Below are 288358 nucleotides of genomic sequence, written 5' to 3'. Positions count from 1 at the left end.
TCATTTTGTCACCCTCTACTGTGGAGTTCCCATTACTGGTCAGACTCTGTGATCTTGGTCTCTATTATGTCTGACTATACCTCTTCCTTTTGACTCAAGGAGAAATCCCTTATTCCATTATTTATGGTCACAATAGTAGGATAAACACATGGCACATAAGTACCATTTGAAAGAAAGCTGGGGGCATCAAAGACATTTGAGTCTGCATGGTATATCTCCTAATTTTTATTAATACATTCTGTTTTATAATGTCATGTTTTCCGTAATGCAGAAAATGCTATGGCCACTGGTAAATTGTGGAGATTAAAGAGTTACCATAGCAAGTCTGAGACATCAATCCTCAGAAATCCTTGACCACAAGGTTGGTCCATGGCTGGCTTCAGAACACTTGGATTTCAGGAGGAACCTCATCATCCCCAGAAATAACGAGAGTGGTTCAAAGAGTTGGGCTATCCTGAACACTTGCTTTCCTTCTAAGAGTCTGGACTTCTAGTATGTACTAAGCAGAGAGTGCCTCCATGACTGCCCCAATAAAAACAGTAGGCACTGAGTCTCTAATGAGCTTTCCTGGTAGAAAACATGCCATACATATTGTCCTAAGGACCAACTGGAGGAATTAAGTGCATTCTGTGTGACTCCACTGGATGACTAGAGTGGACTCTTGGAAACTTGTACCTGGTTTCCTCTGGTCTCTTCCCCACATGTTCTTTACTTTTTACTGCTGTTGCTTTGTATTCTTTCCCTGTAACAAATCATAGCCATGAACACACGTGTATGTTCAGTCCTATGAGTTCTTCTAGTGAATCATGAAATCTGAGAGTGGTCTAGGGGATCCCCAACACACAGTCAATCAGGTCCAGAGATTGTCATTCATTTTGGAGTAGACCCATTTCCTCACATAAAAAAGCCCATGGCTGGTGCATAAAAAACATAGTCTCTTCTTTGCAGAGATATTGCATCCTTTTTCCCATACATCCATTACAGCTATTTAAGTCAGTAAGTTGAAAGAGTCAGCTTTCTTTGGACATAGCCATAAGTGACTAAAAATTTAATGAAGGCAGAGAGGAGGCATTGAGGGGGCAGACCCAGCTGGAGGGGGTGTCCAAGTAACATCTCTGGTAGGCTCAATCTGAGTGATATTCAGCAGGTTAATGGCAGCATTTCTATTTACTATGAAAAACCAGTAAAAGTAAGCATTTTCTGCCATGTTCACACATTCTTAATGAGCCAAATTATTCTACTGAATGACCTTCAGGTGCAGATCACTTCTTTTAAACAGCTGCATTTATTCACTTCCATTTTTAGCTTTTGCTGGTACATTAAAAATAATACCTAAGGGTCTGAAAGAAGCTCAGCCATTGCTTAAAAGTGCTCAATTTACTCCTAGGGAGTAGCCCAGGCGCCCTGGGAGAATCTCAGTAGTGAGGTTTTATGATAAATGTCAGTGATTATGCTGATAATAGAGTGTTCCACCAAAACTAGGCAGGGGAAGGCAGTTTCTTTTCCAAAGCATTAAAAAAAAATTAAAAAGCATAAACCGCTTTCTACAAAGCCCATGGCTAGTGCATAAGCATCCTGTTCTTTCTCTCAAGAGTGGGAGATGAAGTAGAAGAAGAGAGAAAGAAGAGAGAGGGAGGGAGTTGGAGGAGGAGGAGACTAACATGGAGAAAGAGAGGGACATGAAATGGCCGGAGAATGAGGAATGACTCTCTTCAGCCTTGGGCTCTGGCCATGAAAAACCCTATCCCCAGGGATCTTCTCCAGAGAGCCCCAACCATTCCATAACCTGATGCTGCCAATTAACTTCACGGTGCTTCATAGTGCCAGTGAGACCACCCTCTTGTCCAGCCTAGACTGGTTGCACTCTGACTGGAACCTATGGGAGAGGGCCCAACATTCTGATCAAACACGCTGCTTTTCCATTCTCCACATAAATTCCAAAGGCAGTTGTTTACTTCTATATCTGGATTAGTGGAGGGAATATCCAATGCCCCACATCTCAGGGACAAGTCTGTTTTTCTGCCCACAGCCCTACATGTCCTCATAGTGTCCCAGGCTGGGAAAGACCCCAGGAATCTGGCCTTGCAGTAGGTATTTGTTTTAGTCTTCCTGGTTCCCCTTCTTTGAAAAACCTCCCCCATACTATGTGGTTTGTGAAGTTACCAATCGGAGTGTGCTGCCTGCTATAGGGATGGTATCATGACTCAAATACAGCCAACCCCAGGGCCTCCACCTTGTCAATGTCCTTTGTCCCAGAGGGAGAGGGCACATGACACAAACAGGAACGATCAGAATCCTTCTCTGGGTTGGGTGTATGGACCTTGGGAAAATAAATGCTCTCTTCTTGCCAAGGTTCCCAAGCTGAGAGGATGCAATTTTGGGACTTGCACTAGCCATCTCCTCAGCCATATGGAGAGACTAAAACTGCAGAATAAGCTGAGAGTCTAATGAGACAGAGAGAGAGAACTTACAGTATTGAGTCCTGTATTCATTTCCTGGGGCTGCTGTAAAATATTACCACAACCTCAGTGGCTTACAACAACAGAAATGTATTCTCTCCCAGTTCTGGAGTCCAGAAAACTCAAATTCAGGTGTCAGCAGAGCAGCGCTCCCTCTGCAGACTCAGGGAGAATCTGTTCCTTGCCTCTTCCTGCTTCTGGTGGCTGCCAGCATTCTCTGGTGTTCCTTGGCTTGTAGCTGCACCATTGCAATCTCTGCCTCAGTCTTCATGCTGCCTTCTGAATGTGTGTCTCCTAATCTCCTATAAGGATGCATGGAATTGCATTTAGGGCCCACCTGGACAATCTAGGATAAGCTCCTCCTTTCAAGATCCTTATAAGGTGTGCCATGTAAAACTCTCTCTCTCTCTCTCTCTTTTTTTTTTTTTCCATGTAAGGTAACATTTGCAGGTTCCAGAGATTAGGAAGTGAATATCTTGTTGAGGATGGAGGAGCATTTTTTTTTCCTACCATAAATCCCATCCAAGTCCCTGAGACCTTAGTGTCAACACCACTTCCTGTAACCCCATGTATCCTCACCAGCCAATAAGTTTCCTCTTGGCTTAGGCTCGTATGAATTAGTTTAGTAATTGCATTAAAGATGTCTTAAATAACCTACACGCCCATGTCTGCAGCAGGCTGGGAATGGAGGAGACAGCCCATTGCTGCCAGGGATTGTTTTCAACTGTGATGAAAAGCAAACAAACAAACAACAAAAACACACAAAAACCCAGCTCAAGAGGCTTGAGCCAAAGCAAGCAGACAATAAAGCCAAAAGTTTGGGATTAAGGGTGCCTGGGTAGTTCAGTCAGTTAGTTAAGTGTCCAACTGTTGATTTCAGCTCAGGTTGTGATCTCATAGTTCATGGGATGGAGCCCATGTCGGGCTCTGCACTGAGAATGCAGAGCCTGCTTGGGATTCTCTCTCTCCCTCTCTCTCTGCCCCTCCCCTACTCTTCTCTCTCATTCACTCTCCTCTCAAAAAAAAAAACCATTAAAAAAAAAAGTCTGGGACTAATCAGGTTTGGCTCAATTTGAGGCCCCGATGATATTATTGGGCCCCATCTCTAGGTTCTGCCACTTTCGGGTTGGCAGTATCTCAGGCTCCAGGAGGTGGCCTCCTGCAGCTTCAGACTCACATTGCCTTATGCTTGGGCCAGTGGAAGAGAGGGTTAGTAGAACAAAAATCTTGGAATTGGATCTCATTGGCCCATATGTCAATAAACACATAAATACTTAATAAACACTTTATTTCCCCAAGTTGCTAATGAAAACATCTTGTCACAGGTGTTCTCAATGATTAAACAAAACGTCGCATGAATTTGATTAATGTCACAATAAATCTGAATTCTGATAATAACTACTGTACTCAATTCTAGAAGTTTCTTTTGGGACTAAGTATGAGATTTGGTGTAATTTCTGTCAGATACCTACTCCTAAACTGTGATCAAGGGAATGAAATGCACTGACTGGTTTATTCTCCATCACTGCTTTACCTCTCAGGTGGAAGATAAGTGGGAAGGTAAGAGGGGAAAAGTAGTGGTACTCTACAGAGACACTGTATGGGTACCTGACGTGGAGTGAAAACGTGCTGGCTGCAAAAGGAATAGATGTGTGCTGAGTATCATGACGATTTCATTATATAAAATTTTTGTGTTTAGCCAAATTAATAGGCCTGCCAAGATCATGACAAGTAGACTGATTATCATACATCATGGTTTTGTGAATAAAATATGAAATTTTATAGCATCAATTATGGAGTTTTCAGAAATTAACTTGAAGGAGATTGTGCAGATCTAGCACCTGTAGACAGGGTGGAATAGACACACATTTAAATTACTCGTTGCTCTGTGTATGTCAATAAACACATAAATATTTAATGAATACTTTATTTCCCTAAGTTGCCAATAAAAGCATCTTGTCACAGTTGTTCTCAATAAGTAAACAAAATGTCACAGTGAATTTGATTAGTGTCACAATGAATGTGACTAAAAATAATAAATATTGGACTCAATTCTAGAATTGTTCTTTTGGCCTAAGTGTGAGATTTGGTTTTCTGTAGCAATGGTATGCACATTTATGGTCATATAACTCCACAATAACAAAAAACATACACAAAATATAAAATAACAAAATGAGTTAAAGATAAAATAATAAACATTGAAAGAACACTTCATTTTGCTTATTAATGTTCAAAAACCCTTTTGCTCTCACTGGAAAAAATATTTAGTGAGACTGATGTTTTCATTTCATTTAGAAATATTTGCTTAACATTAAGCAAATTAGAGACAGATCTAACTGAAGGTCTAAGTCAAGTTTATTTTGATATTTGATTTTATGTCTGTCAGAGGCGGGACACCTGTGTGGCTCAGTTGGTTGAGCATCTGACTCTTGATTTCAGCTCAGGTCATGATTTCAGGGTCGTGAGATCAAGCCCCACATTGGGCTCTGCTTGGAGCCTGCTTAAGATTCTCTCCACTTCTCTCTGCCCCTCCTCCATGAAATAAATAAATAAATACATACATACATAAATAAACAAATAACTGTCAGAGGTGACAAAGTTAACACTCTCTAATAGATTGAATTGTGTTTCCTCAAAAGTTGTATGTTGAAGCCCTAACCCCCAATATGGCTGTATTTGGAAATAGGGCCTTTAGGGAAGTAATTAAGGTTAAATGAGGTGAGACGTTAGTCCTAATCCCATAGGACTGGTGTCCCTATGAGAAGAGGAAGAGGTACCAGAGATGGATGCACACAGAGAAAAGGCCATGTGAGGACACCGTGAGGAGGTAGTCATCTGCAAGCCAAGGAGAGGGATTTCTCTAGAAGCCAACCTTGCCAGCACCTTGATCTTGGACTTCCAGCCTCCAGAACTGCCTGAAAATAAATTGCTGTTGGTAGCCAAGCAGTCTGTGGTATTTGGTTGTAGCAGTCCTAGCACACCAATACACTCCAAATATACATAGAAATGTTGTCAAAATTTAATATTAAATGTGTAAGACTTTCTTGTAAGTTTCTGACTTAATGGCAAAAGACATGCCTTTAGGGGAAACAATTATCTTCTCGTTCTAATCAGGAATAGTAGAAATAGTACATGGCGGGGCACTTGGGTGGCTCCGTCCATTGAGCATCTGACTATTGATTTCGGCTCAGGTCATGATCCCAAGGTTGTGGGATCAAGCCCCATTTCAGGCTCCATGATCAGTATGTGGAGTCTGCTTAGGATTCTCTCTCCTTCTCTGCCCCTCTCCCCCACTCATGATCTCTCTCTCTCAAGTTAAAAAAAAATAGTCCGTAGAAAACAGTATGAGACAAATGCACTCTTTGGTCAGTGTACACCATTGGAATTAGCAAAAAATCCAATAAATAAATCCATATATATGTACAGATCAACAGGAAAAACAAGTATTCCAGCAAATTACTTCATGCAGATTTGCCAAAGAGAGAATGAAAATATAGATGTTTCAGATGTTTCTCATCGTCTCATATTGGCTACATTCTGCTTCAATAATGAAAGAAACCAAGACCTGATTTGTTGTGAGCTACTAAAGAAAGTGCTACTAGAAAAGATACATTCTAAATAATAAATGTCTTCTTGAGTGAAAGTATTTTTTGCAAGAACTGCGTGAATGAAGGTGCAGAGGAATGGCTTCTTTGAATGCACAGAAGCATTCAGGTAAAGTTTCACTGCTATGCTCACACATGAAATCCTTCGCTGCACCATTCACAACTGAGCTACTGCAACACAGCCCTGGACCAGAGCTGTAAAGCATGCTACAGGAAGATCCTGATGTGGTTAATTTTATAAATTATATTTATATGTTATATGTTTATAACATATAGCAGATTATATGTAATACCTAGAAATGATATGGGAAGTGAAATGATATGGGATATGAAAAAAATATTTTAGACCACACTGAGGCTCACAGACTATCCTGGAACAGACACGGTAAATGCTGAACTTGAAAACAAATCTTTGACATAAAACAGCACTTCCAAATTTGTTGTCTTTTTGTGTGATAAGCAGAATGCTAGCTATTCGATTTTTTTTAATCCATATGCAATCTACCACTTCAAGGAAAATTTGTGATGCTAATAATGAGTGAGAATGTAATTGCTTTTGTTTTAAGTGTCTATTTATTTTGAGAGAAAGAGAGAGACAGAGAGAGAGAGAGAGAGAGAGAGAGAGAGAGAGAACAAGCAGGGAAGGGACAGAGAGAAGGAGAAAGAGAATCCCAAGCAGGCTCTGCACTGTCAGCACAGAGCCCCACATGGGTCTCAATCTCATGAACCGTGAGATCATGACCTGAGCTGAAATCAAGAGTCTGATGCTGAACTGACTGAGCCACCCAGGACCCCAGTAATTGTTTTTTAAAAATAAACTTGTGCTATGGAGAAAATATTCTGAAATTGGATATTCAGAAATGTTTTATCATTAGGTGAATTTGTTGTCTAAAACAGTAAAGATGCGCATCCATAAAAACTCTCATATATGCACAGTTTAACAACTTCAACAGGGGTGCCTGGGTAGCTCAGTCTGTGAAGTGTCCAACTCAGTTTTCGTTCAGGTCGTGATCTCATGGTTAGTGGGATGAAGATCCGCATCTGGCTCCACCTCTCTCAGGAGCCTCCTTGGAATCCTTTCTCTCCCTCTCTCTGCCCTCCCACCACGCTCATGAGTGCCCACGTTCTCTCTCCCTCAAAATAAATAAATATACATTAAAAAAAGAAATACATAAATAAATTAAAAATTTCAACCAAGATTTCCAGTCTGTTCAAAAATCTTCCCACAAAGAGTTCCAGTGGTTTATTTACTTATTTGTGAAAAATAGAGGGAAATTTTCTAAAGGACTGAATTGAGTATTGCATATCTTCAGATATCACCAGAAACAAAAAGGTACATATTTGTCTTTATATTCTGGATAGTTTCTGAAGTTCTTGTCAATCTTAAGTTTTTAAAAAAATTTTTTTCAATATTTATTTATTTTTGAGAGAAAGAGAGAGACAGAGTGTGAACGGGGGAGGGGCAGAGAGAGAGGGAGACACAGAATCCAAAGCAGGCTCCAGGCTGTCAGCACAGAGCCTGACATGGGGCTCGAACTCATGAACCATGAGACCATGATCTGAGCTGAAGTCAGATGCTTAACTGACTGAGCCACCAGGCATCTCCTAAGTATTTTTAACAGATATCTGAAAGCATACTTAGTATGAAGTTATTACCAGTAATAATGAATGTGAATCCAGATTTCAAATAGCCTTATTTTTACTTCTGAGTTTGTTGACTGACTGATTGTCAGATTTGATCAGGTTATTGTTTTTACCTTGTTTATGTGGAAGACAGCTCTTCTCATATGTAGCAAACATGTCAGCTCTGCCCTTTTCTTATTAATAGGAAAAAGCTTTATCCTCAATTTATGGTTGCAAAGCCAAAATGTTTTTAATCTAGTTTAATTAAAACTGAATAGTATAATATGTAAATCCATTTAAGTGGGCACACTGCAGTGTATTACAATATGTTAAAAGGAACTAGCTGCTGTCAGTCCCTTTGTGTAGGAGAACGCCCACTCTCCTCATGGCACTTGGCAATGGAGTATAACTCATGACTGTCTGACATATGGATTAAATATGGGTGCCAGAGTCTATCTATTTGTTTGCAAAGTCAATTTCTATTTTTGGATTAGAAATAAGTAAAAATAGAAGTTCTAGTATTCTTTTCTCATGCCCTCTGGGGACCCTACACCCCACTTAGGAGAGTACTGGTTTCATAATGTGGGTTGGTGATTTGTTGCTGCGGTGGACATTATTTGGCTAGTTCCAGCATTCAATTCCTTCTTTTCCTGACATTAGCCTGATTTTCTTTTGGGTCAGTCCTCGTTGGTTTAAGCCTACCAGCCCAGCCCAGCCTCCCAGTCATAGTGATCAGCATGAGGATATCAAGAAACTGAACTACACTTTAAAAAGCATGGATTCTAGGACTTTTGTAGCAGCTCCCAAAAGAGGCTTTCTCCTTCATCCAGATGGTGAGATCCAAGGGTATGACGAGGCCAGCTCTATAGCCAGTTTACCACCCTCAGAGCATAGACAGGAACTCCAAGGAGCCACTCTGTGAAACCCGGGGATGGAATAAGATTGTTTTAAGGTAAAAGAGAGAAATGGCAAGATATTGGATCCTTGATGACCTTATTTGAGCTCCTGAATGAAATCCTTCCTGAAGCTTAACTTACCCCCTGGATCTCTCAGCTATATGGCCAATAAATTCCATGTAGTTGCATAAGTCTTTTATTTAAGTTAGCTTCTCTATTACCGGCAACCAAAAAAATTCCTCATTGATATAATTGTCAACTTCTTCATACAGTTTGTTTTGTTGTTACTATTTTGGTTTTTGTTTGTTTGTTTGTTTATTGTAGAGAGTTACATTAACCATGTATTGTAGCACAGAATTATCATCAGTACCTGCAAGGACCTTCTATTGAATTACTCCCTTAGTAGCACACAATACTTATACGCTTAGGTATGAGGCACAATTATAAGTAATTTACACATATTAACACATTTAATCTGTACAATCACCCTATGGAATCAGTACCATTATTATCCCCATTTTACAAATGGAGAAACTGAGATGCAGACAGAGTGCATAACTTGCCCGGGGTTACACAGTAAGTAGTAAAGCCAAGACTTACTACCAATGTACATTTGAACCAAGACAATGTGGCTTCGAAACCCATGCTCTTAATCACAACAATATACCAGAAAGACTGCACTACCCACATGCTAACATTTAGCATTGTTCAACTTTCTAATTTTTGCCTCTGTGATGATTGTAAAGTAACATCTATCACTTAATGTATAACTTAGATGAATTACTTAAACCGTCTTTGTCTCAATTTCCTTACCTGTGAAATGAGGTAATAAAATAATATTGATTTCATAGGATTGTTGTGCAGTTTAAATAATACCAGTGATTTTGAGCATCTTTTTTCTACTTGTTGGCTATTTGAGATTCCTGGTTTGGGAACTGCCTGTTCATAACCTCTGCCCATTTCAAACTGAGTTTCCAATCTTTTCTTTACTGATTTGCACGAGTGTGTATGTATGTGAATGTATATGTATATGTATATGTATATGTATATGTATATGTATATGTATATGTATATGTATATGAATATGTAATGTATATGTACATTTCAGTTATGAGTTCCATGTCAGTTTTAGATATTGAATATCTCTAATCTTTCATTTTTTCTATAGTGCTGTTGATTGAACAGGAATTTGTAATTTTGATACAATCAAATCCATCGATTGTGCCCAAAACGTGGAGAGAATAAAGATATGAAAAAAAAAAAAAACTGTTTATGCCCTAAGCATCTTAAAATCTAGCTGGAGAATCAAGAACAATAACCACATGAACAAGTGTTAAACATCGTATAACAGTATGCAATAAAATGCCAAGTTGTAAGGCTATATAACCAACTTTTAACCTTGGAAAAATAAACAAATGTTCCTGTGCTTCAGTTTCCTTATTTGGAAAATGGAAGCAATAAAAAATACCTTTCAGTTTGTTGTGATAATTAAATGAGACATGTTGAATGGCTCAGTAGTACCTAGTATACAGTACCAACCGCAGCTCAGATACAAAGCAGATCAAAAAAATAATAATGGCTACCATCTGTAGAGGTCTACTACCTGCCAGGCACTTTCTATAACTTTCTATAACACACCGCTATCTGTCAGAGAAGGAAACCTCGATTCCCAGATTCCGAGAGCTTAAGTAATTTGAGGTCACACAGCTAGTAAGTGGTAGTCACCGCATAGAAAGCCAGGTTTGTTAGACCTCAAACCTCATATGCTCTCCCCTATGCCAAATTATTGTACGAAATGGTGCTAAAGAAACAAAGAAACTTCACTTGGGTCCTGGGGAGAGAGAGACAGACTTTGACTTTGAAGAGACACAAGGAGAAGGAGAGGAAAGGAGATCACGCCAGATTCTGAGGGGATGCAGTGCCTGTGCAAGGATAAAAAGTATTGTGAGTTATTAGAGGGCCAAAACCTTTTACGCTGCAGTTCCCTTCAATCCTAGCACAGAGACCAGGACAGAGGGTGGGGAGACATCTATTCCCTACATCTCCTATTTCCATACCAAGGAAGCAGGAATGATTTATCTGACTGGTGAGCTTCAAAGAGGAATGATATATGTGTCGCCGTGACCCCTCAAGTTGGGGGAGCTGGCCTGTCCTAGAAATCATGTGTTTTCTGCTTTTCCAGAAACTATAAAACTGCAGTCAATTTTACAAAAGCAGTTTTTCACAAGAGGGGCTCTCTGCATGTCTGGCCCTCTATCAGTCATTAAGGGGGTGTGGGGGACAGGTCTGGCTTCCCAAGGTTACACAAGCAAATTATCCAATTCTGCTTATGACTGCCAGGTACTAAGAGAGCCATTTAACATATTTTATTTAATTCTGGGGTGAAGTACATGCAGGTCCATTGTCCTGGCAGATCTAAAGGCATGGCCACCATTCTAGTGCCTGCCCGGGACAAAGTTGATATTTTCCTCCCTTCAGTCTGACTCCAGTGGCTACCTCAATGGATTGTGAACCTGTATGGGGAATATGGGTGTTATCTGAAACCCCCTAAAACCACAACAGTAGGCTCTCAACAAGCCATGGTAGAAGAAAGAATATGAAAAGTTCAGAGGACAATGAGAATACTGGCCTGATTCCAGCAAAGGGAGTATAAGAAGTAGTTGAAGTAAGGTTACATAAATAGGTTGGCCCCACTAATGGAAGACCTACATGGAAGGGAGAGAGCTTGGATGCGATGTGGGTGAAGAGCGCTGAGAGTTTCTGAGGAGGGGAAGAGCCTAAGGAGGACAGAGTTTAAATCAGGTAGTGAAAATATGGCAATGCATTGCAGTGGAGACTAGGGGAGGAGAGCCTGGAGCTGGAAAGCAACCAGAGGTGGTTTCCAGATTTCCCCAGAGAGGGAAGAGGAGGTCTGGCCTAGGGAAGTGGCAATGTGAGTGGCAGTAAAGAGATGCACGTGAGATCTCAAAGGGAAAACTGCCAGATCTCGGGGAAACCGGGGTCTGGGAAGAGGGGAAACGTTTGGATCGCGCTGCTCTGAAACAGATAGATGAGCAGGCCTGGGAGCTGATAGGAAGTGGGGCTCAGCCTTGGGCACGTTAAAGCTGAGGCGTCGAGTGGATTTGCTTCTCAGCACCAGGGACATCAGACACAAGGTAGGAAAGGGGCCGCAGCTAGAAGTTTGGGGAGTCAACACCTTCAAGGAGGCAGTGTACATTTGAAGGCCCTTCGGAAGAAGTTGGTGGAGATGGGAAGTATGAACAGGGAGGGGACTTGGGATGACAGGGCTGGGAACAAGGGCACAGGTGTGGGAGCAAGGGGAGGGGGGCGGAAAAGAGGAGGGGGACACCACTCCTGGACCAGAGGGGAGGACGTGATGAGGCTGCTGGCAAACGCTGGATTAATAATCTTTTTAGCAGAGCAGGGCGGCTGCCACCTCTCCCCCAGGAAATCCACAGTTGAACCCAAAGCAGCCTTCCCCAGGCTGACCGTGTTCTGGGCCCTGCGCCCACTTCCTCGCACTCTCTCTGCCTGCCGCGAGTCCCTGGTCCCCGGGCCCGTAAGGGTCCCTCCGCACCTCTGGCTCTCTCTCCATCAGTCGTGGGGCGGGGGGAGGGGGGAGGCTCTGGCTCCCCAGGCCGCAGGGCGCCTTTTCCTCCAGGTTCCCGCCCTGGAACCGGCCGTGAGCCTTCCGCAGCACCGCCCACCTGGCCACCGCCGCAGCCCGCGCCCACGGCCCGCCAGAGCTGCCGCAAGCCTACAGCCCCTCCCGTGGGTGGGGTTTCGGCCCCCCACCCCTCTCCGCCTTTGTTACAGCTTCCCCCCGGACGCCCCCTCTCTGCCTCTGCCCCTACGTCCTGGGGGCCAGAGGGAGAGGGGTTCGGGTGGCGCCGGGACGCACGCGGGCTCCCCAGAGCGAGGGGCGGGGAGGACGGAGCGGAGCCGGGAGCCGCGAGCCGCGGGGGCAGCTGCTGCAGAAGGGGAGGAGAATGGGGAGGAGCTGGGGGGCAGGCAGTCGGGGAAGGAGGGGTCTTAAGGGGCGGCGAGCGCAGGTCGGATTTCCTCCGAGGCTGCCGATCAGCGGAGCTCCCACCTTCCCTTAGAGCTCGCTGCAGCCGCCCTGCCCCGCGCCCTCCGGAGACCGGGACCAGACCATGGTGAGAGCTGGGCGCGCGGCGCGGCGCGGGGCGCGGTGGCCCGACCCCTCCGGGCGCCCGAGGGTGGACGGGCGGAGGGGGCGAGTCTGCGGGACCCGGAGAAGTTTCCGGGGTGGGCGCGGGGCCCGGCGCCTTCAGCCTCGCTCTTCTCTCTTCCGCAGATGTGGACACGCTGGCTCGCGCTCGCGCTGGTGGCGGTCGCCTGGGTCCACGCCGAGGTAGGTGAGCGGCCGAGGAGGTCCGAACTCGGGATCCGGGGCCACTTGGGTGTGCGCGCCTGGCGGGCGGGGAGTGCGTCCTGGGGATGTTCTCCCGGGGTGGGACTGGGAGTTTCCATGCGTGGGGTGAGGGGGGCGCTCCGAGCAGAAATGCTACTTAACGAAACTTAAACCTCCAAATCAGGAAAAGTAGTTTGGGCCGTAAGCGGGAGCCCCACCGCGGCTAATATGGAGGGAGAGTGGGGAGGGGGGAGAGAACGAGCTGGGTGGATTGGGACGGAGGCGGCGACAAGAGCAGCAGCCGAGTTCAAAAAGGCGCCTTTGAGTTCTTTCCTTCACTTAAAAGGAAATTGAGAATAGTTGGGGGCTTTTTGCTTCCAAGGCTGACTCCTTGGGGAAAGGGGCGGGGGGGAATCTCCAGAGATTTTTCTTTTAGGGCGGAGAGCCCTTTTTTTTTTTTTTTTTTTAAATCTTTTTTATAAAGTAAGTTCATGATTACCAGCATTTTTTTTTTCTTTCTTTGTAAAGTCCTCTCGGATTTTGTGTTCATATCAGGGCTATATAACGGCCTTTAAAAGTCTCAATTTTCCCTTAATCCAGCGTTGCGCAAGTGTAAGAGATCCATTGCTCTGCTCTTTGGGGGCTCCGCGTTTCCAGTCAAAGTATTTCAGCACTTTTTTGGTAATGTTTTCCTTTCAACTCCAATGACCTTCCTGAGACACTACAAACAAACCAACAAACCCTTCACTCACAAGCCCTTCCATTAACTCAAAGGTTTATGGACAGAAAATAAACAATTCCAAATTCCCTGGGCTCTAGTCTCTCAAACAGTGAGGTCAGAAACCAAACATTTGATAATTATGGCAGGAAATGTGGAAGGAATTAAAAAGCATGAGGGAGAAGAAATGGAATGTACATTACAAAAGAAATAGTTCCCTGGTGGGTGGTTATTCTCCCTCTTTGAATTTTTTTCTTCATATTACAGTTTAGCCCCACCCTTAGCATCATAACTTGAGTCTGCCCAGAAAAAAATCATAAAAGTATGCAAGGTCTTCATGATTAAAAAAAAAAAAATACACATACATTAAACTCTCACTTAATTCACTATAGGTTGCACTGGAAACCCAAGCTGTTTTTACTCACAATGAAATAACAAAAAAAAAAAAAATAATAATAACTCCTGTTTACTGGGTATCTACTTTGTGTTATAATAAAACCCCATTTTAATGATGGGAAAACTGAGTCAGAGGTTACATAATTTATCCAGTGCCCTAAGTTGTTAGATGGTAGGGATAGGGATTTGAACCCAGATAGTCTGGCATCATACCCCAGGTTCTTAACCTGTATCCCACAAAAGGAGTTCACGTTTGGTGTGCCTCTTTACACAGCACACGTTGGGCTACATGCATCATTTCTTTTAAATCTTCCCCAACCTTGATAAGGTCAGCATTGTTAACCCTATTTTATAGAGGAGGAAGCAGGTTTAGGAGATTAGGTAACCTACTCAAGGTCACATGACTTTGAGTAGTTATTTCTGAAGAAGGATCTAAATCCAGTTCCCTCAATGTTTGGGGGCCCATCTTGAACACCAGATCTGCTTCTCCTGCATTTTGTCTTCCAGGGTTTGAATTTGAGGAAGGATCTGTCTTCACTGGCTGATTTAACCCTAGTTAAGGAACACCCTTCCATCCCTGCTGTGGCCCTCAAAAGGCAGCTGCAGCCCAATGATGGATGAAGTGAATCCCTGGTTGGTTTTATGGCCAGGCTTAGAATTGCCAGTTAGTGTGTGAAATCATTCAGTGAACTGGAATGCAGATGTGAGGTATGATGAGGCTGTTGGTTCCCAGACCACAAGACTGAAGGCTGAAGGCTGTGTGGCCCAAGGTCCAGGATCTATTCTAGGCAGCCTGTGCTACACCCCTCCCCCTCAGGAGCATTGCAAGGCAAAGCTTTGCTCTCATAGGAAGCTCCCCCAGCAGCAATTTCCTGCTTGAGGTGGAAGAGCAAAGAGTACTCCCACCAAATTCCCAGCTAAAATCAAGAAGTGCTGAGGCATGAAAACTGAGAGTTGGTGCAGAAAGCAGGCTGTGAACTCAGGGTACCTGAGCAGTGAGGAGTAAGTATGATCCAGTTTGCATTTCTTGGCTCCAGACTCTTAAGGATTATTTTTTAATCAATCCAATCTCTTGATGTCTGGCCTGAGTAACACATGGCAAGTTTTTAACCTGTGTTTAATAATAATATACCTTTAATTATTAATAAAAAGGTAAAATAACCCTAGCAATTTATTTGTTATTTTAAGCATTTTACTGTGTAATTCTGCTTGCAATAGAATTTTTTTCCTTGCTAGCTATAACAACATATAGCAAACATATAGCAAATTAATGATATTTACAGCCTTTGTTGACATGAATCCACTTTAGTAGACTTTAGGGCTAACATTGTACAAATATTGTTGAATTTTTAAAAAATGACATTTAGAAAATAAACTTAGTTTCTTGGTGCTTTTTGGTTTAATACAAGTATAATTATTCAACTCAACATATATTTTTTTTTAATGTGATTACCTGACAAATCATGTTGATATTACAAAAAGCCAAGCCTTTGCAGTAGTAGACCTCCAGAACTAGAGGTGTCCCAGATTTGGGAAAAGGTGGTTGTCATCATTATTAATGCCAGTCTATAAATCCTGTTTGGCTAGATTCAAGAAACTATTAACAAATCTCATTAAGGAAAGTGTTATATTTTGAATGTCTTCCATGGTCTCTTACTTGACACCACTTTTTTTTTTTTTTATTGCTTCCTCTCATCCTTACTTTCTTCTTGTCTTAATACGCTTATTCCTTTTAGCAGCCTCCCACAAAATTCTGCCCCATCTACATGAGCTCACTTCTGTGCTCCTTTATATTTCTGTTTGAGGGGATGGTGGGGAGTGTGGCACAAGTCTGTTGAAGGCTATACATTAACATCTGTATGGATGAGGAATGGGGGGGATGGGTCGAAGCAGCTTGAGGGAGTGCTTCAACTGACAATTACACAGCTACCCCTTTTTTAGATTCTGTTGAGAGGGGGCTGTGTGGGCTCATTCATTCTTCCTCACCCATCCCCCTCCCACTGAGAATTCTAGCAGTTCAGAGAGGTGTTGATGGAGACTGGGAAAGTTTGACAATCCAGGCATTAGGGCATGTGCCCTTGACTCTCAATAGGTGGATCTGAGTCTAACATGGCAGGCTGGAGGGAGTCCTGTGGCCCAACTGCCTGCTCCTGAAAGACAGCCTTGGTGAGCACCTAAGCACACTTCCACTCTCCCTTGGTGGTTGTCTCTGCTTGCACTCTGATTGCCAGCATTCCAGGTCTATAAATTCATCATGATAAGTCACATGTACGGGGGACTGATTCACAGATCAGAATGCTCATTTCAGTAAGGAAAAACTTGACCCATGAACTGCGAGTATATCACTTAAGATAATAGTAAAAATAATAACAATTACACAGATGAGTGAGAAGATTATTAGGTCATTGTCCCTCTGATGCCAGATTTCTCATTTACACCCTATTATCAAAATGCAAGTTAATCAACCACCAGGGGTTTTATTGGCTGATGTGGGATCTCCTCTGTATCCTTCAGAATTATCCTAATGGTGGATTTAGGGAGGCCTACAGTCTGGCCCACATCCTCTGACTGCTTCTTGGAGCTGCAGCAGAACTATGATTTTAATATCCATCTTGCACATTAAGCAGTAAAATAATATCTTGTTTCCTTATTCATTGGCAAATAAACTACTTGTTGTGATTCTAAAGACCACTATTGGAAATTAGACTGTTAACATAGCAGGGACTCTGCTTGAATAGTCAAAACAGATGGGCAAGCACCCTGCAAACTGAGGCCCTGGCCACCGAAAATGTCTTTAGAAGGAGGACATATTCATTTCCCATAGAGGTCCCTGGATTGGGTGATGGAAAGCGTGAGTCCCTTCCCAGTCTCAGAGGAGCTAACTGGGGAGGAACTGTGAGGTAGAGATCAGGGGGCATGGGCTGCAGTGGATGTAATGTCCCAGAGAAGAAAATAAAGTCTTTAAAGTCAGTGAGTTAGAATGATGTGTTTCTAGGAGAATAGAGAAAGTAAAGGATGAACTGTAAATACCAGTGGTCGCATATCATGAATTGAAAATGTCAGTGTTCGTTTTCCTACTCTTCAAATAACCGGACATGGAGACAGCATTTCTAGCAGCCACAAATAGAATTAACATAATGACACCAGATATTGTAGGGTTGAAAAATACCTTACACTTAGATGGATTCATTTTGTAAAGCCAGGTTTTTAATGCATAGGTCAAATGCATAATTTTCTGTAAGGTGCCATCTTCTGGTGCCTGTAACTTTGGCGTGGGGGTGGGGGGGTGGTTCTCTAGGGTTGAGTCATCGACAGCATGGGTCTTCTCTTCACAGGGCCCATCAGGCAGTATCCCCACAGGCCGAGCATGCCCTACACACAGGGCCGAGTCATGCATAAAGTGCAAGACATGGTCTCTGCCCTCATTACAGTCTAATGATGGGCCAGATGCCTTAAACTGTGGCAGTTGTAATATTATTATAACTACATGATGAACTAGTATCTGTACAATTATAATTATTGCTTTTTTATATTAACATAGGCTTCCCTTGATTTTTAAAGTATTTTTACATTAGCACAATGCACAAATCTTTAACATAGAGTTTGATGAACTCTTACATCTGGATATACCCATATAGCCAGGACCCAATCAAGGCTGAGGAAGTTGGTGCGGAGAGGAGGCTGTGAACTCCTGGTGTGTGGAATAGGTTACAATGAAAAAAGTGAGGAGTAGATACCATCAGAGTTACATTTTATCACTCAGGGATCATCATTTAATTAGTGCATTTTCTTCATGTCTGGCCCAGTAACATTTGGCAAGCTTTTAATTTATGTTTCAACAATAAACCTTTAATAAGTAATGAAAGAGTAAATTAACCGTCTTCATATGATGATTACAATTTGGATATTATTTTAAGCATTTTAGCTTATAGTTAGCAGTGTTTATAGCAGAAAATTGATTTTCTTGTTAACTATAAGGACGTATAGCAAACACAGTTAAATACAATCTTTTTTGACATTAATCCATTTTAGCAGACTTTGGATCAGCTTTAGGGGAGCTGACTTGACTATTTTGCAGATGGATATTCCAGGGCTCAATATAATATACACTGAGAAACTAAATCAAGGAAAGAAACTCAAATAGTTCTTTTTGATCACTTTGCCCTGGCCATTATTACTTTCAAAGGGACTACATAAGATGTCTATTACATTATTTATGATGGCTAATACTTAAAATTTACTACATATCCAACAGTAGGGGAAGAGTTAAGAGTTAACAACAATATGTGCCACTAAAAGTTATGTTTACAAAAATTTTTAAAGCTCTGGCAAATGATTGTGATTTAATTTAAAAAGCAGAACACCCTCCACTCTGTGCCTTATTCTCACAACTGTGTACAGATTTGTAGAGAAGTGTAACAAAATCTTAAAATCCATCTTGAGGATTCTTGTGATCCCTTTCCTTTTTTCAGGAGGAATTTACCATCCTAGTATATGCTCTTTTATTTAAATAAAAATGTTGAGCTATTTTCTGATAAAATATGAAAAGATAATATGCTCATAAAAAGCTTAGAGGATATGGAAAAGATGAGAGCAAACAATAAAATCAACCATAATTCCACCACCTAAAGATAAATCAGCCCTGCATCCCTTCTTTCAGAGAAACTATCAAAATCAATCAACAATGTATGTGGTGAGGCTACTAAACATTGTAGGCAATAAAAATAAGTATGAGGTAACACTACGAGATAAACGGCATGCAGTAATGGGATAAGCATGGTAAACACATCACCACTACCCCCTCCTTTCCCCATGACAGACATTGCTAATCAATCCTAGGATTCTGTCCTTCTGAGTCTGGAGGAGGTTTGAAAATCCTCAGCAATGTTCTGGGTAGCCACTAGCAATTAGTCTGCATGTGAGATAAAAGATATTTGCCACTACTTCTGGAAAAGTCTATCCAATTTGACAAACACTGGTATATCTTTAAACAAAATTAAGGTGATTAAAAGGCAGAGTTCAGGACTATGTGAAACAAAGACAACATGGGGTAATAGGTGGTATGACTAGGGTAGCGAATAGATGAAATCACACACACACACACACACACACACACACACAGAGCACTTTATTCCTGGCCCAAGCTTTTAACTTCTTTAGACAAATTCCAACACCTTAAAGTGAGCCAAACCCTCTAATGTTGGCCATCAACAAGAATATGATAATGAGAATTTTCTTGGCTGTTCTGATGGAGTAAACAGTTGTTCTTGCTAAGGCTCTCTAAGAGCTGCTGCTGTCATAGATAACAGTTCCTGCATTAGCAGCCATCTGGCAGTAACTTGCTAATAGAAAGCTCTTTGGGTAGTTGGAGTACAAAATATATCCTATAAATCTGCATTTTCTGCTGTGGTTGGAGGATTTCAATGAAATCTTTCACAGACTTTTTATGTGCTCATTTGGAAGCCATCACCAATAAGCTATTCCCAGGATTAAGTCTGAAATTTATGACCCTTCAAATGTTCCCTGAATAATCCTGGACACTATTTTTGACCAGCTAAACTGTTGCCAAAACAAGTCGTGTGACACATGGCAAAAACCATGACATGTTGCAGGCTCAGATTTATACATATGTGTGTCATGGGATATTGGCTTGAATTGATAGAAGGAAAGTGGCTCTTTGTCTTTACTTTTTATGTCATTCAAGACTTAAAATTTTTGTGTCTGAGGCAAAATTTGTCTTTTCCGCACAGTCTTTCATTCTGCCCTTCGGTGATAGTCAATGAGTATAAATTATTGATCTACTGAAGTTCCAGACATTATCCCAATCCCTTTGCACATATGCTGCTATTGAGAATAGTGTGGAACTAAAAGGCAATACCATGGAGGTCCCTGTTCTTAAGGAGTCACTACCACCCTAGCTCCTTTGCAGCTCAAAAGGACCTGGCCAAATTTAGGGCCCAGATTTATGGCTTTCACAGAAATTTTCACTCCCTTCCTCACCTCTTGCTGCTGGTTCAGAAAACCCTGAAACGCAGCATAGGGATGGATGCCTTCTCAGAACTTGAGAGGCTCCACTTGAGTTGCTGGTGCCATTTTCAGCCTGTCTACCTTGACCACTCAACCAACCTATCCAGAAAGTGGCAGCTTTTTGTGTGGAAATTGTGTCTGTTCACAGAGTGCCGATGCTTTTCTCTTGTTTCCCATATTCAGGTCACTCAAGCCTTCCACTGAGTTCCTTCATTCTCTTCTCTTGTTTGCCATATCTGGGTGTTTCCAAGTTTTATCTTTTACACAGACCCTGTTATAAGCACCTTCTCATTATTAAGAAAGATGTTATAAAATAATGAGAGTCCTTGACTTCAAAGTCTTGCTCCACCCCTTTCTTGATGATGTTACCTTTTTTAAGCCACCTACTGTCTCTGACTTGCAGCTTCAGTTAAGAGCAAGGGCTTTGGGTAATGGGCTGGGTTTGAATTCTGCCCTTGTCTAGCTTTGAGGCTTTGTGCAAGTAACTTAACCTCCCTGAGCTTATTTTCCTCATCTGTAAAATGGGAATAATGGCCGTCTCTCTGTCTATCTAACCAATGGAAACTGGAAAAGGTTTCCTCTACTCATGAAACATAGTCAACATGAAACACAATAAAGTGCCTCTTAGCAGCCCTTAGTAGGCACTGAGAAAGAATGTTTTTGACTCTGTAATGACTTCAACAAGAGAATTCTCAACTTACATACTAACATCTAGTAGGCATTGTGTATATTTGTACAACCTGTGTGCTGGCTCAGGCTGTTACTGTGTTTATCTTTGAGAGGAGGTGTAGCATAATGGTTAAGTGCTAAGACCTTGGAGCTAGATTACCCAAATTTAAATCCTAGCACTACCATTACTAGCCCTGTGATCTTGAGAAACTTACTTAACCTCTCTGGGCCTGTATCCTTATCTATAAAATGGGCATACTACAGGGTATTTACTCCATAGGTTACTTGTGAGAATTGAATGACTTATTACATGTAAAGCAGTTAGAAGAGTGGCTCAGCACATAAGAGTACAGTGTTAGCTATTATTATCATCCTAGTGGCATCTATTTATTGGAAGAGCTCCAAAACCCATGGGGTGTGGGTGTAGGTGTGCACATGCACGTCCGTGGCTTACAGAACTCTCCTTGCCTCTTTTACTCTCCAGAGATTAAGGATCACCTTTTTATTTTTTATTTTTTATTTTTTTATTTTTTTTTTAACGTTTTTATTTATTTTTGAGACAGAGAGAGACAGAGCATGAACGGGGGAGGGTCAGAGAGAGAGGGAGACACAGAATCAGAAGGAGGCTCCAGGCTCTGAGCCATCAGCCCAGAGCCTGACGCGGGGCTCGAACTCACGGACCGCGAGATCGTGACCTGGCTGAAGTCGGACGCCCAACTGACCGCGCCACCCAGGCGCCCCAAGGATCACCTTTTTAAATGACACCTGGATGGCTCAGTCAGTTGAGTGTCTGACTCTTGACTTCAGCTCAGGTCATGATCTCATTTTCTTGAGATCAAGCCTCATGTAGGATTCCACGCTAAATGTCCAGACTGCTCGGGATTCTTTTTCTCTCTTCCTCTCTGCTCTCTCTCTTTCTCAAAAAAAAAAAAAAAAAAAAAAAAAAAAAAGACAACTAGGCTATGGATATTTATTTCAGTGGAGGCTTTGACACCGAGAATTCATATCAGAACTCTTGCTTCTACTGAGCCAATCTTGCTTTCAAACTTCTAGATACTGTCAGTTCTGTGAAGTCAGAACCCTATCATTCTGCAGAAAGAGAATTAGGTCCTCGTTGAGCCCCTCCCGTTGCACAGGCAGTGGGCTGTGCAAACTAGCATAAGTTCTCCCTAAAGACAGTAAATGAGGGAGAGAACCAAAAAGGGGAAAAGAGGGAGAAAAAGCAAAGAAAAGAGGGTATAAAGTTCTTGGAGGAGCGCCTGAGTGGTTCAGTTGGTTAAGCCTCTGACCAGCTCAGGTCATGATCTCACAGTTCATGGGGTTGAGGCCTGCATTGGGCTCTGTGCTGACAGCTCAGAGCCTGGAGCCTGCTTCAGATTCTGTGTCTTCCTCTCTCTCTGCCCCTCCTCTGCTCTCTCTCTCTCAAAAATAAATAAACATTTAAATAAATAGCTAGCTAGCTAGCTCTTGGAATGTTTCCACATTCAGTTTTTCTCTCCCCTCTGTCTCTCCTTCTTAGATACGGAGGTGGCCACCGGATATCTTGGGTTTTTTGGGGGGATGGTCATTTTTGTCTATTCTTGCTGTCGTCCCCATAGCATGCCTGTTACTGGGCCATAAATTCTAAATTTGGGGTTTGGAACATATGATCACGCAAAGGAATAGAACCCTTTGCTTTCACTGTTTGAAAAATAAATACTCTCAAAGACAGGGTAGGGAAGTATTCCTGGAGCAGGCTGGGATTTGTCCCTCTGGGAACCAAGGCAACGCTCTGGGTGTTTGGCACACAAACCTTGAGTCCTCCGCTGGGCACTACTGTGTCTGGTGGCCAGCCCTGACTGCACCCTCACATGGCCACTGATCCCAGGCCCCAGAGCCAGGTCTTTGTTGCTCGCCGTGCTGCTCCTTGCTCTCCTCTGTGTCTTTCCCTTCTCCCTTGTCTCTCTCAGCTTCCTCCTCCACCATTGAAGCGAGGTCATCCTGGAGTGTTGGCGCCACATTAGGAGCTGCCAACCCCCCCCCCCCACACACACACACACAACACACACACACAGACCACCAGGTTCACATCTATGCGGAGAAAAAGCTCCCCAAAGTTTTCACACAGTATTTTGCTTCACCCATCTAGGATCAAGTAAAATTTCACAAAGCTAACTCAAGGAATGAAAGAACTATCACAAACCTGTCCTCTGTCAGGCACTAAGTTAGTGCTGGTGACTAAGACATAGACCCTGTTCCTAAGGGGCCTGCAGTCCAGTGAGGGAGGGAGACAGGAGCAGAGGCTCAGAGTGATCCAGTGTGGTAAGTGCCAGGACGAGCCTGAGAACCCACGCCAGCCCTGGGGGGTCTGGGAAGGCCTCCAAGAGGCCTCCACAATCTGCGCCCTGAAAAATGAGTAGTAGCCAGACAACAGCAGGAGGAGAAGACAAGAGCCTTCTCGTATTTAATTCTCACAACCCGAGAATTTATTACAATCTTCATTTTAGCAATGAAGAAACTAAAGCTGAGAGGATACAGTTAGTTACTCAAAATCAGCCACCTAGTAAAGAGTAAAGCCAGGATACAAACCCAGACTTCAGCTCTTAAAGCAAAGGCTGTGTGTTCCAGGCCCATTGTGTCTTATTTCTGAAAGTGACTTTGAAAACAACCCCCCCAAAAAATGACCGGGCCTTGTCATTTTGGCCACATAGATAGGCATCTGATCTCAACCTGGTTCAGGTTCAGCTGCTTCTCTGACATTACAGCACTTGCAGCTTTGTGTTCAGTGACTCGGGGGATGTTTTAAGGCAGTTTTTTTGTCCTTCGGATGCATTCAGATGTTCCACATTGAGTAAGACCAGATTGAAAGGCAGCTCTAAAAAAACTCCAGCTGAGTTGCTGTGTATGGTTGTTCAGATTGTCTACTGTACCAGTGCAGCTGGCCAAGGGGACCACTGGGGCTGACTGCATCCTGCACTCAATGAGCTCCTGGCATGGAGCTTGTCTGTCCACCCAGACGACGGGCGCCTTCTTTCCAACTGAGACACAGAGTTCCCCAAACCCAACAGTTTCTCTCAGATATGTGATGCTTATTGGACCACGGTGGCCATTTCTCCGTCTGTACTTTTATACATTGATATCATTCAGAGTCTTCTAAAATTTTCATAACAGGCCTCCATCAAAAGCCAGTTCTGTATTTTTGTGGGTTTTCCTCATGGATTTAGCTAATACAAATAGAAATGTAAAAAACCTGTTCTTTTGCACCCACAAATGTGCTACGTTGGGCTGTTGCCCAACTCCATCTAGTTTGGGAACTGTGATTCCCCAGGAATTAGGAAAAGCATTCCTAGCTTCTCCCTGATTGCTGGATTAGCACAGCCTCCCTCAGCCCACAGCTGAATTCCAGCCCTGAGGAAGAAATGTCTTATTAGACTGAGTGAACTCCCAGCCTGGAGCCTGTCAGAGGCGGTGTCATGTGTTTGCATTAGCTGAACAAAAAGCAAGCAGGCTTTCTGGCCTCACTCCCCCTCCTCCCGCACCCCCCTCTGGAGGGGCCGGTTAAAGTCTAGACAGTGTCTGCTTGGCACTATGCCTTTTTAGCACAATCTGCACGGTTCTGCAGCTCTCGCTTGTGTTGCCTTTCCTCACTCACTTCCCCAGTTTTCTTGGTCGGCCTCAAACTGTCTCGGGGAGACTGGCATGAGCCGCACACATAAGAAGCAAGTGAGTGAATTTATGAGACCATCAGGTTTCAGCTGTCTGGAGAGGTTCGCAGTTGAGGAAATACCACCAGTGCTGGCTGAAGCTGTGTCTGAGCTTACAGAGATCCCTGATGTGAGCTGGCTTCAAACAAGCCTCCGCTTCTTGGCCAGACATGGGCTGGAGTGAACAACCCACGACAGACAGTGGCAGCCAGGTCTTGAGCCTCTTGCCTTCCGTTGGTAGTATGAACTTGGGCAAGTCACCGGCTGCCTCATCTTGAAAATATGGGGGTTAGAGCAGGTGAGCTCTGGAACCCAGCCCAGAAATCCTATCCATAGGAAAGGAGGCAGACATGTTAGGTTCGATTGTCAAAATACTCTTAATGGAGTTAGGATATTTGATTAGCTCTTGTCTTAATTGATGGTCCCGAGGAGGAGCAGTTTGAAAAGAGAAGCTGGCCCAGGAGTGGGAAAAGAGTGACTAAAAGCAGTTGGCATTTTGTGTGTCTTACTGTCTCCTTCGTATATGGAGTGCAATATAAATAGTACAGCATGTGGCACCCAAGCAGTCTGCATGCCCAGGAATCCCAAATGCTGTTTACTCTATAGAAAGGAACCACTTGATTTTCCACTTCAGAAACCAGCTGCTCAACAACACTGGGCAAGAAATGAAGGATGCTGGGTCTCTTTGGGGTTGAGCGAAGAATTTTTTAAAAAAGGAAGACAACCCAGAATTCTAAAGTGTGCAACTTGAGCTTTTATTGAACTGATTAAAAAAACAAAGACAAAACTTTCTTCTGACCTTTGTAAATATAAGTTAAAATAGAAATTAAATATAAATTAAAAAAACGATGCAGGGGTGCTTGGGTGGCCCAGTTGGTTTAGGCATCTGACTCTTGATTTCTGCTCAGGTCAGGATCTCAAAACCATGGGATCGAGCTCCATATCAGGCTCTGCCACAGTGAGTGTGGAGCCTGCTTAAGATTCTCTCTCTCTCCCTCTGCCCCTCTCCCACTTGTGTGTATTCTCTGCCTCTAAAATTAAAATAATGATGATGTTGATGATGTTGATGATGATGATGATGTAGTATTGAAATGGCTTATAAAAATAACTGTCCGAAAATGCTGTGTGGACCCTAATATTGCTTTCTGGGTTACCAGTGCTACCTGGCCCATGACCAGGATCCTGGGTTTCCGGAACAGGTATTGATGAAGTTGCTGCCCTGGCCCCCATGCCTTTCTCCAAATCAGTTCAGGGCTGTTATAGCTGAGGGCACTGCTCTTTGTCCTTGACCTCAGCAGTTAAATCAAGTGACTTGCAAGGGTGAACTCAACAGAGGCCAACACTGATGTTTTAGTTCCACTTAAATGCTTAGTATCTTAACTGCACTCCAATTCCTAAATACCAGTAGTGAAGCCCAGTATGCTACATTGTACCCACTGTCAGTCCTGCATGGGGCCGCCCAATGTTGTCTGTGGTTTTCCGCATAAATCTACTTGTACACAAGTGTCAGAATTGAATTAAAATTGTCTGTGCCCCAGAATAGCCTGTATACACAGACACACACATAAATTTTGCTACTTAATTGACATTACTTGAGTTAGATTTCACTACTTGGAGAGTATGACTGTCTACCTTTAGCTCAAATACACTTCCCTCACAAAAAACCCCAAATTTCTATTGGAACTAATGAAGAGAAGCATGTATGTTATTAAATTTCCCCTAATGTGACTGTTTCGTTTAATTTAGTTCAGTATTTGATCTGTGTTATACTGTCTTGATTCCCTTCTGAGCCAAGGCATATAGAAAATAGTGATAAGGAGGGCTTATTTTTGTGGTTGTGAAGCTTCTTAATGAGCATTAACTTTATCAGTGCATGTTATTCATTTATTCATTTGTTCATTCATTCATTTCCTACCTTATTCCAAAACTAAGAGGTATGTTTTTCCTTTCAAATCCCATAGCTAGCATGTCCTGCTGTCTTCTGTTAGTGCTAGGCTAACTATTTTCAGTGCTGGGGAAGGACCCAAGTTTGTGGCATATTTGCAACAGAGAAAAATAAAATAGATAAAGACCGCAAAGACAGAAAAATTTCTGGTGACTCTCACTAGGATACTTGGCTCATCTAAACTTCAGTAAGAAATTGATGATGTGTAGAGCTTCTGTTAGAGCAGCTAAAAGCTATTAAACTGGGCACAGACTCAGACATACTTGAGTTCCCTTTATGGACAAGGTCCCTATAAGGAGGACCCAGGTGGGGTTTCTGGGGTAGCCCGCCTCAGCTCACAAAAACCTGCTTTGGGGTGCAGGCAGGTGTCACAAATGCTTGATTTTCTTAGTTTCACTCCTCCAGGGACATCCTTATCCTTGGTTCTTCTCTGTATGCCAAAATTATGATGCTACAATTAATTGGGGTCAGGCTGAGGTCTATGTCAGAAGCAGGAGAATTCAGCTGACTTCTTTTCCTTAGACTCTTCAGAATCTTTCAGGAGTGAGTCCATTTGTGCTTTGTCCCCCACCCCTCCTCTAGTCTTCTATCCTTGGCATTTTCTATTTTCTTTCCTTTCTTATCCTGTGTGGCCTTGGCCTTGCCAACAGCCACATGCAGAGAAGCAGACTTCCTGGTTTAGCTATTTATTTTTAGGGTAAAGCTTTCCACTCCATGCATTAATTGGTGTCTGCATCATGTTCAACAGAAGAGTAATTTTCTGCATGGCACTAAGGGCTGGCTAATGATCGAAGAAAACTCCAGGACAAGGACATCTACTTCAGGTGTGAGTTCATTAGAGGTTTCTCAATTTCCTTTCTTGGGGGGATGGGACTAGAAGGGAGAATGGGGTTGGGAAGTATTTTGAGTAAAGAGGCCAGACATTGAAGTCTTCTTTGGTGAACATTGGGTATATTCAGTATTCAGTATTCAGTATTCACTGCAGTATTTTTCTTTCTTTCTTTCTTTCTTTCTTTCTTTCTTTCTTTCTTTCAAGAATGAACAGCAATCCTTCTTTTTTTTTTAAATGTTTATATCTTTTGAGAGAGAAAGAGAGAGCATGAGCAGGGGTGGGGGGCAGAGAGGAGAGAGAACCTAAGCAGGTTCCACCCCGTCAGCACAGAGCCCCATGTGCGGGACTGCATTTCACAAACCATGAGATCATGACCTGAGCTGAAATCAAGAGTCATATGCTTAACTGAGCCACCCAGGCGCCCCTAGATTTATTTCTTAATAAATTTCCTAAACGACTTGGGGGCCATATTGTTTAAAGGACAATTACTAAGTTAATAGCTTTATCTCTGAGAGATACAACTGGACAACAGTCTGTGTTTTTCTTTGTTTTCTGCAAAAAAACGTGTATAGGTAACTAGACTTATTATGGGGATTATTTTGTAATATATAAAAAATATCAAATCAAATCACTATGATGTACACCTAAAACTACTAGTATGTGAATTATACTTCAGTAAAAAAAATCAAAGAAAAAAAAACCATGTGCAGTACAACCTGGAGGGTAATAAGAAACTATAAAAGTTGTTTTTTTTGTGTTTGTCACTTGCCCTATTTAGGCTCTCTGTTTGCTTAGACAAAACTAAGAAAACTATGAAGATAATAAATCCTCTAAGAACAACCAATGCTTGAAGATTGTTAAGCCCACTGTGTTGGCCATTTTACAGCTTAGGTCATTTCTCTCTAATTTTCTTTACATATTTGATCAAATAGAAGGCTCTTCATTTCTTGCTTAAGTTGCAACATTGAATTGCTGGTGGGTTAGAGAGCAAGCTGCGATCCTCCACAGTGGCTGTATTTCATTTGGTGATTGGGTTATTTTTCTACGTAATGCTACGATTATTTTGCCCAGTGTAAAATAAATCACATTGTCATTTAAGAGCCGTAATGACTCATGTTCCAGTAGCCTGGAATGTAAAGACCTCCTCATTCCCAGTGATCTATTGTTTCTCCAGGAGAAAATCTTCTCTCTGTTGAGGTTGGTGAAATGAGCCTGTGTGTGTGTGTGTGTGTGTGTGTGTGTGTGTGTGTGTGTCTCCAGACAGCTGAGAATAACGAGCTCTAGATTACCAATCCCTAGGTTTAGATGTGACAATAGCCATATTCTGAATATCAAGATATTTTCTTTGAAAGGGAGACAGAAAGTAGGGAATTCTAAGCCCAAGAGTGTTCAAAGCATGTGAACTGCCCCCAAATAATTCTTGTTTTAGAAATAAGTGGAATAAATAGGAAGAAGGAAACTAGTAATGAGGAAGCCTGAAGGAAGAGGAGAGAGGCAGTGATGAGGGTAAGAAATTCTCACTGTTACTTGTAGTGGGGTAAGTAAATGAATATGAGGCGATAAAGTGGAGAATTTCTGGTCTTTATCTTATGTGCTGCATGAGGAAATACTATGAATGAACACTGCTGATCTATACAATCAGAGAAGATATGTCTGCTTTTGTGAAGTGAACATATGGTCTGTAGGCAAAACTCATAAGAACAAATGATAATGTAAAAGCTATAAATTAAAACGGCACCTGTATATAGAGTATATAGCAAGAGTGATAATGATATAAAGTAGCTTACACAAGGTAAGTGCTCAGTAAATAGTAGCTGTTATTCTTGATGTTTTTGCTTGAATTCTAAGGCACAGGAAAACTGCAGGGAGAGACATACAGATTCTAGACCCATGTTTCTCAAACTGTATTGAGTGATGCTAATATATGTGCTAGGTTAAGTGGTTCTTTAGTTGCAGGGTTTTTTAGAACCTTACAATGTTCATGTGCATTATTTATTTTCTTTTCTAGGAGGAAAGTATCATAAGCAGTGTTTCCCAGGCATTTTGCCATTGAACACCATTTCCAATATTCCGTTAGTATTTCAGTGCTGTGTTCCATGGAACAGTTTGGAAACAGGGGTCAATTCTGAACAGATTTCCATAAGCAGAGTCCATTTACACCTGACTCCAGGTCTTAGTGGGTTGTTGAACCCACTTCCTAAACTAATGCAATTTCACTGAGAAGGCATGGGGAAGGCATGGGACCTATCTGGACCCCAGGGCCAGTCCAAGGGAAGATCCTTCTGGGAGTGACTCCATACTGGACGCTGGTATGGCCATGTCCATATCTATCTAAATCTGGCTGGGGTATTTTTTGATTATCAACTCAAAGTACCCAGGAGTCTTCTTCTGGAGTTTTCACTTTTCCTATCCATTCTCAGTCCATCAGCAAGTCCTGCTGGCTCTACTGTCAGAATATATTACCTCTTCTTTGACTGTTACCAGTCTCCATTGCCACCATCCTACTCCAGGCCACCATCATTTTGTGCCCGGACTATTGCAGTAGCCTCTTAGCTGCTCACCCCTTTTTCCTTCACGCCTCTCTCCATCTACTTCTTTATATAGCAATCTTTGTGAAACACGTATCTGATCATTGTGTAAAAACCCTCCAGTGTTCCCCGTTTCATTAAGAATAAAATACAAAGTTGTTATCAGTGCGTACAAGGTCATACATGCACCATGCTTTGCCTGCTTTTCCCAGCTAATCTCTCACTGCTTTCCCTGCTAGACCCTATGTTGCAGCTACACTGGGCTTTTTCTGTTCCAGGAACATAACAAATTTTGCCCTGCTTCACAACCTTTGCACTTTTTTTCCTGCTATCTGAACTGCTCCTTTCATTCTTAGGTCTCAGCTCAAGAGAGCGTTCCCTCACTCAGTCTAAGGGGTGCCCCCTCTCCTAGATGTCTGTCAAACATATCCTATGTTCTAAATAATCATCACAATCTGAAACGACCTTGTTCATTGTGTTTCTTTTCACTCTCCTCTCTCTAGAATATGTACTTCTTCAAGATACAGTCCTTCTCCATCTCATTTACCAATGAATCCCAAGCACCTAGAACTGAACTTAGCAGATACCAGGTGCTCAGTAAATATTTGTTGAATTGATCCACTGGTCAAATGGGTTCATTAACGAATCCAAATATCTCCTACGTAATATGAGGAGATGCATGATGTCCTGCCTGTAATTTTTGATCTCCATGTCAGATTCTGTAAGTATTTGTGCAGCTGGGAAGATGGTTGATAGCATCTGCCCATCAACACTTTGCTTAACATTGGACATGGTAGTAATGCTGGGCTTGCTTAGTCTGACACCTGGATTCTGATTCTCTCAGCTCCAGGTGAAGTTGGAATATAAGCAGAGGCTTACTGAATAGTAAGTATTTTTATTCTTTCCCTCCATGATCAGCAATTCTGATTTAACTGGGCATCGTTCCCAGAGTAAACTAATATCCCAAGGAATATAAAGTAAAGCATTAAATTAAATTCTGTTGTCGGTGGTTCTTTGCCCCAAAGCCTCTGGTCACTTTGTTTTCTGACCTCAACATTTGCTGAGACATTTGTTGAGACCTTTATTTTTGGGGATCCTTTCTGCTCTTGCTCTGTCTCCTGTTCATTTGAATGGCAACTGTGCCCTGTTCATTTGAATGGGCAAAACAGTGTCATTGGATTTGCACATTAGATCTCAGAGGATCTTTTATCCTGGGGAAGGCTCCACCAAGGTCACAGTGATCAGCAATAGGTCGGGTCTTAGGGAGTAGACACTCCTACTTACCTGCACCTTATCCTCTAATCCCTTGCTCTTGACCGTAGACCAGTTTCTTGACTTCCAGAGTATGTTGGCTACTTTTCAGTGCAGTCAGGGTAACCAAAAGCAGTTAAATATGTGGCATTTCTCTCGTGTTTAATCAGTTAAAAATGAACAGAGCTTTGAGAACTAAACTGCTACATAATACTTAGTGTTTTTATTGCAAATGATAATCTGTAGCAACTAAGCTACTAGGTTTTTGTGTAGAGTTTCTAATGTAGTCCTTGGGGGAACACAAATTGAACAGAAAAGGAGGTCTTTGTACATTGTGGGTACAGTTTGAAAGTCTAGCAGGATTTTAATCTTTGCAAAAATAGGGAGCTTTGCTACAGTGGAGTTGAATACCTGGCAGTCTGTCATTGGTGGGCCCCCTGCTTCAGATACAGCCTGATTGGCCAGCACAAGTAGGTTTTACAGCTCCTTCCCCCAAGCTGTGACTTCCCTGCTCCAGGGAAAGAATGCAAGGCAGGAATGTCTCAAGAATAGAATGTGCATATTTTCGTTGACTTTAATCTCAAAGCACTAAAATTGTGTGTGTGTGTGTGTGTGTGTGTGTGTGTGTGTGTAAGTGTAATATTATTGAAAATTGACAGCAAGAACATGTAGCAGTTGAGCCAAAAAACTAAAAAAAAAAAAGAAGAAAAAGAAGTAAGTATTAAGAGAAGTTTCAAAATACAAAGCCATACAAAGTACAAAAGGAGGTGGCACATACTTTATTTTATAAAAGAGGCTAGAAGGGTCGAGTGACTCATCCATAGGCATTAAAAGCAGAGTCAGTTAAGCTTAAGTAGCCACGATGCCTGCCCGTTTTCAAAGGACTGGCTATTCACTACCTTACTGTCCTGGTCCCAGATGTAGCCCAGCATGCTATCCTACCCAGGTGTGCAGATATCCATTGACTTCAACTATATACACCACTTACAAGACATTCCTCGTTAAAGAGAGTCTTACTCTTTCTACCTAAACTCTCCTCAATTCAGCCCTCAGTAATATGTCAGCACTCGGAACTTATTAGAGCTGGGTTGTTCAGTAGGAAAAGCCACCAGCCACAAGTGGATGTTGAGCTCTTGCAGTGTGGCTAGTCCCATTAAGATGTGCTATAAGTATAAAATGCATGCCAGGTATCGAACTGCATATGAAATAAAGCATGTAAAACGTCTCCCTAATTGGTTACATGCTGAAATGGTAATATTTTGGCTATATTGGCTTAAGTAAAACAAATTATTAAAATAATTATTTCTTCTGAGTTTCTAAAATTTTGCTCGAAATTTGCAAATCTTCTGTGAGACTGGTATTACATTTCTGTTGGACACTGCTGCTTTAGAGACTTGTCACTTAACTGTATATCACATGTAGTTCCACCAATGCCTGGAGTTGTTACTTATTAGATTGTGTTGTTATTAAAATCCCGTGTATTTGCGCCCCATCTCCTCGTCTAAACTGTCAGCAGCTTAGGGACATGGGCTGTGCTACCATGTGACTTTCTTAAGGACATGTGGCTTTCTTCCTTGAGACCCCAGCATCCAACCTGATGTTTGGTATTTTGTCGTTCAGTTACTTGCTTGGAAATAGGTTTTGTCCAATTCTACTTTGGACAATGCTAAGGAAGTGCAGATTAACTTGTGTTTGCAGTGTTGCTTTTTTCAAAGGCACTGATTTTATGTAGTTCTTAATTTGTTCCAGAAAGGTAAATATTCCTCTAAACTGGACTCTTAAAATCCAGGGGACCTGCAGTGGATGTCAAAACTTCCCGGCACACGTACCCAGCAGAGAGCAGTGCTGTTCATTGATGATTACAGGTAGTAAGGAGCCCCTTATTGCCTCCCAGAAATCTTGGGGAAGCTCCACATTAAGCTCAGAGATTTGCACCCTACTGTCTAGGACCTGTCTGCATTTAGGTCAGGCAGGTAAGACAAGATAGCCCCAGTGGCTCCCAGCCTTGAGCCAAGGTTGAGAGAAGAGGACCATTACTAGTCACGGTTGTCCTGTAACTGCCAGGAACTTTTATAAAATAGCTGTGATTCCCAAAGTCCCTGAGAAACTACTAGGGGATGCACCCTGGGTGGGCCTTACCCTCTAAACATTCCACAGTTTTGTAACTGAGCTGTCGCTGAACCACATTCTCATAATTTCTGGGCTGGTTATATTCTGCCTAAAATACAGTCATTTCTGCTGGTTCCCTGGGAGAGTTTAAACCTTCTCTGGGTTTTGTGACCACAGAATGAGCCACTGTTTTTGATTCAGTTGTTAAGGAATGTGTAAGAATGCACACCTGGAAACCTCCCCTCTTCAGGCAGAGATTTATGAGGTCTCTCTGCTGTGGAATGATCCCAGTCTATTGACTACACTATTGCCATAAATCCATAGAGAATCATCTCTCTTTGGCAATAATGCATGAAATGAATGTTTTTCTCTTTAGAGAAGCAGTTGGAAGGATTTGTAATGACCAAGATTTTGAAGGAAAGTGGTCCTGTTTGCCCAGGTTCCCCAGCTTTGCAGAGCAGAACCCCACGAACATCCTCATATGGCAGTTGAATCAAGGGAGATTAAGGTTGCAAGGGGGAAGCACATGCCCAAAGTAGTACTATCTTTGAGTTTCTCATCTTTCCTAGGTTATGTCCTAGGAAAATCAAGTCCCCAAATCTGTAGCTGGGCTTCTGGAGGCTCATAGACACCAGGTTAGAATTTTCACTCTGTAAATAAAACTAGTAATTTTTCCCCTTAGGTAGCCTGTTAATTAAGGTGGCCAGATGTCATAGTTTATGCCTATTGTCCAAGTATGTCTGTTTTAAAGATCCCATTTTGATTTCAAAAATATTCCAATCTGGCTGATAAAATGTTTGGTTGCCCTACTAAGAGCAGACATTCTTCTGCTCAAGCTCACATACCCCTACTTGTCCTGTGGTACCCACTCAGCACCCGCCTCATGCAGGAACTAGACTCTTTAGTGATATGTAAAGTAAGCTTGCAGCTTCCCCTGCTGATCCCCACACTAAGATCTAGAAAGCTCCTGGGACCAGAGACTGCCCAGAGAACAATATCACCTGCACACATCCTCCTAAGAATTGACTTCTCCTTAATTCCTTCCTTCAGATGCCATCTGAAGGGAGCGCTTCATCTGCATTTGGAATGGCTCTGGGTGTGTATCTGGGGTGTAGGAAGTGGGGGTGAGGAGGAATTGGATGGGGAGGGTCCTCAAGAGTGTAGGATTGGGCAAGGGGGAGAAACAGACCCTGCCCGTGGATCCTGAGGATGATGAACACCACCTGCCTCTGGCATTTCCTTGGAAGACTGTATTCCTCGGACCCCAGGTTCTCCTGGCCGACAGTTGCCATGGCAACAGTGTCTTAAGAACTTCTAATTACATCTGTCTGCTTCTCCTAGAACCATACCAAGCCACACATATGGTGACTTCATTTAGCATGGAGTTTCTTGCTGGGTTTTAACCCCTTATGCATTCCACAGGCTGGAGAATAATTGCTGGGATGCTGGAAACTTGACAGCTGCTTTGCAGCCACACTGCCCCCAGAGTCCCAGGACTTTGTGTTTTTATTTATTTATTTTTTGTTTGTTTTTAAAAAAAATTTTTTTTAACGTTTATTTATTTTTGAGACAGAGAGAGACAGAGCATGAACAGGGGAGGGGCAGAGAGAGAGGGAGACACAGAATCAGAAGCAGGCTCCGGGCTCTGAGCCATCAGCCCAGAGCCCGACGCAGGGCTCGAACTCACCGACCGCGAGATCGTGACCTGAGCTGAAGTCGGACGCTTAACCGACTGAGCCACCCAGGCGCCCCTGTCTGTGTTTTTAAAGTAGACTCCCACTGTTATGCTCTGCTGGGTCTCTGGGTCTCTCTGCTCCATTTTGTTCCCGTCAACCCTAACCTCCCTGCTATCTTCCCTCTTGCCCCCTCCATCTGTCAAATGGTCTCAGCTCTTGGTTGGACATCACAGTTCCTTTTAAGATGCCCAGCACCCTGGGAACTAAAACAGTTGGGCACAGCAATAGCCTAGCCCTTCCAACTCACATTTCAGTGTATTCCAGCCTGCTGTAAGGTCAGCCTCATAGATGAGCCAGAAGGGAGTGGTTGGAAACCTCCAGAACATGCTGGCACACGGGGGAGGGGTAGAATAAGGCAATTTATTCTTTCTCATGTTTAGGGAGACTGACCACGTACCTTCTACCTCCCTTCTACTTCATACGACAATGTAGGAATAGGGTTCCTGAGGAGAGTGAGCATAAAACAGCTGCCTTGCCTCATTTCACAATTAGGCCTATTTTCACAATTTCTCTTGGCCTGTCATCTTTGCTTATTTTTGTCTCTACTTCTCCTTTGTGTAGGTCATCAAGGTGTGAGGCTGCTCTGTGATGACCCCCACCCTACACTCTGAAGTCCCACACAATTTTGCCTTCCCACGAGGTACCCTGCATTGCCACATTGCCTCCTCTTCCATTATTCTCCCCCAAGCACGTTGTCATTCCTTCAGCATATCTGCTGGATTATACATTAATTGTGAACAAAGGAAATGACTGAAAGCCATTTCAGTCCCCCATTGCTCTCCTGTCCACCTCACCATCACGCGCGCATGCGCGCACACACACACACACACACACACACACACACACACCCCAGTGTCTTTCTGTGGGTCTAAGATAATCTCTCATTAGGGAATTCCAGGCTGAATATTTATTGCCAGGTGAAGAAGGGTGGTGTCTTTAGGCTATTTCCCCAAAAAACCTGATCCTAAAAGGGGGCAGCCCCAGGAGAGGAATTGGCCCAGGGGGGTTTTGTGACCCTGCCGTAGGGCCTTAGGGTTGTGTGTCTCAGTCACCCTTTGATACTTTCAACAAAGGTCGCTTGAGTGGCACAGGGCACTATGCCAGGACCAAGCCTTGTCCTCTAAGGGTTTAGCTGGGAAGCCAAACTCTGCATAATCAATTAAATTTTCTAAAAAGTGATCAAAATGAGTTCAGAGATGGATGGAGCAATTCGTACCAGTCAAGAGGGAAAGGTCACCGAGGATGGAGTTGTGGAACTTGAGCTGAGCTTTGAAGGACAGGAAGAATTTGTGTAATTCAGACAATCAGTCAGCCTTCCCAGATGGTGACATTATTTTTTTAGCTGGTCTTGTGGGACATTCTCTGCCCATTTGAAGGTTAAAGAAGCATCTGATAATCCCTCATGGTGCTGACATTTTCAAAGGGTAATGAGTTTTCATTTCAAAATGTAGGACCTCAGGTGCCCTGTACCCTTCAGTTTGGCCTGCCGCTGCTACCTGCTGTACTCACAGATAACCTCCTAAAGCTTCCTGTAGCCAGAGGACTTTAGAAGTGAGGGTTACTGGAGGTGAGGAGGTCAAGGATCTTGAGCCCACATAAACAATGAAATCACCCAGGAGACAGGAAGAAGACTGAGTCACTGCCAAAGTTAATGTGGCAGTGTTAAATGCGGCCAAGTAGATTTCAGTAGCCATCTGAATCAATGCCAGGTCATGCGGACCACCTTGGGGAATAGTGGGTTAACTGTCAGTTTTAGGGGGAGCCACATGCAGATTGGGATAATGGAAAGGAGCTGCAGATGTGGGGACTGTTCTCCGGCTTGGGGAAGGAACCCACATTCTCTGCACACTGGATTCCTTCTCTAGTATGTAGTATCGGGAACTACCCAGAGTCTACCTAAATTCAGTAGAGCCCAGGGAAAAAGGAATGGAGAGGAGAACTTGTAGCTCTTAGCCTATATCCATACCTCTTTTGCTTTCTACCAAAGCAGGAATAAATCCTACATTCCACTCAGAAGTTCAAAGAATGTGAATCCTGTTTGGTTCAGTGCTTGGGGAACCTTGGGGAGGTGGAGAGTTGGCTTGGGATGGAGCGTCGGGAATGCTTGGGGATGTGCAGGGATGTTGATCCAGATGTGGTTAGCACTGCAGGGGACACTTCCAAAACTAGTTCTCTCGGAGCTCTCCCATAGCTGCCCTGGAGCTGTCTCCCCTCTTAGTGGAGGGTATTGGGATTTAGGTGTGGGGGTGTTTTTTTAACTTTTAATCAACCATTTGCCTTGAACTACATGTGGAAATAATTAGAGCATGGATGCTGAGTAAATGTGAGCCCTGGCAGTCCCAGACATACTTCAGTGACAGGTTCTTGGCAGGAATGAAGAATTGTGAATCTCATGTGAATTTCCTTTAGCCATTCTCTCCCTTTTCTTCTTGCAAGGCAAACACAGATAGAATAAAAATGTCATTTAATGGCATTCAAAGGGAGAAGAGGGTTCCAAGCAGTTAACCAAGAGTGAAATCAGGCCACTCAGTTGGTGTCCCATTACTACTCCTCTGATTTCCTCTGTCATGACCCAGGAGAGAATGAAAAGACATTGCTTACAAAAATTCTTTAATTCCTCCACTCAGACCAACTTTAATTGGTCAACTTTAATTCCTCCACTCAGACCAAACAAAGACCTTGAAACACTCTCAGGAGACTATCCATAACCAGTCTCTAGTTTGGGTGTCTAGGTTAACTTCCTTGAGAGATTAAAGTTTGATACTCTCTCCAGGTTCCTGTATCAGTTCTCGTTACATAGGACCTCACTGCCTCTGTCTGGTCTGGTCTGGTTCAGGTTTCCACAGAGGTTTAAAGGTTGTGTTGTGTTGTGTTTTTTGCTGTCTCATTCCAACATTTGCCAAATCATTTCTCATACAATGGCATTCATCACCTGTTTCATCACCATCCGGCTCTCTAGACGTCCTGATTTTGCTTCCAGTTTTCTGAATGTGCTTGCTTTGCTTTCTTGGCTGCTTTGCCCTCAGAGCCCTCGTAACAGTTGTGCAGGCTGCTCACTGCATGGGGAGGTGAAGGGGGCTGAAGTCCAACCTGCGCTGATTACTGAGCCCTGTAGCCTGGTCTGGGGTCGCATCTGCCCAGAGGGGAAGGCAGCTTCTCTGGCTTGCAGAGAGCCCCCATGTGGGCTGCTAGCAACCTGTTCTTCCTGCTTCTTGGCCACCCTTAGCCCTCCATTTCCACCCTTTCTTCCTGAGCTCATGTGTTCTCTTGGCCCTGTTTCTTACTCCTACATGGATCATGACCAGATGTGCTTCTCTAATCCTTTATTTTCAACCGTCAGTGGGATGTTTTACTGTTGCCTTAGACTTAAAGTCCATAACTGACTCATCATCACTGACCCCTTCCCCGCTCAGCCCCTGCCTGGTCTCCATCTCTGGCAGACACACTAGCAAACTTCCAGACCCTCAAAGCCAATGATCTTGGTTCCCTGGTTTCTCACCTTCCTCTCTCCTATCTGGTCTGTGGCCAGACCTCAGTGTTCTTTAGGACATTCTCCTGAATTCCCTCCTTTCTCTGTATCTATGCCACCACCATACACGAGATTTTCATCATCCCCAGCACTTGCTACCTTGTTTCCTTGTGCCCCCAAATTCTTCCTCACCTACTTCTCCCCATGTACCGCTGCTGAACTGGTCCTAAGACCCTCCTGCTCAAAAACCTACAGTTTTCCTATCCAGATCCTACCACTTTTTAGGGCTCACTTGAGTCCCCCTCTCATCCATGAAGCTCCATCTCCTAGATCCAAACTCCTTTACTCAGGGCTGTGCTGATCTGCATTTCTGAGTTTCATCGCCCTGATGAGGTTAGAAACTCCTGTGAAGGTAGAGGCCATGTCCTGTCCTCCTTCAGGGTTTATTGCATGGAGCTTGCATCACCCTGGTCACAGGCTGTTATCCTTCTTGTGTTTTCACAGGCATTTATCAAATAGGCTTTCTAATAGATTTTAGTTACTTGCCCTGGCCTTTACTGAAGAAGACTGAAGGACTATCCATACCACCTACATTATCCTTTAAAGTGGTCAAGTCTTGGGGCGCCTGGGTGGCTCAGTTGGTTAAGTGTCCAACTGTGATTTCGGCTCAGGTCATGATCTCACAGTTTGTGAATTGGAGCCCCACATCGGCCTCTGTGCTGACAGTGCAGAGTCTGCTTCAGATTCTCTGTCCCCCCCCCAGTCTCTGCCCCTCCCCCGTGCATGTGCACACATGCACACGTGCTCTCTCCGTCTCTCTCCCTCTCAAAAATAACATTAAAAAAACTTTTTTTAAATAAATAAATAAATAGGGGAACCTGGGTGGCTCAGTTGGCTAAGCATCCAACTTTGGCTCAAGTTGTGATCTCACCATTCATGGGTTGGAGCCCCATGTTGTGCTCCGTGCTGACAGCTCAGAGCCTGGAGCCTGCTTCGGATTCTGTGTCTCCCTCTCTCTCTCCCTGCCCCTGCTCATACTTCCATCTCTCAAAAATAAACAAACGTTAAAACTAAAAAAAAATAAAGTGGACAAATCTTAAAGGCAGATGGTTGGAGGATGGAAAATGAATACCATGATCAAACCTATCAGACTAATTCAGGGCAAAAAGTGGTTTGGCTTGAAAGGTCTCACCAAGGAATTCTAAAGACACTGAAGTGTTCGATTGTAGAACTAGGGGCCTTACAAAAAGACAGGATATCTCGGGAGCTCCCAGGGATCACTCAGAACTGTAGACAGATGCTGGGGAGCCTGGTATACCCTGTCCGTCAGAGTGGAGTCCCTGGGTGTGCCTAAGTTGGAGAGACAGCATGGCGCTCCCCTGGGACACTCCAGCGCATCACTGTGGCCCATGCTCTGAATGCATGAGGCCAGAAGTGCCTTCCTGGGGTGCTGGAGGCAGAGGCTCCTCACTGCCATCGGGGATGAATCCTCAGATCTGGTAGACAGACCCATGTGAGATTTTTCTCAGTCCTGTGTGAACGGGCTTAACATATTTCTAACTCATGTTTATTAAATGCTGCTATTCTTCTACTATGACTAGACAAGGCCATTACAGCAGACTTAACTCACCCTTATGTAGAAACCATCACCTTGTTTGCCATGCTGGGGCTGGGCTGCCTCAAGAAAGGTCTATGTATAGGAGTGGGTGGCATTCCAGAGATAGTGAATATGCAGCTGGGAAAGTGACAGGGCTCCCCTAGGAAGATGGCAGTCTAGATCCTTCCCTTTGACAAGACAAACACGTAGAGAGTGTGACAGCATCTGTAAGATAATAAAGACAGTGGTTAAGGTAAACAGCCTTGTCCCATTTGAAATTTGAAAGTAGTAATTTCCAGACACAAAATACATTATCACGTAATGAGAAGAAAATGTCAAGAACATGTTATCCCATAAGCTGTGATAGAAGCTAACCATAGGAATTAATACAAGGGAGAATTAGGTAATTTTTTTTTTAATGTTTATTTTTGAGAGACAGAGAGAGAATGGGGGAGGTTCAGAGAGAGGGGGAGACAGAGGATCTGAAGCAGGCTCTGTGTTGACACCAGTGAGCCCCATGTGGGGCTCAAACTCACCAACTGTGAGACCATGACCTGAGCCGAAATCAGACAACTGACTGAGCCACCCAAGTGCCCCAGAATTAGGTAATTCTTAAATGACAGGTCCATAATAGTTTTTTTTTTTTTTTTTTATCTTAAAGCTAATACTCTTGGGGAGATGCATCCCTTATTTTGATGTCATAAAGACCAGCCACTCCTTCCCCCAGACATCCTGACATCCTGGCCACCGACATTGACACTAACTTGAGCAAATCGCCAGTAAAATTTAATGTAAAAAACATTTACTGTGGATTTTCTCAGGCAGGGCACCGTGGTGAGTGTGTCAGAAGCCAAAATGTGCAGACACTTGGAGTTCAATTGAGATAAGTTATACGTGTATAAAATATTAAAGAGGGCTCCAGTAGACTAAAAGCCCCAAAGCCTTCTTGTTTATGAAGAACATAATAGGGTTGATGGAGAGTCAGATTTACCGTGAGCTAATCAAGCTTTAGTTTCAGACATTACACACAAGGCCCCTTCCCAAGGCCCTGTGCCCAATTTTACAGTCATAATCATGTGTTCTTTTACTCCTGGGGGCTGTCTCAAATTGTTTGAGCTTACCAGGCTCCTCAGAACCTGGATCTGGCCGTGTTGCATTAACCTTGAGTTGAGGGCCTGGTTGTGAGCACAAATACACGAGGCACACCGTTCCTGCAGATGCAGAGGCCTCTGCCATGTGCATCAGAACAGCTGCTAGAAATTGCTACTCCTTTCAGCTCTTTCCTTAGAATATGTGGGATGCAGCAACATGTTCCTTTTCAGAGAAAAAGAATTGGAGAGACTTGAACAGGGTCACGTGGTGCTCCAGCTAGATTTCAAGGTCCTGAAGAGGTTTGGCTTTCTCAAGCTCTCCAGCCTGTACTACTGGGTTCCATTCCAGAACACCGGCTAGGAGCAGCCAACGTCCCACCCTGTGCCCCACCCAGGCCTCCTCCTGCTCTCCCCAGTTCTGTGAATTCCTTTGTCCCAAGCTCCATGGTGCTCAGCGTATCTGAGGGGCCCTGGTGTTCCTGTGAAGTTTCCATGACTAATTCTGGCAAAGCAAGGAGAGCCTTTCTCACGTCAACAAAGCCGCTCTGTCACAAAATAGTGGCAAGTGGAGCCAAAATTCCACCTTGGCATAAGTAGGACTGTTTTTTGTTTTTGTTTTTGTTTTTTTTAAAGAAAGTTGGGAAGGAAGAAAAGGATTGGGGGTACACAGCTGACCCAGTTCACTTTAGTGAAATAATGATGTATTAAGCTGACAGTTTTATGGTTTTGCTTACAAGCTTCCTCCCTTGCCAAAGCACAGTGTTCTTCCAGAAAATGATTTTTACTTTAGAAGACTTTTTTTCTTTAAACATTCAAAGTGTAGTTTATGTTCAGCCTTAATGCTAGTCGGCCCGGAGTCTCAGGCACACCATCACCTCTACTGGTGGTTTTGCAAATAACTTTGCTCTTTGTTTGCAAAGGATCTTTTTAAATTGCAAAACTAATTGATTTTTTTAGACCTTGGATCCATGACAATATCTTTTCTAGCTTTGATTTGTAATGAGGCAAAGTGGTTTGTGGAAAGAGGGCTGGAATTAGGGCCTGGACACCTAGGCCAGGACCCAGCTCTGCAACTGTGAGGTCTTGGACCAGTCACATGTAGCCCTGAGCCTCAGTTTCTTCTTCATCGTTGGATGTTAAGTCTGGCAGTGTCTTAAGAGCTAACCCTTGCCTGCCTATCCTAAAGAGTTTTGAGAATCAAAAATGATAGTAAAAATTACAGATGAATCAAACTTGCTGTGCAAGTATCAAGTATCATTATTACCATGCAATGACTGACAGTTGCTCAGGGAGGAAATTTTTCCCCAGTAAAAGTTAGCAATGTTCCCAAGCCGTCTTTTACCAAGGGGAGTTTGCATTATGAACAAAGTGTGACTGGCGACGCATAATGAAAATAGCACAGCAGCAGGTCAGGAAGATGATGCAGAAAGTCAAAGCTAGAAACCCAATGCTTCTCCATTGGAAGCAAGTATACAGTTGACTTTTATCAACATGTCAGTGTTCACACCCTCAGAACATGTCCCCTGACCCCATTCAGTCAATCACGTTTTCATAAGTACACTCAGACTTAGAGATTCATACACTGTGACCTCACACTCCTAGAGCATATCCATATGACAGTGTGGTTGTCTATACATAGATGAAATTCTAATACAGGCTTGGGACCTCATTCTTAAAAGAACTGCATTGTGCTGTGCAGCCTCTACCTATGCTAGCCCTTGTAGCTGTCCCCTCTGCCCATACCTTATTCCCTTGACTGTTCCCTCCCTGCGAGGGAATATCGAGGCTTCTGATTCAGGCTTCCAGTCCTGTCTGGCTGACAGGCTTCTGTCAGGCTTCCAGTCTGTCTGACAGGCTTCCAGTCTGTCTTCCAGTCCTGACTCAGTCTCTCCCTCATCATGTGGCCTCTGTATGTCACTGAGCTTTTCTGAATCTGTTAGATAGGAGTAAAACTATGGAAACTTGTACTGATGTTGTGAGGACAGAGATATCTGTGAAGAGCCTCACTCAGTTGTAGGTGCTCTAATTAATATTAGCATTGGACCCTAGGTCCTTGTCACCCCCACTGGTTCACTGTCTTTCACTGGCGGGTTCCCTTGCCTCCAGCCTCCATCCAGGCTGCCCTGCACTTTAGTTAAAATTTCTGAGTTGGAAGGGACCAGACACAAATTAATATTCCAAAGCACCACCTTCACCATGTCACCTGCTGCCCTGCCTCTTTTCTGCCTTACTCACCACACCCCTGCCCACCAGACAGCCATTGCTTGCCCTGTTCCATGAGCGTGTTTATGCCATGTGCGTGTTCTCGCAAGATGTTCTCCACTCAGCAGAGGGGTAAGACCATCTACCATGCTCAGGAACTTTCTGGGAGCCCCAGGGTTGCTCCTGACCTCCCATTCCCCGAGAAAGGGCTTGGATAAGGGCTTTCAATGCCACACAGAGGCCACCTCTAGGTAGAAATTTTTCATTGTTTTTTTCTGCATTATAGCACACCTGTGAATGGTAAGAACTGGGGAGGATTGGGAGCTTTGGGTAGGACACTCTTTCCCAAGTCGGCAAAAATTTGGTTTTCTGTACCGCTGCCTGTGCCTGTGGGGTGCTTGCCCCACCCCACTGTCCCACCTCCTGCTCCACATCTCCTGGGCTGGGAGGGTAGAACTGCAGGAGCCAAGGCTGCATCTCTGCATTGCGGCTTTGAGTTCTCCAAGACAAAGAGAGAGATTGCCACCTATTGACAGATGTGCCACCTGCAAAGAGGAATGCTTGTGTGACTGGCGCTGCCCCCTTTCTCTTTGGTCTCAAACGGGAAGGAATCTGGGTTTTTTTCCATTCACTCAGTCCTTGTGCTCTCAGTAGTATCATTTCTGGGTAACAGAGGCTGGGTGGGGACCTGACCACCAAGGTGGTATCGGGCGCTCCATGAGGAAATTGAGAATCAGTGACAATGGCAGCTTTCAGTGTACAGCAGGCAGTTCATCTCCTTTCATGCTCACACACCCCTCGCAGAGATTAGTGTTCCCATTTCACACATGAGGAAACTGAGGTTTAAAGAAAGTACGTTGCCCACGGCCATGGCAAATAAGGAGCAGAGGCGGGATGTGGGAGCTCAAATCCAGCTCTCTAGCTACTCTTAAGCACTTTCTCATATTTGCTAATTATGTAAATCACCTTCCTGTCCTAATCTCTTTAAACCTTTAATTTTCTGGATATGAAAGTAAATCAAATATAAAGGAGCTGCTCTCCCTTTGGTTGGGTAGAATCCTAGCACTATCATTTTCTAGTTATTTAACCTCAAAGGCTTAAGTTCCATCATTGGTAAAATGGGGAGAGTTATGATGTCTGACTTGTGGTATTATCATAGGGCTTACATAAGATAACATAGAATCAAAATCACTTAGAATGCCAGGTATTTATAAATGGGAACTTAATCACCCATTGTCTAGATCCAGGTTGGAATCCTGGCTCCTCTCATTTTTAGCATTAGGACCTTTGGGCAAGTTACTTGACCTTCCTGATCTTCAGTTTCCTCATCTATAAAATGAGGTTAATAATATACATTTCCTTGCAATGTTGTTCGTACAGTAAGATGAAATTAAGTGTGAAACATTTTGCAAATTTTAATTGTACTATTCAAATATTAGATTTTATGTTTTGAATAAGAGTGTTTCTTCAAATGATTTTTGAGAACTATTGACTTGGTTTGAATTCAACCTGGAAGTCAAAGCTCTACTCTTTAATACTCACTAAAAACAACAACATAAGATAAAAGGAACTCTCTACATGCCACGGGCTACTGTGCAGGAAGCTCTCTGCTTGCTTTTCAGTTTATGATGCCCTTCCAAATATACTATTTCATCTTCACGAGGCAGGGCTGGTATTTACCCCTATTTTACAGATGAGGAAACTGAGGTTCAAAGAATTAAAGTGGCTATGGACAGACATATAGCTATGTGGTAAAGGTCTGCTGGTGGAGCTGTATACTGGTGTGTTGTTTGAGTGTAGATGTATGTCTAAGCATGCCTTTTTAGGAATGTATTTGTTGTATCTCTTGGTTCGAGTGTTGTTTCATGAGGGGGAGAGGACAAGGTAGTCTTATCTGAGATTTTGTTACACTGGTCAGCAGCAGCCTTTTCCTCTTCCTTTTTAGAGCTGCTTTCCCTTCCCAGGCACAGTTACGAGGGCCCTGATCAGAGAATATATGCTTGATTTTATCAACATGCCCAGTTTAGGAAACAACAGCTATCCAGTCATCCCAGCCTTTGGGGGATTACTTCCTTTTTTTTTTTTTTTTCCCCTGCCTGCCAGCTTTATTGAATTTTCCTTAGCAACACCCCCAAAAAAGAATGGGTTTAGCAACAGCATATGAACCAATGAAATGTGAGCATGGCAAGAGTTTCTCGACCAATGGGATCCCTGCATGACAGGCAAGATGGCTCAGGAGAGAAAATAATACCCTGGAGTTTGCAAAGCAGCCTCCAGGTGGCAGCAGACTAGCTGTATTGGGTGCAGTCCTCAGCTTTCAGCATCTACTTTGTTTTTTGTTTTCTTTGACCTATTCTTAGATATGAAACATTTACTGACTACAAGAATTTTAGTATTACAAGCTTTGTGTGTGTGAGTTCTCTGCATGACATGGTAGACATGGTCTGAGGGGTGGGATCTGAGGTTCCATCTCTGCCTTTACTGACCCCGCCACAGCTCTTGTCATTTTTGTTGGTTTTGTCACAGCTAGTGCTACCCCAGTGGGTGGGAGCCCGGAGGCCTTTCGTGACTGCCTGCTCAGCAGTCAGATAGAGGCTGGAAGAATCACATTCTCCTTTGTTCAACCACCACTGCTGCTGGCCTGTGTGACAAATGAGGTGGGGCTGCCTTTTAGCCACTAATTAACTTGAGGGAAGGAATGTGTCACTGACAGATTAGTGTCTACATACGCTCTCCTTTTCAGTGGCATAGACTGGGACTGTTCCCTGCCTGTAGGTTCTGCTGAGCAGGAATGACTGACCTTAAGTGGTTTGAGGATAATTCTACTGGCTCTCCAATGGTTTGGCCCTCTTGGTCTTGAAGCCAGAGGCAGACGTGGACAGGGTCTGAACAAGTCCATACTGAATAATAGCAAAGGCATGTTTCTGATGGTTTAGTTATCCTTTTGCCTTTTGAAATGATATTACCTTTAATATCACTCACTACTCAGTGAGATTTTGGTCTTTCAGATATCCATATTTCTCTCCATGTTTCTATTTCTCCCTGGCTTACTCTTCTCATTCTTTAGGAATTAGTCAAGGCAGCCTATCTTCAGAAAGTCTCATTTGGGTCTTGCCCTCCTTTGCTTCTCTGGCTGCTGGTGTTCCTGTTGCTGCACTTCTCTGTTGCTTGCTAAATGTCTCTTGATTTGTGAGTTTCCTCAGAGAGTCATGGAGCTTCTTGAGGACAGAGTCTGTGCCTGTATAGCTATATACTGTAGTGTTGACGTTTAAGGACTGTTCGATGACCATTTTTAAAAGAAAGGAAACACATAAGAAAGAGTCTGTTGCTCTTTAAGAAACAATCTGAGGGACTCAGAGGTAGCTGGGCCTGAGCTGGAGCAGTGCCAGCAAGTCTGGTGCTGGCTGTTGGGGACAGTTTCTAGCAATTTCAGAACTCTTCAGTAACCATGAGCTGCAACTCCAGACCAAGACCTGAGACTGAAAGATAATCGCCACCAGTGGCTTATGCCATGAAGCCCTCATCTCAGTGACCTGGTTTCTGTTATGATTTTGTGTTTTAGGAAGAACTAAGAAGCAAATCCAAGATCTGTGCCAATGTGTTTTGTGGAGCTGGCCGGGAATGTGCAGTCACAGAGAAGGGAGAGCCCACCTGCCTCTGCATTGAGGTAAGTTCTGAGGCCAGGAGCCAGAGGACAATAGCCAAGGCCAATATAGCTACCTTGCTGGAGCTGCTAGTCAGCAGAGCAGTGCCAACCATGTCATCATCTTTATAAAAGCCTACCTTGGGGCGCCTGGGTGGCTCAGTCGGTTGAGCGTCCGACTTTGGCTCAGGTCACGATCTCGCGGTCCATGGGTTCGAGCCCTGCGTCGGGCTCTGGGCTGACAGCTCAGAGCCTAGAGCCTGCTTCGGATTCTGTGTCTCCCTCTCTCTCTGCCCCTCCCCCGTTCATGCTCTGTCTCTCTCTGTCTCAAAAATAAATAAAACGTTAAAAAAAAAAATTGAAAAAAAAAAAAAAAGCCTACCTTGTCTATATGAAAGACAAGGGATTTTCATCCCAGACATTAAAAACAATCTGTAAATGCAGGGATATTTTTTCTTTTTTAAAAAAATGTTTAGTTTTATAAGATTTTTAAGTTACAAATTTAACAATTGCTTTATAGATGTCAAATAATACAGGTATTTGTATAAACATAAAATTAATAATCTTCCCCATAACCTTCAAATCCAATTAGTCTGAGATGACCAGTGTTAGTGGTTTGGTATAAGTTTCTCCACTTTTTTTTTCTGTGCTACTATACACATACAGGGTTGCCCCCTATTTTATACAAAAATGGAGTCATAATAAATATTTTGTAATAGAATCATATTCATGTAATAATTTTCCCATAGATGGACATTTAGGTTGTTTCATGGATCATTTACCACTGCAAAAAATAACATCCTTGTGAAAATATCCTTATGTACTGCTGCCTTTATTTCTAGAAGATTGATTCCCACTAGGGCTTGCCAAGTCAAAGGATATGCAAGTTTTTAGAAAAATACTAGATGAAATGAAGACTTCACAAGGTTGTGGGTTTTTTTTTTTTTTTTTAATGAAGTTTAAAAAGCAGTGTGAGGGGCGCCTGGGTGGCGCAGTCGGTTAAGCGTCCGACTTCAGCCAGGTCACGATCTCGCGGTCCGTGAGTTCGAGCCCCGCGTCAGGCTCTGGGCTGATGGCTCGGAGCCTGGAGCCTGTTTCCGATTCTGTGTCTCCCTCTCTCTCTGCCCTTCCCCCGTTCATGCTCTGTCTCTCTCTGTCCCAAAAATAAATAAATGTTGAAAAAAAAAAAAAAAAAAAAAAAAAAAAAGCAGTGTGAGCTTTCGAGAAATACTTCTTTTGTAACCAGGATTCTGACAAGTTCTCCCTCTTCAGGCAAACATAAATACCCTGGATATGTGTCCTTCCTTCTCCTTTCTACCATGCCAACACAAGCCTAGGAATATATCTGTCTTTCTGCAAATAAATACACCCGCTTTAGTCCCCAGGTGAAGAATCCTGATTCATTGTCCCGGAAAGGAAGTCTCCCCAGCTCAGACACCTGAAAAACAGATCCATTGGGAACCCTCGGTGGACCTCACTAGAGGAGTGCCTGGCCACTGTGTGGTAGCACGAGCCTGTACTTAGAGTTAGGAGACCTAGTATCTAGTCTTGCTTTGACCACATGTATTTCTGTGATTTTGAGCAAATTAGTTGCCACTGGATGCTGTGAAGGCAAGGGACCATGTTTGTCCAGCATGTAGGATACTTAGTAAGAACTCAGTAATAAATACTAGTTAAATGATGTTTGTCTTCCCGGACTTTGGTATTCTCCTCTAAAGTTGGAGAGGTGGGGCTACCTTCCAGCTCCAGTGTTCTGTGTTTCTTCTCACTACATCTACTCTTTCTTGCTTTTGTGCCTTTATTAGGGCTGAGCTGAACTGGCTTCCTCCTTCCCCCCTTTCAAAAACCACACAAAAAAACTAAAGACACTGAACTTGCCTGTGAACATGGCCCTTTAAATAGCCAAAGTAAAACTAGGTTGCCAGGTGAACTTTACTCCATTTCCTTGTCCATAATGATTCTCTGTGGTACTTCACAAAGACCCAGGCATCCCCACCCCAGCCTCATAAGAAGCATTGTGAGATCGGGAGAAAAACAAAATGGCTCTGAAATACTATACAAAGCAAGAAAGCAAAGATCTTTCTAGTTAAACCCCAGAAGAACTGAAGAATTCGTGTGTGTGTGTGTGTGTGTGTGTGTGTGTGTGTGTGTGTGTTTGCCTGCCTTTCGATTTGCACATTCCCCACTCTCAGCTCTGGCTCTTTTGTGTCATAGAATGTTGGCATTTTAAGGGATCTTAGAGCGTCCAGAGACATTGAGTGACTTTCTCCAAAGTGACAGAGAATCCAAATTTCTGACTTCCAATAAAATGCCCTCCGTGCTAACTTGATAGGGTCAGGACGGTCTATTTCTTCACTGAATAGAAGAGATGACCCGACGCCAGGATCAACACGGGGCCATGCAGGGCTACAAAGACCCTAGACCCTAGTAGGGAGGCTCCCCACAGGATGCACGTGTGGATGCATGTGTGTGCTGGTGCCCCGACTGCACAGACCTCCTCCTCGGGTCTGTTTCAGCAATGCAAACCTCACAAGAGGCCTGTGTGCGGCAGCAATGGCAAGACCTACCTCAACCACTGTGAGTTACATCGAGACGCCTGCCTCACTGGATCCAAAATCCAGGTTGATTATGATGGACACTGCAAAGGTAAGAAGTGCCTCCCAACTCCAGCCAGAGGAGCCAGAGGACAGAGCAGTGTGGCCTGGTTGCCCAGAGTCCTCTCCACTTGACCACAGCACCCGATGCCAGCCACCCAGCTACTTGGAGAGGCAGCCTCTTGGCGCTCATGAGCCTACTGGGTTTGCACTGGATAGCCCAGTCCTCTGCCCAGGGTTTCCTGCGTCAGCCTCCTAAGGGGGGTTCTAGTACTTTCTGCAGTAGATAGGGACCATGTCAATAGTCAATAATAATAAGGAAGTGTTTACATGAATTCTATACCTTTTTAAAAAGTAGGTGAATTTCACTTTTTAAATTTGGGCACCTCTCAGCCCTGCTATATATATTTCCTCTATTTTGCACTCAAACCACTGCCATTCAGATAAGATTGGAGGGGGTCTCAACCTCCTTGCTAATTAGATACCAGTTCCTTACCAAACAGCAGCCCTACTCAGCCCCTCTCAGCCTTGAACTGCCCTGGAGAAACAAGCTGTTTCCTATGTGTGGGTCTCCACTCCATTTCCCTCTCTATAATAATTCCATATGAATTCTCAAAGTCCCAGCAACGCAACCCTACCCCGCAAACCTAATAGGAGGAGGTATGAGACTACAGGGCAACTCAGTGGCCTAAAAATGTGAAACAAAGCAGGGAAGAAAAGATCCCCATTCATAGGCCCTGGAAGAAGGAAAGGAGACAGGAACCCAGGACCAAATGATGAAAATGTTGCAAGTGGCCCCTGTAGTGTGGGATGATTTTAAACCTAGCAAAACACAGACATGTTCTTTTGTCTTCATTCTGCATTATGCATTTTCTCCTTTTGTCTTGCAGAGAAGAAATCTGTAAGTCCATCTGCCAGCCCAGGTGAGTGTCTATTTTTCCTACAGTGTGCATTTTAGGGAGGAAATTCTTTTCATGAAGGAATTTTGTGTTTCACATTCCCTGCTGAAGCCCATAAGATCTGTGTGTTAGAACTTGTGAGCCAGAACTGGTCATTCCTCAACACAGCTCAGAAAAGCTGCAAAACTGCATTTTTTTGTGCTTGACATTTGAAGCAGCTGGTTAGGTTGGAATGTTGGCTGTGTTGTCCATTTTTGCTAAGTAGTGATTGCATTAAAAGGACAGGAAAGCCACTGAGTCTTTCAATGATCTGTAAGACATGCTGCTGTCATAGGACTAACAGAATCAGAAGGCACAACTTGTTTGAAAGGGGATCATTGGAAATGCAAGTAGGACTTTTTCTATGATTTTCTATGAATAAAAGTTAAAATTTCATTGTTACAGTTACAGAAGATTTAGCATATACTTTTCTTCAGATCTTTGCAATAATCTTGTGAGGTAGACCTTATTGTGATGACCTCATAGGTGAGGAAATTGATGCTCAGAGAGGTTAAGTGAATTTCCTGAATTACACAGCTTAGAAGTGGCAGAGTGGGGAAAATTGCCCAGATTTACATTCCTCTGGCTCAGGGCCCTTTTCACATCCCAACATGTGTTGTCTTCCAGAAATTTCCTTTTGTCAAGGCTTTCCTTTCTCTTTTACCTCATCTACCCAACTCTCAGTCCCACCTGTTATTGCCATGTGTCTTAGAACAGCTGTCCAGAGCAGGGTTTCAGCATGGCCCTTTCTTGACCTTGTGTTCTGTAGTTTAGAACAAAGGATAATGCAGACAGTGTAAAATTTTAAGTGGGAGAAAGATTTGATAGACCCAGTTGGTAAAAGGAAAAAGCTATAGAGAGAGAATTTAAAATCTTGTGGCATAAAAAATTGCCGTGTGCTCCTTCGTTCACTTGTTATTTCAGCTCATCTTTGAGCCAAGAGAGCTATTTATTGATTGATCGATTTTTTTCCCCCTCAGCTTCCTTAGTTAATGAAAATAGTCCTTTATTTTTCCACTCTGCGTTTTTCTCACCTAAGCAACATAGTTTCTCTGTTTCAATATTCTCAATTCTTATAAATTTTTTAGAAACATAAGCTTGGATCCTTGCTTAGATACTTTCTAATTGTGTACCCTGGGTTGACTCCTGTAAAATGTGTGTGATAATCTCGTGTCCCTGGAGTACTGTAAAAATTCAATGAGATGCCACATGCAGAGCCCCAGGCACTGAACCTCCCTTGCAGTGGATGCTGGGTGACATTGGGGTCTCACTGCTCAGCTGACCTCACTCCCTTTTCCTGCAGTCGTTTGCTATCAGTCCAACCGGGATGAGCTCCGGCGTCGCATCATCCAGTGGCTGGAAGCAGAGATCATTCCAGATGGCTGGTTCTCTAAAGGCAGCAACTACAGTGAAATCCTAGACAAGTACTTTAAGGTAATCCAGAATTGGGGTCAAAGACTCTTCAGCTCCAGGGGCACCTGGGTGGCTCAGTCGGTTAAGCATCTGACTCTTGATTTCAGCTCAGGTCATGACCTTGTGGTTTTATGAGTTTGAGCCTCATATTGGCTCTGCGCTGACAGAGTAGAGCCTGCTTGAGATTCTCCCTCTCTCTCTGCCCCTCCCCTGCTCGCACTCTCTCTGCCTCAAAAATAAATAATAAAATAAATAAAATTAAAATTAAATAAAATTAAATAAAATAAAAAGACTCTTCAGCCCCAAAGAGATACTTCCTCTCCCATCACCAGATCACATCTCCCCATTGTTCCATGAAGCTGTGACAGTTGCTTTCTGGCCTGCTTGATCAGTGGGATTCCAGCAGTAGAGCCCTTGGGATCTAATGTACGTGTATGTGGCCAGGTTCTATCCCCCTACCCTGTATGTATCCCCCTACCCTTTACCTTATAGAGCTGGCTGTTGATACAGTATACCTTTTGATCTCACCTATACCTAAGCTACTTCAGCCTCTTTCCCACCTGGTCTGACATTTCTCTAAATCATTAACTTGACTGTCCCTGGCCTGTAGAGTGCTTCATCATCTAGGAAGAGTCAATGGACTGGCATTTCATGGTTCCAGGATTCTTCATTAACCTAGATATTGCTTGTCCCATTATTTAGTTTAAGAGATAGGTTGTTCCAATTGGAGATAGGAGAGATTCTGCTTTGAAAAAGATTGGAAATAGTATTTAGCAATGAGTGGAGTTCCCATGGCATGGATATTTCTCAGAGAGCTTGAGATAGCTGTTGGAAGAAGCAGTGAAGGGTGCTCTTCCAGCTGATTGACAAGAACACAGATACACACATACATACATCACACCCAGAGATAAAAATACCACAAGCAGAAGCATGCGCGCGCGCGCACACACACACACACACATCCCACATACAGAGATGCACACCCCAGACAGAGACACAGCTACTCACAGACACACATTCAGATACCCACATTCCCACATAAGCAAAAAGCTCCCTTTACTTACAGACACACATCTCTGGGTGGATGCCCTCAGATGCTCATCTGCAGATGTACCTGTTCCCAGGTGCCTCCAGGGCCTGCCATCTCAAGCCCTGACCTGCCTGCATTCAGGGGCAACCCCAGGCACATGAAGGATTTCTTGGAAGCTCTGTGTCAACACCAGCCTAGTCTGTGGATTCCTCTTTCTCACTAACATTAATGGACCCTACAGATAGAGAAATACTGAATGTTTGGTCATTTCAGACTTTGCTTGTGCTCCTGTCTTTAGAGAGCTCTCTCTCCTGTGGCAGAAGGTATGTCTCTCTGGGTTCCAAGTGTTTGAAGAAACAAGCTCCCTTGGCTCTTGTTCATGTGGACAAGAAAGCACAGCCCTTCTCAGTCTGTCCTCTATGTCAACCCCCAACATTACAGGGCCCTTGGGGCAAGGGTGGTTCCTCATCTACACAGAAAAGCGTTATAGTACAGAGCCAGGAATGTCACACAGGAGCAGAAAGAAACTTGAAGAAATTGATTTTTCAGAAGCTGAGTGAGCAGCACCTGCCAGCTCATTGTATACAGTGACTTTGCCATGGCCATGAAGGCCCAGGAGGCCACTGGTTCCAAGGGGCCCCTTGGGACCTTGTAATCATTCTTAGTGGCCTCTTGGTGGCACCCTGCCTCAGGCATCAGTGACACCTGCTGTTAATTTGATTCTCAAGTTCTTGGGCCCCACACCCACCTTGACACCTGTCCACCTGTCCTGGCAGTAACTTCTCTAACAGGCCCCTATGTGAGACCCCTTGAGAAAGTGGCTTTCCTCTAGGGCATTCTCACTCCCGACCAGTAAAGCTTCATCATGACTGACACAACGCTCGCTTCTCCCAGACACTCTGGGAGTGTCTTCTAAGAAAACAGGGATTTTACTATCTATTTTTTGATGATTATCGGAGTCCTCTGTGGTGCAGTCTTCAAAGAGAGATTCCTTCCCTCTAGGCAAACAGCTGTCTCTTGGTGAGAGATCTGATATTTCACAGAAACGGTTTCTGAACCAGTGAACTGCCCTCTAACCCAGCTGGCATTCCTTACGTCAAAATTAGTTGAAAAGAAATCTAATCAGAATTTGGATAAGATGAAAACCAGACTTCACTTCACCTAGTAATTCATTAATGATTTCTTAAGTGAAAGTGTAGCAGAATGAAGAGGGCAGGCAGGTGGAGAGAGCCTTTCATGGCCATGTCATACACACACCCCCTCTCGGTGGTGGACTCCTGGTGGCCAGAGTCAGAATTGGAGCCAGACTTCTTATCTCCTTGACTCTGGTATCATGTTCCCCATGTCACCACAGATGCTGTGTGTGAGTGAGTGTCTGGCCTAGCTCATCCTCTGAACAGTCTCCAAACTTGTAGTAAGCCCCAAGCATGGGTTTCGTATCACACATCTTCCCGCCTTTCTACAACCCTACAGTTACATAGAAGAAAAGGGTGCTACACCACATACAGAGCTGGGAATTGCAGGCATACAGAGGTACTATGCCTTTTGTAAGTGGTTAGCTGAATAGAGGCTGAGTGAATTAGGTTGGTTCATGGTCCAAGATCAAAACCCCCTAAGTATGCCCCCCCCCTCCCCAGGCAGTCCAGGCTGTTTCTGGGGTGGGTACCAGACCTCTTTTCCTATGGATTCCACATACAGGGCTGGCCTGGGGAGGCCTGGCTGGGCCCTTGTGAGATGAGCGTGCACACAGGCTGGCCCTCCCCTTGGCTTCAGGCCTGGATCGTGGCCTGAGTGAACTGTGTGCACTCAGCACTGCCTTTTGGGAGCTGGCTGGGCTGTACCCACCACATTCCTGGTGCCCCCAGGCACTGCCTGGCACTGGGTCTGCAGCCATGGCTGCATGGCTCCTCTTCAGACTCTCACTCTCAACAAGCTGTGATGGTGTTGGGGTGTGTGAGGGCTGCTCCTGTCTGTCCAGCACTTGCAACGTTTGTATTCAATTAAGTCCTGTACTGCTAAGAATGACTCCTGCCCAACCTTATTTCATTTCTCTCTATTAATTAATCAAGACTTCACAAGGTGAAGGGCAGTTTCCTCAGGGGGAACATCTGAGACCTGTTCCTAGAAAATTTGTCAAGAATGATAAAAAGGTACTAAGCAAGTGCTGACATAGTTGTTTTGTACATGCCTGTCATTATGTATATCATGGAAAGATTTACAACCTTATAGCAGAGTACATGTGACACATGACAGGCATGGAAGGAGAGTCCCTTCTACCGGGAAGCCTGGACAGACTTTTCTTCAGAATCCGTTATATCATCTGGTGAGCCACCTTCAACGTAACATGGGAATGCTGATAATTTCCCAGGGCAGCAGTCTGAGGCAGCCTATGGAAAGAATTTTTTCTAAAAACATTTTTCCTCCATTGGAACTATCTAGGAGGGCAGCAACATCCAACTTAGAATTTGATGGAAACTTGAAATCGACACCTTCTTCCAGCAGCTAGGGCCTGGGCATTTTGAATGGTCCCAAATGGCTATGATCTAGGTTTAGCACCTTGCCAAGAGGGGATAATGCCTGAGCTCAGTATACCCTCACCTTGTGCTCGTGGGATGTCAGGTAGGTCATGAGGACAGCCTGTGCTCGGTAAGCAGAGGACCCCTACACATGTCTGCGGTGGGGCCCAGAGCAGAGGAGTGGAGGGCTTTGTACCACCTCTGCCTGCAGGTTATCAATTCGGGGCCTTTGCTTGCGACTTCTCACTGCTGTGCTTGGTTAGGGGCACCAGTGTGAATGTGAAGCATGACAGCAAGCCAGGGAAATAAGCAGCAAGAAGTGGTCATGTGACTCCCAGAGTGAGCTCTGAGGGTTGCCTGCATTGTTGTTCCCAAGTAGCTTGTTAGAAATATATATCCAGGGGCACCTGGGTGGCTCAGTCAGTTAAGCATCCGATTCTTTTTTTTTTTTTTTTTTTTTTAATTTTTTTTTTTTCAACGTTTATTTATTTTTGGGACAGAGAGAGACAGAGCATGAACGGGGGAGGGGCAGAGAGAGAGGGGGAGACACAGAATCGGAAACAGGCTCCAGGCTCTGAGCCATCAGCCCAGAGCCTGACGCGGGGCTCGAACTCACGGACCGCGAGATCGTGACCTGGCTGAAGTCGGACGCTTAACCGACTGCGCCACCCAGGCGCCCCAAGCATCCGATTCTTGATTTCGTCTCAGGTCATGATCTCATGGTTCATGAGATCAAGCCCCAAGTTGGGCTCTGTGTTGACAGCATAGAGCCTGCTTGGGATTCTCTCCCTGCCTCTCTGCCCCTTCCCCGCTCATGTGTACATGTGCGCACATTCTATCCCTGTCTCTCAAAATAAATAAATAAGCTTAAAAAAAAGAAAAAAGAAATAGACATCCTGGGCTCTGCCACAGAATCTGATTCATAATGTTCATCAAGGTTTGAGAACAGGGTATGGTGGCTGGCTTGAACCCAGATGTTAAAGAGGAGAATGTCTGCAGGACGGTGTCAGGGATGAGGCTGCAGGGGGCTCTCCAGCACCCCAGGTGCGTGGGTAACACAGGTCTGTGTTCCCACTGCCCTTCTGAGCAGGGTGTGGGTTTGAAAGGCCCCCAGTGGCCTCTGCCCACACACTTTCAGTCTCTCATCTTGGGGTGCTGGTACCTTCTCTGGGGGCCCCAAGTCTTCAAGCCTTTGTTGCAGTAGGTGTGAGGCCAAGGCAGGGTTGGAATGGGTCAAGAGCCAAAGATGGGTCAAGCTGAGAGGGAGACAGATCTACAAAGTGTTCCTGAAAGTGCTCTTTATCTCTTTTCCAGAACGTTGATAATGGTGACTCTCGCTTGGACTCCAGTGAGTTACTGAAATTTGTGGAGCAGAATGAAACTGCCATCAACATCACTACCTATGCCGACCAAGAGAACAACAAGCTGCTTAGGTGAGTGCAGTTGAGGGGTCAGGGAGGGGCCCATGAGGGGAAGGCTGTATAGGATAGGGGATTTGAACCCCTTCCTACCTGCAGAGGGGCCACCAGTGCCAGTGAGAAGTAAAAAGCAAAACAGGAATTCTGTCCTGGTCTATTTTGTGAACGTTATGAACTAATATATTGAGCACCACTGGTATCTGATCAAATAGTTGTTGTTTTGCCAGAACTTACAAGGAATAGAAGAATGTAATTTTAAAGTAAATTATCAAGGTCACATCAGAGCAAATGTGTTTCTGAGTGTCATGATAATGTTTTAATGGTTAATTTTTGGAAGGAATTATATCACTGTATTATTCAACTATAAGTCTAAAATAGCTTTAGTTCTGACTTTTAAGATAATTGGTGCTATTTCATATAGAGAACCCTAACTGTCACAAATGTAAGCATGTCCCTGTCCTTTTCTGATATTATTCCAGAGCAAATATTAATAAAAATTAACCCCTAAGAAACTTCTGCTGTGGCTCCAGTACATCAGCAAGAATTAAAAATAGGAATAGCACCTCTTTTGTTCAGAAGAAATATAAAGCATGAAGCCCAGATTCTAGAATGATTCTCCCTTAGTAATATGCCATGGCCTTAGAATATAGTCTCTGAAAATCCTTCATATTTTGATAACTTGAAATTAGATAATATTTTATTTTAAAGATCAATGTTTGATCTTCATAACATTCCAGTTAAGGAGGGCTCCCTGTCCTCATTTCACAGGTGAGAAAACAGGCTCAGAAAAGTTGAAGAACTAGCTCAAGGCCATTTGGGTAATAAGTGATTGAACCAAGGCTCACATCCAAGCCAAGGGGAGAGTGAGGGAACTAGGATTCCATAAAACTTTTCTAAACATTTCTCTTTCTAGATAGTGATAGTGATAATGCCTGCTTGAACTCCATAGTCTTTCAGATCCCATATTCCATTCCTATCATCTGTTTGTCTCCCTTCTCTTTTGATTTTCCTAGTTTGGTTGACTCGACCAGTACCATGGGGAAAGGGAATTGCTCACAGAAGGTGCACAGGTAGTGAAAACATATGCCAATCAAAGTGAGCACAACCATTCAGGAAACTTTAGTCTTCTTGGAAGAACATTTGAACAATGTAAATGATCTGACATCAAGTATAACCAAGTAAAGTCTGGATGCTCACAGGAGTCAGGTTGGATGATAGTTGTGGGAAGGCGTATAGAAAGTTCCTCAGTTAGCAGTTGTCTCCTTGGCCTCCTCTGGAGGCCCCACATGTATGTGATCCCAATGCTTAGGTCCTTTCTGCGGGAGTGAAATCAGGGTCTTACTGACACATTTCTCCTGTGTTTTGTTTCAGAGGACTCTGTGTTGATGCTCTCATTGAACTGTCTGACGAAAATGCTGACTGGAAACTCAGCTTCCAAGAGTTCCTCAAGTGCCTCAACCCGACCTTCAATCCTCCAGAGAGGAGTATGCTTAACCTAAGAAATATGTGGAGTTGAAGGGAATGAGGGCATTTGGCAGGGGACTGGGGGAGGGGCAAGGGAACTTTCCAGAGCTTGCTAAGAAAATTCCCTTTCACAATTCCAGACTGGGCCCCGGCCCATCAACTCTGTGCTGAGGTTAGGATCCAACAGTCTTTGGATCAGTGGCATCATTTACTCAGATATGGTGCCTCTGAAGGTTAAGCAGAAGCAGGTCTTGTCTGGGAAAAGGGTAAGGTGCACAGACGATGGCCAAGATGTCCTGTTCCACTCTCACCCTAAACTATTGCCCCTTATTTCTGGTCCCAACAGAGTGTGCCCTGGAGGATGAGACATATGCAGATGGAGCAGAGACCGAGGTGGACTGTAACCGTTGTGTCTGTGCCTGTGGAAACTGGGTCTGCACAGCCATGACCTGTGATGGTGAGCTGTGCCCCAGGCAGAAAGAAGGGATGGCAGGGAGAGGGCTTCCTTTGTGAACTCACCATGAGAGAAGTCAGGGTGGGGATGATGGAGAAGAGGGCAGTGGCCAGGAGCAAGGAAACTGGGGAGCAAGTGACAGACTCCAACCTGTAACGTTGGAGCACCCAGTCGGCAGCACTGGGCAAAGCACTTAGGCCAGACGCATTACATTTGCAAATCACTCCAGAGGCTTGGCATAAGAGAGGTTTAAGATGCAGGGCAAGATCAAATGTTGATGTGAGATTGGAATCATCATAATAATAATGAAAGCAAATACTTAGTGAGAACTATGTGCCAGGCACTCCACTAAGCACTCTACATATTAACCCACTTGATCCTTATGACAGCTTGGGAAATCTTATATGTAAAAGACTTAGGTGGTTTGAAAACAAAATGACTCCTGCTTGCCACCTATATCCAGCAGAGAAAGGAAAAATGTTCATAGACCCTCTTTGAATTAACAGAATTGGATAACACCTAAAAAAAGAAAGTTGAGACATGGTTAGGGTGGATTAGAGAGATAGAGGTGTCAGAGAGTTTGGGGGACCAGTGCAGAAACCAAATGGCCCCAAGTCTGGGGGCCATCTGAGCCAAAGATCAAAAGAAACTCTTGAATCAAAGCCAGGTTATAGGGAAAAAACAGGTGTAATTCGGAGTAGAGGAAAGACAGAAAAGGGTGAGATCAGGTCTAGAATAGAGAGTCACATTGGGTTTGAGAAGAAAAGTCAGTAGGAACCAAGCCCCAATCTGGAACCACCAGATGGGGTGAACTTAAAATTATACCTTAAAGAAACTGAGACAAGAAAGAACGGGATGGTCTTAGGATCATGTTCAGGAAGGTCGGGTAAGATGGAAACTGGGAGACAGAGGTCAAGGACCCAGAAGATGTTTTTCTTTTAAATTTTTTTTTTTTTCAACGTTTATTTATTTTTGGGACAGAGAGAGACAGAGCATGAACGGGGGAGGGGCAGAGAGAGAGGGAGACACAGAATCGGAAGCAGGCTCCAGGCTCTGAGCCATCAGCCCAGAGCCTGACACGGGGCTTGAACTCACGGACCGAGAGATCGTGACCTGGCTGAAGTCGGACGCTTAACCGACTGCGCCACCCAGGCGCCCCCAGAAGATGTTTTTCTAGATAAGAAGCTTAGGCAGCAGCAACAGTACAAATGGAACTCAATTGTACCAGGGGATCCCTAGTCTTTTACTGCCCAGGACCAAGTCTCTTCTCAAAGTGGGAAGGCAGGAAGCCAACACAATTCCAGAGACAAATGGAAGAGTAGGAAGAGGCTGTTTAGAGACAGAAATCCTAGAAATTTCTGGAAGTCAAAACTAAGGGTATCCAGACCAAGCACACAGCAGCTACTGAAGCCAAGAGAGAACATTTCAAAATACTACCCCAGCCTGCCTCCATCAGGAAGCATCTTACATTCATCTTCCCCAAACCCCCTGCAGTAGCTCCCCACATCTAACTGCTCCTGGCCTGGCTTTGTAAAGGTAGCCATCCATTTCTAAGACAGGCAATTGTTAAACATCTGCCTTATGGAATAAGCCTGATCACCTGGATAATAAGCCCCATCATATGCATCAGACAAAACCCAAATGATCACCTCCATGGGACAATGCCCACTTCCACAGCCACACTGGACAGCTCGTCCTCCCTCTCTGGATGGCCAGGTTTAGAGCCCTGTGGGTATAAAGAGCACCACAGATGGTGGTGCCCCAAGGTGAGCATGTCTTGCTGTGTGGGCCACAGAGCTGAGAGGACATTGTAGAGGCAGCACTCCAGAGTCAGTACCTGAACGTTAGTCTGGTCTTAGATCAGAAATCTCAATGGGGCAAAGAAAAAGTGACATCAAGATATAAATCCAGGTAGAGCCACAGCTGAGGGAAACTGCTGTGATTAATGCCAAACTCAAGAAGGCATGGCGGAGCAGTGTTTCCTGACAGCTATACTTGGTAAATGTACAGAGTCTATCCCAAACCTACTGAATCAAACCCACAAAAGAGCAGCTTGGGAACCTCCACTTTTAAGATATATTCTATGGTTTTTTTTTAATCAAGTTTGGGAAACACTGCTAGATATAGTGGCTATCAACCCTGCCTGCACATTGCAGTCACCTAGAAACTTTACAAAATCCTGGTGCCCAACAACAATTAAATCAAAGTCTAAAAGTGGAATTTAAACACATGTATTTTGAAAAGTTCTCCATGTGAATGGTTGAGAATCCCTAGCCCAGAGGAACGTCCTGAGTCAAGACCCAGATATTCCCCATAGATTTTATGGCAGGGCCAGTGCCTGGCATGGATATACGTGCTGGAGCAGTCGGAGACTAGGAACAGAGGCCGGGGTGGGGGGGTGGAAGAGATTGCTTGGTTCACAGTGTGTTACTTTGGAGGTGTCAGTTGAACTGGGACACTTGATATTCAGAGATATGCAGGCGGTTCCCCTCTCCTTCCATAGATTAAATGGGAGATGAAATTGAGAGCCTAAAAGGGAGATATTGGTAGGATCCCTAACTGGCTTCTATCAGTGAGCACTGCCCTGAGCTTTGGTTCTTCTTCCAGGAAAGAATCAGAAGGGGGCCCAGGCCCAGACAGAGGAGGAGATGACCAGATATGTCCAGGAGCTCCAGAAGCACCAGGTGAGTTGCAGACTCCATGCTGGCTCAGGTATTGCTGCTGCCACTAAGCCCTTCTGCCATTCAGATATCGCCTAATGCTCCAGATGTCCAAGGAGCCACTCTGTTCCATACAATAGGTCCTGAATGATAAACCTATGCTATCAAACCATGATACAGACAGTTCCCTAATGGAGTCCTGTGTGGTCCAGCAGGTCCCTACAGATGTAGGTTACAACTTGGTAAATTGCTTTATAAGCAAGAATTAGCCAGGTGGTGATTTGCAAATATGTTGGAAGTGGTTTGCAAATGAGCCTGGTCTATGGAAGTGTTACTGCTTCCTGTCACGACCAGTGCCCGGACCTGAAGACTGTGAGCTCCTTGAGGGCAACAAGCAGGAAATAAGTGAACGTGGGCCACGATAAAAGATATTTCAGTTAAATGCCAAGCTGGTTAGAAAACAGCCTGGGATTTTCAAAACCGAGAGAACTTAGAGTTTCCTGGAGACTTGAGAAGATAATAAGAATTCTATTCAGGTTCTGTGTCATCAAATTGAAGATCTTCTTGGGGAAAAGGCTCTTGGCAGAATAGCGATTCACTGACATAGATGGTAAAGGCCTGGAGAGAAAACATGGATGTGCTCGACTCTTGGGCCTGTCTTGCCCCTGATTTACCATGTAGTTAACAAAGGACATTGTGCCTCAGATCACCTGTCTGTACACTGGGTCTGTTATACAAGCCTTCTCTCTGACTTAAGTTTTGAGAGAATCTAACAGTCACAAGAGCTGCTAAACTATTGAGATGAAATATTTGATTTCAAAATAATTATTAATATTAATAATGCTCAAAAATAAAATTGCTCATATTTATTGATGGTTTTTATATGCATTTTGTCATTATTGTCACTCATAATATAGAAACCTCATGTCAGTTTTGTTTTGTTTTTTAATTTATTTATTTTGAGAGAGAGACAGAGAGCGTGAGTAGAGGAGGGGCAGAGACACAGAATCCAGAGCAGGCTCCAGGCTCTGAGCTGTCAGCACAGAGCCCAATGTGGGGCTCGAACCCACAAGCCACGAGATCATGACCTGAGTCGAAGTCGGATGCTTAACTGACTGAGCCACCCAGGCACCCCCCTCATGTCAGTTTTTTAAGCAGAAGCTCCCAGCCTTTTGTTTTTCCATATTTCATCAGTCTTGAGTCTCCAGATGAGTGCAACCACATAAAAGAAGAAAAAAAAAATTTAATAGGAATTCCTTTCCTCTGGGGTGGGGAAATGATCAGAGTAGACAGTGAGGAGTGCATTATAATAGCTAACGTTTTTACATGTCTGTTTTATGTGAGTTCCCTCAGAAAGAAGACGCTAAGGCAAGGACTTGAGTACAAATAGTTTATTTGGGAAGCAATCCTAGGAGACACTAGACAGGGAGCTGGGAAGCCAGCCCAGGAAGGGAAGGAAGCAATAAAGAGCGTCTACCAAGGCATGTTACCACTGTGGGCGTGTGGAGCTTAGTCCTATTGTGGATCTCTGGGAACAGAGTTCCCATTCCTGAGGGGGAAGGGAGAAGGCACGTTCCTACACAAACTCTCATCAGCCATTGGCAAGGGCTGCCACCAGCGACATGAATTCCCTGGCATTTCTGGCCTGCCAACATGTGTGGGCAAAGCAGGCTCCAGCAGCCAGAGAAAGCCTCAGGCAGAGAGGTGCAGGTGCTGGCAGTAAGAAGCTGTACCCGTGTACTGAACTGCTAAAGGCAAGGGGCTATGGATGGAGAACCAACCGTGTCTGCTAGATGCCAGGCACTGTTGTTTTTTATTTCCTAATTAGTTTTTTTATTGAGATCTAATTTATATACCATAAAATTCACCCTTTTAAATATACAATCCAGTGGTTTTTATATATTCACAAGATCATCAACCATCACTACTACCTAATTCCAGAACATTTTCATTATCCCACAAAGACACCCTAGGCCCATTAGAAGTCATTCCCCATTCTGTCTTCTTCCAGCCCCTGGCGGCCACTCATCTACTTTCTAACTCTATTTCGATTTGCCTATTCTGGACATACACAAATGGAATCATACAGTATTTGGCATTTTCTGTTTGACTGCTTTCATCTAGCATTATGTTTTCAAGGTCTATCCTTGTTATAGCATAGGTTGGCACTTCATTCCTTTTTATGGCTACATAACATTCCATTGTATGGATATACCATGTTTTGTGTATCCAGTCGTCAGCTGATATTTAGGTTGTTTCCCCTGTTTTGCTATGATGAATGATGCTGCTAGGAACATTCTTGTTCCAGTTTTTGTGTGGACTTATGTTTTCATGTCTCTTGGGTATATACCTAAGAGTGCACTTGCTGCATGCTATGGTAACTCTGTGATTAATCTTTTGAGGGCTGCCAGACTGTTTTGCAAAGTGGCTGTACCATTTCACATCCTTGCCAGCAGTGTTGCTCTTTTTTCACAAACTCACCACATTTGTCATTGTCCATTATGTTTTATTTTAGCCATTGTACTGGGTGTGAAGTGGCATCTCATTGTAGTTTTGACTTGTATTTCCCTAATGACTAATGACATTGAACATTTTCTCATGTGCCTACTGGCCGTAAGTAAGAAAGGCTTCTTTGGAGAAATGTGACACTGTTGTAAGAGGTGGCACTTTATTACCCTCATTTTGTAGTTGAGGACATTGAGGCACAGAAGTTTTTATAACATGGCCAAAGTCCCCCAGAAAATAGCACGTCCGCGATTCAAGTTCAGACAGTCTGCCTCCAGAACCTTTGTTCTTAACACCTCTCTGGACTGGGATCCAGAATATCTTGTAGCACTTGCGTCTAGTATCCTTTTCTTCATTTTTAAAATGAGGATAATCATGTTTGACCTGTTGTGTCACAGGCGTTCAAGTGGGGTCAGCTACTAATTCAGTGACAGCCCCTATGTGACCATGTCAAAAATAAGACCTGATCTTTGCCCTCAGATTCTTCTCATCCACAGAGGAGACAGACAAGTAAACAGAATGAAAATTTAGCACAAGCATGTATCTGTCAATGCTATATAAAGTCTTGAGGACTAGATAGATACCAATGATTCTTTTTTTTTTTTTAATTCACAATGCTTATTTTCTCCTGCATCTCAAAGGAAACAGCTGAAAAGACCAAAAAAGTGAGCACCAAAGAGATCTAAAGAGGAGGCATCTGGGAAGGGCGTCCAGAGCCTGGCACCTTCTTTCACTTCAGCGCTGAGTTCAGTATATCCAAGTGTCTGCTACAATTGCCGAATCACCAGTATTTGCTTGTATAGCAATGAGTTTTATTTTGTCTATTTGTTTTGCAGTAAAGGAAATGGGGGTGGCTGGCGAGGAGGGGAAAGGCCATAGCCTTCATTTCTAGGAGTGCTTTGAGAGAAACTATAAATGGTGCTCAGGGGCTGGAGACAAGTAAGGAAACTGCATCAGGGTTGGGAGAGGAGCAGATCTGAACCACGGTCGGCCACGGCTATAAACGTCCTGCAGGGAGTGTGAATGATGCCAGAGAGAACTTTGCAGGCTGCCCCAGAGGAGGGGTCTGGCAGAAGCCCAGTGGAGAGGAACACATTCTGCGTCCAGCCCTTCCTGTCGCCATCAGCATAATAGACGTCCAGCATCTGTGCTTCTCATGGTCCCAACCACTGCCTCTAGATACACAGCCACCCTTCTCGTTACCCAGTTGTCCCTTAGGCTTGGAGTTTCTGGGAGGGTGCACACAAATGATGCAGATACTTGTATAACTTTGAGCCCCTTGGAGACCTAACCAAATTTTTAAGATACTTTTTACCAAAGGTGCTATTTTTCTGTAAAACTTTTTTTGGCAAGTTGACTTCATTCTTCAATTATTATCATTATATTATTGTTGTGTTTTAATATTTTATTTTCTTGACTAGAAACTGAGCTTTTGTAATTATTTTTCAGTAGTCCTGCCATTTCAAAGGAGGGAGAGTTTGGGGTTCTTTTCTGGTGCAGGGACCACTATAACCAAGACTCCTCCCGCCCTGCCACATACTAGATGCAGCCCAGAGTTGTGTCCCCCTGGCTTCCAGTAGATCAGCAGTCTGCCAGCAGGTGCCTCAAACAGAAGCCAGGGAATACAAAGCATCTCCATACAAAGCTTTTAAGATCTAAAAAGCTAATTTGTTTCCATTTATTATGATAGGTTCATGCAAATCAGTATTCCAAAGAATGGAGACAAGTGCAGCCAAGCAAGGCTTAGATATCTGTGCTTAGATGTCAATATGTTTGTTGGTTCACCACTAGGAGAGTGATTTGGCCCTATCTCTTCCTATTTCTGGGCCTCAGTCTCCTCAGTGAGCAAGTAGGAATGCATTAATCTCAATTTGATAAATTACAAATTCTCTGGTTCTGATCATTGGTCCAGAAGGATACAGGTTCCTATGGCTTTCCTTCTCCTTAGGATAAATGAAAACTTACTGTTGCAACAAAAGAGTCAGGTGGCCAAAATCCAGATGACCAAATCTGACCTCAGTCTGCATGGCTGCACTGGTTGTGTGGTGATGTAGTACCCTCTCGGGTAATGTCTGCCCAGGAAGAGAATGGGAAGGAGAACTACTCCACTTTGTTGAAACTTTTGCATTCCATCTTTAACCTTCTTGGAAACAGAAATAGCTTTCCCTTTCAAGATGAGGACAAAAGGTGGTTTCACCTTTTAAGAGGGGGGAGGGAATGGAAATTGAGTCTTAAAACTGTGATTGGGGAGAAGACCATTGTTCCTGTGTTTTGGACTCTGTGATGATTAACCCCACTATTTACCATGTTTAAGATGCATTTGGAATAACGAAGATTAAAAACTTGACAAAAGCGCTCATCTTCAGAAAGCAGATGGGAAATTATATAGATTGCACTGCATGGGCAATACTGAGAACGTTGTGCTGAATGTGGAATTGCCTCTAAACAAGTTTCCTTGTTCTCCTTTGAAAGGAGAGCATTCTGTTTTGTTTAGAATTCTGACCTTTTAGATACATCCCATTTGAAAGCTCTCTTCGAGCCCTACTTGTGCACTCTGAAATGCACCTCCCTGTCCAGTTGTCTTGGAGAGCTCCCACAGCACACCTTGATCAAGTTTTGCCAGCTCTTGGACACAGACAGAGGGCAGGCGTGCCAGTTTGTTTAAAGCTAGAATCCAGAGTGTCTCCTCACCAGTTACATTTAGGACAGCGGCTGCCATTTAAGATTACCCTACCCTGCACCACGGAATTCCCAAGAGCAAATCTGCATTCCTCCTGTAAATACGGACGCTATTGTCTGCACCACAGAATCACACGATCTGATGACCATTCATGGAAAGCTGCTAAATAGCCTAGTTTGGGGAGTCTTGCATGGAGCTTTGTATGGAGCAAATAGGATTCAATCGGGTTCAGTTCCTCCAGCTCTCTACAAGCACAGGGCTTAGACTGCAAGCTTCCTTGGGCTTTCTCAATGTGTATATGATTTTATTAATATATTACAGTGTCTGTTAAGATTCAGTGTTCATGGAAACCTTCTCACATGCCATGACTCTGGACTCCATCACTGTTTTGGGAAAGCAGGGCTTCTCCACCTGCTAATAAGCCCATGTGAACAAGTCTGAATGTCTTTCCTTTACACTTAAGTTTTTAATCAAATGTCAAGCAGCAATTTGAACAGGTTTCTGTTGCCTATGTGTTTGTGAAATGTATTTGTATTTAGTAGGCTTCCATATTGCATTTAACTTGTTTTTGTAACTCCTGATTCTTTTTTTCTTCCCTTTTTTTTTTTGGATACTATTGATAAATAAAGAAATTAAAATAGTAATTGTGTTGTTTTCCTTCCCCTGAATTAAGACTAAATAAAGTTGTGAGAACATTAACCGTTTACCTCATAAAAGTCGATTTGGCTTTCAGGAGCCTTAAAAGAGGTCTGAAGAGTGTCTCCTAATAAAATCTTGGGACTGCAGCTGGGAGGGCAAATTTACTCAGGGACTGATAGAACAAGTTTATTTAAAAGGATCCTGGGGGCGCCTGGGTGGCTCAGTCAGTTGAGCATCCAACTTTGGATTCAGGTCATGAATCCAGGTTCATGGATTCAAGCCCCACATTGGAGCTCGCATTCTGTCTCTCAAAAATAAACATTAAAAATTTTATATTAAAAAATAAAATAAAAGGATCCTGGACGGTGGGTCTGGAATAGGAAATGATGAGAAGTCAGAGAGCATTCCTTTTTTTTTTTTTTTTTTTAATTTTTTTACTGTTTATTTTTGAGAGAGAGACGGCATGAATGGGGAAGGGGAGAGAGAGAGGGAGATACAGAATCCAAAGCAGGCTCCAGTCTCTGAGCTGTCAGCATAGAGCCCAACGTGGGGCTTGAAGTCACGAACCCCAAGATCATGACCTGAGCCAAAGTCAGACGCTCAACCAACTGAGCCACCCAGATGCTCCCAGATAACATTCTTATATTGGGCAGAGGTTAAACTAAAGGCTCCTAAAGCCCCTGAAGGTCCTATGAGACTGGAATGAAACCAGGTAAGGCTGGCTGCAGGTGAACCTGCATGAGAAGCCAAGTCAACCTGGAGATGCGGCACAGGGTGCCAAGGTCTAACTGGACAGCCTTAATGGCTTTCACCTGATACATACCCCATAAGGACAAACATTTCCAAGTGAAGTGAATGTTGGCTGGTTAAAACTTATTCTGCTCCACCTTGGAGACACATGACCATTACTTGCTTTCTGCCTCCCTACCCGAGTCTTACAGATACCATGCACTCCACACCCCCAATAATTATGTCTTCCAAAAGTGCTCATTCCAGTTGATTGAGGTTTACGCTTTCTTAATTTTAATCTTCTGTGGAGAAGTCTTGCTTCTCTAAAATTATAGCCAAATCCCTTGATTGGATTTGGGGTATTACTCAAATGTTAATCAAATATTAAAAGGCAAACTCTGGTTATGTTATTGCAATAGACTACTGGTCTCATTAATCAGTTTGATTCTTCAAATCTTTATTCTCAGAAGGAATTTTAAACCAAATTTGAAGAGTACCTTGTCCACAGTCACTTTTAAATTCTGGCTAGCCTCCCCCAATCTTCCGTGCTCTGGGAACACTGCTATTACAACATTTATGTGTTAAGTGAAAATGAATTAAAAATAGCCTGAAAGAAGCTTAATTCAGATGGTATGTTTCCTATAATCAAATGTGTTATGAATTGTGCAAACTAATACAAATTACTTTGATTAGCTTTAGTTTTAGAGTCCCTGTGGGGAGGAGGGAGGAAGAAAAAAGAATGAATGGGTGGATAGCTCCAAGCAGATGCCATCAGAACCCTGGAGTAAATGTAGCATGGATGTGTGATGTGAAGAGGAAATCAGGACCACTGCTGGAGAAGGCTATTCCATGCTGGACCACAGGAGGCATCATGTTGCTGCCCTAATGAGACGGTCTTGCTGTCAACAGGAGGTAACTGAGTTCATTTTTAAAAATTTAACACATTTCTTATTGAAAAGTAATATATGCACATGGTAAAAAAAAAAATGTCAAAATACAACTAAAAAATCCATCCTTTTGGGGCACCTGGGTGGCTTGGTTAGTGAAGTGTCCAACTTTGGCTCAGGTCGTGATCTCAAGGTTCAGTTTGTGGGTTTGAGCCCCGCATTGGGTTCTGTGCTGACCGCTCAGAGCCTAGAAACTGCTTTGAATTCTGTGTCTCCCTCTCTCTCCCCATCCCTCTGCTGGCACGTGCTCTCTCTTGCTCAAAAATAAATAAACACTAAAAAAATGTTTTTTAAATCCATTCTCTTAGAGGGTCTGTATATTGATAAAGTTGCTTATAATTACTGATTGTCCTTCAAAGAAATTATACCTATTTACATTCACACCAAAAATATACAACTTAGCATCTATTTCCTACATTTTTGCAGGCACTGTGTCCTTAAACTTTTGGGCCTCTGATAGAGAAAAAATGGTAATTCATTTTGCTTTATTTCAAATTTATTTTATTACTCCCTTTGTGAGATTGAGCATCTTTCTATAAATTATTGGTTCTTGCCCTTTTTTTTCTTTCTTTATTTCTTTTTCTATTGGTTCTTAGTCTTTTTCTAATTGGTTTGTAATGGTTCTTCATATATTGTCATTAGCCGTTTGTCTGTCATGACGGTGGCTAGACCTAGCAGTAGAAGCTTGGTTAGGAGGTGATTTCAGGAATGAGGTGAGAAATATGGTGATCTGAATTAAGATAATGGCAGTGAGGATTCACGGAAGGTTTAGGAGGTAGCAGGGACAGGAGTTGGCTATTGACTGTCTATGGGAGTTAAGGAGGAGGTAACAGTCCAGAATGACTCCAAGCTTCCAGCTTGGATAACTTGGTAGATAGTCATGCCATTTCCTGTGATTGGTAAGAGAACAGAAGATACTGCTTGGCTGGGGAAGGAAGGAAGGGAGGGATGGCGGGAGGGAGTAATGAAGGAAGGAAGGAAGGAAGGAAGGAAGGAAGGAAGGAAGGAAGGAAAGAAGGAAGGAAGGAAGGGAAAGAAGGAAGGAAGGGAAAGAAGGAAGGAAGGGAGGAAAAAATGAATTACATTTTCCACAAATTGAATATGAGTTACTTTAAGACATCCAAATGGAGATACCTTGTGGGCAGTTGGATAGAGTTCTGGAAGAGTTTCTGGAAGAGCTCTCAGCTCTGGAGGTACAGATCTGGGAATACACGGTGTAGAGATAGTATTCCTTTGTGTAGACAAGATGGCTATGGAAAATGTATCAAGTGAGGAAAAAAAGAAAAAAATGTTGAGTTGAGAAGGTCCATCATAAAGAAAGAAAACTCTTTGGAAAAACTCTGGGCTTGTATATTTCTCCTGCTTCCTCATGGCATCATTAACAAAATGTGCACACAGAAAAAAGGTATAATGGGTTGAGTTCATATATGAGATTCATATACACAGCACGTAGAGAATTCACATGGGAAATGATACTGTGGATTCTATAGAGAGGTCAAAACTTAGAGCACGTATGGAATGGAATAATACAACTTGCTGGAAAACAGGCTAAATGAACGTGGGAGAAAACAGGAAATGCACCCTGATGGTTATCACTGGAATACAGAGGTCTTATCTGACCTACTGTGGTCAGATATGAAACACCCAGAAACTGGATAAAATGAGGGCCTATAAAAAGAATGTATTGCCAGGAAAATAAGAGACAAGATTGTTAATGGATAAGAATGCAATATTTAACTGGGAAACTTGTATAAAATTGTCAAAAGGATGAAACATGTTTGAAAGGAAATTTTTGCCTTTAAAAGAAAAGGGACTTTATCCTTCTAATTCCTAGCCTAGTTTTAAATTATACAAAGTTAGCAGAATTTGTCATTTTCCAAGGAGCAGGGACAACTCAAAACAAAATGATCCCAAATTCTTCCACCAGACTCCGCAGTAAAGCTGGTAGCCAGTCATATTTATATTCTCACATATTCTTTGTGTTTTGTAAATGCCAGTCATCCCTAGTCTCATATTTCAACTTCTTTCTAATTGACCTGTATTGTAACAACATTCTTGTGATTGATACCTTATGGAGAGACAACATTATGTTTAACAACCAGGCTTCCTAGGTTTAAATCCTGGCTCTGCCTGACCCTGCCCTTTAAACTTCTGGAAGTTATTTAACCTTTCTGTGTCTGGTTCCTCTTTAAAGAGGCATAATAACAGTACTTAACTCATCCTTTTTCTTTTCTTTTTTTGAGGATTCAGTGAGCTAATGTATACAAATTTTCTTGAATAGTCTGTGGCACAAAAAGAGTCCTATGTGTCAAGTATCATTTATTATTATCAATTATTTTAACCTATTATATTTTCTTATAAGTCTCACAATGAGCCTATGAAAAAGATATTTTACAGATAAGGAACATACAGTTCATAAAATTTCGGGAACTTGTCTAAGACCATACAACTAGTGAGGAATAGAGTCAGGATTCACTGGGTGGGTCCCTCTCATACTCATTCTATCTTGCTGCAATGTTTCCCTTTATTTTATTTTATTTTTTTTAACTTTCAAGATTTTAATTTATAATTTAAATTGTATCACAGAAATCATACATAATGTGTTTCCCTTTATTTTAAAAATCATCACATCAATGTGAATCACTAATTCCTAATTAATGTTCTCTATTATGTAGTTGCTGAGCACATATAAGTAATTCATAAGTTCCTTCATTTAGTTCTAATAACTATGTAAATCCTTTCACTTTTTCATTTTAAGTAGATATGTGAGTACAGTTCAGGCCAGGCCTCTGAAGTTCCCTGAAATGTGATCCCTGGTCCAACTTGGTCTCCCCATAGAGGATACATCCAAGAATCATGCCAGCCATTGTGGGTCCCCCACAACTTCTAGCACACATCTCAAAGTTCTGTCCTGGTGAAAACTTACCTTCAGAATGCAGCTATCAATCTCCCCGGTGTGCCTTCTTCCTTTGACATTCTACATGGAGGTTTCAGAAGCAGATATACATCTTATCTCCACTGAAATTATTTCATCACCTGAATCCACTGATTCAAAAAATTCAGGTTGTCAACCAATTAACATCTCTGGTTCTTAGACAATTTTCTGTGTTGGCTTTTGTCTGACATGACTTTTCCTTGTCTCTCCCATAACCTAATCTTGATTCCTACAGGGCCCAGGACAGATGTCATCCTCCAACCCCCACCATTTCCAAAGGGAACAAAGGAGGAGAATCTGCGCAAAGAGCATTGAAAGGAGAGATTTGGAAGGTGACGTTTAGGAATAATAAAGACTGAAATCAACTGGACAAATCAGAAGAATTTAAGAGTTAGTCTCACTTTCTTTGACTTTCCAAGATTTCTGTAGCCTTTGTCCAATAATGCCCAGAGAAGGCTTTTACAAATATAATGATCCCATCCATAGTCAGTTTTAGGAAGATGTCCCTTAGGTCTCCTTTTGTGTTGGCAAAGTGCCCATGTAATCTCAATACCAAAAGCAAAAAAGTGGCTTAGAGGAAACCTGATCTGCCCTGACTCTCCAACAAATCATCACTGAAGCACCACATCAATGAAACATACACAATGTAGATAGTACATCAGGCTTTCAATCGTCTTTCATTTTGCAGTTAAGGTTGTTAAATTCTACTCAGAGCATTTAACATGAGAGGCATAAGGTCAAATGAAAGGAAATCTTATAAATGAAACAGAATTAAAGATGAATAAATAAGACTTAAACATGCAGGCCTGAGAGAGACAAGATAGGGGAGCTCTATTGTTTCAGACAGCATCCAACACACTGGACTTATTACCTCATTACTTTTTCTTTGTTTATGACAGATAAGTGCTGAGAACAAAAACGAATATCATCCACAGGAGAAAAACAGGAGCTCCACTGGCTAAAGGCAAGACAGTTTGCTCTTTGGGTAGATGTTATTCAAGTCTCTTAATAGTAGACATACATGTGGGGATACTTTATCCCTGTAAAAAAAGAAAACATGGTAGGCTAGGGTTCTGTACCAGAGGCAAACCCTACAATCAGCTACAATGCATCTCTGAAAGTCCCACAGGAAAGAACAGTTGAGAAAAATGAATTGTCTCTGTTCTCTGTTCCCTAAGAGCAGTAACACTCAAATAACCCTCACTCAGCACTAGCAGTTCTCCATCTGTGAGGCAAAATTCTGATTTACTCACTCATCTATTCAACAATATTGTTGAGGGAACAATTAGAGAAGCAAAAAGAGAAAAAGGAAGTGAATGGATATTTCCTACCAACTTTCAGAGACAGAAGGGAAACAGAAGCCAAACAGGTCCATGGCCTTGAAATAGCACTACTGCGTCTATGAGGTTTGTAGGGCTGAGACACATGCAAGAGGAATTGATGTCACCAGTCAGCAAGTCCCACCACATTTCAGTATTCTCTGAAAGGAAGTAATCCCAGGCCAAGGAACAACTGCAGACTCTGTTTATTAGCTTGTGAGTCCACAGAGGGAGAAAGGAGGAGGGTGCTCCTGGTGTGACCTGAGAAAAGGAATAGAGAGGTCATGCATTTCCATATCAAGGTTCCAAGTTATTTTGCACCTCTGGAGCCATGATGATAAGACTCAGGAATTAAGAGCTAACGACGCCTATTCCAAAAGTCTACTATGTTTCAGAGGCCAGAAAAGAGAAATAGGGCAACGTGGTTTCTCTTTGTAAGGGATTCACACAGCTTGTGACACAATGAATAATAATGAATCTCAGCAATGTTAAAAGTTTACGAATATAATATATTTCAGGTGTTGTGGAGAGTGTGTTTTTCCAGGGTGGTTACATTAGAGTGTATGTAAATGAAACACCCTTGACTTGTAATATGCACAACCTGAGCTACTGTATGTGGCTGTCTTGCTTTTCTTTCTCCAGCTTCCATGCTGTCACCCACAAGAATCAAAAGGGAGTCCCAGAGTTCCACATGATCCAGATAAGTCTGCTCCATCCTGGCTTCCACTCCTTCATCAGAGAGTAAAGAGAGGACCTGAAAATTCTGTGTGCTCCTGACAAAACCCTCACCCTCTTTCCCCTCAACAACATTCACAGCTTTGCCATTATGGTCCGTCTTGAGATAACCGTATCTAATCTCACCATGTCTTTTTCCCTTTTCAAGCTTAACATGACAAGAAGCACAAGACCCCCAGTATATCCTTAATCCCGTGGACTCTGATCTCCCTATGGCTCTTACCCTTCCTTTTCGGACCCTATTTACAACCCATTCCCAAATTCTGAACCCCTTCTGTGCCCTCTGGAACCTGCTATCAATCATCAGCAAACCCTTTCTATTCTCAACTTCTGTTAACATTTCCCTTACCTTCTTGCTCTAACTGAAATTTGACTTTCCTCTGAGGACACTTCTTCCCCTATAGCTCTTTCAAGTTTTCTTTCTAACATCCTCCATACATTTGACGTAAGTGAATTCCTTACTTCTCATTATGGCTTCCAGATCATTCTCTCTCCCTCCTCTCTGCACACTTCGAGCTTAAAATCTCATCCCATTAGACTTTTCCATTCACTACCTTCCATGTTACATTCTTCTATTGCTCCCCACCACCATTCCTTGATTTTAGGTGCTGGTCCTGCCAAGCCATTCAACATTACTTCTGTCATAATTCTTGGTGTCACTATCTCATGTATGATCCACCCATTGACCTTCTTTGGACCTGGACCTTCTTTCCTTTAAGGATCTTGTTTCCCATTTTACCTTAGTCACCCGCTCCATGGTTGGAACTTAGATTTTGTCATTAGCATTAACCACAACCACTCCATTATCTCAATTCCAAGCATTGAAACTCTCCAACCACTACCTTCTACCCCTCCAGCTCACTGTCTCTAGTACCTGACTCTAAGAACTCTTTGGCTGCCATTAGGACCTGGACACCAATGATCCTACTGCTTCCTCACTGTCCTTTCCCCTGCTTTACATCCCTTACCCTTTCTAACACAGCTTAGATCCCATGGGTGGTTACATCATCACTTTCTAGCACATATCTGTCTTCCTTTGTCACACCTATATGGCCAAACCCCAACATCTGGCTAACCCTACTCTCCTCCCATTCTGTGCCTATACACAAGCAATTGAATGTGGCTGGAGAAAAACACACAACCATACTAAATATTCTCACTTTAGATTTACAACCATAAACCTCAAATATGCCTTCTGTGCTACCCAGGAAGACTGTCATGTTTATTTAGTTATTCTCCTCTCCTCTCCTAGATGACCGTTTCATCCTTTCTCCTCAAACCTCCAATACCATCATACCCAGCCTCACATTCAGCTGATAAACCTCCTATTTCACTAAGAAAATTAGAAGCAAGCAGAAGAGAATTTCTACAAGCTCCCCAAACCACACTATTCACTTTTGTCATCAGTGCCTACATACTCTGACTTACCTCTTTTGCATAATCTTACCTAGGCAAATACTTCTACCTGTGCATTAGACCCCATCCTTTTGCCTACCAAGAGACATTACTCAGCAATTCTTCCCCCATTCTATTTCAACTTTACCCTCTCCATTTGTTCATTATCAACATACAAACAAGCTGTTATTCCTCTCATCTAAACAAAGAAAAAGAAAAGTGAAACCCTAACTTTCTCAGCTAACACATTTCTCTGCTGCTCCCCTTTGAAGCAAACTGTCCTCCGTGTTACCTCTCCAGTGATCTATTCTTAGTCCCCCAAAACTGCCTGTGTTCTTTCTCTCAAATGATCTCATCTCAGTCCTCCTCTTATTGACTTGTGTGCAGCTTTTGGCACAAGTAATCACTCCTTCCTCCCTGAAACATTTCCTTCGTTTGGCTTCCAGGTCACAACACATTCCTCTTTTCCACTCTACTTTACTGTCCTTTTTTTCTCATTTCCCTTTACTGGTTTCTCTTAATCTCTCTGACCTATAAATGTTGGAGGGCCCCAGGGTTCAGTTCCTGGACCTCTAATCTTTTCCATCTATGACTGCTCCCTTGTAAGCACATTTAGTCTTACAATTTGAAATACTATCTATAGATTGACAACTCTCAGTTGCATGTTTCAAGCCTGGACTTCTCTCCTCAACTCCAATTTCATATCCAACCATCAATTCAACATGGCCCCTCAAATGTCTGAAATGGGCCTCTCTAACTTAACACATCCAAATTTCAGACTTTTGGATCAGAATAAATGGTGACTCCACTCTCTCAGGTGACTCCACTCTCTTTTCTGCACACCCGTCATCTAATCTGTCAGTAAATCCTATCTGCTCTGCCTCCATAACCGACTCTCCTCTCACCATTTCCACTACTACCATCTTAGACAAGTCATCATCTTTTCTTACCTGGTTTGTTATAACAATCTCCCAACTGGCCACCCTACTCTCATCCTCATCTCTCTTGGCTCTTTTCTCAAAAGTCACCAGAAAGATACTTTTAAAATATAAGTGAGGTAATTTTACTCCTCTGTTGAAAACCTTCTAATAGTTTTCCATCTTTTTTCAGAGTATGAGCAAAAGCCAAAACCCTTACAATGGCCTATAAAGCACAATGCATTCCAGTCTCTTGTTATCTTTCTGATACCATCTCTTACACTCTCCTCATATTCTCTTCATTCCAACCAGTGGTCTCCTTGCTGTTACTCAAATCCACCAGCCCTTGTCCATCCCAGCGCCTGGCATCCTCACCTCCTACAAATTCTTCTTAAAATTTAGCTTCTCAGTAAGGTTTTTCTCTGGACAGCCTATTTAAAATCACAACCTTCCTTCCCTTCCCCTCCACTCTTTTTCCAATCTGCCTTCCCTGCTTTTTCTCTATACAACTCTTGACCATTTGATACACTACCTATAAACTAAATATTTAGTTTATATTGAAATATAATATACACACAGAAAAGTACATGTAAGTGTTCAGCTCAATTAATTTTCACAAACTGAATGCAATCATGTAACTAGCACCCAGACCAAGAAACAGAATATTACCAACACCTGCAGATTTTCCTCATGCTCCCTCCTAGCCACTGTGCCCTCTTCACACTCTAAGGGTAAGCATGACTCTAACTTCTGACAGCATAGATTAATTTTGCTTGTTTTTGTATTTCATATAAATGGACCCATACAGTGACATACTACACATTTTAATGATCTGTTTATTTACTGCCTATTTTACCCAACTACTAGCATGTAAGTTCCAAGACAGAAGGAATTCGTTTTGTTTATTTCTGTATACCCAATGCCTAAAAGAGTATCTGGCACAGAGTTGTAGCCCAACAAATATTTGATGAATGAATGAAATATTGAACAAATAGAAATGAGAGTAGGAGATTTAGGAAAGGCTTAACGTCTGAGCCAAATCCTTCAGGATGATTAGGAGTCCATGAAGCAGTCCCAAAAAAGAAAGGCAACCTAAGCATAGGCAGGGCCTCTGTGGTGGCTTGGCAGAATGAAAAAATAAGCACAGTCTAGAACCATGAGAAGTCAGCTGAAAGTAACGGCAATAGCCATGTGTTGAAAAACAGTGAGTTATGAGAGTGGAAAAATAGGCAGATGCCCGATCTCAAAGGGCTTTATATAAATAAGTCCATGCACAGAGTTAGAAAGGGAGAAAAGTAAAATATAGGGGACTCTAGGCACTTCCAGGACACCAGGCATTTTTAGGTGTTGACATTTTGGAGCATTTCAGAGGACATGAAACAGGAATTTCCTTGAAGTCAACTTATTAATAACTTTTTGTAGTGTCTCAGAAAAGAGTCTGTGGCCCCCATGGTAATGGTCAGAGACCTCTAACTACTTCTGAATATGTGAGAAAGGCTTCTGAATATGCGAGAATAATCTGAGGAATAAGTAACCTCCATTTTTTTTTTCCTTTAAAGGAATGCACAACGCAAAATAAATCTCTGAGTCTGTCTAATTATCCTTGTTTTACCAGAATGGGGCAAGGAGCCAGGAGCTCTGCTTTCCTCACCTGCTGCCCATGACTTTGAGGAGATGGCACCCCATCTCATGGGGAGGGATAGGCCAGAGATGCTGTGAGTGTCTTCATTACCCCTGAGGGCTGATGCCCTACATCAGTGGTTCTTGAACTTGACAGTGGGTCCGAATCACCTGAAGGCCTTGTTAAAACACAAATTGTTAGGCCTACCCCCAGAGTTCTTGATTTAGTAGGTCTTGGGTGGGGCCTGAAAATCTTCATTTCCAACAAGCTCCCAGGTGGTGCCAATGTTGCTCATCTGAGAGTGCTGCTTGAGAACCACCACCCTACCCAATGCTATCCTCCTAAAGTGAGCAATGCTATCCTCCTAAAGTGAGGAGGCCTTCTGCATGCTCCTGCTGGACCCGATTTCTCTCCATCATAACTCCCCTCACCCTGCAGAGTTCCCTCATTTAATCAGTGTCTTCCCCACTAACCTGTCCACTGCATGAGGACAGGAACTACTTCAATCTTGGTTATCTTTCATGGTGCAGTGCCAACGTCTGGCACCAACTAAACATTCTTCCAATGTTTGTTGAATTAATAGATGAATGACCCTAACTGGCTTACCAAAAACACAGAAAAATAGAAGAAAAAGAGGCCTCCAGAGAACATGGTTCCAGCCCCCTCTCCTCTACAGATAAGCATAGAAAGCATGAAAGAGTAATTGTTCTTTAGTTTCTTCTTTCTGTTCTTCCAGTGAAGTTTGAATGCTCCCTCCCAATTGTCTCTGAGCTTCAGTTTCCCCATCTATTAGATAGAGGTTTTCCAAATAAAATATAGGACACTCCGTTAAATTAGAATTTTACATAAATAACAAATAATTTTTTGGCATACATATGTGGTAATGTTTGTTGTTTATCTGAAATTCAAATTTAACTGAGCACCCTCTATTTTTATTTACTAAATCTGATAAACATACTTATATGTGGATATTATTTTTCTCATCTGATTCCCACAATGATTAAATAAGTACCTATATATAAAGGCCTAGAACAGCAACAGAAGCCAAGTAAGAGTTCTGTTTAAGTATTTACTATTATTTTTATTGTACCCATAGAACACACACACACACACACACACACACACACACACACACACACACACACCTGGCTAGAGATTCAACACCTTTTTTCCATTAACCTACTCCAGTTTTTTTTTTTGTTTTTTTTTTTTTTTAGTTTAAATTCAAGTTAGCTAGCATATAGTGTAGTACCGGTTTTAGGAGTAGAATTTAGTGACTCATCACTTAACATAAAACACCCAGTGCTTATCCCAACAAGTGCCCTCTTCAATGCCCATCACCCATTTAGCCCATCCCCCCAACCACCTCCCCTCCAGCAATCCTCAGTTCATTCTCTATATTTAAGAGTTTCTAAAGATTTGCCTCCCTCTCTGTTTTTATCTTATTTCATTTTTTCCTTCTCTTCTCTTATGTTCATCTGTATTATTTCTTAAATTCCACATATGAGTGAAATCATGTATTTGTCTTCGGTGAACTGACTTATTTCACTTAGCATAATATACTCTAGTTCCATCTATGTGTGTGTATATATATATATATATATATATATATATATGTATGTATATATGCATGCCACATCTTCTTTATCCATTCATCAGTTGATGGACATTTAGGCTCTTTCCATAATTTGGCTATTGTTGATAATGCTGGTAAACATTGGGGTGCATGTGTCCCTTCAAATCAGCATTTTTGTATCCTTTCGGTAAATACCTACTAGTGTAATTGCTAAGTCATAACCTACTCCAGTTTTGAAAAAATTTTAAGGGATATTTTAAAATCTTGAGGTTTTAATTTATGACTATCCTATTTTATTATCTTCTTCACAAATCTCATGAACAACAAATCAGTATCTATTTTTATAAAGGTGCTTTAAATAGTTAAGGCCAAAATAAAGTAATCTCCTAATCTTTTCTTCTTAGGATAAGGTTCTAGTTATTGGATCTTTTACTATAAGAATCTGTTCTTCTTCTCTGAAGTCTGTCCAGTTCCTCCACATTATATTTTTTCTTTGGTTAGGAAAATATACATTTATTATTATAAACTCACAGGAAGGAAAAAAATTATTCTTTCTTCTTGCATTATTGTCTGAATTTTCCATAATCAGTACATATGTAAAATAAAATAAGCATATGCTTTTTGGCGGGAGTTTTATTTTCTTGTTTTTGTCTTTTTATGCTCAGACAATTATGCCTTTCAGCTTATTTAAGCAGATTTTTATGATTTTTATTTTAAATTTCGCCCATTATTAGTCAGTGATTTTATGACTCTAGAGCCTACCCTCTTAAAAACAAACATTCTTAAGACGTTGAAGTAATAAAAATAAAAACAAGAACATATTTAATGACAATACCACCTAACATTTATTGTTAGTGTACTATGTCCAGGAACTATACTAGGAAATTTTAACTTTATTAAATCTTTTAATTCTCATAAGTAGTGTCACGAAAAAGATACAATTATTATCAATTCTCAGTCTTTTCTGCTCTGGTTGCTGGACAATTGCTCCACTGAACATTTCTTGGTAAGGTCATGAAAAGATGATCTGCAAGACACTAAATGGGATAAACATTTTCTGTCTTTATGTAACCTGCCAATACATATTGCACGCTCTACCTCCATGCCTCTGTCCCTCTCTCTTGTCTTCCCCTTCTTTCCTCTCTTTCTCATCCTCATTTTCCCCCTTCTCTTTCTTCCTTGCAGTAGGGTTTGAGCCATTACACCCTTCAACAAGAAAACAGCAGCAAAATTATTCTAAAGTGGGCTTCATTTCTCTAGTGTGTCATGTACTGGTCTTTTTTCCCTCCAAATTCATTTAACCTCAGGGCCTCTACAATTTATTTTACATTTTTTGTTTTTTTAATTTTTGTTTATGTTTTGAGAAAGAGAGTGAGCGGGCAGGGAAGGGACAGAGAGAGAAGGAAAGAGAAAGAATCCCAAGCAGGCTCCATGCTGTCAGCACAGAGCCTGATGCAGGGCTCGAACCCACAAATGATGGGATCATGACCTATGCCAAAACCAAAAGTTGGGTACTTAACTGACTGAGCCACTCAGGTGCCCCTTTTACATTAAAAAAAAAAATCATATCTTTAAACAAATGGAAAGGTATCAATGCTCATGGGTCAAAATCTTAATATGGCAATGCTATCCAAATTGACCTACAGATTCATAGCTATCCCTATCAAAATCCCACCTTGCTTTTGATCAGAAGTTGACAAGCTGATCATAATATTCATATGGAAATGCAAGGGGTACAGAATAGCCAAAACAATTTTGAAAACAAAGAACAAAGTTACAAACAAACAAAGGAAAAAAAGAGACAAAAATATGGAGAACAAACTGGTGATTTCCAGAGGAGAGGTAAGTCAGAAAATGGGTAAAACAAAACAAAAAAAAAAAAAAAAAAAAAAAAGAAAGAAAAAAGAAAGAACAAAGTTGGAGAACTCACACTTCACATTTCAAAGCTTATTAAAATATGATGAAATTAGAACTCAACAACAATGCAATTTAGGAAATAAAAAGAATGTGGAAATTAAACAACACAATCCTAAATAACCAAGGTCAAAGAAGACATCTCAAGGGAAATTAGAAAATACTGTAAGATGAATGAAAATGAAAGCATAACATACCAAAATATCTGAGATGCAGCTAAATCAGTGCATTTACTACTCTAAATGCCCATATTAAAAAAAGAAGAAAGATCTTTCTCAATTCTAAATATTTTCTGGCACAAAAACACACACTCAGATCAATGGAACAGAATAGAGAACCCAGAAATGGACCCACAAATCCACTAATCTTTGACAAAGCAGGAAAAACTATCCAATGGAAAAAGACAGTGCTGGGAAAACTGTACAGCACCATGCAGAAAAATGAACCTGGGCCACTTTCTTATGCCAGACACAAAAATAAACTCAAGAGGGATGAAAGACCTAAACATAAGACAGGAAGCCATCAAAATCCTAGAGGAAAAAGCAGGCAAAAACCTCTTTGACCTCAGCCGCAGCAACTTCTTACTCAACACATCTCTGGAGGCAAGGGAAACAAAAGCAAAAATGAACTATTGGGGTCTCATCAAAATAAAAAGTTTCTGCATAGTGAAAGAAACAATCAACAAAACTAAAAACCAACAAACAGAATGGGAGAAGATATTTGCACATGACATATCAGATAAAGGGGTAGTATCCAAAATCTATAAAGAACTTATCAAACTCAACACCCAAAAAAACAAATAATCCACTGAAGAAATGGGCAAAAGACATGAATAAGTGGGCAAAAGACATGAATAGAACTTCTCCAAAGAAGACATCCAGATGGCCAATAAGCACATGAAAAAATTCTCAACATCACTTATCATCAGGGAAATACAAATCAAAACCACAATGAGATACCACCTCACACCTCTCAGAATGGCTAACATTAACAACACAGGCAACAACAGATGTTGGCGAGGATGCGGAGAAAGAGGATCTCTTTTGCACTGTTGTTGGGAATGCAAACTGGTGCAGCCCCTCTGGAAAACAGTATGGAGGTTCCTCAAAAAATTAAAAATAGAACTACCCTACAGTTCTATTTTTTCAGTTCTATTTATGTACCCTACAACTACCCTACACAGCAGTTGCACTACTAGGTATTTACCAAGGGATAGAGGTGTGCTGTTCCAAAGGGGCACATGCACCCCAATGTTTTTAGTAGCGCCATCAACAATAGCCAAAGTATGGAAAGAGCCCAAATGTCCATCAACAGATGAATGGATAAAGAAGACGTGGTATCTATATACAATAGAGTATTACTCAGCAATCAAAAAGAATGAAAGCTTGCTATTTGCAGCTACATGGATGGAATTAGGGTATTATGCTAAGCGAAATTAGTCAGAGAAAGACAAATATTGTAAGACTTCACTCATATGAGGAATTTAAGATACAAAACAGATGAACATAAGGAAAGGGAAGCAAAAATAATATAAAAACAAAGAGGGGGACAAAACATAAGAGATTCTTACTACAGAGAACAAACTGAGGGTTGCTGGAGGGGTTGTGGGTGGGGGGATGGGTTAAATGGGTATGGGGCATTAGGGAGGAAACTTGTTGGGATGGGCACTAGGTGTTATACATAAGGGATGAATCACTGGAATCTACTCCTGAAATCCTTATAGAACTATATGCTAACAAATTTGGATACAAATTAAAAAATTGTAAATAAATAAATATTTTCTAATTTTGTATTATATGTTTTACTCATTAATTTTGAATCTTTTTTCTACTATAAGTATTTAAACCTATGTTTCCTTCTAAAAATGCTTTAGCTGTATCCCTCAAGTTTTGATATGTAGTTTTTCTGAAATATTATATAATAATCTGATTTCCATTATGATTTCCTTCTGGTTATGAACTTTTTAAAATGTATTTTTAAATTTATAATGGATAGATTTTTATTTTGTTATTTTTGAAAAAGTTGTATTTATTACTTGTTACTTGCTGAGGTGGTCTATAGAGAGTCTTTGAAATTTATTAGATTTGTTCTATAGCTTAATCCATGGTTAATTTTTGTAAATAGCCCTGTGTATTCAGCAAGTAGTTGGATGCAGTGTTCTATAATATGTCCTTTAGATTAGGCTTGTTATTTGTGTTCAAATCTATATCCTTGTTGTTCTTAGTTTGCCTGATCTATCAATTACAGAAAAAAGTATGTTAAAGTTTTTGAACATACACATTTTTCTTAAAGATATCTCAATTTTGTATTCATATATTTTGAAGCTATAACATATACCTAAGAGTTTAACATTGTTATATGTTCCTGCTGGATTGAAGTTTTATTATTATGTAGTGACCATTCTGATTTCTAAAATGCTTTTTACCTTAAAGTCAATTTTGTTTTGTCCCCCTCCCTGTTTTTATATTGATTAAAAAAAAAAAAGATGAAAGATCCTAGATCAACCTTAAGTTACTAGGAAAAGAAAACCAAATTAACCCAAAGCCAACAGAAGGAAGGAAATAATAAAGACCAGAGCGAAATAAATGAACAGAGAACAGGAAAGCAATAGAGAAAATAAAGAAACCTAAAAGCTGAAGAATTAAAGAATTAACACCAATCTTTCACCAACTCTCCACAGAGAGAAAAGTTCCCTTTCCTTCTCAACACAGAAGAAAAGGGAATACATTTCAACTTATTCCCTGTGGCCAGTATTATCCTGATAACCAAAACGAGACAAAGACATCACAAGAAAACTATAGATCAATATCTCTTATAAATATGGATGCAAAATTTTTCAGCAAAATACCTACAAACACAACCTGATAACACATTAAAAGGATTATGTACTATGGTCAAATGTGATATATTCCAGGAATACAAGGTTAGTTCAATATACAAAAATCAGTGTAATATACTGTATCAACAGAATAAAGGACAAAGATAACATGATCATCTGAATACATACAAGAAAAGCATTTGGCAAAATCATAAAATCATTCATGATAAAAACACTTAGTAAACTGGTAATAGAAGACAAGATTCTCAATCTGATAAATTCCATCTACAATAAGTCCACATCTACCGCCATACTTAATAATTAAAGAATGAATGTTTTGTCATTGAGATCAGGAACAAAATAAGAATGTTTACTCTCTCTTCTGTTTAGCATTGTACTGGAGGTTCTAGTCAGGCCACTTAAATAAGAAAATGAAATATAAGTAATCAAGATTGGAAAGGAAAAAATAAAAATTATATTCACAGATAACATTATTTGTACACAGAAAATACTAAGGAATCCACAGAAAATACTATTACAATTAGTAAATGAATTTAACAAGGTTGCAAGAATCAAAATCAATATGCAAAAATCAACTGTATTTTTTTAATGTTTTTATTTATTTTTGAGAGAGAGAGAGAGAGAGAGAGCACAAGTGGGGAAGGGGCAGAGAGCGAGAAGGAGATGCAGAATCTGAAACAGGCTCCAGGCTCTGAGCTGTCAGCACAGAGCCCAACACGGGGCTTGAACTTGTGAACCGTGAGATCATGGCCTGAGCTGAAGTCAGACGCTAACTGACTGAGCCACCCACGTGCCCCCAACTGTATTTTTTTATTAGTAAAGAACATTCCAAAAAAAAATTAGGAAAACAACTGCATTTGCAAAGCATCAATAAGAATAAAATACTTATGACTAAATTTAACAAAATAAGTATGGAATTTATAAATTGAAAACTATAAAACATCATTGAAAGAAATTAACATTCATGTTCATAGATTAGACATTCATGTTCATAGATTAGAAGACAATATTGTTAGATGGCAGTACTCCAAAAACTGATATATAGATTCAACACATTCCCTGTCAAAATCCCAGATGCCTTTTTTTTTTTTTTTTTTTTTGCAGAAATTAAGAAATAGTCCTAAAGTTCATATGGAAATGTCAAAACAAGGATAGCCAAAACAATCTTGAAAAAGAAGTTGGAGGACTGACACTTTCCTGTGTTAAAACTAAAAAGCTATACCAAGCTTTTCATCCTATGTGGCTCTAGGATATGGACAGATACATAGTTCACTGGAATAGAACTGAGAGACCAGAAATACACCCTATATTTATGGACATGTGATTTTTGACAAGGAAGTCAAGACAATTCAATGGAGAAAGAATAGCCTTTTCAAGAAGTGGTCCTGGGAAGACTGATTATCTCTACATAAAAAATGATGTTGGACCCCTATCTCATATCATACACAAAAATTAACTTAGAATAGATCATATACCTGAATGTAAGAGCTAAAAAATCATAAGACCTTTAGGGTGCCTGGGTGGCTTATCAGTTGAGCATCAGACCCCTGATTTCAGCTCAAGTCATGATCTTGCAACTCATGGGATTGAGCCCCACGCTGGGCTCTGCGGTGGCAACACCAAGCCTGCTTGGGATCTCTCTCTCCTCTCTCTCTCTGCCCCTCCACTGTTCGCACACGCATGCTTGCTGTCTCTCTCTCAAAATAAATAAACTTAAAAAAAAATCATAAGATCCTTAGAGGAAAACATAGGAGTAAATTTTTGTGATCTTGGAATAGGCAATTACTTCTTAAATATGACACCAAAAGCACAAGTGACAATAAAAATAGATAGATGGGGGTGCCTGGGGGGCTCAGTCAGTTGAGCATCTGACTCCTGATTTAAGCTCAGGTCATGATCTCAGAGTTGTGAGATAAAGCCCCGCACTGGGCTGTGTGCTGAGCATGGAACCTGCTTAGAGTCCTCTCTCTCTCTCTCTCTCTCTCTCTCTCTCTCTCTCTCATATTCTACCCTTCTCCTCTGCTTGCTCTCTCTAAAAAAAAAAAAAAAAAGATAAATTGTACTTCATAAAAATTAGAAACCTTACTGCTACAAAAGACATCATCAAGAAGTAAAAAGAGAACCACAGAAGGAGAGGAAGTATTTGCAAATATACATTGGATAAGGGACTGGTATCCAAAATATATAGTTTTACAACTTAATAATTAAAAAATAATTCACTTTTGAGTTATTGAAATAACTCATAATAATGGAAAATAACTCATTTTTTAATGGGCAAAGGATTTGAATGGATATTTCTTCAAAGAAGATATACAAGGGGCGCCTGGGTGGTTCAGTTGGTTGAGCTCCCGACTTCGGCTCAGGTCATAATCTCATGGTCTGTGGGTTCAAGCCCCATGTTGGGCTCTGTGCTGACAGCTCAGAGCCTGGATCCTGCTTTGGATTCTGTGTCTCCCTCTTTCTCTATTCTTCCCCTGCTCACACTGTCTCTCTCTGTTTCTCAAAAAAAAAATGAATAAATGTTAAAAAATTTTTTTTAAATTAAAAATTAAAAAAAATAAGATATACAAATCACCAATAAGCACATGGAAAGATCCTCAACATCATTAGCCATCAGGGAAATGCAAATCAAAATGACAATGAGATACTATCATATTCACTAGAATGACTAAAATTTTAAAAACAGATAATAACAAGTGCTGACAAGGATATTGAGAAATCGGAACCTTCATAGCCTGCTGGTGGGAGTGTAATATGGTGCACCCACTTTGGAAAGCAGCCTGGAAATTCCTCAAAAGGTTAAAAATAGCTACCAAGTGATCCAGCAATTCCACTCCTAGGTATATACCAAGATAAATTAAAACATATATTAGCACAAAAATTTGCACACCAATGTTCATAGCAGCATCATTCATTGTAGCCAATAGATGGAAACAACACAAATTTCCATTAACTGATTAATGGATAAATAAAATATGGTATATCCATACAATGGAATACTATTCAGCAATAAAAATAAATGAAGTGCCAGTACATGCTACAAAATGATGAACCCTGAAAACCTTATGCTAAGTGAAAGATACCAGTTACCACATATCGTATGATTCCATTTATATGAAAGGTCCAAATAGGCAAACCCGCACAATCAGAAAGTAGAGGGGGCGCAGTCGGTTAAGCGTCCGACTTCAGCCAGGTCACGATCTCGCGGTCCGTGAGTTCGAGCCCCACGTCGGGCTCTGGGCTGATGGCTCAGAGCCTGGAGCCTGTTTCCGATTCTGTGTCTCCCTCTCTCTCTGCCCCTCCCCCGTTCATGCTCTGTCTCTCTCTGTCCCAAAAATAAATAAACGTTGAAAAAAAAAAAATTTAAAGAAAGTAGATTAGTGTTTGCCTAGGACTAAGGGACATGATGGTAGGAATGGAGAGTGGCTGGTAATGGATATGGGGTTTCTTTTTAGGGTATGAAAATGTTCTAAAATTAGATAGTGGTGATGGATGAACATTTCTCTGAATATACTAAAACAATGAATTGTGCATTTCAAATGGGTAAATTTTATGGCATGTAAATTATATTTCATAAAGATGCTTAAAAATATTTTTTAAAGTATAGTTTTTTTGGAGTAAAAACATGTTCATTATAGAATGTTGCATAAGACAGACAGGTACAAAAAAGAAAATAATATGTATTTTTATATGTCTATAATCCCATCATCCAGAAATAATTGTTAATAATAATCATAATCATAATCATACTTCCTTTTTTTGTGATGAAATACACCCTGCTTTCACTCACTCACTTGGGTACTTGTGGATGATTCTGAAGGGCTGGTTGTTCACATCTGTCTCTGTTACGCAGCAGACATATTTCTCATTTAACTTGACAGGGTATTTCAGGACAGGGAACACCCTGTAGAAGCCATTCATCTGCTCCTCTGGGACCTATGGTACTGTGATTGCTCAGGTCCCTCTCTGCTGGGTCAAGCCAGGTCACATTGGGCATGAGGTACCAGCCCTTAGAGATGCACATTGTCACGTCCTCATCATCAATCCTATCAAACTGCACCTGGGGCATTTCAAAGTCTGGCTGGAAAAAATAACAAAACAATTAGTTTCTTTTTTATTTTGGCCTCAGGAAGCTCAAGCTAGCAGAAATCTTGCCCTTAGTGTTTACATTAAGCCTTATGGAGGTAACATATCTTAAGATTCACTGTGGTTAAACTTTTGATGTAGGCACTGAGAGAAAATCACGCTATACATATGCTCCTACCCTGCAGGTCTCACCTACCACTGCTGTATTTACTTTTGGAATCTTCCCCTCTCCAGGGGTTCATTGCAGACCCTCTGCTGACCTCAGACACCCTGCTGGAGTCACAGAAGATAACAAATGATTTTCACCACCACCTTCTTATCTCTACCAGCACTTGCCCTGGAGGGATTCTACTATGCCTCCCTCCACCCACAGGAGATCTCTGGTGAGAAGAAGACCACTCTCCTATAATCCTGAGAAGGGTGAGCATCCCTGGGGGATTACAAAGATCAACTGGTCCAATCCCATATTTTAACAGTGAGAAAATGAAGCCTAGAAAAGCTAAACAAGTTATCCAGAGTCATCCAGAATTAGAACTTAGGCCTCCTAATACCCAGTGCAGGACTGGTCTCACTAAACCACAGGACATAGGTCAGGGTTTTCATGTAGGAGAATTATATTATATAACATTTTGGGCTTTCAGTGTTACAATTTGTTTGGTGAGTCTGGGATAATGTCTGTGGTTTTTGGTTTTGTATATATATTTTGTTTGCTTGTTTGAAAAGAATGGGTAATATAGACAGGTGCAGATACAGCAATTTTGGTTCAGAGCAGTATTTTCAGCTAAGATGAATTACATGATGGGTATGAAGGGGGCCTATAAAAATTTGAGTAGAAGAGGAAAACTGACAACACCAGAAGAGGAAGCTTACAATTTATCCCTATAAACAGAGATAGAACTTAAAACCAAGTTCATTCAATAAATGCCCTTACCTTCTACTATTAGCTTAATTGTACTTTCACCTCTTCCATTTGGTGTGATGGCTGAGCACTTGTAGCTTATCCATGAAATACACATATCTTAGTAAAAGTGATAGAGTCCCCTCAGAAATTTCAGCCCAATCCACAGAGACTCTTCCCTCATACAAGAAGTTTTGATCCTCTAGTTGCTCTGTGTTATTGTGAAACTTATAGACCAACTTTGAGAAAACTTCAAAAAAAATCATAATACCTGAGAAAGTGGTAATATTCTTTATCATCCTCTACTTCATATTCCCCCTTTGATGTCTTCTCTTTCCCAAGAAAACTCAATATTTTCTGTGCCCTCCACAAAGGAGAAGTGGCAGGAGAGGGGAAAGTCAGTGAACGGGTGGACCCGTAACTCTTCTATAGACACTGAGAATGTCAAAGAAGAAATGAAGTTAGTAAAGTATTTATAAAGGCTAGTGAATGCTGCATCAGGTCGGGTTTAATAACAGATAAAATGAATAATTCTAGCTTTTTCAAGCAGAAAGGAATTTAGTATAGACAATTAGATGTTTACAGAATTACTGGAAGGTTGGAGGAATAAGCCCAAAGTAGGGCATAGAAGGTAAGACCTGCAGTGTGTGTGTTCTGTCCTTCCTCACATTATGCTAGGCTCAGAACAACACTTCAGAGCTGGTCTGCCAGTGGAACTGCTGCCTCTGCTATATCAGGAAGCTGGTAAATCAGGAAGTCATCACTGCAAGAACTGACTCCAGAGCCAAACCGCACCTTCTAGATTCACAGAGGCAAAAGAAAGGATGCCTCGTGCAATATCACCTCTCTCCCCATTCAAATCAATTGGTGATTCAATCTGTGAGCAAATGTATCTGATTAGCAGAGTTTATGTCATTCCCAGAACCCAAACTGTAAAGCAATCTTAGAAATGTAGTTTTTTGTTTGTTTGTTTGTTTGTTTTACTCTCTAGTCTCAGCAAGGTAGGAAGGCAAATTAGAAAGGCAGAAACAGATTTTTAGTAAGTCAGTCTATTCTACTTGTCACAAATACCTACTGGTCTGGGCAGAATTAACAACAGGAGGAGCTGAGGGCTGGGAAGAATACAGCCATGCACTCTGTACTATTCATTGAATCATGACATGGAAATGATTCCTGATCTGCTAGAGCTGGAAGAAGGCTTAGAGATCATCTGATTCAATCTTTGAAACCATTTTTTCCAGAGCCCATCCCAGAAGTTGTCACTGACAGCCAAGAGAAGATCAAATCAGTGAGACCTCCTTTCTTTTACCAACTCAATCAAAACAATCCCTCTCTAATTTACTTTATAAATTGGGCTTCCAAGTCAGAATTCTTCTGTCAATTATTTTGGCTACTGAAAGACAAAATTGAAACTCAGGAAGCAGAGTTGCTCGGGGTCACAAAGTAAGATACTGGTAGCAATGCAGAAAGAAACAAGACATTTCAGAGTTTAAAAAGAAAGTTTCAGGTCACAGTTACCACACTTTTGAGCCTATAAAACTAAGCTCCCAATTTGAGTAAGACAGAATAATGAAACTTAAGCATTATGAAAGTAGGGACTCTGCTAAGAAGGCAATCTTTTTTTCTCCTAGGGACACTGTGAAGGTAACAGGCATCACAAAGGAGGAAGAACCAGTCAGTGTGATATAATAAAGTGAGACTAAATAGAAGGGAAACATAGGGTCACCTGGGTGACTTAGTCAGTTGAGTTGACTCAGTTTTGGCTCAGGTCATGATCTCACCGCTCATGAGATCGAGCCCCACGTTGGGCTCTGTGCTGACAGTGTGAAGCCTGCTTGGAATTCTCTCTCTCCCTCTCTCTCTGCCCCTCCTCCACTCACTCTATCAAAATGAAGAAATAAACTTAAAAAAAGAAAGAAGAAAAACATAGGTGAAACACCAAGGGGAAATCCAAATTTTAAATGTTCATAGGCAAGGAAGCTTCTAAGCCATCAGCCCAGCAAAGAGCAGCCAGAGAGATATCCAGTAGGGTACATTCCAGCTAAACAATAGTTGCAATCTGCTCATTCATCAGTGGCAATCATGTGGCTATTGGTGGGGTTGGGCATAAACTGTCCACAGAGTACAGAGACCATATCTTAACCATCCTGTTTCACCAGTGCCTAGCACAGGACTTGATGCAGTTAAAAACTATCCAGTGTGATTTTATGTGTCAACTTGACTGGGTCACAGGGTGCCTAGGTATTTGGTCAAACATTATTTTTGGCACGTCTTGGAAGGTGTTTTGGATGATATCAACATTTGAGTTGGTAAACTAAGCTGACTGCCCTCTATAATGTGGGTGGCCCTCCTCCAATCAGTTGAAGGCCTGAATAGAACAAAAAGGCTGACCCTGTCTTGAGTAACAGGGAACTTCTGTTTGTTTGAGCTGAGACTTCAAACCGAAAAAAAAGGCTCTTTTTGGGTCTTAAGCCTTCAGACTTGGCAATCACTTTGCTGGGTTTCCAGCTTGCCCACTGCAGTTCTTGGGACTTCTTACCTCCATAATCACATGATCTCTTTATATAGATTTTGTTTGTTCTGTTTCTCTGGAGAATTCTGATTAATACATCTGGTGACATGTATCAAGTGTTTATATTGTGTTAGAGATATTCTAATAGATTTTCATAAATTTAATTCATTTAATCTGTACACTAACATGGAGGTAGTTACTGTTATTATCCCCAATTTACTACTGAGAAAACCAAGGCACAAGTGAGGTGAAGTTGCTCAGGGACACATAGCTAGTAAGTAGTAGAACTATGACTCAAACCCAGGTAGTCTGGCTCCACAGACCTCCATCTGAACTGTGTTCTTCCATCTACCAGTAAACACTCATCTTAAAACTGATGAATGAATCAACAACTAATTAAATAAATGAATGAATATAAAGGAAGACAGATGAGGATGGAAAGAAGGAGGCAAGGAGAACTAATCTGTATAACCTTTAGAAGGATAGATACACATATAAAAACTGAAATGTTTTCTTTTTCAAATTGTTATTTGTCTAATGTGGTCACAATCAAGAAGCAGTGGATTGTGGTTATAAGAAAAATCCTAATCTGAAGAGGTGTAAATCTAAGTTCTAGTTCTAAGCCCCCCTTACTAGTCATTTGGCAATGGGCAAGTCACTTATTCTCTCTGGGTTATAGTTTTCTAATGTATAATTATGATAAAAATACCTGCCCTGGGCTTGTTACAAAATACCTTGGGATCTTAGGGCTGTTTTTATATGACATGGCTCAGTCATTTTTCAGAGAGACAGAAAGAGTGGACCAGATGGGTGGATGCCTTAGTAAGCTGCCCTTCTTGCTAATTTCTTATAAAAATATATAGCTTACTCATGAGAGGGCCTTAATTCTAGCTTCTCAGGTTACACCCAGGAAGTCTTGCTACCACTGTACCCCTTCTGGTCCTGAGGGAAAAGGTCTCAGACTCAGGAATCCAAAGTCTTTAGCCAAAGAATGACGAAAACACAATCTACTGATGAGGTAATTGGTGATGTGTCTGATGTGTCTACAGATGATCCTACTTGAATCTGAATAACTCTTTTGTTTATTTCAACCTGTGCTATATTTCTAGCCCATTGTGTCTTTAGCTTCCCCACGCTTAAGAAACTGAGCAAAAGCTCAGCAAACAGCTAATGTGAGAAAACACTTTGAAAGCTGTAGAAAGATACTATGTCTGAAGCACTTACTATATACCTAGCACACAGTATGAGGCTATCAATATTGCTATATTATTAGAACTAATGCACCTTTCTCTTTCTCACCTGTATACATATTCTTTCCTTTATCTGGTTGGGTTATTCTTGACTGTGAGTGGACTGCCTCCCTACACACACACACACACACACACACACACACAGTAACCAAGCATCAAAAGAAAAGAGGTAGTAAATGCAATCTGGATGAACCAGGCCTTACACTAACTCCTGAGTGGATCTCTGGAACCTAAGGATGCCTTCAAGCTGCTGCCATCTTTGAGACTGGCAGAACGGCTGCAGGTCCCTGAGAGATGGCCTGTGTCTGACAACTATAAAAATGTCTGATCATTTTGTGCAGTAATGATATTGGAGGTTTTGGACACGTGTGTTTCTATAAAGTCTTTTTGCATATATACTTTTGGTTAGTTGAGTTACATTAACATTTTCAACATATGTATACTGTTCATCCCAACATTTTTGAAGAATTGAGAAAAAAGAATTATAAAAACCCTGCATTGACTACCTATCCAGATTTTTCAGGACAGGTCTGGTTTCAAATATTCTGTGATACCATACCCGAAATCAACACTTGTCAGAGTTATTTGAAGTGGGGAAGAATGTCTAGATATTTTTGTTTCCGTTAGAGAAGTTCAAAGCATAGGTGTGAATAAGTGTAATTATCTAATATAGACTCGAATGGACAAGCCAAATTGGGGGTGGGTGTAGGGGTTCTCATTTAAAAAGTAAACAATTCTCTACAATTTGTGTCTGTTAGATTTTCCCATCTGTTCTTCAACATTACCTGTGAAACAAATACAACATTGTTATTCCCATCCAACAAATGAAAAGACTGAGGTTCAGGGAGATTAAATCATTTGCTTGTTTTTCCTCAAATCGCCAAATCACTATTTTCCTCACTGTTCCCAACGCTGTTTCAGAAATACCCACAAAGGTTTTTTGAAAAGTGACTCACCTGCATCATGAACGAGCAGCAATATGTTCGCAATCACCAAAAAGCAAGATATTCTGTAAGGAACAAAAAGAAAGGCAGAAAATTTGTCTCAGCCAAGAAAGAGTGTGGGCCAGCATAGCCTAGCCACACCCTCCTGGGTCTGAAGAAGGCCTCATAAATACCCGCTCCAGGCTGCACCCCCACTACATGTACTTTGAGCAAACAGGTTTCCAACACCTCAGCATTCTGTGTGGGATGCCCATTGAATTAAGTTCACTCAGGCTGACCCTGTACCTATTTGTTGGATTTGCTATATGAACCTGGAACTCTATTTCTATAATGTGCAAATCTGTCTCTCTAGATGAGTCACATTTGAATACATTTGGATCAAAGTCAGTCCTGGATGATATTTGAGGGTCAGTGACAGCTTCCAAAACAACTGCTGCTGAGCTTCTGGATGTGGCTGGGAGAGAGTTAGCAGTAGAGGAGGTATTAACAGTAGATATGCAGGCATGTCTGGGAAGTTATGAAGCAATGCTTCCCAAACAGAGAAAAATAACCAAGAGATAGTACTGTGTAGCCAGGGCTGCACTTTATGGAATTAACAAGCCTGGGACACCTCTGAAACAGGTAGGAGAAAGGGGGGCTCAGGGCATGCTCAGTCCCTTTGAGAAGCACTTACACATACAGGTGAAGTCAATCTTATTGTCTGGATCCACTCTCTCTCTCTGGTCTCATCTCTCAAGACTCCCCCACACTCCAAGGTCTACCAGGAGTATCATGCCTAAGTTATGGTGCTGTCCAGACTCTCCTCACCTGGCATGTCCCCCCTCACCACCACCCTCACCTGCCCCCCTCTACTCACTTATCATTCAAAACTCTGCCCTAGAAGCACTTCTTCTCAAAGCCCTCCCAGATCCCAGTCCAGTTCAACATTTCCCCTTTTGTATTTTGAATATACTTTTGTCATTGCATTAGATCACATTGTATAACAATTATTTCTTTATATGTTCTTTTGTTCCTTACTATTTCAGAGAAGGAAAGAAAGGTAAGGTTATGATATCCTCTCAGCATATTTTCCTGCTTCCTCTTCTTCCTGTAATCTATTCGAGAGAAAAAAAATCTGCCACAATCCTCCAGGCTATGATACACCATACGAATAGCAACTATATATCAAATGCCTACGAATGACAATCTTAATCTTAAAAATAAGCCTAAGAAGTAAATATTGTTTCCATTAAAAAATTCTTTTTAGGGGCGCCTGGGTGGCTCAGTCGGTTAAGCCTCCGACTTTGGCTCAGGTCATGATCTCGCGGTCCGTGGGTTCAAGCCCCGCGTCGGACTCTGTGCTGACAGCTCAGAGCCTGGAGCCTGTTTCAGATTCTGTGTCTCCCTCTTTCTCTGACCCTCCCCTGGTCATGCTCTCTCTCTCTCTCTCTCTCTGTCTCAAAAATAAATAAACGTTAAAAAAATTCTTTTTAATGTTTATTTATTTTTGAGAGAGAGAAAGACAGGGTGTGTGTGGTGGAAGGGCAGAGAGAGAAGGAGACACAGAATCCGAAGCAGGCTCCAGGCTCTGAGCCGTCAGCACAGAGCCCGATGTGGGGCTTGAACTCACGGACCGCGAGACCATGACCTGAGCCTAAGTCAGAAGCTTAACCGACTGAGCCACCCAAGTACCCTGATATTGTGTCCATTTTACAAGTGAGGAAACTAAAGCATACAGAGGGTAAATAATTCACCCAAGGCCATCCAGAATCAAGACTCACCTTTCAAGTTAGCTTGTCACCTAAATTCTGTCCTGACAAACCTCTACAACTTCACCACACGCTGTGGGAAGTCCCATCACCCAGGGCATCCAGCAACAGAACAGGAAGCTCATCAGCTGATGAAGCAGCACAGGTGACTTGTGGAATATTACAAGAAGTCTCTTTCCTAGAGATCTGTTAGACCCTGAAGAGTATGCACTCTATGGGTTGACTATTTACAGATACAGAGGTCTACAGAAGAACAGGAGCATAAAAGAGCAGACTCTGCCAGCCAATAACCAAATAAAACATTTCTGTGGTCAGTGGGACAAGTGGAAAGACTCTTTGCCAAGCTTGTATATTCTAACTAGGAATATGACTAGTGAATGACAATAACCATTGACTCAGAAAATATCTCCCTGTGGTAAATGTAGTAAAGAATTTGAAAGATATATCTCAAATAATATAAAATTTAAAAGGCAATATGCCAGCTAGCAGCTACTAGAGCTATAGGCAAAAGAGAGGTGTGTGGGGGGTGTGTAGAAATGAAAGAGAGACTGAAGTCAAATGTCATAGAGAAAAAAAAGTTGTAGGAATGCAATATGCCTTTTCAACTGGATAAAATTTCATTATCTATTTCTAAGATATTTATTTCCAAGGAAAGTTTTTCATCATTAGGAAAGATATACATCTTAAAATTTTTCTTTTCAACGTTTATTTATTTTTGGGACAGAGAGAGACAGAGCATGAACGGGGAAGGGGCAGAGAGAGAGGGAGACACAGAATCAGAAACAGGCTCCAGGCTCTGAGCCAACAGCCCAGAGCCTGATGCGGGGCTCGAACTCACAGACCACAAGATCGTGACCTGGCTGAAGTCAGACGCTTAACCCACTGCGCCACCCAGGCGCCCCTGGAAAGATATACATCTTAAAGCCTTCCCAATTCCCCAACCCTAGGAGATACAATCTTTGCTCCTCCCTACTTCTACCATACTTTGTACTTTTATATAGTACTCACTCAATTAACAAAGCATATTTTTAGTGCTTCTAATAGTAATACAGATTCATTGTAAAAACAAGTTTGAAAAAATAGAAAAGAATAAAGAAGAACATTACAATCTCTTTTAAGTCCATCACCCAGACAACCACCATTAACATTTTGGAATTTTCTCCTTCAGCCTTTTATATGTGTACTTTTTAAGGAGAACTCAGTTTGCATATACAGTTTAGTGCCCAGTTTAATTTTCTCATGGCATTGTTTTGTGAGCATTTCTACATCACTAAAAATATTCTTACAACCTGGTCTACTTTGTTTTATAGTTATTTGTATGTATATCTTATCACCCCCACTGGACTATAAGCTCCCTAGGGGCAAGCCTAAGTCCTCTTTGTCTTCCATATGTCCATCATGGTGTTCCATATGTTGTAGGCATCCATAAGTCTTTTTAACAAATTAACAAAATTAAATCGGATGCAGTGTTACAAAGTTTTACTATATAACAGGAAAGAGAAAAAAAGGAAAAAAGAAATTTATACACTACTAAAGATGAGTATTAACTAAATCAAAACAGACAACTCCAGCAGTGTACCCAGGTATTGCCTCTAGGGCTTGTACCATTTTCACCTCACATTTATAGAAAAACTATGAGAAGTCTATGAGCAAGCTCTATGCAGACACTAAGTGTAAGGGGACCAGATACAGTTGAGGTGGATACCTAAATGTTTCAGTCACATTACCTTTCATTTGGCTCTCCAGTTCACCATCACAGCCAACAATTTCTCTAAACAGTCTCTTTTTTTTTTTAATTTTTTTTAATGTTTATTTATTTCTGATACAGAGAGAGACAGAGCATGAACAGGAGAGGGTCAGAGAGGGAGACACAGAATCTGAAGCAGGCTCCAGGCTCTGAGCTGTCAGCACAGAGCCCAACGCGGGGTGTGAACCCACAGACCGTGAGATCATGACCTGAGCCGGAGTCGGAAGCTCAACCAACTGAGCCACCCAGGCACCCCTCTAAACAGTCTCTTTATTGAAAGAGCTTACCTGTGTGGCAGCTGGTGCCTCTTATCAACCAGGTAAGAAGAAAAGTGAGGAGGTAGCATGTCTTTGAAGGGACAGTTGTGTGGCAGTCCCCAGCGAGAAGGCTCAGTGATACTGTTATTACCAAGCTGTTGCAGCAAAAGCTCAGTAAAGAACTCCATGAGACTTAATATTTCTAATAGCTGTATTTGTTGGCTAAAAAAGGAAGTGTTTGCAAGGCATTATGGTTGAAGAGCAAAACTAAAAGAATACCATAATGTCCAATATCGGGGAATCATACTGTGCTATTTTTTAATCATATTTTTGAAAAATAATTAAATGGTTATACTAAAATGGGGCGCCTGGGTGGCGCAGTCGGTTAAGCGTCCGACTTCCGCCAGGTCACGATCTCGCGGTCCGTGAGTTCGAGCCCCGCGTCGGGCTCTGGGCTGATGGCTCAGAGCCTGGAGCCTGTTTCCGATTCTGTGTCTCCCTCTCTCTCTGACCCTCCCCCGTTCATGCTCTGTCTCTCTCTGTCCCCAAAAATAAATAAACGTTGAAAAAAAAATTAAAAAAAAAAATAATTAAATGGCACAGAAAGTACTCATTGTACAATTTTTAATGAAAAATAAAAATACAAATCAATGTTTACATATATGCATGATTTCAACCTTGTGGGAAAAAAATATGTGCATATAGAAAAGGAAGGAAATATGCCAGAATGTTAGCAGTGGTTACTTCTGGATGGTGAGACTATGTGTGACTTTAGTTGTTTACATTATATATTTCTGAGTTGTCTATAGTGATATTTTATATTTACATTATGATAAATACATTATAACTCAAAAAATAAGGAAATGGACAGACAGAACTTAAACACATAATGTGGTACAGAGACAGCAGGTTCAGGAGGTATCCCTTTTCTCTTAGGGGTAAGTATGATTTGGGTCCCCCGTTCAAAGCCTTTCCCATTAACCCCAAGTTCTATAGGGTCAGCTCTTTATTAGGGTGCCTTTCTCCCATAGCACATGAATTACTGGGTCTGGGTCTGAACCGGGTTGCCCTAGTCCTTACACTCATTACACAGCCCAGATAGACTATAATCCAGAGTTTGAAGGAACACTTCATTGTAAGCAGACTTGTTAGAACAAGGCCAAGAAGGTGAAGACAGGAGCAGGAGGCCGCCTGCTGGGGATTGGTGCCGGAAGCAGCTTCGCCCTAGATCTATCACCCCACCTGACTATGAATGAAGCACTTAGTTTCTTGCTTTGAATCTCCAGTACCTCTCAGTTCTTCCACTTTTAGTGGCCGAGTGAAGGAAACACCTATGAAGTTTCAAAATAAACTTACAACTACATCCATTAACATGAACTGTTGAGTGATGTCTTTTTTTGTTTGTTTAAGCTCTTATAACACCTAGCATAGACTTTTATTTACATAATATGCTCAATAAAATAACTGTGAAATGGAACATAATGGAGTGAAATAATTGTGATCAGTTCATATCCCTTCTCTAACTCATGCTACAGGGATTGAAGCTTGACATACACTTGACTTCCACTCTGATGCAGCGGAAGAACACCCTGATGTGACCACAGTACTGAGAAACCATGAAGAATACTTTGTACTCAGATATAAGCTTCTTTCTGCAGGTGCTACTTCCCACAGACTGCCCCAAGACTGGAAGTCTTTCCATGAGCCAGTAAGGAAATGGGATATAGAGCTTCCAGAAAGAAAAGAATCAGAGATGGTCTCCTCACCTGGTATTCATAGCTCTCCCACCATGATCTAGACCAATTAATCATTTCAAGTTTTATTCTTCCTTTATACTGTATCATAACAGCACACCTTAGATTTGGGGGGCAAAGTCACAATTTTAAATATCTTCTCCCATTATTCTCCAAAGTGTGGCAATACTTGGCTATTGTAACCATCAGCACAAAGCACATCAGCCAAACCAGACTCTCCACCATTTCCCAGACATAGGCTGTAATTCGCTTCTTGTTTTCATCATTCTTTCTCAAGAAATACCTTCTTCTTTCCCTTTCATCCAATTCCATATGCCTCATCCCATCTCTACCAAAATGCCATCATCCAATGAAAGCTTTCTTAATTACAGCAGCCTGGAAAGGTGTCTTTACTCTGAATTTTCACAGTATTTGGTTATGCTTCTGTATGTCAGCTACCAACTGATCCTTCCTATTTTAGTAACTTTAGGTTTATAATAGTTTTATTGAGATAAAGTCCATTCACCATACAATTCATTTACTTAAAGTATATATAATTCAATGGTTTTTAGTACATTCACAAGTTGTGCAACCATCGTCTTACTCAATTTTAGAACATTTTCATTACCCCAAAAAGAAACTCTGTGCCAAGCAGTCACTCCTCATTCCTTCCATCCTCAGTCCCTGACAACCACTAATCTATTTTCTGTTTCTATAGATTTGCCTATTTTGGACATTTCATGTAAATGGGATGACATGTTATAAGGTCTTTTGTGACTGGTTTCTTTCACTTATGTGTTCTCATGTTTTCAAAATTTATCCGTGTTGTAACATGTATCAGTACTTCATTTATTTGTATTGCCAAATAAAATTCCATTGTATGAATAACCACATTTTATTTGTCAATTTATCAGTTGATAGAACTTTGAGTTGTTTCCACTTTTTAGCTCTGATGAAGAATTCTGCTATGACCATTTGTGTACAAATTTTTGTGTGAACATGTTTTTAGTTCTCTTGGATCTATACCTAAGAGTGGAATTGCTGGGTTGTATATGGTAATTCTTTTTTTTTTTTTTTTTTTTTTTTTAACTTTTGAGGAACTAACTACCAGACTGGTTTCCAAAGTAACTGTACCATATTAGATCTCCACCAGCAGGGTAGGAGGGTTCCAATTTCTCTACATCCTCACCAACACTCATTATTTTTTGGTTTTAGCCATCCTCGTGGGTATGAATAGTATCTCTTTGTAGTTTTGATTTGCTTTTGTTAATGATATTGAGCATCTTTTCACATATTTATTAGTTATTTGTATATCTTCTTTGAAGAAATGTCTATCGGATCCTTTGCCCATTTTTAAACTGAATTATTTGTTTTATTATAGGTTCATGTTTAATCTCTGTTACTATAAGTATCTTGAAGGCAGTGATTGTATTTGGATAAAATCATAAACTTTGGCGTCATATTCCACTATTTGTTTATCCAGCCCCATCATAGCTGTGTGAGTTGGCAAGTTACTTAATTTTACCACATCTCAGTTTTCTTGTTTGTAAATAGGGATAATAATATCTACCTTATAGAATGAGTATGGGGATTAAATAAAATAGTGACTACAAAGCCCCTAGGACAGTGCCTGGCACTTGAAAACAACCAATAAATGTTAGCCATTATTTTTAGTTATCTCTATACATTTCCAATGTATCGTTCACTTTTTTACACAAAAAAGGTGCTCCATGAGTATTTGAGAATGAATAAATTGGGGACTAGAAGTATTTTAACTTGTTTATAGTTGTTGCTATGGCTAGCTATCCATAAATAGGTAAAACAACCCAATTATGAAACATAGGCTAAGCAAGTGCATAAAATTAAAAAGGTATATAGCCACCCAGATTCCCAAAACAGTTGCCAAGGTAAATATCTCACTAAGTAAGAGAAAACCCCCTAAATGGAGTGATTTCAATGGGAATAGTCATCAGGATGCTTTTATAGCTCTAATAAATGCTTAGCCAAAGACTTCCAGATCCAAAAAAATGTCACGTCGTTATTTGATCTTCAAAAAATTTCAATAAAGAAGACTGGTTTGGGGAAAGATATTCAGGAAAACCTCTTAATCTATCAATTCTACAGTGAGAATATACTAAGGAAAAGAAATAAACTGCTAATAATAACTGAACTGTAGACCCTAAATGACCAAACTGGCTGCAGACTCACTCTGGGCCCCTGTAAATATAGAGGCCATTGTCTCTTCACGATGGATCTCCCTCTGCCTTCAATGCTGCCTTAAACTGGCTTTTTGAGATTTGGACTACAGTTGGTAGGAATTTGGCAGAACTTTAAACCATCCCAGGCCAAAGTAGATAAGCCAAACTGAGAGGGATTTAGCAATGGAGATAATTCGAAACCTTGCATGCAGGCTAAGCAACTGACCTTCATCTGGTAACTAAAGAGGAGACATGGGGTCAGAGGAGGAGGGAGAGGGATGGATTGAAATAACGAAAGCAGTGCTTCAGAACGCCTATCTGAATCCAGAGGTAGCTGCAATGAAGGTAGAAATCCAGTTTACAAGGCATGATGTCTTGATATAACTAGGGGACAGGACAATAAGCATAAATTTTGGGAGTTAAGACTCAGGGACGAGGAGAGTTTAGACCAACCTCTCAATTTTAATCCCTGAAACATGGCATGGTCCTGGCAGAAAACCACAGTTTATGCAGTAAATTATGCCATCACGAGTAAAGATTGTTCTCAACTTTCTCTTTACCTCGATCATGATAAAATAAGTGTGAGAAAGTAATGATTGTAACAATAAATACTATTACTATTAATGCTAATAATATTAATAATTGCCACTACTCATGGAATATTTACCTTGAACTAGTTACTATGGTAAGCACTTTAGATTTAGCCTTATAATGACCCTATGAAACAATGTTCTTCATAATTAGATGAAATTAAAGCTTAAAGGTATTAAGTAACAAAATCAGGATTAAATGAAAGAAATCTGATTTCCAGAGGGGGGAGATCTGAAACCTATATCTCATGATAGCCAAAGCCCATGCTTTAACTGCATCAGTATGTTGCCTCCCAGCTAGTATGGTTTACGGAGGGATCCTCCATTCAGCTTATTTCCTGGCTTTTCTGCAGTTATTTGGGCAATAGGGCCATCTTAATCAGGTATGCCAAAACCTATTCATGCTTTATTTCCTTTACTATTTTTTTTAATGTTTTAATTTATTTTTGAGACACAGAGAGACAGAGCATGAGCAGGGGAGGGGCAGAGAGAGAGAGAGAGAGAGAGACAGAATCCAAAGCAGGATCCAGGCTGTCAGCACAGAGCCCAACACGGGGCTCGAACTCTGGACTGTGAGATTTTGACCTGAGCCGAAGTTGGACGCTCAACCGACTGAGCCACCCAATTTTATTCACTGTTTATTAGGCACATACTATGTCTCAGTGTGGGGTAGACAGAGTTCCTGCCCTCAGGAAACCTAGAAAGAGTGGCCAACGGAGGAAATGCCCTTCATTTGGTCTCCCTTCTTTTTTTCAATAAAAATCCTAATCAGGAGACCTATCCTGAAATATACTCAATTTTACCCAAGAGTAGCCTGATGGTTAAGTTTTAATAAGTGGACAAATATGCCATGTACTCTCGCGATTCCTTGAAATCCATATCCCTTTCCCTAGATAATGCATTGTGCTGTGCTGTCTCCTTTTCCCTTCACACTCTCCAGTGCCCCCCACTGCGTCTCTGGCATCTCCTTCAGCTAGCCACAAGACACAGCCCATCACTGTGAATGACAACAAGCCACCAATGCTCCTTTACCTTCCACGGGGTTTTTAGAACTCTCCAGGCTGCCTGGATAGTTTTAAGGCCCACCATAGTGTTGGGGGATGCTGCTTAGACTTATCTGGCCTCAAGGAAAAGAGATGCAACCATGGTTGTTGAGATAGGGCTCATTATGAGCAAGAAGGGGATTCTCACATGAAACATTTCTTCAAAACTTTCTGTCAGGCAGCTTCGTTCTCTATTATTGAGGTTGTCTCCATCTTTCCCCCTTCATTTTACTGATTTGTAATCTTAACTATTTCTGAATCACGTTCAAATAGTTTTTTTCTCATTTTATATGACATTCCTGTCACTTAATTTTTATCACAGACATATAAACATTTTTAGAAGCATAAAACTGTATTAAGTAATTGCAATTTCCACATATAAGGGCCCTGCCAGTATGTGATCTTGATCCAAAGCAAGGTCTAATTTTTTAAGAGGACCTTTTAGAAACAGGTTTCAAAAGCAGGGACACTATAGGTTTTAAAAACATTCGATCTCTGGTTTAAACTGTCCAAGTATATCCTCCCACTATAACTCAACCAGGGTTACTATAACTCAACCAGAAATTAAAATTTGGCAGCCAGTAAGAGGCATAAAGTTTCTCACACAAATAAGTGTCAAGAAAAAAGTTACTTTATTCCTTTAGGAGGAAAGCAAATTAATGTCATTGATTATATACTAATTTTATACAATTAGTAAAAAAAACTGCTTGATATTTTTCTCATTTCTACTCACGACTTTTCAAAATCATAAAAATTAATTTCAGAGGAGACTGAGTTTAGGGCAAATATGTTAATTATAAGTACTAAGTCAGGATTTTGCCAGTTAATTGCAGTTTTAAACAGCAGTAAAGTCTCAATGCTTGGTTCTTAAACTAATCAGTTAATTTTAGCTATCTGAAATTAACAAACCCCCTTGGCTCCCAGATTCATTTCTAGCCACTACAACTTAAAAACCACGGAAAAGCTTCTGTAGCTAAAAAATAGAAACACCATTACTTGATAAACCTTATTTTTATCATGCTTAAAAAAGAAATGAATCCTGTGGGGTAAACAGAGCAAGTATTATCAATACTTTATGGATGGAGAAACGGAAATGAAATCCCTTGTCCAAGGACACACAGCTTATTTAATAAGAGAACCGGAGGAAGGATCCAGGGGTTCTGATTTTCTAGTCCAGCTGTCTTTGCATTTTGAAGTCAGCTTGGTTAATCCCCAGCCTCTAAATTCCTGGGATTGCTGTACTGAAGATGACTCATCACTAAATTCCTGTGTTCTCACTGAATCCTGCAGCGTAGAGGGCCCACTCCTAACCTGGGAACCAAGGGGGCGGTGCACCATGACGCGCGAACTCTCGAGGCCAGATAAGCAAACAGTCCTAGGGCTGTTTACCGAGGCAGTCCCTCACTCTGGGGACAGGTCATTGGGACCTCAGGGACTATAAACCCTCCGAGGTTCAAGGCTCTACCTGGCAGCCACCCGGCCCCTGCCCCCACGCCCGCGCTCTATCTCCGCGCTGCGCGCCGCGTGAAAAGCAGCCCAGCCCCCGAACGGCGCGCGCACCCCGCCGCCTAGCGTCGCGTGACCCGGCGGGGGCGCGCGGGGTTAGCGCCAGCTCGCGCCACTTCCGACGCAGCCCTCGGTTCAGGTTCCGGGGCGCGGCGGAGCTCCGGCCTGTGGGTCGCGCGCGGCGCCCTTCGGTTCCGGGGCCACGCGCCCCGCGGCGGCCGCGATGGAGGAGGCCGGAGCGGCGGTGGTCGCTGCGGGGGAGGCTGAACTGAACATGTCCCGCCTCAACGTGTCCCCCGAGACGCTGGAGTTGGAGCTGGAGGCGCGGGGCGAGGAGCGGCGCGGCGCCAGGGAGGCGCTGCTCCGGCTGCTGCTGCCTCATAACCGTCTGGTGTCGCTGCCGCGGGCGCTGGGCAGCGGCTTTCCACACCTCCAGCTGTTGGACGTGAGCGGCAACGCGTTGACCGCGCTCGGGCCTGAGCTGCTGGCGCTGAGCAGCCTGCGCACGCTGCTGGCCAAAAACAACCGGCTCGGAGGGCCCGGCGCGCTGCCCAAGGGCCTGGCCCAGTCGCCGCTCTGCCGCAGCCTCCAGATGCTCAACCTCAGCGGGAACTGCTTCCAGGAGGTGCCCGCCTCGTTGCTGGAGCTGCGCGCGCTGCAGACCCTCAGCCTGGGCGGCAACCAGCTGCAGAGCATCCCGGTCGAGATCGAGAACTTGCAGAGGTGAGCTGGGCCGTGCCCCCAAGAGTCGGGGAGCCTGGGGCGGTGTCCGGGAGCCCCGGAGCGCTAGGCCTGGTCTTGGCGTCGTACAGTTGTCACGTAACCGTCTTCTTCCAGGCCCGCTCCTTAATTCTTTGGCAGTGAGCACTGCCCGGCCATCTCAGCGAGTTTGTACGTGAATAAATAAGATCGTTGTGTGTGACAGCGTTTGGAATTGTGTTTGCCCCAAGCTGATTTTGGAAGCAGTTTTTCTTTTTTCTTGGTTCCGGGGGAGTGATCCGAACTGAGTAGGTACTCACAAATGTAAATCTGAGGTTGTCATTTCCTTGCTCTGTCTGGTGGTTTTCCATACCTACAGATCAAAGTTTATGCCGTTTAGCATGACAAACAAGACACTCTGACCAAACTCTTGCTTTCCACTGCTCTGTATCGTTTCTCTGTAGCAACACTAGCACTCCTATCCTTTCTCTACTTTCCTTTCTCTGTCGCAATACTAGCACTACTACTTGTGAAAATAAGTGAGCCGTGCAGTTTACCAGCACCTTATGGACACTTACTAAATATGTGTTGAATGGATGCAGTGCCTCTGTACATGTGCAGTTCCCTTTGCCTGGAATGTTGCCTGCACCTGCCAAGCTCTTATTCATCCTTCAGAACCTATCTCCAGGGTTATCTATTTTCTTCCTCTACTGCTTCCTGAACAACAATTAGTTATTGACTAAACTGTCCTTTTGTACCTCATTCATCCTGCCATTGCATTTACCTTGATTGTAATTCTTTGTTCACAGGTCCGCCTCATGCACTACATTATTCAGTAAATAAATGTTGAATTAAATGGAAGGAGGAAGCAGAGGAAATAGGATAGCAAAAGTCTCCTAAAAGTGCTCTGCAAGGGTGTGAGAAAAAGAGCAAAAGGAAGTGTATTGTCCAAAGTGGAAAAAAAGTATCCGTCATCTGTAGAATATTTTCACATCTTGTTTTGAGTTTTCTAAGATAACAGAATATTAGAGCTAGAAAGAGTTAAATAGTGAAAAGAACATTAGCCTGAGAATAAGAACTCTTGGTGTCCCAGCCTTAGGCAGGTCACTTAACATATCCTGACCACAGCTTCCAAATCTGCAAAATAAGGCATTTGGACAAGATGTCCCTTCTTGACTCATCAACAGATACTTATGAAGTACTTGCCATGTATTAGGCACTGTCCCAGGTACTGGGGATACAAAGGTGAACATGATCCTATTCTCATGGAGCTAACACACTAACAGGAGACATTAAACAACTAACTTGTAAACCTCATTATTTAATTATAGTTGTTATAAGTTCTATGAAGACAGATGGAGTGTGTTGAAATAACAGAGGGACATGACTTAGTTTGGTTCTTGAGGAAGTAATCTGAATTGAGCTTTTGAAGGAAGAATAAGAATTAACTAGGAGAGGGTGGGGTGGGATCAGTCCAGGTAAAAGGAACAGTGCATGTAAAAGCCTGAAGGCAAGAGGGACTGAAGGCCAACATTTTGAAAGTAGGACATTGTACTAGAGCATAGTGAGAAAGTGGCCAAAAGGGAAAGTGGCAAATGTGAACTTGGACCATTCCCAGGCCATGTTGGATCTTCAGGCCATGGTAAAGTTTGGATTTTATTCTAAGTACACAGGAGAGAGGTTTTTTGCTTTTGGTTTTTTGGTTTTGGTTTGTTTGTTTTTTAGTTTATTTATTTATTTTGAGAGACAGCAAATGCAAGCAGGGGAGGAGCAGAGAGAGGGAGAGACAGAATAGAGAATCCCAAGCAGGCTCTATGCTGTCAGTGCAGAGCCCAATATAGGGCTGATTCCCACATCCCTGAGATCATGACCTGAGCCGAAATCAAGAGTCGGATGCCCAACTGACTGAGCCACCCAGGTGCCCCCACATGAGAGAGTTTTAAGCACATCTGTCTTGATGCTGCACAGCAATGGAGTGGGGAGAGGGTGGATAAGATAAGAGACTTTGAGGGCTGGTTAGAAGGAGGTCATTCTAGGAGAATGAGAGATGATGATAGCTTACATGTAGATGATGCTAGGAGAGCTAGTAAGAAGTAGAAGTGTTGGAAAGAGATTTATACATAAAATTGACAGTTCTTGGTTTCCTCATAATTTTGAAGTTCCATAATTCCAACCATCTCACTTAAGTCTTCTTGATATACTAAAAAAACAATTATTACTTCTATCACATTGGGGGAAAGGTAGGCAAAAATCATATTTATTGAGTACTTATAATGCTGTAGGCTCTGGAGTAGGGGCTCTAAATATGCTTTTTAATTCTCACAATACCTCTATGAGATGAGAGGAAGAAACTGAGGCTCTGAGAGGTTAAGTTATAAGAACCCAAAGCTAATGAGTGGTGGAATTGGATTTGATCTGAGGGATCTCTGACTCCAACCCCAAGAATTTTCCACAGTGACAGAGTAGGGCCAACACCTAATCCTTCTGACTTCTATTGCATATGTAATCAGGAGGATTGGTCAAAACTGTTTGCCTGGTTGACCTGGTTTTCTAAGCTAATAAACTGTGCTTTATGGTCATTGTACCTTTGGCTCAGTTGTGTGTAGGATCTTTTTTGTCTGTGTTACCATTTTTCAGTTGTATGCTCTATTTCTCTTTACTAATCAGAATCAGTAAAGGTTTAGGCCATGCTCCAAATTTAAATTCTAGTTGAGTGTAGGCTAAAAGGGTCATGTAGAAATACAGTCTTAGAAGTAGAAACAACCTGGGCAATGTCCTGATTCACCCCTTTTTATTATTATTATTTTTTAATTTTTTAATTTTTTTAAATGTTTTTATTTATTTTTGAGAGAGATCAATCAGGGTAGGGGCAGAGAGAGAGGGGGGGACACAGAATCTGAAGCAGGATCCAGGCTTCGAGCTGTCAGCACAGAGTCTGACACTGGGCTCAAACCCACAAACCATGGGATCATGACCTGACCCGAAGTCGGATGCCCAACTGCCTGAGCCACTCAAGCACCTGTTTATTTTTATTTTTTAAAGTTTATTTATTTATTTTGAGAGAGAGAGAGAGAGAGAGAGCACAAGTAGGGGAGGGGCAGAGAGAGAGAAAGAGATCACAAGCAGGCTCCATGCTGCCAGTGTAGAGCCCCTTCCAGGGCTTGAACCCATGAAACCACAATATCATGACGTGAGCCGAAAGCAAGAGTCAGATGCTCAACCAACTGAGCCACCCAGGCACCCTACCCCTTTTTATTTGATCAGATGAGGACAATGAGATTTAGTATCAGTCACTTAGTTGAAACCAGCTAGTGACGATGAGATTTATGTGGTTCATGTACTTTAAAATAAAGCCTGTCGTGAGTGATAGTATTTGAAAATGATTCAGTATGAGGATGCCACCTCAAGAAAACTACTTTCTTTATCCACAAGTGTATGGTTCTTATCTTTCTTTTTTTTTAATTTTTTTTTTAATTTTTTTTTAACGTTTATTTATTTATTTTTTTTTGAGACAGAGAGAGACAGCATGAACAGGAGAGGGTCAGAGAGAGAGGGAGACACAGAATCTGAAACAGGCTCCAGGCTCTGAGCTGTCAGCACAGAGCCCAACGCGGGGCTCGAACTCACAGACTGTGAGATCATGACCTGAGCCAAAGTCGGATGCTTAACCAACTGAGCCACCCAGGTGCCCCGACTTTTTTTTTTAATTTTTAAAAAATGTTTATTTTTGAGAGAGAGAGAGAGAGAGAGAGAGAGAGACAGCATGAGTGGGGGGAGGTATGGAGAGAGGGGGGAGACACAGAATCCAAAGCAACCTCCAGGCCCTGAGCTGTCAGCTCAGAGCCCGACATGGGGCTCGAACTCAAGAGCCATGAGATCATGACCTGAGCTGAAGTTGGATGCTTAACCGACTGAGCCACCCAGGCGCCCCTGGTTCTTAATCTGTCTGTGTTTCTCTTCCGGTTTTCTGCCTTTTTGTTCAGAACTGTCTCACTATAATTCCATCTCCCTGTAACCAACCATAATGTAGAACTAATTTATATTTTTGTTATTTTTTTTTTCTTTTTAACATTGGTTCATTTTTGAGAGACAGAGAGACACACAGCATGAGTGGGGGGAGGGGCAGAGAGAGAGGGAGACACAGAATCCAAAGTAGGCTCCAGGTCTGATCTGTCAGCACAGAGCTTGACATGAGGCTTGAACTCGCAGACTGCAAGATCATGACCTGAGCTGAAGTTGGACACTCAACCGACTGAGCCACCCAGGTGCCCCAATATATTTTTGATATTCTTAATGTCATTTTTATTTGGGTGGAGAAGCAAAATGTTTTCTACTTGTACCTGTGGTTAAAGTTACTGGCACTAAGGGACTCTCATGTATTTTTTCAGTAGGTCATGGACCCTTGCTAGAGAAAAGACACCCATTTCAGTATCCCTAATGATTGGAAAAGCAAAATACTTTCCAAGAAACAAATTTAAGGTTGGTCTGTTAATGCAAAACAGAAAGGAAAGGAAGAATTCTATAAATTCTGTGAATGAGTTTTCTGTTTTCAATATTCATCAAATACTAAAAAATAAAATTGTTCCAAGCCTGATGAACAGAAATGCAATGTTGACAAATACACACCACAGGAACTTGTAAACACTACAGTTTTGATTTAAATTCAACAATAGTTTCTTTTCTCCTTTCAGAAGCATGTTTGGAAACAGTGTGTTTTAGAAATTCCCACAAATCATGAAAGGCTTCAAGTCTCTAGACCTTTGGAAATTGAGCTTCAAAGTGAGAAAATAAGCCTGAGAGTGTAAATTTAATATGCTGGCTGTGTACTCTGATTAATGGTACCCATCAGTTGCAAAAGAGAATTTATATGATTTTGAAATAGTGGGCTTTTTATATTTTAGAAGATGGAGATACTTTCTGCCAATGTCAAGTAACTACTAAGGTTTGATATCCTTTCTGTCTGTGTACCTCCCCACTCACTCCAAAGCATTGATTAAAGGAGACATGGAGTCATAACTGACAACCAGATACTAATTTCTCTTAGTTCTTGACTTAAACAAATAGGAAGGAATATTTAAGTTTGCTCTCAGATTCACTCTTCCCTTTCTTCACCTTCTTTTCTTTTCTTCATCATTAGATTATATTGCAAATTTTTATTTAACTATTGAATTCTTCATGAAAGGACTCCCAGGATTGCTAATTTTTTTCCCAGGTAGTCTTCTAATTAAAACAGTCCCTTTTCCAGGATAATTTCAGTGATTTGGGCCCCAAATGTTCTATTCTATTCTACTCTATTTTATTCTATTCTAGTAGCTCCCCTCACTGAAAAAGAGATTTCTGAGTAACTAAGCATTAACTTATACCATATTTAGTAGGATCAAAAATCCTGCCCAGAAACGTTTTTTACCAGTGCCTAAACACTTATGTGCAGGAGAATTCAGTCTTCTATGCAAACAGTTGATTGTTACTACAAGATGATCTTTGAAAGAGAAAAAATAACATATCAAAATTAAAGTTGTCTGCTACTTTTACTAAGCATTATAAATCAAAAGGGAGAAATACAATCTTGGAAAAATTTGCATAGTCAAAAATAGGAAAAAAGTATCAATGTATGTTTAAAATGACAAAACTTCAGGGGCGCCTGGGAGGCTCAGTGGTTGAGCGACCAACTTCGGCTCAGGTCATGATCTCATGGTTTGTGAGTTCGAGCCCCGCGTCGGGCTCTGTGCTGCCAGCTCAGAGCCTGGAGCCTGGAGCCTGCTTCTGAATCTGTGTCTCCCTCTTTCTCTGCCCCTCCCCCATTCATGCTCTGTCTCTCTCTGCCTCAGAAATAAACATTAAAAAAAATTTTTTTTTAATAAATAAAATAAAAAAACTTCAGATTCGGGCTGGCTTTTTAAATCACCATATTATCAAGGATGGCTGAGATTATGGACTAGATAAGAAATTCACAAATGAAAGAAATTATACCTGGGAAAATACATATAATAAGGTACTCACTAAAGGACTTTAAAATAAGTATGTTTTCTAACTTCAGAGAGGTAAAGGCAGGAACTTCAACAATGAAACAAGAATAAGAAGATTAAAAAACCGACAATTATGAAAACCCCAGTTAGAATCCCTAGAAATGAAAAAATGTAATTGTGAACTAAGTGTGCTGCAAGGTGGACTGAAGTCAGCTGATGAATGAATCGGTAAGCTAAAAGATCTTACTGAGGCATTCTCCTGGAATGCAGCACAAAAAGATAAAGAAATGGAAAGTATGAAAAAAATGTTTCTTTCATGGAAAATTGATTCCCACATTCAAACTGCTGTTTAGTAGAAATTCTAGAAAGAGAATATAGGAAAGGCAGTGTTTAAAGCAATAGTAGCTGAAATTTTCCACAATTAAAGAAAGAGTGCTCTAAACTGATATCTTGAAACACCATAGTAAAACTTTAGAACAATGAGAATACAGAAAAAAGACACAGCTCCTAATGAGAAAAAAACTGATTACCTACAAAGAAACAATAGTAGTAATACTGGGTGTAGTAAGATAATAATAGCTTCCTAGTGCTAAGGAAAAGTAACTGTCAACCTAGAGTTTTATGCTCAGCCAAGCTGTTATTCAACAGTGAAGGAAAGAGAAAAACAGAGACAAAGGACTCGAAAATTAAGACCATGGGTCCTTGCTGAAAGGACTCGTAAAATATATACTCCAAGAAAAATGGACTTTAAAAGAAATAGCAAGCAAGAAATAGCAAGAAATACTAGTAAAGGCTTATACCTCACAGGTTGAAAACAAGCTTATCTGGGCCCAACCTATTTTTAGGTATAAGTGGGAACTAATTTTAATAAAATTCAGAATTATAAGAAGAGGGTTAAAACGGCAGAGGAGTAGGGTAACCCTAAGCTTGCCTCCTCCCCCAAACAGCTACATAAATATCGAAATAATCAAATAATTCTGAATACCGAAGAAATCAGAAGTCTTAGAGAACAAAGCTGCATGTCTGCAAACAAACAAAAACACCTGTGGAAGGTAGGAACTGCAGAAGTTGGTTTGTGGGAGAAAAGAGCCATGGGTGCTGCTGTGGAGAGGAATCCATGATCCCAGTGAGCAGAGTACAGAGTCTAACGTTTTGGAGGTTAACACCTGGTGGTGCTTCTGCAAGGAAGCAGGCAGCATGATCTGAGAATCCCCTGGGTCACATGGGGAGAAGCATGTGACTCCTCTGCTTGGAGTGCATTTGGTAGAAGTGATACAGCCTCTCCAGGGGCAAAAGACCTGGCAGGCACTGTAGAGCTGCTCCATTCACCAGTGTAGGAACAAAGACACTGGCTGAGGACAGCAAACCCTGGCTCTGACAGTGTGTTACGATATCATAAACTCTGAGCCACTGCTTCTGCGCGAGTCAAGTGACCATTTCCTGGGACAAGACAGCACCGGCCACAGTACAGTGAAACCCTCCCCCAGAGGATCCCAGCAGGCTGTGGGGGCCTCTGAAGTGTGGGGTTCAAACAGCCATGCCTGAGAGAAAACCGAGGAGAGCTGCACCACCTGGCAGGTGGACAGCTCAGACACAGCCGGGTAGAGGTGGGGATCTGACAGAAGCCAGGGACACAGGAGGGGTGATTGCACATCTGCAAGGGTGCAAACTTCCCACTCTAGAGACTAGAGAGCAGGGTGAAGCCATTTTCACTCCTAGCCCACCAGCACTGATGGACCACAGTGAGCTAAACAGCACCACCAAGTGGAGAAAGAATCTTTTAATTTTAATTTTATTTTATTATTTTTTTCTTTTTTGTTTTTCTCCCCTCCAAAATGACAAGACAGAGGAATTCATCCCCAAAAAAGAACAGGAAGAAATGATGACCAGGGATAAGATGTCTGAACTAGAATTTAAAACAATTATAAGGGTTCTAGCTGGGCTTGAAAAGAGCATAGAAGACTAGAGAATCCCTTACTACAGAGATAAAAGAATGAAAATCTAGTCAGGCCAAAATTAAAAATGCTATAACCAAGTTGCAAACCCAAATGGAGGCCATAACAATGAGGATGGACAAAGTAGAGGGAGTGAATTAGTGATACAAGAGATAAAATTAATGGGAAATAGTGAAGCCGAAAAGAAGAGGGAAACAAAGGTAATGGAGCATGAAGGTAGACTTAAGGAACTTAGCAACTTATTAAAATGAAATAGCATTTGTACCTTAGCAGTCCCAGAAGCTGAAGGGAGAGGAAAAAGGTCAGAAAGTTTATTTGAGCAAATTACAGTTGAAAACTACCCTAATCTCGGGAAAGAATCAGACATCCAAATCCAGGAGGCACAGAGAACTCTCATCAAAATCAACAAAATCCAGCCAACACTAAGACATATCATGGTAAAATTTGCAAGATACAGAGATTAAGGAAAGAATCCTGCAAGCAGCAAGGGAAAAAGCAGTTCCTAACCTACAAAGGAAGACAAATCAAGTTAGCAGATCTCTCCACAGAAACCTGGCAGGCCAGAAGGGAGTGGCATAATATATTTAAAAAGCTGAATGGGGAAAATATGCAGCCAAGAATACTTTATCCAGCAAGGCAGTCATTCAGAATAGAAGGAGAGAGAAAGATTTTCCCACACAAACAAAAACAAAAGGAGTTTGTGACCACTAAACCAGCCCTGCAAGAAATATTAAAAGGAACTCTTTGAGTGGGAAAGAAAGACCAAAAGCAACAAAGACTAGAAAGGAACAGAGAACATTTCCAGAAACACCAACTCTATAGGAAACACAATGGCACTAAATTCATATCTTTCAATAATCAATATGAATGTAAATGGACTAAATTCTCCAATCAAAAGACACAGGGTATCAGAATAGATTAAACCCACAAGACTGATCTACATATTGCCTACAAAAGATTCATTTTAGACATAAAGACACCTCCAGATTGAAAGTGAGGGGATGGAGAACCATCTATCCTGCTAATGGACATGAAAAGGGAGCCGGAGTAGCCATACTTAGATGAACTAGATTTTAGAACAAAGACTGTAACAAGAGAGGAAGAAGGGCATTATATCATAATTAAAAGGTCTATCCAACAAGAAGATCAAACAATTGTAAATATTTATGCCCCAAATTGAAAACACCCAAATACATAAATCAGTTACTAACAACCATAAAGAAACTCACTGATAGTAATACAATAATAGGAGACTTTAACACAGCACTTACAGGAATGGACAGATCATTTAAGCAGAAAATTGATAAGGAAACAATAGTTTTGAATTACATACTGGACCAGATGGCCTTAACAGGTATATTCAGGACATTCCATCCTAAAGCAGCAGAATGCACATTCTTTTCAAGTGCACAAAAAATTTTCTACAGAATAGCTCCATACTGAGTCACAAATCATGCCTCAACAAATACAAAAAGATTGAGATCATACCACGCATATTTTTAGACCACAACACCATGAAACTTGAAGTCAGCCATAAGGAAAAATTTGGAAAGACCACAAATACATGGAGGTTAAAAAAACATCCTATTAAAGAATAGGGCTAACCTATTTCCTGGGCTAACTAGGAAATTAAAGAAGAAATTAAAAAGTGTATGGCGGCAAATGAAAATGAAAACACAGTAGTCCAAACGTTTGGGATGCAGTGATGGTGGTCCTAAGAGGGAAGTATATTGCAATTCAGGTTTATCTCAAGAAGCAAGAAAGGTCTCAAATATACAACCTAACCGTACACCTAATGGAGCTCCAAAAGGAACAGCAAATAAAGCCTAAAGGCAACAGAAGAAGGGAAATAATAAATACTAGAATGGAAATAAATGATACAAAACAAACAAAAATAAAAAAAATGGGTGACTCGGTTGAGCATCCAGCTCTTGATCTCAGTTCAGGTCTTGATCTCAGGGTCCTGAGTTTGAGCCCCACATGGGGCTCCACACTGGGCATGGAGCCTACTTAAAAAAATAATAATAATGATAGAAGAAACCAAAAAACCCAGTAGAACAGATTACCAAAACTAAGTGCTGGTTCTTTGAAAGAATTCATAAAATTGATAAACCCCTAGCCAGACTTATCAAATAGAAAAGAGAAAGGACCCAAATAAATAAAGTCACAAGTGAAAGGTGAGAGATCACAACCAACAACTCAGAAATACAGACTATTGTGATAGAATATTATGAAAAATTATTTGCCAACAAACTGGATAACCTGGAAGAAATGGATAAATTCCAAGAAACGTGCAAGCTACCAAAACTGAAACAGGAAGAAATAGAAAATATGAACAGACCCATAACCAGCAAAGAAATTAAAACAGTAATCAAAAATCTCCCAACAAACATGAGTCAAGGGCCAAATGGCTTCCCAGGAGAATTCTACTAGACATTGAAAGAAGAGTTAATACTTACTCTTCTCAAACCATTCCAAAAAATAGAAATGGAAGGAAAACTTCCAGACTCATTCTACGAGGCCAGCATTACCTTGATTCCAAAACAAGCAAAGACCCTACTAAAAAGGGGAATTACAAGCCAGTATCCCTGATGAACATGGATGCAAAAATTTTCAACAAGATACTGGCAAATCGAATCCAACAGTACATTAAAATACTTATTCACCACAATCAAGTGGGATTTATTTCTGGGCTGCTGGGGTGGTTCAGTGTTCTCAAATCAATCAGTGATACACCACATTTATAAAAGAAAGAGTAAGAACCATATGATCCTCTTGATAGATGCAGAAAAAGCATTTGACAAAATACAGCATCCATTCTTGATAAAAACCCTCAACTAGTAGGGTTTGATGGAACATACCTCAAGATCATAAAGGCCACATGCGAAAAACCCACAGCTAATATCCTCAGTGGGGAAAAACTGAGAGCCTTTCAGCTATGGTCAGGAACAAGGCAAGGATGTCCACTATTTAACATAGTACTGAAAATTTTAGTCTCAGCAATCAGACAACAAAAAGAAATAAAAGGCATCCAAATCAGTAAGGAAGAAGTCAAACTTCCACTATTTGTAGATGACGTGATACGCTATGTAGAAAACCTTAAAGACACCAAAAAATTGCTAGAACTAATATATGAATTCAGGAAAGTTGTAGGATGTAAAATCAACATACAGAAATGTGTTGCATTTCTATACACCAATAATGAAGCAACAGAAAAAGATCAAGGAATTGATCCCATTTGCAGTTTCACCAAAAACCATGAGATACCTAGGAATAAACCTAACCAAAGAGGTAAAATATCTGTTCTCTGGAAACTACAGAACACTTATGAAAGAAACTGAAGAAAACACAAGGAAATAGAAAAGCATTCCATGCTCATGGATTGAAAGAACAAGCATTGTTAAAATGTCTATACTACCCACAGCAATCTACATATTTAAGGCAATCCCCATCAAAATACCACCTGCATTTTTCACAGAGCTAGAACAATCCTAAAGTTTGTATGGAACCACAAAAGACCCTGAATAGCCAAAGCAATACTGAAAAAGAAAAACAAAAATGAAGGCATCCTGATTTCAGATTCCAGGCTAAATTATAAAACTACTGTCATTAAGGCAGTATGGTTCTGGCACAAAAACAGGTACATAGATCAATGGAACAGATAGAAAACCCAGAAATGGGCCCACAACTATATGGTCAACTAATCTTCGACGAAGCAGGAAAGAATATCCAGTGGAAAAAAGTCTCTTTAACAAATGCTGTTGGGAAAACTGGACAGCAACGTGCAGAAAAATGAAACTGGACTACTTTCCCACACTATACACAAAACTAAATTCAAAATGGATGAAAGACCTAAATGTGAGCCAGGAAACCATAAAAATCCTAGAGGAGAATGCAGGCAGCAACCTCTCTGACATCAGTCATAGCAACTTCTTGCTAGACCTGTCTCTGGACATGATTGAAACACAACAAATGAACAAAAGATATTGAGATATACTGTGGTATGAGAAAACACAAGTCTAAATATATCAACAATCAAGTTGTGTACGTTTGTAAAGAGTTCACTTGAAATAACCCAATGAGTTAAAAGTAACAAGATAGAAAAAGATGTATCAAGTAAATCTCTACCATTTTGCATCTGTGCTACTGCATTAGGCTCCAGACTGTTCATCCTGCTTCCTCTCCTCCCATCATACTCCCCTCTCCCCACCACTTACCATGCTACTTTTCACACAGTAGCCAAGTGGTCTTTCTAAAGTGTAAGTTAAGTTAGACAATTAGCCTTTGTTCAAAACCCTTCCTACATAGGATAAAATCCTTACTAAGGCCCAAAGGTCCCTCTGATCTGGCCTTCCCAGGCTATCTGTCTGACCTCTGACCACCACTGTCCCACTTCTACTACACTGATGTACCCACACTGGCAACACGCCAAGCATTTTTCAGCCTCAGGGATTTGTACTCATTTATTCTATTCAGATCTCCATTCACATGTCATCTAAGAGAAACTTTCCTGAGCACCCTGTCTAGAATTTCACTTTAATCACCATCTGATTACCTCCCTTTTTCTTTATAACACTTAAACATATCTGTCATAATCTATATGTGTTCTCTGATTTATTTTCTATCACTAGATTGTAAGGTCAAGAACTTGGTCTTATTTGTACCATATTCCTTGGAATAGTGCCTGGCACATGGTAGGTGCCCAGTTCATATGTGTTAACTAGGTACTTTATATTATATATTACTCTATTTTGAAGAAGAAGAAACGGAGGCATAACGAGAATAAGTAATTGGTCTAACTTCTTATTCTGGTGAATGGTGGATTAAGTGAAATAAATACTAACAAATAAAAGATGACAGTATTGATAATGAAAAGAAATTTTAAGGCAAAATGGATTAAAAGGGAAAAAGAAATGCTTCATGTGAGTTAAGGAACAGTTTAACAAGGATTTATCTGTATTATAGCTCCTGTATTTTCAGAGGGAAAGAACAAAACTTGGTAATTATAAAGGGAAGAAGGAAAACTATGGTTCTGGTAGAAGACTAAGCAGCAGAACAAGAAGGCCAAATAATGAGAGATAACTGTAAAAATTTGAATTGCAGTTAATAAGCTCCATCCTAGTAGCTACACATTCATTGTACATGTGTAAAATATGAACAAAAATAGACCATGCTCTAGGCCACAGAGAAACAAGGTTATGCAGAACATATATTTAACAACAAAGCTCCCAACAAATTAATAAGAGAAAACCATATAACCTATGAGAAAAATGGGTGAAGGATATGAACAGGCAGTTCTCTAAAGATACACAAATGGCCAAAACATACAAAATTCACTAGTAACTAGAGAACTGCAAATTTAAAGAACAGAATTGTGTCATTTTTCATACAAATAACAACAAAAAACTAAAGGAGATGATGATAATAAGTGTTGGCAGGTTTACGTGGTAAGAAGTGCCCTTAAATGCTAATTGTGGATTTGTAATTAGCTGTACCTCTGCAGAGTAACTTGGCTTTACCTTTTAACATTTCCCTTTTAACCTGATTGCCTAAAATCTTCCCCTGGAACTCTGATTAAATTTGGACGGGGCTTCGATTTTGTAGCTTTAAAAGTACCCCAGGGAATTCTTACCCTGGAAGTTTGGGTATAGTAGGTATTTTCTCTTTAAGACACACTTAAAGGTGTCTTAAAGAATGCTAGTGTCTACTGAGTTAGCAAAGTTAACAGGAAGACAAAACAGTAATGAAAAAGATCTGTATGTATACATTTTAATTATATTTATATACATTGTAAGAAATGATTCTGCCACTCCCTGCCGAAATCTTTTGGAGAGAGCCTTTCTACAATCATCACCACAAAAAGTAGCAGTACGTTTTGGTGCAATATATTTTATGTCTGAAATATTGTTAACTTGATGGAAAATAAGGTGACTATCTAGAACTTTAATTTCATGATAGTGGTCAGTTTTACATAATTTATTTAGATAGTTCCTGAAGAATGCATTTGCAATAGTAAGAACAAAGAAGAAATGTAGAGTTCAGCCATGTTTTTCCACTGTCTTCAGAAAAAGGTTAGTAGTTTTCCCATTGCCTCCAGTGCATCAAATCCAAGCCTACCATCACAGAATTTGGGCTTCATGTAATCTGGCTTTCATTCAGCCTTCTCTCTGGGTTCTTCAATATGAATTCTCTTCTTCTGTGTTAAAAGATGTGTTTGTTGTCCCAAAAAAGCTCTCCCCTCCAGCTATTTTCTTTCCTGCATTTGCATGGGCTAAAGTCCAGCCAAAGTCATAACACTTTTGCAAAACCTGTCTCAGTCCCTACTACTGTGTCCTTTTCTTCTCTACTTTTTAAACTTCTCTATTATTTATGGACTGTTCTGCTTACTTCGGTATTTTAATCATGTTATTCTTATTTATGTCTTTGTTTTGTGTTTAATTATAATATTGTCTAACGATGGCATGTCTTACCTGCTTACCTGTCATATAAGCTCCCTGAAGGTTGCTTTATTTCTCTAGAGACCATATAGCACTTAGCACATCCCTAAGTAAAACATTTGCTGAATTAATAAATAAATATATTTGTTGTAATAAAGACATTGGAATTTCTTGTCCAGTTTTTGTTTGTTTACATTTGTTTTTATTTGTTTTTACAGTTTAGAGTGTTTATATCTCGGAGGAAACTTCATCAAAGAAATCCCACCAGAATTAGCAAATCTGCCTTCTCTAAGTTACTTGGTATTATGTGACAACAAAATTCAAAGTGTGCCTCCTCAGCTTTCACAGTGAGTAGTTTCAGGCAATCTAAGTACACACAGAGATCCAGGCTTAGGAATTTTTGTCCTAAGTATTCATCCCACGTATTTTATATGTAAAAGAGAATTAGACATTCTCAAAGTAAATGATACATGAGAATTACAGTTTTGAGGTTTGCTGTGAGTTGAGTTGCTTATTTTTAATACTACTTTTAAATGCCCTGGTTTATTCCTCAAAATATTTGGTTAGCCAGTTTTCTCTAATCAAAAATAGAGTAATTTGGCATAGATTTCTCCAGGGTTTATGGAATTTTAATTGATTTTATATTTGATACGAAGCATTCCTCTCCTGATGAAATAATGTGAAAGAACTTGCTTTCTGTTGCATTTTAAATCTTTGTAGGTATCTGAATGATAAGGCATACTAAAAAAAAAAAAAAATCTTTAAATCTAGCATTTGTATCAGCCTGGCACATCAGAATACTAATTCTACACTCTCTAAGATTCCATGGGCAAATGTCATTTCATGATATTTACAAGTCTGCACTCTAGTTTCAGTTCCTTTTTATTTTACTTCATTGACCTTAATTGCTCATTCTCTTGGGGAAATCAAGCTCTTCGCTTAACTCTCTCGGTAGTTAGCTTGCTCCCTGCCATTGATTTTTATACTACCTTCATTGTAGGTTGCATTCACTTCGTTCCCTCAGTCTTCACAATAACTTGCTGACATACCTGCCTCGAGAGATCCTCAATCTTATTCATTTGGAAGAATTGAGTTTGCGAGGAAATCCATTGGTTGTTCGTTTTGTTAGAGATTTAACCTATGACCCTCCAACTCTCCTGGAATTAGCTGCACGGACCATTAAAATTCGAAATATTTCCTACACTCCCTTCGATCTTCCTGGGAATCTTCTTAGATACTTGAGTTTAGCCAGCAATTGCCCAAACCCAAAGTGTGGAGGTAAGTTCATTCAGTATATATGTTTCCTGTTCCTTGAGCTTTTTTTTTATATTGATAATCAAAATGTTTTTAATTGTCTTCTTACAGAGAAAGGCATTTAATCTGTTTCTGTTTCCCTCATCCTTTCACCCTTTTACCAAAAAGAAGACATTTCTCCCATCTCCCCCTTCCTTCCTTCCATTTTGTTTTTCATTGGTTTTCCTTCATACAGAAGGAAAATACCCAGAAAGTCTCAGCATGTCTTTGAACTGTCATAGGATAGTAGAGTAAGACAGTAAAATGAGAGGAAACACAAAAGAAGCATTAAACAGTCCTGACAGTTTAAGTTTGCGTGAAAATCAAGTGAGATCATTAGTGAAACTGCTTTGAAACCTGTAGATTAAGAACCTGTGGAAATGTAAGATTATTTAAGGTTTATTTCTTTATTTTGAGAGAGAGAGTGAACAGGGGAGAGGCAGAGAGAGAAGGAGAATGAGAATCCCAGGCAGGCTCTGCACAGTCAGCATGGAGCCTGATGTGGGACTCAAACTCACAAACCATGAGATCATGACCTGAGCTGAAACCCAAGAGTTAGACACTTAACTCACTGAGCCACCCAGGTGCCCCAATAGTCCTAACAGTTTAAAAAGAGTCTCCAAAATGTGTAGCCACCTTTCATATTTATTTGAAGGACATTTTCATAGACCCACTGTTCTGAGTATCAGGTACCTTCATAGAACATGATTCAGGATGTAGGAGAATGGGCTGAATGTGCCAGTTTTGGAATGTACCCTGCACTTATATATTCTTGTAAATCCCTGGCTCAAAATTTCTTGAGTTTAGAGTATTTGGAGAGAATTAAAGAAATGGTAGACTGTAAGGCAGAGTAAAATAGGAAATCAGAGTACTATTGGAAATCAGTGGAGGGAGAGAGTATATTTAATTAGGTCTGGAAAAAAGATGATTCTTGAAGTATGAGTTGAATTTTGATATGGTAAAATTGAGGATAGGAAACTTTTCAGTTGGAGAGAGCAAAATTGGAGACAAAACAGTATGGGGCACACTATGGTTTGAGTAATAATTGCTCAAATGTGCAGTTAGGGAAGTAATGAGAGAGGAGTAAAAGATACATTGAGGAGTAACTATGAAGGGCCTCAAGTGCCAGGGTGTGTGGGTGGGAGCTGGTGACTGATAGCAGGTCATTTTATTTTGGCTCTCTCCTAAAAGACTTCTTTTTAAAAATCCAATATATGAGGCTACAGAAAGGTTTTTACTATTGTGGGAGAAATGTAGGTGCTAAGGAAATGGTGCATAATGATGATCAGAGCCAAGTGAGATTATCCCTGAAAATCCCATTGTGTCTTGAACTGTTTGAAGGTTAAAAGAGAAAATGATTTAGGTTCCTCAAAGAATATTAAAAAATAAAAACAACACTGTTGGTTTAAAAAGGAAAAAAAAAAGACAATACCCTGGGCCGTTTCTGGCTACTCACTCTTAGAAATAGAAGGTGTTGTGCTGTGCCAGATTAGATGTGCTTACGCTCTTCTCTGTGGTTCTCCTTTCCCAAGTTGGCTTTGACAGTGGTAAGGGACAGTATCCTTTTAAATGCTTTTTTTTAATGACTTCTTTAGTATGTTGGCGTGTCCTTTATCTCAGAAACAAAAATACTTTAAAAATTATTAGTTTAAAAGTTAAGATTATTAATTATAAATTGATCCTTTGATATTTTCCCCTCAGACTCATTAACTCTTGAACCCAAGTTAAACAAAAATAAATTTATACTTTGTGAGGATTTTTTGTCTTTGTAGAGTCTGAGATCTCAGAAATGACAAGGTAGTATTGTACTGTTTTAGCGCATGGTAACTCTATAATGCTTTATTTTATTACTTCCCCATCTGTTTTTAGGATGCTAACACATTTTAGGGAATTTATTATCAATATTAACTGACCACTTTATTGCATTTATTTATTTTCCTAAATTGTTCAAAGTAACATACCATGAAATACCCTTTTTAAACTATGAATTATTCTTACAGTATCAGAAAACTTTAAAGTTAATGGGGAAAGTATTAGGAAAAAGTTAAATAGAAATCATTATTTCTCCTTTCCTTGAACCACATCTTTTTACTTTAGTCCCTTGTGTGATATACACAGAGTAGTTGGTGCCAGAGGAATCTTAGAAAAAAGAGGTTGAGATCCACTGCAGAAAGGTGATGGGACCCAGAGTTGTAGATGTTCCAGTTAATACTGAACCCTGAGCCACAGCAACCTCTGCTTTCCTCTCAGCTCTAGCTGTATTTTTACTTAGCTGAAAGGCCCCAGATTCAGAAGCACTAAAGTAGGAATCAAAAAAGGGGAATACTAGTTTCAGTCTACCTAACAATATATAATTGCGTGAAAATCAAGTGAGATCATTAGTGAAACCGCTTTGAAACCTGTAGATTCAGAACCTGTGGAAATGTAAGATGGCATTTTGCCTTCCCAGTGTATATGAACAGGAATACCAGAAGTCATCTCCTTCCTGCACATTTTGTAAATGACAACTTAATCTTTTAAGATCATTATTAAAGCAGTTTTATGGGCTTTTTTAAAGCTTCTTGACTGAAGGGTAGTACCAAGGAGTAACTTGGGGAACAGAGGAAGAACACAACGGTGGGTATCCTGTAATCTCTCCATCAGCCCCTGTCCACCAAGTCACCCAGAGAAAACAAGCTAAGTAAACAGTATCCCTTTAATGCCAGCTCCCTTTAAGTTAAATCTTATCTGGCCTTCTCTTTGCAGCCAAATTGCCATCCCTAAGACCTTCTGGTATTTCTGTAAATACCTATAGAAGCAACTACTGCTTCTGCTTAAAAGAGAAGACTGTATATGACTTTTCTTCAGAATGCTGGAGAAGGGGTTGAAAAAGAAATGGCTCTTTGCTTTGTAATGATTATTTTGTACTTAATTCCTTCTTCTTTCCAGGAGTCTACTTTGACTGCTGTGTCAGACAAATTAAATTTGTGGACTTCTGTGGGAAGTACCGCCTCCCACTGATGCACTACTTATGTTCCCCAGAGTGCTCTTCCCCTTGCAGTTCCGCCTCTCACAGCTCCACATCCCAGAGCGAATCTGACTCAGAGGATGAAGCTAGTGTTGCTGCACACAGAATGCAGAAAGTCCTTCTTGGTTGAAAAGAATGCAGGGTGGTGTGAAACACTAAAAGAACTGAGCAAACGTGGTTAGAAAAGAAAATTGAAGTTCACTGGAAACCAGATCTTCATCTTGATGTCTGTGAAAGAGTCGGAGATGACGGAAAAGATTTTGTATTTCATCTTCTTATTCAGCAGGAATGAGTCCAGTTCCATGTTTGGATTCTTTGAATATAATTCACTCTGAATGGCAGTTTCAAATTTAGCTGATTCCTTGCAGTTTTCACTTAAGTTTTTCATGAATCATACAGCACATTGGAGCATTCTGAAGAGCAGTGTTATAATAAATCATGAGTGGTGTGACTTGTGACAGTTGAGATGAAGAAAGAAGTGATCAGAGCTGTAATTATTACCAGAATTGTCCTTGGGTTTAGGCTGAACACTATCCCATAACAGGATCTGCCCTCCCTTCTTGTATCGCCCGTGTGTCTAGATTACAGAGCCATTCAGATAAGTTCACAGATGGTTACATAGGACCTAACCCTTTCTGACCTACTAACTGGTAAAGTAAGGAATATAACTTTTATGTGGGATTTTAAAACTCTTCAGTACTGCTCTTTTGTTCTATATGATTGTGGTTTCCCTTCTAAAATCCAGCAATGACTGTTATAGTGCCTTAATCCTAGCAAGGTTTTAGAAATTTATTCAAGGAATGATGCCAGAGTAGCCTGTATAATCTGACATACTATGCAGAACGCTTTAAAATATACTTTAACAGAACTAGGTAAACAACTATATATCTCACATCAGAGCTCATGGCCACCTTAACTTGAATTTTTTGCTTAAACATGAAGTGATCCCTTGTAAGCAATCACTTTTGCATTTAATGGGAGGCAACAGTCTTGATTAATCTTTTCATTAAGACAGATAATAGCTTTTGATTTAAAAATCTGTCCGATTTCTTTTGACAGAAAAGAGATGTAAGCTCAGAAAACTTCTTTGTATCTTGCATTAAAGGAGTGGGAAGATGATTTAAAAATTTTTAGCTCACCTCTGACTCCTTTGCCTGTGTGTACTGAACTGTAACTTTCTGTACATTTTAAAGAAAAACTAGAAAACTACTACAACAAGCCAAATAAAATTGTGGGCAGCACTCATTTATGTAAAGACTTTAAAGCAGTCTCGAAATCGTGTGAAATAGAGCAATTTCTAAAACTAGTTTAACCATAGAATACTTTATGAAAGTAATGTATTGATAACAAGAAATTTATTGAAGACATCTAAAATATAGCAGAAAAATGTGTCACAAATTAATTGCTATTAGCAATGACCAAATTTTTATTAACTAGTTTAATATGCAATAAAAATTCAATGATAGTACAATTATAAGTTGATATTATAAAATGCACAACACATACTAGCAGTCATTAGATAACTGACCAATAATAATAACATGGTGTTTTGTTGGTAAATGTTACCTATCAGTCGTACGCAGGTCAGAAACACATTGGAACATCAGAGGATCTCCTTTCTGACTTCTTGGCTTTCATGATTGGGGCACACCATTTCTTAAAACCAGATTGTTGTATAATAATAATAATATGTACATATGTTAGGGTTTTGTCTCATATGTTATTTTTTATTTTAGAAGAAAATATACTGTAGGATAGTTCACACTTTATTATTTTATTCATGAAACATCATGAGAGTTTCATGACTGCAGTTGTGAAACGCTGCTATAGAATGAATCCCTTCACCTCGTTATAACGTAGTAAGATTCTTTTTTCCTTTTGATTCAGAAATTGTCTATGTCTGTAGAAGTAATCTAGTATGTTTCTGCTGCCTAGCAATGTAGTACATGGGTGATTATATCATAATATGGAAGTAATGGAAAGCCTTTGTTTACTTTTCCACTTGAGCCACAGCAAGCTGCATACTACAAAATTAGGAAAGGTAAAGATGACTTAGGCAGTGCCTAAGTGGCAAACCCAAAATGTTTGTAACTGACTTAGTTAATATCAATACATAAAATATTTTCATATAAAATAATGTATTCATAGTAATATATCCAAATTGATAGGACCAAATTTTTCTGGCTTAAATGCCTCAGTTTACTAATTTATTACCAGCTTGACCTAAGTAACAGCTTGGGTAATCTTCTGAGAGTTAGTCTTCGTAAAATAAATGGGTAGGTATGTCAGTATAGTATTTAACCATACTTACCTCTTTCCAGCTTCCCAGAAAGAAGTTATACTGATTGGTCTTTACAGATGTAAATAGGTCCAACCAGAAACAGTTTCTGGCCTTTGCTTTATATGTAGATGTATACCATAATATACAACAAAATGTTTGTTGTACGTGGACATTTGAAAATCTAAGATCAGTGTGTAGCTGTCTTTAGTGACTTTTACAAAACTCTACATTTCAGTTGTTAGTTTTATCTTTTTTGGGTTTTTTTTTTGTTGTTGTTGTTTTGTTTTTAGGAGTTAAGGTGCCAGTGTTGCAGGGGGACCTTGGGCTAGTCTTGTCCCTTGAACACAGATCAATATATTTTTTCTTTTAAATCTTTGACCTAACCTTTTATAAGAGCTGCTAATAATTTCTAAGATTTTTTGTTTCTCTCCTCTACCTTACCTTTTTTCATAAATGGTGATTGGTAGAAATTAGCCAGAAGATGAGATGCAAGGGACTTGATAATTTAACAACCAGATAATCAATTCCCGAATCATATAGCTATGTATTTTAAATGTAGTCTCTCTCTTTAGTTGCTAAGTCATCTGTTTGTGTTTAAACTAGTTAATAAACTTTATTTTTTGAGATTTACAAAACCTGTGCTAATTTTCATAGTGAAATAAGTTTTTGATACTGCTCTAATTTTAGTGACCAGAACTTCTGTGTATCAAATTACTTCACCACAGCATTAATGTGTCTAGAATGGAATTCTTCAGTGTTAATATTTGAAATGGAAATGGGTACATTGAACATTCTTAGTAATCTTTATTTTTAGAATCCTATTCTCAGCATCACCAACTCAGTTTGAATAGTCCTAGGATTTTAGGAAATAGGAAGATTAGCTGATAGAACATTTTGCTTCCATGGTGCCAGGGGTTGGCTGACCTAACGACAAGCTAGTCGAGGTTCTTAGTATTCCTTGTTTTTGAGTACCAGAGGTAGATCTGAGGGTTTACTGTTCATATTTTACTTCTATATGTATGTCAGAGGAGTCTCTTATTCTGAAATTTCTATTCTTTGGAATTTTAAGTAACCAAATTTAAAAATAAAGATGCATTATAAACTGTACCTCAAATTTGAGAAATTTTTATGTTGATGTAGATAAAAGTTAAAGGCAGTCCACGCTAGTGCAGTGTAATACTGCAGGCCAATTCTGCCAAACATTGTAAATATCAATTTAAGCAAAGAGTAGGAAAAGGCTGTTTGCTGGAGTGTTAAATGAAAGAAATCTTTATAACAAAGGGCAGGAAAAGAGAAGTCACCAGACACCCCAGGATAGCCCTGAGCCAAGAAAGTTCTTTAAAGTAATAGTGAATTGTTTTAAAATCATGTGGCCCATTGACAACCATCTGAAAGTTTTTATAACTAAGTTTCTTTGGTTTCTGCTATTGGGAGATTATCCACATCCCTCTATGATGACAAGCCAGCAAGTAAATAGGATTTTCTTAGAGCCAACTTTGCTCTTTCCAAAGGGAGAAAGTAATACCTCATTAACCTGAAATTTATGGTACAGCCTTTGTTAGTGTTTACCTTTTCACTATGTAAAAAAAGAAAAAAATACTAAGCAAATAATTGGTGCAAATAAAGTTTGATCTTTTAAAGCATTTAGCAGTATTTATTTATATAAAATGTTATTCTAAGTAATAAAACCCTTTGTAGGCAAAACATCAGTTTTAATATGTGTATGTAATTAGTTAAGCTGCATTTATTTAGAAATACCTAATTTTTACTTAAATGACCCTCTTCTTATCCAAAGTAGAGATTGTATTATGTTAGTATAAATATTCTGCATTTAGTCCAAAATAGCTTTTAAAAGTTCTGCTGGGTGTTAACAATAAAGGCTGATACGTATGTTTTTAGGCAACATGATCTGTGATACATATTTCTGATTCTGTCTGTGTAGAAAACAAGTACCTGTCACTATTTCTGTATTAAGCACCATACTCTGTATAACATTAATGTGATGAATTTAATAGAATCCACTTTTGTATTTTCATTACAGCCATGATCTTTTTAAAGGCAACAGTGTCTTCATGTATGCTCAGAAAGTGTGTGCCTTAAATCCTTCATTGTAGACCCAAAGTCTGGGGCACTGTCATTTAGTAAGTGGTTTATGACAGCCTAATGACCTTTGGCATTTGACTTGAGGGAGGTAGACTGTGAGTGACCTGAGGAATTCCTTCCCCTAAAACAGGGCCTAATGTCTATGAGTCTAGAGCTTCTGGAGAAAGAATCCTAATCATGCATATTATGGGAGAAGGTCAAGCCATAAGGATCAGGGTCCTCTGAAATAAAATCAGTGAAAGGTATATTCTTTTTTATATTATTTTGTAAAGAAAATTTATCTGCTACCACTAAGGGTGACAGCATATAAAGGCTGTCATGTTAATAGCATGATGCAAAGATATTACTGCTGTGAGGCCTAGGATATTTTGAGTGGTTTCTTTGTAACACTAGGTTGCAAGGGGCTATGTTTTAACATTTTTCATGTAAATATCTCCATTTTTATGTCTCTCCGTGGTCCATATTTGTTGTGAATTGATGTATAAAATAACAGTTCACTAACAACAAACATTATTGAATTATTACTCACAGGGTAATACTGATTTAGGTGCTACTAGACTTTTACCTGGGATTTGTTAGTCTCAGTTTGTCCTAAGGTACAGTATTCAATCTAGTAAATATTAAAACTTACTAGTTTAATGAAGGTTATGTATATACCATTGTACCAGAAAGCCATGGTTGGATTGACTGTATGCATTCACCAGAACTTACTTTCTGTGGTTGTGAATAAATGGGATAAAACTTTTATTCTAAATTGTAGTTAGAAGACACTGGGATAAGATTGAAAATGCTGTTGCTGGTACTATAAAACATTACTAAATTGGTTAGTTCTTCTGTCTACAACTGATGTTTTAAGAGAATCCTTTTAAACTCAAATGGTTGACATTGATGTGGTCATTGATGTGATGTATGTTATTTAGAAGGAATATTAATTTCAACAATCACTTTACAACAGTTTAATCATGGAGAGACCTGTGTGCCTATAATTGGTGTTTGTTGCATTTCTGAGCCCACTTTGTATTCATGAGAAACGAAAGTATAATGGGAGAAATATTTTAAATTACCAGTACTTTAACTTTAACTTTTTATAAAGTTTGGGACTTTAAAGTATCAACAAAGGATATTGAAAATATATGTACTTTTGCTTTAGTGAGATTACTTTTTATTGTCTGATTTCTTAATTTTATCTACTTGAAATCTTATGAATTACAAATATCTATAAATATATAGATATTTAAAACTTAATGATAACAATAAATGTAATTCAGCAGCATGATTCAACAATTATATTTCCTTTTCAGAATAAGATACAGTTAAGTGCGTCAAATTTATATATTACTTGGTAATGGCAAATGCTCTAAAAATATATTTAAGCTACTTCAATTCTATACCTCCTTTTTCCCCCCACAGGACTCACAAGAGAATGTGATGTTATATTAACCCTCTGTGTGAATTTTGCCTTATTAAACATTGTGCCTTATTTTATTAAAAGTGCTTTCTTGGAATTTGATTCTGTATTCTGGAAAAGTGGCAGTATTTTAATTTAATTGAACTTTTAGAAAATCTAAAATCCTTATAATGTTGGTATTTGCCTGATTACTTGCTGTACCACTGCTCATCTATTTGTTGAACTTTTTCAGTACATGAATACATACATTAAATTAAGCATGTATTAGCATTCACTCTCTGTGCTGGATGCAAAGGATAAAAGATGAATTAGACCAGGTACCTTTCTACCACAGTTCCTTCTGCTTCCACAGTCTTATCAGACTTATGGATGCATGTTCTAATAAGAAGTTGGTGAGGTCATTTTGCTGATGAAGGTCAGGTACTCCATTTCATTTAGTCCAGAATCAAACAATCTTAACACGAAGTAGTATAGTACTAACAGCACACTAATATTACGGTACTTAGTATTGTTCTTTAATGCCATTATTTTGGTGGCCCTGTAACACCTGACATTTTTCTAGATTCCAAAATTGGAAAGAATATTGTGGTTGGTTATGAGTTGAGGTAAGCAGAGTGGGTAGAAAAGACACATTCTTTGCAAAACAAAACAGGTAAATGTTTCAAATTTGCTGAGATGGAAAAAGCTTACCACTTCCCTGGTTAGTATATAGGAGGGCTTCTTGGTTAAGATAGGCTCAGAAATTGAAGGGCAGAAGAGAAAAAAACATTGGGTGTGTTAGGGTCAGGCGTAAGGCAGGGTAAAGATAGGAGTCAGAGGCTAAAAAATTTTAGCGGTCAAAGGCTTTATTTGGGAACTAAGGTCTCGGGCGAGGTTCTGTGACTCAGGGAGAGAGAGAGAGTGAGGAGTCAGGGAAGTCGCCCCCAGGTGTGGTGGGTGAGGTTTTTAAGCTGCAGCGGTTCCAGGTTTAGGTCCAGGTGGCCCTTTTTCGCATTAGGTCATGCTGTCGCTTGGTGATTGGTTGACCTCCAATTCGTTCTGGCACGCTACTAGGTGCTTTTCATTGGGTTGCACTGGCAAGATGGCCATCCCCTCTACTGTGGTTCCAAAGACATCCTAACATTCCAACCTCTTACTGGTGATAATGGGCGACGGATCTGATCTGGCTGCTTCATGCGGGTGTAAGGGCGATGTCATGGTATGTGGGGTCTGAGGTTGGAATGCGGGAATATGGCCGGACCACCATCTGGTGAAATGCAACCTGGGAAACTTCATGAATTCGTTTTCGTACGAAACGGAGAAAACAAGGTAAAAGCATAAGTATACAGATACCAACTAGAGGGGTGACTATACTGAGGAGCCAAGTTAGGAGGGGTGATTGCCACCAGGAGGTTAGGGGGTCTGAGGATCCTGGGCGGGCGGATAGAGTTTTTTAGATTTCCTTTAGGTGTTCTATATTGGTTTCAACTAAGCCTGATTCGTTGAGGTAGTAGCAATATTCCTCCCTCAGGAACAGGCATGTTCCCCTTTTTCTGCTGTCAGGAGATCTAGGGCTCATTGGTTTTGTAGAGTGACCTGTGCTAGGGAGTTGATCTGCCTTTGTAAGGCAGATAGGGAGGTTGCTGAGGCTTTTAATTTATTGAGGATGTCTCGGCCCAACAGGGGGACGGGGCAGGAGGGGATGACTAGGAAGGAGTGGAAGAAGTGGAAGCCATCCAGGCAGCAGGTGAGTACCGGTGTGCATGGGGGAATGGAGGGGGTGCCATTTATGCCCATGACGGAAACGGAGGACGGCATGGTGGGGCCGGAATAGCTCGGCAGGACGGAATAGGTAGCCCCCGTGTCCAACAGAAAGGAGATGGACTTACCCGCTACCTGGAGTTTTACCCTGGGCTCAGCGTGGGTCACCGGAGTTACTGAGTCTGGGCCTCGTCAGTCGTCATCCTCCATCTCCAGCAGTTGGAAAGCAGAGTCCAACTGGGGTGAAGCCTCGCCACGTGGGGGCATTGCTAGTCTGTCATCCCCTGGGTTAGGACAATTGGATTCCCAATGGCCCATTTGCTGGCACAATGGGCATGGACTGGTAGGCTTTTTGGGATGGGGACACTGATGAGACCAGTGGCCTTCTTGGCCACATTTAAAGCTTGGCCCCGGAGGGGGCCATGGTCCAGAGGCCTTTATTGTGGCTGGCCTCAGGGCAGCTACCAAGGCTTGGGTCTGTAATTGTACCTTTTGTTGGAGACAGGCCTATCGTCTTTGTTCTTGAGCTTCCTCTCGGCCATTAAAAACTTTAAAAGCCATCTTTACCAGGTCGGCCACACGGGTTTGAGGACCATCTTCGGCTTTTTTTAGTTTTTTTTTTTTTAATATCAGGGGCTGACTGGGAAATAAAATAGGTGGCCAATACTGTGGCCCTGGCGGGGGTGGTAGGGTCTAGTCTGGTATACTGGGTGAGTGCCTCTGTGAGCCGGCTAAGGAAGGCTGCGGGGTTTTCATTGGGGTCCTGTATTATTTCTTGAAGTTTGTTAAAATTCACTGATTTGGTTGAGGTTGCCCTCATGCCTGCTAGTAGGCACGGGATCATCTGGTCCCGGCGCTGGTGACCATTGCCTGCATGTTGGTAGTTCCAATTGAGTTCGGCTGCCAGGACAGCATGGGCCCCTACAGGCATAGTGGGGTCGGTCATGTGGGTTTGGTCTGCATGTTCCCTGGCTGCGGCCTGGATGCGCTCCCTTTCCTCAGGGGTGAGGGTAGAGGTGAGGATTACATGGATGTAATGCCATGTGAGACTGTAGGCTTGGGCAAGCTATTGGAATTCCTTAATGTATTGGGTGGGGTCAGACAAGAATGACCCTAGCCGCTTTTCAATGGTGGATAAGTCTTGGAGGGAGAAGGGGACGTGAACTCGAACCAGGCCTTCAGGTCCTGCCACCTCATGGAGAGGTAAGATGGCCGCTGCGGTCTGTTCGCTGGGAGGGGCCTGAGCACGAGTTCGGGATGATATGGGAGGCGAGGGCGGGACGGCTGGAGGTTGGGAGTACGGAAGGGGGCGAGGGCTGGTGTGTGGCGTGGCTAGATCCTCTAAGGGGTCGGAGATCGGGGAAGTTGGTGAGGTGGGGTCATCAGGGGGTTGTGGGCGGGCAAGGAGCATGCATGCAGAGGGGCAGGAGGAACATAGGTTGGGGAGAGACCTGAGGTCCCAAAAGGCCACGATGTACGGTATTTCTCCCCATTTTCCCAGCCGATGGCAGAAATTGTCCAGATCGGTTAAGATTTGGTATTGTAAAGACCTCTCGGGTAGCCATTGAGAATCACCTAATTTGTAGAGGCCAGACTACAGTGCAAAGGCCGATGAGTCGGTTACCACGAAGTTCACCTTGTAAGCCCAGGAGCCGGAAGTTTTTTAACAGACATTGGGGGGGGGAGGTAAGAGATCGAGGAGGTTCAGACTCGTTACTCGCCATTGGCTTGGCAGGGCGAGGCGTCCCTCGCGCCGCAATAAGGGGCCTATTGGTGTGCGGGCCTTGCGGCGTGCGGAGGAAAGGAGACTGACTTGCGAGACGTCTCTCGTGGCTGTCAGCCGTAGTTGGAGGAGGGAAGGAGGGGTCTGTCCTACTTACCGCCTCCTGTAGGCGCTTGAGAGTAGGGTGGTTGGCCTCTGGCTTGGCAAGGAGGGAGCTCAGCCAAGGGAGGCGAGCTACTACCTCCCCACCCCCCCACCCCCCCCCCCCCCCCCCGCTCCGCTTTGGGCACCAAATGTTAGGGTCAGGCGTAAGGCAGGGTAAAGATAGGAGTCAGAGGCTAAAAACTTTTAGCAGTCAAAGGCTTTATTTGGGAACTAAGGTCTCAGGCGAGGTTCGGTGACTCGGAGAGAGAGAGGAGTCAGGGAAGTCGCCCCCAGGTGTGGTGGGGTGGGGTTTTTAAGCTGCAGCGGTTCCGGGTTTAGGTCCGGGTGGGTCTTTTTCGCGTCAGGTCGTGCTGTTGCTCCGTGATTGGCTGACCTCCAATTCGTTCTGGCACGCTACTAGGGGCTTTTCGTTAGGTTGCGCTGGCTGGTGAGATGGCCGTCCCCTCTACTGTGGTTCCAAGGACATCCTAACAGGGTGTAACTGACCTCTTTCCTTTCTTGAGGATAAAACTGCTCCCTAAGCAGCCCCGTTGGGATGTTCTCCTTAGAACAGGTGTCTGAAGAAAAATTTTCTTTAATGGCTTATAAACTGTAGATACTAAATAGGAAGGCAGAACATTTCTGGGGATAGTAACACTTGGACATGTCCTATCCACATCAGTCACTGCCAACTTCATGAGCAATTCAATTCCATCAACATTCTCTAGAATGTTAGAGCTAGAAGAAACTTTAAAGGTATGAAATGGACTCACTTGTTTGAGAGATGAAAAAAATTTAAGCAAAGAGAGACTTGTCCAGGAATCAAAATGTCTGAATCTTGAATCCAAGCCTCTGGATTCCCACTTCACTGCTACTCACTATAACATTCTTCTTTATCTAATACCGTATTCTATGACAGGATATCATAACACTATTGGTACTGAATTGTTACTTGCCAGCCACATTCAATGTGATGCTGCTGCACTACATCTCAGAGTATTCACAATTTTAGATCCGGTAGGAAACTGTAGATAATAGTAAATATCTGGGAGCTTGTTACTGTTTACAAAGCACATTCAAGAACCTACCTTAATTAGTCCTCATGACACTTGGGGTAGGGTTAGATTTGGTGAAGTTTGTTGGTGTAGTTTCCCTTCTCTGAGTTTAAAATAAATAAATTGACATGGACTTGAGAAAGGAATCTAAATGTCAGCTTTACCATACCGGAATTGAGCTTCTTACATTCTCCCTGAATCGAATGTAACCAACCAGAATCACAGACTTCCCCTGCAAGGGGCTGTCTACCCCCAGATGGCATTCCACAAGGTTGAGCAGAACATGATCCAAAGGAGGTCAGGTCAAACATAAACCCTATAGTGCTGCCCAATAGAGAAAGCTGGAAAAATTATCATCAGACTTGGGCCATCTAAGCAGATGAATTAGTCTTTCTCCCACAAGGAGGAAAAAGATGCTAGAAAGCTTTCTTCTGGGCAGCTGCTCTCAATTCTCATTGCACATTAGAACCACAATGGAACCTTTCAAAATATATAAATGCATGGGCCCCATCTCCAGATCAGTTGAAACATGATCACTAGAGGTGGAGTCTAGGCATCAATAGTTGTGGAGGCTCCCAAGTTGTAGGTGACTTAGTTGCCCAGCAAGGGTGATAATTCTTTTTTTTTTTTTAATTTAAAAAAAAAATTTTTTTTTTTTAATTTTTTTTTTCCAACGTTTATTTATTTTTGGGACAGAGAGAGACAGAGCATGAACGGGGGAGGGGCAGAGAGAGAGGGAGACACAGAATCGGAAACAGGCTCCAGGCTCTGAGCCATCAGCCCAGAGCCTGACGCGGGGCTCGAACTCACGGGCCGCGAGATCGTGACCTGGCTGAAGTCGGACGCTTAACCGACTGCGCCACCCAGACGCCCCTAAAAAATTTTTTTTTAACGCTTATTTATTTTTGAGACAGAGAGAGACAGAGCATGAATGGGGGAGGGGCAGAGAGAGAGGGAGACACAGAATCAGAAGCAGGCTCCAGGCTCTGAGCCATCAGCCCAGAGCCCGATGCGGGGCTCAAACTCACGGACTGTGAAATGGTGACCTGAGCTGAAGTCAGACGCTTAACCGACTGAGCCACCCAGGCGCCCAAGGGTTATAATTCTTAAGTGAAAGTCCCCTCATGATGACTTGAGTTCAGTGGACTGGGGTTTTGATAGATGAAGAAATGGGCCCAAAGTGAGATGCACCCAAGTTCTCTTAGATAAATAGTGACAGAGCTGGGGCTAGAATCCATTTATTTTTTTAATATGTGTGTTTCTTTTAATTGAACACCTACTTTAGACCAGGCACTGAGTGCTACTCTAATGGGTTTTTTTGTTGTTGTTGTTTTTGGGGGTTTTTTTTGTTTTTTTTTTTTTGTTTTTTGGTTTTTTTTGCTTCTCCCTGTCAGCCACTCTCTTTTCTGAACTGAAAGTGTTTTGAGGGTGTTTAAGATGGTATATTCAAGTGGATTGGCCATATTGAAGTCAACATCAACTACATCAGAGTGTCTGCTGAATCATGGAAAACAAAAGCAGCAAACAGATCAACTTCACAAGAAACATTCATGAAAGGATGACTTGGTCAAATATTTCAGGTTATAGCCACAAGGCAAGATATAGCCTTCCCTTTTGGTGAGGAAAACCTTATCAAGTTGTGCTCTGGTTCTTTTGACCATTGATAAAGACATGGCTAACATCTTAAACAGCAGTGAGGAGCAGACTGACATTACCAAGAAAGATAAGAAAATGTAGGCATCTGCCTACGGTCAATCCATAAACATAGATTCCATGATAGGAAAGCAAGTTCAACTAAACTACACATTTTTATAAGCACTACGCATAATTTCTACAATAGTTTGTTTTCGATCTAGCTATGAGGCTGTATGATTATTTTACTACTTAAATCTGAATAATCATGCACTCTTAATACCTTTGTAAATAGAGAAGATTTAAATGGAAAAGCAAACCTGTTCATGATGCCATGGAAACTCATGGAAAAGAAAATATTCCATGATGCCATGGAAACTCATGGAAAAGAAAATAAAAATATGTGAAATAAGTTTAACTTTGAAATTAAGCTTAGGTTACAGCCAAAAAGCTACAATTTTAGAATTTTGTCCTTATTGTTCATTTTAACCTCTTTCAAACTTGACAGTGGTCTCCAAGTTTCTTCCTTATTTTAAGTCTAATTTTATCTGTGCTCAGAACTCTTTCTATTTTTGTAGCTCTCAAATATTTGTAAGTTCTTGCATTATTCCCTATACCCTTTTTAGTCATCTCTAGTTAGGTCTTTTCATCTTTCCTTCTAGACTGGTGCACATACAGCCAGGGGCAGAGTTAGTAATAAGAACTTTACCCCTGAATCTGCAGTTAAAATTCTACCCTTTATAAAGCCTACAAGGGTCTGTTGTAGTGAATAACATGTCAATGAGTCTCTCTGAAACAATCTTTTTCATTTCTGCTGAGGGCAGCATGTCATATTGTAATGCCCGAAGTTCCTAAACCTCCCACAAAAGTCCACCAGAGTCGTAAGTCAAAGCCAAGCGGCAAGGGTCGTTTATTGCAGGTTCGAACCTGGTCCTCTGCGCACTCGTCGCCGGTGACGCAAGAGGCCTCGATCAGGGTCGGTATAGGGTTTTTATAGACAGGGACAAACAGCATAGGTGAGTGAGGGTCCGGATTGGTAAATTCTAAAGTAAGGACATTTGTTATTTTCAGATTGGGCGTCCTTGGTCTGTCCTTCGGCGAGAAGGCTTTGTCCGTTACTTGTGGTGGGAGGAGAAGAAGGGGGAAGGGGAGGAATGTGTTAAGCAAGCAAGATTACAGAAGCGAAGGACGCCAGTTAGTTTGTGTACAATTACTACAATTACTCATTTCATTACATATCAGACTACATTCATTTAGGAAGGTTTACAACCCATTCTACTACACAGCGGGTTACATCCAGGAAAGGTCTCACAATGCTCATAGCAAACAGCAAGCAAAACAGACTTCTCAGCAATTGTATTTTTTATCAAAAATCCATAATAAGCAGAAAAGAGAACCTAGCTTTAAACTAAGGTAGGGCTGTCATTTGGATTGTTCCTTTCAATATAAAAAAGACGTGTGTAATTGACTAATGGATAAGAAGGAATTAGATGAATACCAGGTGTCTATGACTTAAACTGCAGTGTAATTATAATTAATTCTTAATTCTGGCTCGCTAGAGGAATTTCTCTCTAGTTCTAAGTGATCACAGAATCAGTGAGAGTTTGAGAAGTCATCATCACACCACTTTACACAAGAGGACAATTCAACTATCTGGGTGAGAACCTATCTTATTTTTAAGTACCTCAGAGAAGATTTTACTTCTTTTTTTTTTTTTTTCAACGTTTTTATTTATTTTTGGGACAGAGAGAGACAGAGCATGAACGGGGGAGGGGCAGAGAGAGAGGGAGACACAGAACCGGAAACAGCTCCAGGCTCTGAGCCATCAGCCCAGAGCCTGGCGCGGGGCTCGAACTCACGGACCGCGAGATCGTGACCTGGCTGAAGTCGGACGCTTAACCAACTGCGCCACCCGGGCGCCCAAGATTTTACTTCTTTAGCAATTGTGAAGCTTAACAATTGTCACTGGAGGAAGTATTTCCTAAGGTTCTTGTGATTTGTGCTAGCCAGATTAGATATGGAGACAAGTTTTAATTTATTTATATCAGCAGAGAGGCGCAACGACATTAGTAATACAAAGTATATGCAAGAGTGTGTGCACGCACATATGTGCGCATGCATGCACACATGTACATGCATGCTACTCATTATATTCCTTGTGTACCTTTGGCTCCAAAATGTTGCTTCTCCCTTCCTCTCACTACATCCTCTCTGTCCTTTCTCCCAATCCAAAATTCCTCCCATCACTCTAAAAACCAATGTACACAGGAATCACACTTCTAATAAGTGTGCAAAACCTCTTAGGAAGAGGAAAATGAGAACACAACAGGATCACAGCTCTATGCAATGGAGACCTAAATCCAATAATATAAGAACTGGACATCAACCTGGTAAGTTGAGAAAAGAGAATTCTTCACAGTGAAGCCTTCAACCTTGACACTAAGCAGCAGCCAGGCTAGTGTAGCTACAGGAGCTGAGGTATCTAGGAGGAGGAAAGAAGGACAAGATGCTTCCCAGCCACTCTTGGCTGATTATTTAATGGATGCCCCAGTAAGGAAGGATGGTGATTGATATGTGAACCACAGTGAAGTTATATATGCATATTATTTGTAAGTTTGCATATTAATCATTGTAAACTTATCCCAAAGAGAAGATTCACTCTTTTACATATTTTTGTATATCCTTATGAACTCTCAGGTAATATAATCTCTTCAAGGTGCTGTTAAGGAGAGGAACTTAAGGGGTGCCTGGGTGGCTCAGTCTGACCGGCTCAGGTCACGATCTCACAGTTCATGAGTTCGAGCGCCGCACTGGACTCTGTGCTGACAGCTCAGAACCTGGAGCCTGCTTCAGATTCTGTGTCCCCTTCTCTCTCTCTCTTTCCCTCTCTGTCTCTCTCTCTCTCAAAAATAAATAAACATTAAAAATTGTTTTTTAAAAAGGAGAGGAACTTAAGTTGGGTCAATCATTATTAATATTGAGATAAGCCCAAATCCTTGTACAATCCCGCATATTTCCACATACACATACACACACAGGTACCCATGCATATATACATATCTGCCCAGCCAAAGGTTGAAGTTTGATCACTGGGCACAGAAAGCAAATTATGCCTGTCACTTTCACCTGACCATGTGGCCCAGAGAGGAATAAATGAGCTGCTAGGTGATCCTGCAGGCAATACTGGGCTTATTGTGTGATAGGATTGATTTTTTTTTTTTCTCCTTTCAAAGATGCAGTGCCAAAGCCATCTTACAGTAAAGACCAAGAAGTGGATCTGACACAAAGCAGGTGTTTCTTTTTCTCAAATCAGAATTTGAAGGGATCTGTTTATCATTAATAATCCTATTACCCTGATGAGGGTGATTTTCCTTTGCATGCCCTTTAGCCCCAAATAGCTAACATTTCATCTCTTTTCTTTATGCAACCATGAGCACCAGGGCAAGATTAGGCAATCATTCATATATGAACAGATCCAGAAATACAGACCCATGGGTGCACTCCTCATAAAATTAGACAGTTAGGAAGGTGGGAAGGTCATATTAGATGCAGACATTGATTTAAGGAAATCTCTTTGTACTAAAAACCAGTCTTCAAAAGATAGCTGCATCACTAAAGAGTTTGGGCACTGGAGCCTTGCTTTTCTTCCTTTTCTTCCTCTTCATTCTCTTATTCTCCTCCCCCTCCTTTTCTTTCTCTTCTTTGTCCTTCTCCACCTTCATTATCATGATGATGTGTAGGTCACAGAATTAGACATGGAGGTCAAAGAGGTATTCATACCTTATAAGGACTTACTAAGTACCTAAGGACTAGAACACCAAGAAGATGGCAGTTTGAGTACAGTTGCCTTCTCTCCAACTAGCAACTACAATCTTTTGTCAAATGGCAGCTAAGACCTATGGGTGTATGAATAAATGTGAGGCTATGGGCACTGTATGAGTCCTGGAGAGGGAAAGGTGCCAGGATTCCCCTCCCAAGACTACAAGACAGACCATCACTGGAAGTGCTCAGGACAAAAACGAACCAACATATCCAGGGAAAACTTGGCTTTCCAAGATCTTGTGGATCCTAAGGGTAAAGGTTGATTTCAGCCCCACATGGATGTATGGCTTTTTCCGGGTCCCTAAAAGACAAGAAGGAACTGAATGGTGAGCTATGTCTTCCCTGCCTCTGAGGCTGAGAGAATCAGACCAGGGAGAAAAGGGTATCTTCCTCCCTGCTTCAATAAAAGTCTTATGAATAGTTTATCTCTACACAATGAGCTCAAAGAGAGGAAACCACTTTGCTTTCCACCATATCTATGACTGCTGCCTGTTAAGACACCACAAATAGCCCTGAGCCCCACTGATTCAACAAAGGAAATAACAACATATCCAAAGAGACTCAATAGCAGACAGGAAGATCAACCGGAACAGACAGAACAAATACCAAGAAGATACAAGTGCAAGAAAAAAGAAAGACCTTTAGCACTAAGAAGAGAAAGGGGTGGGGGAGGGAGAGAAAGAGAGAAGAAAGGTGGGAACCAGAGTGGGGAGGAAAGGAATGGGGGAGGCAATGGGAAATGGAAGACAAAAAGAAAAGATTTTTAAAATAATACTGCATAAATGAAAGGAGAGAATGATCACTGTTGAGACCTAAATTAGTGGGCTAGAAGGTCAAATGGAGAAAATATCTCGAAGCACAGAGCAAAAATAAAAAGTGACTGAAATCATCAGAGAGAAGATGGGAGACTTAAGGATAGATCCAAGAGACTTAGCATACAGTGTAGGAAATGTGATTGGAGAAAAAGTACATATGAAGGAAAGACAATAATTAAACATATAAAAGGAGAAAATTTTCTGGGACCAAGAAATACCTAAGTCTACAGATTGAATGAGATCTGCAAGTTCCAAGCTGAACTGATGAACACACACACACACACACACACACACACACACACACTTAGGAATATACTGGTAAAATTTTTGAACTCTAAGGGGAAAAATTTTTTACAAACTTCCACATAGAAAGTTGCCTTATTATAAAAAGAATCAGATCTCTTATCTGCATCACCAGCAGTCAGAAGTTAATGGAATACTAACGTCTACAGATGTCTGACAGAAAAGGACTGCACCTCAAGAGCTCCATGACCAGCCAAGACATAATTCAGTCTCCACAGTGAAAGAAGATTGCAGATATGTAAGAAGACAGAGTAACACCTATGTTTTCCCACTAAATACTTTAGAAGGGGCTCTAGTCAAATAATAGAGCCCAAGATGATAAGGAAGGAAATGGTAGTGAGTAACAAAACTTAGAATAAATAAGTCAATATAAAGACAGATATAGATACATAGATAAAATACATATGTAGATAACCACAGGCTGAGCAATGTGTAAGTTGTTAAAAAAACAAAGACCAACCTTGAAAATTCCCTGTGCAGATAAAACCAGGTCAGTCATACAAACAAAGTTTAATTTAGCTTATTTTGCAATGCTAACGTGACCTGGGTCATTTCTTGCTTGTGCCTCCAGAAATCATAAGCAATAGTTAAACTGTTTCCCAAGGTTGATCTGAGGTAACCACTGATCAATTCCCTATCATATAGGAAGATTCTAATATAACCAATTTCTGTGAAGAATAAACAGTCACTGCTTTCTTACTACATAAGCTGCTTCAGAACAATATACCTCTGAGTCTGAGTTCATATTTTGGCAAACTGTCTCTTTGGTGTATGTGCAATAAACTTCTACTATTATTTCAATGATTCATTGGTTTTACTTCTGTTATTTCTCAACTTTTGATAGGTGTATAATCCAAACAAAATAACAGCCAAATATATAAGGCAAAAAATTAGAAGAAATACAAGAAGAATTTGATAAAATGCATTTATAGTGATAGAGTTTAATACTTTATTTCAGAATTGGGCAAATCTGGTATATAATAAATATGGGATGACATACAAGTTGAATAATACAATCAATAAACTTGATGTAATAGTTCTGTATAGAGTCTAATATCCCTCAAACAAACAACAAAACATTTTGGAGTACCCATAGAAAATTTACAAAAATCATTCATATTTGACCACAAAGAAAGACTTAACAGATTCTAAAAACCACATTCTCTCATCTTAATTCAATAAAGTTGACAATAAATAATGTAAGAAAGACTAAAAACCATTTACAGAGGAAATCAAAACAAAATTATAAATACAGTATTTATAAAGCAATGAAAAAGAGAACGCTTTTTACCAAAACCCAAACATCACAGTGGAAACTGTACTCTGAAGAAAATATATACCTTAAGTGATTTCATTATTAAAGAAAACATAAAAAATAAAGTTCATTTTTATCTTAAGAAATTAGAAAAAAGAGCAACAAAGTAAAAAAAAATTGGGAAGAGCGAATTAATCAAGATTAGAGTTAAAATGAAAGTAATAGAAAAGAGGTAGAAAGTACAAATAAATATAAAAGCCCTCCTTTGCAAAAGATCTGACCTAATTAAGAAGAACTGTGCAAAAGTAGATAAAATTATGAATTCTGTAAAGGATGACAAGTACAGGAGAAATTAAAAGTATAATAAGAAAAACGTATGGCAACAAACTGGAATCCTAAGGAAAATGGGTGATTTCCTAGTAAAAATACAGATTGCCAAAATGGGTCCTGAAGTAAGGAAAATATAAATAGACAATTTAGCATAGAAACGATAGAAATGTTTAAAATGGTACTTAAAAACCTTGCATTGGAAAAGCCCACAGGATTACATGAGTTCATAGCTGAGTGTTAGTTGACCTTTAGAAATTTATGATGTTATTTAAATAGTCAAAGCCTAGAGGAAAAAAATGGGACTCTTCATTTAAAGAGAAAAAAATGAGACTCTGTTCTTTAAAGCTTGATGTTGTTGACATAGTTCATCTAATCTAAGGTGCAAATGATCATAAAATTCACATTATTTTATGTACCATTAAAAAGTACTTTCTTAGCTAGCACTTACAGTTTATATTTTAAGTGTATGGAAAGCACTGCTTTAGTCCTATTTTAAAAGACTATCTTCTATCAGTCTTGTGCATTCATAAAAAAAAAAAAAGGTCTTCATGCTCATACTCAAGCTCTTCTGAATCATTTTCAATTCAAAACTGTTGATCTTTGTTTTTTTCCACACAATATTGTCCTCCATACCATCAAAAGTATTGGCAATACTGCCTTTCCCAAAAGGAGGTCTATGAGTGTCTCTGGGTTTGTTTTTTATTTTTATTTTTTCCCAAATGCTGGTGTTCACATTCACAAGTTCAATGCCATGGCTTTTTAAAAAAAATTTTTTTTAATGTTTATTTATTTTTGAGACAGAGTGTTAGTGGGGGTGGGCAGCAAAGAGAGGGAGACACAGAATGTGAAGCAGGCTCCAGGCTCTGAGCTGTCAGCACAGAGCCCGATGTAGGGCTTGAACTCACAAGCAGTGAAATCATGACCTGAGCTGAAGTCAGACACCCAACTGACTGAGCCATCCAGGCACCCCAGTGCCATAGCTTTCTTACGCCTGCTGCAGATGTCAGTGGAAGGTCTCAGACAAGTTCACACAGGCACAAGCGCAGAAAATGACAGCTATGTCATGACTTAGGCCTTGCCAACAGCAACTGTCAGTCACATGCTTATTTCTAAGATACTAAAATATGAAAAAACATACATCCCCAAATTGGTGAAAAAGAGTAGTACGAAACCAGAAAACTATACACTAATCTCACATATGGAATGTAGGTGAAAACATTATAGATAAGGTATTAGCAACTGGAATCCTTCAGTGTTTCAAAAGAATAATGATCAAACTCCAGACCCTCAATTCTGAGGAGACGTTGGGTAATTAACAGGAAGAGGAACTGAGTGAAGATAGCCAAGCCATGAGTAGCACAGTGCTGGTGTCACTTTTTTAGAAAAACAGTACTTGACCAGGGCTGGAAGTACAATCTTAGTTCAGTCATTTAGCATCCATGCAATTTGGATCAGTTCATGTCATTCTCTGGGTCTCAGTGTCCTCAAGTAAAGGTGGACATACCCAGGGTCCTTTTAGGCTCTGATGTTCTCAGCATCCATGGGTCTAGGACAGTGTCTCATCCACCAAGAATCCAGCCCGGGTTTTGCATGGGACTCTGTGCAAGTCAAACCCTTGGTTACTCAGGTAGAAAACTGGTCACACTGCCCAATAAATCCTCCTGCTCTTTAATTTCACACAACAGTGCAGAGTCTAATCACAACTCGGATGGAAATAAAAAATTACCAGGCTGCTCTCCTCAACTTATTCCAGACAAACATGCATGTCCTGGCTCCTTTCTGAACCCCCCATAAAAGACTCAGTAGGCCTCATGTGCAATAGGCTTCAATGAGAGTCACAAGACAAGGCATTGAATTTGTTTTTACTGCCTCCTCAGAGCTCTCCCACACACTCTCTCTTCCTGCAGCTCTTTATTTTCCTCTTGATACTTCTTATATTTAAAATGAATTTACATGTATTTGTTTACTTTTTTATTGTGGAAAAATATACATAACATAAAACTTGCCATGTTGACCATTTTCAAGTGTACAGTTCAGTAACATTAAGTACATTCACCTTGTTGTACAACCTATTTACTTAATTCTTCATTAAAAAAAAATTACCATATGCCTTTAGAAACAAACTCAAATAGCACCTAAAGTTATCAAGTGAAATATAAGTCTCCCAGTCATTCATTTCAAAAGAAATAACTCTTAAGTTTCTTTTGGATCCTTCCAGAAACATTTTTAATTTGTATACCAGCACATTGTGCTGCCCCTTGCTTTTTTCATTTGACAAAATATCTTGGAGCTGTTTTATGTCAATTCATACAGATCTTGTTTTAAATATGAGATTATGAGACAATTGATTTAATCAGTATCCTATTGATAGCATTGTGTTGTTTCTAGTTTTTGTTGCTGTTGTTTCTCTCACAACTGTTGGTTTTGCTATTACAAATAATGCTGCAATAACCATCCTTATATATATAACTTGTCATTTATTACCTACTGCACCTGTCATCTCAACTCCTAACTGTGGAATTGCAGGATCAAAGGGAATGTGCATGTAATTGGTTTAGTTTTTTAAAGACTCTCTTCTTGGTAGAGTATAAACATGAAGTAGTTTTGTTTTACCAATTGTCGCTTTTTTTTATGTTTATTTATTTTGAGAGAGAGCGAGAACATGTGCAAGCAGGGGAAGGGCAGAGAGAGAGGAGGGAGAGAGAATGCCAAGCAGGCTCCATGCTGTCAGCACAGAGCCTGATGTGGGGCTTTATCCCATGAACCGTGAGGGGAAACCAAGAGTTGGATGCTTAACCAACTGAACCACCCAGGTGCCCCTGACAATCATCACTTTTAATGATGTTATATTGAATACACTTCAGGATCTTAAGGGTGTCTTGAGAAAATTCCATACATTTCCAGTCCATTTAAAACTTCAAAGCTGATTCAAAGCTCTACCTTCCCTTGACAGACCTAGGAGCTCCTTCAATGATAGAAATGGAATGGAGGCAAGGTAAAAGGCAAACACCTCTTGACTTTAAATATCTTGGCTGTGCTGCTTCTCTGGCTAAGCCAGGCAGATAGTTGATGTTATTTGTGTGGCAGGCATCAAAATGTTGAGTTCTTTGAAGGGGTCTGGTGAAGCCTCCCTCTCTGCTGCATAGCTCCCCTGACAAAGATGATCTGGCTCCAGCTCAACCTTCTATTCATTCCCCACCTTAGCTTCTAATACAGGACCACTGGGGTCCTTCACTCCACAGCTATTGCTCTCCAAATAGGTAACCTTCTTGGATGGAGTACTGGCTAGATAATTCAAGCACAGATACTTTCTGTAGGATCCTCTCAATACGTAGGACAAACAAGTGTCCTTGCCACACTATGTCATGGAAAGCCAGCTGCTATACACTTTCTCCAATTCTTTTTCCCATATTAGGTAGGCACAGGGGAAAATAGACCTGTATATGCCTAAGCAGACCTCATTTGGAAATGAAATGTTTATCTCCCTTTCTTTCTGGTGTCCCTAATTTCTATTAATGATTCTCTTGGCTTCCCCACTCACTTGGATTTGGGGAAGAGAAAGCACTCATCCTTCTGTCACCCAAGGAAAGGAAAACCTCTCACCATGATCACTGTAGTCTATTATCAGAAGACCACTATTGACCATTTCTCCCATTCCTCCTGTCTTCTTAAATAGACTCAGAATGCTGTTGAGGTGGTTGTGGTGGTGCCACTTTTCCTTCCTTCCAGAAGCTCTACGGAGGTGTTTGACCCCATCTCAAAGTGATCAGTTGATGGTTCTCTGGAAAATGTATACATATCTAGTTTTTCTTACCTAATGTCTTGTGGTGTCAACTTTCAGTTTTAAATGCAATTTATGAACAGAAGTCCCTCTCAGTTTATTATTACATTCATTTAGCTACTTACAAATTACTCTCTAAAAAGTAATGCCATCAACAGCATATGGGAATGCCTGGTTTGCCCAAGCTCTCCCTAACATTCCCTTAACATTTCTGAAGACAAAACTTTTTAGCAAAACCAAACCTCACAACTTTCTTTGTCTTCTACAAAAGGAGGAAGAAAAAGAAGCCAGATTGGAAATGCAGAATACTGACCCCCCTGCTATCATATGAGTATTTCCTGTGTAGATGTTGGACTATTTTGTGTGGATTTGCTTGACCTCTAATAATTAGCTACAGAGTAATGTCTTAGTTCTGCCAGCCTGAGAGCAGGTACTACCAGAAGGCAGTGCACCTGTTGTGAACATAGGGCCTGCAGGGTAGAGGAGAAACCATGACTCCTTGAGGCCAATGTTGAGGTGCTTAGGGAGAGACCTCAAGGGGACTGTGTAATAAAAAATTTGGCTGGCCTTTGCCGCTGGGTCCTGGGAGGTAATCTCTAAATCCCTGGAATTTTTGGAGTAATAGGAGAGACTTTCTTATTCATGGTCAGTCCCTCAGACCATATGTGATAGTTTTTGTTAGCAAGGTGACTCATGATGGGCCCCTAGATCATTTATGCTAATGAGATGGCTCAGGATGGAGGCTAGCTATGCCAGATGGTTGGGGTTTTAAGTGATGTGATATCAGTTCAACTTCTAGAAAAGGGAGAGGTCTGGAGATTGAGTTCAGCTACATGGTAATGATTCAATCACGGCTATATAATGAAATACCAGTTAAAACTCTGGACACCAAAGCTCAAGTAAGCTTTCCTCTGTATTATCACACATAGACGTGTTGTCCAGGAAGGCAATATGTCCTTGAGGATGATGGGAGCTTGAGATCTTCCCAACCTGCCCTACATGTCTCTTCTTTTGGCTGATTGTGCTTTGTATCCTTTTACTATAATAAAAACTATAAGTATAGCACTTTCTTGAATTCTCTAAGTCATCCTAAAATATTATCAAACTTGAGAGGATAGTGGGAACGCCGAAATTTGTAACCATCAGGTTAAAAGTTGGCCTGAGCACCCCTGAACTTACAGCCGGTATCTAAAGTGAAGGCAGTCTTGTGGAGGAGTATGCCATTAACCTGTAAAGTTTAGCCTAATTCTGGGTAGTTGGTGTCAGAACTCATTATAGGGAGATAGAATCTAGGCAAAAGCTGGAAACATGAGGTTCACTCACCCTTATTGTGGAGAATCTATTTCCATGACACAAAGAATTAAAGAAATTAACTTCCATCAGTTCTTCTCTTCATTACTGAAGAGTCAAACATCCCTGTGGCTTAGCGAATAGATTGTCCACTTTTAATGTCCTGTCCTATCTCCACTCCAAAGACTTGGCCCAATGGGCTAATTCTGTAGGCCAAGGTAAGAGAATAGTAGGTTCATAAGGAACCATAAGTTATTCAACTTTGTGTCCCTCTCTGAGAACCTACAACAGTTCTTCCCTATGATAGTTACTCAAAATAATAATAGTAGTAATAATAATAATTTAATGAAACTCAGGAAGGTCCACATAGAGTGGCCAAAGGGCTTGAGAATAATCCATCTTATGGGTTAAAAAAAGAATAGACCAGGCCAAAACAATTATGACTAAAAGGAGATGCGATAAAAGTTTATGAAATAATGAGGGTTTGGATGAGCTAACCAGAGAGTGCTTATTCTCTGTTAAATTTCACAGTATTTAAATCTTGAAGCAGGAAAATTTAATACAAGCACTATATACAGTGGGTAATGGACTAAGAAAACCCATTACTCAGAGAAATAGTGCAAGTTGAAAATAATCAAAAGGGCTTAGAGGAAACTCAAGAGGAATCAACCAAAATAGATTATTTCCTAAGAAAAAAATTAAAATTTTGAATATTTGGGGCACCTGGGTAGCTCAGTCAGTTAAGTGTCCGACTCTTGATCTTGACTCAGGTCATGATCTCACAGTTCGTGAGTTCAAGCCTCATGTTGGGCTCTGCTCTGACAGAGTGAAGTGTGCTTGGGATTCTCTCTCTCTCTCTCTCTCTCTCTCTCTCTCTCTCTCTCTCTCTCCCCGCCCCCCTCTCTCCCCTCTCTATCTTTCTCTCTGTCCCTCTCTCACTTGTGCTCTCTCTCTGTCCTCTCTCAAAATAAATAAACTTTAAACAAAATTTAGAAGATTTATCATAACTTTCTGAGGTCATGGAGCAGAGCCAAGCATTCATACGATATGTGCTTAGGATTCACTCTAAAAGTAGAGCCCTCAGTCTAGTGGATATGGAGATGACTCAGTCACATCTCCCAAAAGGAGGGGACCCATTACATCAGATCCTGGCTTAGCTTATTTAGGATTCTCTGGGGCTCATTCAGTTGCCCAGTCATGCTGAACTCTGTGTCTTGCCCTCAGATGTCAGTTTATATATCCCAGAAGAAATCCTTTCAGTCCTCCCTACTGAGTCCCTGACAAACTTCCATTTCAACTGTCACTCTCACATACTCTGGTGAGAAGGGATATGGGACAAATTTTGGCAATTTGTCATCATGTACTGAGGAATCCAGCCCCAGGCCAAAATCCTATGTGTGATATTTCAGACCCGATCGTAAGAAATTATAAGGCTTTGCCTGTCTGGCAACATAGGTAGAAGCTGCCTTCCCCACACCAGACTTGATGCATTGCCAAAGCATGGCAATTTTCTGGCAGAAGTCACAGTCAAGGACTCAGCCCTCTTTCTCCCCACCCAAACCAGCCATGCTCATGTACATATCTATATTCCTAACCAAAAAGCCTCCAGATAGAGCCCTCTTTATTGGGCTTGGTTGAGACACTTTACTCCACTTTGACTCCATACCTTTCCATTACTATCCCTTCCCTCCCTCTCCCTCATCCATAAAAAGGCGGGAGCCTTTTGTTCAGGTATTCTTGACAGTAAGATGATTCCCCTCATATGTACTGCATTCACCTGAAAAGCTTTTTAAATATGTTCATTAACAAGCTAAATGCCAAGCAATAAGAATTATGAAACTAAATTTTGGTGCATCTATAAGATATAACACTATGAAGGTATTAAAATTGATATTGGAAATAAATGAAAAGATGCTTATTGTAAGTATTCAAAGTAGAATATACTCTGTATTTGTATTCATGTAAAAAAAATATGTGGTCAGACTAGTTACCAATGTTCACCTCCACAGCATTACCAATGGTTACTTCTGGGTGGTGAGGTTATACATATCTGATTTCCTTGCCTATCTGTATTTTCTAATGCAGGATAACCATATATTATTTCTTCAATAAGAAAAAACAATAAACATAATTATTTTTAATGTGTGTATACTCCGTGAATGAACAATTCTAAATCTAAGAATTCATCTTAAGAGTATAATTTTAGGGGTACCTGGGTGGCTCAGTTGGTTGAGTGTCTGACTTGGGCTCAGGTCATGATCTCATGGTCCATGGGTTTGAGCCTTGCGTCAGGCTCTGTGTTGACAGCTCAGAGCCTGGAGCCTGCTTCGGATTCTGTGTCTCCCTCTCTCTGTATCCCCTCCCCCACCTCTCAAAAATAAATAAAACATTTTTTAAAAAGTATAATTTTAAATGTGCATGTGAAGATTTAGCTAAGTGATATTTATTGCAAAGTTGTTTATAATGGTGAAAATGTAGAAACAACTCAATGTCTAGTGCTAGGAGCTTGGAAAAATAAATTATTACATTTGTAGATTACAATAACAGGCAGCTAAATTAAATACTTAATGAAAAGAGGTTCATAATATACAATAGGTTTAAAAAAAAAAAAACAGTTTACAGAACAGTGTATTTCCATATCTTTTGATCCAGAAATTCCACTTCTAGGAAATACTAGCACAAAAAAACAAGTATAAATATCTGGATTATGTCATTTCAGTGAGAAATTAGAAGCTACACACGTTTTATCAATGGATAATGCTAAAACACAATGGCACATTCATATAATGGGCTATTAAGGCAACTATTGACAAATATGAAATAAATTCCTGTGAACTAACATGAAAAATATCATGACGTATTCTTAAATCAAAACATATCTATATGGAGAGATTACCAAGTACATTCTAAATCTATATTTGTGTACTGTTTCAATAGCTTTACAATAAACATCTCTAAATTTTATAATCAGAAAAATATGTAAAAACATTTTAATACAATAAATTATATGTATATGTGAGAGTATTATATGCATAGCAAAAAGTCTGAAAGAATATTAAAACACTGACTGTTAGTGGTTCTGGGTGATTCAGTCGGTTGTCTGACTCTTGATTCTGGCCGAGGTCATGATTTCATGGTTCATGGGATCAAGTTCTGCATGGGGCTCTGTGCTGACAGTGTAGAGCCTGGTTGGGATTCTCTCTCTCTCCCTCTCTCTCTGCCCCTCCCCTGCTCACATTCTCTTTCTCACTCCCAAAATAAATAAATGAACTTTTAAAAAAATTGTCGATGGTTATTTCTGGGTGTTGTGAGTAGAGCTGATTTTTATTTTGCTATTTTTTCTATTCAATATTCTTTGAGATTTTTACAATAAATATATGATTTTATAATAAGAAAAACTTTTAAAACTGCTTTAATTTTAGGACTTTCAGTTTCATTTTTAACACTCCCAAATGCCCTGCCCAGGGCTTGCCTACAGCTCCAGGCTTCCCACCATGGAAATGCAGTGTTTCACAATCAGAGGCAGCTTAGTTAAAGGCAAAAAAGACAAAAAATCCCATTCACAAAAGACCACACATTTTATGATTCCATTCATAAGGAATCCCAGAATAGGGAAATCTATAGAGAGAGAAAGTATATTAATGGTTTCTTAAGGTGAAGGGTTGGTGGGGAGGGGAAATGAGGACTAGGGGGTGATAGACAGCTAAAGAGTATGGGATTTCTTCCATTGTTTTTACTTATATATTTTCTTTTATGTTTTATACCATTTATGTTGGTGAGTATATACTATAGTGGTCTAAAGGAATTTTACATTTCAAGAAAGTTCAATAACTATTAGAGCCATGCTGCTTCATTATTCCCATTTCCCAGATAAGGAAACATGCTAGGGAACAAGTAGCGTGTTGGTTGCACGGCTCACAAGTAGAGGCAAGAAGCCTCTCTGTCTCTGCAGCTCACCCTCTCTCTGCACGTGAACTTTAGTTGTGCTGGAGATGGGCTAGAAACGCTTTTTCTCTCAAGGGCCTCTTCATGATGGCCCCATCTTTAAAAAAAAATTGTGGTAAAATGTACACAACAAAATTTACCACTTTAGCCATTTTTAAGTTATACAATTCTGTAGCATTAAGCACACTCACACTTTTGTGCATCCATCACCATCATCCCTCTCCAGAACTTTTTCATCTTCCCCAATTGAAACTCAATACCCATTAAACAATAACTCCTTATTCTTCTCTCCCTTTCCCCACAACCCCTGGTAACCACCATTCTACTTCTGTCTCTATGAGTTTGACTACTCTAGGTCGCTCACATGAGTGGACTCACACAATATTTGTCATTTCATGACTAGCTTCTTTCACTTAGCATGATATCTTCAAGGTTCATCCATGTTGTACCATGAGTCCGTTTTTCATCCCTTTATAAGGCTGATTAATATTCCATTGTATGCATACACCATGTTTGTTTATATCTGGTGATGGACTCTTGAGTTGCTTCTACCTTTTGCCTGCTGTGAATAATGCTGCTATGAACATGAGGATACAAATAATGGGTTCAGGTCCCTAAGTTCAATTCTTTGGGGCATATACACAGAATTGGAATTGCTGGATCAGATGGTAAGTCTACATTTCATTCTCACCAGATGTTTTTTTTTTTCCCCCTGAGGTAATAAAATTACCCTAAAATTGGTGATGCTGCACATATCTGTGAATATATTAAAAATTACTGAATTATAAAGTTTAAGTGGGTGAATTGTATATTATTGAATAAATAAATAAACCTGGTTTTTTTTACTTTTTTTTACATTTATTTATTTTTGAGAGACAGAGAGACAGAGCACAAGTGGGGAAGAGGCAGAGAGAGAGAAGGAGACAGAATCTGAAGCAGGCTTCAGGCTCTGAGCTGTCAGCACAGAGCCCGATGCCAGGCTTAAAGTCACAAACCGCAAGATCATGACCTGAGCCGAAGTCAGATGCTTAACTGACTGAGCCACCCAGGCGCCCCAAACCTGTTTTTCTTAAGGCAAAAAAAAAAAAAAAAAAAAACCCAACACATTTGCTTAAGAATGCCAAGGTTGACCTCTTCTCAACTTTCATCCCCCAAAAAGGCTGCACAAGCAGCAGTCTTCCCAGCCTCAAAGGACTGGCACTTTACATCTACTGTGTTGGATTCAGGACATCTAGTTTCGGGGAGTCTGGTGCTTATTAAAACTCTCCCTCTGGCTGCGTGGGGCCACAGTGCATTAAACATTTGGTGACTAAGGTGGGTTGGAGAATGTCCATTTTATTAATTTAATTATTCTTAATACAATGTTTACTTTTGTTTCCCACAGGTGTTCCCCTCTACATCTTGTTCCTGCCTGTCCCATGGAACTCACTGTCTGACGAGTAAGGCCTAGGAGACAGGTTCCCTGCTAAGACTCATAATGGCAATGCTTTCCATTGGTCTCCCATCATTCCAGCAAGCACCAACAAAAGACGTCTCTTACATTTTAAAGGCTAGTTGGGGGTTGAAAATTTAACCTAAAAGTCATTTAAGTGCATGACTGTAACATGAAAAAAAAAAAAACACCAAAACCCTTTACAATAATCTAGTAATTACTGTGACTCAGTCCCCCTGGTTCATACAAGACCAGTATCCATACATGTAAAGACCAGAAAGCTTCCCACTCACTTTATAGGAAATTATTTAATTTGGGTTCCTGAAACTGTTCTTACTCATTGTGTTATTGGAATTCTGGAGAGACTCTGCCTTTCTTGGTCAAAGATGATCCTGTTGCTGCTTTTATTTCTTAGGATGATTTTTCACTCTGGCATCATCTTTAAGTATTTCTTAGGTATGCTTCCAGTGTTCATACAAATATTCATTTCATCTCTCTGAACTTCTTTCTTCATTTTTAAAATAAAGAATTTGAACTAGAGTTTCTCTAAAAGCTTTGCCAGTTTTGATATTCTGTGCTTACATACCAAGTACATTATAGAGGAAAGTATTTATTTGGTGGACATTTTTTTTCTCTTAAGGAGTTTAGCGTCCATTGGGACCCTTTTTTTTCCTACCCAGGGTCATAGACACTTACCCATAGGTTCTATTACCTCTGATTAGCCAGCAATCAGGAAACCACACAATTGGTTCCAATATACCTGTCCAGTTATCTCCCAGTGTTCTCCTTAAAGATCTCCCCAGTTCTCTCAAAGTGGACTTGAGAGAGTGGGCTTGTCTTCATTCCTGCCTCCAAGTTCATGATCATGTTGTTCCCTCTACTTGGACTATCTTCTCCTATCTCTGCCTTTTAAGATTCTACCCTTCTTAGACTAGGTCAGTTTCCCTTTCTCTGTGAAAATTTCTTTTTATGGTCCTTGAGAGCAGAAACCATGAAGATATATCTTTGTATCTTCAGCATCTGTCACCTTAAGCCAGAACAAAATTTCAAAATATTGGATGATAGTATCTCTTTTGAATTGTTGTTATTTGTGTGAATGTCTTACACTACAAAACTACAAATTTCTTGAGGGCAGGGACCATGTACATAATCCTCTGACCTCTTCATAGCTCTTAGCAGGATATTGTACAGAATGAACACCAATAAATAGAGTCTGAGAATGAGAATAATATGAGAATCATTCCCTCTTACTTCCGAGTTCTGAACAACAAAAATATCACTCCAGGAATCATATAATAATTCAAATATCAGTTTTTATGGTAATGCTAGATTAAAGAACACAGCCTGGATTAGAAGCCAAAATGAGTTTCATACTCCTCCTTCCCAAATTGAACTTAACCATATTGAACCAAGCATAGGCAGAACTTGTACAACCACAGGCTATCTACAGAAGGAGGGTCTTCCCCAGTTAGTCTACCATACAAAGAAAAGAAGAATGCATATATCCTATGGGAAACATCATTTAAAAAAAAAAAAAAAAAAAAGCCAAGCAGGGATTTGGCCATGTGAATGCAGTGATCCTTTTTTTTTTTTTTTAATGTTTATTTATTTTTGAGACAGAGAGAGACAGAGCATGAATGGGGGAGGGTCAGAGAGAGAGGGAGACACAGAATCTGAAACAGGCTCCAGGCTCCGAGCTGTCAGCACAGAGCCCGACACGGGGCTCGAACTCACGGACCGCGAGATCATGACCTGAGCCGAAGTCAGCCTCTTAACCAACTGAGCCACCCAGGCGCCCCTCAGTGATCCTTTTTCTAAAACAAACCAATCTACCTCCCATGAGAGACAACAGGTGGGAAGTGAAAATAAGAAGGATTGTAGCCTTCTCCCTAACACTTCCAAGAAATTAGAAGGACTATGTAAGAAAACATGGAAAGGGAGAGGTTGGTATCTCTTACACTTGATAAATATTTATTGAAAAAATAACAAAAGAATAAATGCCATTCTGACAGGAGTCCATTCTTAGAATGTAGCATTCACAAACTACCCACAGCCTTCTAAGTACCAGTGCAAGCTGGAGACAGCCTTTGGAGGTCAGTTTGAGGCCAGGCAGGGAGCATCTCAAGAACTTGAGCTGGGTGCTGAGTCTCAATGCCTGTTGCTACTAATTGGCTAAAAAGGATGAGGCCTGGGGATTCTATGACTTTCAGGTGAATTTCAAGGTAAAAATTCTGGAGACTTACTTTAATTTTCAAATGAAACAAAATGAAAAGGGAGTTAAGATGAGGAATCAGGAAGGTGAAAAATAGAAGTTACCTTTTTCAGAAGGGTTAGCATGGGGGACAGGAAGAGGAGATCTTTAGGGCTTAACCTAGTCAGAGTTCCACTGTTAATTCCAGTTCATTGATTCAGTGTTCTGGGTTTCAAGTAATACCAGGAGAGTCTACAGCAAGAACAATGACTCTGCCTATCCCAAACACATCTGCCAGTCTGATGCAGGGGTGTCTTTCTTTCTGATCTACCTTGAATCCCCCCATTCCAATTAAGTAGAATCCTTAATGTCACAAATCATTCTGACAGAAATTTTATCTTCAGATAGTTTCCATTAAAACATGCATGGGTGTGTTCTCTAGCCTCTTCAAGGTCTCTGTAGTTATATCTCAATTTATAATTCAGCTGGGTGCCCAAGTAATTCCAGGTTATGAGACAGATATTTCACAAGTTACCTTTAAGCAATAGCCCAAAGTAACATTAAGACTTAAATATAGGGGCGCCTGGGTGGCTCAGTTGGTTAAGTGTCCAACTTCGGCTCAGGTCATGATCTCACAGTTTGCGAGTTGGAGCTCCATGTCGGGCTCTGTGCTGGCAGCTCAGAAGCTGGAGCCTGCTTCAGATTCTGTGTCTCCCTCTCTCTCTGCCCCTTCCCCTGCTTGCGCTCTCACTCTCTCTCAAAGATAAGTAAACATTTTTTAAAAGCTTAAATTTCCCCCAAACCTTGTGAAATTGAAGTTCAATTCAACATTCATTGTTGGAAGAAGAGAAGTATTAAATATGATAGAAACATTCAATAAAAAGTAATATCAATTACTCTAAACATGGAAACTATTAAGCGTTTCTGTTAAAATTGATAATGAAACAGGAAATTTCCCATCATTGCTGTTCACTATTGTTTTGTAGAGTTGGAAAATGCAAAAAAATGAGAAAAATGTTAAATTATTGTAAATACTGGGAAAATACTAAATTATTTGGTTTTGATATGATTGTTTATCTAGAATTTTTGAAAGACTCTATTAAAAAACATAATGGAGTTAAAATAAAGTTGGATAAGATGTCTGGACATCAAATAACTTTTTAAACCTAATTTTTCCTATTTAAGCCAACCATGTAAATGGGAAAAATATTACCCTCAAAATAGTGACAAAACTATAAAATACTTAGCGATAAGTTAACTAGAATGGGAGAAGCATTCCAGAATAGTGGAAAAGGGCCTCCAAAAATCCACATCTTCATAAAAGCAACAAGAACACTTACAAAAAATTGCCAAAATCAACGTTTTCAGAACTGTGGAAATTAATTTTAAAAACCTGCAACAATCCAAAGAATATTTATTCAAATAGAGTGGCTGAATCTCAATAAGAACAATAAGCTTTCTAGCATCTTAACTTGTCCTATTCCCAGTTGCCTCACCACAGTCCTGCAGTAGATTGAAAGACCAACAGCCTTACAACTATGATAGCTGTGGAAAGCAGCAGTCTAGCAGCCAATGGAGGGTGCATAATGGAGTTGGAGCTTTCCCCAAAGCCCCATCCAAACAGCCCATAATCACAGAACTGTCATTATGTGACCATCTGATACCTCCCAGAAAAAGTCTCATTGATAGGGCTTATCTTTATCTGACCTGGCTCAGACCTTAGTCACTGAGAGAAGCTCTATCCCCGGGGTGTTTGTCAAAAATGATCAGTGACAATTTTTTAATATCACAGCCTCTTGACATAGCAGAACAAGTTGAGGAGAATAAGAGACTGGCCTAAAAAAAAAAAACTTAAAAGAAAAATCTGGAGAATGAAACGTTTTTTAGGGGGATTTGAAGAGTTCTCACATGTTTCTGGAGATGTAGAAGGCCAAATATATATGCAGAGCTGCGTGCATACCCAGAAAAGACCTGAGAAGACCCTTTCACTTTCACTTGTGGGTGACCTGGAGACTCTGAAATGCAGGAGGTGAAGGCTAAATCAGAGTTGTAAACTGCTAGAGCATTAAAGTCTTGCCCCAACACACACACACACACAAACACACACCTCTTCAGCAAAGGATGGAAAACTTATTGTTTCAAAGCATTGAAGGAAATCTCTATTTAATCAGCTGACTACTGAGCTAACTGAGCAGAAACTTCAGTGACATCACAGGACAAAAAACACAGACTTCATAAAATAAGCCAAGGAAGTCACTAAACAAGCAAACAAACAACAGCAATAGTTACAGCAACAACAACAAAAACAAAACCCAAAAAATAAACAACAACACTTGAAGCTGGTGAAGGAAATCAGATTTACAGAGTTGTTACAATATATAATTTAATGTGCCCAATTTTTCAACAAAAAAATTATGAGACACACAAAGAAATAGGAAAGTATGGCCCATACACAGGGAGAGAAAAAGCAGTCAAAAGAAATTATTCCTGAGGAAGTCCAGATTTTGAACTTACTAGACAAAGTTTTCAAGTCAGCTTTACAGATACAGTCAAAGAATAAAAGGAAATTGTATGTAAAGAATTAAAAGAAAGAATGAGAATAATGTCTCACAAAATAGAGAAGATGAATAAAGAGACAGAAATTATTAAAAAGAACCAAGTAGAAATTCTGGAGTTGAAAATTACAATAATTGAAATGACAAATTCACAAGAGAAGCTTAACAGGTTTAACAGGTAGAAGAAGGAATCTGCAAACTTGAAGATAAATCAATTGAGATAATCCAGTCTGAAGAACAAAAAGAAGGAAAAAAAATGAACAAAGCCTCAAAGACTTTGTGTGACACAATCAAGTGTACCAACATAAGCATCTTGGGAATCTCAGAAGAATAGAGGAAAGGAAGGGCAAAAACAATATTTGAGGAAACAATGGCTTAAAACTTCCCAAATTTGAAAAGAAGCTCAACACACTCTAAGTACAATAAGTACAAAATAATCCATACCTGAACACATCATAGTCAAACTGTAGAAAAGCAGACAGATTCTTTAAAGCATAAAGAGAAAAATGGTTCTTCAAATACAAGGAAGCCTCAACAAGATTAACAGATGACTTTTCACCAGAAACTATGGAGGTTAGAAGGCAGTGGGGGGTGATATATCAAAGTGCAGAAAGAAAAAACCATCAACCAAGAATTCTGCATCTAGCAATCATGTCCTTCAAAAATGAAGGAGAAAGTCAATCATTCCAAGAAAATAAAACCAGACAGTTTGTGGTTTGCAGACCTGACCCACAACAAATGCTAAAAGGAGTCCTTAGGTTAAAATAAAAAGTTACTTACTAGACAGTAACTAGAATCCACATGAAGAAAATTATAAAACTGTGTTGATGGGCTTATAATGTATAAAATAACACAAATAATATTGTGTAAAAATAATAGTACAAAAGAGAGAGGAGGGAATGGAGCTTTGTTGGAGCAAGATTTTGTATGCTATGAAAATGAATTTGGTATTACTCCAAATAGATTAAGTTCACATGTTAATTACAATACCCAGAGCAACCACTAAGAAAATAATTAAATATATAAAATTAAAAGCAACAGGGTATATCTGAGGATTTTAGTGCCAGAATTAAGGACAATCATTTTAAGATAATGCCAACCTAAAATTCAGTATTCAAGTTCCTGCAACAGGGAGACCATTTGTTCTAGTATGGGTTATTACAACTATTGTGGTCAAAAAAGAGTGGAGTTCCAAGATTGGCAGACCTCTAGAATTTCATGGGAGGGACAGCAGGAGGCATTTTCCCAAAGGAGTGAATTTGGGGCAGAAAAAAATAAACAATAACCACTAAATGTGTTAACACTTCGCTAAACACAATTTTGATGATCAAAATAGTCTATTTAATGTGACTCTGACAGATAACAATATATAGAAAATTTGTGCTATAATATAAACACAAATACATTTATGAATGGGGCAGAGTGGATTAATAGTGACTGAGTATGGCATTAAGAAGTAGGATGATATAACAATTCTGGAATAAATTATGAAATACTGAAAAAGAAGATTGGTTTCCCAAAGAAGTTGCAAAATCCATTTGGTTTCCTAAGTAATGTATTGTCTCTAATCCTAAGGCATGTGAAATTAATTTGATGTCAACTTGAATAAGTTGTAGTTGATTTTTAAAATTCCAAATAAAGTTAAAAGATAAACAAGAGATTGGGGAAAGTACATGCAACACATACAACATATTAAAGAGTTACCATCTGTAATGTATAAGCAATTCTTACACTTTGAAAAGACAAAGACCAGTAACTCAAGAAGAAAAATGAATTAAGGTATATGAAAAAGCAATTACAGAACAGAAAATCCAAAGCGGGAGAAAATAGCTTCACTAGTAATCAGTGAAATACAAATAATGGAACACCAAACTACCTCTATTCACTTATCAGGATGGCTAAAGCTATACAGAGCAAATTGTTACAGCCTTTTGGAAGGCAACCTATTTAACATTTTAAATAGACAGATCTCATATTTAGGAATTAATCCCTCAGAAAATAAAGTATCAAGCCATTTGGATATACATATATGGATGTTTATTGAAACATTCATGGCAGTGGCAATTTTTTTTAAAGAATTTGAATGCCATGAATAGAGGAACTTGTAAACAAATTTTGGTATATCTTAAACACTATGCAGCCTTTAAAATAAAAGAGTGAATTCAAGTAATACTAGTTGAATTGGAGGGATTTTAAGACTTATTACTTATGAGAAAAGCAAGAAGCACAGAAGTCTATGACACCTCATTCTGTAAAATAAATAAAAAGAACAACAAAAAACAACTCTCTATATAGGAAGGAAGTTATGTTGGCATGCTTAACTTTTTAAATAATTTGAGAGTGAGGGAGAGTAGTAAGGGGGAGAGTCAGGTAAGAAAAAATTAGAAAGGAGTGTGTATGAAAGAAAATATAGCACACACAAAATGATTCCATGTGGACCTATATAGATGGACATGTGCATAAAGAGATGCATGAATATATGATCACTGAAATATTAACAGTGGTTCTTTCAGGGTGTGGGGTTTTATTTCCTTTCTTATACTTTTATGTACTTGAATTTTTATAATAAGCACACAGTTTATATACAACCAAAGAATAGTTATTTATTTTAAAATGTGTGTGTGGCCAATTGCCATGGGGGATGAAGATGAGTCAGAAACACACCCTGCCTTGCAGGCCCTGACAGTGAGGAGACAGGAGGACACAACCAGCTATAACATACAGCTGAACTTAGTGTTGTAACAGAAACACAGGGTGCTGGGAAAGAGACATTCATTGATCTCACAGATCTGACTGGGAAGATCTGGAAGAACTTCATTAAAGTAGAAGGCATTTGAGTTGGATATTGAAGGTCTGGGAGCAATTCAACAGGCAAAGATGGGGATAAAGGGAAATCCAGGATAAGGGGAGAGTGAGCAAAATAAACAGTGGCATTAAAAATCCAGGGGGAATTCACAGAGGAGCAATTGACAATGAGAAAGAATGAAATCCTGGGGCACCTGGGTGGCTCAGTCGGTTAAGCGTCCAACTTTGGCTCAGGTCATGATCTCACGGTTTGTGAGTTAGAGCCCCACGTAGGGCTCTGTGCTGACAGCTGAGAGCCTGGAGCCTGCTTCAGATTCTGTGTCTCACCATCTCTCGGCCCCTCCTCTGCTCATGGTTTGTGTCTCTCTGTCTGTCAATAATAAATAAATGTTAAAAAAAAAAAAAAAAAAGAATGAAATCCTGCCATTTGCAACACTGTAAATCGAATTGGAGGGTATTATGCTAAGTGAAACAAGCCAGTCAGAGAAAGACAGATATCATATGTTTTCACTCACATGTGGAACTTGAGAAACTTAACAGAAGACCATGGGGGAAGGGAAGGGGAAAAATAGTTTCAAAGAGAGAGGGAGGCAAACCATAAAAGACTCAAATACAGAGCACAAACTGAGGGTTGATGGGGGGCGGAGGGGGGAAATGGGTGATGGGCATTGAGGAGGGCACTTCTTGGGATGAGTGGGTATTGTATGTAAGCGATGAATCACAGGAATCTACCCCCAAAACCAAAACCAAGAGCGCACTGTATACACTGCATGTTAGTTAACTTGACAGATATATATATATACACACACACACACATACATACAAAGAGGAGCAATTGACTCAGCTTCACATAACTGGAACACAGGTGTTAAGTGAACAGAAGGTAGGAAGCTCGTTCACAGTTGTGAAAGTAGTTTAGTTTAGACTATATTCCAATTGCAGAGGGGAGTTACTGCAAGTTTGGCAACAGTGGGATGGGGTGGGCGGTAGGTAGGAGGAATGTTTTGTTTGTTTTATTAGGAGAGTGACATTCTTAGGTCTGTGTCGGGGGTGAGGAGAGACAGGAGGCAAGAAAACCAGTTAGGAAACTATTAAAGTGATTCAGCCCAAGGTAATAAAAGTCTAACAAGAGCAGCAACATGGGTATGTGGAGGAGGGGAAAGATTCCAGAATCATTTCTGAGGTAAGTAGTGCAGGCCTTGGTGAAAGATGGAAAACCTTCTGTGTCTGGCAAGTGAGGAGTTGGGAATACTCCCATCCAAGAAAGAGAACGCTGGAACTCCAGGTGGGAACCACATTCAAAGAAAGATTCCAGTATCTTGCAGAATGCAAAGGGGATAGTGAGAATAATGAGCTACAAGCACAGAGAAGTTCTGAGGTAAAATAAAAGCTCCACAGAGACCAAAAAGACAAATCCTTAACGTAGAACCACGGAACCAAAGATGTGGTTCTGCTCTCTGCAGTCAGATGTCCTAAGGAAAAGAGGAACCCCGAAACCTTCTTAACTATAGCAACACCAAGGCGGAGGATCAGATGGGTCCCCCTCAGTTTCTTCATGTTCCAAATGAAAGTATCTGGGGGCATAGAATGAGAGCTCTGGAAAGAGTCCTGAATACAACTTCAGACCTAATTCTTGCTCTTGGGCAAGAGATAACTCTTGGCATTCCCCTTTTCCTCTTATTTCCCCCCTTAGTAAAACCCTTCCTGTGAAAAGAATTCTTCTGGTTAAGTAACACTGTGTATGAGACATCTAGGAATGTCACCGCGGACTTGTTGGGGTGGGAGTGGCCCCAGCTGGCTTTCCTCCCTGACTCCGTGGCCAGCCAAGGGTTTCCTCAAGGCAATGGTAAAAATGTGGCATTTCCCAACCAGCATAAATACGTCTGAGATTTTAAAATAAAACGAAAATATGAAAAGTCTAAACAGTTTCCAGAGACCCTTTCCAGATCTCTCACCCTATGACTTCTTCAGGGTATTTTAGACACAAAGGCTCACACACCTTTGAATGGAGGGACATCTCATTTGCGGCTTCCTTTTAACATTTCTGGAAAAGGTAATGTTCTGGTCTTTTTTTTTTTTAATGTATATTTATTTATTTTGAGAGAGCGTCAGAGAGCGCAAATGGGGGAAGGAGAGAGAGAGAGAGAGAGAGAGAGAGAGAGAGAGAGAATCCAAAGCAGGCTCCAGGCTCTGAGCTGTCCGCACAGAGCCTGACACGGGGTTCAAACCCACAAACCGTGAAATCACCATATGAGCCAAAGTCTGCTGCTTAACCTACTGAGCCACCCAGGTGCCCCAACTTCGTGTTTCTGACTATGATATGAGTACAAACTCAACGTAAAGACTTTGGAAAACCTAGAGAGCATAAAATAAGAACACTACTTGGTGACTCCATCCCAGAAATAAAAAAGGGAACTTTTGCATGGAATCCTTCCAGCCTTGTTCCTGTCGAGCTTGGGCCAGAGGGCCGGGCCGAGGTGGCTAGGGTAATGCTCCCGCCGACCGAGGGTCGGAGCCGGACGGCAGGAGGAGGGCGGCGGAGCGGGAGGCAGACCGCGAGGCCCGCCGGGAGCGCGGCGCGCCGGGTTCGCGAATCCGTGCGTCCTCGCCGTGCGGGCCTCCTGGGCCGAGCGCGGGGTCCGGCGCGCCACGCGGGGCGGCGCCAGGGGAGGGGCGGGAGGCGCGGCCCCGCCAGCGCCCGGGCCGGAGGCGGCCGGGGAGGGCAGCGCGCGCCCCGCGCAGACCGCAGAGGCGGGCGCCGCCGTCCAGCCGCCCCCACGCCCGGCCCTCGGCGCGGTGATGGGCGCGGCTGCCTGCCCTTGCCCTGCCCCCCGTCCTTCCCGGTCCTTTCCAGCCCCGCGAACCCGCGAGAGACCCGCGGACCGCGGGCGTCCCGCTGCCAGACGCGGGTTTGGAGCTTTTCGGCGGTCGGAGACCTGGTGAGGTGAGCAGCGCGCTCTTGAGGATCCCAAATTCGGGATTTTGTAGGACCTCTCTGTGGACACTATATATCCACAAAACATCAAACACTTACCTTCGAAAAGTGGAAAGGGGGCAGGGCTTTCTTTCCTTTCCAGAATCTGGGCAGTTTCTTTGGAAACGGATAGGAAACTATCTTCGGAACTACAGGCGAGCCCTGCCAGGGTCGCTCATCAGGAATGCCAGTGGCAGTTTCCTGAGAGGAGAGGGGAGGGTACCGGTATTTGGTGGGCAGGGGCGCTGTGGCTGCTCTGTTTTGTTGAATGAGCGACAGACTGCTGAAATTGAGAGATCTGGGACCAGTTTTCCACAGCCTCCTCGCCGAACTTGTCCCCAAATCTGCCTTGCAGGGGCACGTTCACCCGGGATGCATGGTGGTTGGCGGGTAGGATGGACTCCCTCACCGGGAGTGTGAAGTCCCGAACAGAGAAAGTTTTATTGCCTGTCATACTGCCTTGTTCGGGGCAGAGGAGCGTCGCCCTGGAACTGCAGCATCCTTGTACCCTGGCGGGCACCTGTTTCCAAAGTAGCTCTATCAGAAGCTAGAGGCCACTTGTTAGAACTCGATGTTTGAATAGTGCATCTCTAAGTATACTCGTGCTACTGCAGAAGATGAACCTTGTTTTTCTTGAAATTTGAGTTTTGTTAACATTTCAGAACAGAAATCTGTGGGGAGAGAGGTGTGCGCTTTCTCTTCCTTTTGTTGGTTTTCTAGGTACAGGCATGCATGAATAGTAGACAAATTATGTCCTAGCCTGTAATGAAATGTCTTTCTTGGTGTGGTCCTTTAAGCCAGGATATAGAGGATAGCATTAAATTATTGCATCCCTAGGTCGAAGTGAGAGATATTCAGGTGGGGGGTTAATAGCTGGAAAAACTGTTGTATTAGGCAGCGAGGCCTGCAAAGGAAAATTAATTTTTCGCCATCAATGGCGATATTCAACACAGAAAGCCTCCCTGCAGGCTGAGTAGCAGCCAAGCTTGCAAAACAGTAGCTTCTTCCTTTGTTGCAGTTGGAGCAAATGCGTGTGGAGGTAAATGGCGGAGGAAGTGATTGTATATAGTGTAAGGCAGTTTGATTCTGGAGAATAAAATGCCTTGGCAAGCTTTCTTGAGTTACAGATCCGGAAATGTGGGGATAGAAGGCTCTCTGGTCTCTGTTTTGGCAGCTTCATTCCACTTCTGGGCCACCACTGTCTCTGGAGTGCTCCCTGTATTTCCCCTTCTCTTCTACCGCCAGCTTTTAGCTTCTCCCTCTTCCCCAATAAAGTCTAGAGTTGAGCCTTGTCAGAGGCAGAGTTATGGTAGCCTGGGGATAGACAACATCAAGTCTTAGTGAAAGCAGAATTGTGGCCTAGGAGGATCTAAAGGGCCAATGGGATGAAGCCATCTAGGGTCTCAAGAGTGGGAGAATAATGATTGAGGGAAGGAGATTCTCTGGGGAGAACAATAGGTGCTTACAATTTGTTTTCTGCTGAGGATTTTAATATTTGCATTTTGTTGTTTGAACATAAGGGCATTTCCAGATAGGGCTGGGGGAGTCAGAGGACTTTCCTGCCCTCCCACGCCACTAATTAACATTGCACTCCCTTGTAGGTTTTCAGAGAATAATCGGGGGCAGGGGGAGAGATTAGAAAGAAGTACTGAGGCTCTGACTTACCTAAGAGACAGTGGAACAAGGACTAACTTGGGCAGAGAAGTTGGATTTGAAAATTGGAAGGAGTGTTCCACATTTAGTTAAAAAACAGAACCTTTATTTTGTGGAGAGGTGTTGAGAATTATAACATTCATATTTAGTTGCTGGTGAATTTTGCCTGATAAAGGATGCAAATCCCTACCTCTCTCTCTCTCTCTCTCTCTCTCTCTCTCTCTCTCTCTCTCTCTCCTTCTTTTTCTTTTTCTTTCCAACAATTTATTATGAAAAATTTTCCTACATACAGAAAAGTTACCTACCTCACTTTTTATAAACATATGACTATCTTGGGATATAAACTTGTTAATGAAAGTCAGAGTTTGAAATCCAGAAATATGTGATCTGGCCCCAGACAGAGCTTGAATCAGAAGGTGTGTGTGAAGGATATTAATATTGTGAAGGGAAAAAAATGTGGGTCTTATTCTGACTCTTCCCTAAGAGTCGGACATATCTCTTCATTTCTTCCTTTTTCCCATTCTTAAAACATCAGTTAGATTATATCACTCCCCTGGTTAACACTCTCTAATGGTACCCTTAATACTTTGTATAAAATCCACCTCTCTTGAAAGGTTTACCAAAGCCCTATGTGATCTGACCTGTTTGACCTCATACTCTATCACTCTCCCCTTTCTCGCTCTTCCTTCTGCCTGAACACTCTTCCTTCAGATACTTGCACTGCTTCTGTCCTCAATTCATTCAGGTCTCTTTCCAGATGTGACCTCTTTGATCAGGACTTCTCTAACCACCTGATCCAAAACAGCCCTTTGTCAGTCTCTGTCCTCTGACCCTGCTTTTTTCTTCGTTGTTTTATCATTACCTGGCATTATATAGTACTTCTGTTTCTTTGTCAGTTGTCCAATATCTCCCACTCAAATGTCAGCTCCATAACGAGAAATTTTTTGTTGCGTTCATGGTTATGTTCCTGTTTGGCAAATTATAAGAAATTAATAAATAATTTTTGAATTAATTAGGTAATTAAATGACACAAACAAGGCATTAACTCCCATAAAGGTTGCAGAACCCTTGGTAAAATACTAGAAGTCCTTTTAGGTAATTTGGGTCAATCAATATTTTATTAGTAAGCGATGATCTTGGAGATCAGTGGCCTCTATTATCCTCACAGTGCTTCTAAACTGAAGCCTGTGCTGGAAGCTTGGCCAATTTTGACAAACCCACATTCTAAACAAGATACAAAAAACTTCAATCCCAGAAATTTCCCTCATGCCCTTTTTGGGTCATTCCTACCATCCAGAAGCAAACTTTGTTATGATTTGTATTATCATAGATTAAATTTTTTTTAACATTTACTTATTTTTGGGAGACAGAGAGAGACAGAGAGTGAGTGGGAGAGGGGCAGAGAGAGAGGGGGAGATACAGAATCCAAAGCAGGCTCCAGGCTCTGAACTGTCAGCACAGACCCTGATGCGGGGCTCAAACTCACGAACTGTGAGATCGTGACCTGAGCCGAAGTTGGACACTTAACTGACTGAGCCACCCAGGTGCCCTTGTATTATCATAGATTAGTTTTGCATTCTTGACCATCCATATAAATGCATTCACACTGTATATACTTTTGCATTTGGCTTCTCTTTGCTCAACATGGTGTCTTAGATTCCTCCATGTTGTTAAGTATATCAGTTTTTAATTTCTTTTGTTCTAAGATAATATTCCATTACATGAATATCTACCATGTGCTTATTTATCCATTCTCCTACTGATGGGCACTTGGGTTGTTTCCAGTTTGGAGCTATTCTAAATAAAGCTGCCATTCTTACAGGGTCTGCCTCATCTTGAATCCTATGTACTTTATTTGAAAATCTCTATGTCACCAGTGCTGAGAGAAATATGGCAAGGTTATTGGGGCTGTGACTGATGTAGCAGCCTGCCTGCAGCATAGTGAGTGTCTTCTCTAGACAGCTCCACTGGGCACTGACCTACCTCCTATTCCAGAGGAAGAGCACTTGGAAAATGAATGTCCATGCAAACTGGAGAGACCTCAGGAGCATTTTCAGTGTTTTTAGATCCTTAAAAGGGACTCTGTAGAACATCTGCTGCCGTTACTGACTGCTCTATTCCCTTCCTCCTCTCAGCTCCCCACCCCAGTACAAGTTGACTCTAATCAGCCACTGAACATTATGCTATCAAGGAGTTTAAATATTTATGAGCAAGAGTCTTGTTCAGAGCCTGATAAAATATTTATGTGTTTCCATGGGGCATTGGTTTCCATCTAGACTTCTCAAGGTGTTTTTCTGAGGCACTTGTCATAATCATGAGGTACTCAGAGATAGATGATATGGCCAGAGAATATCTTGTGTTCTTGAACCCCAGCTTGCAGTGTACCCTGCTTTGGTAGAGCTGGGGGAGGATGAGCAAACAGAAAAATGTGCATTAATAGTGCCTGGATCAGGAGAAAGATTGTGTGTGTTGATGAAAATGGATTGAAAACCAAATGGCTTATGAATATAGCACTGCTAAAGGTGGGATTGTGGGAAAGAACCTGTTAGAGCGAGGAGGGATTAATGAAGGTCAGATGCATTCATTTCAGAGAGAAGCACAAAGGAACCAGCCTGTAAAAGACAGTCCCTTTGACACTGATGTAGACAAGGCCTATATACAGAAACTATACTGAGTGCTATAATTATCACGCCTGTTATGAAACTATGGAGGAAAGGGTGTAGGCTAGTCAGGGTTTCCAGGTGGAAAGCAGAGAGCTAGCTATTCCACGGGGGATTCTTATTTTCCTCCAAGGAAGAAGTGTCTTTTGAGTAGAGTTCTAGAGGAGGTGTGGGACTTTGGCAACTGTGATGTGGAAGAACATTCCCTGAAAGAGTAACTTCAGTGTGTATGTGAGTTAGGGCCAAAGTGCTGGTGTGGCTTGAGTAAGGTGAAGAGGTGGGGAGGGTCAGGTCAGGGCAGTTTGCAGTAAGAGATAAAGCAGGAGAACTATAGGCCAGCTTGTCAAGAACACAGGAGTGTGGACTTTAGTCTGTTTTTTGTAGAGAACCATGTAACTTTTGACCAGAGACTCATCAAAATTTGAGCAATTCCTGAGAGGTGCAACCAGCCCAAGCAAGGCCTTGAGGTCTGCTTATGCCCAAGGAGCTTCCAGAATATTTTGCTGTGTCCAGTCCAGTCTACAGACTGTGAGGTCTATTCTAAAGGAGGTAAATGAGAGGGAGGACAGATTCATTCAGTTTATTCCTAGGATTGACTAGAAACAGGTCTCACCAACCACCTTCTTGCCCTGCATAGCATAAACTGAAAATGTGCCAAGTCAGATTGAATTCACAGGCTGTGTGCTACATCCTTGGCTCTTCTCCATGGCCACTTTGCCTCAGTAGGGGGAGTTGAGAGGGTCTAAGTACCCCTTTATTACCTCAACCCAAATCTGGGTCAGTATATTTCAGTTGTGGTTGCCAAGCAACAGAGAACTAAGCAGTGAGGCTGGCACACCATCAATGCAGAACTCAGGCCTGCTTTGACCAGACTACTGGGCAGTGACTAGAAAGAGGCAACTGCCAGTAGAAGGTTAAGGTGATGCAGCTTGATAACCTATAGACGGGACTGCCTGGCCCCCTTCCACACGTGTTCTCTCTTCATATTGCAAGTTCCTTCTCAAAAGTGCCCCAGAATGTTTACTTTTTAGCTCATGATGAAAATAGGGAGGGAAATAGGGAGAGGTGTTAAGCCTATTGGCATCTGTACTGTATGGTGTTTGTGATAAGGAAGAGATCATTGTGGAAGAAATGGCTCAGGTGAATTCAGTTTTCAGTGCTGCCGTGAGGAGATGTGCATAGACATAGATTAGCAGAAAGCTTAGGAGTTCTGATGGAGAGAAGTGATTTCTTGGTATGAGGACCAGGAATAGCATGGGAGGGCCTCTTAGAGAAATTTCATGATTCTGTCCAGGGCTTTGTTGGTTGAAATTACTCTCTTGCTGCCATGGGTGCCTGTTCCAGAGTGATAGTTGGAACACCCAGGAAAGAGTGCTCTGGGCACTGCCACCTATCCATCCTGATTCTCCAAGGGTAACTGGGGAGACCTTGAGAGAGAAGACAGAAACAAATATCTTAATCAGGAAAATGGTAAGGGCCTGAAGATGTGGGCTGCACTGACGGTGTGGTAAGGGTCTAAAGTACAGTCTAGCAAGATTCCAGACCAAGGATCCTTCTTGCCTCTAATCTGAGATATTCCTGGTTTTCTGCATGAAATGGAGTCTCCCAAAGGCCACATTAGCTGCAGTAGGTACTCTGAACACACGAACAGAATGCATGCTTTATTGAGTATCTTTTCCAAATGGACATTTTGATGATTCTCTGATTGTGCCCTGGCTCATGATAGCTGCCTGCTTATGGATGCCTCCAGAAGATGGAGTAAAGAGGGAACAGGGAAGATAATATCAAGAGACAAGGAAGGGAAAAGAATAGTGATGATGTGATCCTAGGTACCCACTTATCTACAAGTGAATACTGGGATGAAAGGAGTTCAAATAACTACCCATGGGGATCTCAACATGCAAATATTGCTGACTTCCAAGGCAGCTGTAAGGAGAAAAGAAGGGCTGAGACATGAAGGCTGCTATCACAATCAGTCTGTGGAATATTAATACTGGCTTGACGCACCAAAACCCATAGCCACACCACAACTGTGTGATGACAACAGTAACATGCTATCCAAACCCCTTCTCCACTTCCACATATTCTTTAATTTGTAATATTAGGTATATATATGTGAGACATTCATCTATACTTACAAAACTACACAAACACAGACCTGCTTTAAAAAGTTAAATATAAAGACAAAAAGAAATGATTCCAAAATATTATCAGTAGTAGGATTATAAATGATTACTTTTTTTGAAAAAACTTAATCAGGGGCACCTGGATGGCTCAGTCGGGTAAGCATCTGACTTCGGCTCAGGTCATGGTCTCCCAGTTTGTGGGTTCGAGCCCCACGTTGGGTTTGGCTCAGTGCTGACAGCTCAGAGCCTGGAGCCTGCTTTGGATTCTGTGTCTCCGTCTCTCTCTGCCTCTGCTCTGCTCACGTTCTCTCTCTCTCTCTCTCTCTCTCTCTCTCTCTCTCTCAGTCTTTGTCTCTCTCAAAAAATGAATAAACATTTAAAAAACTTAATCATATTTTCCATGAACACTATAGCCTTTCTCTGATAATCAGAAAAACACTGAATAAAAGATCTATTAAAGAGGGTAAGTAGGGAGATAGAAGAAGAGTCATGGAGAGAGGACAGTAGGATTGTACAAGAAGAGAAAAAAAGATGTTGAAAGATGAATGAGTGATCATAAAAGTTAATTCTTCACAGGCTGCTAGCTTCTGCATATTATTTTGTTTATTATTGAATATTACGTATCTGTTGCCCCCAGAAGATCTGCAAGCTTCTATTATCATGAAACCAAATTCCAAATACTGAGCCAAGAAGCGTCACTTCTCCCGGGCCTTAATGCTATCCTGTGGGTAACAATTGGAAGGCCTACAACTGTATTCCAGTGGTCTTCAAAGAATCTTCCACCAAAATGCTAACACAGAACACTTCAAAACTGGGCGGCGGCATCTTTCCCACAGAGTTTAATTTATTTAATTTAATATTTATCCCTGCAGAGGCTGCAGGCCAGCCTATGTATCTCCTCTCTGAAGCATGGTACAGGAGCTAACAAAGGCTGTCAGTAGTTGGAGTAGTGGGATTTTTCCAGACAAAAGCTTGTTCTATTCTCATCCGTGCCTCTGCCGGCTGCTCACTGGCTCAGGCAGCCCCTTGGGAAGCTCTGCGGCTGAAGCTTCGGAGAGATACATGTAGTTATCATTTCACAACCACTGGCTTCCTCCAGAGGCACTGTCAAGTTTGTGCTTTAATTGGCTGTTGTTGAGAGACACAGGTGAGGCTTCTCTACTACAGCAGAAGTTACTATTTACCCCTACCCACCAGGATCAATTTAAAGCAAATGCCAAAGAACAACACGCCCCACTGAACTTTGGGGTCTGGCATTACTTGTAATTATAAGGTCAATAAATCCTTTTCATGTTTTAAATGTATTACATTTTTAAATTGTATAAGCAATACACACTCATTATAACAAATCTAGTAAGACAGTCATCTATAAAGAAAATGTTATTAATCTCCACCTCCTTTTTCCTCCATCTTCCTGACAAAGCCACTCTTAAAAGTTAAGTGTGATTCTTTCATGCCTTTTCTTTGTTCAAAAAAATATGTAGAGTTATTTTCTATTTCTTTATATAAATGAGATCATATCATACCAGTTATGCTGTTATTTCATTTTATTTGTCATATTATGTACATTATTCTAAGCAAATAAATTTAATTGATCCAATTTCTTTTTTTAAATGTTTATTTATTTTGAGAGAGAGGGAGAGAGAATGAGCGGAGGAGGGGCAGAGAGAGAGGGAAAGAGAGAATCCCAAGCAGGCTCTGCGCCATCAGCACAGAGCCCCATGTGGGGCTTGATCTCACAAATCATCAGATCGTGACCTGAGCTAAAATCAGGAGCCAGTCACTTAATCGACTGAGCCCCCAGGTGCCCCCTATTTCTTACTTAACAAAAAATTTTTTAATGTTTATTTTCAAGAGACAGAGCATGCACAGGGGAGGGGCAGAGAAAGAGGGTGACACAGAATCTGAAGCCAGGCTCTAGGCTGTCAGCACAGAGCCCAATGTGGGACTCATACTCACGAACTGTGAGATAATGACCTGAGCCAAAGTCAGACGCTCAATTGGCTGAGCCACCCAAGCGCACCCCCAATTTCTTATTTTTAATAGCTACTTAATATTCCTTTGTAGATGTTCCATAATTTTTCCCATTATTTCTGTATTGATAGATAGTCCAGTTTTTCCTCTGGTTGTTGTTGGGGTTTTTTTAATGTATATACAACAAATTATGCCACAGTAAACATTTTACATTTATCCTTACACTTTGGTTTCCATTTCCAGGGGAAGATTCCCCAAACTGGCATTTCTGGGTCAAAGGGAATACACACAATTTTACTTCTCATTGTGGGGCTCCCCTACAGCAATTGTTTGCCTCTCTTCTTTTGTCTTTCTTTCCCCCTCTCCCACTGCCTTTCACCAGGGAAGCCTGTGTATTTAGGCAAGAGAGTCCTGCAGTGAGAACTCCTCCTTGCCAAGTGTGGATTATATTAGCTCAGTGGGAAATGGGGTCTGTAATGTCTTGGCTGCATTGTGTCTCTATTGCTTCTGGTTGGCCAGAGTGTTCACAGTTCCCCTTGCTCATTTATTCCATGCTGTGGAATTATACATGGTCTTCATATGTTGTAGGAACAGCGTGATCAGTTGCAGGGTGGGGGTGGGGGATGGCTTTCAGAGAAAATAGGCTGTTGCAATGCTTTTTCACAACACCTTATCTGCCCTGTTCTTTTTTTATGCCTTTTCTTTAACAGTGGAATTGAGAAAAGTTCTTCGATTCTATCGCAGTTGTCTCCCTCTATTTTGAGGGATTTGGGATTTGGGGAGTTTTATGAGTACATAGTCAATCAACTACAACTGATTACTTGACATGAGGCTAATTAGTTAAGAAGGTAGGGGGCTTGGAGCTTAAGGATCAGTGCCAAGCAACAGATGTGAACATTTTTAAACAAATGGTTTTTAACAAACCTGGTATTAGGAGCGAACTTCCCAGCACTACTTGGCTTTCATTTTTAGTTTTGTTCTTGTTTGCATGTAAAACTTTAATCTGGTCCACCAGACCAGAGAGGAGTGGGATTCCCACCACACCAGGGCTGGAGAAAATACCAGAGAAGCACTAAGGGAAGCTGGTGAGTACACACAAGTAAAATATAAAATGTGAACTAACAAAATAGTAAGAAGTAAATGAGATTTTATTTTATTATTATTTTTTTCAGCGTTTTTATTTATTTTTGGGACAGAGAGAGACAGAGCATGAACGGGGGAGGGGCAGAGAGAGAGGGAGACACAGAATCGGAAACAGGCTCCAGGCTCTGAGCCATTAGCCCAGAGCCTGACGCGGGGCTCGAACTCACGGACCGCGAGATCGTGACCTGGCTGAAGTCGGACGCTCAACCGACTGCGCCACCCAGGCGCCCCGAGATTTTAAAACCCTCAGCTAAAGGCTGCTGTGTGACCAGAGACCTAGGAGCTCATACACACTTTATAGAAATTTGTGATCTCTAATTCTTATTAGAAACCCAGTTGTGAGTCTATGTTCAGAATGCAAACATTAGCAAAAGAGGGAAAGAAATTAAGTTCTGTAGCAAACATTTTGCTATTGGCACCTATAACACATGTCGCAACTTTTACTCAGTAGCTTTGAAATGGATTTCTATGCCCAAGACTGAAAACTAAAGGAAGAAAAGAAAACCAGAATAGAAGTTGTTGCAACTAATTTCTAAGGAGAAATTTTAACTTTAGCTTGAGCATGTATGAACCTGTAGAATAAACATTAGCCTTTGTGTTAATACATACTTTTATAGAAACTTTTAATTTTCAAATACACACTGACCAGTAATAATGATAGTAAAACCAGTCCCCATAATAGGTTTGTCTTTTATAACTTAGGAATTCTGTAATGTCTCTTAATTGGTCTCATAGTTAATAGTAAGGATAGTTATATCTTATACTGTTTGCACTGTCATTTGTGTCTGTAAAGATTATCTTTAAACAGTTTGGTCTTGTCAGTAAAAATATTTTCAGGTTAAATATATTACAAGACATTAAGCATCTGCATCTGGCTACTGCTCCCATAGAGGACATCTAGAAAAACTAGATTTTATTTAAAAAAAAAATTTTTAAATCTTTATTTATTTATTTTCAATTTTTTAATGTTTATTTTTGAAGGAAAGAGAGACAGAGCGTGGGTGGGGGAGGGGCAGAGAAAGAGGGAGACACAGAATCTGAAGCAGGCTCCAGGCCCTGAACTGTCAGCACAGAGCCCGATGTGGGGCTCAAACCCATGAACCACAAGTTTATGACCTGAGCCAAAGCCGAGTGACTGAGCCACCCAGGAGCCCCTAAAAAAACTAGATTTTAAAAATTTATTTGAGGACAGGGGCACCTGGATGAATCAGTTGGTTAAGCATCCAACTGATTTGGGCTCAGGTCATGGTTCATAAGTTGGAGTTCTGTGTCAGGATCTGCACTGTCAGCACAGAGGTCGCTTGGGATCCTCTCTCGCCCTCTTTCTGCCCCTCCCCTGCTAATGCTCTCTCTGTCGCTCAAAATAAGTAAATAAACAAAAAAAAAATTATTTGAGGGTATAAGAGACCCAGTAAGGAAGCCAGAACTTGAGAGCTAAGACCTCATAAAGAGAAACTCAGTGAGTGTCCTGCATAGTAGTTTGCTTTTCCCTTGAGACATTTTCCTAAGTAGCAGGTGAGGAGAAGCTAAGAACCCAAGCAAAAAGCAGCTGCTAAGAGTCAGAAAAGCTGAGCAGAACATTCTACAGTTTGAAAGAGCCAGGGTAGGGTGAGGGGGGGAAGGAGTTCTAGGACACTAAACGAGCAAGGATATGAGATGCCTGATTATGAAAAGAAAAGAGGCAGAGAGGCCCAATGATCTAGACAATTTTCCTTTCAAGTTGCTTTTCATTTATAAGTAGCATAGACCAAAAGGTAAAAAAGCCAAACAAAGCAGATGCTAAAAAAGCCAAGAAACTAACCAGAGCTACTTGCAGTCTTACTGTGCTGGGGAGATAAAAGTTGGAGTGTGGTCCACCAAGGTGGAAGGGCCTGAAAAGCAGTGTGATGGTGACTTTCATATCTGTTTCAATGAGTCACAGGATACGCAGATTTCTGGCTAAACATTATTTTGAGGTATATCTGTGAGAGTGTTTCCAGAAGAGATTAGCATTTGCATTGGTGAACTGAGTAAAGCAGTAGGCCCTCCCCAGTGTGGGGGAGGATCATCCAATCCATCGAGGGTCTGAATGGAACAAACGGGTAGAGGAAGGGTGAAATTTCTCTGCCTGACAGTTTGACCTAGGACATTGATTTTCTCCTGTCCTTGGCGCTCTTGGTTCTCAGGCCTTCACACTTGGACTGGCATGTATACTATCAGCTCTCTGGCTTGCAGGACTTCAAACTATACTACTAGCTTTCCTGGGTCTCCAGCTTGCAGATAGCTGATCACAGAATTTCTCAGCCTCCTTAATTGCATGACCCAGAACCTTATAATAAATCTCTTTTACTTATATATAAAATATTGGTTCTGTTTCTCTGGAGGACCCTGACTAATACAAACATCCTAAGCTTTCAGTTGGAACTCCTAAAGGACTATATCTGAGAAGAAGAAGTTAGTGGAGAAATAGACCTGGTCTTATTGAAATTGAAATCTAATTCCCAATCAGATCAGTTAGTGATTGGATTAAAGTAATATGTTTATATTATAGTACCCTAGCAGAAGCTAAAGAACATATTCATTGGAGAAAAGAAAATGACCCAGAACTACTGTATTTTTATTATATGGTTTCTGATATTCAGTGAAACAAAATAAAAGCAGGCATACCAAGATACATTTTCCAGAATATGGTGCAGAAAGAGAGAATGCAGACTCCTTGAGTTGAGAAGACAGTTTCAACTCCAGGGTGACCAAGGCAGCTGGAGTTTAGGGGACAGAGTATCAACGTGGAGAGTAAACAGAGAGAATTCCAGAAATCATCACAGAGTACACGAAGTATTAAGCTGAGTACTGGTCAGCACATGCCTACAAGGAAGCTACCTAGGGATAGAAAAAGAACCACTCAAAAGGATTAGGGGGAACAGTACTTGCTGCTCACACAGGGCTATGAATAGTGCCTATTCCCACTGGTCATACTAAAAAAGCTAGTAACTCAGAGGGTATTGGGTAGTGGGCTCTGAGAGATAATGCTTTAGCAGTGGGGAATAATTAGCCCTACAATGAGCACTACTCTGATTCTGCCTAACACCTTAAAAGAAGACCCTATAGGGCCAAACCATTCCCAATTAACTATGTCTTAGAACAAAGCTCAAGAATATTTAGAGGAATAAGAAATTAATATTATGTGTAATTGGAAGCTGTGAGGGCACAGTAAAACATTTGAAGAGATGGTGAGTGAGATATTTTCAACAAAGATAAGGATGGCAGTGATTTCTCTATCAGAAGCAATGCAAGCAAAAAGGCAGTGGAAAAATATCTTTAAAGTACTGGAAAAAACCCCAAACATTTCCAACCTAGAATTCTATACCCAGTGAAAGTATCTTTCGAAACAAAGACAAAATGAAGACTTTTGCAGATATATAAAAGCTGAAAGAATTAATCACTGACAGACGTGCAGTACCAGAATGTTAAAGGAAGTTCTTTCAATAAAAGGAAAATGGTATCAGTAGGAAATATAAATCTATACCAAAAAAAAAAAAAAAAAAAAAAAAAAAAAAAGCACCAGACATGGTAACTATGTAATGATTTGTCTTAAGATTTAAACCTCTCTTAAATATAACTGTCAGTTTAAATAAAAATAAAGAATAATGCGGGATTTATAACATATGTAAAAGGAAATATATGATGATGAGCACAAAGACTGAGTGGCGATATGGAAGTATATTGTTACACTACATGTGAAGTGATATGGTATCATCTGAAGATAGATTGTGACAAATTAAGATATCTCTGTAAACACAAAAACAGTCACAAAGAAAATAAAACAAAGAAGCATACTAATAATCAGCCAACAAAGAGATAAAGTATAATCATAAAAATACTGAATCTGCCTATGAGAATTCAGAAAAGGAGAGAAAAGGGAATAAGGAAGAGATGAGACAAATAAAAGACAATAGCCACATAATAAATATATTTAAACTTAAATATACCAATAACTACTTTAGATGTAAATGATCTTAACACCTCAGCTAACAGACAGAAAGTGCCATATTGGATTTTAAAAAAGCAAAGCCAACAATGTACTATGTACAAGAAGCACATTTCATATATTATGACACAAATGGATTAGAGAAAAAGATGGGAAAGATTTACTATGCTAACACACTGATAATCAAAATATATCTGAGGTTTGCCTGGGTGGCTTAGTTGGTTAAGCATCCAACTCTTGATATTGGCTCAGGTCATAATTTCACAGTTCATGGGATCAGGCCCCTCATTGGGCTCTGTGCTGACAGCACAGAGCCTGCTTGGGATTCTCTCTCTCCCTCTTTCTCTCTCTGCTCTTCCTCTTCTCTCTCTCTCTCTCTCTCTCAAAATAAATAAATAAACTGTAAAAAAAAAATCAAGGTATAGCTGAAAAGCAATATTAGATTGCAGAGCAAAGGATATTACTAAAGATAACAAAAATAATTTCATAATGACAGTCGATTTGTCAAGGAGACATAACAATATTAAATATACATTTAACAACAGAACTTCAAAATACATGAAGTAGAAATGATACAACTTCAAAGAGCAATTGACAAATTCACAATTGTAGTCCAAAATTTCATTAGCTTTTTCTCAGTAATGGATATAACAAGAAGACAGAAAATAATTAAAGATATGGAAGAAGGAGCCAACAGAATCAGTTTGACCTCATTGATCTTCATAGAGCACTATACCTATCAATAGCAAAATATCTATTGTTTTCAAGTGCATGTGGAACATTTACATAGACCATATTTTGGGCCCCAGAATAATTCTCAGTACATTTAAAAGGATTCAAGTCATACAAAGTATATTCTTAACCACAATACAATTAGTTAAGAAATCAATGATAGGTGTGCCTGAGTGGCTCAGTTGGTTCAACATCTGACTCTTGATCTCGGCTCAGGTTATGATCTCGGCTTAGGTTATGATCTTGGCTCAGGTTATGATCTCATGGTTCATGAGATCAAGCCCTGTGTCAGGCTCTGTGTGGACAGCACAAAACCTGCTTGGGATTTTCTCTCTTCCTCTCTCTCTGCCCTTCCCCAATGTGATCTCTCTCTCTCAAAATAAATAAGTAGACACTTTAAAAAAAGAAATCAATAACAGAAATATTCAAATGTTTGGAAAATAAGCAATGCACTTCAAAATAGCTCACAAGTCAGGCAGGGCACCTGGGTAGCTCAGTCAGTTAAGCATCCCACTCTTGGTTTTGGCTCAGGTCATGATTTCACAGTTTATGAGTTCAAGCCCTGCATCTATCTCTGTGCTGACAGCACAAGACCTGCTTGAGATTCTTTCTCTCTCTCTCTCTCTCTCTTTCCCACACCTTCTCGTGCACACGTTCACTCCCACTCTCTCTCTCTCTCTCTCTCTCTCAGAATAGATAAATAAACTTGAAAAAAGTAGCTCATGAGTCAAAGAAGAAATCAAAAGGGAAATCAAATTATTTTGGACTGAATGAAAGTGAAAAGTATCAAAAACAGTACTTAGTTTATAGTGGTTAAGGGTTTGTAAAGAGACAAGTCTCAAATCAATATTGTCAGCTTCCATGCTAAGAAACTAGAATAAAAAAGAGCAAATGAGACCTAAAGGAAGCAGAAGAGAGTAATAAATATCAGAGCAGAAATCAATAAAATGGATAACAAACAGATAAAAAAAAAAAAGTAGAGATCAATGAAAGCAAATGTTGATTAATTGTGACTATCAATAAAAGCAGTAAACCTCTAGCCAGATTGATAGGATAAAAAAAGAGCAGATACAGTTTGCTAGTGTTATAAATTAAAGAGGTGACATCATTACACATTTTGCAGATATTATAAAAACTTTATTCTAATAATTCTATCCACTTAGATAAAATGAACAAATTCCTTGAAAGAGACAAACTACAAAAGTTCATTCAAGAAATATTAGACAATGGGAAAGCCCAGATCTGTTGAAGAAAGTCTCAGCAAACTAGGAATAGAGAACTTCCTTACAGTCTCTTCCTTTGCTGTCCTAACTGCTGTTCTCTCATAGTGTTTTCGATAAACTTCTGTCTCCTTTGTGAATTGTTGAATTCTTTCACCACCTGCACTGCTGGCCTACATCCAATTGGTTTCCCTTACATTTGGTGGAGCCCATACTGGTCGCTCTGCTAGCCTAGGACTTTCCTTGGATTCTCTGGGAATTTCTCAGGACTTTCCTTCAGTGGACGACTCTGGTGTTCCTTGGGGAACTGACAACATCAGGCTGAGGTTACTTCTCAGTGAGGATCAGAAGTCCTGGGGGAACCAGCTGGACTGTCCTTGCCTGAAAGAGTGAAGGATTTCCCCTCTTGCCCTTTGGGGAGGGATCCTTCCCTCCCTCTCCCTTCTCTTTTCCACCCTTCAGAGGTCTAACCCTGGTACTTCTCAGACAACTGAATATTTCTGGCCAGGATGGCTTGGCTCCCCAGTGTGGCCTGAAGGTCTGACTACCTGAGGTCAGACTACCTGGCAAAGGACTCATCTCTCCTCTCCTCTCCTCCCCTCTACCCTCCCCTCCCCTCCCCTCCCCTCCCCTCCCACCTCACTCCCCTGAGGTCTCCATTCCCAGTATGTCACGGAGTTGGCAGTGAAAGCTTGTCCAGGGAAAATCTGCATATATTGTGCACTCAGTTGGGATCCTTTCCTGACACTGGTTGACTCTCAGCCATCTTGGTTCTTTTGCACCCTTGCCCTGCTGCCCTGCCTCTGCTTTTTTCCTTTGTTCTTGCAGATCCAGCCAGTATCTTGATCTACAAGTAAAATATGTTCCTACGTGTCTGAATGAATCCAACAATTCCATATATGAATGATAACTCAACAAGGATTCCGGCCCATACCATCAGAGGGTCCCCTCTCCCTAAATCCCATGGACCTGGCCACCAGGGAATTTCATTCACATTGCCTATAACCATGTTAATATAATACCATGCTCTGGTCTCGAACTGCACAAAACCCCTGATGGGCCCACAAGTTTAGGTGGGGACAGCAAATCCTCCCTTGTCCAGCATGAAGCAGCTACTAAAGATGAGACCTTTGCCCAAATGCCAAATATTTGTCATTGTCAGTCTGTCAGGGAGGAATGTGGAGGAATGTTGCTTTTAGGCCAAACAGGCTTGAGCAGTGGAAACCTGAGTAAGGTAAAAGAGCACACAGTGACTACTGAACTGAATGCAAACGGGCTCATTAGGTGACCCACCTTGAAATATTCATAAGCCCTAGCTGACCAATGGGCTGCTTACAACCAGGCACAAGTACCAAAAAAGGAAAATTCTATATATTCCCATACTTTCTCAGTTTCCCCCCTTAACTCTGGTCCCCTGCCACTGCCTGGTGGCAGACAGTCTTTCCTTTGCTGTTCTGCCACTACTCACTTGCAGTGTATTCAATAAACTTATATCTTCTTAAAAAAAAGTGGGGGGTTGGCACCTGGGTGGCTCAGTCGGTTGGGCGTCCACTTCGGCTCAGGTCATGATCTCATGGTCTGTGAGTTCGAGCGCCGCATCGGGCTCTGTGCTGACAGCTCAGATCCTGGAGCCTGCTTCAGATTCTGTTTCCCCCTTTCTCTGCCCTTCCCCCGCTCATGCTCTGTCTCTCTCTCTGTCAAAAATAAATAAAACATCAAAAAAAAAAAAAACCTTCCTTAATCTGATAAAGGGAATCTATGGAAAATCTGCATCTAACATATTTAATGATAAAAGACCAAATACTTTCTCCCTAAGATCGAGAACAAGACAATGATGACTACTTCACTAATTCTATTCAACATGTTCTTGGAAGCCCTAGCCACTATAATGAGGTAGAAAAATAATAATAAATGAAAACCATCCAGTTTAGAAAGGAAGAAGTAAGACCATCTTTATTTTCATGTGACCTGATCATCTATTTAGAAAATTCAATAGAATCTGCAAAAGAGCTGCTCTAGTAGCTATTAAAAGAGTTTAACACGGTTACAAAATACAATATCAATATATAAACATCAATTGTGGATATATATAGATATTTCTATCTATATATATCTCTATAGTGTTAAACAATAAAAATTGAAAGTAAAACTTATATTAGTGGGGCGCCTGGGTGGCTCAGTCAGTTGAGCGTCCGACTTCAGCTCAGGTCATGATCTCACAGTTCGTGAGTTTGAGCCCCGCGTCAGGTTCTGTGCTGACAGCTCGGAGCCTGGAGCCTGCTTTGGATTCTGTGTCTCCCTCTCTGTCTTCCCCTAACCCACTTGCATCCTGTCTCTGTCTCTCTCAAAAATATTAAATATTTAAAAAATTTTTAAAAATTATATTAGCATCAAAAATATGAAATACTTAGGGTTAAATCTGATAAAAATTATTCAAGAGCTATACACTGAAAACTACAAAACCTTTCTTAGAGCAAGAAGACCTAAATAAATGGAGAGATATGCCTTGTTCATGGATGGTATGAAGTGAATGTTTGTGTCCCCCTCAAATTCATATGTTAAAATCTAGTCCTTAATGTGATGGTATTTGGAGGCAGAGCCTTTGGGAACTAATTAGGTCATGAGGATGGAGCCCTTGTACATGGGATTAGCAAGGGCATTTGGGTGGCTTAGTCAGTTAAGCATCTGACTTCAGCTCAGGTCATGATCTCACAGTTTGTGAGTTCAAGCCCCGCGTTGGGCTCAGTGCTGACAGCTCAGAGCCTGGAGCCTGCTTTGGATTCTGTGTCTCCCTCTTTCTCTGCCCCTTCCCTGCTCACACTCTGTCTCTCTCTCTCTCTCAAAAATAAACATTAACAATAATAATAAAAATAAATGGGATTAGTGCCCTTTTAAGAAAAGGCCAGAGAACTAAGTAACTCTCTTTCCGTCATGTAAGGATGCAGCAATAAGTCAGCTATCTGCAAACTGGAAGAGGGCTCTCACCAGAATTCAACCATTTTGGACCATGATCTTTGACTTCCAGCCTCCAGAACTGTGAAAAATAAATTTCTGTTGTTTATAAGCCACCTAGTCTATCGTATTTTGTTGTACCAGTTAAGCCAAGACAATGGGATAGAGACTTAATATTGCTAAGATTTTGTTTTTTCTCCGAATTCATCTATAGATACAATGCAGTCCTAATCAAAATCCCAGATATTCTTGTAGAAATTGATAACCTCATTCTAAAATTCATGTCAAAATGTGCAGTATTTAGAATAGCCAAAACACCTTTCTTTTTTTTTCTTTTTTTTAACATTATTTTTAATTTTTTAAAATTTACATCCAAATTAGTTAGCATATAGTGAAGCAATGATTTCAGGAGTAGATTCCTTAATGCCCCTTACCCATTTAGCCTATCCCCCCTCCCACAACCCCTCTAGCAAACCTCAGTTTGTTCTCCATATTTAAAAGTCTCTTATGTTTTGTCCCACTCCCTGTTTTTATTTATTTTTGTTTCCCTTCCCTTATGTCCATCTGTTTTGTCTCTTAAAGTCCTCATATGAGTGAAGTCATATGATTTTTGTCTTTTTCTGACCAATTTCACTTAGCATAATACCCTCCAGTTCCATCCACGTAGTTGCAAATGGCCAGATTTCATTCTTTTTGATTGCCAAGTAATACTCCATTGTGTGTATACTCCATAATACTCCATATATATATATATGTGTGTGTGTGTGTATATACACATATATATGTGTGTGTGTATATATATATGTGTGTGTGTGTGCACCACATCTTCTTTATCCATTCATCCATCGATGGACATTTGGGCTCTTTCCATACTTTGGCTATTGTTGATAGTGCTGCTATAAACATGGGGGTGCATGTGTCCCTTCAAAACAGCACACCTGTATCCTGTGGATAAATGCCTAGTAGTGCAATTGCTGGGTCGTAAGGTAGTTCTATTTTTAGTTTTTTAAGAAACCTCCATACTGTTTTCCAGAGTGGCTGCACCAGCTTGCATTGCCACCAACAATGCAAAAGAGATCCTCTCTCTCCGCATCCTCGCCAACATCTGTTGTTGCCTGAGTTGTTAATGTTAGCCATTCTGACAGGTATAAGGTGGTATCTCATTGTGGTTTTGATTTGTATTTCCCTGATGATGAGTGATGTTGAGCATTTTTTCATGTGTTGGTTGGCCATCTGGATGTCTTCTTTGGAGAAGTGTCTGTTCATGTCTTTGGCCCATTTCTTCACTGGATTACTTGTTTTTTGGGTGTTGAGTTTGATAAGTTCTTCATAGATTTTGGATACTAACCCTTTATCTGATATATCATTTGCAAATATCTTCTCCCATTCTGTCAGTCGCCTTTTAGTTTTGCTGATTGTTTCCTTTGCTGTGCAGAAGCTTTTTATTTTGATGAGGTCCCAGTAGTTCATTTTTGCTTTTGTTTCCCTTGCCTCTGGAGACGTGTTGAGTAAGAAGTTGCTGCGGGCAAGATCAAAGAGGTTTTTGCCTGCTTTCCCCTCGAGGATTTTGATGGCTTCCTGTCTTACATTGAGGTCTTTCATCCATTTTGAGTTTATTTTTGTGTATGGTGTAAGAAAGTGGTCCAGATTCATTCTTCTGCATGTCACTGTCCAGTTTTCCCAGCACCACTTGCTGAAGAGACTGTCTTTATTCCATTGGATATTCTTTCCTGCTTTGTCAAAGATTAGTTGGCCATACGTTTGTGGGTCCATTCTGGGTCCTCTGTTCTATTCCATTGATCTGAGTGTCTGTTCTTGTGCCAGTACCATACTGTCTTGATGATTATAGCTTTGTAGTATAGCTTGAAGTCTGGGATTGTAATGCCTCCTGCTTTGGTTTTCTTTTTCAAGATTGCTTTGGCTATTCGGGGTCTTTTCTGGTTCCATACAAATTTTAGGATTATTTGTTCTAGCTCTGTGAAGAATGCTGGTGTTACTTTGATAGGGATTGCATTGAATATGTAGATTGCTTTGGGTAGTATTGACATTTTAACAATATTTTTTCTTCCTATCCAGGAGCATGGAATCTTTTTCCATTTCTTTGTGTCTTCTTCAGTTTCTTTCATAACCTTTCTATAGTTTTCAGTGTATAGATTTTTCACCCCTTTGGTTAGATTTATTCCTAGGTATTTTGTGGTTTTTGGTGCAACTGTAAATGGGATCGGTTCCTTGATTTCTCTTTCTGTCGCTTCATTGTTGGTGTATAGGAAAGCAATCGATATCTGTGCATTGATTTTATATCCTGCAACTTTTCTGAATTCATGTATCAGTGTTTTGGTGGAATCTTTTGGACTTTCCATACGGAGTATCATGTCATCTGCGAAGAGTGAAAATTTGACCTCCTCCTGGCTGATTTGGATGCCTTTTATTTCTTTGTGTTGTCTGATTGCAGAGGCTAAGACTTCCAATACTATGTTGAATAACAGTGGCAAGAGTGGACATCCCTGTCTTGTTCCTGACCTTAAGAGGAAAGCTCTCAGTTTTTCTCTACTGAGGATGATATTAGTGTTGGGTCGTTCATATATGGCTTTTATGATCTTGAGGTATGATCCTTCTATCCCTACTTTCTTGAGGGTTTTTATCAAGAAAGGGTGCTGTATTTTGTCAAATGCTTTCTCTGCATCTATTGTAAGGATCATATGGTCAACAAAAGAAAGCTGGAGTAGCCATACTTATATCAGACAATCTAGACTTTAAAATAAAGACTGTATCAAGAGATGCAGAAGGGCATTATATCATAATCAAGGGGTCTATAGACCAAGAAGACCTAACAATTGTAAACATTTATGCACCAAATGTGAAAGCACCCAAATATATAAATCAATTAATCACAAACATAAAGAAACTCATTGATAGTAATACCATAATAATAGGAGACTTCAACACCCCACTCACAACAATGGACAGATCATCTAATCAAAAAATCAACAAGGAAACAGTGGCTTTGAATGACACACTGGACCAGATGAACTTAACAGATATATTCAGAACATTTCGTCCTAAAGCAGCAGAATATACATTTTTCTCCAGTGCACATGGAGGGTTCTCCAGAATAGACCATATACTGGGACACAAATCAGCCCTAAGTAAGTACATAAAGATTGAGATCATACCGTGCGTATTTTCAGACCACAACATTATGTAACTTGAAATCAACCACAAGAAAAAATTTGGAAAGGTAACAAATACTTGGAGACGGAAGAACATCCTACTAAAGAATGAATGGGCTAACCAAGCAGTTAAAGAGGAAATTAAAAAGTATATGGAAGTCAGTGAAAATGATAGCACCACAACCCAAAACCTCTGGGACGCAGCAAAGGCAGTCATAAGAGGAAAGTATATAGCAATCCAGGCCTTCCTAAAGAAGGAAGAAAGATCTCAGATACACAACCTAACCTTACACCTTAAGGAGCTGGAAAAAGAACAGCAAATAAAACCCCAAACCAGCAGAAGACAGGAAATAATAAAGATTAGAGCAGAAATTAATGCTATCGAAACCAAACAAACAGTAGAGCAGATCAATGAAACCAGAAGCTGGTTCTTTGAAAGAATTAACAAAATTCATAAACCACTAGCCAGTTTGATCAAGAAGAAAAAGGAAAGGACCCAAATAAGTAAAATCAAGAATGAAAGAGGAGAGATCACAACCAACACAACAGAAATAAAAACAAGAGAATATTACGAGCAATTATATGCCAATAAAATGGGCAATCTGGAAGAAATGGACAAATTCCTAGAAACATATACCCTACCAAAACTGAAATAGGAAGAAATAAAAAATCTGAACAGACCCATAACCAGTAAGGAAATCGAATTAGTAATCAAAAACCTGCCAAAATACAAGAGTCCAGGGCCAGATGGCTTTCCAGGGGAATTCTACCAAACATTTAAGGAAGAGTTAACACCTATTCTCTTGAAACTGTTCCAAAAAATAGAAATGGAAGTAAAGCTTCCAAATTCTTTCTATGAAGCCAGCATTACCTTGATTCCAAAACCAGACAGAGACCCCACTAAAAAGGAGAACTATAGACAAATTTCCCTGATGAACATGGATGGAAAAGTCCTCAACAAAGGTATTGCTAACCGGATCCAACAATACATTAAAAAAATTATTCACCACGACGAAGTGGGATTTATACCTGGGATACAGGGCTGGTTGAATATCTGCAAAAACAATTAATGTGATTCATTACATCAATACAAGAAAAAACAACTATCTTTTAAGGAACAAAGTTGAGACTATTACTACCTATTCATTATTTTGAGTACAAGAATGGTTTTACAGGTATATATGTGTGTGTGTGTATATATATATACACACACATATATATATATGAGTCAAAATTTATTAAATTGACACTTTTAAATATCAGCAGTTTATTACATGGAATTTGTACCTCAATAGAGTTGTTTTTGAAAAGCTAATGTATAGGAAAATGAGAGAGCAAAAGAGCAAAAAAAAAAAATGCAATAAAAGGAACATAGAACAAGTTGGAAAAATAAAACAAATAGTAACATAATAGATATTTAACTCATTTATGTCAGTAATTATCTTAAGAATAAAAATACAATTCTAATAAATGGCAAAGCTTATTGTATTAAAGAATAAACATATTAGAAGTTTTTATTAAAATATTTTAATTAGTGACAAAGTTTGTCTTAGCTCTTATTATCTTAGTGTACCTTGCTTTATTTTTGGGTAGCCACAATGAAATATTTTATTTATGAGAACAATATAAAGAAAAAATATTAAAAACTTTTTTCTCAACACCAAAAAAACCAATTCAGTTAAAAAATGGGCAGAGGACCTGATTAAACATTTTTCTGAAGAAGACATATAGATAGCCAACAGACACATGAAAAGATGATCAACATCAGGGAAATAGAAATCAAAACTACAACGAAATATCACCTCACAGCAGTCAAAATGGCTAATATCAAAAGGACAAAAAATAAGTATCGGTGAAGACATGGAGAGAAAGGAACCCTTGTGCACTGTTGGTGGGAATATAAATAAATTGGTGCAGCCACTCTGGAAGCAGTATGGAGGTTCCTAAAAATAATTAAAAATAGAAGTGCCATATGATCCAGTAATTCCACTACTGGGTACTTAGCTAAAAAAAATGAAAACACTCATTCTAAGAGATAAATGCACCCCCATGTTAGTGCAGCATTATTTACAATAGCCAACATGTGGAAGCAGCCTAAGTGTCCATTGATAGATAAATGTATTAAAAAGATGTAATACACACACACACACACACACACACACACACACACACACATACACACACGAATGGAATATTACACAGCCATGAAAAGAATGAAATCTTGCCATTTGCAACAATATGGTTGGAGCTAGAGGTTATTATGCTAAGTGAAATAAATCAGACAGAGAAAGACAAATACCATATGATTTCACTTATATGTGGAATCTAAGAAACAAAACAAATGAATAAAAAAGCAGGAAAAGACCCACAAAGACAGAGAACAAGCTGGTGTTTGCCAGAGGGGAGGTGGGTAGGAAGATGGGCAAAATGGGCGAAGGGGAGTGGGAAGTACAGGTTTTCAGCTATGGAAGTCATGGGGATGAAAGGTACTGCGTAGAGAATATGTAGTCAGTGGTACTGTAATAAAGTTGTATGGTAGCTATACTTGTGAGCATAGAGCATAGAGTTGTTGTATACCTGAAACTAATGTAACATTGTGTGTTAACTATATTTCAGTAAAAACAAACAAACAAACAAACAACTTTCTTTTATCCCTGGATTCAACTAAGTTGTAGTTTGAAATGAGCCTCTTCACTTGGGATGATTGAGGTTGTGGTTTGGCATGTAAAATACTCTATATTTGCACGTTTCTCAGGAGAGGGTCTATAGCTTTCACCAGTATCTCATGTCCAAAAAAATACTTAAGAATCTTGGTTTAAAGAATGAAAGAACTGAGTGCTGTTCTAAGGGTCTAATTTCTCAACAGTACTTCTCTGAAATTAATTTCTAGTGAACAAGTCAAATGACTCGAACTGTGTACATGAGCCTTATCACAGCAGCTTGGAGTAATAAATTCCAGATTATTCCAAGGGTTTGTGTGGTTTAAACTTTGATGAAAGCTCTGTTTCCTTTAGTTGGACTGGGATTCTCATGGTATGATACCCAGATCAACAGCTACAGCGTCACTTGGGAATTTACTAGAAATGCAAATTCTCAGGCCCTACTGATTCAGAAACTCTGGAAGTGGGGGCAAGCAATCAGTGTTTTTGAAGGAGCTCTCTAAATGGTTCTGATGTACAAGTTTGATAACCACTGAGTCAAAATATACCTAGAAGGGCCCATTCTCTACCCCCTGCTTCTAGGCCACATTTAGGACATTTGTTAATTAAGGAAGTGGCTACAGAAGGAACAGTCTAATTTGTTGGCTTATATTTTCCATCTCTTTATCCTCACAGGCCGAATTGCTCTCACACAAGTATACTGGGTTGCACAGCAACACGGAGCAACAGTTTAGAGAAAATCAGTGTCCAGCTGAAACTGGAGTTTAGAGACACAGCATGAAAGTTCACTCCTAAAAATTCTGACCAGGAGGCTTTTCAGGGATGAGCCCCAGTAATTCCAAAGGCCTTGGAGCTCCACTTTTTTAATTTTTACATTTTTTATTTGAGAGAGAGAGAGAGACAGCAGAGAGAGAGGGAGACACAGAATCCAAAGCAGGCTCCAGGCTCCAAGCTGTCAGCACAGAGCCCAATGTGGGGTTCGAACTCACGAGCTGTGAGATCATGACCCAAGTCAGACACTCAACTGACTGACCCACCCAGACACCCCTCCACTTCTTTTGAGGAGGAGAACATTCAGTCTCCCCAACTGACTGAACCTCAGGAACAAAGTTTTATTTACCTTTTTCCAGCTGTGTGGCACCCTCACAAACATCCTTTAAAGGAGTACTCAGTGTCACCAAGGCTCTATTTGTAAGGTAGGTTAATGAGTTCACTAAGCCTCTGTTCTGAGTACCCCAAAGGAGAAGTCTTAGCTGTAGCAGCATAGAATTGAGCTGTTTAAAACTAGCCTCTGGGGGAGGCTGTGTGGCTCAGTCAGTTGAGCATCCAGCTTCAGCTCAGGTCATGATCTCACGATTTGTGGGTTCGAGCCCCACGTAGGGCTCTGTGCTGACAGCTCAGAGCCTGGAGCCTGCTTTAGATTTGGTATCTCCCTCTCTCTTTCTGTACCTCCCCAGTTTGTGAGCTCGCTTGTGCACACTCTCTCTTATAAATAAATAAATAAATAAATAAATAAATAAATAAATAAAACTTTAAAAATAAAACTAGCCTCTGAAGTGTCAAATGATCATTTTCTCAAGTCCTCCTGTAGCCTTCTGAAGCTTGCTTTGTTGTGACACCTTACTGTTTGTTGATGAGTAATAGCATAGAGCACTTCACAGCAGTTCTCATTAAAGGAGGGCAGCCAAGTGGAATTCATTCTTGGCTCTTAATAGTTTTCTTTTTTCTTTTTTCTTTTTTTTTAATTTTTTTTTTTCAACGTTTATTTATTTTTGGGACAGAGAGAGACAGAGCATGAACGGGGGAGGGGCAGAGAGAGAGGGAGACACAGAATCGGAAACAGGCTCCAGGCTCTGAGCCATCAGCCCAGAGCCCGATGCGGGGCTCGAACTCACGGACCGCGAGATCGTGACCTGGCTGAAGTCGGACGCTTAACCGACTGCGCCACCCAGGCGCCCCTCTTAATAGTTTTCAAATGAGAATTTTATTGCATATTAATGAGCACCATTTGACATTTGTGACTGGTTTTTAAGGAAATCATGCACTTATAATTTGCATAATAGTACGTAAGTGCTTTTAGGTAACAATGCAACTCTGAGAAGTTGGTGAGGGTTTTAGTATGTTGTTTTTAGTGTTGCCTTTTTTTTTAAGGGGAGTGGTGGTGGTTCTTTAATCCCCAGCTCCAGTCCCTGGCAGTAGTGTGGAATATTAACAGGTCTCCAGGATCCGTCTATAAGGGGTCTCTAGATTCTGTCTATAAGGCAGTTGGGACTCACTGCCCAGTTTGTGTGTGGTTGTGCCAGCTTATAACTGAGAGCACAGAGAGAGTCAGCAAAACACATCAGGGCAGGGTTCTAAAAGCAGGAGATGCTCCCACTGTAGTCAGAGGGGGATGTTCTAGCCCTCCGCGAATCAAACCTCCTGCTTCTCCTGACTTATAGAAGTCTCTAGATGATCCTAAGGGTTGTTCCTAGACATCTAGGACTCCTGTGCTCCGTGATGTCTTGAAAATGTCTCTGGGTCTACCTCAACAAATATGTATTGATTGCCTAGTATGTACCAGGCACCATGCTAGGTGCTAGAGCAAGACCATGTTGGCGTGTTCCCTGCAGCATCCTTAGCTCTTAGCACAGTGACTATTACATAATAGTTGATCAATATTTATTGAATTAATGAACATGGTCTTTGCCATTGAGGATATATATCCATTGAGGATATATAATTCATTATTCTTACAAAATCTAATTGTAAGTATAGTATAAAGATCATTATAGTATAAAGATTGTAATGTTAGAAGATATTAATGATTCAGAACTTGGAATTCTGTTACAGTATTTAGAGGAACAAGATGGATAACCTCAGTTATGCACCCTCAAGTCTTCTGTACAAATGACCCTTCTGTATAAATCAATATTTATTGATGATCTAGTGTATATCAGTTATGTTTCCATACATCCCATACATCCCATTTGATTTAATCATTAGCAAAACCTATGAGGTATAGATAGTATTATCCTCATTTCATAGAGGAGGTGGCTAAGAATTGGAGAAGTGACTAATCTAAGTCACCACATATGGAAAATGATGTATCTGAGACTTAAATTCAGCCTCAGTATTATCCATTCCAGTGCCACTTATTACTGACAATGGTCCGAGGATATATAAAGTGAAGCCAAACTCCAAGTACTGGCATTGAGGGTTGAATTGGCCCAGGGGCCCTGGGATGTGCCCTGTATTCAGTTGACCTACTGTTTAAAGTAAACTTACTACTTACAACACTGTTTCCTATATCTTATAGTGGACCGAATCTAGTAGCTAGTCTGAGTCACTGTAATTCTGTCAAGTAGCCAGAAACGTTTAAACACTATATAGCAAAGGGAGAAATCAGGTTTAGTAGAAGAAAATTACAAGTAATATGAAACTAAAAGCTCAGGATAGCCCGCTATAATGTTGAGCAAAAATGTTCTCCAGATTTTTGAAAGATCACTGTGGGCTAGGAAGCACAGGAAGAGAGAGGCTTTGGGATACAGGGATTATTAGGAAAGAATGGTGGTATAGTTCGAGAATTCATACAAATCCCAAGGATCCCAAAGCTCTGCTTTCTCTGAGATCCACACCAGACTAAGGGAGTGAATCAAGTCCACTCCCCTTCCTCACTCCCCGCCCACACCCCATCCCTGCCAAGGGACACCCAGTGATTTCATTCTGCTTTTAAAATCCCCTAAGAAGGATGTGTTTGCAGCAGCCATTTCTCCCCCCCACCCCCCCCACACCTTTCCTCCAGTAAATCAAGATTCCCTACATGGGCCCTGCCCCAGGGTCTTAGGGATAATCACTCAGAAACCATGAAACTTAATTGGAGGCACCTCAAAGTCTTCAAAAAGAAACTTAACCATTTCTTCCTCTTTTATATGGCAAATCAGAGACTCCGAGAAGCAGATTAATTCAAATCTTATTTACATTGTTGGAGAGAAAATGTACAAGTTCTTCCAAAACTTATTATCTCCCAAGAGAATATTCTTTCTCCTTCCACTGTGTTCCTTTTCTCTCTTGGACCTCCTCCACAATCTGCTAACAGCAGCCCTAGAGCTCTTACCCCTACAACCCTGCCTACTTCCCCAAGTTCAGGCCTTGCTCAGCTGTCCCAAAGTGTGAAAGGCCAACCACAACTTCCTTGTTGTTGTTTTGGCATTTTTTTTTTTTTGTTTTTATTTTGAGAGAAAGAGAGAGAGATTGGAAGAGGAGGAGAGGCAGAGAGAGAGGGAGAGAGAGAATCCCAAGCAGGCTCCGTGCTGAAGCCCAATGCAGGGCTTGATCTCATGAACCACCAGATCATGACCTGAGCTGAAATCAAGAGTCAGACGCTTAACCAGCTGAGCCACCCAGGCACCCCTAAAGGTTTTTAAAGTAGTATAGAAAAAGTACTGAACTTGGGAGACCTAGATTCTCTTCCTACACTAGGTGATTCTGAGCCTCTCAACCTCTGAGGGCTGTTTCCTCAACCCATAAAATGAAGAGGTTAGACTTTATGATATTTGTGGTTGCTTCTTGCTCCACCATTCTGTGACTTAACCCTGACCAAACATCTGTTCCTATATATGCAATATTTTCCCACCCTAATCTCATACTTATGCTCTCTTAGAAAGTATCTGCAGCTCTGAGCCATCTCCTGTGTGTAGATCTATGTGGCAGGTAGTTCTTGAGGGAGGTTGAATCCTTTCTGCCTTTGTCTGCACCTGCCTGCTACCCCCAGGAAGAGCAGTACATGCTCAGGGAATGGAAGTGAATTTTGCTATTAGTATAAGTGCCCCATACTCAGGATGTTTGTAAACCTGCTAACAGAACATAACACAGTGCATTCAAAGGCAATTAAAAATGCATTTTACATTCCCTGCTGTTTATAGTTATCTGTGTATCTGCTGCCTATATTCACATAGCTAATGGGGAACTAATACCTCAGGCAACACTGGGGCCAGAAGGATTCTTAGTGACTATCTAGTACAATGCTGTCGGTGGTGGTGGTGGTTTGAATAGATATATTTTTTATGCATTTGCCTGTGGTTCTGTCTTATCTCTTTTAGTGGGTAACCTGAGGCCAAAGTACTTTGTTGTTGTTTTTTCAGTTTGTTTATTTATTTATTTATTTATTTCTCAATAAGTGAAAGTTATTGTCAAATTGGTTTCCATACAACACCCTGTGCTCATCCCAAAAGGTGCTCTCCTCAATACCCATCACCCACCCTCCCCTCCCTCCCACCCGCCATCAACCCTCAGTTTGTTCTCAGTTTTTAAGACTCTCTTATGCTTTGGCTCTCTCCCACTCTAACCTCTTTTTTTTTTTTTCCTTCCCCTCCCCCATGGGTTCCTGTTAAGTTTCTCAGGATCCACCTAAGAGTGAAAACATATGGTATCTCTCTTTCTCTGTATGGCTTATTTCACTCAGCATAACTCTCCAGTTCCATCCACGTTGCTACAAAAGGCCATATTTCATTCTTTCTCATTGCCACGTAGTACTCCATTGTGTATATAAACCACAGTTTCTTTATCCATTCATCAGTTGATGGACATTTAGGCTCTTTCCATAATTTGGCTATTGTTGAGAGTGCTGCTATGAACATTGGGGTACAAGTGCCCCTATGCATCAGTACTCCTGTATCCCTTGGGTAAATTCCTACCAGTGCTATTGCTGGGTCATAGGGTAGGTCTATTTTTTTTTTTAATATATGAAATTTATTGTCAAATTGGTTTCCGTACAACACCCAGTGCTCATCCCAAAAGGTGCCCTCCTCAATACCCATCACCCACCCTCCCCTTCCTCCCACCCCCCATCAACCCTCAGTTTGTTCTCAGTTTTTAACAGTCTCTTATGTTTTGGCTCTCTCCCACTCTAACCTCTTTTTTTTTTTTTTTCCTTCCCTTCCCCCATGGGTTTCTGTTAAGTTTCTTAGGATCCACATAAGAGTGAAACCATATGGTATCTGTCTTTCTCTGTATGGCTTATTTCACTTAGCATCACACTCTCCAGTTCCATCCACGTTGCTACAAAAGGCCATATTTCATTCTTTCTCATTGCCACGTAGTATTCCATTGTGTATATAAACCACGATTTCTTTATCCATTCATCAGGTGATGGACATTTAGGCTCTTTCCATAATTTGGCTATTGTTGAGAGTGCTGCTATAAACATTGGGGTACAAGTGCCCCTATGCATCAGCACTCCTGTATCCCTTGGATAAATTCCTAGCAGTGCTATTGCTGGGTCATAGGGTAGGTCTATTTTTAATTTTCTGAGGAACCTCCATACTGTTTTCCAGAGCGGCTGCACCAATTTGCATTCCCACCAACAGTGCAAGAGGGTTCCCGTTTCTCCACATCCTCTCCAGCATCTATAGCCTCCTGATTTGTTCATTTTGGCCACTGACTGGCATGAGGTGATATCTGAGTGTGGTTTTGATTTGTATAGATTTTGGATACTAGCCCTTTGTCCGATATGTAGTTTGCAAATATCTTTTCCCATTCCGTTGGTTGCCTTTTAGTTTTGTTGTTGTTTCCTTTGCTGTGCAGAAGCTTTTTATCTTCATGAGGTCCCAGTAGTTCATTTTTGCTTTTAATTCCCTTGCCTTTGGGGATGTGTCAAGTAAGAGATTGCTACGGCTGAGGTCAGAGAGGTCTTTTCCTGCTTTCTCCTCTAGGGTTTTGATGGTTTCCTGTCTCACATTCAGGTCCTTTATCCATTTTGAGTTTATTTTTGTGAATGGTGTGAAAAAGTGGTCTAGTTTCATTCTTCTGCATGTTGCTGTCCAGTTCTCCCAGCATCATTTGTTAAAGAGACTGTCTTTTTTCCATTGGATATTCTTTCCTGCTTTGTCAGAGATTAGTTGGCCATACTTTTGTAGGTCTAGTTCTGGGGTTTCTATTCTATTCCATTGGTCTCTGTATCTGTTTTTGTGCCAATACCATGCTGTCTTGATGATTACAGCTTTGTAGTAGAGGCTAAAGTCTGGGATTGCGATGCCTCCTGCTTTGGTCTTCTTCTTCAAAATTCCTTTGGCTATTCGGGGCCTTTTGTGGTTCCATATGAATTTTAGGATTGCTTGTTCTAGTTTCAAGAAGAATGCTGGTGCAATTTTGATTGGGATTGCATTGAATGTGTAGATAGCTTTGGGTAGTATTGACATTTTGACAATATTTATTCTTCCAATCCATGAGCACGGAATGTTTTTCCATTTCTTTATATCTTCTTCAATTCCCTTCATAAGCTTTCTATAGTTTTCAGCATACAGATCTTTTACATCTTTGGTTAGATTTATTCCTAGGTATTTTATGTTTGTTGGTGCAATTGTGAATGGGATCAGTTTCTTTATTTGTCTCTCTGTTGCTTCATTATTAGTGTATAAGAATGCAACTGATTCCTGTACATTGATTTTGTATCCTGTGACTTTGCTAAATTCATGTATCAGTTCTAGCAGACTTTTGGTGGAGTCTGTCGGATTTTCCATGTATAATATCATGTCATCTGCAAAAAGTGAAAGCTTAACTTCATCTATGCCAATTTTGATGCCTTTGATTTCCTTTTGTTGTCTGATTGCTGATGCTAGCACTTCCAACACTATGGTAAACAACAGCAGTGAGAGTGGACATCCCTGTCGTGTTCCTGATCTCAGGGAAAAAGCTCTCAGTTTTTCCCCATTGAGGATGATGTTAGCTGTGGGCTTTTCATAAATGGCTTTTATGATCTTTAAGTATGTTCCTTCTACCCCGACTTTCTTGAGGGTTTTTATTAAGAAAGATGCTGAATTTTGTCAAATGCTCTTTCTGCATCGATTGACAGGATCATATGGTTCTTACCTTTTCTTTTATTAATGTGATGTATCACGTTGATTGATTTGCGAATGTTGAACCAGCCCTGCATCCCAGGAATGAATCCCACTTGATCATGGTGAATAATTCTTTTTATATGCTGTTGAATTTGATTTGCTAGTATCTTATTGAGAATTTTTGCATCCATATTTATCAGGGATATTGGCCTGTAGTTCTCTATTTTTCCTGGGTCTCTGTCTGGTTTAGGAATCAAAGTAATACTGGCTTCATAGAATGAGTCTGGAAGTTTTCCTTCCCTTTCTATTTTTTGGAATAGCTTGAGAAGGATAGGTATTATCTCTGCTTTAAATGTCTGGTAGAACTCCCCTGGGAAGCCATCTGGCCCTGGACTCTTATTTGTTGGGAGATTTTTGATAACTGATTCAATTTCCTGGCTGGTTATGGGTCTGTTCAAGCTTTCTATTTCCTCCTGATTGAGTTTTGGAAGTGTGTGGGTGTTTAGGAATTTGTCCATTTCTTCCAGGTTGTCCAATTTGTTGGCATATAATTTTTCATAGTATTCCCTGATAATTGCTTGTTTTTCTGAGGGATTGGTTGTAATAATTCCATTTTCATTCATGACTTTTGTCTATTTGGGTCATCTCCCTTTTCTTTTTGAGAAGCCTGGCTAGAGGTTTATCAACTCTTGGTTTCGTTGATCTGCTCTACAGTTTTTTTAGATTCTATATTGTTTATTTCTGCTCTGATCTTTATTATTTCTCTTCTTCTGCTGGGTTTAGGCTGTCTTTGCTGTTCTGCTTCTATTTCCTTTAGGTGTGCTGTTAGATTTTGTATTTGGGATTTTTCTTGTTTCTTGAGATAGGCCTGGATTGCAATGTATTTTCCTCTCAGGACTGCCTTTGCTCCATCCCAAAGCATTTGGATTATTGTATTTTCATTTTCATTTGTTTCCATGTATTTTTTAATTTCTTCTCCAATTGCCTGGGTGACCCATTCATTCTTTAGTAGGGTGTTCTTTAACCTCCATGCTTTTGGAGGTTTTCCAGACTTTTTCCTGTGGTTGATTTCAAGCTTCATAGCATTGTGGTCTGAAAGTATGCATGGTATGATCTCAATTCTTGTATACTTATGAAGGGCTGTTTTATGACCCAGTATGTGATCTATCTTGGAAAATGTTCCATGTGCACTCGAGTAGAAAGTATATTCTGTTGCTTTGGGATGCAGAGTTCTCAATATATCTGTCAAGTCCATCTGATCCAATGTATCATTCAGGGCCCTTGTTTCTTTATTGACCACGTGTCTAGATGATCTATCCATTTCTGTAAGTGGAGTGTTAAAGTCCCCTGCAATTACCACATTCTTATCAATAAGGTTGCTTGTGTTTGTGAGTAATGGTTTTATATATTTGGGGGCTCCCGTATTCGGCACATAGACATTTATAATTGTTAGCTCTTCCTGATGGATAGACCCTGTGATTATCATATAATGCCCTTCTTCATCTCTTGTTACAGCCTTTAATTTAAAGTCTAGTTTGTCTGATATAAGTATGGTTACTCCAGCTTTCTTTTGACTTCCAGTAGCATGATAAATAGTTCTCCATCCCCTCACTTTCAATCTGAAGGTGACCTCAGGTCTAAAATGAGTCTCTTGTAGACAGCAAATAGATGGGTCTTGTTTTTTTATCCATTCTGATACCCTATGTCTTTTGGTTGGCACATTTAGTCCATTTATGTTCAGTGTTATTATAGAAAGATATGGGTTTAGAGTCATTGTGATGTCTGTAGGTTTCATGCTTGTAGCGATGTCTCTAGTACTTTGTCTCACAGGATCCCCCTTAGGATCTCTTGTAGGGCTGGTTTAGTGGTGATGAATTCCTTCAGTTTTTGTTTGTTTGGGAAGACCTTTATCTCTCCTTCTATTCTAAATGACAGATTTGCTGGATAGAGGATTCTCGGCTGCTTATTTTTTCTGTTGATCACATTGAAGATTTCCTGCCATTCCTTTCTGGCCTGCCAAGTTTCAGTAGAGAGATCTGTCACGAGTCTTATTGGTCTCCCTTTATATGTTAGAGCACATTTATCCCTAGCTGCTTTCAGAATTTTCTCTTTATCCTTGTAGTTTGCCAGTTTCACTATGATATGTCATGCAGAAGATCGACTCAAGTTATGTCTGAGGGGAGTTCTCTGTGCCTCTTGGATTTCAATGCCTTTTTCCTTCCCCAGATCAGGGAAGTTCTCAGCTATGATTTCTTCAAGTACACCTTCAGCACCTTTCCCTCTCTCTTCTTCCTCTGGAATACCAATTATGTGTAGATTATTTCTCTTCAGTGCATCACTTAGTTCTCTAATTTTCCCCTCATACTCCTGTATTTTTTTATCTCTCTTTTTCTCAGCTTCCTCTTTTTCCATAATTTTATCTTCTAGTTCCCCTATTCTCTTCTCTGCCTCTTCAATCTGAGCTGTGGTTGTCTCCATTTTATTTTGCAGCTCATTCATAGCATTTTTTAGCTCCTCCTGGCTGTTCCTTAGTCCCTCGATCTCTGTAGCAATAGATTCTCTGCTGTCCTCTATACTGTTTTCTAGCCCAGTGATTAATTTTATGACTATTATTCTAAATTCACTTTCTGTTGTATTGTTTAAATCCTTTTTGATCAGTTTGTTAGCTGTCATTATTTCCTGGACGTTTTTTTTTTGAGGGGAATTCTTCCATTTGGTCATTTTGGATAGTCCCTGGAGTGGTGTGGGACTGTGGGCACTTCCCCTGTGCTGTCTTGAATAACTTGCGTTGGTGGGCGGGGCCGCAATCAGACCTGATGTCTGCCCCCAGCCCACCGCTGGGGTCACAGTCAGACTGGTGTGTGCCTTCTCTTCCCCTCTCCTAGGGGCGGGATTCACTGTGGGGTGGCGTGGCCCGTCTGGGCTACTTGCACAATGCCAGGCTTGTGGTGCTGGGAATCTGGCGTATTAGCTGGGGTGGATCGGCAAGGTGCACAGGGGTGGGAGGGGCAGGCTCAGCTCGCTTTTCCTTGGGAGATCCGCTTCGGGAGGAGCCCTGAGGCACTGGGAGGGAGTCAGACCCGCCGGAGGGATGGATCCTCAGAAGCGCAGCGTTGGGTGTTTGCGCGGTGCAGGCAAGTTCCCTGACAGGAACTGGTTCCCTTTGGGATTTTGGCTGGGGGGTGGGCAAGGGAGATAGCACTGTCGAGCGCCTTTGTTTCCCACCAAGCTGAGCTCTGTCGTCCGGGGCTCAACAACTCTCCCTCCCATTGTTCTCCAGCCTTCCCGCTCTCTGCGCAGAGCTGTTAACTTATAACCTCCCAGATGTTAAGTCCCACTTGCTGTCAGAACACACTCCGTCCGGCCCCTCCGCTTTTGCAAGCCAGACTCGGGGCCTCTGCTTGGCCAGCGGGCCGCCCCTCCACCCCAGCTCCCTCCCGCCAGTCCGTGGAGTGCGCACCGTCTCTCCGCCCTTCCTACCCTCTTCTGTGGGCCTCTCGTCTGCGCTTGGCTCCAGAGAATCTGTTCTGCTAGTCTTCTAGCGGCTTTGTGGGTTATTTAAGTAGGTGTAGTGGAATCTAAGTGATCAGCAGGACGCGGTGAGCCCAGCGTCCTCCTACGCCACCATCTTCTCCCCAAAGTACTTTGAATAATGTATCTCTTTGCTCACATTGTGTAGAAACATCCCTATTACTCCAACTGCCTCTTCCCCTGCTTTTTATTTTATTTTTATTTTTTTAAATGTTTATTTATGAGAGAGAGAGAGAAAGAGACAGAGAGACCGAGCATGAGTGGGGAAAGGACAGAGAGAGAGGAAGACACAGAACCAGAAACAGGCTCCAGGCTCTGAGCTGTCAGTACAGAGCTCCATATAGGGTTTGAACTCATGAACCATGAGATCATGACCTGAGCTGAAGGGGGACACTTAACTAACTGAGCCACCCAGGTGCCCCTCTTCTTCTGCTTTTAATATACAACATGTAGTGGGATGAAAAATAAGAGGCAAGGAAACAGGACAAAGGGAAAATAGATAAAGGGTAATAAAATAAGCCAGAGATACCTAACATTGAATAGTTGTTATAAGTGAGCCACACATCTGGTTCCATGCTTCACAGAGGCCAAAAGAGAGAGATACATACTATGCATGACATAAAAATGTTCCAGAAAAGGGTTAACTTTTCCTAGTATTTGAGAGGAAGATAAATTTACACTCTATGTCCTTATGGAGGAGCCACTAAGTCAGTGTTGTAGACTACACCATCAACAATATCTTATTAATACTTACAATGCTAAGTGAATTCATTCATTAAATAAGCATTTACTGAGTATCTACTATGTGCCATATATGTTTCAGTGCATTACAGTTGCTATTCTTTCTAGTGCTCAAATTATCCTGTCATTGGTCAGGGGGAACCAGCTGACTCCTGTGTCCTTTTGACATGATGCTATAGTCTCTAATACTTTTTTATTTTCTAGTATGACAAGATGTCCCAGACTGATCTTGTATATTTCCATCTCCATAACTTAAATTGGCTATTTCACTAAAGAAATCTGATTCCTTTTTAGTGAGTGCTTTTAGAGACCACAGTCTGGGCACTCAGAGTATATTATTGTTGGGTTGTAATTACTCCCAAGCCTCCATTAACAGACTAAAAAATATGACTATTTTAAAAAGAGGAGAATCAATTCTAAGTTCATACTGGCATTTCTAACTTAAATTGAAGGTAAAAAGGTATTTACTTATTTTTTATGTGAATCTCTTTTCTCTCACTTTGAAAATTTTAGTTCCCAATAACATAGCCATAATTATTTCCTTTACCTAATAGATACTTATATGTATATATGTGTATATATGTGTGTGTACCCATCCAAATAAGATAGGAATATTACCCATTTGATGCATTTTAGTATTTCTTTGTGGGTGTTTTTTGTCCTTTGGAAGAATAATCAAATTACTGTTACTTAAATTCTTTCTGTGGTTATACCACCAACTTGATATAGGTAGATTAATTTATTTCAATTTGTATTTAATTTTTAGAGATTGATTTTATTTGTGATTTAATTTTGTTTTGAAATTAAGTAAAATATTTACATGGCTTCAGAGCCCAAACTATAAACAATGAGAGATCTATTTTACCTCCCTGTCATCTCCCCCTTGGTCTTTTCCTCCTCTTATAGGTAAAGCTTTTGGTCTTTCATTGTTTTTTTGAAAATAATCCAATGACCTATGTGGATTTCATCTCCTTTCTTACATAAAAGGCAGCACACTATATATGTTTTGCTGCATCTTGCTTTTTTTTTTTTTTAACATTCTGTCCAGGAAATCATAGCAGTATATAGATACTTTCTCATTCTTTTTAAAAAATTTAGATATTCCTTATTTTTAAAAACTAAGTATTATTATACAAAAGCAATAGATTGATTTTTCTCAGGAGGTGAGGGTGCTGCTGGGTGGAAGAAGCGGTCTGGAAAAAATATGCCAAGGTGTTAGTACTTAATTCTGGGTGTTTAACATTTTCTTTCTTGTACGTTTCTGAGTTTTAAAAATATCTATGAATTTAAAAACAATTTTAAATACAACTGCACACCAAAGCAGCAAAAGAAAACTCTCAGGAATCACTAAAATATGAACATCTAATGGAATTAGATCAAAGAGGGAAAGTTCATGGGGCACCTGGGTGGCTCAGTAGGTTAAGCACTGGACTTCAGCTCAGGTCATGATCTCACGGTTTGTGGGTTTGAGCCCTGTGTTGGCCTCTGTGTGGACAGCTCAGAGCCTAGAGCCTGCTTCTGTCTCCCTCTCTCTCTGCCCTCCCCCACTTGTGCTCTGTCTCTCTCTGTCTCAAAAATAAAAGTAAACATTAAAAATTAAAAATTAAAAAAAAACAAAGAGGGAAGGTTCAGGAGAGGATGTACATGAGAAGGTTCTATAGATGGTGGAGCTGGGCCTGAACAGAGAGCTCTAAATACTCTATAAGGGTTACCTGACATGTGAGAAATTGCTGATGAAAAGGGAAGAACCAAATCCTCCCCAAATTTTGTTTGCTTAACTGACCATTGTCAGATGACACTGAATATTTCCTGTAAGAACAGGAGAGAGATTAATGTAGAGAGCTGTCATAATTTTCAATATGGAATTAACCTTTCATATTTTATATTTACATGGCCAAACTTGGCAACCTCATTTGCAATTGCTTCATTCCCGGGGGGGAGGAGTTCATATAGTGGATATACTTATCCACTATCCAAAGCATATTCAGATTTGCTTGCCTTGTCCCTCAAAAATAGCTAGATGATTATCAAATCATTCTGAACACCCAGAAAATTGATCTGAAGACTGAGAGAACAATGTGCACAACTAGAGGGAGAAAAGAGGCCGCATCATGGAAGGTAGGAAGTAATGTGATTTGGGGGAGAAAAGAATTGCAGGTGCTGTGGAGGGGAGGGAACCCTGATCACGGAGAGAGGAGAGAGAGAGTAAGAGTGTGTGTGAGAGAGAGAGAAAGAGAGAGAGAGAGAGAGAGAGGGAGAGAGAAAGCAGCATGCAGAGGATTGCACAAGGAAAACACTTCCCCAAGACCCTTGACTGGGAAAATGGGAGGAGCTGATTATCAAAAGTTTACAAGCAGCTGAACTGAAAGTCTGAAGTTTTAGAAGTTGGCACCATTACCAGGGTCAAGCCTGGCAGGCATAACTGTGCTCCTGTAGAAAAGGAGGGCTGAGGTCTTGGAGTGGACAGCATGGTCTGAGGATCCCCTGGGTTTCACTGGAAGAGAAAGTTTCCCTTCCTGAAGTGCGTTTTGGAGAGTCAGCACTGCTTCTAAAGGTACAAAAGAGACTGTGGGTGCCATTGAGCTGCCCTGTTCATTAGCATACCTGCTGAGGACAGCTAACCTGGATGCCAGCTTTTTGCTACAGTTTTCCATAAAATCTAAGCCCCTGCGTGGTTGTGTGACTGCTTTTCTGGGACAAACTAGTACCAGCCACAGCACAACAAGACCCTGCCCCAGAGGATCAGTGCAGGTCCACATTGGCTGGATCTCTAAAAATCGGAGTTTTGAAACCCAGTTACATGTAGCCTGAGATAAAACATAGGAACACTACACCACTGATAGCATGGACAAGACACGGTGAAGGCAGGGACCTAATAGAAGCCTGGAACACAAGAGGATAGATTGTTTGCTCTTCTGTGAGGGTTTTCTGGGCAGCAAAGGGCACAGACTCCCCTCTCCGGGGAAGAGACTGGGTCAACACCATTTTTCACTCCTCCCATCAGCACGAAGGACTTCAGCAAAGTGGCACAGCACACAGAGTGGAGGCTTGAGCTGCTTAATCCAAAGCCTACCCCCTTGCATTCTGCAGGTGCCTTTTTGGGCAGGGCGGGGGGCAATAGCACAAGCAGGGCAGGGGCAGAGAGAGGGGGACAGAGAATCCAAAGTGGGCTCTGTGCTGACAGCAGCAAGCTGATGTGGGGCTTGAACTCGCAAACTGCAAGATCATGACCTGAGCTGAAGTTGGACACTCAACCGACTGAGCCACCCAGGTGCCCCTGCAGGTGCCTTTTTTTAATAGGGCAAGTGTGATTAGAGCTAGAGCAGCAGTAAGCCCCTCCCGTAGAAGACCAGCACAAACAGCTCTCCCCACGCACCAGGTCTACTGGTCATAGAGTGCTGCAGAGCTTCAGCCCTAGTGATGAAAATAGGACCAGCCACAGGCTTTCCTAACACATAAAAGGTAGAGACCTAGACAAAATGCCAAGATGGAGGAATTAAACCCAAAAGAAAGAACAAGAAGAGGTCACAGCCAGGGAGCTAATCAAAACAGATATAAGTAAAATGCCTGAACCAAAATTTAAAACAACTATCATAAGGGTACTAGCTGGGCTTGAGAAAATAGAAGAAACCAGAGAGACCCTTACCACAGAGACAAAAGACCTAAAAATTAGTCAGGCCCAAATAAAAAATGCGTTACTGAGATGCAAAACTGACTGGATGTAATAACCACAGGATGAAAGAAGCAGAGGAATGAATAAATGGTGTAGAAGATAAAATTGTGGAAAATAATGAAGCTGAAAGGGGAGGAAAAGAAAAATACCAAATCACAAATATATATTTAGGGAACTCAGTGACTCCATAGAGCATAATAACATTCATATCATAGGAGCCCCAGAAGAGAAGAGAGGGAAAAGGGGCAGAAGGTTTATTTGAGCAGATTATAGCTGAAAACTACCCTAATCTGGGGAAAGAATCAGACATCCAAATCCAGGAGACACAGAGAACTCTCATCAAAATCAACAAGAGCCAGCCAACACTAAGACATATTATGGTAAAATTTGAAAACACAGAAATTAGGGAAAGAATCCTGCAAACTGCAAGGGAAAAGCAGTCCCTAATCTACAAAGGAGTACAAATCAAGTTAAGAGCAGATCTCTCCACAGAAACCTGGCAGGCCAGAAGGGAGTGGCATAATACATTCAACAAGCTGAATGGGGAAAATATGCAGCCAAGAATACTTTGTCCAGTAAGGCAGTCATTCAGAATAGAAGCAGCAATAAAGAGTTTCTCAGACAAACAAAAATGAAAGGAGTTTATGACCACTAAACCAGCTCTGCTGGTTAGAAATATTAAAGGGAACTCTTTGAGTGGAAAAAAAAGACCAAAAGCAACAAAAACTAGAAAGGAACAGAGACCATCTCCAAAACACCAACTCTATAGGTAACACAATGGCACTAAATTCATATCTTTCAATAATCAATATGAATGTAAATGGACTAAATTCTCCAATCAAAAGACATAGTGTATCAGAATGGATCAAAAAAAAAAAAAAAAAAAACCACAAGACCCATCTACATGTTGCCTACAAGAGATTCATTTTAGACATAAAGATACCTCCAAAGTGAAAGTGAGCGAATGGAGAACCATCTAAAGGTTGCCAAAAGAAAGCCAGAGTAGCCATACTTCTGTCAGACAAACTAGAAATCTAGAACAAAGACTGTAACAAGAGATGAAGAGGGCATTATATCAGGGTGCCAGGATGGCTCAGTATGTTAAGCTTAACTTAATTTCAGTTCAGGTCATGATCTCACGGGTTCGTGAGTTAAGCGCCACACTAGGTTCCACACTGATGGTGTGGAGCCTGCTTAGGATTCTGTCTCCATTTCTCTTGCTCCTCCCCTGCTCATTCTCTCTCTCTCTCTCTCAAAAATAAATAAATAAACTTAAAAGAAGGGCATTATATAATAATTAAGGGGTCTATCCAACAAGATCAAACAATTGTAAATATTTATGCCCCCAACTTAAAACACCCAAATATATAAATCAATTACTAACAAACATAAAGAAACTCACTGATAGTAATGCAATAATACTAGGAGACTTTAACACACCACTTGCAGGAATGGACAGATCATCTAAGCAGAAAATCAATAATGAAACAATAGTTTTGAACAACATACTGGACCAGATGGCCTTAACAAGTATATTCAGGACATTCATCCTAAAGCAGCAGAATGCATATTCTTTTCAAGTGCACTGGAACATTCTACAGAATAGATCCATACTGGGTCACAAATTAGGCCTCAGCAAATACAAAAAGATTGAGATCATAGCACGCATATTTTCAGACCACAACACCATGAAACTTGAAGTCAGCTGTAAGGAAAAATTTGGAAAGACCACATACACATGGAGGTTAAAGAATATTCTATTAAAGAATGAAGGGACTAACCAGGAAATTAAAGAAGAAATTAAAAAGTACATGTAGGCAAATGAAAATGAAAACACAGTAGCCCAAAACCTTTGGAATGCAGTGATGGCAGTCCTAAGACAGAAGCATATTGCAATACAGGCCTACCTCAAGAAGCAAGAAAGGTCTCAAATATACAACCTAACCTTACACCTAAATGGAGCTCCAAAAGGAACAACAAATAAAGCCTAAAGCCAGCAGAAGAAGGGAAATAATAAAGACTAAAATGAAATAACTGATACAGAAACAAACAAACAAAAAATGGGTGCCTGTGTGGCTCAGTTGGTTGAGCATCCAACTCTTGATCTCAGTTCAGGTCTTGATCTCAGCATTGTAAGTTTGAGCCCCACATGGGGCTCCACACTGGGCATGGGACCTACTTAAAAAATAAAATTAATATAATAATAATAATAATTAACAATAGAAAAAAAACACAGTAGAACAGATCACTGAAACTAAGTGCTGGTTCTTTGAAAGAATTAATAAAATTGATAACACCCTAGCCAAACCTATCAATAGAAAAGAGAAAGGACCCAAATAAATAAAATCGCCAATGAAAAGTGATAACAATCACAACCAACAACTCAGAAATACAAACAATTATAAGAGAATATTATGAACAATTATCTGCCAATAAACTGGGCAATCTAGAAGAAATGGATAAATTCCTAGAAACATGCAAACTACCAAAACTGAAACAGGAAGAAATAGGAAATTTGAATAGACCCATAACCAGCAAAGAAACTAAAACAGTAATCAAAAATCTCCCAGCAAACAGGGCCAAATGGCTTCCCAGGAGAATTCTACCAGACATTGAAATAAGAGTTAATACCTATTGTTCTCAAACCGTTCCAAAAAATAGAAATGGAAAGAAACTTCCATACTCATTCTACAAGGCCAACAATACCTTGATTCCAAAACCAGCAAAGACTCCACTAAAAAGGAAAATTACAAGCCAATATCCCTGATGAACATGGATGCAAAAATTCTCAACAAGATACTGGCAGATCGAATCCAACAATACATTAAAATAATTATTCACCACAATCAAGTGGGATTTATTTCTGGGTTGCTGGGTGGTTCAGTATTCTCAATCAAAGTGATACACCACATTAATAAAAGAAAGGATCAGAACCATATGATACTCTTGATGGATACAGAAAAATCATTTGACAAAATACAGCATCCATTCTTGATAAAAGCCTTCAACAAAGTAGGGATAGAGGGAACATACCTCCACATCATAAAAGTCATATACAAAAGACCCACAGCTAATATCTTCCTCAATGGGGAAAAACTGGGAGCTTTTCTTCTATGGTCAAAAACAAGACAGGGATGTCCACTCTCACCATTGTTATTTAACATAGTACTGGAATCCTAGCCTCAGCAATCAGACAACAAAAAGAAATAAAAGGTATCCAAATCAGCAAGGAAGAAGCAAAACTTCCACTATTTGCAGATGACGTGATACTCTATGTAGAAAACCCAAAAGACTCCACAAAAAAAATCACTAGAACTGATACACAATTCATCAAAGTTGCAGGGTGTAAAATCAATGTACAGAAATGCATTGCATTGCTATACACCAATATATACCAATAATGAAGCAGCAGAAAGAGAAATCAAATCATTGATCTCCTTTACAACTGCACCCCAAAAAAAGACACTAAATAGCCAAAGCAGTCTTGAAAAAAACAAAACAAAGCTGGAGGCTTCACAGTTCTGGACTTCAAGCTATGTTACAAAGCTATATTACAAAGCTATAGTCATGAAGGCAGTGTGGTACTGGTACAAAAAACACATAGATCAATGGAACAGAATAGAAAACCTGGAAATGGATCCACAACTATATGGTCAACTAATCTTTGACAAAGCAAGAAAGAATATCCAATGAAAAAGACAATCTCTTTAACAAATGGTGCTGAGAAAACCGGACAGCAACATGCAGAAGAATGAAACTAGACCACTGTCTTATACCATACACAAAACCAAATTCAAAATGAATGAAAAACCTAAATGTGAGACAGGAAACCATCAAAATCCTAGAGGAGACCAGAGCCAGGAACCTCTTTGACCTCGGCCATAGCAATTTCTCAGTAGACACTTCTCCTGAGGCAAGGGAAACAAAAGCAAAAATGAACTATTGGCACTTCATCAAGATAAAAAGCTTCTGCAGAGTGAAGGAAACAATCAACAAAACTAAAAGGTAGCCTATGGAATGGGATAAGATATTTGTAAATGACATATTGGATAAAGGGTTAATATCCAAAATCTATAAAGAACTTATGAAATTCAACACCCAAAAAACATATAATTTGGTTAAGAAATGGGCAGAAGACATGAATAGACACTTTTCCAAAGAAGACATCCAGATGGCCAGCAGACACATGAAAAGATTCTCAACATCACTCATCACCAAGGAAATACAAATCAAAACCACAATGAGATTCACCTCACTCCTGTCAGATGGGTAAAATAACAACACAGGAAACAACAGATGTTGGTGAGGATGTGGGGAAAAGGGAACCCTCTTACATTGTTTGTGGGAATGCAAACTGGGGCAGCCACTGTGGAAAATAGTATGGAGGTTCCTCAAAAAGTTAAAAATAGAGCTACCCTATGACCCAGCAATTGCACTACTAGATGGCTACCCAAGGGATACAAAAACACTGAATTGGGGGCGCCTGGGTGGCTCAGTCACTTAAGCGTCTGACTTTAGCTCAGGTCACGATCTCACGGCTCATGGGTTTGAGCCCCGCATTGGGCTCTGTGCTGATAGCTCAGAGCCTGGAGCCTGCTTCGGATTCTGTGTCTCCCTCTCTTTCTGCCCCTATGCCGCTCACACTCTGTCTCTCTCTCTCTCTCTCTCTCTCTCTCTCTCAAAAATAAATAAACTTAAAAAATTTTTTTAAATTATGATAAGGCTTATAAAAAAATACCGAAGTGGCAAGTACACCCTGATGTCTATACCAACATTATCAACAATAGCTAAATTATGGAAAGAGCCCACATGTCCACTGGACGAATGGATAAAGAAGAGGTGGTATATATACACAATGGAATATTACCCAGCCATCAAAAGGACAGAAATCTGGAGGTACCTGGGTGGCTCACTTGGTTGAGCATTCAACTTTGGCTCAGGTCATGGTCTCACGATTCTTGGGTTCAAGCCCTGCCTCCGGCTCTGTGCTGACAGCGCATAGTCTGCTTGGGATTCTCTCTGTCTCCTTCTTTCTCTATCCTTACCTGATTTGTGCTTTCTCTGCCTCAAAATAAATAAATAAACTTAAAAAAAATAAAATCTTGCCATTTTCAATGACATGGATGGAACTAGAATGTATTATGCTAAGCAATTTTCTTTATCTCACAAATAAATGTCTTTATTTTACCTTTTCAGTGAAACACCTTTTCACTGGGTATTGTATTCTGGGTTCACTTTATTTTTCTTTTATTACTTTAAGATGTCCTTCAGTTCTCTTCTGATTTACATAATTTCATATGAGAAATCTGTTTTAAGTCTTACTGTTATTCCTCTGTACATCATCTGGCTGCATATTAGATTTTATCTTTATTGCCAGTTTTCAGTAATTTCATTATAAGGTGCATTAGTATGTGTATGTGTGTTTTAATGTTTATTCTGCTTTATTTTGGTTGAGTTTCTTGGATCTCTAGGTATATACTTATCATCAAATGTGAAAAAATTTTGATTATTATTTCTTTCAAATATTTTTTTTTCTGTTCTCCTTCCTTTATCCCCTGGAATCCAATTACATGTATATTAGACCACTTCCTATCGTTCCATACGTCACTGAGGCTGTGTCCATTTGTATTAATTGCTTTTCACTCTGTGCTTCATTTTGGATAATTTGTATTGCTTTGCTTTTAAGTTAAGCAACGTTTTGTTTTTTAGTGTCTAATCTATTGTATTTTTAATTTCAGAATTATATTTTTATTTCTATAATTCTATTTGGGCCTTTTCTATATTGTTGATTTCTCTCCTCATTTTGTTTATGTTATGTTTTGCATCTTTGATGATATAATAGTTGTTTTAAGGTCCTTGTGTGCTAATAATATCATTTCTGTATTTGTTTTTATTGTTTTTTTTAAATGTATGGTTACAGGTCATTTTTTTTTTTGCTTCTTTGCATGTATGGTGATTTAGTATTGGATGATGGACATTTGAATTTTATGTTTTTGAGTGATGGATCTTGTATTCCTTTAAAGGGAATTGGGTTGTGTTCTGGAATGCAGTTCACTTTTTTGTGCATCAATTTGATCCTTTTGAAGCTTTCTTTTAAGCATTATTAGGGCAGGTCCTCCCAAAAGACTAGACTAGAGCTCAGTAGTACCTAGAGTAGAGTAGCTTCTAGTAGTAGTCGCTTCTAGTAGTGGTAGACTAGTTCCACTACTAAGATATGACCTTACTGAGGATTCTATTGAATATCATATATTATGAGGTTTCTCCATTCTGGTTGGTGGGAACACAAAGTATTCCCAACTCTGTGTGAGCTCCTAGAGTTGTTAAGCTACTGCCTACCAGTGGTTATGTCTTCCATTTCAAGTGGTTTCCTCTCATTCATGCCTAGTTCAGTACTCAGAAAAAGACTGAGGACATACCCTGCAGATTTCCAAAGCCCTCTCTCTCTTTGTATCTCCATCTTCGTTCCTCTGCCTTAACAAATTCTATCTGCCTTGACCTCCCCAAACTCCAATCTATTCTCCTTACATAAGCAAGACCTAGGCTCTATTTGGGTTTCCTTCCTTGGGATGTGGCCTGGAAACTGCCTCCAGGCAGTAAGTTAGGGCCAATTATAATCATTGAAATAATATTTTTTATATTCCGTTTTATATATGTCAGTCAATTGTAGGGTTCACCTCGTTTGTTTTCCATAGTTCTATGATATCTGCTATCCAGTGTCTAAAAACAGTTTCATATATTTTGTCTAGTTTTAAAACTGTTTACAGTAGGAAGGCAATTCCTGTAGCAGTTAATTCTTCATGAACAGAAGCAGAAGTCCTACCAACTGCAAAACAACTTTTTAAAAGACAGTAGTTGTAGAACTAGTTTTTCAATAGCCAGAAATAATGTGTAGAAGAATAGGAGAGATTTTATGAAAAGATATGGTACCATTCAGTGTAATGAACCTATAAAAGACTTATACTTGGTAACAGTGTAGCTAATGCAATGTCTGTTTTTCTGATCCTAATCATTGGGCAGGACTCTGTAATCTGTCAAATAAACTGTAAGCCCCACCATGCATGGTCTTGGATTTGCTACTGTCTGTGACCTAGACAATTTACCTCTAAAGACTTTGTGTGGGGGGTGGTGCCCTTGGAGGAGCCTGGCAGATCTTTCTCTTTGTGCCTTAGATCCTGTATCTGTCTTGTCAAATCACTCACCATTACCCTGTTTGACACACTATTCCCCACCCAGTTTCCCACTCAACTGTTTTTGAAATCATTCAACTCTCCTCTCAGTGACTAAGCCATTCACTGTTTCACCAGCTCCTCCTGTGTGAATCTCTGAATGTGTGCTAACATTGGATTTGAATGCTTGCCCCATGACAGAGCCCAGTATCATGGTATATAAAGTTCCTACACTGGATATCCATGGAATGAATGGGGGCCTAGCATTCAAAGTTCCATGCCAGTGAGTTCAGCCTGTCCAAGGGAACCAAAGGGGAATTTATCCCCTACGAAATTTATATTCAGATGGACTACCCCGTCATGTTCACAGAATCTCCCAAAGATGATATAAGTTTAACATTGTTAGCACTTCTAGGATCCACAATGTTGACCAGGGTTTCTTAACTTTAGCGTTATTGGCATTTGGAGAAGGATAATTTTTTGTCGTTCGGACTATATTATGAATTGTGGGATGTGTAGCAGAAACCCTGGCCTCTACCTACTAGATGTCAGTAGTTCCGTCTTCTCAGTTTGGACAACCATAATGTCTCCAGACATTGTCAGATATCCTCTGGAAGTGCAAAATTGCTTCAGTTGAGAACTACTGGCATAGAGACACTATTGTGTGCCATACTCCAGGGAGCTTCTGGAAGTGAAGCTCAGGGAACTAAACATGAAGAAACTCACCAGGCCATTTGGTGTCTTCTTGGGAGAGGCCTGTTTAGAGAGTTTGCCCCATGCAGGGTATACACTAGGTAGACATTGACCTTGGAATGTAAACTCCTGTGTTCAAGTGCTGCCTCTGCAGGTTCTTTACTCTTCAATTTCCTTATTTAAAAATGAGGTATGGTGTGTTTACCTCACATGGCACTGTTGTGGTAAGAACAAATGAGGTTATACACACACACACACACACACACACGCTGATGTGTACTTCTATAGACGTAGGATACACAAACATAGACTTAATAATGGTTCAAATATAAATGTGTTTATTTGCCAGTATTGTTAAAAGGGCAATATGTGAAAAATAAATCTTTCAGTCCATCAGATATATAGTCCTCCCTGTGACTTACAATATTGCTCTATGCTAGAAGACACAATAGAGTATGTCTAACTTTAAAAAGAGGAAAAGGAAATAGTTTTTTCAGCAATAAAATTTTAACCAAATTATGATGCAAATAGCCGTGTTTTTATATTTAGTTCTTAATTTTGCATTCAGTAAACTGACAGTCTGTACAAGAATTTAAATGTCTTGATAGGAGAAGTAGCTTTTAGTTCTCTTGGGATTTCATTATGATGAACCTGGTAAATAATTCAGGAACATATGAGAGGCCAATGAATGGGCGGCACCTGGTGCTATATTGTTCATGCCTAAGCATGCAGAATCCAAAGATGGCATTCTACACCTGTCACATTGTTCTGGCTTAAATACAAATCCTATACTCAGTGGCTATTGAAATAATAATAATTTATTTTTTTTCCTGTTCCAATTTTCCTCCACAATAAAAGAAAACTGTACTAAGCTGTTTCAGAAACACAAAGCAAAAGTGACACCCTTTTTAAAATTCCCACTGGTAAAATTTCTAATCTGTTTTCGCTATCAAGGGGTAGATTGCTTTAAAGAATTAGGGACTTGTCTACCTTTTCTTCAGAGGCTAATTTGAGCCTTCCTGCATTTCTGCTTTTGTTCTGTAAATTGAGCTTCTTTTCAGATGACAGTATTCATATTGCAGGCATCTTCTAAGAGAAATAACACCATCCTCTGGCCACTGATTCACTCTGTGGGAATTCCTACAACTCCTCAGTTTCTCTCCCTATTACCTGAATAGGCTCTCCCACTTCTAATAGTCTGATAGTTTGAAAACAAACAAACAAACAAAACTCTTGGCAAAAGGCTTGTGTATTGTTCTGAGACCCCAGCTGCCTGGATATAGAATGTTCCTCCACTCACTAACTGAACAAGAACTCCAGCGACTGAAAGACATTTCATGCAGACAGCATGGGGCACCTGAGTCCACTGCCACTCAGGATCAGACACAGCTTAAGCCATCAGCTGCGTGGAAAAATCTTGGAAGGGCAGGGGATTTCCTAGTAGAGAAAAAAAGGAAGATGAGCCTCACATGTTTAAATTAAAGTTATTATAGTGCTGAGCCAAATAAAGGATCTGAAAAGACACTGTAGAATTTTATATCTATAAATTGTTAGATGACCTTTGTCTTTGTTTTTGAAGTGTTTTTATTATAGAAGCTTAAAAATATATTTATTTAAATATATGCTAAACCTTTGTTATACATGATAAAATACCTATATAAAATAAAATATAACTGTATAATTAAAATGTATAAAATAATATTCTTAAACTTCTATAATAAACCATTTACATATTATATATTAACATATATTTATAATTTGTATTGTATATTTGTTTTTATATATGTAATATATAAATATTTGTTTGTTAACAGGTTTAATTGGCTTCCTTTCCTTCTGGACCTGTGTGAGAGTACTTGGAGCAGTGACTGCCATCTGGTGGCAAGCCAGAATCATCACTTTGTGTAATCTAATGGTTACCAGGATGCCCACTCTTGCCTCACATGGTATGCACTGGCATCAGGGCACAAAGAGAGCCTGGAAGGTGTTTGATGAACGAGCCTAGTGAAAAAGCCTAGCCTTTTACTTCCACCTGAATGGGTTGTTTTCATCCCAGATTCTGAGCCAAGAGCCAGCTCCAAAATGGTGCCTCTGAAGAAAAGATTTGAATTGTTTTTGTGTTTTAGTCTAAGATCTGCTGGTTACCCACCAGCAGATAACCAAGACTGTGAATAAGCACACACCAAAAGGGGCATGTGATGTCATGGAGCCTGAAATAAACTGCTCCGAATTGTGTGACAGTTTTCCTGGCCAGGAGCTGGATCGGAGTCCTCTTCATGATCTCTGCAGGACAATTGTAAGTGAGCAGCCGTGAGTTATCAGGGCAGTTATACATGTTGTTGTTGTTGTTGTTAGTGGTGGTGGTGCAGTGGTAGTGGTGATGAGGAGGAGGAGGAGGAGGAGGGGGAGGTGGAACAGAAGGAGGAAATGCTTATGCAGGACATGTATTTCCTGGCTTTGGGGATGATGGAACAGTTTGTGCTTGGTCTGTAAAAGAGCCTTCATTCCTAACACCTTCTCTTTATTCTGTTCTCAGACCTCTTCCCATTATAGCAGTAAGACCATTTCCTCATTATCTCCTGTTCTCTTGGGTGTTGTTTGGACCTTTCTCAGCTGTGGACTTCTTTTGATAGTCTTCTTTCTTGGCTTCACAATTCGCTGCAGGAATAACAGGTAAGCAGCCCCATACCTAGTTTCTCATTCCCCATAGCCTGAATCATGAAACTCAGAGGGTCGGTATCATTTTGGCATTGTGAGCTGCTAGGTGGTATCAGCAAAGTTTATCTCCTACTGTGGCATTAAGCTATCTGAAAAGTCTCCCTGAAATCGTCCTGGCCTTGCAGTATAATTTCCTCTTGAAGAGAAAGATCTAGTCCAGTATTGTGGCAACTACGACAAGGATATCCAAAGAGGAGAATGAAGAGTCTCTCCTCTTAAAGGAAATTACGATCCTTCTGATAAAATTAGTTATTTTGTATATGGCAAACTAAAGTTGAAAACAGCCTAAGTGGGATAAGGTTTCTGAAAAAATAGTGAAGCCCTACAGAACTGGCTGTTCTGTTAGATAGTTCCGGCTGGTTAGAAAGTCACTGGCTCATCAGAGTAAGTGTCCAGGACTCCCAAGGCTGGCAAAAGAAAACCAAATGAAAACTGTTTTTGAAGGGACTTGCAAAATTCTGCCTTCACTGCTATTCGATCCTTCCCTCGGGGCCCACTCCATCTCTCCCACATCATTACTCTTTATTCTCATCCTGCCCCCACTGTCTCAGGCTGCCACCTGAGAAGCCCTTTCCAGCTCTCTCTCCGTGGCCCACAGCTGAATTCTGGATGGAGCCCACATCAGATTTCAACAGCTCTCTCAGAGAGGTCAAACTTGTTTGGCACCACTCCAGTGTGACACTTTGTGGTGATCAAATGCGCTCCATTGCTTGGGTTTTGCTCTCGGCTGAGGGTCAGTCAGTTGGATTTGTCTAGCAGGCATTTTGGGGCACCATTGGCCATTTGAGGCATGGAGGACATGGAATTGTTAAACAACAGTGACTTGACCTGCTGTGTCAACCAGAGTATGGCAGTGACTAGTGGCACTCTGAGCTGAGTATGCCCCTAATGCTGCCCTAGACACTTTTCATTCTGTTCCTCAAATACACTAAACTTACTCCCTTCTCAAGGCCTTTCACTTACTGTTTCTTTATATCCCCACTGCCTGACAGTTTTCTCCAGATCTTCCTGTGACTAGTTCCTTCTCATCTTATAGTCCTTGGCTCAAATGACACCTCTCTATATATTTTTTAGAAAATTTTTAGTGCTGGGGCGCCTGGGTGGCGCAGTCGGTTAAGCATCCGACTTCAGCCAGGTCACCATCTCGCGGTCTGTGAGTTCGAGCCCCGCGTCGGGCTCTGGGCTGATGGCTCAGAGCCTGGAGCCTGTTTCCGATTCTGTGTCTCCCTCTCTTTCTGCCCCTCCCCCGTTCATGCTCTGTCTCTCTCTGTCCCCAAAATAAATAAACGTTGAAAAAAATTTAAAAAAATTAAAAAAAAAGATTTTTAGTGTTTATTCATTTTTTTTTTTTTAATTTTTTTTTTCGACATTTTATTTATTTTTGGGACAGAGAGAGACAGAGCATGAACGGGGGAGGGGCAGAGAGAGAGAGGGAGACACAGAACCAGAAACAGGCTCCAGGCTCTGAGCCATCAGCCCAGAGCCCGACGCGGGGCTCGAACTCACGGTCCGCGAGATCGTGACCTGGCTGAAGTCGGACGCCCAACCGACTGCGCCACCCAGGCGCCCCTATTCATTTTTGAAAGAGAGAGAGAGTGCAAGCAGGGAAGGGGCAGAGAGAGAGGGAGACACAAAGACTGAAACAGGCTCCAAGCTGTCAGCACAGAGCCCAATGTGGGGCTCAAACCCATGAACCATGATTTCATGACCCGAGCCGAAGTCAGATGCTTAAACGACTGAGCCACCCAGGCGATCAAATACCACCTCTTCCCTGATCATTCTATTCAAAGTGGTCTGTCTACAGAATGGCCATCCAGCCCCAATGTCTCATTCCATATATTATCACCCTGTTTTATTTTCTTCATAGCAAGTATAACTCTCTGATATTACTGTATTTATTGATTTGCCTGTTTATTGTCTGTATCCCCCACCAGAATATACAGTCTATGAATACAGGGACTTTGTCATGCTCACCACTGTGTCCATCATTCAGAACAGACTCTGAACATTGTAGGTGCTCAGAAAATATATTTTCAGTGAGCCTGGGAAGACAGATATTTAAATCCCAATAGTAGCTGCTGCCAGGAGAATGTCTGGGAAAATCATGCATTTCAAAGTTAGAGAATTACAGAGTACAGTCTTTTCAGCTGCAACATATTTCTACAGTGCAAATTAGTAACCAATTGGCAAATTAGAAAATAATATCATTGGTTCATATGTCATTTCCCCCCAACACATTAATGGTTTAAAGCATATAGGGGCAAGCCTTCCTACAATTAAAGAAGGAAGACTTAAGCGAAGAAACTAGTTTAATGGCTTCAAGAACTGGTGTACTTCCTATGTTATGAAGCTATCTGATAAAATTGGAGGAGTAGATGGAGAAGTAGAGAGATATTTCCTATGTGTTTAAAAATAATTGATTGTTGAAGAAAGCAAAGATCCAGAACAGATTTTTAATTTAGATGACAATGTTACCTATTGGAGGTGAATGCCCTCAAGTACCTACATCTTGTAGATTTCAGGTTGCAAAAATCAACTGTAATCCTGGTACAAATGGTAATGGACATTTGCTGAGTAGCTAGTATTTTAATTGGATAATTATTATTTTTATTATTATTTTGGTTGCAAAGTTAAATATGTTTCAACTGCTATGACCCCATACAATTTTTCCCATAATTCATTATTTTTATGCACAGTTTTGTAGAATGCAAGGTTTTTAAAGCATTTATACATCCTGTTAAAATAGGAACACTTATAAACAGTGTTATAGTAGAAACACATATATTTCTTTCATTCCATTAAAGATTTTGCTGCTGTCTTATTTGCAGTGGGAGCATGACTTGGCATAAAGAATAAAATATTAAGAGGCACTGTGAATAAAACACATTTTGCAATTAAGTAGCTTACAAGTTCAGACAAGGAAACATAAAATAACCCAGTTTCAAAGTGCTTTCTTCAATAATAAAATTTGTTCAAAGGTACAGCATCACAGTTAGATGCTTCATTTCATTTCAGTTTTGTGGCCTCTAAATTTGTGATTGTGTGTATGTGTGTAGTGCCAGAGGAAGAAAAATATTTTTAAAATATCTTAATAAATATAATGGTAATGGTCAAGTTCAGTTACAGATATTACATTTTTGGTAAAATTTTAAAATGTAGTCTACAAGAGAAAATCAGTAAAGATATAGAAGACTTGGACAACACTATCAACCAACTTGACCTAATTGACATTTATGTAATCCTACATCCAACAGCAGCAGAATACACATTCTTTTCAAGTACACATGGTACATTTACCAAGATAGATCATATTCTAGGCCATAGAAAAAGTCTTATTAAATTTAAAAGGGTTCAGTTCATACAGAGTATGTTCTCTGACTACAATAGAATTGAATTAGAAATCCATAACAGAAAGAACTCTAGAAAATTTTGAAATATTTGGGAACTAAATAGAGCACTTTAAAGTAACTCATGGTCAAAGAAGAAATCAAAAGAGAAACTAGAAAGTATTTTCAACTGAGTGAAAATGTAAATACCAACATATCATTTGTTGGACGCCATTAAAGCAGTACTTATGGGAAAATTATAGCCCTAAACTCCATATTGGAAAAGAAGAAAGATCTACTTTATGAAACAACAAAAAAGAGCAAATGAAACCTATTATAAGTAGAAGAAAGGAAATAATAAAAATGAGAGTGGAAATTGATGAAATAGAAAACAAAACAAATCAGAAAACAGCATGAAACCAAAACTCTTTATGGAAATCAATAAAATTGACCAAACCGCTAATTCAAATGATCAGAGGGAAAAAAAGAAGATATTATCCAAATAAGGAAGGTAGAGGTGACATCACCTAATATTAGGAAGATAATGTAATGGTGAGAACAACTATTGTAGGGAGTCTCTCACATGTTCTGCAATGATTTCTGCTTCCTGATAGTCACACTCTTGTGAAATCCCCTCTCACTGAATATGGGCTGGACTTACTGATGCTCTTATTTTTTTTTTTTCTTCAACGTTTTTATTTATTTTTGGGACAGAGAGAGACAGAGCATGAACGGGGGAGGGGCAGAGAGAGAGGGAGACACAGAATCGGAAACAGGCTCCAGGCTCTTAGCCATCAGCCCAGAGCCTGACGCGGGGCTCGAACTCACGGACCGTGAGATCGTGACCTGGCTGAAGTCGGACGCTTAACCGACTGCGCCACCCAGGCGCCCCACTGATGCGCTTATTAATGTGATATCACTTTTAGGATAAGGTTACCAAAAGACTGTGGCTTCCTTCTTGGATCTCTCTCACCCTTTCACTTGTTCACTCTGAGGGAGGCCACCTGCCTTGTTGTGTGAGCTGCCCTATGGAGAGGCCCACATGGCAAGGCACTGATATTTCTAGTCTGAAGCCAGCAATGACTGAGGCTCACTAACAGCCATGTTAATAAACTTGAAAACAAATCTTCTGAGGCCTGCTAATAGCAATAAGCTTGTAAGCTTATTTTACCCAACTTGAACCTTGGAGGACTGCAGCAATGGCTGGCCCAGTGACTGCATCCTTGTGAGAGATCCTGAGCCAGAGGCACCCAGCTAATCTGTGCCTGTATTGTTGAAGAAATGTTATCAGCTTTACAGAAAATCTTCTGAAATACTGAAAATAATGGACCATTCCCAACTCATTCTATGAGGACAGCATTACCCTGATATCAAAACCTAATAAAGACATTAGAGAAAAAAAGCCCTATAAGTTAATACTCCTCATGACCATAGATCCAAAATTCTAAACAAAATTTTAGCAAATTGAGTCCAATGAAATATCAAAAGGATAATACATCATGACAAAGTGAGATTTATCTCAGGAATACAAGGTTGATTAACATCCAAAGATCAATCAATAAAATTCACCATATTGACCAACATAAAACAATGATTATCTTTCTAGGCAAAGAAAAGGCATTTTGAAAAAGATTTAACATACTTTCCTGATAAAGTCTCAACAAACCAGGAATAAAAGAGAACTTCAACCTAACAAAGTACATCTATGAAAAACCTATAGCTAACACCATTTTTTAATGGTAAAAGATTGATTGTTTTCCCATTAAGATCAGAAACAAAGCGAGATGTCCACTCTCACAACTTTTGTTCAACAATGGAGATTTTAGCCAGTGTAATTAAGATAAGAAAAATAAATAGAAGTTACCTGGTTGTGTATGTAAAAAATTCAATAGAATCTATTCTTTAAAGAACTACTGGAACTAATAAATGAGTTTAGCAAGGTTGCAGTTTACAAGATCAAGGTATAAAAATCAACTGTATTTCTAAATACTAAAACCAGACAATTGAAAAGTGAAAATAAATGCAATGCCGTTTATAATAGCACCAAAAATAAGAAATATTTAGGGATAAATCTAACAATGTGTAATACTTGTATACTGAAAACTACAAAACATTGCTAATCTAACAAATAATGTGAAATACTTACATGCTGAAAACTATAAAACTGCTGAGAGAAATTAAATCTTAAATAAATGGAGAAATACCATGCTCATGGGTTGAAAGATTCAATATTGTTAATTCTCTCTTAATTGATCTATAGACTAAGCCCAATTACAGTCACAACCCTAGCTGGCATTTTTTTGTATAAATTGACAAGCTAGTTCTAAAATTAATGCAGAAATATGGAGGACATAGAATAGCCAAAACAACTTTATAAAATAGAATAAATTCTACTCCTGAAACCAATATTACAGTTTAGGTTAACTAATTTAAATTTAAATGAAATATTGGAAAGAAAAAAAAAAGAATAAAAAAAAGAATAAAGTTGGAGGACACCTGATTTTAAGACTTATTATAAATCTATAGTAATGAAGGTAGTTTGGTACTAGATAGAAATAGACATATATATCAATAAAACAGAATAGCATTCAGAAATAACTTACATATATAAGGGAAACAGCTTTTCAACAAAGGTACAAAAGCAAGTCAGTAGAGAAGGGACAATCTTTTCAAAAAATGGCCCTGGCACAGTTGGATATCCACATGCAAAAATGAACTTTGATCTATATCTTGCACCACATTCAGAAATTAACTCAAAATGGATCATAGATCTATCAAACCTAAAACTGTAAAACTTGTCTAAGAAAATGTAAGAAAAATGTTGTGACTTTGGAATAAGCAAAGATTTTATAGATATAACACTAAGAGCATAAACCATAAAAGAAAACATTGATAAATTGGACAATAAAAATTTAAAACCTCTTCTAAAGAAAATCTTAAGAAAATGAGAGAAAGAAACAGACTGGAAGAAAATATTTGCAAATCATGTATCTAATAAAAACTTATATCCAGGTTACTGAGAACTCAATAATAAGAAAACAATAATCCAGTTTTTCAAATGAGTGAAAAATTTGAAGAGACACTTCAAAAAAGAGTACACATGAATGGCAAATACGCATATGAAAAGAGATTGTCAACACCATTTAGTCATTAGGGAAAAGCAAATTTAAATCACAATTAAATGCCACTGCACACTTATTACAATGGCTACAATTTTTAAAAACTGACTAGGTCAAGTAATTGCTCAGTTCATAAAATGGTTTTATCCAGTAAAAAAAAAAAAAAAAAAAAAAAAAAAAAGAACGAATTACTGATACTTGGGACAGCATGAATGAATCTCAAAATAATTATTCTGAGGAAAAGAAGCCAGGCAAAAAAAAAAAAAAAAAAAAGTTGCATACCATATAATTGAATTATAAAAAATTCTAGAAAATTAAACCGACCTGTTGTTAATTAATCTGTGGTGACAGAAATCAGATGAGTGGTTACCTGCAGATGGGTGGGAGGTGGCACAGAAGAGCAGGAAGGAGGAACTACAAAGGGACATGTAGAAACTTTGGGGGGTGATGGATATGTTCATTACCTGGATTGTGGTAAGTATTTCACTGATATATACATATATCAAAACTTACCAAATCCTGTACCTTAATTATGTACAGTTTATTACATGGCAGTTGTATTTGATACAGCTATTTCAAAATGTAGTCTACAAACATTCTTATTTTTTCTGAGAAGGTTCTCATGAAGGAAAAAAGTACACCATATCTGGTGTCCTTCAAAGGGCTCTGCTAGGTGACCTAAAACCCATATGATAACTGTGCTAGATATGAATGACTATTATGAGAGAATACATTCTTTTTTTTCTAGATTCCTCTTGTAGTTCAATAAGGACCAGAATCACTTAACTTGGAGCAAAGTAGATATTTCAGGTCCAGAGGATCTCCTCATGCCTCTTATGTAATGCAGAAAATAAGGACAATGTCAGAAATTCTGTGTGAAGCTAAACTTGTTCAATTAAAGGACTTTTATTCCAAGAGCTTATCTCACTGTCACTTGCGATAAGGAGTATAGATACTAGTTGTTATTTACCTATTGTTATTTCTCAGAATTGAAAGTGTCATTTGCCCAATAATCCTGAATATCTTGCATTTTATTTCCTGGGAAATCAAGAAATGTGAAGAATAAGAATTGTGTAGGGATGAGCTTTTGCTCTACTTGGAGGTTAACAAGTTAACCTGTTACTATCTTATAGATGCTAGCAAAAGACATAAGAGGCTCAGAGACAGAGTACTTCATTATTCATGGCAAAAGCACTAGTCAGAGCTTCATGTTGCGTTTGTGCTGGTTCCCATGCCCCCAACTCCTGTGAGGATGAGGCAGAGCCCATATGGAAGCTTGAACAGATAGGAGGCTGCCATGAAAGGAGAGGAATCTGAATCTGGGGGATTCCCCACTTTTATAGTGAGTCATAACAGTCCTGGTCTTTGTCTGGGTGGAGATGTTACTTCAGTAAATATTTGCTGAGCTGAACACCTACTGTGCTCAGGATTCTGTGTAAAATGTAATTTAAGTGTTCCTGGGAGCTTCAAATGTATTACCTAGGTGGAAAAACATGAACAAGTCCAAAAAATACATCCTGGGACTTTTTTTAAAATAGCTTTTCAAAAAAAGAATGCCTTGCTGCAGGCATAGCTATGCTCTTTTCATATTGATTGTTTCAAGTCTGCCCTCTTTGTGGCTTGAGTAATTGGAGCTGAAGGGAAGGTGACAGGGAAGAAAGGAAAACAATACTGATCTTGTTAGCTATGAGAATATTTGCACTGATACTGTGCCCTACAAAGATTTCTGGTATCTTCTCTACAATCCTTAGTTTGATGGTTACTGGCCAAGAAGGAAGAGCCAGTCAGGCCTAGAATAAATGCCACCCGTATAGCTGATTTGGGGAGAGGTTTGCAGGGCCAAGGAGTGAAGTGAGGGAGAGACAGGAGTAGATTGCAAGAACTTATCCAAAAAGAAAGCTAAGGTTCACGGTTGGGGGGAAAAAAGGTATCTGCCATCACTTCCAAAAAATTGAGCATAGAGCCAAAAGTAAATGGTATATCATGAAATCAAAAGCCACTGGCATGCAGGAATGGTGCTGAAAAAGAGGTGAGGAACAGAAATAAGGTGGCAACATCTAGGATTATAAACAGAGATGCGATTTTTAGGTACAGGCTGGAAGATGAAATAGGGGTGATTCAGCAGAAGTTAATGAGGGAGGATCAGGGTTAATGGGTAAGATTATTTTCTACACAGCCCTCTGATGCTGTTTGTCTGTCCTGTAGTCAGTCCTAAATCACTATGACCCCTAGATGAAGTTGACACACTCCTGCTTCGTGCACCCATTATGGAGTTAAACACATTATTGACCCATCACAGCTTCCTGGATTGGAAGAAGAGCACTATCTTTCTTAGCAGATAATGAGCTCCTTGAGTTTAAGACCACATCTTATTCATCTCTGTATCTCCATTGTGCCTGGACTATACTCCATGTTTCCTGAATGATCAAATTAAATGGGCTAAAATATAGACTATGACAATAAAGGTAAGTTCTTAGAAGATGGATGTTTCCATCCTTTAACTTTAATACAGTAGCAATTCTACATAAAATTATGTCACAAGTAAGCAATTGCTTTCCATCATCCTTTTCTCTTTCATGGTGGTTGTTTCCCACAGAAGCCCAAGGAATTACATCCAGAGCCTCAGTTTCCCATTGCTTCTTGTTGTGGGGTTTCATTCTAAACTATCCTTTTTGTCTTCTCATACCATTAAAATCTGTCTGTTTTTGATGCCCTATTGGCGACAGAGTGCCTTCTCGAGTAGCCAAAAAATCCCTTCCCTTGTAGACCTTGCTTTGCTACAAAAGTGAGCAGGCAATAAACAAAATAGTAAAGTGAACTGTCAAATATATGGAATGTTCATGACAAGTGCAGGAAAGAAAAGTAAAACAGGGAAAGTGAATGGGGAATATCAGGGTGGTAGCTGCTATTTTAGAGTTTGGTCAGGGAAGGACTCACTGAGAAGGTAACATTTGAGTATGAATTTGAAAGGCATAAGAAGCAAGGCATGAGGTGAAGACCATTCCATGCAGAGGGAAAAGAATATGCAAAGGTCATGAGGATGGAGCATACCTAGTGTTCAGGGAAAAGCAAGGAGGCCATTGTGGCTAGAGCTGAGTAAATGAAGCAAAGAGTAGGAAAAGATGAGGTCTGAGAGGTAACAGGGGCCAACTCATGTAAGGTTTTGTAGGTCAGTGTAATGACTTGGGCATTACTCCAAGTGTTACAGGGAGCCATTGTGAGATTTGGAACTGAGGAATGACATGATATGACCTGACTTACTTTTAACAGGAAAACTGGCTGTTTTATTGAGAATAGACCTTTTATTGAGAATAGACATTTGAAAAGGTGCCTGTAGCACTCCCTTAAATAAAGTCATGTTCCTTGGGTACTTTAATTCAAGAACAGAAATAGCTAGAAGTGGAGTTTAAGACAGCTTAAGTAGCCCTCAAAATGGCATAAGCCAATTGCCTGTGACATATCACCTACTGATTCTATTCTCTGATTGAACTCTATTAACACACTAGGAAAAGATATGCAGTATCTCTACATATAAAGTAATAATACATTTTTGAGAGAAGTTAAAGAAGTTCTAAATAAATAAAAGATATATAATGCTTATAGAACAGAAGACTCAATATTGTGTAGATATAATTTCTCCCCAGATTGATATATGGATTCATTATAATTGCAATAAATATCCAACTTTTTCCTTTTCTGGTGAAACTCAATAAGCTGATTCTCAAATATACATGGAGATTCAAAGGGCCAAAAATAGTCTGGAAAAAAAAATGGACAAGGTGAGAGGATTTCCACTTTGGGATATTAAGATTTATTAAAAAGCTAGTGATTAATATATGCTAAGTATGCTTTTGGGGTAAGACAGACCCAATGGAGCAGAATAGAGAGAATCCAGAAAGGGCCAAGTGTGTATGGAAACGTTTTAATAAATGGTGCTGAGTCAGTTGGCTGTCCATATGGGGGGGAAAATGCAACTTGAATCTCACCTCAGTAAAATCATCTGCTGGTGGACTATAGATCAAAATGCAAAAGTCAAACAATGAACTTCAGAAAAATAATATAGGAGAATATCTTCATAAACTTAGGACGGAAAAATGTCTTAAATGGAATACAAAAGCACTATTCATAAAAGGAAAGATTGTTAAATTGTTCTGTGTAAATGTTAAGAATATCTTCTGTTCACTAAAAAACATCACCAAGAGAGGAAAAAGCAAGCCGTAGAATGGAGAATATATTTACAATGCATATGTCATCAAAGGATTTTTATCCAGAATAAAGGACTACAAACAGATAGGAAAGGCAGAGAGAACACAATTGTTTTTAATGAGCAAAGGTATGAACAGCCACTTTATTAAAAAATATATCCAGGGGCGCCTGGGTGGCGCAGTCGGTTAAGCGTCCGACTTCAGCCAGGTCACGATCTCGCGGTCCGTGAGTTCGAGCCCCGCGTCAGGCTATGGGCTGATGGCTCAGAGCCTGGAGCCTGTTTCCGATTCTGTGTCTCCCTCTCTCTCTGCCCCTCCCCCGTTCATGCTTTGTCTCTCTCTGTCCCAAAAATAAATAAACGTTGAAAAAAAAAAATTTTTTTAAAAATATATCCAGATAGCCAATAAACAAGTGAACAAGTGTTAGACTTCATTGGTCATCAGGGCAATGCAAAGTACAGCCACAGTGAGATAATACTGCATAGTCACTAGAATGTCTACAATTAAAAAAAAAAAGACAAAACCAAGTGTTGGGAAGGATGGGAAACATCTGGAATTCTCATGCATTGTTGTGGGAGTATACAGTGTAATAATCATTTCAAAAAACAGTATCTACTAAACAACATATTCATACCCTAAGTCACAGCAATTCTAGCAAAAATTGCATACATATATTCACTGAAATACATGTTCTAGAATTTTCTGGACAGAACTATTTCTGATAGGCCCAAACTAGAAACTCCTCAACTGCCCATCAATAGTTTACTGTCTAAACACATCATGGTATATTTAATGATTGCCCACTATCCAACCATAAGAATAAACAATCTATAACTACATGCAACAATACAGATGACTCAGAGAAATAATGTCAAGCAAAAGAAACCAGGCACAAAGATTAGACTCTTCATGGTTCTACTTATATGAAGTACAAAATGATACAAATTTAATCTATGATATTAGAAGTCCAGATCATAGTTACCCTAGAGGTTGATGGAGATGATGAGAAGGGAGCAAGAGGAAGCCTTCTGGAACACTGGTAGTGCTCATTTCTTAACCTGATGCTGGTTACACAGGTGTGTCCGTTTTCAAAAATACTCTGAATTTTATACTTATATACACCTTATGTTTATTTTTCTTCAATAAAAGTTTTAAAAATTATCTTTGAGTTTCCTAAAAAAATGAAACATCTGAAAGGAAGATACATGCCAGTTTATCAACAGAGACAGCACTATTTTTTAATAGTTTCTAGAAAAAATTCTCACTTTTATATCATGGACATTGTGGTGAGAATGGATAGGTTTACTGTAAATGCAAAGGTCAGTTGCTTAAGATTTTTTTATGGCACCGGGGCACCTGGGTGGGTCAGTTGATTAAGCATCTGACTTTGGCTCAGGTCATGATCTCATGGTTCATGAGTTCGAGCCCTGCATTGGGCTCTGTGCTGACAGCTCAGAGCCTGGAGCCAGCTTCAGATTCTGTGTCTCCCTGTCTCTCTCTGTCCCTCCCCTACTCCTGCACGCTCTCTCTCTTTCTCTCAAAAATAAATAAACATTAAAAAAAATTTAAAAAAAAAAGACTTTATGGCACTATTGCTAATAGTCAAAATATAAAATAAAAATTTCTTTTTATCAAGAAGACATCAGTAAATGGTGCCAAAAACACAAGCAGCAAAAGAAAAATACATTCAATGTCATCCAAATTAAAAATTATGTGCTTCAAAACACAATTAAGAAAACTAAAATAACTCACAGAATGGGAGAAAATATTTTCAAATCATAGTTCTTATAAGGGACTTGTATCTAGAATATATAAAGAATGCTTACAAGTCAATAATACAAAGACAAATAACCAGTTTTAAAATGAGCAAAGAATTTGAATAGTGTTTTCTCCAAAGAAGATCTATAAATGGTGAATAGGCACATAAAAAGATGTTTGACATCATTAGCCGTGAGAGAAATGCAAATCAAAACCACAATGAGATATCACTTAATGCCCCCCTAACATGGCTAGAATTTTAAAAGGCAGAGGAAAAACAACTGTTTGCAAGGAAGTGGAGAAATTGGAACCTTATATACTGCTGGTGGGAATGTAAAATGGTGCAACTGATACAGAAAATAATTTGGCAGTTCCTCCAAATGTTAAATGCAGAATTACAATATGAGCAAGGAATTAGATGCTTAAGTACATACTCAAGAAAATGAAAACATATGTTCACACGAAAACTTGTACATGGATGTTCACAGCAGCATTCATAATAGGCCAAAAGCAGAAACAATCCAAATGTCCCTCAACTGATGAATGGATTAATGAAATGCTATATCCATGTAATGAAATGTTATTCAACAATAAAAAAAAAAAAAAGGAAACCCTGATTCATACTACAACATGGACCAACCTTGAAACCATTATGTTAAGTGAAAGAAGACAATCACAAAAGACTATAAATTGTATAGTTCCAAATATGAAATGTCCATAATAGATAAATCTATAGAGACAGAAAGTAGATGAGTGGTTGCTTAGGGCTGAGAAAAAGCAAATTAAAACTATGAGATTTAAGGGGCTCCTGGGTGGCTCAGTCGGTTGGGCGGCTGACTTCGGCTCAGGTCACGATCTCGCGGTCCGTGAGTTCGAGCCCCGCGTTGGGCTCTGTGCTGACAGCTCAGAGCCTGGAGCCTGTTTCAGATTCTGTGTCTCCCTCTCTCTGACGCTCCCCATTCATGCTCTGTCTCTCTCTGTCTCAAAAATGAATAAACGTTAAAAAAATTTTTTTAATAAAAAAAAAAACTATGAGATTTACAATAAATGGCTTAAAATTTTAAATTTAAAATGTTAAGGATTGGGGCGCCTGGGTGGCTCAGTCGGTTGAGCGTCCGGCTTCAGCTCAGGTCACGATCTCACGGACCGTGAGTTCGAGCCCCGCGTCGGGCTCTGGGCTGATGGCTCAGAGCCTGGAGCCTGCTTCCAGTTCTGTGTCTCCCTCTCTCTCTGCCCCTCCCCCGTTCATGCTCTGTCTCTCTCTGTCTCAAAAATAAATAAACGTTAAAAAAAAATTTTAAATGTTAAGGATATGAAGCTATGAAATTCTCATTGGTACAAATTTGTACAACCACTCTGGAAAATAATTTGACTTATCTTTTAAAATTAACAACACATATATCTTATGAGCCAACAAATCCACTTCTAAATTATACCCAGGAGAATTGTAAGCACATTTGTACCAAGAGTTGTATAAAGAATATTCACAGTAATATTATTTGTAATCACCCCAAATGTCTTTCAGTAGTAGAAAGAATAAATAAGTCTTGGTATATTCTTGCAATGGAATACTATACAGCAATGAAAATGACGAACCTCACAAACATCAAATTTAAAAGCCATCCACAAAGGAGCATGTGCTATATGGATCATCTATAAAATTCAAAACCAAGCATAACTAAAGTATAGTGTTGAAAGTCAAGATAGTGGTTTGCCTTTAGGGAAAAAGAATAATAATTGTGAGTGGAGATTTTGAGATGGTGTAATGTTTTCTTTCTTTCTTTTTAATTTAATTTTTTATGTTTTAAAATTTACATCCAAATTAGTTAGCATATAGTGAAACAATTATTTCAGGAGTAGATTCCTTAATTCCCCTTACCCTTTTAGCCCATCCCCCCTCCCACAACCCCTCCAGTAACCCTCAATTTGTTTTCCATATTTATGAGTCTCTTCTGTTTTGTCTCCCTCCCTGTTTTTATATTATTTTTGTTTCCCTTCCCTTATGTTCATCTGTTTTGTCTCTTAAAGTCCTCATATGACTGAAGTCATATGATTTTTGTCTTTCTCTGACTAATTTCACTTACCATAATACCCTCCAGTTCCATCCATGTAGTTGCAAATGGCCAGATTTCATTCTTTTTGATTGCCGAGTAATACTCCATTGTATGTGTGTGTGTGTGTGTGTTTGTGTGTGTGTGTGTGTGTGTTTGTGTGTGTGTGTGTGTGTGTATATATATATATATATATGTATGTATATGTATATATGTATATATATATGTATATATGTATATGTATATATATGTATATATATGTATATATATACATGTATGCATACATGTATATATATGTATATATATACCACATCTTCTTTATCCATTCATCCATCAATGGACATTTGGGCTCTTTCCATACTTTAGCTATTGTTGATAGTGCTGCTGTAAACATGGGGTGCATGTATCCCTTCAAAACAGCACACCTGTATCCTGTGGATAAATGCCTAGTAGTGCGATTGCTGGGTCGTAAGGTAGTTCTATTTTTAGTTTTTTAAGGAACCTCCATACTGTTTTCCAGAGTGGCTGCACCAGCTTGCATTGCCACCACAATGCAAAAGAGATACTCTTTCTCTGCATCCTCGCCAACATCTATTGTTGCCTGAGTTGTTAATGTTAGCCATTCTGACAGGTGTGAGGTGGTATCTCATTGTGGTTTTGATTTGTATTTCCCTGATGATGAGTGATGTTGAGCATTTTTTCATGTGTCGGTTGGCCATCTGGATGTCTTCTTTGGAAAAGTGTCTATTCATGTCTTTTGCCCATTTCTTCACTGGATTATTTGTTTTTTGGGTGTTGAGTTTGATAAGTTCTTTATAGATTTTGGATTCTAACCCTTTATTTGATATGTCATTTGCAAATATCTTCTCCCATTCTGTTGGTCACCTTTTAGTTTTGCTGATTGTTTCCTTTGCTGTGCAGAAGCTTTTTATTTTGATGAGGTCCCAGTAGTTCATTTTTGCTTTTGTTTCCCTTGCCTCTGGAGACGTGTTGAGTAAGAAGTTGCTGCGGGCAAGATCAAAGAGGTTTTTGCCTGCTTTCCCCTCGAGGATTTTGATGGCTTCCTGTCTTACATTGAGGTCTTTCATCCATTTTGAGTTTATTTTTGTGTATGGTGTAAGAAAGTGGTCCAGGTTCATTCTTCTGCATGTCACTGTCCAGTTTTCCCAGCACCACTTGCTGAAGAGACTGTCTTTATTCCATTGGATATTCTTTCCTGCTTTGTCAAAGATTAGGTGGCCATACGTTTGTGGGTCCATTTCTGGGTTCTCTGTTATATTCCATTGATCTGAGTGTCTGTTCTTGTGCCAGCACCATACTGTCTTGATGATTATAGCTTTGTAGTATAGCTGCTTGAAGTCTGGGATTGTAATGCCTCCTGCTTTGGTTTTCTTTTTCAAGATTGCTTTGGCTATTCGGGGTCTTTTCTGGTTCCATACAAATTTTAGGATTATTTGTTCTAGCTCTGTGAAGAATGCTGGTGTTACTTTGATAGGGATTGCATTGAATATGTAGATTGCTTTGGGTAGTATTGACATTTTAACAATATTTTTTCTTCCTATCCAGGAGCATGGAATCTTTTTCCATTTTTGTGTCTTCTTCAGTTTCTTTCATAACCTTTCTATAGTTTTCAGTGTATAGATTTTTCACCTCTTTGGTTAGATTTATTCCTAGGTATTTTGTGGTTTTTGGTGCAACTGTAAATGGGATCGGTTCCTTGATTTCTCTTTCTGTCGCTTCATTGTTGGTGTATAGGAAAGCAATCGATATCTGTGCATTGATTTTATATCCTGCAACTTTTCTGAATTCATGAATCAGTTCTGGCAGCTTTTTGGTGGAATCTTTTGGGTTTTCCATACGGAGTATCATGTCATCTGCGAAGAGTGAAAATTTGACCTCCTTCTGGCTGATTTGGATGCCTTTTATTTCTTTGTGTTGTCTGATTGCAGAGGCTAAGACTTCCAATACTGTGTTGAATAACAGTGGCGGGAGTGCACATCCCTGTCTTGTTCCTGACCTTAGGGGGAAAGCTCTCAGTTTTTCCCCGTTGAGGATGATATTAGTGTTGGGTCGTTCATATATGCCTTTTATGATGTCGAGATATGCTCCTTCTGTCCCTACTTTCTTGAGGGTTTTTATGATGCTGTATTTTGTCAAATGCTTTCTCTGCCTCTATTGAGAGGATCATATGGTTCTTGTCCTTTCTTTTATTGATGTGATGAATTACGTTAATTGTTTTGCAGATATTCAACCAGCCCTGCATCCCAGGTATAAATCCCACTTGGTTATGGTGAATAATTTTTTTAATGTATTGTTGGATCCAGTTGGCTAATATCTTGTTGAGGATTTTTGCATCCATGTTCATCAGGGAAATTGGTCTATAGTTCTCCTTTTTAGTGGGGTCTCTGTCTGGTTTTGGAATCAAGGTAATGCTGGCTTCATAGAAAGAATTTGGAAGTTTTACTTCCATTTCTATTTTTTGGAACAGTTTCAAGAGAATAGGTGTTAACTCTTCCTTAAATGTTTGGTAGAATTCCCCTGGAAAGCCATCTGGCCCTGGACTCTTGTATTTTGGCAGGTTTTTGATTACTAATTCGATTTCCTTACTGGTTATGGGTCTGTTCAGATTTTTTATTTCTTCCTATTTCAGTTTTGGTAGGGTATATGTTTCTAGGAATTTGTCCATTTCTTCCAGATTGCCCATTTTATTGGCATATAATTGCTCGTAATATTCTCTTGTTTTTATTTCTGTTGTGTTGGTTGTGATCTCTCCTCTTTCATTCTTGATTTTACTTATTTGGGTCCTTTCCTTTTTTTTCTTGATCAGACTGGCTAGTGGTTTATGAATTTTGTTAATTCTTTCAAAGAACCAGCTTCTGGTTTCATTGATCTGTTTTACTGGTTTTTTGGTTTTTTGTTTTTTGTTTTTTTTTTGTTTTTGTTTTTTTTTTTTTGGTTTCAATAGCATTACTTTCTGCTCTTATCTTTATTATTTCCTGTCTTCTGCTGGTTTGGGGTTTTATTTGCTGTTCTTTTTCCAGCTCCTTAAGGTGTAAGGTTAGGTTGTGTATCTGAGATCTTTCTTCCTTCTTTAGGAAGGCCTGGATTGCTATATACTTTCCTCTTATGACTGCCTTTGCTGCGTCCCAGAGGTTTTGGGTTGTGGTGCTATCATTTTTACTGACTTCCATATACTTTTTAATTTCCTCTTTAACTGCTTGGTAGCCCATTCATTCCTTAGTAGAGTGTTCTTCAGTCTCCAAGTATTTGTTACCTTTCCAAATTTTTTCTTGTGGTTGATTTCAAGTTTCATAATGTTGTGGTCTGAAAATATGCACGGTATGATCTCGATCTGTATGTAATTACTTAGGGCTGATTTCTGTCCCAATATATGGTCTATTCTGGAGAACGTTCCATGTGCATTGGAGAAGAATGTATGTTCTGCTGCTTTAGAATGAAATGTTCTGAATGGTCCAGTGTGTCATTCAAAGCCATTGTTTCCTTGTTGATTTTTTGATTAGATGATCTGTCCATTGTTGTGAGTGGGGTTTTGAAGTCTCCTACTATTATGGTATTACTATCGATGAATTTCTTTATGTTTGTGATTAATTGATTTATATATATGGGTGCTTTCACATTTGGCACATAAATGTTTACAATTGTTAGGTCTTCTTGGTCTATAGACCCCTTGATTATGATATAATGTCCTTCTGCATCCCTTGATGTGACGTTTTCTTTTTTAATGCTGGTGATAGTTACATAGATATATCCTTTGTGATAATTGAGCTAAATATTTATAATTTGTACACTTAAAAATACCTTTCCTAGCCCAAGATTATTAAACAAAAACAAAAATGTTCAACCTGTCAGGGATCTACAATTATAAGAATCATGAATAGGTAGTAGTCATATATTCAGAGGATTGTTGAACATGAGGATGGTGTCAGCTCCCAAATATCTTCTTTACATAATATCAAATGTCCACCTGTGTTCAACTGCTTCACCATAATAGCCTTTCTTACTTTGCCCAAATTACTGCACCAAGATTTATTAAGTTTTCTGGTTTCTTTTGCTTTCATAAATGTAGCTGAGCATCAAAATTTCACATAATTTGGGTGCTAACAAGATTAGAAAGTATCATGATATTAATCAGTTTTTTATCCTATTCTATGCCTTATTCCATCTCCATCCCACTAAAAAGCTTGCTTTTTGGGAAGGGGGGGTGTCAGATGGTAAATGTTTTTCAGGCATTTTGAATTCTACCATTTCAGTGGTGAAAGATGCTATTCTTTCGTGTGTGTGTGTGTGTGTGTGTGTGTGTGTGTGTGTGTTGGGAGGAGGTGAGGCTCAGGATGCTAATCTATGCACACTGACCTTTGTTTCTATCTGACTGAGCAGATGTAGGAATTAATCATTGTCACTCCTGGATGCTGTGGCTGCAGCTGTCCCCCACTGCCTTTCTGCCCTGTTAGATTTATTAGTGTATTTTGTTTGCTAGAAAACATGCCTCAGCACAGAAGAACTGGCAAATTAGAGAAGCTTATCTGTGAATATAATTTTATAGAAACATGTTGTTTTTTCCTACATATCTGTACCTAGACTGTACATGAACAGAGTCAAGAAAATAACAGAGAAGAGGAAGGCTGGCAAGCTGGACTGAGATGCAGCTTCAAGATTTGTGAAAAATGTCCTTTGGTGTTTATTTATTTTTGACAGAGCAAGAGAGAGAGTGTGAGAAAGCGAGTGCAGGCAAGAGGGGGAGGGGCAGAGAGAGGTGGGGGACAGAGGATCCGAAGCAGGCTCTGTGTTGACAGTAAAAAGCCTGATGCAGGGCTTAGTCTCACAAATCATGAGATCATGACCTGAGACAAAGTTGGACGCTTAACCAACTGAGCCACCCAGGTGCCCCAACAAATGCCCTTTGGGAACCAAAACCTAAAAATGCATCCAAAGTTGTCAATAAAGGAAGAAGTAAAACTTAACCTTTTGGTTTTAATGGACACATATTGGAAAAGTGTATCATTTTTATTGTTTTCCACAAAATAGATGGTTTGTGGCAATGCAAGGTTTAAATGTATTCCTTATTGAATTCATATATAAAATTTACATTTTAAACTTGTAATGCTAAATATTTTGCCCCAGAAAGATTGTTATCTTCATTGATTTTCCTCTGAACTCTTTTTTTTTTTTAATTTTTTTTTGATGTTTATTTATTTTTGAGACAGAGAGAGACAGAGCATGAACAGGGGAGGGGCAGAGAGAGAGGGAGACACAGAATCTGAAATGGGCACCAGGCTCTGAGCTGTCAGCACAGAGCCCGACGCGGGGCTCGAACTCACAGACCGTGAGATCATGACCTGAGCCAAAGTTGGATGCTTAACTGACTGAGCCACCCAGGCGTCCTTCCTCTGAACTCTTTAAAAGAAGAAAAATAGAAAAGAAAAACAGACTGGTAATATTGTTTATGTAACTCCTTGAGAAATTATTTCCCATCTTGAGAAATTTCATATTAGATCAATTTCCTACAATTGCAAAGAACTGTCTTCTAAACTCTAAAGTCTTCTTTTTGCAACCAGCCCCCCTTAACTCCCAACTATCAGTTTAGTGCCACTCCCAGAATCTGGGCATACTTTGGCCTTAGGCACATGAAAATAAGTGTTCTAAATTAGTACTAAATTCATTTTATAGCAGGCCCCACTACAACCTTCAGAACATAATTAACACTCTCTAGACCCCAAGAATCCCTGCTACATAGATATCCGTGCAGCCTCACCAAATCTAACCCCTAAAGATACACCAGCAGGGATGGATATCAAAGTAGCCATGCCCTTTTGGATATTGGGAGTTACCTCTAAATTTAGTATAAATTTCTAGGGCCTGGTCTATCTGTTTCTATTCTCCCCCTTCTGTTTATCAGGTCAGCACGCTCTGGCGCAGAGGGTTGGGGGGTGGGGGGGTGAGCAGCCAGTGACTATTCAGAGTCTATTCCTTTCTGGTGGCCCACTGCCTGCCAGAATCCTAGACCTCAGTCTTAGACATGTACATTAGCCTGCATCTCTCTGATACCAATCCCTCACTCACTGGGATTTCTGCTTATTTTGTGCACTCTCTGACCTTGCTTGATTCTCTCTCTCAATTTATTTCTTTATTGACTCTTCCTCAGAATGATCTGGTTTTAGACATCCTTGTATGTTCAATCCCTAAATTACCACTACGGCCTTTACTTTGATGCTCTCAGTATCTGGCTTATGTGTCTTAATCTTATGGCCTGGACTCCTGAATTCAAACTCCTCTGGCATAACTTCTTCAGCCACAATTTGAGTCCCAATTCTGACAGTGTTTCTGTCTCTGATAGTAGTACCAAGCACCTTATTAAGAGAAGATAGATATTTAAAAAAAGGGGAGGGTGCCTGTGTGGCTCAGTAGTTTAAGTGTCTGACTCTTGACTTCGGCTCGGGTCATTATCTCACAGCTCATGAGATTGAGCCCCGTGTCAGGCTCTATGCTGACAGCGTGGAGCTTGCTTGGGGTTCTTTCTCTGTGCCCCTCCCCAACTCATGTGTATGCACACATGGTAATTCTCTCTCTCTCTCTCTCTCTCTCTCTCTCTGTCTCTCTCACTCTCACTCTCTGTCTCTCTCAGAATAAATAAACCTAAAAAGAAAAGAAGATAGGTTAATCCTCTAGATGTCAATCTTAGTGATTGGGTCCACCTCTCAGGTAAAGAGAAACAAGTAAACCAAATGTCCATCAACAGATAAATAGATAAACACAACGTACTATATACATATAATGGAATATTATTCAGGCTTAAAATGGAAGGAAGTTCTGACACATGCTACATCATGGATGAAACTTGAGGACTTTATACTAAGTGAAATAAGCCAATCACAAAAGATAAATACTGTATGAATTCACTTATATGTGGTATCTAGCATAATCAGACTCAAAGAAATGGAAAATAGAATGGTGGTTGCCATGTACTGGGGAGAGGGAGAAATGGGGAATTATTGTTTAATGGGTACAGAGTTTCAGTTAATGTTCAGTTAATTGTTGTTTAATGGGTATAGAGTTTCTGTTTTGCAAAATGAAAAAGTTCTGGAGATTGGTTGCACAACAATGTGAATATGCTTAATACTAATGAACTATACACTTAAAAATGGTTAGAATCATAATTTTTATGGTTATTTTATTGTATGTAATTTTACTGTATTTTGCCACAATTAATATTTTTTTAATTTTAAAGACAAAGAAAGAAAAACTCCTATTAGTAATAACTCATTTTGATCATATAATCTATTACAGGACCATTTCCTATTTTTTATTGCCCATACCATCTCGTAGGAGATAATGATCATTCTTAAATCACTGCCTGTTTTGTGACCTTGTTACTTTATTTTTCATGTCCCAATTTGCATATCTCAATCTTTGATATCTTCTCTTTCAAGTATTCCAGGATTTCATTTTGCCTTACTCAAGATCTCTTAATGATTTTGTAGGTGTTTTCACATCCCCATTGGCCTTCCCCTTTCCAGGCTGCAGAATGATCTATCCTCATTCAATAAAGACCCTGCCATTCCACTTTTCCTTCTCTAGAATTTATTTATATTCCTTATATGACCAAAGCCAGATGTTTCATTCTGGTACATTATGAGACTTTACTCTTGACTTTAGATTCTCAGAAGAAAAGGGAGGAGGTGACTTAGTTTTGTGTGAGACTTACAACAAACAGTAGGACAATAGAAATGTTATTGGCAAAGGGAGTCTTACTCAAATCTCTATGGGTAAGCATTTCTTAGATATATAAGATAATAATGGGAATATACTTGTTCTCTTTTTCTTTTGCTATATAATTCACATACCATGAAACTCACATTTTAAAGTATATAATTCAGTAGTTTTTATTTCATTCACAAGATTGGGCAATCATCACCAATTCCAGATCATTCATTACCCCAAAAAAGAAACCTCATACCCATTAGCAGTCTCTCCCCATTCCTTCCTCCTTGCAAGCCTCTAGCGACTCCTGGTCTCTTTTCTGCCTATATAGATTTGCCTAATCTGGGCCATACATACAACTGGAATTATATAACATGAGGCCCTATTTTCTGCCTCTATAGATTTGCCTAATCTGGACCATACATATAATTGGAATTACACAACATGTGGCCCTTGGTGTCTGGCCTATTTCACTTAGCATTATCTTAGCATAATGATTACAAAGTGCATCCATGTTGTAGTAGGAGATAATACTTCATTCATTTTTATGGCTGTATAATGTTCCATTAAATGGGTATTCCATATTTTGTTTTTTCATTCATCAGTTGGCAGGTATTTGATTGTTTCCACTTTTTTAGCCATTATGAATAATATGCTACTATGAAAATTCATGTACAAGTTTTTGTGTGGACATGTGTTGTCCTTTATCTTGGGTATGTACACATGGAGGTGGAATTGTTAGGTTATAATGTATTTATATAAGTGCTGAACTGTTTTACAAAGTGGCTCTATCTTTTTACAATCTCACCTGCAGTGTATGAGGGTTTCAATTTCTCCACATCATTGTTAACACTTATTATTATCTGTCTTTTTTATTGTTACCATCCTAATGGATGTAATGTGGTTTTGTGGTTTTGATTTTACTCAATTCATTGTGGTTTCAGTTTGCATTTCCCTGATAGCTAATAATGTTGGACATTTTTTCATGTATGTTTTGGTCATTTGTATATTTTCTTTGGAAAAAATATTTATTCAAATCCTTTGACATTTGTTTTAAATGTATTTATTCTGAGAGACAGAGAAAGCATGATTGGGGGAGGGGCAGAGAGAGAGGGAGAGAGAGAATACCAAGCGGGCTCTGCACTGCCAGTGCTGATCCTGATGCAGGGCTCAAACTCACAAACCATGAAATCATGACCTGAGCCAAAGTGGATGCTTAACCAACTGAGCCACCCAGCACCCCTAAATCCTTTTACAATTTTTAAACTTATTATTTTAATTAGGAATATACTTAAACCAGCGATTTCTCAAAGTTGGTTCACATTAGAATCTCTCAGGAGCTTTTAAAAATACCCATGCTTCACCCTAGACCAGCTAAATCAAAATATCTAGGGGTAGAACACCAGCAGCATTTAAAAAAAAAATTCTGCAGGGAATTCTAATGTTTGAGAATCAGTGTAATAGACTAGATGACCAAGCTGATGATACCAATATAGAAATGCTGAACACTTAGAAACTTAGAAATTAGACCAAGTATTAGAAATTGAACTAGGGGCTCCTGAGTGGCTCAGTTGGCTAAGCATCCAACTCTTAATTTGGTTCAGGTCATGATCTCATGATTCATGAGATCAAGCCCGCATGGGGCTCCATGCTGATGGCTCACAGCCTGCTTGGGATTCTCTCTCTCCCTCTCTTTCTTCCCCTCCCCCCATACGCATGTGCACACATGTGCTCTCCCTCTCTCTCTCTCTTTCTCTCTAAATAAACAAACAAACAAACAAACTTAAAACAGAAACTTAACTAAATATGAATTATAAAAAGCCTAATCAGGTCAAAAGGTAGAGGTGAGCTTTTTAATGACTGTTTTAAATCGGATTTTTCCTATCACAGGAAGTTTTAAGCCAGCAACATTTAGAGAAAATGTCCTGGCTTGGTTCTTGCCTAGTGACTAGGAGTAGATCTTAGGAGGTAACCACACGTGAGCCAATAAATGTGACTAATCATGACACAATTAAATCCATAATCCCAGAAAATGCATCTCAACTATTCAATGTTCAAAAAGAAACTATGACAAAATGTGAGTATTAACTAGCAGAAAATTGAAATTTAGGCTTTTGAAAGTCAGAAGGATATTGGAGACTATTTTAAGAGACTTTATTGGAAGTATAGGGAAAGAGTAACTGAGAATAAAAAAGAAAAATCCAAGCACTTAAAAATGTGACAGTCACAGTGGAGGGAAAATGACATCTTTCAAAGAATGTAAAAAGCTCCCCAGAGGAAAGCAGGGAGCCCACAGAGTTTGTCGGGTTAGGTATGAAATAGGAAAAAAGACTTTGAGAAGCACCTTTGAAGAGAGTCCAAAATACATAAAGGGATTGTCTAAATCCATTAAAAGGGAAAAGCTAGAATAACAGTGGAATCTCTTGCTGCTAATAGTAGGGCACAGGGAGTGGCCAGAAACCAAAAGACAATGAGACTAAACTAATCATGTGCCTCTAAATTTATTGAGGAAGAAACCAGAGTGATTACAACACCGGAATTCATCCCCTATGAATTCATTAGAAGTTGATCAAATAGTTTTCTGTGTTTTGCATATTTCAAGTCAGGTAGACAAATGAATACTGAGTAATTGCTGGAAACTGTTGGTGTTACTCTTGAGACTTTAGAAGTCCTCCAGAACAGATTATTGGTATTGGCCATATCTCACCATCCTCTTACCACCAACCATCTTAAAAATTGGTCTTGGGGCACCTGGGTGGCTCAGTCAATTAGGCGTTTGACTTCAGCTCAGGTCATGATCTCACGGTTCACGAGTTCAGGCCCAGAGTCAGGCTCTGTGCTGACAGCTCAGAGCCTGGAGCCTGCTTCAGATTCCATATCTCCCTCTCTCTCTGCCCCTTACCTGCTCACACTCTGTCTCTCTGTCTCTCAAAAATAAATAAACATTAAAAAAAAAAAGTGGTCTTCACTAGCCACCTCCACTTTCTCATCTCCAATTCATTCTTCAAGCCATGCCCTGATTCCACTGAAATGACCCTTACTCAGGTCATTAAATTAATTGATCTCTTTTTAGACTTCATTCTATTTAGCCTCAATCCATATAACACTTAACCATCTCCTCTGTTGCTCCTTTCTGAAATCTTCTCTTTTATTAGCTTTACCATACATAAATGTTTCTGCTTCCTATCAGCTGCTTCCATTGGCTCCTGCACTCCACCTACCCATTTAATGTTGATATCACCCTGAGTTCCAGTCTTCATTCACTTTTTATGCTATACCCCTGACCTAGTCTTAATCCCTCTTACAACATATCCCCAAGCCCCGCCTCTTTCAAATCCCTTTTTCTGACTTCACAGTTGATACTGTGAGATTGACATTGTTTAGTCAATTCAGATTCCATGACCAAAAACCAGACTCAAACCTTACCATTAATATTGTTCTACCTCTGTGTAGTTTCTATCTCAGTTAATAGCACTACCCTCCATCCATTCCTCATTCTGCTTTCCTTTGTCTCCCTACACATCCAGTTAGTCACCAAATCTCAGATATTTAACTTCTCAGATGTCTCTTAATCTGTCCTCTGTTGCCCATCTCCATTGCCCAAGTGTAGCCCTGATCTACTTTTCATCTGGGTTACTGCAGTAGCCCCCTAGTTAGTCTAGCCCATTTCCAATGTAGCTACTACTCTCTTTCCAGCATTTTTTTTTTTTTTTTTAACAAACGCAGACCTGGTTTTCAAACATAGACTTCTACTGCTTATACAACTCCTTAGATAACCATTTAAGATCTTTTGTAGTTTGGCTCTAATCTACAATTTCTGCTTATCCCTTTTTTTTTAAATATGAAATTTATTTTCAAATTGGTTTCCATACAACACCCAGTACTCATTCCAACAGGTGCTCTCCTCAATACCCATCACCCCTCCTCTCCTCCCTCCCACCCCCAATCAACCCTCAGTTTGTTCTCAGTTTTTAAGAGTCTCTTACGTGTTGGCTCCCTCCCTCTCTAACCTTTTTTTTCCCCTTGGTTATTCCTTTTAAAGTAACTTGTGCTTTCATTATATAAGGTAATAGCTGTTTCTCAAGCATACCACATACTTTTATCACCATATCTTTGTTCATGTTCTTCCTTGTTTCATGACTCTTCTCATTTTGCACCTCACAAACTCCTATTCATACTTTAAGACAAATTCTTCTCCATCAAAATGTGGGCCCTGGGCCAGCAGCATCAGTATCATCTGGGAACTTGTTAGAAATATAAATTGTTGGGGTCCTACCCTTGACCTTACTGAATCTGAAACTCTAGGGGATCATGACCATATCTGTATTTTAACAAGCTCTTCAGGTGATTCTTACCAATGCTAAAATCTCAGAACCACCTTTCTAAGGAACAGTTCCTTTAGCAATGCCCATAGCACTTTACATATACCTATATAACTTACCACATGGTTTCATAATTATACTTACCTATACACTTATCCATCTCCTCTACTATAAATTGGGTCCTCAAGTCAAATACAATATTTGCTATCACCTGCCAAGGGGCCTGGCACATAGGAGGTGCTTGATAAGAATTTGGAGCCTAAAACATACTCCATCCCCTCCAGGATTTGGTCCAGTTAGAGTGCATACAAATACACAGGACTGAGTAATCAAATGATGTTTTTACTCTTAAACGCTTACACGTGTCACACAAGCCAAAAGCACATATACTGACAATACCAAGTGTCAGCAAGGATGCAGAGAAACTGGATGTATCATACATTGCTGATGGGTATGTAAAATGGTGGTTACTTTGGAAAAAAGTTTGGCAGATTTGTATAAAATCAAACATATGCTCACTGTGCAATTCAGGAATAGTACTCCTGGGTATTTTATCCTACAGAAATGAAAACACAAAAACAAGTGTTTACAGCAGCTTTATTTGTAATAATCAGAAAATAGAAACAACCCAAACATCCTTCAACAGGTGAATGGATAAACAAACTGTGGTGCATCCATATAATGGAAAACTACCCAACAATAAAAAGGAACAAGCTATTATTACTTTGCAACAACTTGGCTGAATCTCAAGGGCATTATGCTGAATAAAAGAAGCCAAGCTCAAGAGGTTACACACTGTGTGATTCTATTTATATTATATTCTCAAGAGACAAATTTATAGTAATAAATAACAGATGAGAGGTTGCCAGAGGTTATAGTTGGGTGAAGGGTGTGACTATAAAGGGATAATTTGATACCAGTTTTGTTTTGTTTGCACGTTGAAACAGTTTATCATCCTAATTATGGTGGTAGTTGCATTCATCTCTATGTATTATAAATTTAATAGAACTATACACATGTGCACACACACACAGAGCACATGTAAAAACTGGTGAAACTCAAATAGAGTCTATAGTTAATAGCATTGCACCACTGTCAGTTTCCTGGTTTTGGTAATGTAATCTAGTTATGTAAGAGGTTGTCTTTGGAGAAAGCTGGGTGAAGGTTGAAACTGTTTTGCAACTTCTTATGAGTCTCAGATAATGTCAAAATAAAAAGGTTTTTTGTGGAAAGGATTTGGGGTGAAAGCCAAATTAGAAAGCACTACTTGACATGATGCTAAAATGGGGACCAGGGAGTGGTGCAGAGAGAGCTCTTGTAGAGCTCTACCTCTGGTAGAGGTGAGGAAGGAGAAGAGAGGAGTGGAGATTCCTACCTTGGAGACCTTTTGGTAGAACTTGGTCCAGGCCTGTTAGCCTCTCTCTAGTCTGAGTGCTCACCCCTGTTACCTGGGAGGTTGGAGGGGGGCGGGTACTGGGGTGGAGAGGGAGGTGAAAACTTTGTCCTCAGCAGTTTCCCACATGGGGAGAGAGGTAGGAAAAACCTTTCTTCAATAGACCTTGGTGAGAAAGCAGAGAGAGGGGGATAAGGGTTACTGCTTAACAATGTTCACAAGAGGTAAAGTGTGTCAGCAGTGAAAGATTAAATGGCATAAGAACCCAGGCTCTGGAATCAAACTCCACTTCAGATCTCAGCCCCATCACTCACTAGGCATGTGACTAGATCGCTTTATTGAACTTTGCTGAATCTCATTTCCCTATTTAAAAATAGGAGTAATGATACTATATATCTCAGAATTCTGTGATTGCGTTCAGTGGTGTGTGTAGAGCCCTTAGCAACTGCCTAGCAAATATTAAGTATATAGTCAATGTTGGCCACTCTTATAAATTATTCCATATCATTGTCAATATTCTAAGGAATAGAAAACACATGCATTCAGATGATTCTGACTACAATGTAATTTTTGATAAGCAGATGTATTTCAGGATCCTTCAGTACTTCAAACTCATCTTAAAATCAGCATTTAGTCCCTATATGTGTAAATTCAGACAATTTAACTTAAAATTCATAGTTGTTACTTTCTATTACAGGCCTCTTATGTGCTTTTTGTTTTAGATACGTTATCTCTGACCTTTATAGATCTCATGAGGATAAATATTATTTTCCCCATTTTCAGATAAAGAAACCACCTGAGCATGGTTAAGCAAATCACCCACCATACATAACTAGTTGGTCTAGTCTGTCTACTTGGAAAAGCCCATGCTTTTCCCACTGCGTCATGTTAGCCTCAGTGTTAATCCACGAAAGCTGCTTAAACACACACAGATTATCTAATAGTTGTTCCTTTCATGACAGATTACAGGATAGAACACACAACTCTTGTCACAGCCTAGGGCAGACACTTCCAGGCCATTCTGGGGCTAAGACTTGAAGACTTTTGGCAGTGTTGGAAACCAAAAGCCCAAAGCCAGTTGTGGCAAGAATGCAGTCTGGGATTCCAGCCAATAGGTAAAGCCAGGAGCCATGAAGGGAGCCCTGCCAACGTCCAAGGTCCAGGCCAGCACTCAGAATTGAAAAGGGCAGGCAGAGCCCAGCAGAAGGCACTGCAGAGAACTCAGGATTTCCTCTTTGTCCTCTTGATGATAAATGCTAGCAAATGGCACCTTTGAGGAGCCTCAGTTGAGGAGGCAGGTGAAAATGCTTGGCCCCCAGTGCTGCTGCTGGACATTAGAAACCAGGATCAAAAAGACCCCTAGCAGAAGTTCATTATCAGTAGGATGGACACAGGGTCCCAGGTGGCCAGGGTAATCCAGGGGGGAAGTGAAGGAACATAGGAGGGAACCAGGAATCAGGACATCTGCATTAGCTGTCCCATTGTGGTCCCCATCTGGCTGTAAAACTGCATGCAGATCCTGTCATTGTAAAATGAGAAAGTCAGGGGCAATCACTGGTTTAAGTGGTGTTTCTCATGACCCTTAGACGCCAATCCTGTCCTAGGCAATTTGTGGGGACAGAGTGGTGGGGAGCAAGCAGATCGCACCTTGCTAGCAGTCTCCCTTTTATCTCTTCTAAGTACAGACTTCTAAGAGCCTTTTAAGTCTAATGATTTATCCAGGATAACAAACAGTAAGTGTCCACTAGGTTCAAGGCCCTGTAGAAGGTGCCGATAGGTAAAGCTAGGTAAAACCCAGTCCCAGCATCATGAATTCTTCCCAGATTCTGGCCCAGTGGGGAATGATGCTAGCAGCGGAGTTGGTCAGGATTCCTCTCAGACTCACTCAGGCCCAAAGTTCTCCTGCCACAATCCTGAGGACCAGAAAGGAGGGGAAGAGGGAAAGGAAACCTTCCCAGCATGGCAGGCAAATGTTTTATGCCTCAAAGACATCAATGTACATGTTACCTGGTAGATGATAGATAGTGTTCTGGTTTATAGTCTCTCTCCCATGATTGGGTGTTTTATGGGGCCAATTGCACTTGTGCTTTATGCTCTACTTAAAATCAGGGCATCTGCTGTGCCCTTTGGGAAGTGCTGCAAGTCTCCTGCTAGGGATTGGCCCAGGCAAGGCCTTCTCCCAAAGCTGAGGGGAGAAAGGAAGCTGAAATCACTGCTTTATAAATTACAACACATGCCTACACTGTCGGGTGGGTCTGAGGTTATATGAGTGAAAAGGATTTTTGTGTTTCTAGTGTTTTTTTCCCCCCCCCTGGCATTTAAAAAATGCATTTAAAGGGCACCTGGGTGGCTCAGTCAGTTAAGAATCGGACTCTCAATTTCGGCTCAGGTCACGATTCCTGGTTCATGAATTCGAACCCTGCATGGAGCCCAACATGGAGCCCTGTGCTGACAGTGCAGAGCCTGCTTGAGATTCTCTGTCACTTTCTCTGCCCCTCCCCCATGCCCTCTCTCCCTCTTTCTTTTTTTTTTTAATTTTTTTTTTTAACATTTATTTATTTTTGAGACAGAGAGATACAGAGCATGAACAGGGGAGGGGTAGAGAGAGAGGGAGACACAGAATCTGAAACGGGCTCCAGGCTCTGAGCTGTCAGCACAGAGCCCGACGCGGGGCTCGAACTCACGGACTGTGAGATCATGACCTGAGCCAAAGCCGGACGCCCAACCGACTGAGCCACCCAGGTGCCCCATCTCCCTCTCTCTTTCTTAAAAATAAATAAGTGAACATTAAAAAATAAAATAAAATAAAAACACATTTAAAATATGTTACAATTGCATGAGTCATGGCAAAAATATATTTAGAAACTAATTTTTTAAAAAATTGATGTGGAATGTGGCCATATTACTCCTCATTAAAGCCATTCAAGCTCTTTTCTTTTTTTTTTTTTAATGGTGATTTATGTTTTGGAGAGAGAGAGAGCGAGCATGAGCGAGGGAAGGGCAGAGAGAGGCAGGGACAGAGGATCCCAAGTGGTCTCTACACTGACAGCAGAGAGCCCAATATGGAGCTTGAACTCACAAACCGTGATATCATAACCTGAGCCAAAGTCAGATGCTCAACTGACTGAGCCACCCAAGTGCCCCTACAAGCTCCTTTCTAGTAAGGGTACCCTTGAGGGCTCTTTTCCCCCTCTTATCACCAGCTTATCTTGAATTAATCCATATGCTTTTTCACTACTGTCCTAAATGTGTGCTGGTAAAATGAAATAATGGGCATTTGGTCTTATATCTAAATTTCTGCATTTTAGCTTTAAAAATATTTACAAGGATGTATTTTTTAAAATTGATCCTTAGGCCTATTTATATAGACTAGGAGAGCTATATATTCTGAAATTTGTTCACTAGAAATCTATATGCATATTCACATATAAATATCTATAATGAACATACATTCATATACATAGATTTTGTTAAATGACCCAGTGGATACTGAGAAAACAACTGCTAATATTAAAATTTTATTCTATTTTAAAAGAGAAAAGGCAGAACAAAAAGAAATTGTCATTGTAGTGAAAAATATGGAAACCAGGGAGGTAGTGTCCAAGTGAGCTGAGGACAGAAATTATATCATATTTGCCTTCCTATCTTCAGTTCTTCTTAATACTTTAACAAATAGATATTTAGAAATTGTTGAATTAATGTTTGACACAGGAAGATTACTAAGTGTTTGTTTGGACTCACAAAACATCCAAACACTGAGGTAATCTGCTAAAGGGTAACTTGGGGGCAGGATCATTAGCAAGTTTTCTTTTGCATTTAATAGTTAAATATTTCGATGATTGATTGATTGACTGGGGGACTGATTGATTGGGATATAAATTCTAAAGCCTCTCTGATAACCAGGTCAGCCTGTTGTTCCTGCTTAAGGTAGAGAGGCAGAAATACAAAGTGTAACTGGCTTATTAATAAGCCAGTAGTAGGGAAAAGAAACTTGTCTCTGCAATAAGCTGAGAAGGGAAGAGCGGGAAGGGAATGTAGATTTCAGCAAGTGCAACCACCACTAATCAAGCAGCTGTCCTGCAGGCAGAATGTCTTTGTTCTTCCAGTTCATCTCCAGCTTCAGCAGCTGTAGGCCTGAGCTGACAAAATAGGAAATAGGAGTTCACTCTCCCCATGTAAAACAAAATGATGCAGACACTACAACTAGAGGAAAGCAGGCAAATTTAGAGAGGCAAGGCCCATCCTGAACAAGAAGCAGGGCTGAGAGTTTTAGCTTGCTACAAAACATAATTTAGTGGCTGCAAGCATGTAAAGAGAAGGCATGCATCCTAGCCTAGCTGCAAGCAGCAAATCAGTCCAAGATCAGCAGATTTTCTGAAGTCAGGAAATGGGATGCATGTTGTTAACCTCTGAGCAGATGTCAGCTGAGACTGTAATCTGTGTGGTCGTGAAGATGAGGTCTCATTCGTCAACTGCTTGACAAGGGCTGTCATCATATCACTGGGCCTACATAGCCCTCGACACATGATGTAAGAGACATATTGGACAAAAGCATTTCCTGGGGGAATTCTCCAGGAAGAATTCAGCCAATGGAAAGAAATCTTTCAAGTGGCCTGATTTCATTGGAGACAAGTAAACACATGTGTGTGTGCATATATGAATATATACATCCCCAAGACGCTGCACTTTCCTAGAAACAAAGAGAATGGGAACACAAAAAGCTTCACAAGCATCCTGTTAGGATTCTTTCTCTCATTTATTTTTAGACTTCCTCAGCACCATGCTGAGTGGGGAAGCAAAGGAGTAGATCACCCAAATGACAAGGCTTTTCAGTGATGGTTTGTGATGTGTAGATTTGTCAAAAACCAGTGTCTGTGGATGTCCACAGCGACCAAAATATCTTGGCCCTTTTGTATTTGGTAATGCTGTGAAGTTCTTAGCCATTCCAGGAGGGGCTTTCTAAAACTCCTACCATAACCCAGAATGTACCCTCTTGTCTTAACACACAGACATTGAACCAAATCTTGACTCTCCCTCTGTCAGAGATCTCTGCTGCTTTAGAGCCATTTGGCATACTTTTGGGAGGATGAGAACCTCATCCTTCTGCCTAACAGAGGAGAGCATTGCCAAGGAAAAATGAGATTAGGGAAGAGAACAAAGAAAGGAAGAAGTGATGGGCCTTTCATATCTATTAATGAATTCATTCATTAATTCAACAAAAGGTTATGGATTACTTGCCATTTTGCAAAGACTATGCTAGGAGCTGAGATACAGATGAGTAAGAAACAGCCCAGCTTTTGAGGGGTAGAAACTGTCTAGTGAGACGAACATAAAAAGCTAGTAATATAACATGACAATTGTACTGATGCACATATACCCTGGGGTATTATAAAGCTATAAAGGAGGGCACCAAACCTAGACTGAGAAATCATCCAGACAGATATGTGCTCTTATTTCTTTAAAACTAATGAGGTGGGTCACTCACAAAGAAAACGTTAAAGAGTACCTCATAGAACAAATAAAAACGTTAGTTGGTAGTACAGTAAGCCCTCCTGATTGGTGTTGGAGGCTATTGGTTTTGGTGGCAACAGTCTACAAGGTTACATAATTTTCTCCCCCAACACCCAGCTGCTTGGATATAAAGGAAAACAATCGATTGAAATTTTGATGGGAGTTCTGTCAGGCAGATGCAGCAAAGGAGCTTGTTTGGAAAAGGAAGTGGGTGTTGCTGAGAGAACAGTTCAGATGACCAACCAGAGGTTTCACATTGGGCAGAGAAAGGAGACTGTGAGGAAGCTGAAGAGACAGGAAAATGGAGGTCTGTAGGCTGTCAACAAGCAAGTGCATTAGAAGTGAGCATATGAAAGGGCTAGAGGATAGGGGACTTATTCATTCATTCATGAAGTATTTACTGAGTGTTTTCAATATGCTAGGTACTGTTCTAGTACTGGGAGTACATCATGACCCATTCCAGTGGGGAGGAGAAGATGATAAACAACTACATACATATATATATATGCATATGTATATGTATATATATAATGAATATTACTCAGCAATCAAAAAGAATGAAATCTTGCCATTTGCAGCAACGTGGATGGGAACTAGAATGTATTATGCTAAGTGAAATAAGTCAAGAGAAAGACAAATATCATCTGATTTCACTTATATGTGGAATTTAACATACAAAACAGACGAACATAGGGGAAGGGAGGAAAAATAATATAAAAACAGAGAGGGAGGCAAACCATAAGAGACTCTTAAATACGAAGAACAAACTAAGGGTTGCTGGAGGGGAGGTGTGTGGTAGGGGGATGAGCTAAATGGGTGATGGGCATTAAGGAGGACACTTGTTGGGATGAGCACTGAGTGTTATATGTAAATGATGAATCACTAAATTCTATTCCTGAAACCATTATTACACTATGTATTAACTAACTTGAATTTAAATAAATTTTTAAATAAATAAAAATAAAATTGTGTAATACCTTAGAAAGTAAAAAGTACTATGGTGGGATGGAGATAGACTAGAACAGGATAAGAAAGATTTGGAATTCTGAGAAAGAGTGCGATTTTAAAATCTTTTTTTTTTATTTTTTTTTTAATGTTTATTTTTGAGACAGACAGAGACAGAATGCAAGTGGGTTAGGGGCAGAGAGAGAGGGAGACAGAATTGGAAACAGTCTCCAGGCTCCAAGCTGTCAGCACAGAGCCCAACGCAGGGCTTGAACTCATGAACTGTGAGATCATGATCTGAGTTGAAGTCGGAGGCTCAACCAACTGAGCCACCCAGGCAAAAGAGTGCGATTTTAAATGGGGTTGTAGCCCTGATTGAGAGGGTAACACTTGAACAAAGACAAAAAAGGAAAAGAGGGAATGAGTCATGGAAATATATGAATTAGAATATTCTATAGCGGGAGAACACCCACTTCAAAACCTTGAAGTTTTGAGTGCCTGGTGTTTTCAAGGAAGAGCAAGGAGGCCTGTGTGGGGTGGAGTGGGCAAAGGGAAGAAGCAGGAAATGAGATAGATAATGAGGGCCAAAAATATAACTTGTACACTCTGGTAAAGACTTTGACTTTTCCTCTGAGTCAGATGACTTCTGAACAGGGAAGTGACATGGTCTGCTTTACCTTTAATGGATTGTTGTGACTGCTGTGTTGAAAATAGACTTAGGAAGGGTCCAGAGTTGAAGCAGAAAGACCAGTTAGGAGGCTATTGTAATAATCCAAATGAGAAATGCAAAGTCAGACTTTGATCAGGGTGGTGGTAGCAGAGGTGGTAAGAAGTTGGATTTTGGATGTATTTCAAGGATAGAGCCAATAGGATTTCATGACAGATTGGATGTGGGTGGTGAGCAAGAATCAAAGATGACTTCAAGATTTTGGGTCCAACCAAATAGAAAGATGGAATTGCCATTATCTGAACTGGGGAAGAATGTGGGAAGAACAGGTCAAGGGAGAAGACTAAGAGTTTGGTTTTGGATACATTGAGATCAAAGAGGGGGATGTCGGTTTTCAAAATTTCTGAAGTGGAATCATTCTTAATGATCATAACACTCAGGGTGTGACCCTGGGGGTGGGTATCTAAAAGTGGAATAAAGTGAAGTCATTATGATCAAAGAATTTAGAACTCTGGAGGTTGAAAGGTCAATGAAAGCTCCTAGGATGGTCACCTAGAATGGTAGCCCAGACAGGAGAGGAGGGGACAGGGCCAGTCTTCTCTCACCATTATGATGCTGAGTTAGAATATAAGTGGTTAGAAGTCACACAGATATTGCTTTGAGATGTGCAGAATTTGAATTGGGTTTAGATTTTGAACCTAAAACATTAGAAATAAGCAAGGTAGCAAAATGATGGTGTTTGCTAAATCAAACCAGAAAACATAATGATAAAGCTGTTTGGAACATATCCAGATGAGATCGATTTATAACCCCACTGTAACATGAATCAAAAATAGTGAATCGAAAAAGAAATTCAATGAATTCTCATGATTTAATCTTAATTGTTTTATTAAAAATTGTTTTTGGAGAGACATTTATACTTGGTTTGTTTAAAGCTTACTGACATCATTTATATCAATTCATATAGCATTTTAGAAACCATGGTCCTGTCACATTTTAGGAAAATTTTCTAATAGCCACAAGAAGTACCCTCAGTCCCATTTGCAAGCCATGTTTCCAAACTCAGTTCTTAACCATAATTAAGAAGAGAGAGTAGGATGACCAGTCAGTCCTCCATAGCAGTTATAATAAACCTCTAAGTTCAGAAACCAATATTTGATAAAGACTTTTAAAATATCATACCTGTGGGGTGCCTGGATGGCTCAGTCAGTTAAGCGTCTGACTCTTGGTTTCGGTTCAGGTCATCATCTCATGGATCGTGGGTTTGAGCCCTGCATCAGGCTGCATGCTGTCAGTGTGGAGCCTGTTTGAGATTCTCTCTCCCTCTCTCTCTGGCCCTCCCCTACTTGTTCTATCTATCTGTCTCTCTCTCAAAATAAATAAATAAACTTAAAAAATATATATCATACCTGTGATTCATGAGTTCAAGCCCTGCACTAGGCTCTCTGCAATCAGCACAGAACTTGCTTTGGATCCTCTGTCTCCCTCTCTCTCTGCTCCTCCTCTCTCTCTCTCTCTCTCTCTCTCTCTCTCTCTCTCTCAAAACTAGATAAACATTAAAAATACATATATCAAACCTGTGAGCTGGTGGATGTCACTTAAGCATCAGAATTCATTAAAGAGTATTAAAATTATACTCCAGGTTTATACAAATACAGATGGATATTTATCTTTGTATTGAGACTTACTTGAGAATAGAAACATCAAGAAAGTTCTTGTCTTTACCAATTAATAAATGAAGAGAAAAGATAATGAGATAGCTATACAATCCTTTAAAAAAAAAAAAAAACCCAGCTTGTTTCTGAGTGCTAGTAACACAGTCCAAGCTTTTATCTCTTCATAAATGCAACATAGGTAATCTCAAAGGGACTAGATATTTATAATTAAGTATATAATATTTAAATTGTCTTGTTTTGTGGAAAGTATGTGTTTGTGGGTGATTAAAAGATTCAGCATGTGTGGGTTTCATCTTTTAGTTCAACAGTAAAATATAAGTGACATTGGTGCTTGAATTCTTATTCAAGTAGCAAAGACATTCCTCAGACATACATAATTCATCTGCTGAATAGATGATTCACCTTTCAGTAACTTCACAGGTGTTAACTTTGCCAAACAAAACAGGTAAACCATCTTCCATTCATTTTTTTTCTGATGCAAGTTTTAAGTAAAATTTTTTTACAAAAAATATAAAAATATACATATGTAAGTCCATAACGTCCATTTAGAAAATGAATTTGCATCCACTTCTGAGATGTGAGGATTATGTAATGTATATTTTGTCAAAAAATAACTAAATTGGGCTCCTCCTAACTAAATCAGGAGGGAGGGGATTCTAAATCATGGTTTCATGCAGTACTGAATTACACAAAGAAGATCTGATTGTAGAGTGGTGTTCAAATAAAATAGTCCCAGAAAAGAATGAAGAAAGAAACCTACCCAAACCCATCCGTGATCTGAACAATACAGACATGTGTGACTGTGAAACTTGGGCAGCTGCTTGGTAAGGACGTCAGCATCATATATTCATGGCTCATGCTTATGTGTAGCCATGGGGAAGAATAGCCTCCGTTATTGGACTTCGAAGAGTCTACCAGTGGTCGTACCACTGCATAGGCTTTTGACTGAACCAAATAGCTAGTCCCAGGTCAGCGATGGCCCCTTTTCTAAAGCAGTGCCAGCACTGGTCTCTTTAAGTTATTAATTAATAAATGCATCATGAAGCTGATGGTTAACACTGTTCTTACTTTTGCAGTCAATATTCACCCCATGATTCCCCTTCTTCTGGGAACAGCCAAAGAAACTAATGAAGATTACTGTCCATAAGTCTATCATTTGAAAACATGATGACATGAGTGGATAGATAGGATAGGGGCTATATTTTAAATTTGTATACAGGAGGCTTAAGGTAAACAAAATTGATCTGTATATGTGTAGCTCTCTTCCTAAGTGATGAAAGTAGTATTTTAAGAAATAGGTCTGAAAGTAATATGCAGAATGTATTAGGACAGGAAAAAATTGGTGATACAGAGAGCTAAAGGTTACACCAAAAATCTAAAAATTAATACTTTTGCATTACCTTAGAGTTTTCAAGAGAGTTTGCCACATACCTCATTTGCTCTTTGCAATAATTTGTGGGGTAGCTATGAAGGATAATATTATCTACACAGATGAGGAAACAGGAAGCTAGAGTAAATGACTTGCCCAAAGTCATGCAGCTGTGATTGGCACAGCCAGGATTCCCATCTGTCACACGACCTGTCTGCATTTCCATTGCTCCTAACATGATTGTATCCTATGTGCATGTAGTAGCAGGAATGGAGAGGGAGGGACCATGCAGAAGGATTTTGAAATCACAAGTGAAAGAAATTGGCAATTGATTGGGTATAGGTGGTAAATAGGAGAGGAAAAGGTGATTTGTAGGTTTCTAAAGCATGAAGACAGTGAAATTAATATCGTCAGCTAATGTTAGCAACAAGCTTACTCTGTGCCAGGTCCTGTGTCACACTTTGCTTTATTACCTCAATGAATTCTCACCACTCTTTGATGGGGGGAGAGGCATGTATTATTCTTGTCCCCATTTTATAAGGGGAATACATGAAACTTGTTCCCATTTTTAGAGGAAGAAAAACAATCAAGGTTTTTTCTACAAGACAGGGTAAAGCTCAACTGGACTTATTGGCCTATGATGTCTGTACTTGGGACCTGAGATTCAGGGCGATGGTTTGGTGTTTTTGTGTGTGTGGATGTAATTATGCCACTAGTCACGAAATAATCAAGCCAGGCCATTGTTAGTTATGATGTTTGCAAGTCTAGCACTGCCAAACTGTCTAATGCCTCTGAGTACTTTGCCTGTCGTTAAAGTAGGCTGCACTAAGTAGCTGGTTTTGCCTTGACTCTGGACTTTAGAGTGGCCAGCCAGGTAATCCAGGTACAAAGATAAGAATGCTTTCCTCCTCAGTTATTATTTTAAAATTAAAATATAACTAAGTGTTCAACATTCGCAAAATCAATCAACGTGATACATCACATTAATAAAAGAAAAGGTAAGAACCATATGATCCTGTCAATTGATGCAGAAAAGGCCTTTGACAAATTCAGCACCCTTTCTTAATAAAAACCTTGAGAAAGTTGGGATAGAAGGAACATACTTAAACATCATAAAAGCCATTTATGAAAAGCCCACAGCTAACATCATCCTCAGTGGGGAAAAACTGAGAACTTTTTCCCTGAGATCAGGAACACGACAGGGATGCCCACTGTCACCACTGTTGTTTAACATAGTGTTGGAAGTTCTAGCATCAGCAATCAGACAACAAAAGGAAATCAAAGGCATCAAAATTGGCAAAGATGAAGTCAAGCTTTCACTTTTTGCAGATGACATGATGTTATACATGGAAAATCCAATAGACTCCACCAAAAGTCTGCTAGAACTGATACATGAATTTAGCAAAGTTGCAGGATACAAAATCAATGTACAGAAATCAGTTGCATTCTTATACACTAACAATGAAGCAACAGAAAGACAAATAAAGAAACTGATCCCATTCACAATTGCACCAAGAAGCATAAAATACCTAGGAATAAATCTAACCAAAGATGTAAAAGATCTGTATGCTGAAAACTATAGAAAGCTTATGAAGGTAATTGAAGAAGATACAAAGAAATGGAAAGACATTCCCTGCTCATGGATTAGAAGAATAAATATTGTCAAAATGTCAATACTACCCAAAGCTATCTACACATTCAATGCAATCCCAATCAAAATTGCACCAGCATTCTTCTCGAAACTAGAACAAGCAATCCTAAAATTCATATGGAACCACAAAAGGCCCCGAATAGCCAAAGTAATTTTGAAGAAGAAGACCAAAGCAGGAGGCATCACAATCCCAGACTTTAGCCTCTACTACAAAGCTGTAATCATCAAGACAGCATGGTATTGGCACAAAAACAGACACATAGACCAATAGAATAGAATAGAAACCCCAAAACTAGACCCACAAACGTATGGCCAACTCATCTTTGACAAAGCAGGAAAGAACATCCAATGGAAAAAAGACAGTCTCTTTAACAAATGGTGCTGGGAGAACTGGACAGCAACATGCAGAAGAATGAAACTAGACCACTTTTTCACACCATTCACAAAAATAAACTCAAAATGGATAAAGGACCTGAATGTGAGACAGGAAACCATCAAAACCCTAGAGGAGAAAGCAGGAAAAGACCTCTCTGACCTCAGCCGTAGCAATCTCTTACTCGACACATCCCCAAAGGCAAGGGAATTAAAAGCAAAAATGAATTACTGGGACCTTATGAAGATTAAAAGCTTCTGCACAGCAAAGGAAACAACCAACAAAACTAAAAGGCAACCAACGGAATGGGAAAAGCTATTTGCAAATGACATATCGGACAAAGGGCTAGTATCCAAAATCTATAAAGAGCTCACCAAACTCCACACCCGAAAAACAAATAACCCAGTGAAGAAATGGGCAGAAAACATGAATAGACACTTCTCTAAAGAAGACATCCGGATGGCCAACAGGCACATGAAAAGATGCTCAACGTCATTCCTTATCAGGGAAATACAAATCAAAACCACACTCAGATATCACCTCACGCCAGTCAGAGTGGCCAAAATGAACAAATCAGGAGACTATAGATGCTGGAGAGGATGTGGAGAAACGGGAACCCTCTTGCACTGTTGGTGGGAATGCAAATTGGTGCAGCCACTCTGGAAAACAGTGTGGAGGTTCCTCAGAAAATTAAAAATAGGGGCGCCTGGGTGGCTCAGTCGGTTGAGCGGCCAACTTCGGCTCAGGTCACGATCTCGCAGTCCGTGAGTTTGAGCCCCGCGTCGGGCTCTGTGCTGACAGCTCGGAGCCTGGAGCCTGTTTCAGATTCTGTGTCTCCCTCTCTCTGACCCTCCCCGTTCATGCTCTGTCTCTCTCTGTCTCAAAAATAAATAAACGTTAAAAAAAATTAAAAAAAAAAAAGAAAATTAAAAATAGACCTACCCTATGACCCAGCAATAGCACTGCTAGGAATTTACCCAAGGGATACAGGAGTACTGATGCATAGGGGCACTTGTACCCCAATGTTTATAGCAGCACTCTCAACAATAGCCAAATTATGGAAAGAGCCTAAATGTCCATCAACTGATGGATGGATAAAGAAATTGTGGTTTATATACACAATGGAGTACTACAGGGCAATGACAAAGAACGAAATATGGCCCTTTGTAGCAACGTGGATGGAACTGGAGAGTGTGATGCTAAGTGAAATAAGCCATACAGAGAAAGACAGATACCATATGTTTTCACTCTTAGGTGGATCCTGAGAAACTTAACAGAAACCCATGGGGGAGGGGAAGGAAAAAAAAAAAAAAAGAGGTTAGTGTGGGAGAGAGCCAAAGCATAAGAGACTCTTAAAAACTGAGAACAAACTGAGGATTGATGGGGGGTGGGAGGGAGGGGAGGGTGGGTGATGGGTATTGAGGAGGGCACCTTTTGGGATGAGCACTGGGTGTTGTATGGAAACCAATTTGACAATAAACTTCATATATTGAAAAAAAAATAAAATAAAATATAACTAAGTATAATTATCAAATGACTATTAATAGAAATATTGAATTTATGTAGAATACATTATTTAGACTAAAAGTCTTAAGTACAATTACCTTACTTCTTAATTGTTATCAGTCACTGTCCAGATTAAGCCTGGTTTTCCCCTTAGGTTAACCACTTCACACATTTTTACCTTGTCATGAGCCTCTGTTGGTGCCGAGGGTATGTCTGAGACCCTGATTGGCCATACCTCCCTCTAATCTTTGAATTGCTCTGTAAACTCATTTAAAACTATTTGACAAAAGAGCCTTCTCAAAGTTCCTGCTTTCAGTCCTTGCTTCCTTTTTCTCTTTCAGTCAGTCAGAGAAAGGAAAAGCAATTGTATATATCAAATAAATAGTGTATGAAAAAAATCCCAAACCTTTTCCAAACGGTGGTTTACCAGCTCACTTCTAAAGGCTCCAAACTGTATCTCTTTAGGTATCTACCTGTTAGTTATTCATTCACTTGCCTGCATGTAGCAGTATCTTAGCAACCAGAAATTTCATGGAGAAATCCTAACTCTTCCCTAATACCACCTGTTTTTTAGAAGTTGGCCTTCTTTTAAAAGACTTGGAGTTATATAAGCAAGAAATGCCAGAATTTAGTTCCTTTAGAAAATAAATTTAAGTAAATCATAACAGTTTTTTACAGGGCTATAAAGAAGTTTCTTCCCAGTGGTCCTTCACTCTGAGGTTGCATTGGAGATTATACTGGTGGGGAAACTCTGTTCACTCCCAGGGCAAAGGGTCATGGCTGTAAGTGTCCTTCTTCCTGATTCGCTCTAGGATTGTGAAGATGTCCAGTCCCAACCTGAACATCGTGACCTTACTTGGCAGTTGTCTGACTTACAGTAGCGTTTACCTCTTCGGGATTCAAGATCGAGATGCTTTAGCGGGAGGCTCAATGGAAACTCTCATTCAGGTGGGTTAAATCTTAAGTTTTTGTTTTGAGAAAAATGTTCAACTTTTGATATCTTTTTAAATCAGCGTCTCCTGTAGGTGGTGGTTACCTTTATCCTCTGAATGGGTACTCTCAGAGGTGATCATTGTATTGCTTAGTGAGGTCCACATCTGTCCCGTGCCCTGTGTGGACTGAAGCTTTGCAGAGTAGAATGTGGAGAACAATTAAGATCCCTCTCATGCCTCTTGCTTCTGTCCCTTTTCCCTGTAGATAAGGCTATCCATGCTGTGCATTGGGACCTCCCTTGTGTTTGGCCCCATTCTGGGGAAGAGCTGGCGACTCTACAAGGTGTTTACCCAGAGGGTCCCGGACAAGAGAGTGGTGAGTAAGCAGCAAGTAGACACTACTTGATTACAAACAGCAACTTTATTATTGATTATTAGCTAGGGAAGTTTGTGTCAGATTAATGGGTCTGGCTCTTATATGGCAATCTGTAGTTCCTGCTTCTCATTTCAAACCCTGGAGTGGTGTGGCCTCCGAAGTCCCCATGCCTGGAAGGCCATGTGTCAGTGCTCTTGGGAGATAGGTCTTTGAACATAGTTCTGCTTCATATGCACCCCAGGCCATGGTACTGCTGGTACTGTGTGAGCTGGCCAACATCTGGCACCAGTGAGAGGGAGAACAAGATGCCCAGAGAGACTGTTGTTTGGTACAAGTGTGAGCTGAAAATGGAGTGAGGGAGAGTGATTACAGGGAAGCTGTAGCAAGTAAGGAGAGCTTTTTCCTTCACTGGAACCCAGGTCTTCTCCATGCCAAATGCCATTCTGTGCACTAAGAAGGATGGGCTTGGAGCAGTGAGCAAGAAAGAGGACACCATTCAGCAGATAGAATCAACCCTAGAAGCTATGTGCGAGCCAAATGAACTAGATGTCCCTGACATCAGATGTCATCCTGACAACATTTCCCCATTTTATCAGCTTCCCTGCCCAAACCTCAAAGCCTGATCATCAAACCCTTGGGCTATAGGCCCTACTCAGACCCAGTATATCACTCAGTTGGAGTTTACTTCTCTGCAATGATTTCTTTTTTTTGCAAACATTATTGAATCATGGTAAATACTTACGAAAAGCTCAGCTGTGAGTAACCATAATATGAAAAAAATTGCCTAAAGGACAAGAAATTCATCTGTCCCTCTAGAACACAGATTCCTTTTTATTTAAAAAATAGTTTTATTGAGGCATAATTGACATGCAATGAACTGCATATATTTAAACTATATGATTTGATAAGTTTTGACATATGTATACACTCATGAAATGTTGCGTAAAATCTGCAGAAGTTTCCTCATGAATCTTTGATATCTCCCTCTCCTGTCCAATCCTTATATCCATTCCTATTCCTGGGTAACTATCGATTTGCTTTTTGTCACTATAGACTAGTTGGCATTTTTCCAAAATTTTATATAAATGGAATAATACAGTATGTACTCTTTTTTTTTTTACCTGTTATAATTATTTTACTTTTACTTGGCATAAGTGTTTTAAGATTCATACATATTATTGCATGCACCAGTGGTTCTATTTGTGTTTTGCTGAGTAATAGTCCAATGTGTAGACATACAGTTTGTTTATCCATTCATCTGTTGATAGATGTTTGGGGTTTTTTCCAGTTTTGGGCTATTAAAAGTAAATCTGCTATGAACATTGTTGTATAAGTCTTTGTGTAGGCATATGTTTTCATTTTTCTTGCTTAAAAACCTAAGAGTAGAATGGGTGGGTCATATGGTAAGTGTATTTTTAACTTTTCAAAAAATTGACTGTTTCCCCAAATGGTTGTACCTATTACATTCCCACCAGCAGTGTATGAGAGTCCTTCATTTCTACATCCTTGCCAACATGTGACTTGGTTGTTCTTTGTAGTCATTCTAATACATGTGAATAGTAGTATCTCATTGTATTTTTAATTTGCATTTCCTTAATGCAATGTTGAGCATCTTTTCACATGGTTCTTTGCTATCCATATGTCTTCTTTGGTGAAATATCTGTTCAAATCTTTTACCCATTTTTTAAAAACTTTAGTTGTTTGTTTTCTTATTATTGAGGGTTTTTTTTTTTAATGTTTATTTTTAAGAGAGAGAACGCGGGCGCGTGCAAACTGGGGAGGGGCAGGGAGAGAGGGGGACAGAGGATGCGAAGCGGGCTCTGTGCTGACAGCAGAGAGTCCAATGCCGAGGGCTCAAACCCACAAACTGAACCAAGAGATCTATACCTGAGCTGAAGTCAGGTATAAACTGACTGAGCTACCCAGGCATCCTTTTATTATTGAGTTTTGAGAGTTCTTTTTATATTCTGGATACAATTCTGTCAGCAAATACATATGCTTTGCAAAGATTTTCTTCCAATTTTTTGTGTCCTTTTTTTCATTCACTTAAGAGTATCTTTCAAAGAAAAGACATTTCTAATTTTGATGATATCCAGTTTACCAGTTTGTTCTTTTATGGATCACGTTTTGGTATCAGATCTAAGAAATGTTTGCCTAACCTAAGGCCTCAAAAAGTTTCTCCTGTGTTTACTTCTAGAAGTTTTAGAGTTTTAGTTTTTACATTTAGGCATATGATCCATTTTGAGTTAATTTTGGAATATGGTGTGAATATGAATCAAAGTTAATTTTTTTGCATATTAATATGTTTATTCAAATCTAGGTCCTTTGAATTTCCATATGAATTTTTCACTTGGTTTGCCAGTTTCTGACAATTTCTGCTGGGATTTTGATTGAGATGTATTGAATCTATAGAACAAATTGTGGAGAACTAACTTCTTAACAATGTTGTGTTTTTTAACCCATGAACACAGTATATTTCTTCATTTATTAAGGTCTTTTCTAATTTTTATCAATAATTTTTTATAGTTTTCAGTGAAGGTCTTTCACACCTTCTATAGGATTTACTCCTAAGTATTTTTTATGCTATTATATGTGTTATTGTTTTTTATTTCACTTCCTGATTTTTTGTTGCTAATATATAGAAATACAACTGATTTTCATATGCTGATCTTCTTTGCTCCAACCTTCCTAAGCTATGTATTGCTCCCATTAGCTTTTTTGTAGATCTTTCAGATTTTCAACATAGATGATCATATCATCTATGAATAAAGACAGTTTCTTTCCAATCTTCTGTATGATGGCACTGTCTAGAAATACCAGTACAATGCTCAATAGAAGTGCTGAGTGCTAGGGTGCCTGGGTGGCTCAGTCGATTAAGTGTCTGACTCTTGATTTTGGCCCACCTCGGGCTCTGCACTGACAGCCTGGAGCCTGCTTGGGATTCTCTGTCTCCCTCTCTCTCTGCCCCTTCCCCACTCATGCTCTTCCTCTCCCTCTCTCTCAAAATAAATAAACATTAAAAAAAGAAAAGAAAAGAAATGCAGAGCACAGACAACCTTGAATTTTTCTTGACCTTATGGGGAAAGCATTCAGTATTTCAAAACTAAGTATGTTAGCTATAGATGTATTGTAGATTTCCTTTATCTAGTTGGGGAAGTTCCCTTCTATTCACATTTTTCTGGGTTTTAATAAAGGGTTTTAATAAAGAATTGATGTTGGGTTCTGTCAAATGCTTTTTCTGTGTCTATTGATCATATTTTTTTCAAATTGTTTTAGTTAATATGGTGAATTACATGGAACGATTTTAGGATCTCAAACCAATCCTGTATTCCTGAGACAAACTCCACTTGGTCATGATACATAATCCTCTTCTTATATTGTTGTCCTCCTCTTCATAAAATTTTGTTTATAATGTGTGTACTCATGTTCTTTTTTTCTTTTTAAAATTTTTTGAAAGTTTATTTATTTTGAGAAAGAGAGAGAGTAGGGGAGGGCCAGAGAGAAAGAGAGAGAGAATTCCAAGCAGGCTCCAGCCCAATACAGGGCTTGAACTCACAAACTGTGAAACCATGACTGGAGTTGAAACCAAGAGTCCAACACTTAACCGACTGAGCCACCCAGGCACCCCTATACTCATGTTCTTAAGGGGTGTTGTTCTGTAGCTTTATTTTTCTTATAAAATATTTTTCTGGCTTTGGTGTAGGGTAATACCAGCCTTATAGTATGAATTAGGAAGTTTACCCTCCTCTTCAGTTTTGGAAGAGTTTGTGCAAAATGCTATAATTGGCATTCACATATAGTATAAGTGTCTCCCAATAGCATGCTTCCATTTCTCCCTCTCCTGATCTTTGTGTTGTTTTTACTTCTACATATGTTATAAGCCCCACACAATTGTTACTAATTTTGGTTTGAACAGTTATATTTTAAAGATATTTAAATAATTAAAATTAACACATACTTTCCCATGAAGGTCATATTTCCTTATATAGATCCATATTTTCATCTGGTATCATCTTCCTTTTGCTGTAAGACTATTAACATTCTCATGCAGGTGTGCTAATGCTGAATTCTTTCAACTTTTGTTTGTCTGAAAAAGTCTTTATTACCCCCTTTGTTTCAGAAGGCTGCTTTTGCTGGATATAGAATTATAGGTTGAGGCTTTCTTTTCTTCTTTCAGTATTTTGAAGTTTTCACTCCACTGTCTTCTCACTTGGCCTTGTATCTGATAGGAAATCTGATGCCATCCTTATCTTTGTTCCTCTACACATACTGTGTCTTTTTTGCTGGTTGATTTGAAGATTTTTTTATTATCACGGGTTTTGAGCAGTTTGATGAAGCAACTGGTTTTTATCTCACAAACACCATGAATCATGTAACTGGTTGTACTTCCTTCTTTTCATTGGCTGTCAAAAACTCAGATCCATATTTCTGCCCCAATTCATGAAGGCTGTGTACTCTCCTCACCTGACCTTTCATCCTAAGTCTCCATATTTTCTCTTTTCCCTGATATTTTTTCAATTTTTCATCTTGTTACAGTATATATACTTTATTAATTTTATTTCTCTAGTTACAAAAGTAACACATCCTCTTTGTAGTAAGTCAAATGATTCATATACATATAAAGAAAATGAAAGTAATCTCTCTTCCACCACCCTTATCTTTTAATCGTATCCTCCAAGTTAGTGGTTGTTTACAGTTTTATGTGAAAACTTGCATATCTCTCTATATGCTCATATCAACATATATAGAAATAATAGTATGTTCATTTTATAAGACCCCTTAATCCATTGTGGGAAAGGCAGGATATGGAAAAAATAAACAAATGAAGATGTTTAATGGTGAAGGTGGTGATATGGACATAATACCATAGCGCATCTTTAGTGTGTGTTTCATCTTTAATGGCTGGATAGGAAGCCCCCTGGGAGGGCTGACCCTGGAGCCTTTAGCACAGAGCACATAGGGTACTCCAGTGCCTGTGTCGTATAGCCAGCAAGCAAAGGAAAATTATGACCTTGACTCTTTTGCAGATAATCAAAGACCTGCAGCTACTGGGGTTGGTGGCAGCCCTGGTGATAGCAGACGTGATCCTGCTTGTGACGTGGGTGCTGACTGATCCCATCCAGTGCCTCCAGATTCTCGGTGTCAGTATGACGGTGAGGGGCCCAATCCCTGGAGAATCTAGTTCCTGAGCTGGGAGGACTGGCTTCTGTGGGTACACTGGGGTCATCCTCCCAAGCAGTTAACATTAACAAGCAGTTAAATGACCCAAAAGGAGGGAGAATTAGGATCCGTGGCTGCTGTGAATGCCCTGCCCCTCGTCTGTAGTGTGTGCTGCCTCCCACTGCTCCTGCTCCACGTGTCTTCCAGTGGCATCTACTGAGATGTTGGCACACTGGAACTGCCTGGCAGTTATCTCTGCTTTCACGTCCACATTATCAGTAGTGAGACTTTCAGCTACAGGAAGTTACCTTCCCCTAATTGTTGAGAAGTAAAGGTAGTATTTTGAGATGGTCTGTGGAGTCAGTGAGCCCTCATTCAAATCCCACCTACCAGCCATGTGACCTTGGGAAAGTCATTTAACCTCGCTAAGGCTCTATTTCCTCATAGGCAAAATGGTGATGATATTACTTCCTATTTCATAGGGCTGTGGTGAAGATTAAGTGAAACAATGCAGGTAAAGGGCTCAACTGTGCCTAATACATAGTGTTCAGTCAACAGGAAGTATTATATGTCTCCAGCCTCACAAGGGGTGAAGAATACAGTGGACTCTTGACATTGCAGATTTAATATTTACAGTTTCAACTGTTAACAAATAGCAGAAACATGATGTGAAATCCTTTGTAATTTTGCTGATACACTAGTTTGAGTCACTGTGGTAGCAAAGCATTAACTGGGGAGTAAACCCCACCGCTACCAAGTATCCACATGTCAGCCAGACTTTATCGTCTTCTCCTTTAACCCATAGTCAACTTGCATTTGGATTCTAATGGAGTCACCTAAATGTTAGAGTTTTTACATATTAAGGGGGAAATCACAGAAGTCACACTCCAGGATGTTCACAAAGATTTCCTGTGTGTTCCCGGTAATTGTGGGTTCCCTCAGTCCTGACTCTGTGTCCTTCCTAGGTGACAGGGAGAGACGTGTCCTGCTCTCTGACCAGCACACACTTCTGTGCTTCCCGGTACTCTGATGTCTGGATTGCTCTTGTTTTGGTATGCAAGGTTGGTAACCACATGTCCTTGGGATACACCCTGTCACAAACAAAATAGATGTGAAAAGGGAATCACAGGAATTAACAAGGTGATTTCTGCAAAGAATCTTGAACTCCAAGGAGACCTCTGTTGATATAAAATCATGACCCTTATCATTTCTCTACTTTTTATTTGTCTTGGGGTCACTTTTCCAACTCTATTTAGTCTCCCTCATTCAGTTTTCCCCAGATCATATGGAATACAACCACTGTTTCTCCCATTTCTTGGTCTGATTTTTTAATTGATTTAGTAATACAAGTTTTCTCCCCAACTCTCTGCAAGGGAAATTATGAGGAGACATTTTATCCAGCTTTATTTTTTCTCTTGAGTGCCCTCTTGGGTTTTTTTCAAGATTTGAGTCAAGGCATCCTGCTGCCTTCCACTGACCTTTCTCACTCTGACTGGAAGCAGAGCTGGCCCCTAAGACAGATGGCAACATCCGCGGTGTCCTTTAAGTGGTTCCAGCTGCCTCGAAGTGTCCCCAGACTGCCCTCGATTTCCCTCATTAGCCTCATTTGTCTCTGTTAGATGGCAAAAGTAGGACGTTACTTCCGCAGGTACAGAATACCTACACAGGACACTAATGGAGGTTCTTAGAACCAACTATCCTAGTAACTGGTTTTCAGCCTGGAGAAACAGAAAATCTGGCTATGAGGGGTGTGGGCAGGCCTATTTCAAAGAACAGGGCAAGCCCTGAGTGGCAAGAGACTGCCTGTTGATTCTCAGGACAGAGAGGCCTGGTTGACTGATTGCTGGCAGAGGAGAAGAAACTTTTAAAGAAATATGTGGTCTTTAAAGGTAAACTTTACTCATTTTACCACTAGGAAAGCATTCAAGTGATTGCTTCTGAGAAATGCGTCCGGGAATGGGCAGAGTTGGATAGGGAAATGTTGCTTTTTGATTATATGCACATATTACATTGATAGAAATGAGTTTTTTTATTTTTGGTTTTGTTTTGTTTTTGAGAGAGAGAGAGAGAGCGGGGGGAAGGGTAGAGAGGAGAGAGAGAATCCCAAACAGGTTCCACCCACACTGCCATCTTGGAGTTCTATGAGGGGCTCCATCCCACCAACTGGGGGATCATGACCTGAGCTGAAATCAAGAGTCATCTCTCAGACTGAGCCACCCAGGTGCCCCTGATAGAAATGTTTTTAAAAGAGAACACTGGAGGGTGCCTTGGTGTCTCAGTTGGTTGGGCGTCCAACTTAGGCTCAGGTCATGTTTTCACCGTTTGTGGTTTGAGCCCCACATGGGGCTCTGTGCTGACAGCTCAGAGCCTGGATCCTGCTTCTGATTCTGTGTCTCCCTCTCGCTGGCCCTCCCCCACTCATGCTCTGTCTCACTCTCTCAAAAATAAATAAACATTAAAAAATAAATAAAAGGGAACACTGAGACGTAAACAGTTCTTGATCTCTAGTTTCTTGCTAATAGTTAAGAAAATGAACTTCAGAATACGACTGAACAGGGTTTGAATTCTGACTCAATCCCTTCCTAGCTGACCCTGAACCTCATTTAACCTTTCTAAGCCTGGGTCCCCTCATACATAAAGTGGGGATGATGATAATATCCTCTCAGAACTGTTCAGAGTTTCAAAAGAGTTAGTGCATGATGAGAATGTTCAGCCGGGGCTGAACAGTGGTTTGAGGGTCTGACTTCAGCTCAGGTCATGATCTCACAGGTTCGTGGGTTCAAACCCCTCATCTGGCTCTCTGCTGTCAGCACAGAGCCTGTTTCGGGTCCTCTGTCCCCCTCTCTCTCTGCCCCTCCCCTGCTTGCGCACACATGCACACACACTCTCTCTCTCAAAAATAAATAAAAAACATTTTTAAAAAAGAGTTTTCAACCACTCCTGGCCCATGGGAAGAGCTCAATAAATGATAGATACTATTATTATTAATCTTTCACTGCCCCCTGTACAGTTCTGAAAACACAGTGCCTCTCTCAATTCCTTGAGCCCCATAGAAGAACATGTCCTCCCCACAACAGAAACTCAGCACTTCCCCCACAGCAGCTCACTTTGTGACTCAACTTGATTTATTTTCTCCATTGCCTTTTATATAATCCCATTTCCATTTTATTTCACTGTAATATCTTTCTGAAGGACAAAGAAAGAAAAGGGAGAAATAGTGCTGAGCGTCAGGAAACTGACTGAGCCAGCCCTCCATGGGCTCCCTGGCCAATGAGCAGTTCCTGAGGATGACTTAAATCTTCACATCAAGTTTCAGGACCCCCTACCTGAGCCTGGCAACTACCCCCACCCCACTCCTCAGCAGTGAATGCCAATGACATCCAAGTTTTGGGTATGATTCACTCAAACACAAGTCATGGATGTAGAAAGGCTTTATTCATACCTCATTCCCTTATGGCAAGAGTTTTAATGGAATTAAAACATGTTAATAGATGAGATTTGAACATTTCAAAATCATAGAATTAATTTCATTTAATTTTGATAAAATTACTAATGATCCAATCTGCTAGATGCCACCTGATGGTATCCGTTACACAAAACCCAGGTCCCACTGGCCTGACTTATGTGTCTTCTGGTCATTGAAGATCTCAGGGTGACCATCTTTGGCCCTCAGGCCCCTTTTGAAACACAGGGCATTAGGGGCACCCAGAAAGCATCCCTGCCATTTTGAATCCTTCACTGTGGGCATAGCCAGTCCTCCAAAAAATTATCCTTAGGGCTGTCCTTGCAGATGGAGTTGGTCAGGTCGTGCGATTGCGGTCACTGGCAGGTACCTTGCTGATACCTGACCTAGCTTTCATTATTAGTTCTCCCTCTGAATATCGATACTTCCCACCCCCATCTCATTCCCCATGGCATCTTCACATTCTGTGTGACAAAACACGGACATTTAAATCTTTCTATCAGACTGCGCTTGAAAGCCAAGACCATGATTTATTCCTCTTTGTAACACCTTTGGCTACCCTGCACCTAACATGATATTTTGCACATAGTCAGGCGAACATATGTTGAATCTATACATTATGTATTGCTGATTAAAGCTTTGATTTCTGTTTAAAATACAGCTCGTTCTAGGAGAAACAACCCTTTAACGTGCTGTGAGTAATTTTCTGTGTAGTACAAATGAGAGATCTGAGAGCAGTTTTATATTCATGGGAAAGAGGAAAGAATAGGGCACTGGGTTCCTGGAGGGGGGAGGGGGCAGGGGATGTCACACAGAGGATGAAGGGTATAGATGAAACCTTTAGTGCCTGTGCCTGCTCCACAGTCTTGCTTAGGTCCCAGCCTGCCTTTGTTCTCTTCTTCCATCTCCCACAAACACCCACTGGCACAGAGCCGCTGCTAGCCTATAGAGATCCTTTGTGTAAATTAGAAAAAGGCATCCCTTCTAGACAGATGCAATCTTGCAGGTGCAGGGCTTGGCAAGCAGATGGTGCCTTTGGGAAAATTAGAAAAAAAAAAAAAAAAAAAAAAAAACAGTCCTCAGGGCACTGCCCCTGCCGCGGCACATGGCTTGACAAGCAGACCACAGGGCTATTTCAGCTGATACATGCCCCTCAGTTCCATGTAGCACAGAACCACACAATTGATGTGGTAATCATCACCACCAACAGCACCATGTGCCCAGTGCCCTCCTAGTGCCCAGCAGCCTGTCCTGTGGGCTTCCTGTCGTGTGCCTTGTCCCAGCAGAGTCCTATCTGATAGCTGACTTGCTGACCTCCAATAAACCAATTCTCAGTGAAGAGGAGGAAAATAACATTTAGCACCTGCTAGTTGTGTAAGGGCTGCCTTACAGGTCTTCCCATGTGCTATCCTACCTACTATGTCTTCATAGCAACCCTTTGAAGTAGGTTTTATTATCCCTATTTTAGTAAAAGGTGAAAGATTTATGCGATCTGAAGAGAAACCAGAGCATTATCCCTATTTTAAAGGTGAGGAAGTTGGGCCCAACCCTACTGCTCTTTGACACCAAGCCTGTTACTCCACTCCTCTCAGCCCCTGGTTCTCTTCTCCATCTCCAGGGCCTGCTGCTGCTATATGGTGCCTACCTGGCTGGCCTGACTGACCACGTCAGCTCTCCTCCTGTGAATCAGTCTTTAACCATCATGGTTGGGGTCAACCTCGTAGTAGTGGCCGCTGGGCTTCTGTTTGTGGTCACCAGATACTTGCACTCCTGGCCCAACCTGGTCTTTGGACTCACATCTGGAGGTATCTTTGTTTGCACAACCACAATCAACTGCTTCATCTTCATTCCCCAGGTATGCTCTAAGGAGAATGTGGCAGGCCAGTCCTTGTTGTCATTCCAGAGGCTTCACTGGGCATGATAAACTGCTCACTTTGTTTTCTACTGACACTTTTGGGTACCATTTCTTGGAGAGTCAGAGGAGGGCAGATTCCCAGTGAGAGCTGGCTCTCTCTATCCTTCCTTCCTTGCTCCCCTAAAGGGGACGGCTCTGTTCCCAGTCAGCAAGGAGGGCAGGCCCTAGGGGCTGGCAGCCACGGCAGCATGTGTCCACCCCTGACAGGCTGCCTCACGGACCTGCCTTTCCACTTAGCCTCCAGTCAACCTCACACTCATCCCCAGTCCCCTCTTCACCTTGGTAACGTCATTTCTTTCACTAGCCTGGAATGAGGAACCTTTCTTTCCTATCTGAGATTGCAGAATCACAGAGGAAAAACTCATTTGGGAATTTATGCAATTTAAAGTGCCTTTTCTTATTTTTTATTAGAAGAAAATATGGATCATTTCTTTTTATAATAAGGAGAGATAAAAACTGAATAAAAATGTGTTTCATAGTATGGGGGCTAAGAAAAAATATCAAATGAGGGAGGAAGATAGAAGCAGAAATATCCAGACAGCAAAGAGAAAGAAAAGGAGTCAGAGGGAAAGGAGTAGGAATCCATAGACTCTGAAAGCGATGTTAAATTATTCATGTTATGCCCTAGGGTACCACTGAGCCACATATATCTGAGTTAATGAACTTGGCATTAGGCACCTGTCCTGTTTCACTCTATATCTCCTTTTCTTCCCCCGAGGCCTATCTCATCCCTCTACTCCCTTTAGACCCTATCTTGATTCCCTTTGCAGCTTGAAGTTGACTATGAATGACTTCATGAGGGAGCTAACTGATAATTAAAGTGTTGGCTGAGGTAGAGTTACGACTGCACTTTGGGGCACGATGGTCCAACACAGGCATAGTCTTCTTCCCTTTCGTAAATTCTCATTAAAATATTCTGCAGAATAAACAAATACGGAAAATCTGTAGCAGCAGCACTAAAAACCAAGGATGGGTACTGCATCTGTACTAGAAACTAGGGGGATTTTTGCTGAATCTCTATGTTATAAGAACTAGATTGAAGGAAACCATGAGAGCTCCAGCTTATTTGTCTGGGATTTGGCAGAAAAGGGCTATGAAAAACAAGAGCTGTTCCCTTCTGGGAGATGGAGAAAGGAGAGTGGGCAGGCATCTTTTGTGTAGCCCACCCGTTAGGCTCTGTGGCCAGTGTTGTTGATTGGTAACCCATCCATCCATTGCTAACCCCTTTCTTCCTTGCTCACCTCCACTATATAGGCTGAAAGAACTCAACACTTGCTTTGCCAACCTCCCTTATAGCTAGTGGTACCCATGTAATACCATTTTGAACAGTAAAGGTTTTCTGGAAGGCTTTTGAGAATGCTTTTGCTTTCCTAAAAAAGCCAGAGGCATGGCTGGCATCACCTATTCTACTTTCTTCCTACCTTGAATGTTTGTGATGTCTGGAGCTATGGCAGCCATCTTGTGACCATGAGTGAAAAGCAAAGAGAAAATATATACTGTACTAGGAAACTATAGCTTTTCTCATGTAAGACTATAAATTTAGGAGGAGAGGACCTATGAAGAGATTCTGCAGTTCACAAGAACAGGACTACAAACTTCTGAAGACTTGGAGAAGCTGTCATCCTCTGAAGTAAAATAGTTTTTAGAAGAGCTCTGATCTGTCTCAGCAACAGGATTCAAAGAATACTGCCTCTTTTCAACTAAAGTGAACCATCATGAAAAGGACATAATCTTAGATCATGAAATACTGAATAAGGATGAAAAATATTCTGTTAAACTTAATATCCCAATAAAAGCATTGAAAAGACAGTTGGATATGGCAAAATATTGAATTAGTGAATTAATTTAAGGAAGCAGAAAACAAGGAGATGTTAAAAAATGAGAGGCCAGTTAAGAAAATACGGAGAACAGACCTAGGATACAATTTAGAGCTAATAAGAATCTCTGAAAGACAACAAGATTAATTAGGGACAGAAGTAATCACCAAGAACTATTAGAGGAGAGCCTTTCTGATCTAAACAAGACCTCTATCTGAAAATTCAGTAAATCTGCAACCTCCATGATATGACCCTACTTGTATCTTCCCTCTCCACACTCACCTCTGTCCCTTTTGAAGCCTAAGTCTCGGATGCAAGACTTCCACTCTCTTTGGTGTTTGAAGCCTCAGTGGTAATCTTTAGGTACACTCCCATCACAGACATAAACATGCAGGACAAGGTTCGGTTTGGAATCTAACTTCCAGGTTTGATCTAAGCAACAAGCACTTGGTTTGTTGAAGTGGGAGTGGAAATTGAGTTATTGGGGGGTACAGGAACTGGGTGGACAGGCAGTGTCTGCCTTTCTCTTTCTGTCTCTCTGTCTCACTCCCCCTTTTCGTCCTAGCTGTCTTGAGTTTCCATTCTCTTACTCTGTCTTTCCTCTTCTATTTTCTGCCTCATGCTTTATCTCCTCTTGAGCTGACCATGACTAAAAAAATGTATTTTATAGTTCACTGTATTTTAGGTTTAGGAGGTAGGTTCTTTTTGAAAGTATAAAAGTAACTGAGGCTTGTCAGCTTTTTGTGTGCCTCTGAATTGATTTTCCCCTCTGGCCTTTGGTAGAAGAAAGATTCTCCCTGTGAGACCAGCACCGTGTATTCCCGGGAAAATAGGACAGCTGAACAAATCTGGAAAAGGTTTGTGAGGAGAGCTATATGGGGAGGGGAGGCAGCAAGGAGGTAAACTGCTGCTTGCAGCTAAACCTTCAGACTGGACTGATGGGAGGGGCTTATGGAAGGAAAGGCACGGATACCTCACGGGCGGCTAGGTGGCGCTAGAGAGCTGAGTGAAATGGCTGACGTTACTGAAGAGGCAAGTGGACCAAAGAGTACTCTACACAGGCCCTCAGGAAATGCCTAAGTGTTTATGCCAAACACTGAAGTCATCACCAGCAATGAGCTAGCCTGTACTTTTGTGACCTGAACGTGACCCATCCTTACACACATCTCCCCCCTCCATCCCTCCAGCTCTGAGAGGCAGGTGAGTCCTGAGATAGGACATTGTTTTTTCATCTGAATCCTTGAAGTGTTTCATCTGCTCCTGAATGAAGGTATTTAGGAATTTCTACACTGCCTTATCATTATCTGTATACATCCCAGCGCCCCTACTAAATGGATGAACTTTGTAAAAGAAAACTTCCTTCATTTACTCATGTATCTGTCCATCCACTTATTAACTGCAGGAAACATGTAGCTAAACACATGGGGCCCGACCTCTGAGTCTAGTAGGAGCAGATGTGAAAGGATTTATAATACATGTGTTAGGTGTTTGAGGAAGGCATGTTACATAATGCTGAGTAAGGGGTGCCTCAGTCTGGGAACTCAGTGATACCTTCTCAGAATTTGGGGGTGTTTGGGCCCAGTCTTAAAGGAGGAGTAACAGTTCACTGAGCAGACTGGGGAAGGACAGCGGGTGGCATTTTAGAGGGGGGACATCATGCCCAGGGGCAGATGTACATGAGAGAGAAAAGGGTATGTTTGGAGCACCATAACACTTCTGCACTTTGCACTTAAAAAAAGAAAGTGTTTATTCATTTTTGAGAAAGAGAGCATGAGTAGGAGAGGGGCAGAGAGAGAGGGGGACAGAGGATCCGAAGCAGGCTCTGTGCTGACGGTAGGGTGCCCGATGCAGGGCTCAAACTCATGAGCCATGAGATCATGTCCTGAGCTGAAGTCAGACACTCAGCCGACTGAGCCACCCAGGTGCCCCTGTACCTTGCACTTTTTGAAGCACAAACTGAAACAAGGGGAGAGTAGAGGAGGTGAGAGAGGCACATGGGGTGAGCTTCTGAAGGCCCTGGTTTGCCTATTAGAAATTGAGAGTTAATCCCAATTCCTAATGTTTTAGTTTCCTATTGCTGCTGTAACAAATTACTACAAATCTAGTAGCTTAAAGCAATATAAAGTTATTATCTTAATAACCCTGGAGGTTAGAAATCTGAAACGGGTCATATTTGACTAAAGTCAAGATGTCAATAGGTGTGTGTTCCTTCTGGAAGGTCTAGGGAAGAATCTGTTTCCATGCCTTTTCCAGCTTCTAGAGGCTGCCTTCATTCTTTGACTCGTGGCTTCTTCTTCCATCTTTAGAGCCAGCAGTGTGGTGTCTTCAAATCTCTCTTTCTGACCTCTGCTTCTATGGTCACATCTCTTATTCGGACTCTCCTACCTTCCTTTTAGAGGGTCTCTGGTGATTACATTGGCCTTGCCCAGATAACCCAGAATAATCTTCCCTTTTCAAAAACCTTAACTCAGTCACATTTACCAAATCCCTTTTGCTGTGTACAGTAACATATTCACACGTTCCATAGATTAGGAGGGGAACATCTTTGGGGAAGCATTATTCAGCCTACCATACCCACATAGCCCAGAGGCTGAGAAAACAAGAAAATGCTTGTCCTACTAGAGGAAGTGCCATGGAGAGGTCCTGAAATTGTGACCTGAGGGCCATTTGTAGCCATATTCCAGAAAGCCAGAAGGGTCAAGTCCTAACGACCAGAATCTCCACAGAAGAGAGGAGGATTTAGTCAAGGGGCACCCTGGCCCCACCCAGCCAGCTTAGTGTGAGACAGACCAGAAGCCCTGGAGGTGCCCTTACACCAATGTTGAGCAATTCTTCCAGCAGCCCTGCAGAGAGGAGGTGGTACGGGACAGAAAGGAAAAGCTATACTTAGCTATACTGCTAAGAAAACAAGGGGGGCCCGAGAAGGAACAGAGATACTTGCAGCACTGCTAGGGTGAGTGCTGGGAGAATAACACTGGAGGTCGGCTCTATCCACTCAAGACCATAGAGTCACCCTTTGGTGCCAGGCTCCAGTAACTCCTGAGTATCAAGGTTAGCTGACAGAACCCTGGGGAAGGGGACTTTGAGAAGGGCATATAAGGGGAGGGTCCTAGCCTGACCCAGCACATATCACACAGACCCCTGATACCATGAAGGACTCATGCTGAATCAACAGAGAATCCAAGACTTGGGTGAGAATGTATTGTAGTTGATGGCGGAATTTTAAATCCTTTCAGCTTTACCACATTTGGGTTACGCTCCATAGGCAGAGCTTAATAAATGTCTGGTGAGGTAGCAAATAAATTCCAGGATCCCTGTGAGGCTACCCACAGACCCCTCAGCATCATTTCTAGAGCCAGGGTACCAAAGTGCCCAGTGTACATCACCAGGACTCTCCATTAGGAGAATTCCTTAAGGGAGAAAGAGAAGCGTTGAGCACTGTGGTCTCCCCTGGCCTTCCTGTTACCGGCATTTGCCACATGGCAACAGTATCCCAAAGGCCCTAGACAGTGTCCCTGTTTGTGAATGTTCTCTATTCCTTTCCATCCCTATTAAATTAGACCAGCCCAGGCTTCCAGATCGTTTCTCAAAACCAGTTCCTCCTGAAAAACTTTCCCTAGAACCCCCACGTTAACAGTCTCTGTCTTCATCAGCTGTGCTTGAGGACATGCGGTGTGGCACGGTGCCCTGCTTACAGCTGTGGCTGGGCTGCTAACTAGCTGGAGGGCCTTGAGAGGTCATACTCCTTCTGAGTCTTTCCTCATTTGTCAAGTAAAAAGGACAGTCAGATCTCAGACCTAATGTTCTATCATTTCTATGGATTTTTATTGACATTTGTGGTTTTCTATCTGGATGAGACTTGATTATTGACTTGGGTTAGAAGTCTTCTGGCAGGAACAGTAAGTACACCATTATTACTCCAAAAATGAGAATAATTAAGAACAGCTACTTACCACCAAAAGCAGTTTCATTTGAAACATATAATGTTTAGACTGCTTAACCCTATTAGAGCTCCTAAATTCTGGCTTGAGAATATGGCTCTAGAAGTATATTTCAACTCTGGTTTGCCTTGACCAGTCCACTAACAGGCAGGTAGATGGGGCAAGCTGAGATTATTCAATTTTATCTACTTGTCAGCTTCTTTCTTTGGCATTTTTTAAACCAATAATGACCTCAACATTCTCTATACTTTCTGTCATTACCGTTTATGAACTTGACAGAGTAAAGTACATTTTGAGGAGAGAATAGTTTACACATATGTACATATCTGTGACACTGTAATTCCTTGATATTTTTGAAAAAGAGTGAGAGAATGTGTTTCTGGGAGTGTAACTAAATAAATAACATGTGTTCTTTTATTTAACAGCTGAAACAGTGGAAGGCATTTGAAGAGGAAAACCAAACAATCAGACGCATGGCCAAATATTTCAGCACTCCCAGCAAAAGCTTCCATATGCAGTATGGTGAGGAGCAGAATTGCCACACTAGAGGAGAGAAAAACTCCATGGACAGACTCCTCACAGAAGTAAGCTAGACCTCTGCCTGGTGGATTCTCTGTCAGGAAGAACTCCAGTCATGCAGTGGTGGGCCCCAGAGGTCTCATTGCTAACATTCTTTCTTAGCCCTCCGTTCCCCCACTTCCTAGCCACGTCCACTTCCCTCAGCCCCAGGCAAAAAAAACCAGAAAACAAAAAACAGCATTTCCCCAGGGACCCACCCATTGCAGACACTCAGCTTACCCACTACATTCATTCATCGGCCTAGTGTGTGCCAGGCATTGTGCAAAGTGCCGATGAACTAAACAAATATAGTCCCTACCCTCATGGATCTCAGTCTATTGGAGGAAGTCAATGTTGATCAAGTAAATGTATAATTATAAATTGTGATAAGAATTATGAAGGAAGAAATAAGAGTGGTAAGACAGAATAATGGGTAGTGAGGGTAAGGGAACCTAATTAAAATGTTCAGAAAAGACGCTCTTAGCTGAGAGCTGAAGGTTAAGTACAGGTGCAGGGAAAAACATTCCAAGCAGGGGAACAGTGTTGTAAAGGCCATGAGTCGTAGTGGATCCTACCTTTTTCTGTATGACACATCCTCTCTTAGAGTAGTGCCCTCATTTCCAAGATCTTATGAGGCCCATTACTGTCCTTTCCAGGTTTGAACTAGAGATTGCAATCATTTTACCAACCCAGAAAGTCAATCAGTGTCTAAAAATGGGGTAGAGGGCTTATTTGTTTATTTATTTATTTGCTCAAGATTTTATTTTTAAGTAATCTCTACACCCAATGTGAGGCTTGAACTCACAACCCTGAGATCAAGAGTTGCAGGGACAGAGAAGTTAATGGGGCCTCTAAATATCATAGTAGCACCAAGGGATGACTGGGCAAACCCAAGCCCCTTTTCCTTCTGTTCTTGAGCCAGGCTTGGCACCTCTCCCAGAATCGGGCAGTGTAATGTGTGCTTGAAGAAAGCACCTGGAAAAGCTTGAGGCTGCACTGCCCCGGAAAGGAGACACAGGACCCAGAGGAATTAGTTTTTTGCTCTAACAAAATTATATTTCATATTATTTTCAGTACAGAACATACCTGAGTAGGTGCTGTGTGGGAAACTACACTTGTTTGTAACTGGACTGACACGTGGGTCTCAGCTGTCCATGCATGAGAGGATGATGTGATGGGGACCCAAGAAACACAACCAGGGAAGGGATTAATGTCCGCCAGCACCTGCTGCCTGTGCTTCTCTGTTCCCTCCCTCCACACTCTTGGTTTGGAGCTTTTCGATCCATCAGAGTAATACCTCTCCCTATTTTTACTATTTATGAGGTATTCAGGACTTTATTTCAAAGCCAGATTTCTTCCTACCTGGCAAGGGAGTAGCATTGCCTTTGATACTCTGCGAGGTCTTCAAAGAAGCATTTTTTGTCCAGCTAAACAGAAGGCTAGAAACTTGGCGAGAACATCCAGGATGGTTTTTATTCACAATCAGCTAATGTTGGAACAGCCAAGTGGCCTGACTCTTTAGCCTTATGGTAATTTGTGACGTGCTTTTTGTATTTCTGCCACACTACCCTGTTTCCCACGCAGTAACTGAATCTGCTCTTTCCAAAAAGATGTCTTGAGTCTGCGGAGGGAGGGCCCTAATAGAAAGCAGATGCAGAGGCAGTAAAAATCCTGGCCTCCTCCCCTCAGTGCCCTACACCTGGAACATCTTTCCCAGAACAGGCCTGAGAACAAGCATCCTGTCCCCAGGCCTCTTCACAAGCCCAGAGAGCTTCCAGTATCTGAATCTCCAGTTCCAGCACTGCCTGGTCGATAAACACAAGTATCCTTCCTGCCTCCATATGTGCACAGACCCCCTACTCCAAGCTCCTTGGTTGCAGGTCCCTCTTACGCAGCCCCATCTGTCGCCTTGAGTCCTCCTCTTACTTTCCTACAATCTTCTTACTCTTGCCCCCCCTTGACTGTATGGCTAGAGGTCCCCCAGAGGCTGTTTGAGCAGCATGCATCACTGACTTGCCAGGCTGTGGAAAGACCAGCAGACAGAACCTTCTTGGAGGCTGAAGGACCTCCCTTCTACACACTACAGCAGAGGAAATTCACCTACTAGTTTACTTCCTTGAACCATAGAAACAAGAGTGTGACTCCATTTCTCCTTATGGCCTGCACCCTATGGAACACACCTGTGGATGTTTTGCTTCCCCAGATATGCCAAAAGCAATAATTAATAAGTTCATTTAAATGTAGCTGCCATGGTAGGTCAGATTTTGGTCTCACAATGGCAGTGCCTCACACCATGCCTTTAATTAGTATGCAGCCATGGAGAAGACAGAGCCCCACTTCCTTTTCTGGAACAAGGGAAATTTACTGTTTAGGCTGACGTTTCTAAATCTGTCACCAGCCAGCTTCAGATGTTTGGTTTGCTGGGAGAAAAGTATTCCTCCCAACTCAATGTTTACCCTGTTTTTCTACACTCAAAGAAATTTATGGATAAGGCACAAAAAGTCAGCATTCAGAGTTTACTTGCTGGGGTAGCTGTCATCAGCTGGTGGCTTCCCCCTACCTGTGGGGGAGTAGAGACCTTCTGAAGGTAGTATGAGAATGTGCCTGGTGGGCTTCAGGGGGAGGGGATGGTGAGGAGGAAGAAGGTTGGGGTCCCTTCTGTGCAGCCAGCTTAGTCACACCTGTGAGATCCTCAGAGAGATTTCTGGCACCACCCAGATATCATGAAGAGCCTGAATGAATGTCGCCTTGTTACTCATCTACTCCGCTCCTGGTGAGTCCTTGAGTCATCTACTTGCCCAGCTACACCCCTGCCTTACCGCTCTGCAGGTGAGCACAGGGAGGATGGGAAGGCAGGCACTCAGCTGCGAATCCTTTCTGCTTATTCACCAGTTACTCACTGATCCTGGACTCTCTCTGGATGATAAAAGAAGTAGACTAACCCAGGATGAAACTGGAGTACCAATATTCGGAAAATCACCCTCCTGCTTATAAGTAGGGAACAGGAGGTCTGCTTGGAGTTGCTGCCCAGAGGGCTGTTGCTGGACTCGTTTACCTAAGTTGCTTCTCCCTTAAAGGGTCACTTCTGGGCAACTCTCCCATATCAACTTGAGGAAAAAAAACACCAGTTCAGTCCATAGGCAACTTGTTTCAGGGAGCCTAAAGAAAGTAAGTATTCTTCTATTTGTAGGGCGTAGTATATGGACGTCCAGATGCTCACCCTCAGCTTTTAAAGAAGATAGCTACAGGGGCGCCTGGGTGGCTCAGTCGGTTGGGCGTCCGACTTCAGCCAGGTCACGATCTCGCGGTCCGTGAGTTCAGGCCCCGCGTCAGGCTCTGAGCTGATGGCTCAGAGCCTGGAGCCTGTTTCCGATTCTGTGTCTCCCTCTCTCTCTGCCCCTCCCCCGTTCATGCTCTGTCTCTCTCTGTCCCAAAAATGAATAAACGTTGAAAAAAAAAATTTAAAGAAGATAGCAATAAAGAGGCAGTATTTTGGTATTTGGACAAACACTTCCTAGAATTCAGTGTTTGTGTTATTACCCCCCAAACCCTTGACCATCATCTGCCCCATCAGCTCTCTTTTGTGCTCTGCTACCTTTGAACATCAGAAATTTCATCAGGTGGACATAGGTCTGAGCTAGACAGTCACCTGCTGTACCACCAGAGGATGCTCGGGGCACACCCTCCACCACCCCTCCCTCCCACTTCACGGCCCCTGATCTTGCCGCTAGACGGGCACGCCTCTGCAGCTCTCAGCTGCCAGCTCTCCTGGGAATGGCCTGTTGACCAACTAACAGCCATGCAGCAGGTAGGCAGCTCAGCAGTGGAACTGCCCCAGTCTGATTCATCTTCTGGGCTCCATTCTAGATCTACTAAATCAAGCTGTCAGGGATCTGGTCCCAACTATTCTCTTTAAACAACACATAACAAAATAAAAAGCTTCTTTAATAATTCTGGTGCCTGCACTTCTTTAGCAGATACAGACAGCTGATGGTGCCACATGGTAGCTTTGGCTCCCACCCCCAAGGTCCAGCCAAAAGAGGTGATAACACCATCCTGAGATTCTTGTAGCACACCCCCCTCCAACTCTAGTCTTATCTCTTTGGTTCAGGATTCTCCACTCTTCTCTCTGTTCTTCCAGTTTTCTAGTCTGTTTAGCAAGAGGCAAAATACTTATTTCCTCATTCATTCATCCCCTTGAGATACGCCTGAAATTTGTCTGTGTTATATGAAAGTGTGACAAACCTAGAGTTGGGCCATCTCAAACATTATTCAGACTGGTGTTTTGCAGGTTGACCTGACCCCCTGAGCTGAGGAAAGGGGAGAGGGTGCTGCAGCAGCCAACAAAAAGCTAATGCTATGCCTCCTCCGACCTCTTCCCACAGACGATGCCACATTTATTGAGCACCATTTGTCAGTTATTGTGCTAAGCACTTCACTCACATCAACTCATTTCACCTCATGGAGCTACCTCCTCAGAGCCTAAGATCACAAGCCAATACACAGAGGAACTGGGATTTAAAGCAAGGTTCTGATACCACTCTTTTGCCGCTGTGGAAAACAGTGTAAAAACCCTCAGAGGCATCCTTTATTGATGGTTTTGCTTTTATTTTACAGAAAAATGCTATGATTGAAAGCCTGCAGGAACAAGTAAACAACGCCAAAGAGAAGCTAGTGAGGCTGATGTCGGCTGAGTATACCTTCGACCCCCCAGAGTGGGCCGTCCCTCCCACCTCTTCCCACAGCAAGAACAGCCTGACTGCAGCCTCTGCCCACAGCCTGGTAGCTCAAGGGCCTTTGGAATGCCTCTCTGACTCTCAGAATGATACCAGTATAGTTGCCCAGGACTCCCAGAGCACCTCAGTGCCCTCTTCAAGTGTACAAAGCCTGGAGGGGGCTGTGAAAGACACCAGCTCCTCCTCAGGGCAGAAGGAAAAAATTTCTAACTTCAAAGACTTTTCTGGTCATTTAAATTTGGGCTGCAGCCAGAAGCCACAGCCTGAGCAAAGCCGAGGTGCAGAAAGAAGAGACCAAGTACCCATGAACCCCCACCAGAGTGTCATACCAGGTGGAGAAGGCCCTGTTCCCCAGAGACAAGGGCAGCTGGAGAACTCAGAGGAGCCCCAAAAGCGACTGTCAAGGGTCAATTCAGTGATCAGGGAGAAGCTTCAGGAAGTCCTGCAAGATCTGGGCCTGGGCCCTGAGGCTCCTCTCCCCTCTTCCCCATCTTATACGCAGCAGCCCTGGAAGAACCCCCAGAAGATTCCCCTCTCCAAGGAGCTGGGCTTCAGCCCGTACATGGTGAGGAGAAGGCGGGCAGCACTGCGGGCTCGCTCACACTTTCCAGGCTCTATACCCTCATATGTGGGGCATTGGGCAAATAGGACTGTATCTGGGGCACGTGGTGGGCTAAATGTGCAGAATAGGGACAGTCTCTGCCTGGATCCCCAAACTGCTGGTTCCAGGGCACCAAAACCCTCTTCCAGGAAGCCTTCACTATTCCCAGATCCACAAGGCAAGCCGGGCACCCTGGAGGGCAGCAAACAAAGCCAGACAGAGCCCCAGGGTACCAGAGGGAGCCAGGCAGCCTTTGCTCACCAGCCTTCTGGCTCTGACCAAGCACAGCGTCCTGCCGCCCCACACCTATCCAGAGCTTCACCAGACGTGCCTGAGCAGCGGCAGCTGCTGTCCCTGGGATTCCCAGACCGTCCATCCATGTCTTCTCCGTGCAACTACCTTGACACTGAGTCCAGCAGTTCAGATGAGTTCTTCTGCCACTGCCACCGGCCCTACTGTGAAATCTGCTTCCAGAGCTCCTCTGATTCCAGTGACAGTGGCTCATCAGACAGTGACCCTGACCCTGCTGGGGGGCTGGCTTCCTGGGAAAAGCTGTGGGCCCACTCAAAGCCTATCGTGAACTTCAAAGAGGACTTGAAACCGACACTGGTGTGAAAAGCAGCAGAGTGGGTGTGGATATAGAGGTTGGTCCAGGACAAGCCATACCAACGCCTGTAGGAGGAAGGCCAGTTCTGGCCTTTAGGGAACAGACCAGTGCCCTGAACTGATCAAGCTTTTACCATGTTTCAGCTATGCTCACTTGAGTACTGTGTTACCTTGAGCACTTCTTGATCTATAAAATGAGGGGGATTGCCTATCTTGTTACTACCTCACAGCATTCCTATAAAAGACTCCAGTGACCATAAAAGATAACTTCTCGATAAAAGGTGCTAAGTGAGAACAGAGGGTTTTCTGTCCTGGTCAGCCTGTATTCTACAAAACTCTTAATATGTACTAGGTGGGTCACTATATGGACTATACAGATGGAAACATGGAAGGAAAATTTCTGCAGAAACAGAGTTGTAGACAGCGACCAATCAAACTGGCCTTCTGATGGACAGGCCTGTTAAGAAGATAGGTCTCTTACGTTCTTGGGTGCCCCACTCTTGGCAGGGGATGGTTTTACTTCTGCTGAAGCTTGTGAACACCACCACCCTAATTTCCAGCTTCTGGCCAGCCTCGGCTCAGAGCCACCTTTACACCACTATTTGGTGTACATGTGTTTCCACCATTATGGCATCTCACCATCATCCCTGAGACTGTCAGGTCTCCATGTGCCCATAGGCTACCCAGATCTCACTCCTGACCTCGGATAACACCAGAGGCCCAGACTGTCTCCTGGTCCCTGTGGCCCTTCCCTTTGACTCTACCAGGGGTACAGTTTTGTACTGGGGGTGTAGGATCACACAATGATGGTTTCTGATGGGGTAGGAGAGGTCCTATTTGTCAAGAGGTATTTTGGGGGCCATTGGAATTACATGACCACCAACAGCTACATAAACCTGGAAATAGAAGATGGGAAAATACAAAGGAAGAAATGGGGGAGAGGCAGGAAAGAAAACAGGCTTTGAATATTTAACTTGAGTCTGGCATGGTCCTCGGCAATATAATATTTCAGTAATTCCTTATGATATCCCTGTGCAGTAGGTGCTCTCGTTCCCATTTTACAGATGGGGAATTTGCAGCTTAGAGAACTGAGGTCGCTTCCCCAGACATCACACTGCTAGAGAGTGGCTCGTGCGTGACTTGCCCTCAGTTCATGGGACTCCAGGTTGGTAGATTTCCCTGAGGACACATCTCTTCACTCATTCTCCTGAGAGAGTCTGGCAGCGCTTGGCAGGCCAGACAATAAAGCAAGGGTAGTGTAGGGAAGCTGAGAGATGCTCACCCTGCAGTTCCAGATCACAAAACTGGGTTCCTGGCCTCAGGTAGCAGCCCTCCACTTCTCACTGCCCCAGGGGCCCACCCGCACCTCCCAAGGGAGCCAGGGAGTTGGTGAAGAGTGAGTGCCAGGAGCTTAACCACCACCAGTGCCACAGGGAAAGCACTGGTGGGTCCACTTTGCTTTAAGCGATTGTTGTTTACAGGCCGTCCCCTGCCCGCACCCACTGTGTGTCCGTCTTTGTGTATACACATTTGTGTGCAGGAGTTTGGGCCTCATTAGAAAAGCTTGGAGCAGGGGCACTTGGTTCCAAATCTCTCCCAGAAGATTTATCCTGAACGCTCAGGGCTGCCGACACCTCGGGAATCTCCGGACACTGGACTGGGAAGCCCTCCTGGTAGCACAGATTCCTCTATCGTTTACTTTTAAATACAAATGTCATAACTTATTCTGTGTGTGGGTTTGTAGCTTCCACCTGTGCTGTTTGTATGCTGTCCAAACAACCCCTTAATAAATAAGAAATGTCTCCCCAAACAAGTCTCTAGAAATTATAGTCCCGTGCTGCAGAGGAGAGGAACAGAGAGGCCTCTGTGAACCACCAAGGGAGTGGACACGAAGCAGCCACCAGAGTTGCCACTGGCTCAGCCCAGGTTCCAAGTAGATCTTCTGCCAAACTCACATTTGTAACAGATTCTTCTGTGGTCTCCCTGTGCAGCTTTCTATCCCAGAAACACCTGCCCCAGTGGAGAGAGAAAACTCTGGAGACCCTTGACTCTTCCCCCCCATGGTGGCAGGTCCTGTGGTTGGGCTTTAGCTTCTTTCATTCTAGTATGTCACCTTTAGAAGTCTATCACTCACTTATGTGGACTATGCATGCTCTAAACCTGGCAATCCCTCTAGCCTTCTCACTCTCTCTGCGACTATACCATCAGTCCCATCACTTGGCACTTCCACACCTCCATCCCTCTTCTATCTAGAATTTCTTTCTCCACTTTGTGCACCTTGTGAATTATTCATCTTTCAAGACTCAGGTAGAGTCTTGAACACCCCCAAATGGAATGGACTGATCCCCTAGTTAAAGGATATTTTGGGGTCCATATTTTGAACTCCACTATATAGAAACTTCTATTATCCATTTTACCTAGAATGATTTTGTAACCTTTGATAGACTTGATTGAAGAGATGGAGAATCTACCCTGAATTTTCCTTTTTTGTCATTTGGTTTAAAAACTATGTGCCAAATATCATGACAGCCCTCAGATACTGTCTCCAAATCTATTGTTTACTCTGTGTACCCACCCCCACTCTTCACCAGCTCCTTTCCTAAATCTTTTACCCCAAACCAGATAATCCAGTGACAAAATTCTTAAAAGGATGAGTGTGTCATGACTTTTGGATGCTCTTGACTGTTAGGCTTTTGAGGAAAGGGCAGTAACTTGTGCAAAGGAATCCTGGAGAAGGAAATGTTGCTTCTGCTACCATGCTCTGGATTAGGTATATCTATTGGTTTTAAGGTCTGGCATGGAGCCAGACCTGATTCTGACCCAGGCGTATGTTGTTCTGCTGATTGAAATCTTGGGGTTGGAGGTGTCCATCCTGATTCCAAAGTCTATTCCTGTCTCTTGGCCTGTGACAAACTCTTTCCTTAAAGGATCAACTTGGCCTTCCTGGAGCTCATAGCAGAGAAAAAAGCATCAGAATGTAGGAGGCTTGTTTTTAAAGAACCATATCATTTCTAAAATGGTAAAGAGAAAAGTCAATGTAAGTTCCACAAAATCTCAGAATTCTGTGTCTGTATTTATTTTGTTATGTTTAAATGTGTCTCCTCCACAGATTGTAAGTTCCTGAAAGCACTGAGTGTGTCTTCTGCATCTTTGTGTCCTCCAGAGTAGCCATCCGAGAGCTTTGCATAAAGTATAAGCACAATAAATGTTTGATGGATGGATTTCTGGACAGATAAGCAGATGAAACAAAGGAAGGCAAGGAAACAAAGGAAGGCAAAGAACCAGTTCTGCAAAGCAGCAGAAAGGGAGGCAGAGCCATCTGGTTTCACTGCCTTCCAATGAATTGAAAGCAAGAAGCAAAATCACTAAAAGACCCAGAAATAACTGAACTCTGAAAATGACAGTACTTTAAGTCTCTTAGGGAGAAGGGGGATAGAATGATAGTTAATGAAAGAGAAGCAAGAAAGTTATTATGATTAAGGTCTTCTCTTTAAAGATGCTTTCTTTACAGGCGTGTAACTGGGTAACAACCAGCATTAAGTAGGAGGACAGTCTGTTCATCTTTCTCACCATCAGCTTCCTTAGTCCCCTTTCTCAGAGCCCCAAACAAAGCACTTTCTCTGTACCCTCTGGCTGCTACACTTTTCCCAGTAACACCATCTGGGCTTTGTCAAGGGAGTAGGGTTCTAGTGCAGAGAGGGCATTTTGGGGCCAAAGGCAGGAGGCAGGTTGCCCAGACTCTGCTCTTCCTCACCTCTGGTACCTACTCTGATCTTTTTCTCCCTGAAATGCTCCTCATGTTAGCAATGCCAGCCACAATGAATTGGAACCAGGGAGCATCTTGGGATGTTCATTTCACTATCGAGGTCACAAGGAGGCAGGAAATTCTGGTGTAACGAGGCAAAATAACCTGTTATGAGTTTAACAAGATCTGGGTCAGTGTTTCCCAACCCATTCTTTGACTTACCTTTGGATGTCTAAAAATATTAACAAGACAGGTAGGCTCAGAGAAAAAGTGCTTGGGATAGGCCCTGGAAAAAGGTCTGCAGATAACTAAGAGAAAAGCAAAACGATAGGAAAAAAGAAGGGAAGAAGGACAAGAAGTTAAAAGAAGAGGGAGAGACCAGGGAGATGTGGTGAAGGAGGGAGAAAGACAAAGAACAAATGGCACCCTGCTTAGCTTTGTCAGTGGACAGATTGTGGCACTTGCCTCGCTTGTAATTCAGTGTGCTGGCTCCAGTTCTGAGTTAGAGAAAGTGAGGCTCACTTCTGTGAAGAAAGGCAGGGATACCCTTGCAGATCCGTTTCTTTTGGATGTATGTGACCATTGGTTCACTTCTCCACTTTCCCCCCTAGACTGTGAACCTCTCGAGCCTACAACTTGTTTATAATTATCTTGGTGTCCCCAGCACCTAGCACTGTGCCTGGTGCATGGTTGATGCTCAGCAGATCTTTGTCAAAAGAAAGGAAGCAAGAAAAGAAGAGCAGCTTAACAGGAACTGCCTCGAGGAGGACCCCAGTGAGGCTGCTCACAAGATCTGAGGTCACCTGGGAAGTGAGGCTTAGGTATCTCATCATGGATGACAGTGTTGTCACCTAAGTTTAAAGTCCTTATTATGATACCCAAAACCTTTGTCAAAAGAAGGCGTTTTAGATGGGCTCTCTTCACTAATTTTTGTAGAATAGTTTTTCCCCACTGCAATGCCAGGGCTTAAAGTCATCCATGTGTCTGTGTGACTTTCTCGGCAAGTTGCATAACCTCTTTGTGGCTCAGTTCCCCCAACTGTAAACTGGGAAAATAACACCTACCTCATACAGTTGTTACGAGGGTTCAATGAATTAATACTTGTAAAGCAGCTGAACTATTCCTGGCACATAGTAAAACATTATATAAGCATGTGTCTTATAAGGCTGTTTGGGAAACACAGACTTAGATTTAGAAATCCTATTTTCTTGCTTTATACCAAAATCCCCCTTCTTTGTGTTCCTGAGGGAAGGGTCTTCTACATAGATCTGGCAAAGTAAGGATGACATTTTGGCTCAGCACCCTTATTGGGCAACTAAAGTTTCTGCTTGAAACCCTTCTATTCTAGGTCAGGCTCACTTTGGGGAGCACAGCCACCCGCAGGACTCAAATATTAGGGCAGGCTTAGAAGGAAAGCTGTAGTTGGAAAGTCAGGAAATCTGATTTTATTCAGGAGTCAAAAGACACAGCTAATTTCCTTTATAGAAATATTATGGGGGCGCCTGGGTGGCGCAGTCGGTTAAGCGTCCGACTTCAGCCAGGTCACGATCTCGCGGTCCGTGAGTTCGAGCCCCGCGTCAGGCTCTGGGCTGATGGCTCGGAGCCTGGAGCCTGTTTCCGATTCTGTGTCTCCCTCTCTCTCTGCCCCTCCCCCGTTCATGCTCTGTCTCTCTCTGTCCCAAAAATAAATAAACGTTGAAAAAAAAAAAAAAGAAATATTATGTACCTTGTAATAGAAAAAAAACATATAGTATACCTACTGTGTGTCACTTAATACTTGCCTCATTGAAGACTTATAACCACCCTGCAAAGTAGTTGTTGTTTCTATTTTACAGATGAGGAAACTGCAACTAGGAGAGGCCAGGTAACTTGCCCAAGGTAACACAACTGGTTAGATGCAGAGCCAGAGTTTGAAGGGAAATCTGACTTGATTCCAAAGTTGTTTTTGGACTCCTTGACACTAATTCCAGAGCATGTGCTACAGGCATGCTACCAGAAGACAGAAGGAATTTCAACCCAGCAGGGCAGGGACCCAGGCTGAGGTTTTCTTAGGACACTAAGGTTTCCTTAAGGAAAAGCAAGCTGGTCTAGTTCTGTAAACCAATTGCAAAACCTCCATTGCTGAGTCACTGAACAGTGTCCTAGAGGCTGGAAGGGTACTTTCTAAAGCTACCTGGTTACTCCCGCCCCCTTAAGGAAGTTCAATGCCAAATACACTGCATACTGAAAACCAGTAACTCCCTTGTTTCAAAAAGCTATGGCATTGAGGGCACTTGTTAGGATGAGCACTGGGTGTTGTATATAAGCGATGAATCACAGGAATCTACCCCCAAAACCTAGATTACACTGTACACACTGTGTGTTAGCCAATTTGACAATAAATCATAACAAAAAAAAAAAAAGCTACGGCCAGTCCTCCCAGCTGGAAGTTCTTTCTCAAGTACTATGCTGTTTAAATGGCACAAAAAGATGATGCTGGACAAGGGTTCCAGAAGACCCTATGATGACTAGAAACAGTGCAGATGACACATCTTATGCTGAGTCTCAGCAGGGCTTATGGAATCTCTTCAACTCAAGTCCACTTTGCTGAAAAACTGATTGCTCCCACTTCCTCAAGGTGAAATCTCACCTTGGTTTGGGGTTCAAGGCCCTTCCTTATGGAGCTCTGCCTTCTCTCATTCTCAGCTTGCCTGAAACTCTCTTCCTTGCTTCTGCCAAATGGGTTTCTGTCTGTTACCAGAGCATGCCTGCACCTACCTCAAGTTCTAACTGTTGTTCACACCAACCCATCTCTCCCTCATTGTAACTGCCCCTGCCTGAAGTGAACTCACTTTCTTCTGGCCAGTTCCAACTGGCCTCAGAATTCATTTGGTGATAAATTAGATACTCCCATAATGCTCGCCGACAACAATTCTATTGTTTGGAGCTGTTATATAAACCCTTTATTGTTAATTTTTCGTTCCTTTCTTATTCCTCCAACTAGATTATCAGAGACTGGAAGGCAATAGCAACATCTAATTTATCATTTCATATCCACAATATCTTTCATAGTGCCTGATGCCTCATAGATCTCAAACATTTTTAGGTTTTTAAAGGCCGCCAGCTCTCTTTCTGCTCCTACCTATTTGCTCAAGATACTCTTGAGCAAATAAAAAGAAATTTGGCAGTACTTTTCCTTCAGACTATACCTGAAGTTTAGCATTTCAGAGGATCTCTGCTGTCTCATTAGTGAAAGTCCACTATATGCCATGCATTATGCTAGGGCCTTACAGATGATGCTGGATGAAGTTAAACCGACAGGACCCAAGTTATGAAATCCCTAAAACTCTGGACCCCTTTTCCCTAACATCCGCAAAACAAATAAACATAAGAACCAGCAACAACAAAAACCACTTCTCTAGATAGTTCCAATGAACACCTTCAGGAAGTATAAAGGTCCTAAAAAGAGGGAGTCCAGGTTATTTCTGCTGCTATTGCTACTGCTCCCACTGTAAAATACAGCACAGAATCAGAAACAGGATACAGATCTGTCAACATATTCTATTGTCACAAGCAGGCACTTTTACACCTAGGAAAAGAAGGCCACAGCAGTGGAATGCCGCCCGATGTCTTACTTCCAGCAGTTATCCCTATTACTCCAGAACTACAAGAGTCTCATGACTGGGCAGAGTGACTTGGGTCTTGCAGCTAAAAGCCATTGCTGTCAATCCACCTTCTAAATGGATTTCTTCTTTCTGAAGCCCTGCCTGCAGTTTCCAGGACATCCCAGAGCAAGGTAGGGTCTTTACATTAACATTTAACATATTATCTTAAGTTCACAAGGTGATTTTCATGTGCAGCCAGAGTTAAGAGCCATTGGGCTTTGGCTCTGACCTACTGGGATGCCAGAATGAAACTCCGGCTTCTATCCATCATCTGCAGCCCTGTGCCTCATCAAGCCCCAACCCTGGAGCAATCCCACTCTTCCCTAAACATAGCTCCCAGGTGTTAGGGAAGGCAGATGGACTATGAACGTTCCGTACTGTCTCCTGGGCTCTTCTTTTATCTCAAGCATGGGATCCTCCTCCTCCATGAGCCTTTTGCTGCACACTTCAACCACTGCACCTTCCCTCTGCAACAGTTATGATCCAACGCCTGTCTAGCACATACTTACCCACTGCCTGGCTCCGGAATGCAGCTCCTCTTGTGGGCATTCTTCGTCTGTCTCCTGAAATCACAAGCTCCCTGGAGATAACAGCCACTCTTTGAACTTCTTTTTGCTCTGACAGGGATGAATATGGAATGGACATAAAAGGTGCTTGAATATTGAATGGAGAGGGAGAGAGTGAAGGGAATGAGGAAGGATAAATTCTTATTCAACAAATATATATTACACATCTATCATGAAGCAGGTGGAAAAATAGTAAGCAACACAAGATAAAATAATTTTGCAGATAGAGGTAAGTGTAATAAAAAATAAACCAGAGTAAAGAGATGGAGAATGAATAAATGAATTGAATTTATCAAATGTCTAGTAAACTCAAATTCTACAAATATTTAATTTATATCCATCCAGGGTTTTCCCCACCAGGTCATACAACAGTGGAAAGGGGCCACTGAGTGTTTGTACCATTTTGCCCAGGCTGGCTGTCATAACATAGTACTAGAGACTGAGTGACTTAAACAACAGAACTTTTTTGTCTCACAATCTGCATGTCCAAACTCAAGACGTCAGCAGGATTGATTCCTTCTACGGGTCATGAAGGATCTGTTTCAAGCCTCTCTTCCGAGTGTGCA

General features: G+C 40.8%; 3 protein-coding genes and 1 long non-coding RNA gene across 9 annotated transcripts; 3 read left to right on the top strand and 1 right to left on the bottom strand.

Annotated features, from left to right (window-relative positions):
• Window positions 1-12106: 12106 nt before the first annotated feature.
• On the top strand, window positions 12107-90030 carry FSTL1 (follistatin like 1). 3 transcript variants are annotated; one of them, XR_006718346.1, is made up of 14 exons: window positions 12580-12740; window positions 12902-12958; window positions 46774-46878; window positions 49371-49500; window positions 50339-50371; window positions 51690-51820; window positions 56660-56778; window positions 58135-58247; window positions 58574-58684; window positions 61289-61365; window positions 72012-72166; window positions 73738-77857; window positions 88364-88598; window positions 89755-90030. XR_006718346.1 is itself a non-coding variant. In XM_045502169.1 (12 exons), the coding sequence occupies exons 1-12, from the start codon at window positions 12738-12740 to the stop codon at window positions 72684-72686; spliced, it is 987 nt and encodes a 328-aa protein (XP_045358125.1). In that variant the 5' UTR covers window positions 12580-12737; the 3' UTR covers window positions 72687-72701. The 3 variants fall into 3 exon arrangements, 2 of the variants coding, with proteins under 2 accessions (XP_045358126.1, XP_045358125.1); XM_045502169.1 differs by lacking the exons at window positions 73738-77857; window positions 88364-88598; window positions 89755-90030 and adding an exon at window positions 72676-72701 and having other exon boundaries at window positions 72012-72108; XM_045502170.1 differs by lacking the exons at window positions 72012-72166; window positions 73738-77857; window positions 88364-88598; window positions 89755-90030 and adding an exon at window positions 64488-67170 and having other exon boundaries at window positions 12107-12740.
• A 14375-nt stretch (window positions 90031-104405) lies between these two features.
• Window positions 104406-181986, top strand: LRRC58 (leucine rich repeat containing 58). Of its 2 annotated transcripts, XM_045502167.1 has the most exons (5): window positions 104406-105327; window positions 119880-120008; window positions 120662-120939; window positions 152973-153027; window positions 181959-181986. In XM_045502167.1, exons 1-5 carry the CDS (start codon window positions 104828-104830, stop codon window positions 181969-181971), a joined length of 975 nt encoding a protein of 324 aa, XP_045358123.1. In that variant the 5' UTR covers window positions 104406-104827; the 3' UTR covers window positions 181972-181986. The 2 variants fall into 2 exon arrangements, with proteins under 2 accessions (XP_045358123.1, XP_045358122.1); XM_045502166.1 differs by lacking the exons at window positions 152973-153027; window positions 181959-181986 and adding an exon at window positions 123883-129855.
• LOC123610933 lies at window positions 130929-133463 on the bottom strand. Its single transcript, XR_006718345.1, has 3 exons — window positions 133374-133463; window positions 131622-131777; window positions 130929-131022 (listed from the first exon to the last, which is right to left on the bottom strand). It is a non-coding gene; the product is annotated as an uncharacterized LOC123610933 (long non-coding RNA).
• Window positions 163271-281647, top strand: GPR156 (G protein-coupled receptor 156). 3 transcript variants are annotated; one of them, XM_045502163.1, is made up of 10 exons: window positions 163271-163515; window positions 213238-213719; window positions 213960-214096; window positions 256545-256680; window positions 256930-257040; window positions 262068-262193; window positions 263166-263261; window positions 267282-267518; window positions 273762-273920; window positions 278512-281647. In XM_045502163.1, exons 2-10 carry the CDS (start codon window positions 213627-213629, stop codon window positions 279844-279846), a joined length of 2430 nt encoding a protein of 809 aa, XP_045358119.1. In that variant the 5' UTR covers window positions 163271-163515; window positions 213238-213626; the 3' UTR covers window positions 279847-281647. The 3 variants fall into 3 exon arrangements, with proteins under 3 accessions (XP_045358119.1, XP_045358120.1, XP_045358121.1); XM_045502164.1 differs by lacking the exon at window positions 267282-267518 and having other exon boundaries at window positions 163289-163515; XM_045502165.1 differs by lacking the exons at window positions 262068-262193; window positions 263166-263261; window positions 267282-267518 and having other exon boundaries at window positions 163290-163515.
• Window positions 281648-288358: the final 6711 nt, after the last annotated feature.

Source organism: Leopardus geoffroyi, chromosome C2 (assembly GCF_018350155.1).
Source record: "Leopardus geoffroyi isolate Oge1 chromosome C2, O.geoffroyi_Oge1_pat1.0, whole genome shotgun sequence".
NCBI lineage: Eukaryota > Metazoa > Chordata > Mammalia > Carnivora > Felidae > Leopardus > Leopardus geoffroyi.
This window is presented reverse-complemented; position numbering and strand designations above follow the sequence as displayed.

What these genes read in the sequence shown, in the direction of transcription:
- FSTL1 (XM_045502169.1), top strand. An exon ending in TCGCCTGGGTCCACGCCGAG is followed by an intron (nt 12,959 to 46,773) that starts GTAGGTGAGCGG and finishes TTTGTGTTTTAG; the next exon opens with GAAGAACTAAGAAGCAAATC. An exon ending in GAGAACAACAAGCTGCTTAG is followed by an intron (nt 56,779 to 58,134) that starts GTGAGTGCAGTT and finishes GTTTTGTTTCAG; the next exon opens with AGGACTCTGTGTTGATGCTC.
- LRRC58 (XM_045502166.1), top strand. Translation starts at nt 104,828, where the DNA reads ATGGAGGAGGCCGGAGCGGCGGTGGTCGCTGCGGGGGAGGCTGAACTG. An exon ending in GTGCCTCCTCAGCTTTCACA is followed by an intron (nt 120,009 to 120,661) that starts GTGAGTAGTTTC and finishes CCTTCATTGTAG; the next exon opens with GTTGCATTCACTTCGTTCCC. An exon ending in CCCAAACCCAAAGTGTGGAG is followed by an intron (nt 120,940 to 123,882) that starts GTAAGTTCATTC and finishes TCTTCTTTCCAG; the next exon opens with GAGTCTACTTTGACTGCTGT.
- GPR156 (XM_045502163.1), top strand. Translation starts at nt 213,627, where the DNA reads ATGGAGCCTGAAATAAACTGCTCCGAATTGTGTGACAGTTTTCCTGGC. An exon ending in CAATGGAAACTCTCATTCAG is followed by an intron (nt 256,681 to 256,929) that starts GTGGGTTAAATC and finishes TTTTCCCTGTAG; the next exon opens with ATAAGGCTATCCATGCTGTG. An exon ending in CTCTTGTTTTGGTATGCAAG is followed by an intron (nt 263,262 to 267,281) that starts GTTGGTAACCAC and finishes CTCCATCTCCAG; the next exon opens with GGCCTGCTGCTGCTATATGG.